Source organism: Perna viridis, chromosome 11 (assembly GCF_037379345.1).
Source record: "Perna viridis isolate PV_CMFRI_1.1 ecotype Kerala chromosome 11, ASM3737934v1, whole genome shotgun sequence".
NCBI classification, from domain to species: Eukaryota; Metazoa; Mollusca; class Bivalvia; order Mytilida; family Mytilidae; genus Perna; species Perna viridis.
Window position 1 is genome coordinate 1,618,950 of NC_142455.1, and position 257,352 is coordinate 1,876,301.

The following is a 257,352-nucleotide window of genomic DNA, read 5'->3' on the forward strand; positions in this document are numbered from 1 at the left end:
CGGACACAATTTTACAGGAATGATGAAGGAATGGCGAATAGGGGACTTGGTTGTGCTTATATTTGTTGAAAAAAAAACCATTTTTTTTGTAGACCGAAATATAAACAGTGCGTGAAATTTTTTTAAAATATTTTGTTCGATGTTTGATATTATACCATATATCGTTGTTTGATTTAACATACAAACATTTACAATGGGTTTATGCATAAATGGATTTATTTTCGTATTTTGACACATGCCATCCACATCATCCTGCATGTTGTGAGTTGTAGATAATATGCTACAGTAAAAAGTATTAACATAATGAAGTGACCATTAATATTTTCAGATTTCAGATGACCTTGTAAAAAAAAATTTCATCCTTGGTGGATGAAGAACACGTGGCCCTCAGTCAATATATGAATGAATTCGCTGTAAAACTGGCTTTAGTGTGTTTAATGGGCGATACATTCCGTAATGATAAAGATGTTTTGGAATTCAGAAGGTTATATGGTATTGTAAGTAATACTAATTTTCGTTTTCTTTTCCTTATTTTTCTTATTGCATATGCATACGATTTTGAAATTCGAAAATCGGTCTGCGTTTCAATGCTTAATTCCAGGATCTGTTTCCAAAAACTGCAGAAAAAGAATTAAAACAACACAAAATTGGACAACTTAATCGAATTGGTCATTGTCATCGATGATATGTGAAACCTGTTTAAACCAAACACTTTCCCTGTACATCAGTTTCAATGCATTTTAACCCTACTTTACCGTACGATTAAGTACCAGTCCAAATAAAAATAAGACAATGCCAGTTGTAAAGTGATTTATGGTGTAGCAAAAAAAAACACCAAACAAACGACGCTTTATTAATCTACATATGCTATACATTCATATAACAATTATCATTTCTGCATTCAGATCTGTACTTTTTAGAAAATTATACATTTATCTCCAACTAAAATCAAACAAATCAAACGAAATCAGGAACGATAACTCTTGCAAAGTGCCAATTTCATGTACAATGTTTATGTTTTTTAAACCAAAAGTGCAACAACAAAATGAAACACTAAGATCAGAAACTCTTTTTGAACAAGAAATAAAACTGAATTCGGTGAGTTCAAATACACGTTTCAGAAACTCAGCAATACAACTAAACTTTCAAAGTAGATCTATATTGGAATACTAGGCAGAAACCAGAGACAAAGTTATACAAAATCTCAAAGAAATCAATATGTCTGCCATCCAGTCAGCAAACACAAAGAGAATAGTACTCACATTCCAAAGAAACCCCAAAGAGAATTTTAAAGTACATGTGACCTGAATAGAACAATAGATAAAACAGAAACAGAGACTTATATAAATAGCTTATCAGCTGATAGGTAAATTCATCAGTCAAAGTAACTGACTATCCATTATATTGGTCTCCTTCCTTTCATACAAAAACCTCTTGGACTTTATCACATTAGAACCCAACTTAATTCTATACCTCTCACTCTACTACACTCCCTTTATAAAACAAGTCTTGACACTCCTGTTTCTGACCCCACTTCATCATTATACAGACTTGTTGCCATCATTTTGGATATTGGTTTCCACAGACTCTTTAAACCAGTTTGTGTGAAAAGTCAAGATGACGAAAAACGATCATTTCTTCCACTACCGTTTGTCAAAAAAGGTATAGATGCAATTAATTTGGCTAACATCCTCCATCACAAAAACGTTACCAACAAAATTCCCCCATATTTCAAAGACAAATCCATACCAATTATTTCATATTCCTATACTTCACCCATCGCATCCAAAATTTTCAGTTATAAAAGGCTTTTGCAGAACCGCGAGATTGAGGACTTCAAGGCTAAACCACCTGACTGTTCTTGCAAAACCTCTCCATTCAAATATGGTCCTTCTGGTCACGTCGTTACGGGAGATTTAACCATTATCGAAAACGAATCTCCACGTAATATCCTTTCTAAAGGTCCCAAGTACCGTGAACCACGTTCCATAAATTGGAATTATAACTTTAAAGTTCTTATGGATGCCGTCGAGGACTATGCAAGAAAATGGATAAAACGAGAACAAGAAGACATTGATTCTCTGTCAGAGTGGTTGAAGGCCGTGAGGTCTTTAATTTTGAAACGAATGAAAATTTTAAGTGGGTCAATGAGTGCCAAGGGTACATCAGTTTTCAAAGACACCGATGTAGCAAAAACATTGTCTACTATACATGACAAATATGTTGTCGTACCAGCAGAAAAAGCCCAAAACTACATTGTTTTTGTCTGCAAAACGTTTTATATCCAATGTTTATTATCAGAGGTAGACGTAGAAAATAATAGCACTCTACCCAAAGAAGAGATTGTGGAAAACCATAAATCTGTGCTATCCTCTTTTGGTCTCTCTACCAAGGACGATGATTGTGATTTACCGTCTATGTACTGGATTCCTAAACTTCACAACAATCCATACAAACAACGTTTCATAGCTGGATCTGCAAAATGTACCACCAAACCTCTTTCAAAACTTTTAACTTCTATACTCATAACTGTCAAAGAAGGTCTACAGTCCTACCACAACACTTGTTACTCCTGTAGTGGTATTAATTCAATGTGAATCCTGAAAAATTCGAAAGATCTTTTGGAGACAATCAGTTCAAGACTATTATCTGAATATAATAGCATTAAAACCTATGATTTTTCAACACTGTATACTTCTATTCCCCATACTCAGTTCAAATCCCGACTTAAAAACATTACACATCGTTGTTTTTCCAAAAAAGATGGTAAACCTAGATACAGATATATAGTTCTTGGTAGAGATTCCTCATACTTTGTAAGAAATAATTCCAAATCATCTTCCAAATATACAGAGGAAGATGTTTACAAAATGCTGGAATTTTTAATCGACAACATATTTTTCCAGTGTGGTGGACGTGTTTTTCAACAAACGGTCGGCATTCCAATGGGAACAAATTGTGCTCCTTTACTTGCTGACCTATTTCTTCACTCTTATGAGGCTGACTTTATAGCTGATCTGATCAGAAAGAAAGAATATTGTTTGGCTAGATCCTTCAATCTCAGTCTTCGCTATATAGATGACGTATTATCTTTAAACAATCCTAATTTCGGGGATTTGACACATCGCATCTACCCAAAAGAACTTGAGATAAAGGATACTACAGACAATGTGAAGTCAGCCTCATATCTTGACCTACACTTAGAAATCGATGGTAAAGGAAAACTATTGACCAAACTTTACGACAACGTGATGACTTTTCATTCAGAATTGTCAATTTTCCTTTCATCTGTGGCAACATCCCTTCAGCACCTGCGTATGGAGTGTTCATATCACAACTCATACGTTATGCCAGGGCTGCCGAAACTGCGCAAACTTTTTTGTATCGCGCTAGAACTCTAACAAATAGGCTTCTGGAACATGGTTATGTTGCTACAAGATTGAAGTCATCACTACAGAAGTCGTATGGTCGTCATCATGAACTCGTGGATCGTTATGGTGTATTCATCAGCACCATGAAAACTGATTTATTCAAAGGGTCATAGTTTTCCTTTCTTCGTTTGACTACCCCGGACTTGATTTTTTATTAGCAACTCGGCGGGTGTTTCTAGAAAAGCAGAGGACCCTTACCTTACCGGTGCACCTGGTCCTTGCTCCCAGTTTTTAGTGGAGTCCGAGTTGCTCATTTACTTTTGTTACTTTGTATGTATACTTTTAGTTACTTTATGTTCTTTGTTGTGTATGTCTGTTTTCTATGTCTGGTCTATGTCCTTGGATTATATTCTTTTGATTACCGCTATAACCTTGGTTCCCTTGATTACTCATTGATACAAGTAACAACATGTATATATTTTAATATAAATGTGAGTAAGTTTTTTTTTATTAACATGTAAACCATTCATTTATTAATCTCAAATCATACATCATATAATAAATGAAATACAATGCATTAATTATAGAAAGAGTAAAATACAATGAATATTGTATACACACTCAATTCCTGGTTAATTTCACTCTGCCACACATGAATCATCTCCTGTCTGATTTTTTATATATAAAAACTGCTTCTTAAATAGATATATTAGATTACCATCACATATAATGAACTTCCTTGGATGATTTTAAACAATTGACAGAGATTTTAACTTCTTATTGACCTTATACAGTGAAACCTTTCTAAACCGAATCTATTTTGTCTATACAATAGGTACGGTTTACCTAGGTTCAAAATACATTTAAACTGATGTAAAGATATCATGAACAGTTTTGACAGGTTTTTGGATTATTCAAGGTTCGATTTTTGCAGGTTTCACTATATCTCATTGATATTTGTTAATTGCTTAAGACATGAAGGATATACTAATTCTACTCAATGGAGTTAACTATTTAACTTGCTGTTAATTCAAATCATATATGTTCCAAAAATGATTAAGCTAGAAAACTGTTTTATAGACCCTCTTATGCTAACTGTGAGATAGTCGATCGCATACGTGTGGCATGCTCAATATACACTTCCGCGAGGAAAATATTTTGTTCTACCCAAACCCTACCTCGCGGAAGTGTATAATGGCCATGCTCATAAACTTACCACAAAAGGGTTTATTGACTAGATTATGAAGAGAAAATTAATTGTCATTTCTTTCGTTTAAATTTGCAGTTTATATTCAACGATCTAATCATTTCATATTAATAATTATGATTTTTTGTTCATTTCACAAGATATTTACTGAAGTTATTAAACATTTAAAAGATCAACCTGATGCTGAAAATCAAAGAATGAAAGCTTTGTGTGAAGGCAAGTAATGAATAATCAATGATACATTTGGAAAAGCCTGTTTATATATATACAATGTCAGAGTATTGTCGAAAAATACACTCTGTATGTGTATGTGAAGTTTAGTTTTGGCGCTAATCTGCCATACTTTGTGTGGATATCTTTTTTTATCTCATGAAGATAGAGTATATGCATTGCTTTCTCTTACAATATATTGTGTCAGTAAATAAATGACTTATTAATGGAAACAAAAGAATGGAATATGTAATTTTAAAGAAATCGTAGTGGTAGAGAGAGAAATGAATGCAACCAAAAATCGAGAGGAAATCAGTAGAATATATTCCAAGTATAAAGACTATACAGGAAAAAAAGACACACACAACAAAGAATATGAAATAACCAAAATGTAAAAAAAATGAAACACGTACAAAGAAATAAAAATAAATGATAAACCCGGACTGCACTAAAAAACTGGGACCATGGACCAGGTGCATCGGTAGGGGAAGCGTCTCTGTTTTTTCTAGAAATAGCCACCGAGTTGCTCATAAAATGTTACGTCCGATGTAGACGAGCTATGACACGGTGAACGAGTAATCAAGGGAACCAAGGTTATAGCGGTAACCAAAAAAATAAAATCCAGGGACAAAAACCAGACTTGGAAAACAGACATACACAACAAAGAACATAAAGTAACTAAAATCATACATACAAAGAAACAAAAGCAAATGAGCAACTCGGACTCCGCTAAAAACTGGGAACATGGACCAGGTGCACCGGTAACGAAACGTCGGTGACTTTTTGTTTTTACTCCGTTTATAATTATTATTATTATTATTATTATTATTATTATTATTATTCCGTCATCTTCCGTCTCCCCATCAATATACATTTCCAGACAAATTCTTAGAAACCATATGGCTGACTCCTACGAAACTTTGCACACATATCCGGTACCATCCGAAGTTGTACCTAAATTTTTCAAAACTCCGGAAACAGACATACACAACAAAGAACATAAAGTAACTAAAATCATACATACAAACTAACAAAAGCAAATGAGCTCTGACTACACTGAAAACTTGGAACATGGACCATATAGGTGCACCGGTAGGGTAATCGTCCTCTGCTTTTCTAGAAACACCCGCCGAGTTGCTCATAAAAAAGTCAAGTCCGGGGTAGACGAAAGAGGAAAGGAAAACTATGACACGTTGAACAAATCAGTTTTCATGGCGCAGATGGATACACCGTAGCGATCCGTGAGTTCATGATGATGACCATAAAACTTATGTAGTGATGAATTCAATCTTGTAGCAACATAACCCTGTTCCAGAAGCCTATTTGTTAAAATTCTAACGCGATACAAAAAAGTCTGCGTAGTTTCGGCAAGCCCTGACATAACGTATGAGTTGTGATACACTCCATACGCAGGTGCTGATTTTGCCACAGATGAAAGGAAAGTTGACAATTTTTGAATGAAAAGTCATCACGTTTGTCGTAAAGTTTGGTCAATAGTTTTCCTTTACCATCGATTTCTAAGTGTAGGTCAAGATATGAGGCTGACCTCACATTGTCTGTAGAATCCTTTATCTCAACTTCATTGGGTTAGATGCAATGTACCATATAACCGAAATAAGGATTATTTAAAAATAATACGTCATCTATATAGCGGAAACTGACATTAACGGATCTAGATTAACAATATTTTTTTCTTTCGGATCTGAAAAGTCAGGAAGTAGAGGAGCACAATTTGTTCCCATCGGAATGCCGACCGTTTGTTGGAAAATGCGTCCACCACACTAGACAAATATTTTGTCGATTTACAATTTTTCCAGCATTTTGTAAACATCTTCTTCTGTATATTTGTAAGATGATGAACAAATCGGTCTCGTACTGCAGAAGATTACACCATAACGATCCACGAGGCAAAAAATAAACGTTACAAAATTACTTCTGTAGGATTGGACGTACATGCTGGATAGTTTTGTTTGTAACATGATGATTATCTTCTATTTTACAGCAAAAACAAAACTCCACAAAATTATTGAGCAGGCTATTGAACAGAGACGTAATAATCCTCCGATAGAAAAGGGGGAAGAACTCCTGATAGATCTGTTAATGGAATATTGGGAGGATGATGAAATGACGAAGATTGAAAGTTTGGTGTTTTTGTCTGGTGGTAACCACACAACTGCAAATTGTATGTTCTTAAATTCTTTTAGATTGCATATTTGGTAAAACCATTCTAAGGTAAATCGAACCTATTACAGTAACCTTCCTTTTCTGTCACCTTGCGAATGCATACAGAAGTATGTATTTTCCATGAACAAATGGTGTTAGAAATGATGTAAAAAGCCGTCTTTAAATTATTTCAGAAAGATTTATTGGTTTAAACCTATATATAGTGAAATTATAAACATTAATTTTGAAAATCTTCTTTCAAAGGGGGTAATCGGTGGGAAAATTTTCTTTAGAAATGTTATAGGAATTGCTTTTGTTTTGTTTTGTTTTATATTACAAGAAAAAAGTTAAAGTTCGCTGACCCCAATTTCCTTTTTCCAAGATGTTCTACTGTCAAATAAGTGTTCTTTATACAGTGTTGTTAGAAATATTTATATACCAGTTTTTACGGTCATCGAAAGAGTGAAAATTCCCTACAGAATGAATATAAAATTTTATTAAAAAATCGCTATCTCGAGATTTAGTTCGATGACCTATAATTTTACAATATGTTTTTCCAAGGTCATCTTTGAGAAAAAATAGGAAAATCTATCTACTGAAAGTATAAGGTATGATACATCTTCAGTTTGTAATCAATGTTATCCTTCATTTGATTCGATGTATGTAGAAAAAAAATATTAATATTTTGACCGTTAACCTGGTGAAAATAAAATACTTTGACAATTAACATGGCGAAAATAATGTCAAATAATGTCCAAGCACACCTTTTGAGGGGCCCGGGCTGGCACCCCTCCTTTTCAAAGTATACCACAAACACGATGACTTTTCATTCCGTATTTTCAACTTTTCTTTTATCTCTGTCAAATCCCTTCAGCACCTTCGTATGGAGTTTTATTATCACAACTCATATGCTATGCCATAGCTTACCTTAAATACGTAGACTGTTTGTACCGTGCTAGACTTCTTACAATTAGACATCTGGAACAGGGTTATGTTGTACAAGATTGAGGTCATCACTATAGAATTTGTTTGGTCGTCATCGTGAATCGTTTCGGTATATACATCTTCACATTGAGAACTGATCTGTTCAACGTGTCATAATTTTTCCCCTTTCGTCGACCCCAGACCTGAACTTTTATGAACAACTCGGCGTGTGTTTCTAGAAAAACAGAGGACACTTACCTTACCGGTCCATGCATGCTCCAAGTTTTTAGTTGAGTCCAATTTGCATATATTTTTTCATTGCTTTGTACGTATTATGTTGGTTATTTTGTGTATGTTATTGTGTTTGTCCGTTTTCCATGTCTGGTATTTGTCCCTGGATAACATTCGTTTGATTTCTACTAGAATCTTGGTTCCCTTGATTACTTTTTCTGCACGATATGCATGAAAGACAAGATAAGATTTGTTCGACATGTCATGTGACACTCGAGATCTTTGATCCGCATCCGCAATGTTTGATCAATCGCTCAATATATAACGGATGGGGGTGATATCTGAAAGAAATGAAATAAAATCGATATATTTTTTGTTTCAGTTAATTGAATAGTTTTGTGTTTAAACAGACATAATTAAATTTTAGACTCCAGTGTTTCATGCTGTTGGGGTTAGCTTTCATGATGAGAGAATATGGGAAGAACCAACAAGGTATGTTTAGAAATCAATCAGGGGGCTTCACATTGCAAAACATGTGCTTTCCATTTGCGAACATGGGGGTATGGAGGACCCATCTATGCATCCATTTCACCTCCTTTAACATAGAATGTAATTAAACTTTCAGTGCAAGAACCTTTATTGCATGCCCCTCCTATTTTTGATTTTGATTCTGGGGTTTCACAAAGCAAAACATGGACTTTTTCATTTGTGCATATTGGGACATATGGACCCATCACTTAGCCTTTACTCCTCCTTTACCACACAATGGAATTTAATTGAACTTTTATGGAATCTTTTTAACTTCTTCCCATTGCTCACCTCCTGTCTTAAATTTTGATTGGATTCAATATGGAGGTCAAAATGTCTATTTTATCAAATGGGAGAGTGGGGTCAGCAAGCATTGCTCACAGATTATTTTATATTATTTATTTATTTATCATTTTGTTTGTTTTGCATTTCTGTGGTTGTGAGAAGTTTTATCTTAAGGTATTTTTTATATCTCTAAATGAAACTTAGCATGTGAGTGATAACATATTTTTTGTATTTAAAAAAAAGTTTTCAAACTACACCAATACTATGAGAAGGCAAATAAGTGTCAGTCCATGTAAGAAGCAGACAGTAAGGTAAACATGGTATGAAAAAAACCATCATTCTGATAGTGTAAATTGACTATTTGCACGATCAGAATCAAGGAAAACAGACAAGATTTTCCATATCATGCTGGACCATTGAGTTACAATTTCATTAAAATGCACTGAAAACGAACATTTCAAGGGCAGATAATCCTGTCGAAAACCTTATTTCTCTAACATTTCTGAGAAAACCAATGATGCACATATTACATAATCGTCTTGTCAAATAGAGAAAGCATTCTTATGATATAACTTTGTCAGATCGGTGGGGTTTCTACAGTCACGTGTCTGATTTTTCCCATTTTGCCTGATTCTTACGAATACTTACACTTAATATTGTTTAGTAATGTGGTTAAATATAACAACAGTGAGGCAGGCATTGGTTTTTGGCAATATCTGGACACTTGAACAGCATTTTCATTTTCTGAAGAAAAAAAATTGTAATAGATGCATAGCGTGTCTTAATTACGTGAACTTCCAATGTAGAGCAAAATCATGGTTACTTTTTTTCTAGATTTGTGTCTTTGTAAATAGGTTACTGTAAGCGTATTAAATTTCCCTGTTTTCAGACAAACGTGAAAAAGATACCAGCAAAAGTGATTTAAAACACTCTGAAGTGTTTACCAATATTTAAAACCGCGAAAATTGATACCCGCAAATATGCTCACTTGGCAGAATCCGCGAAAATAAACAAACATAAAAATTCGTTTGCATTTATTGTACATTAAGAGTAGTACATGTGTACATTTATTTTTTTCATTCTGAGTAGTACATATGTATATTTATTGTACATTAAGAGTAGTACATGTGTACATTTATTTTTTCATTCTGAGTAGTACATATGTATATTTATTGTACATTAAGAGTAGTACATGTGTACATTTATTTTTTCATTCTGAGTAGTACATATGTACATTTATTGTACATTAAGAGTAGTAGTACATGTGTACATTTTAAGATTGGCTATAGGAGAGTTCTCCGCAAATCTCATTGGTGATGTCATATCAACTAATTTGCATATCATTGAGTGTCCAATTTGTTGGCAAATACACAACTAAATAAACAATTGAAAATTTGATGATAAGAATCCATATTTTCCAAACTTTATTATTGGTTCTGTAAATTGTTTAATTTAGATAAAATAATTCATCTTTTGTATATGAATTTATACCTCTTTCACTTGAAAAATAATTTTGTAATGAAAATTATATGTAAACCTTTATTTCCTTATAAAATCATTATAATAATTACTGAATTCCATTGATAAAATGAGTTTTATTTGCAGTTTAAGGAACCAAAAGTATTTTTTATTATCTTAAAAATGAAAATTGATGATTCAATGTTGAAGCCCCATTCCAATCAATGGATTTTATGCCAACAAATACCAACCACAGGTAAATGATGACGTCACGAAGGACTCTCCTATTGCCGAATACATGTGGTTGCTAGTGCATGTTTTACTATCCAACTAACTGCTTAACATTCATATTATTTTTTCAGATTTAATCCTGACCGCTTTTCTCCTCAGAATAAAAAGAAGCGACACTCGCTTGCCTTTAAACCATTTGGATTTTCTGGAAAAAGGATTTGTCCAGGTTATCGGTTTGCCTATGCGGAGGTCACTGTTCTCATTGTGACCTTGTTACAAAAATTTAAATTTAATATGGTGGAAGGTCAGGTGATCACTCCAATCTATGGATTTGTTACATCCCCAAGCGAAGAAGTGTGGGTTACAATTGAGAAAAGATAGACTTGAGACAAATCCAATGTAGTGGTAATAAAAAATTATTGCATTATATTTATTATTACTGCAATGTGCAGCTGGCTTAACATTGCAATAACAAATACATGAATTGTGGAGTGTTAAACATCATTATGTGCAATTTTTCTCAAACCCAAAATTTAAAAACAAAAATGTATTCTGGAATAAAATTTCAAAGTTGCAATCAACTATGCACGCATTGATTCATGAATTTTCAGTACATAGACCCTTTTGTTCTAACGTTGTGGTAGTCGATGAGCATACGTAGAGCATGCTTAATATACACTTCTGCGAGGAAATTTCTTTTGTTCTACCCAAGCCCTACCTCGCAGAAGTATATATTGAGCATGCTCACCAACTTACCACAAAAGGGTCTATTGTAGAATCATGCTATTGTGTATGATTAATTGGCATAAACAACAAAGTGTTCTTAAATATTTTTTTTTTATTATTTTCCTTTCACTTGTTGAGTCTTGGTGTATACATCTCTTCCAAAACATGTAACATTCCCAACTAATGTTCACGAATGAAACAACACAGTTGAGAGAGTAATCAAGGGAACCAAGATTCTAGCGGAAATGAAAAGAATGTAATCCAGGGACAAAGACCAGACATGGAAAACAGACAAACACAACAAAGAAGATTCAAACATCCATTTGTAAAATACAGTAAAACATGTCTCAACCAAACCATGAAAAATCTGATAACCTGTCTTAACCGGACACATTTATGCATCTTTTTATATCTGTTTAAATGTGTTTTGCAAACAAAATACTTGTTTAAAACAAACTACTTTTAAAGTCAAAAGGAGAAAAGGAGGTTTTCGTTTACTGGATTATTTGAAGTAATTCATTAACTGAAGTGTAATTTGTTTTTCTTTTTTTTAATAAAATTTTCCATGATATTTGAATAACTGAACACCTGCCCAAATCGAACTTAAAATTTGTGTTGGAATAGACAGTTTACTCTGTATATACATTAAATACATCAATTATTATACATTAATAGCAGTCTTTCTTAAAATCAGACAGAGAGTGATTCATGTATGTCAAAAACACACCGAATTCAGTTTTATTTCTTGTTCAGAAACAGTTACTGATCATATATCAAGTCTTTATTTTTAAACTAGTTGTTGCGCTTTTGATATTAAACAACTCACTGAGTAGTTTTTAGAAAATGTAAGCCATTGTTCGATTTATCAGTACGCCACTAATTACCATTAATCCAAAAAGAATTAACGAAAAAGTTCAGTCATTTTATTAACGTTGACTTCTGAACGTATATCCGCGAATCTAAGTTGGGTTTCCGCTAGTCCTTTCGCTAGTTTGTTTATCACGAACTGTCGTTTCACCGTACATTTCGATTGCTTCGTAGTAATGACTGGCGATTTCAAGATCAATAATTCATTAAAACCGTAGAGCGTTGCAGTTGTAGGTCGGAAGAATACCGTTCAGATAGGATTTTTTTGTTACTTCGGTGTCTATTGTATGTACCGGAGGCATTTTTCTACCGACCAGCGTGCTGGACTGAAACTCAAGAAAAAAATAACCGAATACAATTTATAATTTTATAGTTGATTTTAATATAGAAAAGGTCAACTTAAATTATTGATTTTTTCGAGAGAAACGACAATATTTTGTTTAAATACAAAAAAAAACTGCTACGAAAATGCTTCAACTATCTGTGTCTCGTTTTCGGTCTTAAAATCCAACTGCTCAGACAAAAAGGAGGAATGGTAGTTTCCTTTTATCAAGACAACTTTTTGACTTTGTGTATACTATTTCCATAAAACCTCTCCAATCCCTGTTAACGGACGAACAACTGCCCGACCACACTTATACCGTAATACTGTAATACTTTCATCTGAAATGGGCACATTACATTCACCTGCAAATAAATACCTAACGAAAATAATAATTTTGGACATTTTGCCGAAGTAATGCATGATATATTGCAAGCACTCTCCTGTTTTCACAAGCCCGGCTACTATACAAACCCTTTTAAGTGTGTCATATTTGTAAATAGAACTACACGTCAAAATAAGAGGACATGCAATTTATTTTGTATGATATGATAGCTACTTTTAAGGACCACATTTGTATAAATGATTTTTTTTCAAATAAGAAAGAAATGGAGACAAACCTTTTAGATTTTTCATCGGAAAATAATATTATAATAAAAATGCCTATCGGAAACTCGAAAAAAATCGGGTTGACGATCTGGCTCTTGGGTCAGGCCATGTCATACGAACTTCGTATCATGAACTCTTCACATATCGACTTCTTGCTGTGGATCAAAGCTACTGTAGGTCAATGTCCTAGTACCATCTTTTTATGAGGAACCACGGTTGTAACCTCATGTTTTTCAAAGTTTCTGAATCTGCCCCTGCTTACTTTATACTTGTACTGAAGATTATGATTATTTATCAACACTGCAGTACACTGAAATGTCTAGATAGGTTTAGACAGTTATTCAGTTTAGAAAGGTTCAAAATACATTTTATCCGAATTTTGTTTTATTGGCAATCGAGTCCAATTGACACACCCGGTGTACGCTCCCATTCAATTAATATAATTGTTTTGCATTAAAACTTTATTCCTTAAAAACTCTATCCAATGAAGTGTATTGTCTCGCTTCGCGCAACTTTCTATATTAAGCACAAATCCAGGGTTCATCCCCACTACTAGTATTCGGAATTTTGAGTCCGCGGATTTCGCAGTTATGTTATATTTCGTTTTGCATATGAAGTGCACTTGAAGCTAAAAACGCATTCTTTACCATCTGTAGCTTCACATTAATTTCACAAAACCTACTTGCATGTGTATTGTTAAGTATAAGTGTTTGTAAGAATCAGGCAAAATGCGAAAAATCAGAAACATGCATGTCAAAACCCTACCGATCTGACAATGTAATATCACTCAAGGATACTTTCTCTATTTGAAAAGACCATTATTTGATCTCTGCATCAATTGCTTTGTGCAGAAATGTTGATAGAATCTAAGAAAAATGAGGTTTTTGACAGAGTTATCTGCCTTTGTTATGTACAATTTCAGTACATTTCAATGAAATTGAAACTCAACGGTCCAGCATGATATGGACAATATTGTCTGTTTTTCTTGATTCTGATGGTGAAAATTGTCAAATTACACTATCAACGTGACGGGTTTTTTCATACCATGTTTCACCGACTGCCTGATTCTTACAAAGACTGACATTTAAGAGTAATCAATGTAACCAAGATTCTAGGGGAAATCAAAAGTATGTAATCCAAGGACAAAAAACCAGACATGGAAAACAAAAACAACAAAGAACATCAAGTAACTAAAATAATACATACAAAATAATAAAAGTAAATGAGCAACTCGGACTCCACTAAAAACTGGGAGCATGGAGCATGTGCATCGGTTCGGTAATCGTCCCATGCTTTTCTAAAAACACCCGCCAATTTGCTCATAAAAAGTAAGTCCGGCGTAGACAAAAGATGAAAAGTTAACATATAATTATATATAATTAGTCTATATATTTCAACAATTGCTGTTGTCATGGTCGAGGACGGGATATAAACATAGCTTAGCAGTCAGGCCATGGTGACGTTAAATACTTAAAAGCAAGTAGGAGCACGTAAGCGCGCATTAAATTGCGCAGAAAAAAAAGAGTACAGGCTAAATTATATGTAATGAAACCTGTCTAAAACAAACAACTTTTGGACCTTATACATGGTTCGGTAAAGACAGGCGTCGATTCCACCAAAGGTCGTAAGTGTGAAATTGATCGTAAATTATGACATCAAATGCCATTTTAGGTTGTGATGTCACTACTTACGATCAACTTTACACTTTGTGAAATCGACGCCATGTGTTTGGTTTACCTAGGTCCAAAATATATTTAAACTGATAAATATGTGCTTTAAATGTTAGTCCCGATATAAAACAATTTTAGTGCAAAAAAGGTTATAAGAATCTTTAAGTACTATGGCGTGATCAATACCCCCCTTTTTTTTTAATCTGGCCAGGGTGGAAAAATATTACACAATTAAACACACCTGAAATCAGTACAAAAAAGTCCGAGTCCTTATTTCAAAAACAGAAATTAAGAAAGTGATTATCCGTTACATAATTGGAATAAATTGTGCTCCTCTACTTGATGAGGCTGACTTTATAACTGATCTGATCCAAATGAAAAAAAAACATCGTTTAGCTAGATCATTTAATCTATGTTCTCGCTTTATAGATGATGTATTATCGTTAACCAATCCTGGTTTCTGGCATTTAATACATCGCATCTACCCCAAAGAACTTGAGATAAAGGATACTACAGACAATGTGAAGTCAGCCTCATATCTTGACCTACTCTTAGAGATCGATAGTAAAGGAAAACCAAACTTTACGACAAACGTGATGACTTTGCATTCAAAATTGTAAATTTTCCTTTCATCTGTGGCAACATCCCTTCAGCACCTGCGTATGGAGTTTTCATATCACAAGTCATACGTTATGTCAGAGCTTGCCGTAACTACGCAGACTATTTGTATCGTGCTAGACTTCTTACATTTGGGCTTCTGGAACATGGTTATTTTGCTACAAGATTGAAGACATAACTACAGAAGTTTTAAGGTCGTCATCATTAACTCGCGGATTGTAACAGTGTATCCATCTGCACCATGAAAATTGATTTGTTCAACGTTTCACAGTTTTCCTTTCCTCTTTCGTCTGTCCCGGACTTGAATTTGAATGAGAAATTCGGCGAGTGGTTCTAGAAAAACAAAGGACGCTTATTCAACCGGTGCGCCTGGTCCATTCTCCCAGTTTTTAGTATAGTCCGAGTCGCTCAGTTACTTTTGTTTCTTTGTATGTATGATTTTAGTTATTTCATGTTCTTTGTTGTGTATGTCTGTTTTCCATGTCTGGTCATTGTCCTTGGTTTACATACTTTTGATTTCCACTGGAATCTTGGTTCCATCGATTACTCTTTGATGACATTTAGTGAGGGGGTTTATTTTGTTGTTTCGGGAATATTTTTTGGGGGGGGGTGTTGTAAAAAATGTTGCCCATTTGGTGAAAAGACTTGTTTTTATTGACAAGAACAAATTTAAGTTGAAAAAATGTTTTTATTGCTGTCTTGGATTGTTTGGTTTTTTTTGTAGAAACCTTGCCCATTTGGTGGAAAGACTTATTTTAGTTGTGTCATCTGGTTTTTTTCTGTTTTGTTTCAGGGATCATCATTTATTTTGTTGTTGTTGCAGGGACCATCAATTTCTTCTTAATTCTTGTTACTGGTATCATAATTTATTTTTAAAAGGATCATCATTTTTTTGGTTGTTGTTGCAGTGACTTCCATTTTTGTTATTTTTCTTACATGGTTCGTCAAGACCAAGTTCTATCCCCGGATTAGAATCTACCTCACAAGAGTAAGTATGGCGGGAATTTTTTGATTAATCGAATAGTCTCTGTAAACTACCATTTTGAAAGGGTAATTTAAGTAGCAGTCTGTGTAAGAATCATACAAATTCTATAATGTGTGATACACCCTATAAAAGCCTACACATTTTCATTTTTGTTTTTAAGTTGCTTTATAGATCTATTTGATGAAAAATATCATGCATTCCAGTCTCTTAAGGGAAAATCCACATTAAAAATCCAACGTTTCTGTTGTATTAAGTGTCATTTACAGAGATATCTCCCTTAATTTTGAATTATACAATACATTCTATATAATGTTTTTTTTTCTCCTAAGAACTAGGGTCATATGACATTTTTTAACAAAAGAGAAAAAATAAAAGTGTGCGGGTATCCAACCATATGTCACATTTTGCATGATTTTTATCTGCCGTTTAAGACCCAACTACACATGATATATAGTGACACAGTTTGAGACCCCACTAAATATGAGAACTAAGTAAAACAGGTTGTGAGTACACTATGAAAGTAAATATCTCTTAGGGTGAAACATTTAATAAACCTCAGAAGTATAAGTGTAGCGTGAAACAGTACAAAGTGTAATATGAACAACTATGGTACTTTTTAGACACGAAAAAAGTATTTGAAAAGATTTTCTTTGTAGCTTTCTGTTCTTACCCAGTCAACTGTTACTCTTACTCCTATTAATGACAATGCCAAAGAGAGAAACAATACCCCCAGTCTTAGGTAAAGACAGAAACGACTTATCTAAGGTAACCTAATAAAGAGAGAAACAATACCCCCAGTCTTAGGTAAAGACAGAAACCTAATATTTTATACAGAACTTCGTTTTTATCTAAAGTAACCTGATATAAATGTATCTGAAAAATTCATATGGCTCGAGTTAGAGTATACCTTTCCTGTTTTAAATACCCGTATACTACTGAATACGAATTGATGGTGCTTTAGCACTTTATGGGAGAGCGTTGATGTATATAGTTCAAGGTTCGAATCTGCCAAAACCTGCAGACATTAGTTGCCTTTTTTTATTTGTTTTTTTCGACTGTTATTTTTCTACATTTATATTAAACAATGAAATCAATCGTAAGTGACCGAATCGATAAGATCCCTTCAATCGAAATAGAAAATAAAAGAAGCAAATAATCACTAAAATGAACGGATTTAGTTTAATTAGTAACTATCAATCAAGTCTTGGTAATACTTTTTAAATCTTCTTCTTTTCTTCTTTTTCTACGTCTTATCTTTGCCATTACAATAAAACAAAAATGTCAAAAGAGTGAGTGTCGAGTTGGCGATGTGGTACCCCCGGTACAGGGCCCGTCAGGACCCTGCAGCCGAAGGTAGAACTTGCTGCTTTCGGCTCAGAAGTAAGTAAGTTTTAGTTTGTTTTCATCTTGATAAAATTTTATTCACAGAAATATATTTACATATAAAAGAATTATTGGGCTAATATTCCACTAATTCACAGATAACAAATATTTAATATCAGATATGTAAAGCCAATCTTCCATATTATATAGTGGAGTTCAAACTAAAAGTCAATCACAACATTTTCGTCACAGATAGGTAAAACTGGATTTCTTTTCAAGTAGTATTTTTCAAACAATGAAAAGTTCTTCTTTTCATAATACATATATGCATAATTTACATGTCGCTGAACTACGGATTTAAAATAATTTAGAATATCTAGTACTTACTCAAATTTCACAGCTACATTTCTCTTTTTCACAACACAAAATTTTCTAAATGCTAAGACAGTATTAACAAAATAATAGTTACTGTTTTTATATTTCTCAATTAATCCAAAATAACATAGAAAATTAAAATCAAGCATATTGACATATCTTGTAGAGCTATTGCACAAAATATTATATAGGAAATCCTTCAAAAAGTTGTTGAATTTATTTAAACATCTACATGAAATTATAAGATGTTCCAAATCTGCATGTACATCACAACATACTGGACACAAAGAATCATTAATGTGACATTTGAATAGGCTCTCCTTCGTAAACAAAATTCTATGGAAAATTTTAAACGATGTTTCAATACAGTCACTTTGAAAAAAATGGAATATTCAAAATATTTTGAAGCTTTTGTACATTAAAATCACTAAATACTTCACACCAGTAGCTAACAGCATTTGGCATTATTGTAATATTGAGTATTTTTTTACCATTATCATTATATACTATATTTAGAACAGGTTTAGTATAGCTATTTGCATTTTCTTCAACTACAATTTTTACTTGTTCTGGAATACACTGTTTAATATACTGAACTACATTTACAATTCTATCAGGAACTAACTCAGGAAACCTTTGAGAAACTATATTCTGTACATATTTGTTCTTCAAAAAACCCTTTTTACATTCAAATGCCAAGTCTTTAATTTTAACTATTCCTGCACCTACAAAGGGTTTAATATACAACATTTTCCCATCATTTACTATCATTGGATTATAAAACAATGGAATATCAAATACATTATTCACATTTATATCAATTTTACATATGAGTACGAATCTTTCCCCAGGCATATAACTTATAAAAATCAGGTAAAATACCTAATTGTCTATTATTAAAATCACACAATAGAATTTCCATAACAAGAGTCATATCTAGAACTTTTGATAAAAAATAAGTGCAAGTATGTTTCCACACTGCATTATAATCATTATAATCATTATCTAACAATCGACTCAAAAATTTAAGTCTGTTAGCATCCATTTTGTAAAATATATCTGGAAAATTTAAGCCACCATTCAAAACTTTATTTATCATAACATCATATGCAACCAGTGATGATGGCTTATTATTGTCTAGGGCTCTGGATTTAGTGCAGGCGGTGTTGCCATAGATGTCACAGCGGTACGATTTCGAGTCTCGCGCAGGGAACGACCAAAAATTTGCTTAGCAAATTTGACAGTTCTAACATCGTTGGGAATTTTTCAGAAGATGGTAAAATTTACATTAAATATTTCGGATAACTGATATCCTTCTTCAGCATAAAACTCAGAAAACTTGATGAGCATAAAACTCACAAAGTTCAAGATCAAAACAAATTCAGAAGCTGAATCACGTACGCTGTGGATGATTGTAACTTTATCAAAGGCACACATAAGCCAATGATAAGGAGCCTGAATGAAAATAACAAAGGGGGTCATTTTATCAAAATAAAAATAAAAATTAACTGTGGAAAACAATTTTAAAAAAGTCAAAATATAGTAGTAAGGCGTATTGATGTACAGCATGTAGTGCTGTACCAGCCTTAGACCAAGACCAAAAGCTTTCCCGAGAAACTCTTTTATATTTTGACCAGTTTTTATTATGTTATATGATTGTAACAACAATGTGGTGTGTCTACGATGGCTACTTAGAGGGAGGTCTGGTTTGCATTTGTAGTCACTGCAATGACCATTCGTGCGCCTGTTGAAAGTTTGTTTTGTTTCGCCAACGTACTGCATACCACATCGGCACTGGAGAAGGTATATGGTATTTTCGGTTTTGCAAGTCACGTGGCAAATTTCTTTCCAGTGAAGTAGCTTTTAAACGTTTTGGTGTGCAGTATCTGGGTACAGGTTTTACATCTTTTATCTCCACATGGTCGACACTGGCGCGTTGTATTTTGTTAAGGCTGAGATGAAATCTCTGCTCTTGCTAGGGTATCTCTTAGGCTCCTAGGTCTACGAAATGCCAGGACCGGGGCCCAGGAAAGAGCTTGGAGAGCTTAGGATGTTTTTGAATGTCTTCCGAATTTGACTGCAGTTGCTGCGAGAGTTTCCCAAAGTCTGGATGATATGTAAGCACAAAAGGAACCTTTTTGTTCTTTTTCTTAGGTTTGTACTCGAGGAGATCTTTACTGCTGATGTTGTTAGCACGTTCAAATCCCCGATCTATATCTGTTGATTTATAGACACGCGATAACAAATGACCACGGAGTTCATCTAGACGTTTGTTGGTGGTATCGTCAGATGAGCAAATGCGCCGAATTCGAAATGTCTGGCTGTATGGTATGCTTTTAGTACAATGTTTTGGTGACAACTATTGGGGGATAAGTATTGGTGACTATCAGTTGGTTTGCTGTGAAGATCCATTGACATTTCCCCGTCTTTTACAAACGTAGTAGAATCCAAAAATGTGATTTTAGTGTCAGACATTTCATGGGTGAATTTGATTGATGGATGAACATTGTTGGCATGTGTGATAAAATTGTCTAAATTTTGTTTCGACTCAGTCCATTTCATGTCAACATCATCGATGAATCGAAACCAAGAGAGGGGTTTCGATAAAGATATTGAAATTATTTGATTTTCTAATCAACCCATAAAAATGTTAGCATACTAAGGAGCCATTTTCGTTCTCATAGCTGTACCATCGATTTGGCGGTAGTGTTCGTCGTTAAAAGTGAAGTTGTTACACTTCAAAACTAAAGTGAGTAAATTTACTAGGCAGTCAGTAGGGGGGTCCAAAATATCTCGTGATTCCCAAGCTTCTCTGCAGGCTTCTATCCCGTGTGGGATATTAGTATAGAGTGAAGTGACATCAAGGGAGACCAGAAGTGTTTCTGGAGGTAAAGGATTCATTGATTCCATTTTCCTCAGATAGTCCGTGGTGTCGTTCAAATATGACGGGAGCTTTTGAACAAGGGGTCGGAGATGATAATCATCAAATTAAGAAATTTTTTCGGTTGGGTGACTATTAGCTGAAACTATGGGCCGTCCAGAGATATCTTTTTGTGAATTTTAGGCAGAAGGTAAAAATGTCCGGGTCTTGGATCCTCTGGTTTTAAGTATTCTAACTGTTTTTCAGTAATGCTGCCGTACTTGAACATTTTGTTCAATTCTGAAGTGATTTTTTTCACTGAAAGATTTAGTAGGGTCGCTGGGTAGCTTTTTATAAAATCTTTCATCCGAAAGTTGGCGCATTGCTTCTAAGATGTAATTATTTTTTATCCATACCTACTATGGCACTGCCTTTGTCTGCTGGTTTTAAAACTATATCGTCACGTTTTTTCACCGACTGCTTTTTTCTCAACGGGCATGATGTTGAAGAAAGATGGAATGTAGTTGTTGGATAAGTGTTTGACATCTTAATTTAAATTGTCAATGACATTTTCTAGCGTGCCACATTTATTCGATTTAGGAGCCCAAGGATTTTTCTTTTTGAATGTTCGAGTGTATATATTACTTTCTTCATGGACTAAGTCAGAACTCTTCATGTTTTTTAGCAGAATGTTCTTTTAGCATAAAGGTCTGAAAAAAAGTCCATCGCCCTAGACCACTCGGCCAGGTAGGCTATATGTATTAAAATGGATACCGTCTCACATGTCAGTCTTAGTTATAATTAAAAGTGGCATATATACAAACACACAAACATTAATTTATGCTAATGGAAACCCACAATTTATTCTTATCAAAGTATCGTTAGCACGTGCACTACCAAATTATCGAACCACATGTTTCGAAAATATCCATCTAAAGTGTGATAAAAAAACGGAATAGCGGATGTAAGATTTATATTTACCGCCATGCTTTAAATGCAAGGTTATTATTTTACAATGCACGCCGTATTCATATTTTTTTCACATTTGTAGATATCTTATATAATTTCGTAAATATCTTCTACTTTTTGTAAGATATCTTCTTATAAAGTATACTTACCGCCACATGTTAAACGCAGACGTGCTCTAAATTAATAACAATAACACGTGTAAGTGTTGATTAATACGTTTAGGGATGTCTCGGTATTAAGTGGCTGTAGTGAGTTTAAAAATAGAATATTATACGTGTTTATCTCCATGTGCAGGAAGTGTTGCCGGATTACATAACACTGTAACTTTGAGGAGAATGTTAGATTTTGTTATATTTGCTGTTACTTTTGTGGTGTCTCTATTGATTGTGGTTATTTATCTTCTTCCGGTAAGTTAATTTGACCTCTCGCTATTGCTTAGGGGGAAAACAATGCGACATAAATGGCCAGCCCGTGGTTAAACAATGATTAAATGGAGTTTTCGTTTCGTTTCATTTGATTCTAATAGGACCAGTTTCTCCATATTTTTTAATAAACATAGCCTATGCGTTACACGAAATATTGGTCATGTCTATCACTTTTTGCCATGGCTGTGGTCAGATTTTTAGACCTTAAAAATTAAAATTAAAATTGGACCGGGGAAGACAGATGTTTGGTTTACAGATCGAGGTTCAAAATACATTTAAACTGATATAAAGGGGCTTTATTTGGTTTAGATATGTTTCAGGGTTTGATGTTGGCCAATTATGCTAGTCCTATTAATTTTTACTGCATAGATATATATTGGTATAATCTCAGAAGGTCATTGACATTTATCATTAAGTTAACATAATAGATAGTGAGATATCACGTTATGTTACAAGAAAGACATTGTAGTTCCTTGAGTGACCTAAGTTATGATTAAAATACACTTTAGTACCGATAAGACACAACTGTATGTGCAGTCGGACAAAAGGTTATACAAGGGTATAAGTGAGGGGGATTTTTTTTTTTTTGGAGGGCGGGGCAGGCGTGTTCTTGATTCCAGTTTTTGATGTTTTGTTGTTTTTGCTGTTGTTTTTGTTTGTTTTTTTCTTTTGTATTTTTTTTTGGCAGAAAATGTTGTCCATCAGGTCAAAAGACGTAAATTTTAACTTAAGATGTTTCCTCTTTTACATTTTTGTTGTTACAGGGACCATCAATGTTTTGTTGTTGTTACAGGGACCATCCATACTTTGTTGTTGTTACAGGGGCCATCAATGTTTTGTTGTTGTTACATGGGCCATCAATGCTTTGTTCTTGTTACAGGGACCATCAATGCTTTGTTGTTGTTACAGGGATCACCAATGCTTTGTTGTTGTTAAAGGGACCATCAATGCTTTGTTGTTGTTGCAGGGACCATAAATGCTTTTTGTTGTTGCAGGGATCACCAATGCTTTGTTGTTGTTACCTGGATCACCAATGCTTTGTTGTTGTTACAGGGATCATCAATGCTTTGCTTTGTTACAGGGATCTCCAATGCTTTGTTATTTTTACAGGGACCATCAATGCTTTGTAGTTGTTGCAGAGACCATCAATGCTGTGTTGTTGTTACAGTGATCATTAATATTTTGTTGTTGTTACCGGTATCACCAATGTTTTGTTGTTGTTACAGGGATCGTAAATTTTTTGTTGTTACAGAATCATCATTTTTCCGACGCAGTCGATATTGTTTCGCTTTTTACACTTTGACCTGAAGAACTCGCTTCTATTGAAACGCAAGTCACTTGATTGCAATTATGTTTCCCAATTGGCCAAATACTGATAACTCGTTCGAATAAAAACTGTATCGAAAATTTTAATTGCGTGCTATGTGTTATTTTCTTGAATGAAATATAGAAAATTATAAGTAAATAAAAGCATTTTATTGCGTAGCTATCTTTTTTTTAAAGAGAGTACTTGCTTTTTATTTTTGTTAAAGGGGTCATCAATTTTCGTTGTTATTACAAGTATCATATTTTTTTGCTATTGTTGAAGGGGCCATCAATTTTTATTATTACAGGTATAACCATTTTTTTTTTATTTTGTTGTTGTTAAAGGGATCATCATTTTTGTTGTTGCTACAGGAATCACAATTGCTTTTGTTCTAATTACAGGGATCACCAAGACCAAGTTCCATCCCCGGACCTGAACCTACCTCACAAGAGTACGTATGGCGGGAAACATTTGATTAATTAATTAACAATATATTAAAAAATCAGGTAGTGGGTGAAAGTGGTATGATAAAATCCTCCCTTTTGAAAGTGTAATTTAAGTATCAATCTATGTAAGAATCATGCAAATTCTGTTATATATGATACATCCCAAAAATGGCTGCACATTTTATTTTTATTATTAAGTTGCTTTATAGGTCTATATTGATATTATATGAAATGTATATTAATTTATTCCAGCCTGTCTGCTCTTAGAAGATAATACACATTGAAAATCCAATATTTTCTTTTGTAGTTTAGTGTCATTTACAGAGTTATCTCTCTTACCATTGAATACTACTGAGCATTCTATATAATTTTTATCTCTTATGAACAAGGTTTCCATGAAAACCCACATGCAAGTTCATGTTTATTTAAGCATTTTAAGCAAAATATCAAAAATAAAAATATGTAGGCTTTTCAACCATTTATCATATTTTGCCTCATTCTTATGTGGAGTGCTATTTAAGTGTTGGTCTCTGTACAAATTTGTAGTGCATGAAAATTATTTAAGAAATCTATCCTTTTGAAAGTGTAATTTAAGGAGGGAGACCTCGGGTAAGGGACATAACTCTTGAAATCAGTGATGTTTGTATCATTTTTATTTTTACTAAAGCCCATCAAGCTTTCATTTGAAACAGAATGAAATCAATCCAAGTTACTTTGATGCTTACATGAGATTGATGTCAAATGCTAAATGCAAACCCTGCACTGATTTGTAAGAGTTGTGTCCCTTACTCTATGTCTACCTCCTTAACTTTGCAATAATTGCTTCAAGGAAAAAAGTTAAGATTTGTCATATCATTTCCGTAAATTGAGTATAATTTCATCAAAATGCACATAAAATAAACATTCAAAGGGCAGATAACTCTGTCAAAACCTCATTAATTTGTCTAACATTCTATTCAAAAAACATCTGAACAAATGAGTGATTCATAGATCAAATTATCGTATTTTCAAATGGAGAAAAAATGCTTTTGTGAAATTGTATTGTCTGACCTGTGGGCTCAGCTGAGTGTGATTTTACATTCCTGGTGTTACCCAATTATAAAACTTGTCCTATCCACTATCTCTTAATAGCGTCTGAAGTTCGGAATTCACTGCAGTCACCCCTCTCAGATAATGCAAGAATTAATTATTTTACGCGACATTATCCGACTGCCTATGATTTGAATTAAGCCCGAGAATTTCGAAAGGCCTGTCTGCAGTGGTTAGTAAGAGAGAGAGGAAACGAATATCTGCCGCTGGACGGAGCTTGGTTCTATCCACTTCTAATCTTTAAATCTAGATAAGAGTGCTATGTCGTTTGCAAGGTATAGCATTTGGGTGAAGTTCCATATTATGCCATTGTTGTTTCTGGAAACTTCTTTTTATCAATTAAGATCGAAGATCAAAATTGGTATAGCAGCAGTCGCCATAGCATTGAGATTGGTAAAGCCTGATAGCATCTGCAATTATCTTACACTACCAAAGTAACAGTCCTTTAGTATTAGTATACCCCATTTAGTTTTTTTGGTTAAATCTAACGATTTTGGACATATATGCATAAATCTTATGTCCTTATGTCTGACCCCTATGTAATATCCTTTCTAAATGTCCCAAGTACCATGAACCACGCTCCATAAATTGGAATTATAACTTTAAAGTTCTCATGGGTGCCGACGAGGACTATGCAAGAAAATGGATAAAACGAGAACAAGAAGACATTGATTCTCTGTCAGAGTGGTTAAACGCCGTGAGGTCTTTAATTTTGAAACGAATGAAAGTTTTAAGTAGGTCAATGAGTGACAAGGGTACATCAGTTTTCGAATACCTCGATGTAGCAAAAACATTGTGTACTATACATGACAAATATGTTGTCGTACCAGCAGACAAAGCCCAAAACAACATTGTTTTTGTCAGCAAAACGTTTTATATCCAATGTTTATTATCAGAGGTAGACGGAGAAAATAATACCAGTGATAAGACCTACACTGCTACCACTCTCTCCAAAGAAGAGATTGTAGAAAACCATAAATCTGTGCTATCCTCTTTTGGTCTCTCTACCAAGGACGATGATTGTGATTTACCGTCTATGTACTGGATTCCTAAACTTCACAAGAATCCATACAAACAACGTTTCATAGCTGGATCTGCAAAATGTACCACCAAACCTCTTTCAAAACTTTTAACTTCTATACTCACAACTGTCAAAGAGGGTCTACAGTCCTACCACAACACTTGTTACTACTGTAGTGGTAGTAATTCAATGTGGATCCTGAAAAATTCGAAAGATCTTTTGGAGACAATCAGTTCAAGACTATTATCTGAATATAATAGCATTAAAATCAATGAATTTTTAAACACTGTATACTTCTATTCCCCATACTCAGTTAAAATCCCGACTTAAAAACATTATACATCGTTGTTTTTCCAAAAAACGATGGTACACCTAGATACAAATATATAGTTTTTGGTAGAGATTCCTCATACTTTGTAAGAAATAATTCCAAATCATCAGAGGAAAATGCTGGAATTTTTAATCGACAACATATTTGTCCAGTGTGTTGAACGTGTTTTTTCAACAAACAGTCGGCACTCCAATGGAAACAAGCTGTGCTCCTTTACTTGCTGACCTATTCCTTCACTCTAATGAGGCTGACTTTATAGCTGATCTGATCAGAAAGAATGAATATCGTTTGGCTAGATCCTTAAATTTCAGTTTCCGTTATATAGATGACGTATTATCTTTAAGCAATCCTAATTTCGGGGATTTAATACATCGCATCTACCCAAAAGAACTTGAGATAAAGGACACTACAGACACTGTGAAGTCAGCCTCATATCTTGACCTTCACTTAGAAATCAATGGTAAAGGAAAACTATTGACCAAACTTTACGACAAACGTGATGACTTTTCATTCAGAATTGTCAACTTTCCTATCATCTGTGGCAACATCCCTTCGGCTCCTGCGTATGGAGTGTTCATATCACAACTCATACGTTATACCAGAGCTTGCCGAACCTAAGCAGACTTTTTGTATCGCGCTAGACTTCTAACAAATAGGCTTCTGGAGCAGGATTATATTGCTACATGATTGAAGTCATCACTACAAACGTTGTATGGCCGTCATCACGATCGTTATATTGTATCCATCTGCGCCATGAAAACGGATTTGTTCAACGTTTCATAGTTTTTCATTCCTCGTTTGTCTACCCTGGACTTGACTTTTCATGAGCAAATCCGCGGGTGTTTCTATAAAAGCAGAGGACGCTTACCCTACCAGTGCACTTGGTCCATGCTCCCACTTTTAGTAGAGTCCGAGTTGCTCATTTGTTTTTGTTACTTTGTATGTATGATTTTAGTTACTTTATGTACTTTGTTGTGTATATCTGTTTTCTATGTCTGGTTTTTGTCCTGGATTACATTCTTTTGATTACCGCTATAACCTTGGTTCCCTTGATTACTCTTTTAAATAGCATTATTTCATATTACATGATTACAGGCTGCACTTAATTATTAAGTAACTGGTAACTCATTTTTTCACCATTAATGAACGGGACGCCGGAGTGAGAGTATGTGAATGCATGGAGTATTTACAATTTATAAGATTATAATATAAGACATACTCTATACTAAATTTTAGTCTTTTCTGTACGGTTCCAAGATACATCTTTGTTCTTTTAAAAGCGCAAGATGAAATGTCTTCCCTGTAAAGTATACATTATTTCCACGACTATTAGACATTTATATAAATGGTGGAAATAAACAGTCTTCATCGAGGAATAACTTATTGAACTTTAATATGTTCAATCTTAATATCGTCTGTATTTTTGCTCTATGTGATTTAATTTATATGTAAAACTATATACAAATGATTGCAAACTCGTACAGTTATGTAAGCGCTCGTGTTATAACATTTGTACTGCCTAACAAATACAATGTAATCACATTTGGCCGATGTTGAATTAAAAAGTTTGTGTAAACAATGGCGAATTTCGGCATAGACTGAATTGCAGAACATATTCCGCTTAAAATATCGAAATCGAACCTCTTCAATGTAATACACGTAGAACGTACATTGGAAGCCTAAATCAAGCAGTAATTTACAAACAAAAAACAAACTTATTAGTCACAAATTTTAAATGACAGAATGAAATAACAGATTCGCATTGGTGAATGTTTTTCATCTAACCTTGGCGTTAGTATCTTTATTTCATTTTCGATTAATCCGTGTTTCAGATTTGCAATTTAAGGCCCGGGCAGTCTACAATCGGTCGAATCCATAGTTTTTTTAGTCTATGTGTACAGATAAAGATAAAAGGAGTACCCGATTACGTAATCTTGACACCTGAGGCGGTAACCTTGATTTATTACCTGCACGACCTACAGGTATAAAAAATTGCCATTCGTTCAATATGATACCCTGTATTGAATGAATAGCTCATTACAAGCATGACTTTTTAATTTAAATTTTTGTCGTTTCATCTATACATACGGACGCTACCGTATAATAAAAAAAATGTGGCTCTTATATGATTCCCGGGTTTTCAGAACTACGCTTAAGACATCATTGCAGTTGGTTATTCTTATAAGGTATACCCGAGTGTTACTAGTACGCATATACAACACTGATAAAAATCTATTTTCCGTCCAGTAGGTTTAATGGCGGTAAAATCTGCTAAGTAGATATTTGTTTAAATCTTCGATTTCTCTGTTAAGAGACTAGATATACTAATTTAAAGTTACACAGGTTGTCGTGTTATGAGAAACTACCTCCACTCGTGCAATTCCTCACAACATTTGCTCCATGAATATTATGTCGCATATTATGATTTTAAATTAACCCATCAAGTTGGACCTGAGGTTCGTGTGACAAAAAAGTTTGTATCATTCCGTAAGTTAAAATGGGAGTCCAATTAAGCCGGATGTTAAAACTAGACGCTAACTAAGATCTATGTATACATTGCTGCATACAAAACTATAAATTATCGTCATATATTTTCCCCAAATTAGATAAAATAAAGGTCAAAAGAAGACATTTGATGTACAGACAATCAGGTTACTTATCGGGACGCGCAAATCTTAATGAAATAATACAATTAGGTAACATACCACCATGGAAGACTTAGATTTCAGGAAGAAACAAGTCTTACATGTACAAGTTGCGTGTTAGAATTGGTAAATACGCTCATTTTAAAGGCGACACTCGTGAAAGTAGCTGTGATTTAAGTTGAAACTTAAGAAAAATATTGTGTTTTTCAATTTAAAAAAATGAATATATAACTTAATATCAAGTATTAAAGTTTGTACAAATAAACTATCTTATTTTTTTTAATTAAACACTTCCTTTTACTTTATGGCAAAACGAGACAGACGAGTGAAATTACATACTTTAAACAACACTAAAATGAATTTATGTAAATGTGTCTGGATGGGCCCCTGGGTTGAAATCAGTACCAGTATTTTTATTTAACTAAAACCTATATGATACAGTGGCTGAATAACGGTGGGAGCCATGGGGCTATGGATCCCCACCCTGCGTATCTTAAAAATAATAATTATCACCATAAGATTAAATTACAAGTGTCACATAGCTTGATTCGTCTTATCTCGTACTACTATAAGCGAAACACCCAGTGTGTGCGTATATCTTGAAATATATGTCATCCCCCCCTAAAATGTTTACGACTACTGAAGAACGTTTTCCGATACGAGTACATGTATCTTATCAACAGATAAATGTCCAATTTTCAGGTAAAGGATTATTAATACAAGTGTAGGTGAATAAATGACTGCAATCTAACTGGATTATAATACTACTCATAAGTAATATAACATTATCTTCAATGATACAATGTATAAGAACATGACAATTGCCTAGAACATTATGCAAGTTGGAAAATAAAGCCTTTTGATTTCAGTAATTTGTTAGGTGTTTGCCTTGCGAGACCTAAGACTTGTGGTTCTACTAGACATTTTGAGTTTTTTTAAAAAGGTCGACGACAGGCACTTTGGTGAATTTTTCATATCTATTGACGTAAGCTCCCTGTCGATTTTTATCAATTTCAGACTTTTTGTATCGCGCTAGAACTCTTACAAATAGGCTTCTGGAACAGAGTTATGTTGCTACAAGATTGAAGTCATCACTACAGAAGTTTTATGGCCGTTATCATGAACTCGTGGATCGTTAGGGTGTATCCATCAGCACCATGAAAACTGATTTATTCAACGGGTCATAGTTTTCCTTCCCTCGTTTGTCTACCCCGGACTTGACTTTTTATGAGCAACTCGGCGGGTGTTTCTAGAGAAGCAGAGGACGCTTACCCTACCGATGCACCTGGTCCATGCTCCCATTTTTTAGTGGAGTCCGAGTTCCTCATTTACTTTTGTTACTTTGTATGTATGATTTTAGTTACTTGATGTGTATGTCTGCTTTCCTTGTCTGGTCTTTGTCCCTGGATTACATTCTTTTGATTACCGCTATAGCCTTGGTTCCCTTGATTACTCTTTAATAGTTGCATGGCTAGTATTGTCTGCACCAGACATAATTGTTGAAATTATATTCTAAGACTTTGGTGTTAATGTACTTGTTTTGGAGAGTTTTGTGTTCATTTATCTAGGTGTTCCAATGTAAACCGACATGGAATTTGATTATTACACGTGGCATACTGCTACGATGCATCATGAATTTGGTGGGTTTTTTTTGTGATGACCTTCGTAATCGGAATGGTGAATTTAAAAATAAATGAAAAAGTTTAATACTGATCATTTATAAAAATTGGCTCATGTCTAAATACGTATTACTCCAGTCTCGGCATTTTCCTTTTATAACCATTTTTTGCAATTTTACGATTATGTAAGGTGTGTGTAAAAATTCAAACGATCGATATAAATTGATTCATTACATGAGTACTTTACTTTGTCTTAATCAAGTCAATTACTAATAGCAACTGAAAATAAAAAATTTCTGGTAAGTTGAGGCCAGAAAAGGGCTAAATTCACTAACAATAGTCTCAGGCCTACTATTTGCAGAAAATTCAACTACAATTTTTAATTTTCTATTTCCCTTTTATGCTAAAATACTATTAGAATACTTCTACACAGAAAATACAAGTTGTTGCATCATTATTTAGTCACTAGAAGAGCACACACTTCTACTTTTGCACAGTTTTCAACACATTTTCACCAAAAAAAGAGGATTAGAGGTAGTTTTTTTAATCCAAAAATATTGAGCGCAAGTATGAACAACAAAATCATTTGTCTGAAGTTGTGATGGTACAGAAGGCTATCATAAAAATGCCTCATGACATAAGCTATTTTAACACAATGCAGTTTAACTTTCTAATTTTGCTTTATTTTCATCTACAATTTAAGAGCAACACACACATATACAGCAATGAAACTTTGCTTTTAAGGCATGAATGCAACTAGGGAATTATGCAATTATCATATTTATTTGAAACACTTTAGTTTTTAGGGCATATTTTGATATTTTGGGAACATGCTCCTTTGTATCCAAATTTTTTTTTCAGACCACGACGTTTATAATAATTCACAAAAACTGCCAGCCACCCTTCAGAATCAAATGGTCGTCCTCTTACACATATAGTAAAACAGTTTGAGACCCCAATACAGATGAGTACAAATAGAATCAGTTTGAGACCCAGTTACACATTACACATGATTATATAATGAAACAGTTTGAGACCCATCCACACACGAGTATATACTAAAACAGTTTGAGACCCCACTACACATGAGTATATACTAAACAAGTTTGAGACCCCAATACACATGATTATATAGTGAAACTGTTTGAGACCTCACTCCACATGAGTATATAGTGAAATTGTTTAAGACCCCACTCTACACGGGTAAAAAGTGAAACAGTTTGAGACCCAAATACACGTGAGTATATAGTGAACAGTTTGTGACGAAATACACATGAGTATCAATTGAAATTGTTTGAGACCCAAATATACATGATTATATAGTTAAACTGTTTGAAACGCAAAAACACATGAGTATATATTGAAATTGTTCTATACTTCACTACACATGAGTAAATAGTGAAACTGTTTGAGACTCCACTACACATGAGTATATAGTGAAAGAGTTTGAGATCCCACTCCATATGAGTACTAAGTAAAACAGGTGGTGAGTTCACTGAGGAAGTAACTAATTTTAGGCTGAAACATTTAATAAACTTCGGAATTATAAGCGTAGCATGAAACAGTTTATGAAACAACTACACAGGACAAAGTGTAATTCGAACAACTATGGAATCCTCTGTAAACGAAAAAAAAGTATTTGAGAAGCTTTTCTTTGTAGCTTTCTGTTACTCTTACTCCTATTAATGACAATGCCAAAAAGAGAAACAATACCCCAGTCATAGGTAAAGACTGAAACCTGATATTTTATACAAGACTTCGTTTTTATTTAACGTAACCTGATGAAGGGGCGTAGGCTTATCCATGTATTATTTGTTTTGCTCTGTCAAATTGTCATGTGCCTCTCATTCCAACAAGCTAAGTTTAGTTCTTCGTTATATAGTAAAATATATTTAAATCATTTTGGGCTGTAGAATTTGTGAATTTGTTTAATATAGACAGCTGTTTGCATGGTTTACCTAGGATTTAAATAAATCTAAATTGATACAAAAGGACTTTATAAATTGTCTGGTGTAGACATGTCTTCGGTTTCTGCAGGATTCGGGTTAGGCATACTTCACGTTTTCACAAAGTAAAGAATAAGGAGTAATTCAGAATAAAAAACAATAGAATGTTTTGTTGGCGATGTTCAACCATTTTTGTCTGATTTTCGGACTCCTCTAGTTTTATCTATTTCATAGCATTAACAATATTTGCCCAGTGACCCCCACTTTTCTTTTCACAATTTCATTAAATACACCTTAAAATATAATTTGGGATGTTTTTAATGAAACCCTTGCTATTTTCACGATGGTTTTAATAGATAAAACCTCCTAAGGCAAAACCTATTCAAATGTTTATACACGAGCACAATGATTCATCTATTTTATTTTTGTTCTAGTATGAAAGATCTTAAAAGATTTCACAACCCTTTGAAGTCCTTCTTATACTTAAATAGACCAGCGAACAGCTGCAATGAAACACTAAGTGATATCCCGCCACGTAATGTTAAAAAAGGGGGTAGCAAAATATTAAAAATGGCTTAACTCGAAAAACCCAACCTATACTTTATGGTATTTTTATGCAAATTTTAAGAAAAATGATCAGTTCTTAAGTCAAGGACGTACACTCAACTTTTCGGAGGGTAACACATAATATTTCGACACTCCGTATGATGGGGTATAAATTTCGGGGGAGGGGGGGATTATCACATAATACCTCGACACTTCGTGTGGTGGGGTATAAATATCGGGGGTATCAGTTAATACCTCGACACTTCGTATGGTGGGATATAACTTTCGGGGAGGGGAGTTATCACATAATACCTCGATACTTAGTGTGGTGGAGTATAAATTTGTTGGGTATCAGTTACTACCTCGACACTTCGTGTGGTCGGTATGAATTAAGAGAGTTATGTCCTGTATATTGTGTAAAGAACTGTAGGAAACCAATTTTCGTGGTTTTCATTATTCAGTCAGACAAGGAATACCAACGAAATAAAGTTTCCGTTGATACTTTAATACTCTAAATGAAGACCACAAATTCAAACATCCACGAACCAATGAAGTTTTGACAAATCACGAAACTTGCAATCCATGAATGAAAGTACCTTCACAATCGTTGAATAATTTTAAATCTTTTTTGTTTTTTGTTTCAGGGATGGAAACCTTCTAGACATTGATAAAGCTGGTAGTCTACACGAATTTCTGATGGCTACTCATGAAAAGTATGGGCCAATCGCATCGTTCTGGATTAGAAAACAGTTTGTAACAAGTATTGCTTCTCCTGAACTATTCAAAGAACACTTAAACGTGTTTGATGTACCACGTAAGTTTTGATAAAAATGGGAATCTACTAAAAAGCGCCTTGGAACTTCCGGGCAGAAATGAGCGCCCGGAAAAAATCTTTAAAAAGACTTGTGACTATTGAAAATATATGTATAGCTAGCACCATCCCTCTTAGAACAGTTGTAAGCAGAAAGTGCTATTAAAAAGTATTTTTGACCTTTATCAAGTCCAGAAAAAAGAAAACTAGACAGCGCTGCATGAGCCTTTTTATGTACGTATACAATTTGCAGTTTGCAGTCTTAGTGTTTCTTTATACAAAAGACATATGTGTTGTACTGTTCATGGAGAACAAATTTTTATAGTAATGTAAAAAATATTTAGTGTTTTTATATGTCGACTTGACTGTAAAATGCATAATAACGATTTTTATAGGAGTTTGTTTTATTTATTCATCTATTTATTTTTACATGTGTGGACACCGACTGGTATTGCCCGAGGAGCAAGTGTGGACGCAAACTGGCATTGCCCGAAGAGCAAGTTTGAACATACATACGTTTTGTCTTAAAAGTTGTGTAAAATTTCATAATAAAATGAGCCCAGAAAAGGAGATTTTCACAACCTCATTTCTAATTCCTAAACTATTTCTCCACTTATTATACTACAGCGCAAATGTTGAAAATGAAATTTCACCATTTCCAATCATGCCAATCGAGAAATAATACTGAGGAAGAATCTTGATACAAATACATGCACATGTATACAGAAATCTGAATAATAATCGACAGGTTTGTCAAGTTAAGAATTTGTTCGTGTTTATACATGTACTTAAGTGTTTTGATTTCAGTTCATTAACTATTTACTCACAATAACATGTACATAAATTCATAATGCGATGTTTTTTTTATAAATCAGAAATTTAATAAAAATTGTAATTAAACCCTAAGTATTATAAAGATTTTATATTGTTAACATATGAGAAAAAAGAGTAATATTAACATGTACAATTTTTAAGTATGAAGTTGACTAAAATTATATTTTTATGTACATGTACAAACTTTACTTTATTGGCACGAAGTCAAAAACCAAAAAATGGTCAAATTAAAAATCATATTAAGAGTTGTCAGTACATGCAGTCTGATATATACATATATATCAAAACTAAAAATCGTTGGAGCTCCTCGGGAATGTACATTACATGTACATTATGGTCAAGTAATTGGACTACCCCAACAGATTCAATGTTATGTGTTTTGCAACGAAACGTCGAAAAGTTCATATACATGATATACGCGTACGTGTATGGAACATAAAACTCCTACAAAATATATAAAAGGAAGGTCCTATTTAACCTAGGACCCAAAGTTTTTCCTCCAGCAAAATGTGAAGAAATATGGACCATATTAAACTTGTGTTCTTAATAAAATGCAATTTAAATAATCCTGGTCTGTTTTATAAGCATTTTTTCATTGAAAAAATATTGAACAATTTGAAAAAAAATCGATTTCAGAATCGCTTTTCAAAACCCAAAACTTACATCTCATATTTTTGTATATATACAATGTATAAACTACTCCTACTACAATGTACGAGGTTGGAATTCCGTTCCTCAATACCCAAACTAAAGTCAGAAAATAGCTTGCCAGAGAACCTCTAGCACTGCTGGAGTAATAAATAGACTATCCGTTTAGGCCGCCTAAACAATGTTTCCGGTCACCCTACCGACCCTCCTTTAGACTCCTACCCAAAAGTTTTTATTTGTGATTTTAAAAAAATAATTAAAAAATCTGCCGATTGTCTTTCAGAAAAAAAAAGAAAATAAAGCCAATGAAAGATGTTTTTCTATCCTAGATTGAAAAACGAAGAGGAATACTGGTTGTTTATATTTAGAATCGATTGTAAACACACATGCCGTGAGTGTGCTCTTGGTCGTGGATATTCCGTTTTGGGATTCAGCATTTGAGATATTTTTTGTTTTGACCACCACCATCAAAACAAAAAATATCTCAAGCGCCGAATCCCAACAGATATTAGACCGTGTAAGTCTATTACAAGTTCTATGCACTACGGGAGTAACAAGTGTTGTGGTAGGACTGTAGACCCTCTTTGACAGTTGTGAGTATAGAAGTTAAACGTTTTGAAAGAGGTTTGGTGGTACATTTTGCAGATCCAGCTATGAAACGTTGTTTATGTGGATTCTTGTGAAGTTTAGCAAAGGATTGGCTAAAACTGTGTTACTTTTTTTTTTTTTTTTTGGGGGGGGGGGGGGCGGGGGGATTTACTGGTTTATATCCACAAAGACAGTCGAATTTTCTCCTAGATGCTTTAGTTTTATAATGCAGGAAATGAGGGGAATAATGGATATACGGAAAGTGCTATCTTTTTCAACTTTATTGTTATAGTGTTATTTAATTATATATTGTCTTTCTTGTTATTTGTTCTCGTCATATTATGTGTTTTTGGTTGTGTTTTTGTCCACGAATTTCCCTCCTCGACCCCCTATTTGTTATTGACACCAAGGTAAATTTTCTGAAATTTCAAGCTCCATTTTTGAGCCAATGAGCAACTTTCAACAATCTTTCTTTTACAGCTGAGCTGTTCGAATCGATTGAATTCACCTTGAACACAAATTGTTTACACTATACAAATAAACAAGAAGGCCGGAATAGGAGGAGTCATTATGGCCAAGCTTTTACCTATGATGCAATAAAAAAATATTATGAGACTTTCCAACAGGTAAGCTTAGATTTTAGTTTGACTTTACTACCTTTGTTGGTAAGTCGATGAGAATGCGTGACGTATACTTCCGTGATCACGGTTGGACTTCGGTAGAATCAATCAGAGCTCTTCTACCTTCCTCGTTACACAAAAGATTTATTAGCAGAAATGACCGAGTAGTTCCGACTGGGGTAGAACAAAAACATTTCCTCCCAGAAATATGTATATATAGCCTGCTCCGCGCATGCTTGTCGACTATCTCACAGTATGAAAGGGTCTATATCATATCTCAGGGTAGCGTCCTTTTCAAATGCGAGAGGTCGATTCGATCCTGGCCTTTTTGGGATTGGCAGTCAATGTTTTAAGCACATTGCATATAGGAAATAGAGTGGTGACAGATTACTTCAGAGACAGACTTGTGTGTCAACGTTGACTGGCTAGAAGAAATTAGACATTCCACTTAAAACAACTATGAATAGAAAAAAAAATTCTGAATAGATAATTGGCATGATTTTACTGGAATAATGAAGCAGGAAATGGTCAATAGCGATCTTGACTGTGCATATAATTATTGAAAGAGAATTTTTTTTTGTAGGTCGAAATATAAATAGTGCTTGAATTAGAGTGGTTTTTTTTTTTCGATTTCTGATATAATACCATATTCCGCAGTTTTATTTTACATACCGACATTTACAAGAGTAATCAAGGGAATCAAGATTCTTTCAAGATTCAATAAATGTATAAATAAAATGGGTACTTTTTTCGTATTTTGACACATGCCCTCTGGGTAATCTTGCATGTGTCTTGGATAATATGCTACTGTAATAATTATAAACGCTATTAAGTTACCACTAATGTTTTCAGGTGTCAGATGACCTTGTAGAAAAGATTTCGTCTTTAGTGGAAGAAGAACACGTAGCCCTCAGCCAGTATATGAATGAATTCGCTGTAAAAATAGCTTTGGTGTGTTTAATGGGCGATAGATTTCGTAATGATCAAGATGTGTTGGAATTCAGGAGGTTATATGGTATTGTAAGTTTAGAAAAATCACTAAGCCTCGTTCTCATATCATTTTCCTTACCGGAATTTCCGATGTATTAAGAACGTTACGGTACTGAAATCCAAAGACCGCATTTCAGTGTTTGCTTCCGAGATCTCGAAACGGTGCATTATTATGTGAAATCTTCTATTTCTCTCTATATATCTCTCTTGTTTTTCTTAACATTATATCATGAAAAAATATATAGTTGTCATTTTAATCGATTTTTTTTTCACAGAAAGATGTTTCGCTTTTAATACTGAATATACTGTTTGGAGCATAACAGCAAAGTGAATCAAAAAGTCAATTATTAATTGTAACAAAATCAATGATTCATTGCCATAACACAGTCACATGGTGTATGCATGACTGTTGAAAGTGGGGCTGCATGTGGTAAAAAGCTATAAAAAGAAACAGAAAGGGAAAATGTACTTATTAAAAAACTAAACAAAACTTAACATATGCAAAATGTCAAAAGAAAACCACAATGAACTGTAAATTGGCGATAAAATTAACAAATGAATTTCCAAACAACGGAAAAAATTAGTACCATCCAAAAAAGTATTAAAATGAAGTGAAAATGAAAAAGTTAAAAATTCTCGTGAAATTATACGGACTCGTGTGATATACCCTACTCAACCAATCAAAACATTTAAGTGAAGGATATAGAAGTTCTATTCCTTGGAATTAAATGTTTACTTGCTGTAATTTCCAATCATTTTTTGTTTCCCAAAAATTAAGCTAGAATACTGCTTTATAGACCATTTTGTGCTAACTGTAGAACAGTCGATGCTCAATGCTCAATACACACTTCCGCGAGGAAAATTCTTTTATTCAACCCAAGCCCTAACTCCCGGAAGTGTGTATTGGGCATATTAATAATTATGAATTTACTTCTTTTCACAAGATATTTTCTGGATCTTTTAAAGACTTAAAAGATCTACCTGACGCTGAAAATCCAAGAATGAAAACTTTAGAACAAGGTAAGTATGAACAATTAATAATACATTTTGTAATGTCTGGTTAAATATATAAAATATCAGGGTATTGTCAAAAAATACAGTCTGTATTTGCATATGAAGCTTGGGGTGGGACAAAATATCAGTGGCAAATGTAGGGAAAATGTGCAGGGGGTTTGCACTATCTCTTTTTTTAAATTTGTCATTTCCATGTATAAATCGGCACAAAATGGCAAATAATGTCCTAGCACGTCCCCACTTTCTGAGGTACCCCGGCTGGCACCCCTTCCTTTCCAAAGTGCCTGGATCAGCTCCTAAATACTTCTTCAATACTTTGCGTGGATATCTTTTTCCAACAGTATATTCGATGCTTTCTCACCTTAACAGGTTAGTGAATTATATTGTGTCAGTGAATAAATGACTAATGGGAACAATAGAATGGATGGCATAAAAAGAAATTGCGGTGATAGGAAAAGTAATCAATGGAACCATGATTCGAGAGGAAATCAAAAGAATATATTACAATTATCACGACTTGACATGAAAAAACACACACAACAAGGAACATGCAAGAACCAAAACAAAAACAAAACAAAACAAAGAAAAACACTTACAAATAAACAAAAGTAAATGACCAACCCGGACTCCTCTAAAACCTTGGAGCATAGACCAGGTGCATAGGTAGATTCATCCTCTGTTTTCCTAGAAACACCCGCCGTGTTGCTCATATGTCACGTTCAGTGCAGAGGAGCTATGACACGGTTAACAAATCGGTCTCATATTGCTGAAAGATACACCATAACGATCCACGAGTTAAAAAATCGTTGGAAAATTCGTTCTGTATGTTTGTCGTACATGGTTTTAACGTGATGATTATCTTCTATTTTAAAGCAAAAATAAAACTCTTGAATATTATTGGGCAGACAATTGAACAGAGACGAAATAATCCCCCAAAGAAAAAGGGGGAAGAACTCCTGATAGATCTATTGATAGAATATTGGGAGGATGATGAAATGACGAAGATTGAAAGTTTGATGTTTTTGGCTGGTGGTAACCATACAACTGCGAATTGTACGTTGTTAGATTTATATATGTTTATACCAAACAATCTATATATATATATAAAATCGTCTAAATAATAGTCAACAATCACTTTACGGGGTGATGGATCGTTAAAAACGATGCGAAACATAACAATAAATTAAATAAACGTCTAAATGTATTTAACATCACCAGAAGATGTAAAATTTAAATTTAATATTTCGGATAACAGATATCCTTCCTCATCATAAAACTTATAAAACTCACAAAACTTAACGAGCATAAAACTCACAAAGTTCAAGATCAAAACAGATTCAGAAGCTGAATCGCGTACGCTGTGGGTGATTGTACCTTTATCAAAGGCTCACATAAGCAACTGATGAGGAGCCTAAATGAAAATAACAAAGAGGGTCTTTTTATCAAAGTTACAATTAACTGTGGAAAACTCCGTGCTCATTTGTTATCGCGTGGCTATAATTCAACAGATATAGATCAAGAATTTGAACGTGATAACAAAATCAGCCGTAAAGATCTCATCGAGTACAAACCTAAGAAAAAGAACAAAAGGGTCCCTTTTGCGCTTACATACCATCCAGCCTTTGGGAAACTCTCGCAGCAACTGCAGTCAAATTCGGAAGACATTCAAAAACATCCCAAGCTCTCCAAGCTCTTTCCTGGGGCCCCGGTCCTGGCATTTCGAAGACCTAGGAGCCTAAGAGATGCCCTAGTAAGAGCAGAGATTTCATCTCAGCCCAAACAAAATACAACGGGCCAGTGTCGACCATGTGGAGAAAAGAGATGTAAGACCTGTACCCAGATGCTGCACACCAAAACTTTTAAAAGCTACTGCAGTGGAAAGGAATTTTGCCATTTTTTGCGACGTAACTTGCAAAACCGAAAATACCCTATACCTTCTCCACTGCTGATGTGGTATGCAGTACGTTGGCGAAACAGAACAACCTTTCAACAGGCGTATGAATGGTCATCGCAGTGCCTACAAATGCAAACCAGACCTCCCTCTAAGTCGCCATCTTAGATCTGCCGGACACACCCAGGAGGATCTCCACAACATTGTTATGACGGTCATAGAACATAATAAAAACTGGCCAAAATGTAAAAGAGTATCTCGGGAAAGCTTTTGGATGAAGAAATTGCAAACAACGTCTCCAGATGGAATTAACGAGAAAAAATAATTCATTTTTAGGTCTTGGTCTAAGGCTGGTACAGCACTACTTGCTATACATCAATACGCCGTACTACTATATTTGGACTTTTTATTTTTTTTAAATTGTTTTCCACAGTTAATTGTAACTTTGATAAAAAGACCCTCTTTGTTATTTTCATTCATTAGCCCCGTGCAGGTCCAGGTGTTAAAAGAATAGGCCTGCAGCAGCGCTAAGCTTGTCGTAAAATAGTGCTCAGAACCTTAGCCGGGGGCTAGGACGCTCTGCCCGCAGAGCAACTGGGATGTGTGCCCCAGGTGGTGGAATGGGGTACCCCTGATGTGTTACATGCTGGGGTTGTCAGGCTATAATACGGAAAACCTGAGCGAAAACCATAGTGGTGCACCGTGTTAGGAAAGATGCCACGTTCCTCGCACGTTAAAGAACCCTACTGTGGTATTCTCCCGGAGTAGGAACCATAGGGCTCCGCCACAGGAGGCTAAATTGCCCGATCCTACCCACCTCTCCCTATTTCCAGTGGCAGTCAAAATTTGCCGACCCCATTGTCCTTGTGTCCCATCCCTTTTTCATTTCATTATCATTTCATGTTCATTTTATCATCAATTTCATGTTCATCGTCTGAATATAGCTGTAATATTGCTGCTCGGACGTTAAACCCCAACAAAAAACTGTTATTTTCATTCAGGCTCCTCATCAGTTGCTTATGTGAGCCTTTGATAAAGGTACAATCACCCACAGCGTACGCGATTCAGCTTCTGAATCTGTTTTGATCTTCACCTTTGTGACTTTTATGCTCGTTAAGTTTTGTGAGTTTTATGCTCATATAGTTTTATGAGTTTTATGCTCATATAGTTTTATGAGTAGGAAGGATATCTGTTATCCGAAATATTCAATTTAAATTTTACCATCTTCTGGTGATGTTAAACATATTTAGAAGTTTATATATATATATATATATATCTATATATATACAACGTCTCAGAATGTGACGACTCTATTCTCTACACTGCTCCATCGGATCAAATTGATACAGGGAAGATAACGTAAACTTATAGAATGGTCTGAAAAATTCCCAACGATGTTAGAACTGTCAAATTTGCGAAGCAAATTTTTGTCGTTCCCTCCGCGGGACTCGAACTCATACCGCTGTGACATCTATGGCAACACCGCCTGCACTAAGTGCAGCGCCCTAGACCACTCGGCCAGCTAGGCTATATAAAAATATAGCTTTCGCTGACCGGGTGATTCCTCCTCGTAGGATTAATCTAGGGCTGTAACTTAGTACACGATGTATGGTAGTACGGGACTGTTCATCTAGGTGTTATTATGTAGGATAGAGGATCAAATTAATGATGCATGTCACAACAAATCAATATTATACAACGTCATCGGAATGTGACGACTCTATTCTCTACACTGCTCCATCGGATCAAATTGATACAGGGAAGATAACGTAAACTTATAGAAGGGTCTGAAAAATTCCCAACGATGTTAGAACTGTCAAATTTGCGAAGCAAATTTTTGTCGTTTCCTCCGCGGGACTCGAACTCATACCGCTGTGACATCTGTGGCAACACCGCCTGCACTAAGTCCAGCGCCCTAGAAAAATATATATATATATATATATGGAAAGGTCTGAAAAATTCCCAACGATGTTAGAACTGTTAAATTTGCGATGCAAATTTTTGGTTGTTCCCTCCGCGGGACTCGAAATCGTACTGCTGTGATATATAGCCTAGCTGGTCGGGTGGTCTAGGGCGCTGGACTTTGTGCAGGCGGTGTTGCCATAGATGTCACAGCGGTACGAGTTCGAGTCCCGCGGAGGGAACAACCAAAAATTTGCATCGCAAATTTAACAGTCCTAACATCGTTGGGAATTTTTCAGACCTTTCTATACGTTTACATATCTTCCCTGTATCAGTTGGTAATCAATGTTATCAAACATTAACAAATATGTGTGTTGTGTGATTTAAAAACAAATGTGTAGATCGATATACAGCAAGCACGCAAAAGCAAAGGTTTCGAAATAGGTAGCCAAAACCAGCACTGATAAATTTCACCAGTGTATAAATCAAAAGAGCTACATTATTATAGCCCCATGTTTACTACTAGGAATGAAACCTCAGTGTTTTAGGATTTACAATTTTGAGGTTCTGGGAATTTAGTAAAAAGTACATGAAATATGATTTGTGGTCAGAAATTCTAAATACTAGGTCGTTGGATACCGTCAAACGATGGGGAATGAATCCTTAGAGTACATGTGTATAATCAAAATTGAACTGGAAGAGAGAAAATATTTCGATACTTTGAAATCGCTCTGATACGAACACTATGTTTTTACATTTATGAAAATAAATTATTTGTGTCGATGTATGTGGAAAATAAATATTTTGACCATTAACATTATGGTGAAAATAATTTTTTTTTCGTCCGTTAACATGGTGAAAATAAAACAGTTTGACCGTTAAAATGGCGAAAATAATATTTTGACCATTAACCTGGTAAAAAAATAATGTCACAGTTAATATGGTGAAAATAAATAGTTGGCCGTTAACATGGGGAAAATAAATATTTTGAGCCGAAGACGTCATCCAAGGTACCGCTTAATTTCAAATGGTCGTCCCCTAAATGATTGTGCATGCAGATTCTGTTGGTAATATGTCAATCCTTGACTTCATGTCCGTTTGTAACATGAGACTTCCAGTGGCCGATCGCGAGGGGATGGAGGGGGGCGGCATTCCCCCTCCCCTTTTTATTGGAAAATTTGTCATTTGACAAGAGCCGGCAATAATGTATTTATGACACCTTTTTTTAGGAACCCCGGCTGTCATTCCTCTTTTCCAAAGTATCTGGATTTGACCATGACTTTATTCCTTGCACATAATAGAACCTCTCGGGAAGTACTTGGCTTCCTATTTTGATAGTGTTGGTTTAGAGTATTTCCTTCCTATTTTGATAGTATTGGTTTAGAGTACTTCTGGTAATTGTTTGTTTCATTCTCTCTATATATTTGATTCTAATGCTGCTGGTGAATCTGAGGTTACTCCTTGAAACACGTTAACATGGTTGGTCCAGGCCCCTAGTTTTTATCGCAGTCCGAGCTGCTCATTTAGATTTACTTTTCTTTCTTTGTATGTTTTAAGTTTGTTATGTCATGTTCTTGGTTGCCTTTGTCTGTTCTCCCTGTCTGGTCTTTACCCTTTAATTTCCGCTCGAATCTTGGTTCCTTTGGTTACTCTTTGTATTTATCAAACACTTTATTTCCATTTTCTATTTCGCATTCTATTTGCAGTATTAACATGGCTATTTCACTTCTTGGCAACACATCAGAATATCCAGGAGAAAGTTTTCAAAGAAATCAAAGACGTGCTTGGCAAAAATAAAGTTGACCATAACACTATAAATAATTTAGTGTAAGTAGTGACGTCATCAAGTACAGTAAAACCTGTCTAAACCGAACACTTTTTTGGAATTAGTTCTGTTAAATTATTTTAAACTGATATAATATGAAAATATCTGGTTTACACAGGATTTCCTGTTTTAATGAACAAAATTCTGTTGACAGTGTTTACAGTATTATCATTATAACATGCAAATACAAGAAAAAGCAGAAACATACCCATGTCAAAAACCCTACGATCTGACAATATAATGTCACATAAGGATGATTTCTTTACCTTGAAAGATCATTATTTGATCGCTGTATCACTGGATTTGTTCAGAATGTGTTCAATGGAATGTTAGAAACGAAAGTTTTTGACAGAGTTGTCTGCCCTTGGAATGTTCATTTCCAGTGCATTTTAATGCAATTATAACACAATTTACCAAAAAGATATGGATTCTGATAGTGCAAATAGTTAAATTAAACTTTCAAAATCGTGTTGTTTTTTTTTTTTTTTTTGGTTTTGTTTTGTTTTTTTTTGTTTTTTTTTTTTTTTTTTTTTTTTTTTGCTTTTTTCGTACCCACTGCCTGATTCTTACAGAGACGACACTTAAATATTTCTTTTCGAACCGATGTGTGTTTTTTTCTTATCATTCTAACAAAAAAATCAGTTGATTCCTTTATCTGACTTAATCTCTGCTAGACTTATTTAATCGGTAAATGAAGAGTATCTATAACTAAAATTGTTTTCGAAAGTCGAAATTTTAGACAAATAAAAATAAAAACAAACATATAGAAAACATATAAAAATATTGACAGTTGAACAAAAAGAATTAAAACCACAACTTTTAAAAACGATAAGCAACTAAATATCGATAGAAAGTACCGAAGTATCAGGAGGAAACCCCCCTCCCCCCCAAAAAAAAGCAAACAAAAAAACATGGCATCAACGTGAAAAGTGAAAACAAACACAATCTACACACACAATGTGCTGAACCGAATAAAATACATGTATATTACACATAAAAAACTGAAGATAGGGAAAAAAAGACGGCACACAACGAACTGGAGCACTAGCAACGAGAATTCTCTAAATACGTGAGTGACATCAAGTGCTCAGGAAGGGTTTTAGTCTGCCGCTCGGCCAGCTACACCTTGTCCATGTCAAAATCAGACGGATCCTATGATATGTATTGTACATGGTAAATTTTATCCCACTGATTTTTTAGCTCACCTGGCAATATGCCGTGTGAGCTCTTGTCATCACTTGGCGTCCATCGTCGTCGTCGCCTGTCGTCGTCATCAATTCTTCAAAAATCACCTCTGAAACTACCCCGTGCAGGTCCGGGTGTTAAAAGAATAGGCCTGCAGCAGCGCTAAGCTTGTCGTAAAAGGCGACTAAGTAGTGCTCAGAAACCTAGCCGGGGGCTAGGCGCTCTGCCCACAGAGCAACTGGGTTGTGTGCCCCAGGTGGTGGAATGGGGTACCCCTGGCGTGTTACATGCTGGGGTTGTCAGGCTATAATACGGAAAACCTGACCGCAAACCATAGTGGTGCACCGTGTTGGGAAAGATGCCACGTTCCTCGCACGTTAAAGAACCCTGCTGTGGTATTCGATAGGAGTAGGAACCTTTGCGCTCCGCCACAGGAGGCTAAATTGCCCGACCTTACCCATCCCCCTTTTTCTAGTGGCAATCAAAATTTGTCGACCCTATTATCCTTGTGACCCATCCTTATTTTTTTTCATTTCATGTTCATTGTCTGAATATAGCTGAAATATTGCTGCTCGGACGTTAAACCCCAACAAACAAACAAACTGAAACTACTACATGGGTTTGGATGAAACTTATCCTGCACAAAATAGCTGTTTATATTTTTGATCAGTGAAAAAACATTGCCGCCGTCACTGAAAATAGAACAATTGGGTCAGACAGCATTTTTTTTTTTTTTTTTTTTTTTTTAAATTTTTTATTTATTTTTTTTTTTTTTTTGTTTTTTTTTTTTTTTTGGCATATATCTCAAAAACCGTTAGATTTAACCAAATTCCGACATGGGTAAAAGTGTTAACAATGATGAGATCTATCCGTGATGTAATTTTGATGAACATCTGTTGACCAATGTTGGAGTTATTGCCCTTTTTTGCTTTTTTTTTGTTATTACTTTCAAAAATTTTCTTCTCAGAACCTATTATACACAATTTTATAAAAGTTTGTAATACTGTTTTAAGGCTATCCTGCACAAAATGACCGTTTGGAATTTTGATTGATGAAAAAACATGGCCTCTATTACTAGAAATATAATAATGGGGTCGAAATACAAATAACTATTAAACCGTTGAATTTAGCAAAGTTCTTATGGAGAGTAATAATGTTCACAGTCAGAAGGTGAACCTTTGCCGAAATTTTCAAAATGGACACTCTCTTGAAATGAATGTAAATCTGTACGAAGGGATTTCAAAATATTTCTCTTATAGAAACGTTTTTGGATTTTTCGGGTTCTTTATAGACACTGTATTTTCAGGTACACAAGACAGGTGATTGATGAAACTTTAAGATGTAGTGTTATAGCTCCATTCTGTACAAGAGTTCAGGATTTCGACTCAGAAATTGGTGGCTACAAGATACCCAAGAATGTATGTACAAATGATCAATGTTACTTCTGTCTACGATTTGTTTATTGATATAAAAAATACAGGGCCACGGTGAACTAATCTGGTATCTATATCAGATAAAAAAAAAACGCACCACAAATGATTGTCTTACTAGGATGCTTGACAACAGCCATTGGCATGCTCACCTTTATCAATTGCGAAATTTATGAAAATAGTGCATGTGTGTGTAAATGAATGCATTTTAATGTGTTTATCCAGGATTTTGTTTTGGTGTATTGATCATATTATAGCATGTAATTTGAAAAAGTTAAATCTTATTCTCTTTACAAGCCTGAATCTTCAATTTTCATTTTATTATAACAAACTGTGGTAACAGTCGTAAACTGACACATAACGTAGAATTTGCATTTGAAAACGTTGGTGGTTCCACGACAGAAGGCTTGAAATTGTATAAACATTTCTTGTCACAAATTTATTCGATAATTGAATCAGGACAGAGATATTTTTGTGTTGGTGAATTTGCCATCTCCTACGCACACATAAATTTTTAATGACACCTTATACCTTTTTAGTTTATATTGCTACCGTCAAATCTAAGATTGGCGCTTACAAATCTCCATATACACTTTCAATAACAATATCCTCTGGCTTAGTTAGATTACTCTTTCTAAAAAAGCAGAGGGCGCTTACCCTACCGGTGCACCTGGTCCATGCTCTCAGTTTTTGGTGGTCCGATTTACACATTTATTTTTCTTGCTTTTTAAGTATTGTGTTGGTTATTTTGTGTTCTTTGTTGTGTGTGTCTGATTTCCATATCTTGCCTCGTCTCTTGATAACATCTTTTTTATTCCCGCTAGAATCGTGGTTCCCTTGATTACTTTTTTACACGATTTGCATGGACGACCAGATTTGTCATGTGACTCTCGAGATCTTTGACCCGGACCAGAAATGTTTGATTGATCAATCGTTCAAGATATAATGGATGGGGCAATATCTGTATGGGGTGAAATAAAATCAATATTTTCGTTTCAGTAAATTGAATAATTTTGCGTTTAAACTGTTATAATTTGATTATAGACTCCCGTAATCCATGCTCTTGGAGTTAGCTACCAAGATGAGAGAATATGGGAAGACCCAACCAGGTATTTTTCGAAAATATAGAAAATAATACATTACTACCATTCATATCAATATTGCAAATTTCGGTACGCTATTCTGTACATATGTTTCAAAGAGCAACTTCTCATTGATAACATTTAAAGCACTCCAAACAAAAAAAATATCGAAAAGGAAAGTAAAATCTATAGCACCGAGGAGTTATTTCATATGCAATACAATGTAACTGGTTTCAACTTATTTTATATAAGTCATGTCATCTTTTCTTCCTCCTTTATTTATTATACCCCCTCTTGCAAAGTGGGAGAATATAGTGATAGGTGTGTCCGTCTTTCCCTCCATTCCACAGGGAGGACCCATCTTCTACCCGTTACTCCTCCTACACCACTGAATGGAATTGAATAAAACTTTAACCAAATCCTTATCAACAAAGGTATAGATGCAATTAATTTGGCTAATATCCTCCATCACAAAAACGTAACCAACAACATTCATCCATTTTTTCAGGACAAATCAATACCGATTATTTTATATTTCTATACTTCACCCATTGCATCCAAAATTTTCAATTATAAAAGGCCATTGCAGTACCTTAAGATTGAGGACTTCAATGCTAAACCACCTGACTGTTCTAGCATTAACTTTCCATTCAAACATGTTCCTTCCGGTCACGTCGTTACAAGAGATTTAACCATCATCAAAAACGAATCTCTGTGGAACATCCTTTCTAAAGGTCCCATGTACCGTGAATCACGCTCCATAAATTGGAATTATAATTTTAAAGTTCTTATGGATGCAGTGGAGAACTACGCAAGAAAATGGATCAAACGAGAACAAAAAGACATTGATTCTCTGTCAGAGTGAATGAAGGCTAAATGGATAATTTTGAAACGAATGAAAGTTTTAAATAGTTCAATGAGTGCCAATGCTACATCAGCTTTTTTAAGACCCCAATGTAGCAAAAATATTGTCTACTATAAATGACAGATATGTTGTCGTTCCAGCAGACAAAGCCCAAAACAACTTTGCTTTTGTCTACAAAACGTATTACATCCAATGTTTATTGTCAGAGGTAGACGTAGATAATACCAGTGATAAGTCCTATACTGCCACTACACTCTCAAAAGAAGAAATAGTGGATAACAATAAGTCTGCGCTATCCTTTTTTGGTCTCTCTACCAAAGATGATGATTGATGATTGACCGTCTATGTATTGGATTCCTAGACTCCACAAAAATCCATACAAACAACGTTACATGGCTGGATCTGCAAAATGCACCACTAAACTTCTTTCCAAACTTTTAATTTCTATAGTCACAGCTGTCAAAGACGGTCTCCAGTTTTACCACAACACTTGTTATTCCCGTAGTGGTATTAATTCAATGTGGATCTTGAAAAATTCATAAGATCGTTTGGAGACCCTCGATTCAAGATTATTATCAGAATATAATAGCATTCAAACCTACGATTTTTCAACACCGTATACTATTCCTCATACTCAGTTAAAATCCCGACTCAAAAACATTATTATACATCGCTGTTTCTCCAAAAAAGATGGTATACCTAGATATAATTATATAGTTCTTGGTAGAGATTCCTCATACTTTGTAAAAATAATTCCAAATCATCTTCCAAATATACAGAAGATGTTTTCAAAAAAAATTTTTAATCGACAACATATTTTTTCAGTATGGTGGGCGCGTTTTTCAACAAATGGGCGGCATTCCAATGGGAACAAATTGTGCTCCTGTACTTCCTGACCTATTTCTTCACTCTTTTGAGGCTGATCTGATCCGCAAGAAAGAACATCGTTAAGCTAGATCCTTTAATCTCAGTTTGTTGCCATATAGATGACGTACTATCGTTAAACAATCCTAGTTTTGGGGACTTAATACATCTCATCTACCCGTTGGGCCTACGTAGAAGCTTTTTATGATTTGAAAGTATTTAAATTTTCAAAATGTCATGTTTAATCAGTTGGTTGTCAAGTAAAAACCATTTTGGGTAAAAATAAATCAAGAAGAAATATTTCCATAACTACGGACTACTACATTGGGCCAACGTTGGCCCTACGGAGGCATGCTGTCTGGGAGCTGACAATCACGTTTCTGATTTTCCCATTTTGTCTGATTCTTACAGATACTTAAACTTAATGCTGTTAAGTAATGTGATTAAACATTACAACATTCAGGCAGGCATTGGTTTCTGGCAATATATGTACACTTGAAAAGCATTTCATTTCCTGAAGAAAAAAATCAGTAATAGATTCAAATGTGTCTTAATTACGTGAAAGCAAATAAATCATGGTCACTTTGTCAGGTCACTGTAAGCGTATTCAATGTCGCTGTTTTCAGACAAGCGTGAAAAATAATACCCGCAAAAGTGATTTAAAACACTTTGTATTGTTTATCAATATTTAAAACCACGAAAATTGATACCAGCAAATATGCTCACTTGGTAGAATCCGCGAAAAATAAACACCCGTAAAAACTCGTTTGCATTTATTGTACAATAAAAGTAGTACATGTGTACATTTATTGTACATTAAGAGTAGTACATGAGTAATCAAGGGAACCAAGGTTATAGCGGTAATCAAAAAAAAATGTAATCCAGGGACAAAGACTAGACATGGAAAACAGACATACACAACAAAGAACATAAAGTAACTAAAATAATACAAACAAAGTAACAAAAGCAAATGAGCAACTCGGGACTCCACTAGTGTACATTTATTGTACATGAAGAGTAGAACTTGTGTACATTTATTGTACATTGAGAGTAGTACAGGTGTACATTTTAAGATTGGCTATAGGAGAGTTCGTCGCAAATCTCATATGTGATGTCATATTTATCAATTTGCATATCATTAAGTGTCAAATTTATTGGCAAATACACAACTAAATGAACAATTGACAATTTGATGATAAGAATCCCAATTTTCCTAACTTTATTATAAGTTCTGTAAAATGTTTCATTTAATAAAATAATTCATATTGTGTATGTGAATTTGTACCTCTGTTCCGCCAGGTGACTGACAGATAGATGACCATTTTGTATAATACCCACAAATAACACTATGTCCATAATAACATTTATTCTGAAGTTGACATGATTGTGTAGATATGTAGAAATAACACAAGGCGGTAAAAAGCTCAAAGAGAAAAAAGTAACCCTCCATATAATAATTGACAAAATGAAGTTGATCAAAACACACAATTAAGCAATAAGTTAAAAAAAACAATACAATATAGGGAAGCGTGTAGTGTGATAAAAACTTTGATTATCTCCCTTCAGTTGTTACTTATTCTGTATTGAAGTTAATCAAAAAGTTTATCAAAGCAAAAAAAGGCGAGAATATAGGATACCTAAATTCTTGTTATCTACCCAAAATCATGCAAAGGTAGTGAAATTCTTGTTATCTACCAAAAATCATACAAAGGTAGTAAAAAGGGGCTAATTATTAGTTTACTTTGAAAAGAAACTCACAAAATATTAATAAAGTTATTCAGACGGGGTCATAAATGAATGAAAAAGGTGCATGATAAACTTTGCTCTAAATCATCAAAATAGCTATCTGTAAACAAAAAAAACTTAAGCAATCATGAAATATAAACCTTAAATATAATAATAAAACTTACATTATAGTCTGTCTCAAAAGGATGGAAAAGTAATCATCAGATTAAATCTCACTGCATTGGTACAATGCTGGTACACAATCATACGTAAAACAGGAAACACGAAAATAGTCAGTGATACAAGTATAATGATTGGTAAATGAGCGCATCCTAGGTCAAAAAGGAGAACGAATCTAAAATTATCAAATTCTAAATATAACTTTTTAAAAAACCCAAATCAATGAAACCAATTACAAGGCTATTTAAACTTTTATGAATAAAAAAGTATGTAAACAGCACAACATCTTTTACTTGAATGAATTTGTAATGATAATTATGTATAAACCTTCCCTTGATTATTCTTTATAACTTTATTATTAATTTACATCCATTTTTGATTCTGTAAAATGTTACACTCAGAAAATAACACATATTTTATATGTAAATTTATAACTCTTTTACTTGAAAAATAAATGTGTAGTGATATTTGTATATATGTAAACCTCTTATTTAATATAACATTGTTATTAAAATTCTCAGCTTATACAGTCCCATAACTGAATATTTATTTACAAATTCCATTCATTAAAAGAGTTTTATTTGCAGTTTAGGGAACCAAATAATTTTTAAATAACTTAAGATGATTCAATGTTGATGCCTCATGCTATTACAACAAAAGACACAGGTAAATGACGACGTCACGCCCCATGCTACTTAATGGATTTTATTACAACAAAACCCACAGGTAAATGACGACGTCACGGAGAACTCTCCTATTGCCGAAATCATACAAGTAGTTGCCAGTGCATGTTGGACTGTATCAGCGAATCTATCCAACTAACTGCAGTTGCGATCACTTCTGCCCTCTCTTAAATTCCGTCAGAATCTGTCAGGATTTCTGTTCCACGACAGCAGATAGAACAGAAATCCTGACAGATCCTGACAGAGGCTGTCCTGGGTCAGGACACAATTTGCCCTATTCCCTGACAGATCCGGTTGTTCATGTTCCAATTTTCGTCGGTCATGGTCCAGTCCTGATCACCCATCGTTCAAGAATTATCATTGTTTACATGCATAATTGTTTTACATTCTGTCATGCACCTGTGATATTAATTGAATTAAATAATGTTTCTTTTCTAATATAAGTGTAAAAGTGGTAACCAATAACTTTCAGATGTTTGGTAATTCTCACGAAGTCCAAGATTGACAAAGTACAATTTGAGTGAAAGCTACTTTTAATAATATAAGGGTCACAAATCATTCTAAAAAATGTTAAAATTGACAATTTTAGCATTAAATGGGTGACTGATACCTAAATATTTCGGTCGAAATTCTTCAAATGCCACTTTTAGCTACGAATACGAGTGTGAACACTTCCAATTTACCTACATGGTCTTATATGTGGAAAATGTAGAAATTAAAAATGTTTCATGTTAGTGGCTGTGACACCTGTATTTAAGTAAAAATTCTAAAAATTCTGCAAAATGTATGAGTGCGAGCAGTTTTAATTTTCATATTGGCCTAAAACTATTGACTAAAATGCTTATTTTTTTGAATACAACTATCAGGTGGGTGTCTATGACACATATATTTCTGTCAAAATTCTTCAAAGATGTCATATTCTTGCAAAATGTATGAGTGGGAGCACTTTTTATTTCTATGAGGGTCTAAAATTAATGACTGAAATGCTAATTTTTCAGTATAACTATCATATAGTAGCTATGACATATTAATTTGAGTAAATATTCTTTAAAAAATGTCATATTCTTGCAAAATGTATGAGTGTGAGCACTTTTAATTTCCACGGGGGTCTAAAATTATTGACTAAAATGCTAATTATTTCAATATAACTATAATATAGGGGCTGCGACATATTAGTTTGAGTCCCAACTTCTTTACAAATATCATGTTCTTGCAAAATGTATGAGTGGGCACTTTTAATTGCCATGAGGGTCTAAAATTAATGACTGAAATGCTATTTTTTCAATATAACTACCATGTGGTGACAGCCACACATTAATTTGAGTCAAAATTCTTTATAAAAGTCATATTCTTGTAAAATGTATGAGTGTGCACACTTTGAATTTCCATGAGGGTCTAAAATTAATGACTGAAATGCTAAGTTTTTCAATATAACTATCATATAGTGGCTGTGACATATTAATCTGAGTCAAAATTCTTCAAAAATTTCATATTCTTGCAAAATGTATGATTGTGAACACTTAATTTCCATGACGGTCTTAAATTAAAGACGAAAATGCTAAATTGTTCAATATAACTATCATGTGGGTGGCTGTGACACATTTATTAGAGTTGAAATTCTTTAAAAATATCATATTCTTGCAAAATGTACGAGTGCGAGCACTTTTGATTTCCATGAGGGTCTAAATATTAATGACTCAAATGCTAAAATTTTCAATATAACTACCATGTGGGTGACTGCGACTTATATATTTCATTCAAAATTCTTCAAATTTTAAAACCTATATAAACATCAGTCAAATTTCTTCGAAAATGTCATATTCTTTCAAAGTGTATGAGTGTGAACACTTCAAAGTTCCATAAAGTTCTAACATTTCTGTATAAACTGTTTAAAATTGTCAATGTATACAGGTACCTTGTATCATACCGGTGTCTAGATCTGCAACCAAAAGAATTCAGTATAAATTGTTTAAAGTCAGGGGCGTAGCAGGTACGACAGGATATATTTTTGGTTGGTGCTGCATGTCATACATAAAAGTCGGGAAAAAAATTGAAAAAAAATCAAATTTAAACATAGCAAGGCTTCATTCCCGTCGTACGAATCGGGATTCGGGTGTTACGCCTTTTTTCGGAATCACGTATATAAAGAAATTACCCCTGTTCCTCATAGTGCTGTGAAAAAAGTTCTCATCTTATTTAAAAAATTTAAACAGTTTCTGAAAGGAAAAACATTTCTGTACATTTTATAGGTGCATTTTGGTTCTTGTGATGTGAAGCCTAATCTCCATAATGATTTTTAAATATACCCCTATCTTGTGAAAACACTGGGATTTCCCATGCTATTTATAGACCCTTCACTTCCGGTGACCAGTACTGCACTGCAAGTCTGCTAACCCCACATGCCATTCTGAGGATTGTGAGCTGACATATGTAGAATCATGCTGATATATAGTCCTCTGCAAGTTAAAGTTAAGGTAAAGTCCAGAGAAGCCATTGAATATTGTCAAATTAGCATAGAAGCCTATGGGAAGTGGAATTAGTGGTTTTTAGCCTATATACTGAATAAAATTCAGAGAAGTATTCTCGAGCTAATGACTGTCAGAATCTGTCAGAAACTCTTCTAATCTACGTATCTGTTCTACATAGAACAGCTCCTGACAGAAGGGTGTCCGGACCCATGACAGATTGTGACAGAGCTTGTCCAAAGCCCTGACAGACCCTGACAAGGTGTGTCGCGGGTCAGAACAGTTTTTGACAGTTTAGAACTGTTCTATGACAGCGAATCCTGACAGGATTGAAGAGAGGTTAGAAGTGATCGCAACTGTATTTTATATTTATATAAATATTTTTTTTTAGATTTAATCCTGACCGCTTTTCTTCTGAGAATAAAATGAAGCGACACTCTCTTGCCTTTAAACCATTTGGATTTGCTGGAAAGAGGATTTGTCCAGCTTATCGGTTTGCCTATGCTGAGGTCACTGTTCTCATTGTGACCTTACTACAAAAATTTAAATTTAATATGGTGGAAGGTCAGGTGATCACTCCGATCTATGGATTTGTTACATCCCCAAGCGAAGAAGTGTGGGTTACAATTGAGAAAAGATAGACTTGAGACAAATCCAATGTAGTGGAAATCAGTAAATACTGCAATGCAGTTGGCTTAAAATTGCAATAACAAATACTGGAATTTTTTTATTGTTAAACATAATTATGTGCATTTTTTCTCAAACTAAAAAATTAACTTGTTTATCTGACTAAAATTACAAAGTTGTAATCAATTATGCATGCGTTGATTTATGAAATTACAATAAATCGTAAGAATCATTTTATTGTGTACAATTAATTGGTAACTGCTTAGCATAAACAATAAATTGTCTAGATAAAATTTGTATTTTCTTTTAAGTGGTTGATTTTTTGTGACGTATACATCTCTCCTAAAACACGTAACATCATAAGTAAAACAACGCAGTTGAGATTTATACAATCATTGTTATAGTAGTGAACCAAGATGGCAAAATACAGTAAAACCTGTCTCATCCAAATCATAAACAATCTGATAACCTGTCTAAACCAGGCACACTTTTAAAAGTACTTCTACCTCTAAGAATCAATCAAAATGTATATATAAGGTGTGGCACATAAAGAAAAAACGCAGAGATTTTATTGCATTAACCAATTAATTATACCTAATAACCACCAGAAATAACCATCAAAGTGTTGCAAAATTTGCCTTTTTATCAATTTAGATCGAAGATCAGAATTGATATAGCAGTCACCAGAACCTTCAGATTTGTATAACCTGTTAACTTCTGAAATCATCTTGCACTACCGCTGTCCCACTGGCATACCCTACTAAGATTCAAATGCAGATAGTTGGGTCCACTTCATAGGTGTTTTTAATGTATTATATTAAATTCTATGCCATTTACGCTCATAAACAAATCCAATAAACAACGTTAACTTTTACTGCGAACTAAATAATAATGCAATTCATTTGATATATATTAACAACGATCCAATTAAAAATAGTTGATCTCTAACCTCTTATCAGTACCTGTTTGTTTCCGTGCATTTACTCGAATAAACCAATCGTTCATTGTAATATATTCAATGTGTCGATATATCAAAGTTGCCTACAAATACAGTATTCTTAGACGAATGATAAACCATTTGATATTTAGCCAGCAATGGTAATGAAAAATCGAGATTATAAATCTAGATCTATAAAGAAGTTCCAGGCAGTGACTACATGCTCTGTTCCAGACCAATATTTACCGATCACTTTTTTTGCTAAACTTTAAACAAAAGTGTAGCATAACCCCCGAAATCATCCTGATCTACCAACCAATGATGATTGGGGGTTTTTACGGTCTTGACTATCCTTACGGATCTCGCACGACCGCCCATTACGGGGATTCTGTTAGTAATGCCAGTTAGTTGTAGAAGATAGCGGTGCCCAGCCTTCGGGATACCTGACCGAAGAACTCAGAGTATGTCCTACTAGCGGCTGGGCTGCTGTGTTGACGCTCTGGCCTACTTCCAGACCCAAACGTGGGTCCGAGAGCGTTTTCCCACTCTAACTATTTGGGAGTACGTCAACGTGTAGAGTGATCTACATGTACCACCCATTGTATCGAGTATTTTTATTACGGTAATCACGTGACATCGAAAGCCCGGCGATGACAAATTAAAAATGAAACTTTGTTTACATGGGAATTTCGCTAATGCATTTTTCAGGACTGGTGTCAGTCTTTGTTCTGATGATAATGCTTTTTGTAATAATAATTATATTTGGCTATTTGGCATTGTGTTAAAATGCTAGAGCTGTTAAAAATGTATGGCGTGCGTTCACCGCATCAGACATAATTGTTAAAATTGTATTGTAAGAATTCTGAATTTATCACTGGTATTTATATTAAAGCTGCATTAGCTGTCATTTTCATAATTTTTAGCTTCTGTTGAAATATACCTTAACTCTGAATTATTTCTAATTTTCGCCATTACTTCCGAAGATTGCCGATGAGACACATTCACCTAGTTTAAAAATACTTAACCTTGGTGAAAAAAAACAATAACGGATACACAGGTACGCACGTGTCTTGTTTACATTTCATTTCATCTATTTCTTGATTAATTTTCAAATAAATAATGACAATTACTGACCATAATTGTGCCACATTATATTACAATACGTAAATTTCAAAATGATTCTTGCGTTATATTCAAACTTTTATCTTTTACGGCTTGAGTCCGTCTGTCCTCTTTGCCGTTGATTAACAACTTTCGCTTTTGCAATCAGTTTTTTTTTAAGAAGCGACCCTTCCAGCACATGTGCGGATTAAGGTCACCAGAAGTCACATGCATACGAATACGCATACGAATGCATCGCAAGACTATAAATATATAGACACCTATATCATGTATTTAATGCATTTTATTTGTGGATATCAAATGAAATTGTACAGAAAAAGTACACAGGCACTTGGGACCAGGATTTTGTTTTAATTTTCCTCAAAAATATCATTAAATCATTTTGTTTCCATATTTGAGTTACTATGCGTGTTCTCCGACATGTCCGCTATTTATTACTGTTTATACTATGTCTAGTTTTCATCTATATTAGAGAAGTATCTAGAAAGTACCTGTGGAAAAGTACAATTTAGTCGAAATAATTCAAAGGTAAGGCATATTTCAACAGAAACAAAAAATTACGAAAATGACATCTAATGCAGCTTTAAAAAAAGTTGTTTTCACAATATTCTGTAGGTATTATCGGCATTTACAGCTTCGATTGCATTCCTACAAACTTATTGAATCAGCAAAATTCTGTAGAATCGGAACTGAAAAAATTTGGCAGCTAATGCAGCTTTAAAATACGTGTCTCTGAAAATAGGTGCCGTGAAACTATGCGATTTAAATGACACGCAGGTGTCTTTGCGATAACGTGTAGGACTTGAGCTATACATCTTTTCATCTGAGAAATGTAGCTAGTTGAGAGGGACATGTCTCTCAGAGCAGGCTTTATTTCGATGCATGATTGTGACTAAAGTTTGAATGATTTGACAAACAGTTTCGACATGTAGACCTTTAAATTGAATTCGACTTGAAAATTCAGAAACTGGGAAGGACAACTAGTAGTTTGTAGTCCAAGTATGCAGTATGTTGAATGTTTTGTGTTCATGAATTCATCTACGCATTCCGTGTAAACCAACATCGAACCTGAATATTTCGCAAATAGCGCACTGCATGCTACGATGCATCGTGAATTTTGTATGTGTTTCTTAAATGTCCTTCTTTCCAAAATAAAATCAGAGTTCAACATCAACCACTTACAACAATAAGCTTGCATTTAGATACGTTTGAATTCTATCTCAATACTTTGCTTTTCCCCAGTTTTATCCCATATTTTTGCAATTTGTGGATTATTTAAGGCATAAAAAAATCAAATATTGATATAAATTGATTCAGTACACGAGTACTTTGATTTAAGATATTGATAGGTCAAATTTAGTTGAAATGCACTACAGAAAAATGGTGGGAAAATTTTCCTGAACTATTTTCCTATATAAGCAGTCAATAAAATATCTAAGTCACCAATGCTTCAGGATAAATTTAAATAGCTTTTCAGTAGTTTTCCAGATGTATTTGAATATGTTCAAGACAAAAAAGACCAAATTGAGAAAAATGATGTGCCACCCCTTGCCTGATTCTGACACAGAATAGTACTTAAAGTCTTGTAACACAGTTTAAATGTACTCTGAACCTTAAATAAACAAACCACCTGTTTAAACCAAACCACTTCTAGAGTAAAAAAAACAATTTGGTTTAACGAGGTAGTTGGTTTATTTAAAGTTTGGTTTAGAGAGGTTTCACTCTACCTGTTTTTTTCACTGACTGAATTGTAAATGTTTCTTTTAAAGAATACAAAAAAAATAATACTTCAATTAACAGTATGTGTATATATAATTACATGAACACTGAAACTGAACCACAAAAATATCTAAAAACCTGTCTAAACCAGACAGGCTCTATATGTTGATTTACCGTCTGTGTGAGACCCGACAGGGTAGTCAAGGACGTAAAAAAAAAACCTCACTTATTCATGTTTGTTTACCACTGCACAAAATCTTTTTTTAGGTAACTCTGTATATAAATTTATAAAATCTAAAAGGAAAGTGTTTGGTTTAGACAGGCAATACATGTATATAAAAGCAATAAAGACTTCCAAACGACTATGAGTCAAAGCCAAATTCTTAATTGATCCACATCAATTCCTACGGGTCATGCCCTTTGAAATTGATTAACCACTGTTGAAGTCAAGAACAATTTGGCTAATTGTCTTCCCCTTCCTCATAAAATAATGGTTACGTGTTCATCCATTTCTAGATGGCTTAACTGTGTATATATCCTAGTCCATGTTAAATCAATACACAAACACAATAATTCACAAATCACTCTATATCATAATAGTCTACATGGGCTCCAGAGGTAAAGTTGTCCGCTTCAAGAAGTTTGATCAGCTTCTGTGCCGAGTCATCACACTCCACCACTTGTCCATTGTCATGTAAAGCTAAAAGGGCAAATAAGTATCAGTGGCAGATCCATGGGATTGGATACCCCTCCCTCATGATTGAAAATGAAAAAAAGGTACACTCATCAATATCTGTTTCCAGTTCTGTCATATAGTGAAAATGACAGCTTTCAAAAGAAACTAACAAAACTGGCATGTTTTTGTGTTAAAAAGATATTTTAGGCACCAATCATTTTCTTCTCAAGATGGTGAGCCTGGGATTTTACACTGGAAATTTTTTCTGCAGAAGTGCATTTTTTTTTATATCAGCATCCTCAGCTTAAATTTTAATTTGAAAATACACATGTTTAAGTAATGAAGTAAATATTAATTAATATTTTTTTCTATCCATGGCTGCGAAAAAAAAACATTTTTGGGGGCTAAAGTTGGAATAATTTAATTTTTTTCCCAAAAAATCCCACGTTGACTTTGATATATTAATTCATATACATCCCTTTTGCTGTTTTTTCTGCAATATTGGAATGAAACTTGAGTTAGGCACTGACCATTTTTATCCTGAGGTAGATGGGGCTAGGATTTGAGTTAGACACTGACCATTTTTATCCTGAGGGAGATGTGGCTAGGATTTGAAATTAAATAAGATTTTTTTCACACAAGTACAAAATTTTTATCTATATTTCAGCAGCAACCAAAATCAATATTTTATTAGAAAATATGCTTAGTTAAGTAGCAGTCTTTGTAAGAATCATGCACATTCTGTAATATGTGATACACTCCAAAAAGGGCTACACATTTTTATTTTTTGTTATTAAGTTGCATTATCTGTCTTTATGACGAACTGTATAATTATTCATTCCAATCTGTTTGCTCTTAGGAGATAATTCGCATTACAAATCCTAAAATTCTACTGAATTTTATGTCATTTACAGAGTTACCTCTCTTAATTTTGAACTCAACAGTATATTTAATATAATTTAATAATAAGAACAAGGATCATATGAAAAGCCGCATGTTGATTAATGTTTCCTATAACATTTTAAACAAAATATCAATCGAAGTGCTGTAAGCACTGGTTTTTTTTTTTATTCTTTGGAAAATTGAAGCATGCGCAAAATTTAATAAAAACTACATGATGTAAAATAAAACTACAATTATACATTTGCATTTCCCATATTATTTAGAACTGTTTTTCATAATATGAATAAACTCAATATATAACAATTACTAATTATGAAGTAAAAACTGTGATTGGTAGTTAAACCGTATCCAATATCACACACATTTACAAATTTTTATCTGTTTCACCTTTTTCCTGTTTTTTAAAACCTGTTTTCAAGTTAATTTGCAATCATATTCAAAAATAGTCCAACATAGTATTATCCCACACTATATTTATACTCAAGTGGAACTAATTTTACCATAAGAAAATAATTTCCTTGATCAACATATTAAGATTTTCAAAACTAGACACTTTTTTGTCAATTTGAATTTTCCCACCAATTTTACTTGGTTAAATTTAGGTTACAGACCACCAATTCAACCAATGAGCATTTGAAACGTACCCAAAAATAGTCCTACGCAGAAATTACCCCTGTTCCTCATAGTGCTGTGAAAAAAGTTCTAATCTTATTTTAAAAATTTAAACAGTTTCTGAAAGGAAAAACATTTCTGTACATTTTATAGGTGCATTTTGGTTCTTGTGATGTGAAGCCTAATCTCCATAATGGTTTCTAAATATACCCCTATCTTGTGAAAACACTGGGATTTCCCATGCTATTTATAGACCCTTCACTTCCGGTGACCAGTACTGCACTGCAAGTCTGCTAACCCCACATGCCATTCTGAGGATTGTGAGCTGACATATGTAGAATCATGCTGATATATAGTCCTCTGCAGGTTAAAGTTAAGGTAAAGTCCAGAGAAGCCATTGAATATTGTCAAATTAGCATAGAAGCCTATGGGAAGTGGAATTAGTGGTTTTTAGCCTTAGGCTGAAGCCATGGCTAAATGAAAAGTTTCTTGGAATAGCTTTAAACTACTTGAAGATCTCGTAAACTTTGCCATAAGAGGAATACACTACAAAAATCCTTCAAAATATGCATTTTTTTGAGTTATAGGTCCAAATTATGGAAAATTGGTCTTTTTGGCTGATTTTTATGTCCTATCTTGTAAAAAGTGTAGAAAATTTAGTAAAAATATCAAATATTAAACTTTGAGGGCTATATTTACCTAAATATGGTGGTAATAAGCACTTGAAATCAAGTTTTGTGTAGATTTGAGCAAAAATTAGGTTAAAAATGAGGAAAAACTCACTTTCATTACTGCGGTTAAGGCCATATAAGCATTCCCTATGGCAACATGGAAAATCCATTATTGAGTACTTTTTTTGCTTTAGGTGCCCTCTACTGGTCATGTTTTAATGTGAAAACACTGTATTTACAAATTTAAAGCCAAATATATCACCTTTTGTGAAAATTTAAGGATTTAGGATTTTAGACATGTGATCAAGAAAAAGGGGGAGGCATGTCAGAAATAAATTTTTAAAAATAGACCAATTTCTCAGAAAATGATTACTTTTAAAACTATCTCTTTATTAATATTGTTAAAAAACAAGTTGTGATTGATTGTTTTTATTTGAAAAGTCAGAAAAAGTTCTTTGCAAATATTTAATGCATTTAAGTATGATAGAATATTGTCACTTTTTTGCTCGCGCAACTTGGTTACCTTATATTTAAAAATCAAATATTTAAAAAAGTGCTTGTCACATTTCACTGAAACTTTGCAAATGCATTCAGTATGTGTGTAGGAAGATACCTGTATAGTTATTTATTTTTTCTAAGACAAAAAGTGACTCTTTAAAATCACTGCTCTTCACTTCCTGTTTATTAATCATAACATATTCATGATAGGATGGAAATTTGACTGATAATTGTATGAAATGGAAACATGCTTAGCACATTTAATGCTTCTTGGCATATTATTGCAAGAACTTCATTCCCTAAATGCCAATTTATTATTACACATCCAAAAAGGAGTCCTAAAATCTTCAGTTCATTTGAAGACTAGATCTTAAATTTATTTGCAGAAATAATAGAATATTATTGAGAGGAATAATTGCCAGAAACAAGTTATAAAAGATGTATTAATTGATATAAAAGGAATTACTTTTGGACTATATTTTTGTGTAGTGTTCAGACACAGTAGGGAAGTTCCAGGCATGAACCAGCAACATAAGGTATTTTGATAATTCAAAAACACAAAAATACAAATATGTAGGCATTCCAACCATGAATCACATTTTGTATGATTCTTAGCTGGAGTACTAATTAAGTAATGAGTAAATTAATATTCTTTTATTTAATTAAAATATTTTCTTCAAAATTTTGAACATATATTTTTTTTTATCAAAAAAATCCCAATCCATCCCACTTCCTCACTAATAAAAAGTTCAGTGCCTTAAAAGTATGAAGACTTTTTTACCTAAATTTTTTTTAAGCTTACCCTAATTTTTTAGGCCTAAAATTAAGAGTTTGGAAAAAAAATACAGTACTCTCAATTTGAAACAAATTGAATTCAATCATCTATTTATTAAAGTATTTTAGAACTATGTCATCTATTCAGATTGTGACAAAGACCAGACATTGAAAACAAACACATCAAAGAACATAAAGTAACTAAAATAATACATAATTAACAAAAGTAAATGAGCAACTCAGACTCCTCTAAAAACTGGGAGCATGGACCAGGTGCACCTGTAGGGCAAGCGTCCTCTGCTTTTCTAGAAAAATAATTTGGAATTCCAAGGTTCATTTAGAATATATGAACCAATATTCCAATTAACCTTGGACCCCATAATATCACAAATGTAGACATTCAAACTTGTGAATCATTACTTTATGTTTTATTGTATGTTTGTATTTGTTGAACAGTCCACAGAACTATAGAAGTATAATTTGCTATAAGGCCAAAATAAAAAATATTTTAGATTCTCATCACCCCCAAACCCCTCAAGAAATCTTATTTTGATTTTTTGTCCAATTTAGGTCAATTTCTGACAGCATTTTTCACTAAAATTGATAACAAAAAATAAAAAAAAACAAAATTAGCCTTCCCACCCAAAAATTTGAACAAAATGTGAGCATCTAAGAGTTTTTTTATTTTGGTCTAGATAATTTATTATTATTATGAATAGGCTCCCCTAAATCTAGTTCATATATCTTATGGTATCCTACTATTCAACTTGAATGCATGAATTGATTATTTTAAACTATCTGAACATTCTGTAATAGAAATAAAAATAGGACATTCCTGAATAAATAAAATTACCTCCCTTCTTGGCCCTAATCGTAGATCTTTTATTGTGTTTTCAGAATTCTGATGCGTAAAATGCTTTGCAGCAATAAATGGTTGCTGCTTGGACATAACATGGACATAAATTTAAGAATTTACATACACTGAAACATTTGTTTCACTTCCTGGTCTTTTGAATCTGTTCGGCATTGTTTTTGCATGTCAGTTTTACATGGTCCGGGGGCATAGTTAAGGACTCGGATTGATTGCTCTTCTTCAGCTACAACCTGGAAATACATGTCTCTTGCTGCCTTTCCTTAAATAAGATAATAGTTTCAAATTAAGATCATAAGCTAATACCTTAAAATTCAGATCATAAGATAAGATAAGAGTTTCAATTTTAAATCATAAGATAAGAGTTTCAAATTCAGATCATAAGATAAAAGTTTCAAATTCAGATCATAAGATACTAGTTTCGAATTACGATCATAAGAAAATAGTTTCAAATTAATGAATCAATAGGTTCAAAGATCTTTTTGATTATTCCGTCACTGATATTAAAGTTAAAAATGAAAATTTTATAAATCTGAATTTATCATTTGACACAACACATTTGGAGATACAATCCAGAAGAGAAAATCTGAATGGCAAAGCTTTATTTTTTCCTTCACAAGAAGTAAACATGAAACAGTAAATGGGGCAGCAGTGAGTCACAAAAAAATTGATTCAACAATGAAAGGTATTTCTTGAATCTCAAGCAATTATGAAATTGAAAATTCATAGTCAAACCTAATTTTGACAATACAAAAACAACCACAGCTTACAAGACTCTGAAGTATCGGTAGGTATTTTTTTTATTTATTAATGAACATAATTACTAATACTTTTCTTGTCCATGAAGAAAGAGTGTATGAATTTTTAACCTTCTCATAATGATATGGTCTGTAAATAAATCAGTTCTGTAAAAAAAAACTCCAAATTCATTAACGTTAATGAATTTGTTACTAGTTACCAAATTCATTAGCTTTGTTAGTGCTTAGCAAATGCATTAACTCTAGAGTCAAAATGAACCAAAAATAATAGAAGTTATATTTTTTTGTTTCTTTTTTTTCCAGAATGCCCCAAAAAATAGAAGTTTTATTTTTTTGTTTCTTTTTTTTCCAAACAGCTGCAGTGTTTGGGAAAAATTTTTTGAGAAGTGGCCATTTCCAGGTTTTGGAAAGAAAATCTAAATTTGGAGGGGTAATTTGTTAACAAGCCATATAATTTTTTTTTATGTGAAGGGACAAAAGGCCTGTGGCCCTTTGTCTTGGCTTCCCAACCCCAGGTCAGTTGAGTGCAAACATCAATTCTTTGAAACATTTCAAAATTTGAAAGCCAAACAAAAAAGTTATGCCACAGTTACCAAATTAGTTAACTTTGAGATATATGGATTTCTATATGATTCGCCTAGAGCGCTCTGCCCACAGAGCAACTGGGATGTGTGCCCCAGGTGGTGGAATGGGGTACCCCTGGCGTGTTACATGCTGGGGTTGTCAGGCTATAATACGGAAAACCTGACTGCAAACCATAGTGGTGCACCATGTTGGGAAAGATGCCACGTTCCTCGCACGTTAAAGAACCCTACTGTGGTATTCTCCTGGAGTAGGAACCATAGGGCTCCGCCACAGGAGGCTATATTGCCCGACCCTACCCACCTCTCCCTATTTCCAGTGGCAATCAAAATTTGTCGACCCAATTGTCCTTGTGTCCCATCCGTTTTTCATTTCATCATCATTTCATGTTCATTTTATCATCAATTTCATTTTCATCGTCTGAATATAGCTGAAATATTGCTGCTCGGACGTTAAACCCCAACAAACAGAACAAACATCTATAGGATTCCGTTGGTCGGCCAAATCAGAAAACAGCTTCGGACATTGAATCTCAAAAGGGATTAAAAGTTGTCATAAGATTGCCAAAATTTATGTAAAAAAATTGCCAAGAATTGAAATAGCTCAAAGTTCCCAAATTTAATAAACATAAAATTACCAAACTCAATAACGTTAATGAATTTCGAGTTTCCCAGAACGGAAATAGGGTAAGTTTATAAATCTCACCTGTGCAATACAAGGAAAAACTCTTAACTGCTTTGATGGCATTGAGTGATGAAATATTGATAATATGTCTTTGTTTGAATCGATCTTGAGGAAACAGCTTCATAAATGCAGAAGTAAGCAGCATGACTCCTGTTAAGTTCGTGTTAAAGTAGGATTTTAATTCCTCAACATTATCAAAATCCCTCGCAAATTTACCATTGTCACCTAAAGTACCAGCATTATGAATGATAACTGCCTGTTCGTAGCTTTCCTTATCTAAATTGCCATCCCTGAAAATCTTTTCTAAAGTGGATTCAACTTTTTTTAAGTCTGCTTGGTCGTATTGATTACAGATGACATTCAAATCCGGACATTTTGAATTAATTTCAGCTTCAACTTCTTTCAAGGAGGCAATATTTCGTGCAAGCAAAACGATGACGGAACTCTTTGCTGCTTTACAGGCAAAATTTATAGCAAAACTCTTGCCAAGTCCTCGATTCGCTCCAGTCACAATAAAAACAGATCTTTTGTCAAACATGTTCTTGCCCATTGCTGAAAAGCAAAAGTGAAACTAGAGTGAACGCGGACGTCAACGAAAACATCACGGAGTTGTCAGTGCGTTGCATTATGGGTAAGACGCGAAATTTAAATGGCGAAAAGACGAAAATATCAACATTGAACAGAAATGGTGAGAAGAAATCAACCAAAAGACCGATTTCAACTTTTTTCAGGTGAGTCTGAATCGTATGACAGTATTTTCTCGCCTTATAAGCTGGTTTCATGGCGAGCAGTTTAATAAAGTTCACAAATTAGATTTTGAACAAAGGTTTCGAACTTTTCATCTTTATATTTAATTATATACAACAAGGTCCTCTGCTTTTCATGACAGGCTAGCCCACTTCATATCAACACAGAGATAGAATTAATTACGGATCACCTGAACAAGGCGATCACAATACTGGTATACCAGTATTGTTAACAATACTGGAACAAAATTTTATTCCAATATTGTAAATTTTTTTTAAAATGGTTTAATGTGTCATTTTATTATGTATTCCATTGTTTATTTTATTAATTAATTAATTGACTATCATTGGAAATCTTTCTATACTGTCTGATCAGGTGTTCTTATTAAAAGAATAGAATGGAATAAAATAAAATTTATTCATTACCAAAATTAGCAGATCTCCTTGATATGATTCCGCCTTCTCAAGCAGGCTTCAGAAAAGGTCACTCCACAACAGATAATATATTTTGTATATATTTACTTATTCAAATCTACTTTTCATCTGGAAAGAAGCTATTTTGTACATTTGTGGACTTTCGAAAAGCATTCGATGTGGTTTGGCAGAGTGGCTGTGGCAAAAACTGATCAAAAATGTGGTAAATGGAAAAAAACTTAAAATAATTTATAATATATATGATAATATAAAATCTTGTGTAAGAAGTGGGAATGAGTTATCTAGTTTCTTCGTCTCAAAAATTGGTGTGTGTCAAGGTGAAAATTTATCACCTTTTTTGTTTTCAATATTTCTATCAGATTTGGAAGAATATTTCATGCAAAATGATATAAAATGCCTCAAAAGAATTAATGAAAATTTTCAAAAAGAATTTGATATCTACATGAAAATTTTTTTTTTTTTATTATATGCTGAAGACACAATTCTTCTGTCTGAAAATGAAGATTTGCAGTATAGACAAAAGGGTTTTTAGGAAAGTTTTTAATTGATTCTCCTATTGTAAAAATTGATCACTATGAATCAAGAATTGTCAGTGAAGATAATAATGTTTGGAACAATAGAAGCAATGATAATACATGTAAGTTTAACATGTACATGTATTCTGTATAAGCCGTAATAGTGTAGAAAGAAAGAAATAATAAAACTGGATGAATTTCTCGACTGATTCACCCCCTTCCGGCCCTGTGTATTCTCATTTCTATACATCTTGGCATTTCAAAGATCATGTAAGATTTCATACTCAATATATCAACTTGTATTTTTTTGTGTAAAACTCAGTATATGAAAAGGTTGAACAGTGTGTCACTGGACATTGATCTGATAAGATTCTGACAGTGAAACAATGACAAAATTGCACAGTATTATGTCTTGAAATTCATAAAATTATAGCACTTCTAAATTTAGTGTCCTTCTTATATTTGCCTGGGGTATCCATTTATTTCTATAAGCATTACATGAAATACAAACCCATGTATTAAAACATGAATACTTCTAATAATCATCAATGTAGTATAATATTTTAACTGTTTTAATGTAAATAATTATCATGACAGATGGACTTTTGTTTGTACATGTGTAACTGTATATTACATTGTACATGCATTACATAATTAATGTCTTTTTCTCATAACATATTGTCACCTGTGCTAAGCAGGTGTATTCTCAAGGTAAAGCGAAAGGTGTCAGTTTATAATTGATTAAGGACCATAACTACATGTAATTTGTTAGAGAGCGTGTATATATAGGAGAGTTCTTCGTGATGTCATCACTTGCCTGTGATTTGGTTTTGGTTGGCAACAAATCCATTGAATGGCATGGCACATCAACTTTAAGCCATCATAACTTTCATTTTTAAAGATATTTGAAAATTCTTTTGGTTCCCAACATTGCAAATAAAATTCTCTTTATCCATGGAATTTTTAAATAAATATTCAGTAATTAGACTATATGTACATAAGATTTTAATTATAATTTTATACAAAAAATAGAGGTTTACATATAAATATCACTTTAAATTTATTTTTGAAGTAAAAGAGTTATAAATTCACATACATAATACAAATTATTTTATCTAAATGAAACATTTTACAGTACCAAAATTGGATATAAAAAAAAGTTATATAAAGTTTTGAAAATTTGGCTTCTAATCATGAAATTGTCAATTGTTTATTTGCCAACCAATTTGACACTTAATGATATGCAAATTAGTGAATATGACATCTCTAATGAGATTGGCGAAATCTCCTATAGTAATTCATTGAACATGTATGTGGCATTAGATTTCATTTCTAGGTTAGTTGAAAATATAGTCACACCTATCAGAGGTGACTTCCTAACTCAAAAATTCACTTCTTATCTTTTGTTAACAAAGGTGTCAATTTTGGGACGTATGTGACCAGCTGTAAAGTATGTCTTACAAATTTCCTAGTTTGTTATATACAAAATTGTACATGTATTTCAATATTTTTTCCCCAGATTGAAAAACCGCTGCCAGTATGGCAATTACATGTACATAAATTAAATATTACATGATTTTATGACTGAAATGAAGCCCAATATAAGTGTTATCAAGGCCTATAACTAGAAAATTATCCTTAACTTATAATAGCTTTGGATTATAACTAATTGACATGAACACTCAGTTGGTACTTTAGTTAATGACTACCCCACCAATCAATGAATTATGTAATAAACAGTGGGAGATGTCTGTTTCACAGGTGATATGTACACTGTTTACACAAAGGTCAATTTCACACTGACCCCAAGCTGCCAATCTGTGATTAGTCTACTTGATTCTGTGTAGATTGATATATTTATGATTATTGGAAATAAGTAATAATTATATTGATGGAAGTTTTTAATGGTCTTGAGTATAACTTTATTTCATAGATCAGGTTATAAGGATAGTTTTTTTGTGATATTTGACCATTTGCTCTTGATGAATTTCACAATTTTGTATACATACATACACCTTCATTCACCATGCTCTATTTATATCATTTAATTAATGAAGGCATTTTCAAAATAATTGTTTAACCAGGGAAAATTCAGGTAAGGAAATTTGAATTCTTTATTGCATCTAGCAATGTAGTTTAAATATCTCAGATTTTTTATGCATTAATTATTTAATCATTTTAAATTTATTTCTATTTTAAACACATTTGTATTTTTGCTGATGAAAGGAATTTGAAATCGTTCAACTGACTAGCAATTAATTATCTAATTGTTTAACCTAATATGAATAATTTACACATTTTCTTGTATTCAACATGAATTTGTATTTGTGCATTCCATTCTGAAGTGAAAGATATATGTATGATTTACATAGTTTTCAAATGTATTGTTTCTATACAATAAATACTTGCATTTCATTTCAATTGATAAATGAAACTTTACCTACTTATACAATTGTTGAAATATGTAAAGAAAAGAATAAAAAGCTTAACCATTAAAAACACCATTTTGAGTTTTTGCTTCAAGTCTTTAAACATTTGTGGTTTGAGCATAAAGGTTTGAATAGCCATCAAGATATTTGGACATAGCACAATAGGATCAAAGGACTTCAAGTATGTTAATCTTTTCTTCCTTGCCCCAGGATGTGTGCATGTTATTGTCCATTGAGTGTAGCCTTATCTTATATGGGGCACTGTTGGGGAAGTTTAAAATTCATGTATAATGCTAATTTTGGAATATGACTACAGCTGATTTCTTTGTCTCATTTTATTCCATTTTTTCACAAATTAATTTTACATTCATTTTTGTTTTATAAGATTGCCTCAAAGTTTTGAAACTTGTTAAACCAAACAACTTGTCAACATTATTGTTTATTTGTCAGTTACCCTTCAAGGTGCCCCAGGAAATTGATTAAATATTGATCAGATAAGGATCAGCTAATGCCCCTGCCATGCTTGTGATTTGTAAATTACTTATTTCCTGACTTATTATATTACTGTTTATTACACAACAAACATGCACATGTATTTTGCTAATATTTTTACCAATTTGAAAAATAGTAAGTACATGTAGATATTTTATCTTTTCATTCAGAAAATAATTCTGAACATATTTATACTAAAATGGTAGAATTTTCATTAAAATGAACACATGTATTTTTTTAAAAGATGTTTCTTGTTGGAAAAAATTTAAATCTACAAGTAGCATGGCCATGCAAATTTGCACTATTTCTTATCCTTGTCCATATCTATTTTCTTATTATGACACTTAAAGTGCATGTAGATGTAGCTGCAAAATCGTAGCTCTTGATCTTTTTCTTTTTTTTTTATTTTGAAATCTATCGTTAAGAAAATACAAAAAAATAAATAGAGCTACGTTTTGCAGCTAATGTAGATGAAATGCACACTCACTAAATTTTGTAATCTTTAATATTCTCTTTGAGCTGTCAAAATGCTGAATATTTACTGTACATTTGTACATGAAATATACTGTCACTAACTGCATACACATATTTATTATGACACCTTAATATGACATTTGTTACATTGCTTTGAAGTCACCAGGATGTCACTGTTTCAAATCTAAAACATTGTATTTTCAATACCAAAAAGTAACAGTAGGATAATATTAGCAGTACATTGATGGAGTCTTGAGTTGCTCATTTACTTTTGTTACTTTGTATGTATTTTTGGTTATTTCACAAAAAAATGTATGTTCTTTGTTGCGTATGTTTTTTTCCATGTCTGATCTTTGTTCCTGAATTACATTCTTTTGATTTCCATTAGAATCTTGGTTCCCTTTATTACCCTTTCAATGACCTGACAAAAACTTTTGATTTATGAATTCAGCGATGAGCTGGTGAAAATACCCCATCGCAGCAGGTTCTGCATACATTTGTATGATATCATATTCTAAGTTGTTCACGTCGATTCACTGTACTATTATTGTCAATTACTGGTAACTCATAATAATTGGAAAAATTCAAAACCTAAATTGAACATGTAGTTAAAATATCGTATGAAAAACTTAGCAGGGTAGGAAACTCACTCAAATTCTAGCCACTTCTGAATACAACTTTTCAATGCATTAACTGTACGGTTATATAGATTTATGCTTAAAGTAGCCAGCCATGCCAAAAAATAGCCAGTCTCTGGCTGGCGGGCAGGCTACTATTTCTAACTCTTAACTTAGGAGTTTCTTCCTTTATGAAATTGTATGACTAGATATAAAGAATATGCTCCACTTGTCTTGTGGCAGGACTACTTAAAGTACATTGTAAAAATGTAGGATATTGGTATGAACTTGGAACCAGAACTATTTTAATGAATGCACTTGTGAAATAAACTTAGAAATATGTAGGACCATAGCTTTACATGACATACATTTACATGTATACCTGCATGACATAATAATTGATGTTAATTTAGACCATACATTTATGTGATCTCATTTTGTGTGCATGTACTTGACTTAAATCACATACAACTGTGCATGCAGATTTTACTGAATATACATGGTCTACCTTGGAAAGTTTCAATCTGACTGTACATGTTCATGTACATTTGTATGTCTTTGTCCTTGTAGTATGTACATAAAATGTAACTGTACATGATTGTTTGCTTGAACAGGTACATGTACATTTGTACATGGTATGTAATGCTGTTTCTTGAACTTAAAGTAGTACTAGCATAGTTTCATTATATATCTGTGTACAAATGTATTTGTTGTACATACATGTACATGCACATGTAGTACTTAACTGTTAAATTGCACATGTACAATGTTTACATATACTGAATTGTACATTTTAGTACTATCCTGTATCCTGGTCTAAGAGTAATGGAGGGAACCAAGATTCTAACAGAAATTAATAGAATGTAATCTTGGGAAAAAGACCAGACATGGAAAACAGACACACACAACAAAGAACATAAAATAACCAAAATAATACATACAAAGTAACAAAAGTAGCTCAAACAATTGTACATGTACATGTAGGTTAGTTTTAAATCCTACTTTAAATTTACTCTTTTATCTAATGTCTTTTTTCAGATTTTATAGACCAAACCATGAGTTTTTAGATGACCCTAGTGTCAGGAAAATGAAGTCAGACTCTCGTACAACACTTTTTATCCCACGACTCCGGAAACACAAGAATACTCATCATGAAATGGATAATGGTTTATCAAAAAGGGAGATAACTACCTCCCAGATATCTGCACTTCAGAAAAATAACAGTGTCTCAGTATCTACAAATGATAATTTACATTTGAGTGGTTCAACGTGTAGCAGTGTATCAAGTTTGGATACTTTAATTTCTGTGGACAGTGGTGTTGATTGTGGCTCCAATTCCACCAGTAGTCTGGACAGCGTTGAGAGTTTTACTAACATTATGACAGGGAAGGATTCAATGCCACAAGGTCGTGCACCTATTGCTTCCCCCGAGGATGATATACTCTTAGAAGAAAATGTTTTAAAAAATAAGCACAAAAGTGACTCAGATTTAGGGAATATTACAATACCTCATAATACCTCAATTTCTTCTTTATGTACTGGGAGTGACAATCATTCAAATTCAGTGTGTAGTTCATACGACACAGATTCTTCTGAGTCAGAGAGTGAGGATAGTTTACAACGAACTCCTGTTCAAAGTGACTCAGAATCAGACTCAGAAGATGTAAGGAAAAGTCGACGGAGAAGACGAAGATCTTACTCGGACTCAGATTCTGACTCTGACTTTGATGAGTCATGTGACTTTTTCTCCATGTCTCAGTCGATGAATAGTTCAACGTTAAATATGAAGGAAAAATCTAAGTCAAAAAAACTTTCAAGAAGTACCAGCAAACTGAATTTGTCTTTCAAGAAACTTGTTCGAAGTGGTAGCAAGCTGGACTTGTCGCTAAAGAAATTAATCAGAGGGAGTAGCAAATCAAACTTGAAAGGGAAGCAGAAAAGTGATAGTAATGTTAGCATTCCACAGTTGAAAGAATCTCCAAGGAAAGTTCTACCAAGAAAGCCTCCCTCTGGAAAGAAAGGTCTATCAAAAGTGAAAAGTTCAAAAATGCCTCCTTCGAATAAATCTCTGAAGAATAACAGTTTGTCCTCTGTGAGAGGTTTTAGTGCTGACTCATTGAACTCTAGTAATCTAGGTGCAGGAAATAATTTTCAGAGGTCTAAAAATTTCCAGAATATTTCTATGGACAGTCTGTCTGTCTGTGATCATTTGTCTCAATCTGATAGTGACAGTGGCAGCAGTTTTCATGGTTCATCGGTCAGCAATAGCTCCTCCTCTGACGGTATTTATAGCAGTAGTTTTCGAGTGCCAAACAGTGGCCGTAGTGGTATCAAACTAGGAAACCGTGTGCAGAAACTAAAACGGAGCAAAAGTGAGTGTTCTAGCAGACAACGTCCAGTTGTCAACAAACGCACAAACTTATTCAGTGACCATGACGATGCATCTTGTAATGTGCGGCAGTTGCTAAGCAACAGTGGTCACGATGGAGGTTCAAGAACTGTACGACAAGTACTGAACAATAGCCCGTCTTTGAAAGTTCGTACACAATGTTTTACAGGTAGTCCATATGAAATTGACATTGATACATGTAAAAGTCCTGCGGAAGTCCGTCAAGCCATGGAAAAGACAGCTTTCTGGATTGAAAATAATGACTATGATAAAACTCCTGATGTTTCCTCAACAGAATCGCTCCTCCAGACAAATCAGGATGTTACGGAAACAGACTTGTGTAACCAGATCATTGGAATTTACTTTGGCGAGGAGAACGATAGCGATTCATCGTTATCATCGTCATGTCTGGATGGGTCTTTGGATACCTCATTAGTTCCTGATGACAAAACATCTCCTGTGATGTCAACACCTTTAGAAACAAATTTAGATGATTTTACAGTGGCTAAGTTTGTGCCTGCAACATCAAAGACTGCTGAGGCTAAAACCAGGAAAATTGTTCAAGGTAAATTGAGGATCCATTTTAAATGGTAATATTTTTTTTAACTTCAAAATACAATTGTACATAATGCCATTATTTATGTCATAAACGTATATGTATTAAATACTATTTCATAATTGGGCAAATTCATGATTGAAACTTGTTGACTAGGGGTCTAAATTTGCTAAATTTGAAGTACAGCTCATGCAATTTAATTTTTATACATTCATCACATGACAGTCACATGACAATGTCTGACTATCATGTGACCTCAATTATTTTTCACATTTGAATCTGATACATACATACATGTACATTTCATTATGCTTTTCAAACAAACAAAAAATTACATGTAACAGATGATGCATGATTCAAGGGTTTTAAAACCTAAGATTTGAATATTTGAAGACTTACAAAAAAAATGTACATGTATGTGTTCAATACGTACATTATCTATAATATTGCAGAAGATTTTAAAGAGATGAAATTGGTCTGTGCTGATTCTCAAAAGGAAAATTGTGTCAAGTTAAGGAGTCATAAAAAAAAGGTAAGTTTATGAGAAGAAAATGTTACAATAGAATAGTCTTCTCCTTTAGAGCTTTTTTATCCCTGATGAAGGCTGTAAAGCTGAACATTTGGGCCCCACTTTCTATATTTTAATGTGTTTTATTTGTCTTTACCCTTTAAATGTAGCTTTTCTTCACTTATTTATTCTTATTTTAAGCTTAACTGAGCCACTTCACAAAATATATGACTTTGTGAGTGTATTGATTCAGCTCTATCATTGGTAGACGTTACTGTCTAGAGCAACGCCCAGAGTTTATACTTCCTGCTCCTAAACATCCAGTTCTACTGGTCCCTACATTAAGGCCAAAAATAATGGTAGTCTTGTTTCTTATTACCAGCAGAAAGGTGGGTAGGTAGGGATATTTTTTTTCTCAAAAACATTTTACATTGAGTTAATGGGGAAACAATCTTGACTAACTGTGCTTGAGCCTTAATTGCTATAACAAACATGTTTACAGTGTTCTCCCCATAATATTTAAATAGCACAGTGCTTCCTGGCATAGCACAGAGCTCTTATGGCCTACCTCCAAAATTATAGCACAGTTCCCATAGTGCATTCTAACTAAAATTACTGATAGCACTGTGCTAAGAAATAGAGCAGCATAGTACAGTGCTATAATGGCCTGGGGAGAACACTGGTTCAGTATAGGTAGGGTAGCATACTTATTTTTTTCTAATGAGAACACCAACAAACTCATACATGTACATGCCAAAAAAAGATAAAGTTACTGCAAACAAGTTAATTTCATGGGGTACTAATTTTCACTATTTTAGCTGTGGACTGAAAAGTGCAAAAAACAGCACCAGCAAAATTGATTTTTAACTTTATGTAACACTGACCTTTTTTTTTTAAACTGTGAAAATTGATACGGATGAACTCAAAAAGAATCCACAGAAATTAGCAACCCCTAAAATATGTTTACAGTATACAATCAAGTATACATGAAAAAACAAAATTGTCATATAAATGAAGAAAAGAAATCTATTGAAGGGGAAAAATTATAAATAAATGATAATGGGTTTCAACCCATCAACTATTTTACAATATGCCATCTACATGTATGTACAATGTACAAATGTTCCTAAAATAACATGTAATTTTCTATGTTCAGGTTTCATCCCAATCCAGTAGAGCACAGCACCATCATAAGAAGAAATTTCTGGTAAGAATTTGGTAATACAGTTGACATTAGGTTATTCCCCTAAAGAACAATTGTAATACAGTAGACATTAGGTTATTTCCCTAAAGAACAATTGTAATACAGTAGACATTAGGTTATTCCCCTAAAGAACAATTGATATTCATTTTTCCTCTATCATGACAGTAAAACTTTCAAATTTCAAGGCTCTGTCGAGAAATTTTAAAATTTTACTTTCAAGATGGTAAAAATTGTGTGAAAAGATATGAAAGAATTTTAATAAACTGATCATGCAAAGTAACAAATTATGCCCTTCTGTTGGCAACCAGAATCAACCTTTCAAACTTGAACTTCAACTTGTAATTGTTCAGTTAATGCCATTGTATGGTTTCTTTTGTAGAATGAAGATGAAATCGACACTATAACAAAGATTCACACAATTTGTAATGGACAGAGGGCAGCACAGTACCTCAACATGAATGACATTCCATTGAACTTTAATCATTATCCTCGTAAGTGAAAATTGAAACCCCCAAAAAATTTGCTATTATTATTCAAAGTACTATAAGGCCAAATAAAAAAAAATATGTGTGGTTCGGGTCACCTCTTGGAATAAAATTGGGTCGCTATGTCTAAAAATATGTAAAAAAAAAATTTAACATCTCATGAACCTCTTAAGTGTTCAATGAAAACATTAATTACAACAAATGATTACTTCACATTCATCTCAAACAGGCTGTAAATTTACAGCTTTCATTTGTTTGTGGCTGCAGCTGCAAGCAAGAGCACAGCCTTTGTTTACTATGGTAAACACCAATTGGTCCAGAGAAGTAACGAAAAAATCTGGAGTGAGTAAGGGGACTAAGGTTAGCCATTTTTTAAATTTTTGTTAATTTTTTTTTAATTTGGCAGAAAAAGTCTAAGGTGAACTGGAACCACACATTTTTTTTTGGCCTAAGATATAATTTGAAATTGTTTATGCTGTCACCACCAATTTGATACTATGGGAATGCAGTTTTAACCCTTGTTGGTCATTTCACAAAAAAAAATTCTCAGTAGTTTGAATTGAATTGAATTTTTCATTATCTTTTGTAGAATTTATTTTAAGTTGTGTATATGATATTTTTAAAAGAACAATTTGAGTTGTTAGTTCATTAATATTATTTCAGTAAAAGAAGACTAAGTCACCCTCTTTTACCAAATTGAAGAAATATGGTTTTTTTTAAGTTTAGTTACAAGGATAAAATAAGAAGACTGCATTACTGTGAACAACTTGTGTTGTGAGCAAATTATTTTAAGCTAATATTGCAAGCAAAAAAATATACATATCATCACAAATACAAATAAGTCTCTTTATAGTAGAGACTTTTAGTATTAGACACCAGAAGTAGCTACGAGATTAGATTGACATTCAAAACAGTGAAAAAAAAGTGTCAGCGGAAATAAATTTGTTTACAATATATGACCAGTGAGATTAATTTTCTAGCCCCAAAGAGACCCAGTAAAGTAGAATGGGACCAGGACCTGTATACAGATGAATATATCCACCACACTCCCCCCAGTAAGATAAGCCAGCCCAGGCCAATACTACAACAGGTATGATCTACTTGGTATTTTTCAGGGTATATAGACTTTTACTGGAGTAGCAGTGGTTCAAAATGCCCTAAATAAAAAATATTTTATCCATAGCCATTTTTTTTATTGATTTGGGGGCATTTGGCTACTCATTACAACCTCGTTATTAAATCTATAAAATTGAAAGTTTTGCAAAGTTTTGTGTACATTTAGGGCCTTTATCAAATTACTTTTACACAGTAACTTAAAACTGTTAAAACTTGCATTTGCCATGCAATCCCTTGAAGTTTATGAGAATATGGTTGTTTCAATATCTTAAAGTGTCTCTGTTAGAATCAGTGGGTGAAACATGGTAGGAAGTTACCCATCACGTTTGACAGCATAATTTGGCAACTTATACCTTCAGAATCAAGGAATAAAATAAGATTTTCCATATAATTTTCGGTAAAATGAGTTATATTTTCATTGAAATATACTGACCATTGTAAGGGCAGATAACTCTGTCAAAAACCTCAAATTTCTTTTAAAGGAAATTGTCCGAACTTGTAAAGTGATGCAGAGGTCAGATTGTTGAATTTTAAATAAAGATTGAAATTATATTGTCAAATTGGTGTTTTTTTCTTTTGAACATAGACTTGTACTTAAATGTTCTTTATCTGTGTAGAAGCCAAAAGACTTTACCTACCCCTATCAAGAAGATGAGCCATCACCTATTGTGATAACCAAGCTGAGACGGAGCAAATCCTTACCAAGAAAGTCAAGGGAATGGCCATGGTGAATATGATGGTACCAAGATTACAGAGATGTAGCAAGTCATTACCGAGGAAATCGAGGCAGTGGCAACAGTGAATTTAGTATGCAGGAATCAGAATGTAGTCTGGGCCAAACAATTATGGTATATGGTGAAAGGTTATGTTGCAAAAATAAGCGATTTTACAAAAGACACAAAAAATCTGAACAAAGACAGTCTTGTAGTTTCTATATAAGGAGCTGTTTCTAAACCAGTTAAAAGATTTTCATATCTCAAAAATAACTGACACAAAATTAGGATGATTTTGTTTTTACTCAGTCATTTTGTTTGGTGACTTGAGGAAATAGACCTGTAAGAGTGATGTCCCTTACCATAGGTCTACCTCCTTAACATAGTCAACAATTGCTCAAGTATATTTTGACAATGAAAAGCAGTTAGTTGATGACTTAAAAGTTCCAGGATTGGCTATAGTTGGAAAATACAGTTACAGATGGTGATGGTAACCTAGTGCTGTGTAGCCAAAAGAGACTCCAAGCAGTGATTGAGTTGGTTCCAGAAGATGGTGTGTTGTGTTGAAATGTAGCCAATGAAATGGCAGCATTTATGTTGGTTTTATCAATCAAAGAAATAAATTACTCAGGGTTGGACGATCTTTTAAATCATTTTCTTATTGAAATTTTTTTATATGTTTTGTAATGATTTTATGAATACCTGTATTATACTTGAATGTGTGGGTTTTCTGTTACATGTATTTTATGTTTGTTTGAAGAGCATAATGAAATGTACACATATGAATGTATCAGATTCAGATGTGAAGAATGGTTGAGGTCTCATGATAGTCAGACATTGTCATGTGACTGTCATGTGATGAGTGTATTTTTAAATGAATGAATGTTAGAATTTGTTTTATGAAATGAACACAATTTGTTTAGTATGAATTTTAATGTCAGTATTATAGTGCTTTTGTGTTGTGTTTCTTAAGAATGTTGTGTAATTTGTGGGTAGTTTCCCTTTTATAAAACATACATGTATCCAAATGCACATTTATCAAATTCATTATCTCTCTAATCTTGATATTTCTAACTATACCCCCCCCCCCCTTCTTTAACAATTTTGCCTTTTCTGTCTAACTTAAGTTGTTTTTTTGTAGTCTGATAATAATTCAATCTTAAAGAAATTGTACAAATTTATACAATTCTACCTCTGCAATCATCCATTTGCTTTGTAAAATACCATCCATATTTATTATTAATAAATTCATCAGATGTAGTTTTTAGTTGTTTTCTTTTTTGTAATGAACTTTTTCATGCCTAAAACAATTATCATGGAATGCTTATTTTTTATTTGTGTTTCCTCTGTCCAGAGAATTAATTGCACATTCACAGATTCATTCACTTCAAGGGTTAAATGATTAGAGTCACATTTAAGATATATTCAGCAAATTTCAAAATAAAAAAAAAAAAATAATTAAATGTAATTTTTCGAAATCAATATATTTTTTTATGCTTACACTACCATCATGATCTTAGATCTCTGTCATCAAGATTGTTTACATTTACTACTATGTTTGTTCCCATTTTCTTCTTTCCCAAAATTATCCCCTCAGGGCTGAAAGTTTGGTCAATCTAAAATCAGTATTCTTTATAACATAATTTATATAGAATTAATATTTCAAGAAGATCTCAATCAGAATCTAATTATATTCAAAATTTTATATTTGCATCTTTATCTTATTTCTGATCTTTAGTTAGTTTTTATCAATTAATTTATTCATTTGTCATTTTATCATTTTATTTTTTCTCGGTTTTGAACCACTAGCAAAATGAGAAAACGAGTTAATTATATATATTTTCCATTAAATACATGTGTTTCCTGTGATCTCAAGGCATACATTGTATTATGATCAATTAAACCTTTAAATGTATGTAATTTTTCACAAATCTGAACTTTAGATATTTTATAACCAGTATCTTTAGGGAAAGAACTGTGCAATAACTCCAAAGCAGCCAATACATGCAGTTATAAGATATACAATTGACTACTTCTAAAATAGTAAATGTCTTTTGGCATATCATAATTCTCATGTAGCTATAGATTTTTATATATATTTTAACCAACATTTTAAATTTCATATGAGGTCAATTGTCTCCCATTCATATGTTTTACAGATTTAGTTTTATTTTGCTTTTTTTTCTGGAAGTGCAATATATCTTACTGCATTGTAAAACTAGTCATATTGATTACAGTACTATAGGGTTATTGCATGAAAACTGGGGAATATTATCCTAAGAAGAAATTTACATTGCACGAGTTTACGAGTGCAATATACATTCTATGAGGGATAACATTCCATGGTATTCATGCAATAACCCTTTTATTGTATGGCAATGTAATTTAGTCTTGTATAAAATTAACTTGGATAATGTCACAAATTTGACCTATATTTTCACTAGTGCAATAAGGAAATTTATGGCATGCTGACATTGCATTCTTTTCTATGGTGAAATTTGATTGGTTCTCAATAAAGTAGCTTGTGTTTTTGTGCCTATTTTCAGATTTTGATTTTCTCCAACTTAAAAGCAGAATTCTGCTTTCAAATCCAGATTTTTCTGTAAAGTTTCTTTTCTTACTGCATGAACTCCTATTTTGGCAATTTCTGCTTTTTTCACAGACATGGAAGTTATAAATGCAGGCTATGCAGTGTTCTAGAATTTTTGTAATTTCAGATTTCCATTGTAAAGCTCAAGATAAAAATAAAATTTTCTACAATCAATGTCTGCTTTCTGAAGTTTACATCCTTTTGGAAGTCAAGTTTTCTGCAGACCAAATAGAAAGTTATTCATACTAGTTTCCTAATTTCACATGTCCCAGGTGATGTGAAATGATAATCATAGAACCATTGTATTTGCACTTATATCAACACTCATTTGAATTTCTCCACTCTCCACAGTGGAGACTTTGTGAGTGGAGTCTCCATCCACCACAGTGGAGTCATCATTTCAGCTTTTAGTTTAACAACTCTGATTACAAGAAAAAAATTAAAAAGTTTTTATGTCAAAAAGTACAGAAAAAATAAATGAAAAGAACCAGTATTGGAATGAACAATTTGATCTCTTTTTAAGAAGACTGAAGAAATTGATGTTGGTTGTATATTGTACTATAATTTTGATACTTGATTTATACATGTACTTGATAATTGATAAGCTACATGTAACTGTTTGTGAGTAAATATGATACTCTATGAAGTCTTCTTGACTAAAATGTAAGTATAAATGTAAATTTCATTTTGGTGAATAAATATGTGATTTTTATGCTGTTTAGGTTTTTTGCTATGTCATCTTTAATATGGTTTGTTGTATTGAGTTTAAACTTATGACAAAAGTGCTATTTTAGTTAATGATATTTGTATATAGACTATTTCATAAAATGTATGTAGCAAAATGGAAGACATTATTCAGGCAGATTTAAAAGAAGTTTTGGCCATTAGTTGTTGATTTAGTTATGAAGCAATGAAAGTTTTGAAACTGGGTCCTATTTGGACAGAAAGATGAGTGCAAAGTCCATTTTACAAGAATTTAAATTTTTAATATATGAATTTTAAGGTTAAGGGGGATTTTGTTTTAGATTGAGACAACTATCCTCTTATGTCAGCCATCTTTTAGCCAGAGAAAAAATATTTCTGTTTAAGGTTACCCAACCTACTTTTTTTTGGCTTTCCTAGCACATTTTATTGTTTTTGTTTTTGTTTTTTTTTTAAATGCTATTGAACTATTCTTTATTTATTTGAACACTATAATGTCAAGAAATCCTCCTATAATTGTCTGTATAAAATAATTAGAAAAAAAACAAATTTTACCCAATTTAAACAATTTTTTCTTGGCATAAAAAGAAATTGATGAATTACTTTGCAAATGAATTTGTTTCTATTTTACATTTTTAGACAAATAAGAAATTAAGTAGCTGTCCATAAAAATCAGACAGAAGGTGATTCATGCATGTCAAAAACCCACTGAACTCAGTTTTGTTTCTTGTTCAGAAACCGTTATAAATCAGTGTCAGTCTTTCATTTGGGGGTTTCGCTTTTGATGTAAAATTTATATAGATTGTACAGGAAATTAGCTTTTTGCAAGAGTTATCATTCTTGATTTGGTTGGATTTAGTGTATTTTAGAGGAAAGTTAAAGTGTAGGTTTTTCAAAAATAGATATAAATACAGAAAGGACTATTGTCATAAAAATATGGCATATGTAGACCGAAAAGCAGTGTCTGATCCATCAGTTTTCTACACCATGAATCACTTTAAAAATGGGCATTGTGTGAATTTTATATGAACTGTTCCTTTGTTCAAGTGATTACCATGTTTTAATAATATTGTTATTTAATGGATGGGAATTTAAAAGTTATTTAGTAATTCAAAGAACATGGATTACTTCCCTTTGTTTAGTTTTTTTTAGTACATTTCACAATGTAGTGCTGTAACTTTTGACCAGATCAGTAACAAAAACACATGTTGTTTAAGTGAAAAGTAAATAGTAAGTAAATAGTAAACTTCATTATAAATTTAAAAAAAAAGGTTATGTCAGTTATAAAATCTTAAACCTAGTTTAAGATTAAATTTGTGAAGTGAGAAAAAAATGATCATGTCAGATTGTCAGTTATAAAATCTACTAAGGAGAAATATTGTGAAGGTGTTTTAGTAGGATATCTTTGAATCATACAATTTGTAAATAAATAATACAACAGTGGTTTTGTGTTGGCTTGTTTATGACATTTTAAGGGAAAAAACAGATCTGGGGTTATTACAAAAAAGTCCAATCTTACATCTCAAACAGCCTTGTAGGTCTATTAGCTATCATGCTGGACTTGATTTGGAAAAGTTGTGGGTTGGTTTGATTCCATGACTTGAAAACTGGTTGTTACTGACAGGGAAGCTAAGAATATCTGAAGAAGACAAAAGCAAAGTTTGACAAAAACAAATATAAAATGAAAACAACTGACATCAAACATGAATACCATGGAAATTTGCTTGAAGAAATAATGTAATAGAAAGGTTAAGGTTCACACAAAACGTTGTAAACATAAAAGAAATACAAAGGCCTGCAAACAAGATTAAGAGTAGAAACAAAAATGGAAACAAGTAAATTAAAAAGACAAAAATTCATACAATCTGTGAAAGAAACAACCAAAAGCAATATAATTTAAAATGAAACCTATAGAGTTACTTCATTCAGTCACTACATGTTGGAGCTAACAAGACATCATTCTACTTTTCTGTAGTATTCAGAATCTTGGGCTTTTTGTGCCTTTAAAAAAGATGAAAGCCAACATCTGATGGGTAGATCAGAAAGGCCCTTTGAAGTTCAAGTAGAATGGAGTGTTGTCAATTTTTTTTTATTTTGTTAATTTCTTGCAAAATGTTGACAATAATGAGCAAACATTAGCCTGGAATATACCCTTTTTAAAATCTCTGGCCCCGCCCATCATCTTTGGGCCTACAATGAAAGGGGCCCGGAGTTTGCCTTTAGCAGGCCCCTGAAATGACAAATATACAAGTTCAGTGGACTGGATATTACACTATACCATAGACTCCAAAGTTAGAAATAACACAAAATGACCAAAGTCTACAGGTCCGTAGTGAATTCAGGGGTTAGAACTCGTCAATATTTTCTTGGAAAATTTTATTAGTTTTGTAGCCTTAGTCAAAATGGGCATTAGCCTGGGCCAACTTTTAAAATTTCGGGACTACCCATGCAGGTGCAAATGATGTGGCAGGTTTAAACTTGTTTGATGGGCGACCAACGCACCCCATCTCCATCAATTGCAGATCGTTGGCAATGGCAATCCCAAAAGGGTGATTTTTCTAGTTTGATTGTCAGTATCCGACGATCTCTCAATTATCTCTCTACACAAGGGTATGTGACTTAATCAAGATCCCTTTTGCATGGAATATGTAAAATCAGTGTGTGTATTAAGTATCTATTAGTATTCCTGATTTTTACAATCATCGTTGATAAGTATAATAGCAGGTCATATAAAGTTTACCACAAGACTAATCTTGATGAAAAGTACGACATTTAACTTGTATATTGATGAAGTTTCTTTGAATGCTTGCACAAAGAGAACCAGGTGTGAAATTTCAGCATGTTTTTGTAGGCAATAATCAAGGATTAACATCGCTTCTAATCGAACGAATCTTATCTTTGTAAGCAGCTAACAATGGTTTAATTTTGGATTTTAACGCTACAAATAACCTCAAGAAATCTGCGATGACGTCATTGTTTTCTAATTTATCGTTGATAATCTTTAAGAAAGTGGCACAATTGCACCCCATCTGCTTCAAATTCCCAAAGAAATCAGTTCAACTTGAAGGGTTGGCTTTTACACAGCTTATCGCTTTGATGCCAGCATCAAAGTAAAGAATGTTGAAAGGTCATTACCAAAACTCCGCCGTATCTGCATTGTCCATAAATGCCAGACACGCCTTGACGTGAAATTGACATTATTAAACTGTTAGTTCCCTAGAGCAAATGGCAGATCCAGGGAGATGCGAGGGCTGAAACCCCCTATTGGAAGAAAATTTTGCAGTAAATGCGGAAATGTTGGCTTAAAAACCTCTTTTCGGCTCTTTTTAAATTGTGTTAACTTACAGGATGGAATGTATCTATATTGTAAAATTTGATCAGAGGTCCTGAATTGTAAACTGGCAGTTCCATGGAGGCTCCCTCCCTTTAGAAAAAAAAATTGTTGAAAAATTGTGTGTGTTAAATCATGAAAAACACTCACCTCGTCATCCTCACCGGTGATCCTGTCAAGAAATTTTTTGGGGCCTCTTACTTAAAATTCTGGATCCGCCACTGGTAAACACGCAAAGTAAGAACAGGTAAAGATTTCAAAATGCCGTCTTATAGTTTGTTAAGGTATTTCGAAGGTTTTCATTGTAAATATAGAACTATTTCTACCTCTATATGCGTGGAGTAACAAAAAATACTAAAAAATATTTTCTTTACAAATATGTTCTATAGTGAAAATATTTGATAGAAAATATGACTGTTACTCGACATGTCTAGACTAGAAAATGCATGTAGAGGTAGAAATTAGGTGTCAATTACTGATTTATATTTATGGAGAGTTGTAGAGAAAAAAGGGGAGGGGTATCGTATCCATTCTGCACGTACCTGTTGCAAAATCTGGTTTTTTTTAAATACAGTGAAACCTGTCTAAACCGAACCCTCATCTACCTTAACATTAGGTTTAGATCGATGTTCGATTCCCCCGGGTATAAATTACATTAAAGGGAGCAACCATTTTATTTTTAGGGGGTAGAGGGTGCTAAGATTTAATTTTCTATCCTGCCTTTTGTTTTGAATATTAACAAAAACAATATGATAAATCACAGATCCTTCTTTAATGTTTTCTTAATGGTGTGTCCTGCCTTTTTATTTTTTGATCCTATTTATTTCGAATATCCTCCTGACACCCCACTAAAATTAAATGGTAGTTCCCTACACTGTCACAAAGGGACTTTAAAAAATGTCACAGGTTTTCCTATTTTTCAAAAAAATAGGTTCGGTATTGGCAGGTTTCAATGTACTCATTTTTATAAAACATTTGAGTTATTATTTTAATTATAAATCATATGATTCAAACATTGAAAAAATTCGCCTTCTTTAGTTGAACTTTAAAGTGCTTAACATGGCGGATCCTGAATTTTTCATAAAAGGAGAGAGTTATCATTTGCTCATTTTTGCCATAATTTTAAACAATATCAACAAGGTATTTTCCACAGAGGGGTGTTCCAAACCCTGGATCCTCTATTACCTCACCAGTTGCAGTCATGTCCGTTTTAACAGTTTTAACACTTTGAGCTCCCAAAAAGTCGTGAGGGTGAACGATCCTGCCTTAGATCTTTAAATATACTATATATCAATGCATTCGAAGTACGTGCATGCACCCTTAAGCTTTTTATTTGCACTTTAATGCAGAGAACGTACTCCAATAACTTTATTTAATATTAGGCTTATTTGTGTACAGAAGACTATGTTCGAATTTTCATTGTTCTTTAATAAACTGTTTCCGTACTGGTCCAGTTTTTTCTTCAATACAAATTACGCATTAACTTCTCAACAGCCATATTATATACAATTAAGTGTCAGTCTCTGTAAGAATCAGGCAATGGGTTGCACATCAGTTTTCCTCAGTTTGGTCTTCTATGCATCGGATACAATCAATACAGCTAGAAAACAACCGAAAAGCCATTTGAATTTATCCTGAATCATATATGACATAGATATTTTTCGACTGCTTAATATAGGGAAAACGTGGCTGGAACATTTTCCCGTCATTTTTGCATAGTGCATTTCAACTTAAAGAGGCAAACATTATGAACACTTTGTTGGTTGTTTCTGGAGGTCATGAGGCATAAATACTTGGACAATACCATAAAATCTCTTGTTTTTTTTTCTTCATGTACCACACCTTATACCCATTTCGCCTGCATGATTCTTAAACAGAGAAGAACTTAAATACTAAACATGAATGTCTCATTGAAGAAAAAAATATATTTATAGAACTGTAACTTGGTCAAATAACTGAAATTGTAGTTGTTTTTCATTAATTTTGTAATTAAAAACCTCTTGTCATTTGCCACTCTCTAAAGCATTAACCGATATGAATTCGATTAATCAAACAGTCCAGACAACAAGCGTATCGAATTAACAATAATATAATTAATACGGCAAACACAACGTTCCTATATATTAAATAATTCTACTCAGAGTTATAAAAAAATGTTTAACAACTATCATCAATAAATAATAACCTTTCGATTTCTTCTCTAAGTGGCGAGAGAGTGTAAACAAGGGACGCATGGGCTATATCGGCATTTCGCGGAAGGATATTTGTTGCTGAAGCTGAATACACCGGCGTAAGCTGATTATTTACTTTGTGTGTGATGCGGCCAGCCTTTGAATGATCTATAGCGAACAAATCGATATGATCGAACTTAGTGAATAAGTGTACATAGAAGCAAATTAATTTCTCGACATGGAAGGTTCTGCTCGGCATGTTTAAGCTTTCCGAGTTTCTCACTCGCTGTTTGGAATTTAAAATGTCACGGAGTCAATTGACAAGCCTGAATTTTTCAAGTGGAGTTTTATAAAATGGGGTGAAAATAGGATTTTAAGATGCCAGTTCGTCGTGGTCATGTAGCCCCTCCTAACATATTTATTGACACTATTATAAGAAAATTTGACGACCAGAGTAAGTATACATTTTTTTGTAGATCTTTACAAATAGATATTTTATTTATTCTTATAAGTAAATTAGAATATATGTAATGTAAATATCGTATTGAATTTTCATGGAATCAAAGATCACAACTTATGATATATAGCAGCTGGGTTTAGAAGTCATCAATATATTTGTTAACAAGTAATCTGCGATACAATTTGATAATAGCTCCACTGAGAACAATTATGAAATATAATATATGAATAAGATTTTTTTTATATTTTTTTGTCTTGTCTACTACGTTTATAATATTTGATTTCATTTTTGATATCGATTGATAAAACACGTTTTCTTTGTTGTATTGATGTTTGTTTCATGTACGGTTTTGTTTTGTTTTCTACTTTGTTTTGTTTTTCTAATGAAATCGGACTCTCAAATACCTGAATGTGCTTTGAAACTTTTCGTGACTGAAATGTTTATTACATTAGAATTAAGTTTTAAAGTTACCCATGCAGTTTATTTTCATATCTTGTCGTTTGTTATAATTTCTGATATTCTTTTTTTTTTTTGTTTTTTTTTGTTTTTTGTCTGCTTTTGACAAAAGTCGAGTTTCCCCTAGTATTGGTTTCTGTGTTACACATAGTAATTATATATAAAGGTGACACACGAATCTGGAACAATGTCATGGATATTCAGGATAATCGTGCTCAGAAGAGGTGTAAATGGACTGTTTCACGTAACAAACATTTTTTTTATTATTTACTGTGTAGTGGAGGTCTGAATGTTTATTTCCCCGATATTTACTTACAAAAACTACCCGCCCCATCAGAATCAAATATAGTCACCCCCTAAACTTAAAATATTGCAAATAATTATTATATGTATAACACACAACGTAAAAGGTGCTCCAAATGATTTTTTCTGCATATCTGAGAATTACAATCTACTATATACACGGGAAGTAACGTTACCAATTATTTAGAGTCGTATATTGAATATCGTCCCGCTTTCAGTTGAATTGCATTGAAGTATAGTGTAGGATAGTCGAGCTAGAATAGTCTGTTCTTATAGCATTTGATATGGTTGGCTAAACAAAAGATCATAGCAGCTAGGCGGATCCGAGGGGGAGGGATGGGTTTCTTGGTGGTCCTTTATGAAATTGAAATATATTTTTTTTAATGTTATACTTTTTATGTTTAAACATTAGAAAAATATTAAATAACAAATACAGTACTATATTATTAAGTAGCTGTCTTTGTAAGAATCATGCAAAATACACCCAAAAAAGGCTACATATTTTTATTCTTGTAATTAAGTTGTTTTATGGGTCTGTACTATGAAATGTGTAATTCTTTATTCAAATCTGCCTGCTCTTAAGAGAAAATCCGCATTGAAAATCCAGTAGATTCTATTGTATTTCAGCGCCATTTACAGAGTTATTTCCCTTAATTTTGAAATCTTCAGTGCATTCTATATAATTTTTATCTCCTAAGAGCACGGGTTATATGAAAAACCACATGTAACTTTAAGTTTACTATGACATTTCAAACAAAATATCAAAAATGATTCTTATGTGGAGTGCTACTTAACACAAGTGAATGTCATGAATGTATTCTTTGGCTTTTTGGACATCTGGTTATGGACACTCTTTTGGAAATCTCCTGATCCGCCTCTGAAGTTGGAAATATTATCATATACAAACTATTTATTGAATAGGAATACTTCAAATATTGGCATATTTATCATTCTTAATTTCTAACAATTCCCCTCGTGTCAGAAGTCTGTGCTTGAAAGTTATAAATTATCTATTTCTTCGGCTCATACCCATTCAATATATAACCCTAAATCGCCTTTTATCTGATCACGTCTATCATTATGGAAGTCGATTTGTGTCAAAAGACTTAATAAAATAGCTTCAGAGTAATAAATTTCGTCCAGGCAAAAGTATGGAATACTGGGGGTGACACCTCAGCTTTTATTTTTTTTGTAATTCTAGCAGGACATAAAAAGATTAAAGTTGATCGTTCATTAAGGCTTCAGGAAAACATTGTTACTAAAAGTAGGCCTCACTAACATACAACATGAAGTCAGGCGTGGTCAGAAATTGTTTTGTAGCGATTGATTCTTTTCACGAGTAGAATATAAACCATACTCCATTAGTAATTGTATTGAAGTTGTGCTTTATCTCAGTTGGCCAAGCGTCGAATCCCAGTACTAGGGTTCTGGGGACAACTGATATTTGGTTGATACTTTTGTACACTGCATTGTGTATTCAGTTTTTAAAAAAAATGACCCAGGCAATTTTCTTCTCATCTTTTTTTCATCGAGAATTTAAATGCCCATCTAATGCTAACGGTACATTATAATTGAATGAATCGTTTCCTTCAACCCACTATTTACACCAGAAATCGACCACCGTTTCCAACTTCCGGTTTTCATTTGCCTTTTCTACTATTCCTTTGGTTTATCAATTCGGTGTTTTTGATATAACACTGCAATGAAATGCATCATCAGATCAAAAGAAATTCCGACTTCCTTCCCAATAGAAAAGGAAAAGAACCATTACACATCGAAACGACCGGGCCCGAAATTCGAAGAGAAGAAACGAATTTTCCGTGTTACTCTTTAAAGAAATGGTCTATTTTATGGTGGTGAGTTGTGGAGTGTAGTCATGGAGCGACATCTTGGAGTAGAATTTTGGAGCGATATTTGGTGTAGAAAAGTTTTTATTCAACCCTGTCATTGACTTACATAATAAAGGCGTGCATAGTTTTGTTTCAGAATAAAAACAAAAATAGACTACTTCCTACAAAAAGTCACGTTACCCTTGTATATAACATATGACATCGCAAATTAAACATTCAGTTTCAAATCCTAACCCAATGCAACTCCAAGACTACACACCTTGTCTCCACTCCATTTAAAACTATGCCCTCTTTTGTGTTAAGCACGAATCCGAGGAGTTGGTAGCTTACTAGTTAATGGTAGTTCTTAATTTTCCCTCACTCTGATTAAATTGATATCAGTGAAAAAAATCCGTACAATGTTGTGGCAGTTTTTTACCACGCAACTTCGGATTTGATCATTCTTATGTTATCTCAGTTCCCACAGCACAAAAAATTTCATCTTCGTCAACCCTGCTATATCTTTAACAATATATTCTTTATACTTAAAAACCCTGACTTTAGTTTTTGAGCTATTACTACTCGTATCACTTATATTGCAAAAGATACACACAAATTGTTGAAATCTGACAGATATTAAAATGCAATTATTCACTTGGAAGAAGTTTTCGGAACGATAAATGTCAGAACTGAAGCTTTTAGTACAAGATGAAGGTAGTTTGCATAGTAGCTGTAGCGTTAGTGATAAAGGGGATGTTACAGAACTGAACCCGGAGTCATTTGATAAAGACAAACTAATAGTGTTTTAATGCTGCTTGTTTTTAAGATAACTGGTCTCATAATGTTATCACAGAATAAAAAGCACCACAATTTTTGTTACCAATTAGAATGTTACATCTCAAAACAGCACTCGAAGAGGGAAACTTCTCTGTTGTTCTGAAAGGAGCCAGATAATGGAAATCTAGTTATCATAATTGTCTTATTAATGTTTTCTTTAGTTTGCATAGCAAGAAATTATCAACGAATTTTAGTTACTACCAAGTTTCGTGTTTCACTACTGCACATTACGAAACTTGTTAAGAAATTATGTCTACCCCTTTTAATTTGAGGCTATATGTCCGTCCGTCTGACTACCTGTCACGAAATTTCGGTGCATCTTGTGTTTACGTTCCAAATGTTTTGCGTTTTTCGAATTTCGTCGGTTTTATGTATTCAATGTGCAAATAAATTTAAGTCCTTTTTTTCGCATAGTAAAATTTGACGACTGCCGGGCATACTTAAGACCAGAGGCTAATTAGGGATACACTGAAGAAGTTTTATATATCTGATACACATTACATTGAAAATAACGTGATTCTAGGTTTATGACAAAACTGTTTATTTCTTGACATCATTCTAATTGTTGCAGTCATTACATTAAGATATAAAGAACTACTTCTTACTTCCTATTTAGATGACCTTTCAGAACATCCAATCAAATTTTAGGTTTCACGGATGCGAAAGTATTTTTCAGAATTAAGGAAAACACTCTAGCTTCTGAAAATGACATCCTTAGAGAAGTAGACTGGAGTATTGTTATATTCCACATGTAGCGACTTTGGTACGTCTAATTTTAATAAGATTGCCTTGACATCTACACCCCCAATCCCCCCCCCAAATAGAATAAAATAAAATATAAAATAAAGATTGGTGCATCATGTACAGAAATGTGATCGCCTCTTAGCCCAATACCGTTACTGGTTTGATCAAATCATGCACAGCATTGGAACGATAATATAAAAGTCATCCTAATCTAATGTTGACAATTCTAGTGACGGATGACCATTGTTTTTCCGGGTTCGACTTGGACATTACGTCTCAATGTGTTTTGTCTGACAGTTTGATGTTAGTTATAGCACATACAATGATGATGTCCAGCGGAGTAGAAAGTCTTCCCTTGATCAATAGTGAATCACCTCAACTGACTTGGAATTTGCTAAGGAGATGGAAACCTTTTTATCAGGCACAGAAATGGTATGATTGAAAGTTTAAATCTCCTTTTTAATTGTCCGGTTCACCAAGTGATTGTCATTTAATCAAGGAAATGCCGGCTTTATGATCTATGAACACCACCATTATGTACGCTGTAATATATGTTCTGTAGCGTGGTTGCCTTGCATTAGGAAGTCGAAAGGTCACAAAACGAAAAAAAACGTGTGAAAAAAAGCTTGAAAACGGCATTGCGAACCCCAAGCGGACTCCTTATATGAACATCGTTTATGGGACAATGATAAAAACTTGTGAAGTTTATCCGGGTCTGTGTATGATGTGTAAAAGTCATACACATGTATATCATACTGTTTTTATTATAAAAAAAAAGACGAAACAAAAACAAAAACAAAATCAAAAACAAACAAAAAAACTGAGCGTGTTTCCCTGTATCATGAACGTATTTGTTGAATTTCTATGTGATCTAACCCGATAGCAAATTTTGTTCATGTTGTGGATAACGATAACTATTTCCCTTGGTAGCAAAACTGCCGCGTAAAAAACTGACGTGTAAAAAACTGACGCGTAAAAAACTGACGTTTAAAAAAACTGACACGTAAAAAACTGACGTGTAAAAAACTTACGCGTAAAAAACTGACGCGTTTGATTGTTTGAAATGATCTCAAAATTGGCAAAACACTATTAAAGTCGGGAAATATTGTTCAAATAATCGCCCATCCTACCCCCAAAAAATTTCTAGCAACGGCTGTAAATATGCTTTATATAATGTGGGATATTGTCAAAATTGCCAATTTAGGAAATCAATTTAAGTAGCAGTCTTAATACAAACCTGACAGGAGCCGTATCATGCATGCTCTACCGGTGCATCTGGTCCATGTTGCTCATTTGCTTTTGTTTGATTTTAGTTACTTCATGTTATTTATTGTGTGTGGCTGTTTTCCGTGTCTGATCTTTGTCCCTGGATTACATTCTTTTGATTACCGCTATAACCTTGGTTCCCTTGATTTTTTGGCCATGCAAAAATCCACGGTATTTACTTAAATTTATTTCTTGTTCAGAAACATTTACAGACCATATAAACATTGGTTGTAACACTTTCGAGATAAAAATAATATAGATTGTTATGAAATTGGCACATCGCAGGAGTTATCGTCCTTGATTTAGTTTTAGTGGGATATTAATGTACACAGGCAAAATTATTTCACATGATTTTTACCTGAAATGAGCAAATACACTAAGTGAGTTCAAGTGAAATTCCGGTGAATGGAGCCTTCACGTGAAATTCACACGAAATTTTCACATGAAATTCGTGTTTAGTGAATTTCACATGAAAATCATGTTATTTTCATGTGAATTTCACATGAATTTCATGTGAAGCTCGATTAACATGAATTTCACGAGAAAAATATTTGCCTGTGTATGGTTTTCTCAAAAACACAGATCAGAATACAGATAAGACTATCGTTACTTATAAAAAATATAGCAAATATATAAAAAAAAAATATAGTAGACCGAAGGCATGGGTTTTCTTCAACAGCCTGTTCTTATTTTAAATGTTCAATTGTTCATTTGCTAATTTTAAAAAAGACAAAACAAAACAAAACAAAAGAAAGACAAAACAAAAAAAGGTAATACAAAACAAAAAAACAAAAAAATTAAAATAAAATGCAAACTATTTCTTTCATAAATGCGAAATGAACTGACTAATTTACATTTTTTTTAAATTGATAGATTAAAAACTCAAATAAAAAAAACAATACAAAATAAAACAAAAAAAAACTTAATATTAATTATGTAACAGGTCGAGAGTTCAAGTTTTAGCACATAATAAACAGATATATATTTTTTTAAAATGTTCTATTTAGTAATGCATCGTTCGACATATATCCAATAAACCGAAAAAAAAAACGCATTAAATATTAATATTCAAATACCAGTAATTATACGCCCACGATTGATCTCGATAAGGATACATAAAACATTGCAAACAGCTGCTCAAGTTATAAATTATGTTCGGGCTAACTACATGTACATACAATTTGTAAAAGAACGAAAGGGGGTGGTCTATCAGGCGTATTTTTAGGTTTTAAGTTCAACTATGTAAAACAGTCTCCGACAGATAAAGGCGGTAGTTTTGAAAAGGGGTCCAGAGACCGGAAGTTGGGTTCCAGACAGTTATTATTTGCTTACTTTTGCCCATCTATAACATTTCTTTAACAGAAGTTACCAATGGGAATCCGCCACTTGATATTTCAGTACTGGTGTACATAGGAAAAATTATTTCACGTGATTTTCACATGAATTTCACATGATTTTCACCTGAATTGAGCAAGTAAACTTCGTGATAAATTTCACGTTAAATTCAGGTGAATCGAGTCTTCACATGAAATTCACGTGAATTGATAACATGAAAGTCGTGTTAAGTGAATTTCACGTGAAAATCACGTTAATTTCATGTAAAGTTCACATGAATTTAACATGAAGCTCGATTAACATGAACTTCACATGAAAAATATTTGCCTGTGTAACGTTTAAATACAGCTCAACTACAGAAAAGTCCAGGAAACCCCCCACCCCAGAATTTTTACGCCAGTAACCCAGTCAAGAAAGAATTCACGATACATAACAGATCCAAGCAAATGAACATAGGAAGAGTTGCTTTAAGGACGTAACAATTGTATTGAACAGTTTCATTGATTATCTTGAGGTATGGTGAATCAACCCGTGCCTGGTTTTTAGACGAACTATATTTAAATTCGTTGTGTGTCTATTGCCGAGGAGCTGTCAAGGAAATAGTTAAAAACTGATAACTTGTTCAATTTGAAAATTGTTGTTTAGCGTCTTACGGCAGATATTCTATGCATTTCAGTTTGACCTATAGAACAGACTCAGTTTTTACTTGTCTTATTTTTATTCTGCTTGCTCATAGAAGTAATAGTGGCGGGATGAGGTCATGTGAATTTTTGTTACGCCCTCTGTCGTTCACACAAGATAGTTATATCGTTCCATCAAGATATTATGTCATCCCCACAAAAAGTTATCTTGTTCTCTCAAGATAATGTATTATTTCCTCAAGATGATGTGTCTTTATTACCTTAATTGAAGGAATAATATCGATTCCATGGAGGATCAAAATAGTATCTTGATGAAACCACACAGTATCGTGATGAAACCACACAGTATCTTGATGAAACCACATAGTATCTTGATGAAACCACATAGCATCTTGAGGAATGGCATATTATCTTGAGGGATATTTTCACATGGTCTCATTGTGCCACCGTTAGTAACAGCCCACAGGTAGGCTGGACACTGCCTGCTATAAGACCGAGGTATATATTTCTGTTGTTCGTGGAACAGATCACTATTTCTATGGTATGATATTTTTGTTGTTGGGGGGGGGGGTTGATGGTGGCGGGATATCTTATATAACTCTTGAAAAGCGATGTCTTAAGCTACATTCATTCATTAATGTACAGAACTTAAATGATGTTGGTGTATGCAGGGAAAATGCCACATGCTTTACAGCCTTGAACTTTCCAATAATAATAAAAATGTAATAATGTGCAACCATGCATGAATAATTTAACCCATAAAGTCTTTTAATGTGTCATTTATAATAGTTACATAGTAATAAAAACGTCTTTGCGATATATTTTACAATATCAAGTTAAACAGATCGATTTTCTTAGAAAACATTTACAGGAGCGTGAATCAAAGATGCTGGAAAGGACACTGTCCGTTTTGGTCTATTTTGTGATGTACACGGTTCTGCCACGCGTAATTTATAAGACAGTTTGTACATGATATTTTATTGTTACGTACGGTTGTTTGTTTTTAGCATGTAAAAGTACACGTGAACTCTGTATAGATATAATGGAACCAATGGTTTGGTGCATGTAACGGTAACAAATGTAGAGGAGCAAAATCATTTATTCTGAATTCGGTTTGATGAAAGTCCGTTTGTCTGTATGCCTGTAATCTCCTTTTCACTTAACCGCCTCGATGGTCTCTATGTTGCTTGCTCGCCTCGAGTGCGGAACGTCGTGAGTTCGAACCTTGACCGAGTAAAACCAAAGACTTTAATACTCTCCTGCAATCACACGGTATTTAAAGGAATATAGTGGAGATCTGGTTGGTTTTATAACCATGAGGATTTATAGAGCTGATCCACACTTACCTGGGTACAAAGGTACGGCTGACTTTTTAATATGACCTACAGATCAAATTATGGGGAAGATATCATAAGTTGAAATGTAGTTGGCGTGCACGTCAAAGAACAAACATTTACCGTATGAGCGGAATTGCAGGAGTAGCTAATGGCTTAATGTTTTATTCACTTTGTACTTAAAATTTTTTTGTCGTGTCTCATATTTGTATTCAAAAAGAGGGGATACTGGTCTACTTTATATCCAGAGAGAACATAAAATTTTGCAAAAATAATTTCGTGAAGAGCTCAGAGCTTGGAATAATACGTTTATACTCTCCTCTAGTGAACAGTCAGCCAGATGTCTTGTAACTAACTATCATAAACAGAATGCTACATTGAAACAATCCGTGAAATAAACATTTACAGTCTGTGTCTTGTCTACGGACCACCTGCCTACGAAATACAACGCACGTGACGTCATGTTACCATTAACAAGTTAAAACTGTTTATTACATGATTGCAACAGCTTATTTAATTAGTTCTTAAGGGTTTACATCGTAATTATAGAGCCTGATAAGCTTTTAGTTTGATTTTAGGTTAAAAACGAATAAGAAAACGGAATCGAATGTGTTATGAAAAACAAGTACCATAATTAAATCAAAGACTGAAGTCTTCAAAGTCGATAATCGGCAAATATTCTCTGTCACTGATTTTGGCTTACTTTCAATATCCGAAATGGCACGAATGCGGTTTGCTCTAAAATCGGGCGACTTCCGCTAAAATATTACAATCTTGGGTCCCTTGAATATGATTTCATACTCTTTCGTAACCGTGATGACCCGAATGTTACCCGGAACCATATTGAACAAATGGCAATTGCTAGATATTGGGGTCCTGATAATTTATATATGACCTATATATAGTCAATTGTAACGAGCCCCTGTGTTTGGATCGAAAACGGTAATATTACATAAGTTCAATGCTGACCGATCATTTCCTCTTTCAATGTAAAATTTCTCGTTCTCATACAAGCAAAAAAAAAAACAAAACAAAACAAAACAAAAAACGTTGTAGCTATCGTTAGGTCGCTTATGATATTGACCAGGGAACCTCGTAAGGAACCAGATTAAACAACTGGCAATAAATATTCATAGATATCGGGGCTGTGCTAATGTATACGACCTATATAGTCTTGTAACGAGCCCCTGTGTCTGAATCCGAAACCGGGTAATGTTCAATGCTAACCCATCATTTCATGTAAACTTCCCGTTCTCATACAAGCAAGAAATACACGTAGAACACATGTGTATGATATTTATAAGGTACATATTTGTCTCGTATGGAGCTAGAACTATGACGCTATGACAGTAAACACGGCACAGATCTGTAGCATTACATGGAGTGTAAAAATATAATTATGCAAATCATATGCGATTATGAAGTACAGAAATTACAAGTGCAAGAAGTCGCTAACAATATTTACGACTTAAAAAGTTCTCGCTTTGTGAATCTAATATTAAAATACCAAATCCGATTTGGATTTTATTTGGTGAAAAGTATGATCACTGCACTAAGTTTCGTACTTCAAATAATTACAAGTTAACCAATGTATGAAACTCAGTAAAAAACTGTCTTTGAAAATATTCCGGACATAAAGCCCCACTGAAGCCTACAATTTCACGGTTGTCAATGGAATGCGAGGTTTAAAGCTCCATCGGTTAGGATGAGCATCATGAGCGTCACGTGATATTAAAGCGATCTCAATACCGACTGCGTCGGAAAAAAAGAATTTTTTTACGAGTTGCTTCGCAAAGCACAGGGTCGTCGAATTTTCATAACATTTGTCGTTTCTGTCCCTAGTCGTCATTTCCCCTGTAAATGAACCCCTGTGTTCTGAATCAACCTTTGCTCGAGTTTTAGCAGTTTAGACAATTAGAAGACACAGAAAAGGTTTGTCTTATACACTGTGAACATATTCATGTTCTTTTAATAGTATTTTCTCGGTAATTAAATGGGATTCTAGACAAAAACCAGCGAATTCTGATCTACATGATTTACGTATTAGCTTGTCTGCATTCAAAGTGATGTCAGATTCATCATACAAATGGAGGACCACGAATGCAAGAGAGAATGTTTTTAAATTACTCTTATCTGTTACAGTAATTGTTTTAGAAATCAGGGAAAAGGGGGATAAGGGGATGCATATAAATATATTATAAAAATGTATTTAGAATCAAGTTCCAATTGTATCTGAGTGTGACCATTAATGTAACAGTGGATGTAAAGCCTCCCATTTTGAAAATTTCTGAAATTTTGAGGCCTTGATAACAGCTAAATTAGATAATAGTTTGGACTCTCAGTCCCTAAAAGGATTAGGATCAGATGTCCCCTTCAAGTTTCTCCTCTATATTGAGCCATGGTTGAATGGCTAATGCTAATAATATACACATTGCAATGAGCCATGCTTCCAGTTTGAAAAGGTACTTTGGGGTCCATTATACAAGTACTAATTAATATTACACTATCTCTGCCTTCTGGCTGAGATAAGGTAATGTTTATAAATACATGTATAATCATAAATATTTCACATTTCAGAACTAATGATTACATATTATCGCTATTTTGTTTAAAATCCCTTTGATCTTGCTATACTATAATTTTCAATCTCATGCCAGTCGATTGAGAATGAAAATTATTGCTAGTTTGTATGTCCTCACGTGACATACAAGCAACAGCGTAGGAATATTTGACGACCCAAATAACCATCTGTTTTTTTACTGCGTATGAAATAATGGCTAATCTGTAGCAATATTTTCTAGTCTACAATGGAAAATGATTAAATACAGTAACTTACCCAATTAGAATGAATAAATCCTGAAATAATTTAACAAATTTTAAACGCGATCGTCATAGTTAACCGATTTAAAAAAAAAATGTGTATCACAGCTGCACAACATAGGTGACGTCATGTAGCACTTGAAAAATAGTCCTGAAAGGAAATTTTGCAGTGCTTATAAAACTTGCATATTTAGGTCTAGAAAATTAAAAATAATAGAAAATTTATACCTTAAAATTCAGCAAAACAGCAATAAACAGATTCTTAAATATTTTTTCAACTCATGGGAGTTTCTCATGCATCAGATCAGCATGAAAAACTCCTTCTTCCTGAAAAAATATTAAATAATCTAATATTTGGCAGTAAGAAATTTCACATGTAATCAGTAATCATAAAATGTAATTGATTACTGTGAAGGAAAAGTTATTACTACATTTGGATTCCTTTGAAATTATGCTGTGTTCCTGAGTCAGAGAAAATTTGAAATATTTTGAAAAAAATCAGGTACATGTAATTATGTACTAGTCTTCGTAAGAAATATGCAAATCCTGTAATACGTGATACATCCCAAAAAGGCTACATATTTTTATTTTTGTTCTTATCATGCTTTATAGGTCTATGTGATAAAATTAATTATTCATTCCACTCTGCTCTTAAGAGATAATCCACATTGAAAATCAAATAGTTTCTATTGTATTTTAGTATCAATTAGAGAGTTATCTCCCTTTATTTTGAATTCTACAGTATATTCCATACAATTTTTATCTCCTAAGAAAAAGGGTTATATGTAAAGCAACAACTGAATTTCTGTTTACTGTAACATTTTAGACAAATTATGATAAATAAAAAGTAGGTTATCCAAGCATGAATCATATTTTGCATGATTCTTATTTGGAGCACTACTTAAGATTTTATGGCAGACCACTACATACTAGAAATATGCTAGTGATTTTTCCAATCCTCATTTTTGGTTTGAATTTTAACCCCCTTCCCTAAGTGACATGGGTTCCAAATTGTGACTAGAAACATTGTCTCAAGAATTGTATATGATTAAATTGGAGATATTTAAGATGTACTAAAGCCTCACTTCACTCTGCCAAATTAAATTGTTATCTACAGGTCACATCATGGACTACCATACAATGGAAACTGTCAAGGAAAGAATTAATTTTTAAATGATTGTCCTCAGATTCATAGAATAAGGGCCATATCAGCAGGTACCCCATATATGGCTGGTGCCATACCTAAAATTCTTGCCAGAAATACCAAAGGAAGGAGATATTTTACAAATGCCCCCAGAACCATCTCATCATACCTTTGATAGGTATGGGTTCTACACCTCTGCAAGCCATGATTTTCTCATTCTTTTTCCCAATCGCACAGGCCAACTGTAGGAATACTTATGTACTAATTTTTGCTATCTTGTTGTAGACAGAAAAGTGTGAATAATAGTACCCTTAAAATTGATTTTTAACACTATATAATGTTGATTATTTTTTGATGCTGCAAAAATTGACACCTGCAAATATGTTCATTTGACAGAATTTGTGAAAATTAGCAACCATGAAAATTAATATGTTTACAGTATATCTGAATGTACATATATGTTTGTTGTGGGTGTTTATTAAATAGGCAACATTTAAAAAATTCTATAAATAGATTTTTACCACAGATGGAAGGTTTGGAGAAAATATGATTTATTTATCTCAACATATTTTATCTATCTTAAATCCATAAATTATTTGACAGATGTTGACTTGTAGTAAATGCTAAAGATATTGGAGCTAAACACCAAACATTTTGTAAACTATTGATATCCAACTTTTCAAAACATCATTATAGTTCTGTTTAAGAAGTCAACGTCTTTTCAAAGCGATAAATATTACAGTTGATAGATTTCCGTTAATCGTCAGTAGATACTTTGAGTATGACAATGTTAAGGCAAAAAACATCAAAATATACTGGATGATGCTTAATTTATCACAATTAATGGTATAAAATGATAGTAAATGAGGCCAAATAAAAAAAAATTATGTGGTTCCGGTCACTTGACCAACCCTTAGTAGTTTTGATTGTTGAAATGAAAACAAAACAAAAAAACAAAACAAAAAAATTACCAACTGACCGAATGACCAACCGTAATTTTCTATTGACTTCTTTTTTTTTTTTTTTAAAATAGAGCTAAATTTACCGTCACTTTGTTCAATCACCATGGTAACAGGAGGATTAAGGTTTTGAAACACAGCATTTGAGTTCATATTGAGGTTAAAGATGGTATTAATAAATGAAAATGACAACTTCAACTTCTTGAGTTAACTATAATGTAAAACAAATCCTATCTTTTAAAAGGATAGCCAATGCATATTCTCGTTTTGTTAATACCCAAATCTGATTTAGATTTTATTTGGTGAACTGTGTGATCACTGTACCATGTTTTGTATTTCAATTGTTTTATTGGTCCAACATTTGAAGTAAGCTATTTCCAATTATTCAATTTATAAAAAATATTTCAATATATAAAATTGATCGAAAATATTCCGGACACCAATGCCCCCAATGGAGCCTTAGATTTCATGGTTGCTATCACAATTGTCCAATCAAATGTGAGGTTGTAAGCTGTGTCGGTTACTTTGCCATGGTTAAGCATCATGGATGTCACATGATGTTAAAGCAAACTCAAAACCAACTGTGTTGAAAAAAATTTTAACCCTTACCTACGACCCTATTATTCTCTATGAAGTGTCTGACTAGTACAACTGACCGACTGACCAACCGTAAATTTTCTATTCACTTGTTTTTTTTTTTAAGCACAGAGCTATGCCTACCATTTCTTTCTTCTATCACCATGGTAACATGAGGTGCCAGACAAATACAAAGCAGGGTCTGTCTGACTAGCCAAACATTCAAGTCCTAAATTGCTTTAAATAATTGCCATTTGATGTTAAACCACATTCAATCAATCAATTCATCAATTATCAATAAATCAATCTTTTTGTTTTTGTTTTTATTTTTATGTTATTTTGTAATTTCTAAGAAGTACCAGTAATAAAGAAGTCTTTATGGTTTAATAAAACTACTTCCAGTTAAAAATAACGTTGCCTTTTGAAAAATGTGGTGACCTTACAGGAACCTTTGAACTTACATGAAAAATCATGAAAATAGACACCAAAAAAAGCAAAATAAAATGCTTATCTCAATGAGAGACCCACATTCCAAATTCTTTCAAAGCAAAATACATAAATTTTTCAAAAATGGATGACACTATGTGTTTCCACCATTTTGTTGATGTTCCACTCTTTTTGTACATCTTTTCTTTTTTAACTTGTATAATTATATCAATTGAAGCAAGACTATTTGCAGCAGCTTTGATCAGAATATAATTAAAGATTCTGTAGTTCACTTTGCTTCACGTTTTTTCTTGTTTCAAAAACATTTCAATTTATATTGGAAAAACAATTTTTGTTGAAACAGTCTTTGATTTCTCAAAAGTAGATACATAAATTCTTTTTGTCAGCAGTTTCGATCAATAGGAAAATATTAAAAGAACGAGTAAATATAATAATTTTTTCTATTTAAAATTTCCTGTAGCGAAACTCATAATTGAATGCATTGTTAAACTTTTATGTTATGGCTGGAAAGTGCATCTAAACAATAAATTTGGTAATAATGTGTCTGTAAGCGTTTCTCTTTATAGTTAATCTAGTTGTTTATAATTGAATTATCAATAGTAGCAGTAAGATATTGATAACAATTTAAATGTTTGGTGAGGCATATTTCTGGAGTGTCTTAATGTTATATTATTGGAACCTGGAAAACCTATTGGGAAACTCATAGCAAGGAATAAAACTTGACAGGGAAACTGTTTGATTATCTTTGAGGGAAAGATCTGATTTGAAACAATAAAAAAATAACAAACAGAGATCAGATGAGAAATGTTAAATGACCATATATAGTACATACAGAGCATGGTGACTTAGTGACAGGCCCAGGAATTGGGGGGGAGGCCTAAATAACATTTGATAGAGGTTGGTGAAAAGATACCCATATGCAGACCCAGAGAATGAAGGCAGGCCTTAGTTAGGAGAAAGATGACAGGGAAAGTTTACCTGCACAGCTTAATATTTTCATTTTGTCTGCTGATCACATTAAAATTTAGGTTTTTCTTTTATTTTGACTTGCATATTTATATGGATAAAAATTATATGTTCTTTTGATATTACACTTTAAATGTTTGTGTTGTGATTAGTCCCTGCATGTGCCTGCCCTCCCTGTCAATGTGTATGTTTTTCCATATCATTTTTGGTTAACTAAGTTGATAAAATGCACAGAAAACAAACATTTCAAGGACAGATAAATCTGTCAAAAACCTTATTTTTCTAACATTTTGAGCAAATCTAGTGCTGTAGAGAAAAAAAAGGTCTTTTTAATAAAGGAGAGCATCCTTGAGTGAAATTATATTGTCAGATAGGTGAGTATTTGATGTTTCTGATTTCATTTCGTTTGATTCTTACGAAGACTTTCTACTGATATTTTTTCTGTAAGGCAGAGAAGTCATGCAGAGATTGTGGTTTACATTGTAGTTTTGCGAGTTCCTGGACTTTTCCAAGATTCAAGTCAATGGTCCACTTTAGAAAAATCCCAGTCCACAATATAGTGCCAATTAAAAGGGTCGAAGGTCAAGGACTCAAGTATATGTTATTTCATAAGTCGTAGGTCAGAAATGGAGGGTGCCAGAACTGGGACCACCATTATCTGGTAATCTGATCCCCTGTTATGATTCCCTGCTTATGGTGTTTCTGTTTTATATTACTATCAGCCTCTGTAGTATTATTTCCTCGTGTAGACTCAATAAATATGGAAAGAACTTTCATGGCAATAGCTTATTGATAAGGTTTCATTATGAACGCAATCAAATTGTGAATAACTTAATATGACTTCAATTACAACTTTCATGATTTGGCAGACATATTATTTATGTCTAGTTTATCCTGAAGTAATTGGCACTTTTATGGAAAAGGTTGCAATCCCTTTGGCAGATGCTAAGGTTTTGTAGGAAAAGAATTCAACACTAGTTATTAGTTGAGATTTGATACGTGTACATGTATTTTTTTTTTAAGGGTTGTGGTTTGGGCATTGATGCTTGGGTTCTGTAGAAAACTTAACACTGGTTTTTAGTTGAGAATTCATACATGTACAATGTATGTATTTATCAAAAAAGTGCTAATGTTAAGTGGATATAAAACTGCTAATTGAGATTTAATGCATGTATTTCATACCCGCACTCAATGAGCGGATGGTGAATTTGAAGCATTTTGTTTGTTCATTTGACATTCCATCACTCCATTCAAATTTAATGGCAATTATCTCGACTTCCAATGGATGGATTGATTTCAAATTTGGTATGTGGTTTCATGTAGATGGGGCAAACCTTGTAAGTGATTATGGTAGCTAGCGGTTAGATATCAACTTCTTGTTATGTGAGTTCCACTATATCTATATGAAGCGTGAGATCAGGCACAACTTCATGTTATATGAGAATTAGAATAAGAACAGACGGTCTGATGTTTATGTACTGTAAGCAGGGATATTTTTGTAATTTTTGTAGTATAGACCTGTAATTTGAAAGTAGGGCTGTTGTGAATATTTTCTTTTAATGAAATATTTTTAAAAAAACTGATGAAAGATACCATGATAGAAGAATTTAAGACAGTGCAGATGTAAGTTGAGAAGATAAAAACAACCAAATAAAAACAAAAAAAAAACTAACACACACACAAAAGGAGACGGCAAGAAATTTCTGTTTACTGCATTACAATGCTAATCTTGGTGAAGATCTTTAACATAGTACTAGATTTTTTGAAATTCTATCACAAGAATTGAGTTATTTTGACAAGGCAGATAAACCTTAAACTTCTTCAAGTCAGAGATTGGAATCCCTTCCTTTTTGGAAAATTTTATTAATTTCCTACAAAATGTGACAAAAAGTAGCAAATATTAGTCTGGCCCATCCCCCACCCCATCCCCCCTTTTCTTAATTTCAGGATATACTCCTAAACACTGATTAAAAAATTTATAGAAATAACAATCATCCTATGTTCACACAATATGAATATAATCTATTTTTGCATTCATTTTTCATACATGGAAGTTGATATCTTTGCTTGTCCACTTGCCCACTTAAGTTGGCAACCTAATATTTCTGAAGTAACTTGCCATGGATAATGATGAGCATTAATTTTATATAATATTTGTCCATTGGACAGATATGGCAAAGAGTTATTTCAAATTCTTTTTAGGTTCCCCTTTTTTCACTTTTATTTCCATGAAACCTAGGATCTATTTTAATAGGTTTGCCTTGTGTAAAGTATCATTTATTCACAGTTCACTTTATCTATATATGCCATAAACTTTCAGTACTATAAGGAGGCAAGGAGTGAAAAACATTGCTTTTGTGAAACGAGCGTTAACCTTAATTAGTCATACAAATAAGTTGTTCTGTCATCTCGTTAAGTTAGTCGTGGGGATTGTTCACTGGTATAAAACCATGTAGGAAACTACAGCACTTCATAAAAGTCATGTATGCAGTGGTAGAAATAACATGGGTTGGGGAGAATCCAGAATTAAAAAAAAAATCTGTGGGGGAGGTTGGGGGTGGGGGAGAAGGATCTGATTAAGAAGTTTAAAAAGCATATGTACCTGTTAATCCTCTCACATTAGGGGGGACACTCCCACAAAGTAAATGAAAAATTTAGAGTCTCCCACATAAAAATGTAACTCTGTGGGAGATTTTTGGTTAAAATTAATATTAACACACACTATTGTTTGTGTTAACAATTTTCCTGGTTTTTGTGGGTAGCATAAACCACGAAATTTTGTTCCCAATGAATAGGAGATTGCCTTTGATGTGTTTACTGAAATCCACAAAACCATGAATTTAAGAATCCACAAACTTGTATTTCTTCCCTAATCCACGAAAATTGATATTTGCTAATTAAAATACTTTCACAGTAGGTATAAAATTGTTGTTTTTTAGTTCATAATTTGTTCATGGCTCATAACTGCCCAAATTGTCCAGCAAATTGGGGGTCCAAACTCCTGGTTTTGAACTTTTTCACTCCCAGAAAAAAAAAAGATTTTTAAAAGTAAACATGCCTTATTGTATGGAAGTAAGATATGGGTTAGGGTTAGGGTTAGTTACTATAAATAATGAAGCAAGGATTCCTAATGAAATCCTTTTAAGTCAACAAGTGTATTCTATTCTACTACTAAGTAGTAGCTAAAACTTGTAATTTAAACTCCTTACTTAGAGTGGAGTAAAGTGGCCATTTACACATTAATATTTTTTACCCCAAATTTTTTTGGATAATCTCATGATTTTACACTAATTCTCTCCTGATATCTTAAATTCTTTAAATAAAAAAAATGTACTTGACAGATTCAGCTCAGCTCTTTATTTTTGGTCTCAGCCAGATACTTATATGGAGTGGTGCATTGTCACATTGATTTAGTTTTGTAGCAATACAATTCTGATTGAGACGTTAACGAAGACATTCGGGATAAATTGGTCAATGGAATATCGCTTTGTCTCCACGTTAACGGATCAGTTTTGTAAATTGTTTGTAACACGATTCGTGTGTTACAGTATTTAGTCGTGATTTCCATGTTTGGAGTATTATGAATTTACTGTGGAATGTAGTCTCATGTTATGTACTTTTGTGGAATTGTATTGTTGTATCTAGGGATCTTGTCTGAGGTTATGGAATTGTATTGTTGTTTCTAGGGATCTTGTCTGAGGTTATGGAATTGTATTGTTGTTTATAGGGATCTTGTCTGAGGTTGTGGATTTGTATTGTTTTATCTAGGGATCTTGTCTGAGGTTGTGGAATTGTATTGTTGTATCTAGGGATTTTGTCTGAGGTTGTGGAATTGTATTGTTGTATCTAGGGATCTTGTTGGAGGTTGTGGAATTGTATAAAATTTCTATCATTGAAATGGGAATAAAAAAAAAAAACATTTTCTCACTGCTTTTACTTTGGTAATCTTGTGGGAAGAATTTTATGGAACAAAGTTTCTAACAGTAGAAACGTTACTGTAAACTAACACTCCTGTATGATATATATGTATAGCCTGCATTTGAAATAGGTGCAAAATTAAGTGTAAGTTTTTGTTAGCATCAGGCAAAATCTGAAAAATAGGAAATATGCATGCCGAAAAACCCAATGATATGACAGTATAATTTCACTCAAGGATGCTTTCTCTATTTGAAAAGACCACTTTTTGATCGCTGCATCATTGAGTTATTCAAAATTTTTCTCAATAGAATGTTAGAAAAATGATTTTTTTTACAGAGTTATCTGCCATGAAATGTTGATCTATGGATCAGAACCCCATTTTGTTAGAAAATTTTGAGAATTTGACATAGAATTTAGGCAAGAATGAACAAATTACAGTATGAAACAACCTTCCTATTTTAGAAACCCAGCTGGAACACTCCTTTTTCAAAGTCTCTGGATGTGTCAATACACATGCAATGATTATGTTTCTCATTATTGAGGGCGGAACTGCTATTAATGACTCTCAGTTTAACTGGCTATGATTTGTATGTATATATAAATTTGGTAATAAAATACTTCCAGAGAAAATTATTATATTGTCTCGTCTACTCGTTGTTGTAGCACCTAGCTGTCTCTCTCTCTTTGTCTGTTACTTTGAGATAAACTTGATACGAACCTTTGTACTGTTAAAGTACTTTTATTGGTGGATATCAGTTTTTGTGGATTGCAGACAAATTGGTGGTTTGTGGATTCTTAAAATTCGTGGTTTGTCATTTCCCACAGTACAAATAAATGGAAAATATAATATATTTTGTCAGGAATTTGATTTTGTAGTTTGGGTCAATAAAAAAAAGATCCATGATGATTGATACCCGAAAATTATAACTACTTTCGTAGTATCTGGTCATATTTTTCCTACATGCACACAATCAAAACGTCACTCTGCCTTTCCCTGGGGGAAATTTTTTCTGTTAAAAATGTCAAAATGTGCTTTAAATCTGTAAAACTTGATTTGTTTCATTGTTTTACCTTCAGGCAAATCCAATATCATTTTCAATTCAACATTAGCCCTGTGTTAAAAGCACAAATTTGCCATTTAACCCTGTGGTTTTGAACACTTAAATAACAAATCAGTTGAGTCCATTCCAGATGCCCATCCTCAGTATTAATATGTGTCTTTAATCTGTGCCAGCAAAATGATATTCATAAAAATAAGGAGAAAATGTAACACAAGAACAAAAAAAAAACAAAAAAAAAAACTGTTGTCATTTGAAATATTTAGAGTTAGAAGATAGATGTTCAAAGACATTTATTTAATAGATCTTTTGGGAGTTGATAGATGATTCAAGTGCTCCAAATGTTGAGTCCATTCCAGATACCCATCCAAAGTATACTTATATATCTTTAATCTGTGTCAGTTAAAAAGGAATCATCCATTAAAAATATAAAAAAAAATGTTACAGGAGAAATAACAAATAAAAAACATACATTGACAGTAGTAATATTTTAAAAATGAAAGATTCAGTTTCAAAAACTGATGTTGATAAAATGTTTTTACTAGTATGATTGACAGCTGCTGGATAAATTGAGCGATTTATTACTTGAAGTGTTGTATCATGATATTTAAGTGGGTTTTTAGATAAGAAAAGTGTTATGAGCAGCCTCGACTGATATCAAAATTTTCTGCTTAAAATCTTCTGAGTAAGGTAAATCTTAGAATATGAGATACCATTGAATACAGATGATACTATTTTTCAATCAGAACAACTCAGATTTCAGATTATTTTTTTAGTAGTTTAAATAACATTATTTTCATGGCTTTCCTCCTGACCATTGGTATAGTTTTTTCTTGATTTTTGTGGTTTTTTTTTGGTTTCATTTTAGCACTTGCAGACATTGCATTGATATTTTTGTATAAGGTATGTTAAAAAAAGTGTCTGGTTTGGACATGTTTTTGTATTATTTAGGGTTTGGTTTTGACAGGTTTCTGGAGTATTGAGGGTTTGGTTTAGACAGGATTTGGATCATTCATGGTTAATGGTTTGGACAGGTTTCTGGATGGATCATTGTGGGTTTGGTTTAGACAGGTTTTGGATCATTCATGGTTATTGGTTTAGACAGGTTTTAGGTCATTCATGGTTATTGGTTTAGACAGGTTTCTGGATGGATCATTCAAGGTTGGTTTGGACAGGTTTCTGGATGGATCATCGAGGGTTTGGTTTAGACAGGTTTGGGATTATTCAGGTTTTGGATTTGACAGGGATTGGATGGATAATTCAGGGTTGGTTTAGACAGGTTTCTGGATGGATCATTCAGGGTTAATGGTTTAGACAGGTTTCTGGATGGATCATTCATGGTTAGTTTAGACAGGTTTCTGGATGGATCATTCAGGGTTAATGGTTTAGACAGGTTTCTGGGTGGATCATTCAGGGTTGGTTTGGACAGGTTTCTGGATGGATCATTCAGGGTTAATGGTTTAGACAGGTTTCTGGATGGATCATTCAGGGTTGGTTTAGACAGGTTTCTGGATGGATCATTCAGGGTTAATGGTTTAGACAGGTTTCTGGATGGATCACTGAGGGTTTGGTTTAGACAGGTTTTTGGATTGATCATTCAGGGTTTGGTTTAGACAGGTTTGGGATATTCAAGCTTTGGATTTGAAGGGATTGGATGGATCATTCAGGGTTGGTTTAGACAGGGTTCTGGATGGATCATTGAGGGTTTGGTTTAGACAGGTTTCTGGATCATTGAGGATTTGGTGTTGATGGGTTTTTGGATCATTCATAGTCAATTGTTTAGGCAGGTTTTGGATCATTAAGGGTTTGGTTTAGACAGGTTTCACTGACTTTGATTGTATCTCAATTTAGAAATTAATTATGGGAACTTCATTTTCTAATTGTTTCACCACGGGCTGGCCATTTATGTTGCATTGTTAAATAATGATATGAATGGCCAGCCCATGGAAAAACGATGATAAAATGAAGTATTCATGATTTATTTTGATTCTAATATTACTAGTTTCTTCATATTTTGGAAAAGATGCAGCCTATATGTTGCACGAAATGATGGTCATGTGTTTACCACTTTTTACCATGGCTGTGGTCTAAAGAGCTTTGAAGCACGTCATATTAGAATTGAAAACAGATCTTCAGATTCAGATTATGTTCCACTTCACTCACAAAAATTTTTCCTCCCTTTAGATTTTGTTCCAGTCCACTGAATTAAATTTTTCCTCCTTAAGTATTCTATAAATGTATTGTAAAATAGTTTTGATGACATTATTTCTGACTTTTAATCAGCCATATTTATTGAGGATGCCACTAGATGCAATTTTCATCTTCTTCCTTGTAGAATACAGATCTTTTTAATAAGAATGCAAAATTATATCTAATGTTTCCTTGTATTGGGTACAGCTCTCTCCAAGAAGCAGGCAGAATGTATCTTCTTTGCCGTCTTTTCGTTACTTTATCTTTTGCTTCCTTGTAGAATACAGCTCTCTCTAAGAAGTAGGAAAAATATTATAATGTTATAAGGACCTTAGACTTGCTACAAGTCCCTCTGTAATAATTATAATGGTATATAGTTCAGTGAAATTTGTCTTAAACCAATTCTGGAAAATTCTTAAACCTGTATAAACTGTACCCTTCGAACTCTGGAAAATCCTTATACCTGTACAAACCTTCTCTTTTAAAAATCCTGAGTATGAATCTGTTTAAATGTAATTTGAACTTTTGAACATCAAACAAATTTATTGTCTAAACTGACCCCATTTTAGAGTCCAAAAGGGATTCAGTTTTTACAGGTTTTTACTTTATATAGAAGCTGTAGAGGACTTTAATTATTTCACTGTTAGTGGCAAACAAAGTCTTTTACTACCCCAGTCCCTTTCAAAGTTGGCTTGAATGTGTGTTTGCACCTGTTGAAGACCATGTGGTAACTTGTAAAGGTATATACTGTTTTGGATTTAGGATATATGCTGATGCATTTGTTGCATTTCACCACATCCCTTCTTTTTCCTTCGTATCTCTCTTATAGCAAGACTCTTCAAAGGAACTTTAATGAATAAAAAGATTGAAGGGGACTACAAGTAGACAGTTTATATGGGCTGTACTGCATTCAACTTGTCTCAATTAATGTATCATGTACACAAACAACTTTGAATGTATATTTCTCAGCTTCTCATGGGCAGAATAATTTTGATATTTTGTCTATATACTTTGCTAAGTGATGGGTTGAATGTTGTTTCTTCTTGTTTTTTTCTTTTTGTTGCATGTGTACCCTTACTTCTTGTTCGTGTATTTTTGTGTTTTTTGTTGTGCTATAATGACCAGTAACATCCTGTAGGAATCCAAGCCTTTTTAAAATCTGTGGATCTGCACCTGTGGTTGGAAAACTTTTATGCCAACCAAAACATTACTGAGGCCTGTATTGCAGAATTCCCTAAACTCTTCATGTACAAATTAGTAGCGGGTGTTTTAGGGCTGAAATTGACTTGTACAGGAAAAATACAATCAGATTTTGTCAGATTCTGTGACAGAAAGATACACTTAATTAAATGGCACAAATCTACGTTTTATTTTTGTAGCTGGCTAACGTCCATCAAGTGCCTTCTGCGATGACTATAATTATGTTAGAGATATAAATGATTTTGCCGATCGTCCACAGATAAGAATTAGCTAGAAACTTGCAGGAGTAGTATTAATTTTCTAGGTTTTATTTAGAAATTGGCTTATTGTCGTGCAGAGTTTATTTTATTACGAACGAAGAAAATTGTCATCGTAGATATTGTTTATTATACCAAAGTTCCGGTGCTGGCCTTGTAGTGATATTCTTTTCTAGTTGATAAGTTGTTGAGGTCTTATGAAGGAAATGATTGATTAATTTCAATATACTTTTGTTCCTGTATGAAAAGAAGGAGCAAAATTACGAACAAGAGATCATTAGTTTTTGCTGGCATTGTGTTTGAGTTTTAGAAGAGGTAATACTGATTAACTTTAGTTTTGAAGTTAAGTGTAAGTTTTTGTAAGAATCAGGCAAAATGGGAAAAAATCAGAAACATGCATGTCAAAACTCCATCGATCTGACCATACTTTATCACTATTTTGTTTAAAATCCCTTTGATCTTGCTATATGATAATTTTCAGTCTCACGCCAGTCGAGTGAGAATGAAAATTATCGCTAGTTTCTATGTCCTCATGTGACATACAAGCAATAGCGTAGGAATATTTGACAACCTAAGTAACCGTCTGTTTGTTTACTGTGTATGAAATAATGGCTAATTCGTGGCAATATTGTCTAGTCTACAATGGAAAAAGATTAAATACAATAACTTACGTGATTAAAATGAATAAATCCCAAAATTATTCCACAAATTTTAAACGGAATCGTCATAGTTAAGTGAATTTTTTTCAAATGATGTGTATCACACCTGCACAACATACGTCATGTCACGTAGCACGTTGACGAAAATAGTCCCGAAAGGAAATTTGCAGCGCTTATAAAACTAACATATTTAGGTCAGGGAAACTGAAAACAAAAGAAAACAAATACGTTACAATTCAGTAAAACAGTGATAAACAGATTATTAAATATTTTTTCAACTCGCTGGAGTTTCTCATGCTCATCTCGTCTCACGGCAAAGCCGCTCAATGAGATCCGCATGAGAAACTCCCTCTCATTAAAAAAATATTAAATAATCTAATAATCTCACTCAATGAAGCTTACTGTATTTGAAAAGACCATTACTTGATATTTGCTTCACTGAATTTGCAGATTTTTCAAGAGAATGATAAAAAATTAGGTTTTTGACAGAGTTCTCTTGACCCTTTCACTTTAGGTGCATTTCAGTGGAATTTGAACTCAATTTACCAAAATGACATGGGAAATCTTGTCTCTTTTCCTTGATTTTGATGGTGCAAATATTCAAATTAAAGTTTTGACATGGTTGTTTTTTTTTTTCATACCATGTTTCACCCACTGCCTGATTCTTAAAGAGACTGACACTTGAGATAAAAAATATATCACAGTGATCTGGTAAAATGTGATGTTCTGTCGAAATGTTCAAATCTGATGTTATTCTGTTTATTGACAATGTTACAGCTGATTTGATGTAATATTGTCATTGGAAATTACCAATATATTTCAATAATTTAATTTCAGAAGTTACAAGCTTTCTGATTGGTTAAAAAATTGTGTCCATCATTTCATGGACCAAATTTTGTAATGTGACTGTGATGTCAAGAACTTTTTTTGATGATATACTTGTTAAATTTGATACTAAAATTAAATTATAAGGAATTACTGTTATATTTTTTTGGTCTATTTGAAATAACCTCAATGCCTGTTCTGCAGACTTGAATACAACCTGCTACACAGGCTATGTATTGTGCACCACCTGATTGAGCTTATTTATTTATAGATAAAAAAAAAATTTAGGACTCGTGAGAACCAATATGTTCATGTCATAGTTTTTTTTTCCTCCCAGGACTTCAGACTTTTTATGAGCAGCTTGGTTGGTTTCTCTAGAGAAGCAGAGGACGCTTACCCTACCATTGCACCTTGTCCATGATCCAGTTTTTAGTGGAGTCCAAGTTGCTCGTTTACTTTTGTTACTTTGTATGTGTTATTCTGGTTATTTTATGTTCTTTGTTGTGTGTGTCAGTTTTACATGTCTGGTCTTTTTCCATGGATTACATTTGTTGATTTCCGCTAGAACCTTGGTTTCCTTGATTAATCATGGCAGAAGCCCTGAGATAGAAATATCAACAGAAAACTATTGAAGTTGCTGTAAAGGATTAAAGATTGAAGATTGCTGCAAGTTTCTACACATCATCAATATCATCTTGTGTTCTGTTGGCTTAGAAGGTTATAAGTCATAGATTTAAGGTCAAAGTTTGACCTGAGCTATTTACATGGGAAGGGATGCTAATAATGTTTGATAATGGTCTTTAGATTGTTTTTCATTTCATGATCTCACTAATTACTGTAAGTTTACATATTTTCATAAATATTTATTTTTATGATTCTAGATATCTACTATTTGTTTAAGGTCTGTTTAACACATATTCCATAACGATGTGAAATCGACTCTTGACATATTTTCATGATTTTTTTTCGCTTAATTGTGAAAAAAGCAAAAATACATCACGGACAAAAATAAGTTTATTTTCAGTTTGCTCATAAAAAAAAAAAAAAAAAAAAAAAATAAGACAAAGAAAGAAAAGAAAAAGAAATCGTAATTACACTCGTGTCTGCTTCAGATTAAACAAAACCTTATTGTTTTATAAACCAAATATGTTTCAAGAATGAGAAAGTAGCAGGAAAAGCAAACTAAATGATCTCTTATAATCAAACAATTTATGAAATATCAAGTGTGTTTACACACTGTTTGTTATCATTTACTTCTGCCTTCTGCCTCAATTCTGACCTTTAATATTCTTCAGCTCATCAATACCCTCCAGCGATCTATTGATCTAAACGATTTATGTTCACAATGTTATTATTGGTGCTGAATGATTAGATCTTGGGTAATAGGCGTTAATTAATTTATTTTTAAACACTCACGGTCATTACTCTTGAATGCTTAATATTGAAGAATTTATTCAGGTTTGTTCCTTAAGGCATTTTAAGGGGAGGGAACTACGAAATATGAATTTTTTTAATGAAATAGAGAAACTTACTTTACTATGTTTAATTTGCGTAATAATAAATATTGTTATCTAATCAATTTTATTATCATTGTATAGCTGTTGAGGTCAAGGTCAAATGTGGAGGTCATTATTATAATTTCTATTGCAAAAGTTTTTATGTCCAAAATGTATGAAAAAAGCGTTGCTTGAAATGTTCCAGAAGAAAGAAATTTAAAAACCATTGTGACTTGACTTGAATTGATCCGCCCTTGGTTCTAAACAGCAGGATAAATTACAAGAGTTTGTTTGATACAAAACTGTTATGACAGCCTTCTGCTTCAGCATTATCTGTTCATTAGAGATGCTTGGAAAATTTCTATTCTGAAATATCCATTTTCTGCCATCTTGCAGAATTTTGGTAGCACTCCAGCTAAGAATCATGCAAAATGTGATTTATGGTTGGAAAGCCTACATATTTTTATATAGCCAGCACTCCACAGTATTGTAGAACTGCCTAATTTTGGTCTTGTTATCTGATGCTTTGTAACATTTATCACTTTAAAAATTGTCAAGCATCTGTAAATCTATGTCATTTTTCACCCCGCCCCGTGCAGGTCCGGGTGTTAAAAGAATAGGCCTGCAGCAGCGCTAAGCTTGTCATAAAAGGTGACTAAATAGTGCTCAGAATCCTAGCCAGAGGCTAGGTCGCTCTGCTCACAGAGCAACTGGGATGTGTGCCCCAGGTGGTGGAATGGGGTACCCCTGGCGTGTTACATGCTGGGGTACCATAGTGGTGCACCGTGTTGGGAAAGATGCCACGTTCCTCGCATGTTAAAGAACCCTACTGTGGTATTCTCCCGGAGTAGGAACCATAGGGCTCCGCCACAGGAGGCTAAATTGCCCGACCCTACTCACCTCTTCCTATTTCCATTGGCAATCAAAATTTGTCGACCCCATTGTCTTTGTGTCCCATCCCTTTTTCATTTCATCATCATTTCATGTTCATTTTGTCATCAATTTCATGTTCATCGTCTGAATGTAGCTGAAATATTGCTACTCGGACGTTAAACCCTAACAAACAAACAAAAAAACAAACATTTTTCACCCCTAGCCAAATGTGTGAAACTAAACTAAACTGTGGAGTGCTGGCATAGAGTGCACTGTAAAATTCAAAACTAAGGGAGATAACTCTGTAAATGACACTCAAATACAATAGAATCTATTGGATTTTCAATGTTGATTATCTCCTAAGAGCAGGCAGATATGAATAAATGATTACACATTTCATAATATAGACCCATAAAACAACTTAATTACAAAAATAAAAATATGTAGCCTTTTTTTAGGTGTATCACATTTTTCAGATTTTGCATGATTCTTACAAAGACAGCTACTTAATTATTAAGAGGCCCATAACATACATATACATATCAGATCTTTCATTTTTGGTCTTCAAAATATTTAGTTTCATAATAGGTTTGAGAGAATATTTGCATTAAGATGATGGTGGTATTTCTTATTTATTGGTATCTGCATCTTCCCCCACATTATAGGTCACCTTGACATGGTAGTGGGGGTAAGTTCTGACCTTGAGCAAAAATTAATTAAAAGATGAAATATTTATTGTGGTAGTCGGGACAGAACTATTTAATCTCTTTGGTACAATGTTTTTCATGGCATAAATTGGAAATTGATTGAAAGAAAAAACAATACTTGTCACTACAGACCTTTCAGGAAGAAAGGAGTCATAACCTTTACACGTCTGTTGGAATGTATGTATGTACTGAAGGGAAATTTATCTTAAGCCAAGCCCAAATCTAAATCAGATGCAGGTCCAAGGAAAGTGTGCTGTACATTTTTCACCTTAATAAAGTGTTGGAAAAAGAGTATTCTTTTGCAATATTGATTTTTCGGAAATTCCATCCCCAAAAAATTTTGTCTTGCTTCATTCTGCTTTTAATTCTATGTACGACACGATCTTGAAATCCTAGTTCCACCACTGGACATTTTTTGAAGTGGCTTTATATCAATTTCAGTCAGATTTTGGTGTGGTTTTAAACAGTCTAGACAGTCAAATTTGTCAGTCAATCTGTGACTGTCAATCTGTGACTGTTAATCTGTGACTGTCAATCTGTCCAGAAATCTGTCTCAGCCTTAATAGTGAAGGGTCAAATCATTCCCAATCTTTGATAATAGGTAGTAACTGTCAATCTAATTAAAACTAGCTCTTGTAATTTGTCAACTACATGTACATTAATGCAGGGAACGGAACGAATTGAACAAAATACAAGAGCTAGTTTTATTTAGATTTTAGTAACTGTATAACTCATCATTTTTGCACAACAAAATACTTGCTCTTTGGTTTCCCAAATGTGTTTTTTGTTTTTTGCTGAATCTTATTTTTGTGGTCTGTAGCAATACTTTGAAGACTTGTTATTAACTTTGAGCTGCTTAAGGTAAAGATTAATTGAAATCATATTATACAATTTAATTATTTTTTGTCTATTTGTTACCAGGAAGTAATGCAAAATTTGATTGCTACAAAAAAAAATCCATCCCTCTGAAAAAAATATCTGCTTTCATGTTTTTCATCTGTGTTTTTTCATAAAGATAAAATTCCTAGAGGTCTAGATGAAATTTAACTGTGCATGATTGTAAAACCCTGATGGTAGGCCTGAACAAATTTAATTTTCTTGTTGCATGTTCGTTTAAATTAATTACATAACAATTATTCGTAATTACTGTGTTAATTCATTTTTCATCAAAGTTGAAAGGGACTTTTTATGTTGCATGTTGATTCCTTGATGATGCTGACCTTGATAAAGAACTTAATTGCTGTGAAAATTAAGTACCAATCCATATAAAGTTCAGGCACTACCTAATGGTAGAAATGTTGCAAAGTGTACATAAAATCCATCATACACATCATTTTTGGTATATAATTGTGATTTTAAGCATTAAGTAGCACTCCACATAAGAATCATGCAAAATGTGATTCATGGTTAGAAAGCTTACATATTTTTATTTTGGATATTTTGTATAAAGTGTCATAGTGAACAGAAACTTACATATGGCTTTTTATATAACCCTTGTTCATAGGAGATAAAAATATATAGATTGCATTGTAGAATTCAAAATTAAGGGAGATACTAGTAATTCTGTAAATGACACTGAAATACAATAGAAACTATAGGATTTTTCATGAGAATTATCTCCTAAAATCAGATAAATTGGAATGAATAAATATTCATTTCATAATATAGACCTATATAGCAACTTAATAACAAAAATAAAGATAATTGTAGCCTTTTTATTCTAAGGTGTATCACATTTTACAGAATTTGCATGATTCTTACAAAGACTACTTAAATCTGCCTTAAATCAACCAAACGAAGACTGATAGCTTGCAATGGAAAATTTCATTCAGTCTTTTTAATTTTTAACACAAAAGCACAATATCTGAATGACAGACCAGTTATGTGGAAATTTAATGTTTAATATATCATGAAAAGACCAACTCTTTTCTCTGAAGTTTACTACTGCATTTGCTGTAATAGCTACAGCAGATTAAATGCTTCATACTTTCACTGACAGAAGTGGAGATAATCAAATTAGTTATTGTTGCATTATCTTAGCTGCCTCAAGTTTTAATGTCTTTTAGAGTACTTTATCATTTTGTATTACTGATCATTAAAATCAGGCAGTATTTTATAGTAAAATGGATGGAAATAATGTGGCAGATCAAGAAACAAAGTAATCAAAGGAATTAAAATGGCCAATAACCATCTGAATATCTCCAATTTTTCCCAATAGTTGAAGGGAAGGAAGACAATTAATGTTATTTTTGTCCATACATTAACTAATTCAAGAACACTCTGTGGAATATTTTTTTAGGTTTTTGGTTGAAGAGAAATTAAGTGAGCCAAGAATAGACCCTTTTGTGGTAAGCTGGTGAGCATTCTCAATATACACTTCCGCGAGGTAGGGCTTGGGTAGAACAAAATAATTTTCCTTGCGGAAGTGTATATTGAGCATGCTCTACGCATGCTCATCAACTACCCCAAAGTTAGCACAAAAGGGTCTATTGAGCAGAAATGAAAAGGATGTCTTCCGAGGATGAAGACTAGACAGAGAAAATTCTAGTAGACACACATAACAAAGAACACGAAATAATCAAAACAACACGTACAAAGAGACAAAAGTAATTCAACAACCAGGACCTCACTAAAAACTTAGAGCATTGACCAGGTGCACTGGAAGGGTACACAAGCAAAAGTGACACACACTTATTTGCTTTTGTTACTTTGTATGTGTTATTTTAGTTACTTAATGTTCTTTGTTGTGTATGTCTGTTTTCCATGTTTTGTCTATGTCCCTGGATTACTTTCTTTTGATTTCCGCTGGAATCTTGGTTCCCTTGATTACAACTGTCTCCTTTTTTGTTTTTTTTTGTTATCTCGAGATTAGGACATTAAGGACTTTCAAAACTGAACTATAGGGCTTAACCAAAATAATTTTTAAAAGACCTGCCAGGTAATAAGAAGTGATTGTACATTATATTGTTCAAGTAGCTTGATACTTTTACATTTAATGAACAGAGACCAACTCTAACTTAATACGAGGCTTAATTCTCAAACAATGAAATTCAAACAGATTTTTAAAAACTTTTTAATGACCTTAAACATGTAAAATTGAAACAGAATTTGAAAAAAAAAAGTTTAGCATTTAGAATTATAAAGAGATTTTGAAAAGCTTAACTTTTGTTTATAAAACTGTAATTGAAGATTTTGAAGAACTTCTCTTAAAGCTGATAATTCCAGTGATTGGGATAAGAGAGGCCATGTGCTTTTTATAACATTACTGTGAAATTATGTTCAATTGATATTAGAAATGTTAAAGAATGGCCCATTGAAATTCTGATGATCATTGGAAATGGACCTTTCTCAAAATTTTAATCCAAATCACTGCAACTCCTAAACTATTTAACTGGGGACAATGCATACTAATGGCAGATGCTGTTTCTGTAAAGTGCTATAAACTTGAATGGTTTTAAAGTAAAGCTCCCTATGATAGGAGAGTTATTCACAAAATTTAATTGTCTAGATGAACATTTTTTAAAATTAGATTTTTGTTTTTATGACTTCATTGAAACTTTTTTTTATACCCCTGCTTAACAATTAGAGTTGTACTGAACCTTTTGTCTGTCTGTCTGCTCATCTTTGCACCAGACATATGGTTTTCAGATAATAAAAAGAATCTATATTGTTGATGGTTGTAAGTTTGGAGCATGGTCATGCTTTAGTTTGGAGCTTGGTCATGCTTTAGTTTGGAGCTTGGTCATGCTTTAGTTTGGAGCATGGTCATGCTTTAGTTTGGAGCTTGGTCATGCTTTAGTTTGTCACTTGGTCATGCTTTAGTTTTGAGCATGGTCATGCTTTAGTTTGGAGCATGGTCATGCTTTAGTTTGTTGCTTGGTCATGCTTTAGTTTGGAGCTTGGTCATGCTTTAGTTTGGAGCATGGTCATGCTTTAGTTTGTTGCTTGGTCATGCTTTAGTTTGGAGCATGGTCATGCTTTAGTTTGGAGCATGGTCATGCTTTAGTTTGTTGCTATGTCATGCTTTAGTTTGGAGCATGGTCATGCTTTAGTTTGGAGCATGGTCTTGCTTTAGTTTGTTGCTTGGTCATGCTTTAGTTTGGAGCATGGTCATGCTTTAGTTTGGAGCATGGTCATGCTTTAGTTTGTTGCTTGGTCATGCTTTAGTTTGGAGCATGGTCATGCTTTAGTTTGGAGCATGGTCATGCTTTAGTTTGGAGCATGGTCATGCTTTAGTTTGTTGCTTGGTCATGCTTTAGTTTGGAGCATGGTCATGCTTTAGTTTGGAGCTTGGTCATGCTTTAGTTTGGAGCATGGTCATGCTTTAGTTTGGAGCATGGTCATGCTTTAGTTTGGAGCATGGTCATGCTTTAGTTTGGAGCATGGTCATGCTTTAGTTTGTTGCTTGGTCATGCTTTAGTTTGGAGCATGGTCATGCTTTAGTTTGTTGCTTGGTCATGCTTTAGTTTGGAGCATGGTCATGCTTTAGTTTGGAGCATGGTCATGCTTTAGTTTGGAGCATGGTCATGCTTTAGTTTGTTGCTTGGTCATGCTTTAGTTTGGAGCATGGTCATGCTTTAGTTTGGAGCATGGTCATGCTTTAGTTTGTTGCTTGGTCATGCTTTAGTTTGGAGCATGGTCATGCTTTAGTTTGTCGCTTGGTCATGCTTTAGTTTGGAGCATGGTCATGCTTTAGTTTGGAGCATGGTCATGCTTTAGTTTGTTGCTTGGTCATGCTTTAGTTTGGAGCATGGTCATGCTTTAGTTTGTTGCTTGGTCATGCTTTAGTTTGGAGCATGGTCATGCTTTAGTTTGGAGCATGGTCATGCTTTAGTTTGGAGCATGGTCATGCTTTAGTTTGTTGCTTGGTCATGCTTTAGTTTGGAGCATGGTCATGCCTGAAATCTACAGCTTTAGTATTAGATTTGTTCTTCATGTAATACTATTTGGTCGTGGTCATCCATAATTTAAAAGATTTGTCAAATAGTTGTGGGATCGTGTTAGGTGTATATCTGTTTGTGAATGTACTATTTTTCGTGGGGTACCAATTTTCGTAGTTTTCTTGGGTAGGCCAAACCACGAAATTTGGTTCCCAACAAAAAGGAGATTTCCATTGATATTTGTACAGAAAATATCAAAACCACAAATTCAAAAATCCATGAACTTAAGTTTCTTCCTTAATCCACAAAAATATGTAGACACGAAGTACTTTTACAGTATGGAGCAAAATAATTGATCCAGTTCACGATTTGTCACATGACCAACAAGGGGTGGATCCAGTAACTTTGAAAAGGAGGGCAGCCAGCCAGGGTTCCTTAAAAAGAATCAGGGTGCTAGGACAGTATTTTCCATTTTTTGTCATTTTTATGCATGAAAATGATAAATTTTCCAATAAAAAGGAGGGGTGCCAAACCCTTGCACACCCTTTCTGGATCTGCCACTGACCTATCTCTTCAGTTACTTTTTGTCCTCTACATTGTACTACAGTTGTATTGACACTAGAACACCTGTAAATTATGATAAAACTCTTTTTTAGCTTTCATGTTACATTTTAGTTCTGATTCCACTTAATTTCAAAACATATTGGGTTTGTATGATATTCTAATTGATTCCATGCTCACATAAGAAAAAAACAGAAATTAGTTCTGGCTGTAAAGATTATTTTCAACTAATCTTATGATGCATTTTCTATGGAGGTGCATGCTTACTGTGCTTCAACGATCTGTTATTAGCTAAATAATGAACTGACGATCAGTCTCTTCATGGGAATTAGCTAAATAATGAACTGACGATCAGTCTCTTCATGGGAATTAGCTAAATAATGAACTGACAATCAGTCTCTTCATGGGAATTAGCTAAATAATGAACTGACGATCAGTCTCTTCATGGGATCAATCTCTTCATGGGAATTAGCTAAATAATGAACTGACGATCAGTCTCTTCATGGGATCAGTCTCTTCATGACTCTTTTATGCAGTATATTTAATATTAGACTATAATGTAAGTTTCCAAGTTGAGATATCAATTGAAAATGTACCACAAAGTAATACTCAACTTAAAATGGCGTATTCAGGTATCTCATTGACTTGATTGGTAGGTCATTTTCAGTTACCCCTACAGATGAGAGTTCTTAATCTCCCAGGGAACTGTCAGAAGAGCTGGCTTGGCTCTAGGACAGTTCTAGAGCCAGTTCTTCTGACAGTTCTGCTAGCAGAACCAGCTTTACAAGAACAATTCTACTAGTAGAGCTGGCTCTGCTATAGTTTGAGAACTGTTCTAAATCTGTCATAGAACTGTTCTTCTCACAGTTCTAGGACAGTTTTGTGAGAGGAACTGATCTCATCTGTATACATGTACAGGTATTCACTGTCCTTACATAGCGGAACTTTTGAGCTGACCAATGAAGGAACAGTTCCATCATTTTCTTTTATAAATATCTGGACCAGCCCTTCCAAAACCTCCATGCAGGTGATTGTTCCATGACAATTTCTTCTGACTAAGCAGTTTATCCTGGATAATGTGCAACAGTATACAACATATTTCTCTTTGAATAATTCAATTTCTTACTGCATTCAGCTCTGCAGGGCAACACTGCATGGTTGCTTAATGAATTTATCTTGTAATGTAAGCCTTTGACACTTGACTGATCGTTTACCACTATGGGCCAGCCAATTGTTCAGCTTCTACGGCTACAATGTAATCCTACTAAATTACACCAGAAATTGAGTTAGGGAAGTTGATTTCATTATATTGAAAACCTATGTAAAGTTGTTGGTCTGTTGGTTTTGAACTTCCTTCTCATAAATTAAATTTCACTGATGATCTAAAATAGCTGTGGAAATATATAAAAATCAATCTCGTCTAATTGCAGTTAAATTGTGGAGGTTGTAAATCGTCTTTTTTTGGTTGCATCATCATGGTTCAGGCTAAATCCAATAGATTTTTTTTAGTTTTATGCATTATCAGTTAAGTTCATTGACATATAACATATGGCAGTAGTCAGCACAATTGGAAAAAAAATGTGAAGTCAAGTGTACATTGTAGCCCAAAATGCAAATGTTATGGTAAATTGTCATTAGCAAGACACTTAAGCAGTTTATCCTCCCATTTTAAGCAGATGATTAAAAAAATCCAATCAACTTTTAACCATCTGGTGTTGCATCAATTTCTGTTAGATGTTTTCTGCCATTTTACATAGTTAAAAAGTCACATACACAGAGTTGGTTTTATTTGTGAATTAACAGTAGTGTCTACAAATTTTGACTGTAAACTCTGCAGATTTTGATCTGACTCTTTGATCAACAAGTGCAAACTGTATTTTGGAGAATTTTTGACGTAGATATCACTTGCCATTAATTGGAAATTTTTACAAACCCACAGACATTTTTGTCAGCCTCAAGACTTTGGACTGCTGGTTTATTGTAAAGGCCATTGATAATTAGTAGTCGGTATCATGGCACTTGGTTCACTGCACCTTCCTATGATAATTAATTCTATCTGATATTGGCTTCCAGTGTCTTAAGTATCACTCCATATAAGATTCATGCAAAATGTGATTCATGGTTAGAAAGCCTACATTTTTTTATTTTTTATGTTTGTTTAAGATGTCATAGTAAACAGCAAGTAACATGTGGCTTTTAATATAACCCTTGTTCATAGGAGATAAAAACTATATAGAATGTATTGTAGAATTCAAAATTAAAGGAGACACCTCTGTAAATGACACTAAAATACAATAGACATTATTGGATTTTTAGTGTGGATTATCTCCTAAGAGCAGACCGATTGGAATGAATAATTACACATTTCATAATATAGACCTATAAAGCAACTTAGTAACAAAAACAAAAATATGTAGCCTTTTCATAGGTGTATCATATTTGACAGATTTTGCTTGATTCTTACAAATACTGATACTTAATATTGGACTAGCAGTTACATTAATAATGTTATATAACTGATTTGATATAACGCCTGATGCAATTAAAATTTTTTCTGTACTTTCTGACTTTTATTCATAAGAGACTTTGATTGAGGTTTAAGGTGATTTAATCTACATGTATTTTCCACTTCGGTTGTACCAGCCAATGTAAATGTATATAAAATATTTTAGCCCAGTTAGCAGATTGATGCTGGACCAACATTCAATTTCAGTCATTTTGGTGCTTACCTATTGTTGATTCTTTTACATGGATGTAAATTGTATATTTAATTAATTTGAAATTTACCTCAGTAAGCACAATTATGTTGTACCCTGGTTAGATTTACATGTTGAATTTTTGCTTCAATTGTACCTGGCAATGTAAATGTATATCAAAATTACAGGTAATTGTTTGACCAAAGTTTAAAGTTAGTCATTTTGATGCTTATGTGTTGTTGATTTTTTACATTGATAGAGAAGACAATGAAATTTGTTTGTTAAAATAATTTTGATTTAGCCCAGTAAGCACATTTATGTTGGACCAATGTTAGATATTAGACTTTTTATGTATTATATATAAAAATTATTTTATTCAATTTTTTTATCATTTTTCTTAAAGTTACCGTTTGGTCATTTATCCGTCACTAGAGAATCAAATCAAAATTTTATCAAATCTGTGAAAAATCAGTATTAATTCATTTACAGGTAACTGCAATTATCTGTATCATGCTGATTGTCAATGCAGTAAATAACACATCAATATTTTATATTTGATAATAAATTAAAGCTTGTTCCAAATTTAATTTGCAGGTTTCTGAATAAAATGAAGTTGAAACTTTTGCTTAAGAATATATAAATGATTTATTATGCCTGTTCAATTATATTATGTATCTGTTCATCTAGTAATCTAATTATGTAGAACTAGAGTTAAATGATCATTAGAAAAAGTGTCATGTTTTTTTTTTTCATTTTTTGTGTAAAGTATCTTGGCATTTGTTTAAGGAATATAGACAATGAAGTTTCATATGAAGCCTTTTAGCAATGATACATGAAATAAAAGTTATAGGATGTGTTGGTAAATTTATACCTCATAACCCCCAGTAATAACCATCAAAGCGATTGTAATGTTTGCCTTTTTAAGATATTGATAGGTCAAATTTAATAAAAGATATACTATGAGATAATTGCGGAAAAATTTCCCCACACTTTTTCCCAATATAAGCAGCCAAAAATATCTACCACACAGATGCATCAGGTTAAATTTAGAAAGCTTTTCAGTTGTTTTCTAGATTGATTGAATATATTTGAGGCAAAAACAACCAAATTGAGTAATTTGTTTTTCTGTATACCTTTGTTCAACTTGGGTTATATTAGAATAAAGATATATAACGAAAAAAATGTGTGCCACCAATTGCCTGATTCTTAAACAGAATGGTACTTAAATGATGATATTTTCTGCAAGAGCTTTAGCTTATGCCATCATTTAACTATTGCGATTGCATAATCAACTAGTTAAAGAGTAAGATGCTTTAAAATTGAAGTTCAAATTCTCCCAAACTTTGTAATGCCATACAAAACAATTTATTTTTGACGAAACAGTGGATTTCAAAGCAAGCATTTGCTGAGACTGAAATACTATTGCTAGCATATCAAGACAGATGTTAAATCAGTCCAAGTTACTTTGATGCTTACATGAGATTGATATAAAATAGTAAATACAAACATTCCAATGATTTGTAAGAGTTATGTCCCTTACCTTAGGTCTACCTCCTTAGCTATTGAGATTGAATAATCAACTAGTTAAAAGAGTAAGATGTTGTAAAATTGAAGTTTAGAGAACAGTGGATTTCAAAGCAAGCATTTGCTGAAACTGAAATACTAGCATATGTAGACAGATGTTAAAATATGCCAAAAATTAGAGAAAGTGCTTCAATTTATTTCTTTTCTTTTCATTGGAAGAATGATTATATAAAGCCATAGGTGAACTGCAATATTTACTCTAAAGCATTGTTGAGAACAAGTACTGTGAAGGTACTATTGTTTGTGGAGTACCAATTTTCGTTGTTTTTGTGGGTAAGCAATACCACGAAATTTGCTATCCAAAGAAAAGGATATTTCCACAGTGTTTCCTGAAAACCACAAAACCACGAATTCAAAAAGCCACAAACTTGTATTCCCTAATCCATGAAAGTTGGTATCCATGAATTAAAGTACTTATGCAGTGTAGTGAAAGCTGTCAAATATAATCCCTGAATAAACTGAAAATCTATCTAAACAAATGCTATCTGAAGTCCCTTTATACTGTATAGCTGGTAATTTTCGTGATTTGTTCTGCAAATAGTGGTATTAAAATTTCATGGTCTTTATTTTTCATGTCTTCAGATTGAAAGAATGATACTTATATGAAAGATATCTTGACTTGAATTTGGCAAGCGTTCATTTTCGCAATGCCCAAAACTTCGCAAATATAGTGAAAATTGGAAACTCATGAACATTTCCCATTATAGGGTACATGTATTAGTTAAAATGTACCAGGTACTTTGAACTATTGAACCTGTGTATGTAAATAGAACACCTCTCTAAAACTAACAAATTATACAGCCCAAAAAGGGTTCAGTTAAGACAGGGTTCATTGTATTATAAATAGGATTATATGATCTTTTCATCCATACATGTAAGTCACCCCTGCCTGATTCTTAGATAAAAAAAAACTCATTTAAATTTAAAGACTATCAACTTGCAGTTTGTAATCTTCATTATTAATGAAAGTACAACTCCTTGTATCTAGCTATTAATGTATCTTTATGTAAGTTAAGTGTCAGTCCCTGTAAGAATCAGGCAATGGGTGAAAATCCATCAATTTGATAGTATAATTTGATTATTTACACCATCAAAATCAAGGAAAAAGACAATATTATCATGGTGCATTGAGTTATAATTTCATTCAAATGCACTGAAAATGAACATTTCAAGGGCAGACAACTCATGTCAAAATCTCATTTTTCTAACATTCTATTGAAAAATTTCTTAGCTAATCCAATGATGCAGAGGTCAAATAGTGATATTTACAAATAGAGAAAGTATCCTTCAGTGATTTCATATTGGCAGATTGGTGGGGTTTTGATATGCATGTTTCTGATTTTTACAATCACTTACACTTAAGAGTTTAGGCAGAATGCAAATGAAAGCAAAATAGATGTGTATGTAATAGAGGAAAAATGCTCAATGTACTGTGAAAGTACTATAATTGGTTGATAACAATTTTCATAGATTAGGGAAGAAACATAAGTTTGTGGATTCTTGAATTCGTGGTTTTGAGGTTTTAAGTATAAACATCAATTGAAATCTCTTTTTCTAGATAAAATGTTCATGCATCAGAGTTGAAACAATGGCTTTGTTGAATGGACTCCACATAGTCAGAATGCTTTTCTTGAAAAATTACATTAATTTTGGGCTATTTTTTAGTTACAATTGAACAATATTAGCCTGTTACCAATTTTTTTTCTGGAACCCTCTATCTGAAACAGCTTCTTCCCTCTCCAATAAATGTTTTTATTTCTCATATCTTATTTATTGGTTTTTTGATGGTATGTACAGAGAACAGTGGAGAATGTATCATGATATCTAACTGAAGATAGATTCTTTATACACTGATGACTTTTTTAAACCAACTTTGGCAACTGCTTTTTATACAGGCCCATAGGCCAAAGGAGATCGGAGGTTCTACTACCCTCTCCTGCCTCCTCCCCCAAAAGACAACAAAGACATTAAAATGTGAAAAAACGAGTTCAAATTTAATTGGATTCGCAGTGAAATTTTGTCAAAGAGTAATCAAAGGAACCAAGGTTATAGCAGTAATCAAAAGAATGTAATCCAGGGACAAAGACCAGACATGGAAAACAGACATACATAACAAAGAACATAAAGTAACTAAAATCATACATACAAAGTAACAAAAGCAAATGAGCAACTTGGACTCCACTAAAAACTGGGAGCATGGACCAGGTGCACCGGTAGGGTAAGGGTCCTCTGCTTTTCTAGAAACACCCACAGAGTTGCTCATAAAAAGTCAAGTCTTGGGTAGACAAACGAGGAAAGGAAAACTATGACCTGTTGAATAAATCGGTTTTCATGGTGCAAATGGATACACCATAACAATCCAAGAGTTCATGATGACGATCATAAAACTTCTGTAGTGATGATTTCAATCGTGTAGCAACATAACCCTGTTCCAGGAGCTTATTTGTTAGAGCTCTAGCGCAAAACAAAAAGTCTGCATAGTTTCGGCAAGCTCTGGCATAACATATGAGTTGTGATATGAACACTCCATATGCAGGTGCTGAAGGGATGTTGCCATAGATGAAAGGAAAGTTGACAATTCTGAATGAAAAGTCATCACGTTTGTCGTAATGTTTGGTCAGTAGTTTTCTTTTATCATCGATTTCTAAATGTAGGTTAAGATATGAGGCTGACTTCACTGTGTCTGTAGTATATCTCAAGTTCTTTGGGGTAGATGGGATGTATCAAATCCCCGAAAATTAGGATTTGGCCATGACTCCTTTCCCGTCTTGGTTTTTTGTTAAATAAATTCATCACATTTATGCTATTGTTATATTGGCTTGAAAGGTTTCCTATACTTTTGATGTTGTCATTGCATCTGCAAGGTATTGCAGTACCTAGTCTGCGCATCCAGTACTTCTCTCTTTCCCTACGATAGATTTTACTTAGAACAGGACTGTTCATAGGATAATAAATTTTTTCTAAAATACAAACTTTCATAGAGAGGATTGAATGATCTTGTTGATTAAAATGTTGATATACTGTCAGGAATTTGGTGGTGTTAATTCCTGAACGATGACCGCACATTCTTTTGTTTAATCGTTCTTGTGTTTCTACGACATATACTAAACCACATAAGTTGTATTCTTATCCATATAAGTAAACAAAAGTAACCATGGTAACCTCCTTCGAAACTCCCTGTAAACAGTTTTAGCTGATGGGCATGCTTTTTATGTATAATCCAAATTAAGATAAAATTTTCTTCCTTTCCCACTTAACTGCCACCGCTCTTGGAATGTTTTCATTTGCAACCTGAACATTTTTTTTTTTCAGCTTAAGGAGGTAGACCTAAGGATGGGATATAACTCTTGATATTAGTGATATGCTTGTATCATATTCCATTTCACCAAAGCCTTTCAAGCTTTCATTTGAAATAGAGTGAAATCAGTCAAAGTTACTTTGATGCTTACATGAGATTGATGTAAAATGCAGAAAACAAACATTCCAATGATTTGTAAAAGTTGTGTCCTTCACCGTAGGTCTACCTCCTGAAGCTGTGCTAATATTTAAGCAATGCATCAAAGTATAAAAATCATGAAATATGCATATGTCCTAAAAAATACTATTTCATCTTTCCAAACCAGCTATGTTGTAATTTAAAGACCTATGATGAATGAGCGAAAGGTTGTTGACTATCAATAACCGCCATTTAAACATCGGAGAGAAATTGTAACATTTATATGATTTAGAATGACAGTTCTGCCGTGATAAATGGATTGTCATCTCCATATCTCACAATATTTAATTTTTATTGGAGATGAGCATTTTGCAGATGATTCCAGTTTTAAAATATCATTTTGCCAATAGCTGCTAAGTCTTCTAATGTAGACTGAATATGTCAGGTTTAATGTTTAATACGCTTTAGGGATTAAATAAACTTTCTGTACTAGTGACAGCAAAATGTTCAATAACTTAACAACCATATTAAACTGGAAACCTTGAGTATTTAGAGGATGATCATTCTTTCAAGTTTTTGTTCTGGATCATTAATTGTGAATGTATGTAAAGGCATATGATGTGAGTGATTTAGGTTGCTTTTTGATGTCAACTTCCTGCTTCATAGGTTTCAATATGATCACCACAATGTGTGTAACTTTTTATAATTTTTTGCTTATGGCATGTTGCAGTTAAAAGCTGCATGTTTTTTTTGGGTTTTTTTTTTTGATTGATCTCCACATGTATTGATTTAATGTTATATCAGCACTTTTTTCTCTTGACTTTTGACCCTTGACTGTTGACCCTACACTTTTATGTACTTCATAATAGTCATATTGCTGGTAAATCTTTAGTTTTTTTTTACAAGGTAATGACTAAAAAAACTTTATGGTGATAACCCAATAAACTCAACAATAAATATAAAAGATAGTTGAGATAGTTTTAGTACCTCTTACCATAAATTTGATAAGAGGTGGATTTTACCATCTCTTAAGCAAACTGTGCATTTTGTTTTATTGTTTCCACAATAATTTTCACAGATTTTGATTAGTCTGTGGGGTCAGAAGGGCATGTTGTAATTTTTGTTTTTTGTCCTTGTTGTTTAAGTTGTATATATACAGACAAAATATTGTCACATGACTATCACATGACTTTCACATGAATTGAGCAAATAAATTTTGTAACAAATTTGACATTGACTTCACGTGAATGAAACCTTCACATGAATTTTACATGAAAGTCATGTAGCAAATTTGATGTGAAAATCAAATAAATTTCATGTTGAGTTCATGTAAAGATTTTTCACATAAATTTCATGTTAACAGTATTTATCTTTATGTCTAGAATGGTAAATTGTATAAGAGAAACTCACTTCAGCCTGGAATGTTGAATCTCCCTTTTTTTTCAAAGTAATTGGTATAATCACAAATTGTAAAGTACCAGTAACAGCTAGATATGATAATATATATTTACATGCATCATGATGCATTAAGATTGAAACTTGAATCGTTTGATCAAAATTAACAGTAAAATATCTTTGATTTCTGATGAGCTGCCTTTTATCTTGAATTCATGGAAAAAAAATATTTCTCAGCCAATACAAATTTCATATATATAACTTTTCTTTTATTTCACTTAAATATCATGCAGACATAGATTGTAATTGTATTATTATTGAATAAAATATGTTTGAACTAATTATCATTAAAAGTAATTAATATGTCTAAGATTGGGAAAGTTATTGAAATTATAAAAAAAATTACTTAATTCTATTTAAAAAAATCAGACCATTTTTTTTCAACAATGATCATTTTTTCCCCTTTCCAAACCTCCATTTTTCACAATTTAGATTCTTAAGAAAAAAAACTATAAGCTTTGTAGAATGGGAAAAAAATGACTTATCTCTGCATAACTCTTAGGTGGGCCAGTATTTTATACTATTTTATACTATCTGCTAGTATGGTGAGTAAAACAGAACATTAATTTCATAAGATCTACCAAACACATGTTCATTGCTTTTTGTTGAGGAAACAAACGTGGAATCAAAATCATTGACTGTTTTTTCTCACTTTAATATTTATTCTGATCGTGGTTGCGATAGAATACTTACAAACCTTGCGTTTATTTACATTTACATTTGCACTTCATAGTTGGAGTGAATGTTTCCTGCCAAAGATATTTTTTTCAGTCTGATTTCGCTAATCTTATTGTTCATTGGCATAGTTTGTACTATGGAGTGAAGTTGTGGAGTGGAATCTTGTAGTCAAATTTTGGTAGGAGTTTAATGATACATTTTTTTCTAAAACGATATGTATTGTAATATTGGATATGCCTGACAGAGTAATCAAGGGAGCCAAGGTTATAGCAGTAATCAAAAGAATGTAATCCAGGGACAAAAACCAGACATGGAAAACAGACATACACAACTAAGAACATAAAGTAACTAAAATCATACATGCAAAGTAACAAAAGCAAATGAGCAACTCAGACTCCACTAAAAACTGGGAGCATGGACCAGGTGCACCGTTAGGGTAAGCGTCAATATGTACCATGATATGTTTACAGAGATTTATATTACAGATTTTAAGTTGGAAGGAGGTTTCTCGAACTCCATTTCTTCGTTTTTCATGAATAGTTAGGATTTGATCCATCATTTCATTTGAAATGAAGCATTTAATCAGATTTTTTTTTTCTGAGCCATTAAAATAATTTTGAACCCCTTACTAACACAAGAAAATGGCATCTTATCATTAATAACTGAATTGGCCCTAAGTAATGTGAATTGAATCCTCCATAAAAATACTTTGATTTCAGTACATTCGTTAGCAAATCATTACCCCCTTAAATTTTTGTATGAAAATTTTGATTTGATAGAACTGAGATCAAACGGAAATGTTGTTATTCAATCCTCTCAGGCTTTTTATTTCAGTAAATAATAAAATGGCGACCAAAATTTGTTTATGGTACAATGTTCGGAAAGTGGTAGATTTTCTATGGTAGAAGGGTAGGAAGATTCTAATTCTGACCGGTAGGTTTGAATTTGAAATTAAATGTTTGATTCCAATATGTTATGTAAAATTCTAAAACATGTATATGAAAATAAAATAACTGTTTGTTAGAAGTTGATACATATAGAATCTACAACTGTTAGAAGTTGATTATAGAATTTCTCACATCGAGTGAGAATAAATTTTATAGTTTTGATCGCAAGGCTCGCCGAGCTATTCAAACTATCAAATTTATTTCTGTTTCTCTAATGCCCTAAAAACGTCAAAAATACCCAAAAAATGAAAAGCGCACGAAACGTTATGATTCTGATTTGTAGGAAACATGTTGATGTCACACAAACGCAACCATTCCAAACAAAAGAAACCAGACGATTTGAAAGGTTTTTTTCTCACTTCAAATCTTCCCGAGTCCCTTCATAATTCTTATTTAAGGTAAGAAAACTCCAAAATTATCTCATTTAACTGAAATGTAACTACAATGGCAATTGAGGAGATTCAAGATGGAGTCCAAGACCATCGATTTCTAAGCCAAACGAACTCTGAGAACAAAAAAGTTACTAGTGAAGAGAACATTTTTTTTCCACACCGGTCAAGCGGTATGAAAATTGAAGCAAATTTAGAAAAAGTGGGTTCCATACCTGCTAATTGCATAGAAATGCAAAGTACAAAAACATTTCCTGTCTTATCCATGTAAACAATTCCTATTATTTGCATAACATTATACCAAAAGTTAAAATATTCCTCTTAATTGCATAAATATTTTTTTTCCAAATTTACTCACAAATGTACCTAAGTGGATAAAACAATACATCATTAGTGAAATACCTCCGTTTTCTAAAGAACAATATTTTCTTTTTTTTTTAACCTGACAGTGACAGAGATTTAATTTGACATGATAAAAGAATATGTTCTTCTTAAACACGGATTATATGGGCTATTTTCCCTTGAAATGGTAATTCCTGTTAATTGCACATTTTTTTTCTGACAAATAGGCTATGTGATTAAACAGGACTCCACTGTATTTAAAAGAAAAAAAAAACTGTCTATATATGTTACATTCTAAAACAAAACTACATGTAATTTTCAGTAAGTCAGTGGCAGTTTTGAACAATTAAAAACTCAACAGCACCAAGTTCTGCTCCAAAATTCTCCAATGTTCCTCAACATAATGCCACTCCATGATGCCAGTCCACAACTCCACTCCATAAATAAACCATGCCTTGTTCATTTTGGTTTAGATAAACATTACATTTGTGTGATCTGGTAATAGAGTACATAGACTTGGTGTCTTTGTTTAATATCAATTTAGTTTTTATACTGTGCCAATGGCTTTTTACTGTTTATTTTATTTTACTACCTTTTTATTTGTAATTTGTTTTTTTTTTGCTATGATAGAACTGTTTGAAAAGTACCATTAGTTCATTGACCAGTCTACTTCTACTGAACAGATGATGGTTACTCATTGATCAAGGTCAATCTGCATGTACCAAGATTTTATTTGATCTGAACTGGAAAAACAATTGAAAAAGAAAGGAAGAATTTCTTTAAAATTCTATATGACATCTAAGTTTAAAATGAAAACCCAGAATTTCTCATTGCAATCTATTACTCAATTTTTGAAATCAATCTATCAAAAATCATTTATAAAATAAACAAACACAGTGTTAGGATAACAGCTTATTGCTACAGCACAGAAAACAATAATGTTAAAAAAAAGACAAAAAAAACAAATGAGTAAATGATGTAAACCACTACAAGTATTCTGATGAGCTCTATAATTGTCAAAATGGATAGTGATAAAGGAAAGTCAAAGGGCAATATCAGGGTTAGAAACTGGAAAGTTGAAAACTACCACAAGGTCCTGACTTGTTACAGGCATTTCGGATTGTAATGGTGAGATAAAATATAGTGTGATAAACATTCCACTGCCATTATTGTTAACAATTTCCAGTTTATTTTAACACAAATGGGCAACATAAAATTGCCACCCTTTAAAATCAGTACAAATCACCACAACATTTGTTTAAAGCATTTTACATCAATCTCATCTAAGCATCAAAATAACTTAGATTTATTTCATTCTGTTTCAAATGAACGCTTGATAGGCTTTGATGAAATTGAATATGATACAAACATGTCACTGGTTTCAAGTTATGTCCCTTACCCCAGGCCTACCTCTTTAAACAGGTGTTTGTTTTGCAAGGTTCAAAATACATTTAACATAATATAATGGGAATTTACAAATGACTGGTTTAGACAGGTGTTTGGATTATTCAGTTTTCAATTTACACAGATTTCAGTGTATCACAAAGAAAAAATTCTTATGTCAAAAACAATTTTATGATAGTTCCTAATAACCTCCCCCACAATTCTCTGATTTAGAGGTCACTTGGGTAAATTACTGCAACATTACTGTAATTAAGCCTTTCGTACCTCCATGAAGTGACTATTTGTTTAGATTTACTGAAGTATAACATATGTTTTATACTTTTGTTTCATGGCATTATTTGATAAGGAAAACGCTCTAGGAATGAAATGTTTGTTTGATCTGAGGAGAAAACTGGCAATTTAATGAATTGTGCCAAATTAGAATTAGGCTTAATTATTCTGCTTTTTGTTTTAATAAGTTTGATCTTGGCTGAAAGGTTTTTTGGTGGTACATAATAAACTTTACAATGAGATTTTGTTTACAGCACAAGCAATGATTATGTTCACAGAATAGAGTTAATCTTCCCTTGGCATTCATCTGATTAACTTCCTTACAGGTACTGTCCTGGAATATTGGGATGGAGTTTAAACTTCTATATGCCAATTCAGTTGTTTAAATTGTCCAGGTAAATACCAAAGAAAGTTCACAAGGTGATTGTCATATGAGAGTTATCAAGAGCACCAAGATTCTAGCAGAAATCAAAAGAAAGTCATCAAGGGACTATGACCACACATGGAAAACAGACAAACAAAACAAAGAACATAAAATAACCAAAAATAATACATACAAAAGTAAATGAGCAACTCGAACTCCACTAAAAACTGGGAGCATGGACCAGGTGCACCAGTAGGGTAAACGTCTGAGGGATGTTGCTACAGTTGAAAGGAAAGTTGACAATACGGAATGAAAAGTCATCACGTTTGATGTATAGTTTGGTCACTAGTTTTCCTTTACCATGGATCTTTAAGGTCAAGATATAAGGCTGACTTCACTGTGTCTGTAGTTTCCTTTATCTCAAGTTCTTTGGGATAGGTGTGATGTACCAAATACCTGAAACTAGGGTTGTTTAATGATAGTACATCTTCTACAAAGGAAAGACAAACTCCAGTCAATGAACATCATCATTTTATGCGCTACAATACTGTGTTTTTGAAGCTTCCTTTATTGTTTTTGCATTGTCTAAAGATATTGTTATGCATGATAATCTCCTTTAGGACAAATCAAAGACTGGATTGATTGATTAATGAACTGATTGATAGATTGATTAAAACTTTATTTGTACTTTTGGTATTTTTATCCGCCCATCTAAGACAGGATATATTATGGAATACTGTTCTGTGTGTCTGTCCGTCATCAACACTTCGGACAATAACTCAAAAACGCTTTCACCAACTATTATGAAACTCTGGTGAATTGTTTATATCTATGGACGTAAGCTCCCTTTCAATTTTTATAAATTTCCGATTTTTTATTTCCGTGTAATGAATTTTTATACTTATAAAACGAGGATTTTTTGGACAACAACTCAAAAAGAGTTTCACCAACTTTTATAAAAGTTAGGTGAATTGTTCATATTTATTGACGTAAGCTCCGTTTCGATTTTTATAAATTTCAGATTTTTCTTTTCCGTGTAATGAATTTTTATACTTAAAAAAACAGGGATTTTCAAGTTTTCAGACAATAACTCAAAAACACTTTCACTAACTTTTATGAAACTTTGGTGAATTGTTCATATCTATTGAAGTAAGCTCTCTTCTGATTTGTATAAATGTATATACCTTAACACATATAAAAGGTACTTGGTAATGTTGTTAGAAAAGTGTGTCTTGAACAAGATAGAAATGTATGGGTGAAAACTTAGTTAAACTTGAGGTAGCCTTGATAGTGCCAAATTTTGTGTGCTTTTTTTATTTACTTTTTTGGGGTGGGATGGGGGGAGTGTATTTGACAGGGCTCACAGTATTTCTAGTTGATCATATAAATTCATTAAAAGCATAAGGACAAGTTTAAAGGGCAACAGGCATATCATGCGCTTAAAGCACAGCTCTTTATTAACTTGGATTTTCCTTTAACTTCACTTTCAACTGCTGCAATCAATTTGTATATTGCCATTTAGAACAACTTGACTCAGCCATTTCCTTTAACTTCTACTCAGTGACAATGTAATTTCCGCATTAACTGACATAAAAAGTGATATAATGTTTTATGGATGTCATGGAAATCTAATATAATTGATGATAGATTGGGCATTTCTGTTTAACATGTAGTTTTAAAACTCTCTCGTACACTGGCCGTCTTTCTAAAAACAATATTTTATGCTTTACATCTAATACAATTGATTAAAGATTGGGTATTTCCGTTAAACATGTAAGTTAAACTCTATTATACACTGGCTATCTTTCTCGTTATACAACATTTTATGCTTATGCATAAAGGAGTCAAGTGTATCGGTTTTACTTAACTGTCTATATGTCTGTGCTATAAATTTTCAATAGCTAGAACTCTTTTGAATCCTTCATGAACATGATTTGTTTGGTATAGACATTTATCAGTTAGAAAAGCAGAGGAAGCTTACCTTACCAGTGCACCTGATCCATGCTCCCAGTTTTTAGTGGAGTCCGAGTTGCTCATTTACTTTTGTAACTTTGTATGTATGATTTTAGTTACTTTATGTTCTTTGTTGTGTATGTCTGTTTTCCATGTCTGGTCTTTGTCCCTGGATTACATTCTTTTGATTTCCACTGGGATCTTGGTTCCCTTGATTTCTTTTTTTAACATTTTTTCTTGATAACGTCTTTAAATTTGGTATGGAGCGTCTAATAAGAATTGAAATTTGGCATTGAAATTTACAGGACAGATTTGAATGAAATGACAACATTTGCCTCTTTATTTGGAAAAAAATATGATAATGTCAGGTATTGAGCTTCATTTATTTTTTACTTTTATTTGTTAAGCTACTTTTTTAAAATTTGGTATTGAACTTCAGCCACTGATTGCCACTTTTTATTTGAAAAGATTTGAAATTTGGTATAAATCTTCAGCCTTAAGAAGTTGGTATGAGGCTTCACCCATATTTTAATATGAGTAAAGTTTTGAGATTTGGTATGAATCTTCAGCCTTAAAAAGTTGGTATGAGGCTTCACCCATATTTACTTTTTTAATATGTGTAAAGTTTTGAGATTTGGTATGAATCTTTAGCCTCATTGGTTGTATGATATTTACCACTTTCTCTCAGTCCACTGCATATCTACCAGCATGGTATCCTAAACTCTTTGATGTTTGGGGCACATCCAGGATTTCAGGTCAGTGAAGACATACATTATAACTAAAGACCATAACAAAGCAGGACCATTTTTTGTTTGGAGAATTTGAAGATTTCATACAATCAAAATTATTTATTTTCCTAATTCTAGAGGGGAGGACATATATATATCCTTGCAGCAGGCAGCCATTTTTTTTAATTCCTGCCTGAGGTTGTTTTCTTGGTTTTCCTGTCCTTGGAAATCCTTTTGTTATTTTGTCAATATTTTCAATATCTTCTCTGAAAATAATTTTATGTTTCTTTTTTTTTTCAGACAGAAAATTTGTGATAGCAAATGCTCAAATAGAGACCTCACCAATTATCTTCTGTAATGATGGATTTTGTGAACTCACTGGATATTCCCGTGCAGAGGTTATGCAGAAGTCATGCATATGTGACTTCCTCCATGGACCACTTACTGGTTCCCTGGGTATTCTACAGATCAAAGATGCTCTCCAGGGAACAGAAGAAAAACAAGTGGAGATTTTGTACTACAAAAAAGATGGTGAGTTTCCCAATTTTGATATAATTTAGATTTGACATTATATGAGTAATTCAGCATGTACTGCTAGAAAAGCTGATGATTAGTGCATCTGGTATATGCCACTAGCTCTTACATACCTGTTAACCCTCCCATATTAAAATCTCCCACATTAAAATATAAGATTTGTGGGAAGTTTTTGGTTAAAATTACTATATTTTCTGTGAAGAATGCTACCAGTAAATAATTAAATTCTATCATAAATAATTGCTTATACATGTATAAAAAAATCTGCCACATGAGACCATGACAACAGGGGAGAATCTCCCACATGAACTTTTCCAAAGGTTAACAGATACTGTTTTTTAAGGAAATCCCTCTTTTTCATTTATTCTATTCTTCAGTGTGTATTATCTTAGATAAATTGGGTCCTTAAAATGTTTTGTCTGGATTGATGAATTAAATGTTAAAAGTACCAGTCCTTGTAAGAACCATGCAGTGGATGAAACATTGTAAAGAAAAAAAATTCCACTATCTAACATGTCTTACTGGTGGATTCCTGTACTATTTCATTATAACACAAAAAATTAAATGGAAAAAAAGAGTTTCCATATTATTTTGAAAAAATGGCTTATAGTCTACATTTCAGTAAAACCTTCTCTACTGTACTCCTTAACTGAAAGTTTTGTTCTGAGATTAGGCTGGTGTCTCCTGAACTGAAAGTTTCGTTTAGATTAGGCTGATGTTCGGTTAACCCAGGTTCAAAATGCATATAAATTTAGGAGGTTGTCTGGTATATTCAGGTTTCGAGTATATTATGTGCCCCCAACTTTGGATTTGTTTTTGCCTTGTCTTTCTGTCTGTCTATCTTTCTGTCACACTTTTGTAAACATAACTCCTCAGAATTTACTGCACCAATTATTTCAAGAAACATTGTAGGTAGTATAGACATAATGTATAGTTGTGCACATTACCAGGAATCACTGAATTTTGTGGCAGTTATACCTCTTTGATCTTTTTAATGGGGAAAGTTATGATTTTGTAGGCAAAAACAAATTTTAATTCTTGGTCAATATAGACAGTTTTACTTATGACGTGCCACAAATATGTGTATGTTTATGATTTGCCTGATTTTGTCAAAAACTTGTCTTCAAAGATGGTTAATATATCCACTTAATGTGGTGTTTTACTCAAATTATAATCTACTTCCTGTTTGGTAAATTTACAAATAAAAATAGCATTCAAATTAATTGGAATGAAAATTTTAAAACCATTCTTTATTTTTATCAACAATTGAATAGCAAAGACCCAATCTTGTAAAATGTTATTGAATTATAGAATAATTTATCGGTCAATTTCACTACAAGATTTGTTTTAGAAAACCTATTTATTCTCCTAAAATGAATATATTTTTTCCTAGATTTAAAAGGGTGTTAAGGCCACATGAAGGTAGTTTGTAGATTCTTGTATTCCAGTCTCATCCCTGCCCCATAATTTGATTTTGATTTTTTTCAGCAGTTTAAATTTTTAGAATTTTGTTATGTCCATATTAGATGTGACACTGAAAATATGACAAAACTTGGTGTATGTAATCTGAACTTTGTCTGTATAAAGTTACAATAATCAATGTATTGTTGTACTATGCATGTTCACCAGCATATGCAAACTTACTTGGCAGTGAATTTATTCAGATTTTACAGTTCCTGAAAAATAAAAAAAAAAAAATAAAATAAAATCCTTCCATCTGCTTCGATTTTTTAGTTGCTAGTGGATGAGAAACTATAAATTGACTTGATGTGGCCTAAAATGAACATATTTTTTCCTAGATTTGAAAGTGCCTTAAATAACTGTTGTATTTATTGGATTTTCAACATATTAGTATTTGGATAAAAACTAAACGCTTGGGAGATCGAATTGCTTGTTAAAATTTTGATTTTTTTTAATAATGGATTTAAAATGAAGGAGACAAAATTTTATTTTAGGTTTAAAGTAAAAAAACTTTCTTCTTAATTTGAACACCATGAAATTTTGATTTCATGTAACAAAGTTTTTACCCACACTGACAGATTTAATAGTTTTATTCACACACTTTTATTTCGGGCAGATTTCACTGTAAACAAACTGTGATATTCTATTATGAGAAGCAATATAGACAATTTAATGACTTGTGTTAAATGCTTTGCACATTTCGTCAATGGATGGAAGAACTTGCTGAAGAAAATGTGTATAATAAACCTTTTATGAATGAACATCTTCCTTGTGGTTTTTTATTCTTCTGTTCAAAGTTTCTCATCCTTGAAAATCTGCAACATGTTGTGGTTGGGTTGTGATTTGGTTCAGTTTAGAAAGATGTTGGATTACACATGTTCTACATGTATTTAAAACGAAAAGGACTTAAGTACCACTCCACATAGGAATCATGCAAAATGTGATTTATAGTTGGAAATCCTACATATTTTTATTTTTGATATTTTGATTAAAATGCCATAGTAAACAGAATGTAACATGTGGTTTTTCTATAATCCTAGTTCATAGGAGATAAAAATTAAATAGAATGTACTGTAGAATTAAGAATTAAATGAGATAACTCAGTAAATGAGACCTAAATACAGTAGAAACTATAGGATTTTCCATGTTGATTTTCTCCTAAGAGCAGGTAGATTGGAATGAATAAATACACATTTTTTCATATTGACCTTTAAAGCAACTTCATAACAAAATTAAAAATATGTAGTCTTTTTTAGGTGTATCACAGGTTACAGAATTTGCATGATTCCTAAAAATACTGCTACTTTGTAGATATTGACAAGTTTCTGTTATGAACGGTTTTTGTTGGTTTAGACAATTTTCATTCTAAAAAATTATGAAGTGATGTGAATGATTAAATGAATGGTGTAAAATGCTTTGTACATTTTGTCAATTGATAAAAGAACATGCAGCCGTAAGAAATATTATCTCTTTAATAAAAATCTTCCTTGATTTTTTTTTTATTTTGTTCAAAGTTTGTCATCCTTGAAAACCTGCAACATGCTGCGGTTCGGTAGTGAATATAGACATTGTTCAACTGAAGCGTACAATAGTGTAAGGAGACAAGGAAATAAATATATAGATTTTTCTACGCTATCTTATCAATGAAGTCATTGTGGCATACTGCTGCCAATATGGTTCTACTTCTCTATTATATAACTATATGTCTTTTTATGACAATTTGAGGAGGGGAATGAAACATTACTTTTCCTTTCCTCATTTGTCTACCTTGGACTTGACTTTTTATGAGCAACTTGACGGGTGTTTCTAGAAAAGCAGAGGATGCTTACCCTACCGATGCACCTGGTCCATGCTCCCAGTTTTTAGTGGAGTCAGAGTTGCTCATTTGCTTTTGTTACTTTGTATGTATGATTTTAGTTACTTTATGTTCTTTGTTGTGTATGTCTGTTTTCCATGTCTGGTCTTTGTCCCTGGTTTACATTGTCTTGATTACGGCTATAACCTTGGTTACCTTGATTACTCTTCAATTACCGCTATAACCTTGGTTCCCTTGATTACTCTTTGATTACCACTATAACCTTGGTTCCTGTGATTACTCCTTGATTCCCTCGATTACTCTTTGATTACCGCTATATCCTTGGTTCCCTTGATTACTCTTTGATTACCGCTATAACCTTGATTCCTTTGATTACTCTTTGATTACCGCTATAACCTTGGTTCCCTTGATTACTCTTTGATTACCACTATAACCTTGGTTCCTGTGATTACTCCTTGATTCCCTCGATTACTCTTTGATTACCGCTATATCCTTGGTTCCCTTGATTACTCTTTGATTACCGCTATAACCTTGATTCCTTTGATTACTCTTTGATTACCGCTATAACTTTGGTTCCCTTGATTACTCTTTGATTACCGCTATAACCTTGATTCCCTTGATTACTCTGATGACAACTATAACTTTGGTTCCTGTGATTATTCTTTGATTACTGCTATAAACTTGGTTCCCTTGATTATTCTTACAGACATGTTTATTTGTTATAGAGCTGTAATCTGTATATTTTGGTCTACACTTGTGATTATCTAGATTTTACTTTAATTTTCAAACTTAGTACATTTTTCTCTGATTTTAAACTAAAAAGTAAATTGTCCCCTTTAGAAAAAAAATGAAACAAAATCAGGAAATGAGAAAAATGAACTTCAATAAATAATCTGTTCCAATTTCCTTTTATTATTTAATTAAAAATAAAGAGATCTGTAAAAAATTTCATTTTCAATTACAAAGCAAATTGAAAAAGATTCATATTGAGGAAGGACATGTTTAAAATAATTGACTTTTTGTTACAACAGAAAACAAAATAGATCTCTGATTGTTTAAGATTGATCAGAGAGTTACTCGTGATTTGAATTGATTCCCCTCGTTATAATTCAATGTTAGTATTGTATTTGACATTCCTAAGTACTCCCCTCATGATCTACAATTAAATTTGCATATGACCTTTTATGATGAAGCAGCTGAACAAAAACAAATCAAGATGCTTTTTTCTTTTTTGAAATTCAACTTTTAGGTGTAGAGATGTTTAGGTCTAATTTTAGCCCTAATATGAGGTACTATGTAGTAATGTTTAGGTTTAATTTTGGCCCATATTTGAGGCACTTTGTGGAGTAGAGATGTTAAGGGTTAATTTTAGCTCTTATATGAGGTACTATGTGGAGTAAGGAAGTTAAGGATTAATTTTAGCCCTTATATGAGGTACTACATATGTATGTAGAGTGGAGATGTTAAGGGTTAATTTTAGACCTTAGATGAGGTACTGTGTAGAAATGTTAAGTTTTAATTTCAGCCCTTATATGAGGCACTTTGTGGAGTAGAGATGTTAAGGTTTAATTTTAGCCCTGTAACCGCTATAACCTTGGTTCCCTTGATTATTCTTTTAGATAAAAAAATTGTGGGTTACTAACAGTGATGTCAGTGATCAGTCATGGTATGTCTCTTTCTGTATTGTATATCTTAATTGAAATTATTTCCCATGAAACATGTAGTTAAAATTTCATAAAATTTATCTATTTTGCTTCTTTTATCGAAGTAAACCACTGAATAAAACTTTAAGAAATTCAAACAAGCATAATGAATTTGAGAAAAGATGTTAGGTACAGATCATTGGAACGTTTGTATTCAGGCTTTTTATCAATCTCATGTAAACATCAAAGTAACATGGATTGATTTCATTCTGTTTCAAATGAAAGCTTGATAGGTTTTGGTAAAATAAAATATGATACAAACATATCACTGATTTCAAGAGTGATATCCCTTACCCCAGGTCTACCTCCTTAAACTGAGCACCTGTGTAAACCAAACAAATTCTACAATCTTAAGTGCAAGTGTTTGTAAGAGTGGCAAAATGGGAAAAATCAGAAACATGCATGTCAGTTTACCCCACTGATCTGACAATGTAGTACCACTCAATGATACTTTCTCGATTTGAAAAGACCATTATTTGATCTCTGAATCACTGACTTTGCTCAGAAAATTTTCAATAAAATGTCAGAAAAATGAGGTTTTAGACAGAATTATCTGCCCTTGAAATGTTGATGTGGAAAATCTTGTCCGTTTTCCTGTATTCGGTGATGATAAAAGTCAAATGAAACTATCAAAATGGTGGGTTTTTTCATACCATGTTTCACCCGCTGCCTGATTCTAACAGATACTGATACTTAAAGCGATTTTGTTAAGAAAGTCTTTACTATACCACATTTTATATACAAAATATTACAATTATAAAAATTACAATGTTGAAAATTATAAAGTTGTCGCTGTTATTATCAAGGAACATTAAAGTCCATTTACAGACCATAAATAACCTCACCATGATTAACATCAGGTCAGATGGGGGTCTTTAACTTCAAGACAACATCTCCGAGTACTGCTTCATTTTTTATTCATTTGTTTATGAAAGGAAACAATATGTTCTGATAATGATTATTTCCACATGACCTTTTTCGGCATTGGGTGTTGTACAAATGGAGCTTTATTTATTATGAGTCAAGTTTGATTGTCGTTGAATCAAACCAACACAATACAATCCTTCATTCGTTTGATTGATCTATCGAGCTTTTGATGGATTAGATGCTGCAAGGTTCCTCGGGGCTTTTAATTAGTCGACTCCGGAATCTATTTATAATACAATAGCAGATGGATTAGGGTCAATAAAATGAAAAATATGTTAGAGGGGTCAGTGTATTAACCCCAAGTCCGTCATCATTATTTTGATGCCTGAGTGCCGTCAAAATCAGAGAATTGAGATAAGACAAATGCTAGATTAGCAATGTTTTGATTTTGGATATATCATTAGTAGTTAATGATGGGGTGAGTTGCCCATTTACCTTGATAGAGAGACTGAGCCATAAATCAATTTTGTGTCAGTTAGTCTGTTCACTATAGTTTCAGGCACTATGCCTTATAAACATCGTTCATATCATCAACAAATTAGTGACAAATTTACTTCATATTAATCTGGAGAGGGGGCGGGGTGGTGGTATGGGGAAAAGAACACTTCCTGTAAAAATGTGATAGGAGTGCTACTTGTATAGGTCATATTTACCAGCTTGAAAATATTTGAATAAATTAGATAAACAATAAGAAATATGTAGGTTAGTCAAGTAACAATTACTATTTATTTTAGAATTTATTGTGAGATAACTATGACCTCTGACTTTATTGCATTGGAATAGCCCAAGATAATTAGCAGAGGTCAGAAGTCATGGTCAACTCACTGTAAAAGCCACTTAAAAGTTAACTTAAACATTATTAAGGAGGTAGACCTAGTGAAAGGGACACAACTCTTAAAAATCATTGTAATGTTTGTATGCAGCATTTCACATCCATCTTATGTAAGCATTTAATTAACTTGGATTGATTTTATTCTACTTCAAACAAAAGTTTGAGAGGCTTTGGTGGAATTGAAAACGATGCAAACATATCTTTGATTTCAAGAGTTATGTCCCTTACCCTAGGTCTACCTCCTTTAATGGCTCAGAGCTCTACACCAAGGTCATACAGTGAAACCTTGGTGAACCAAACCCCTTTTGGACTGTAAATTGACAAGTGTTAGGTTTATTCAGGTTCAAAATACTGACACAAATTAATGGATTGAATAAATATCTATTTTTGTCAGGAGTTATTGTAGATTCTATTTAGATAGGTTTCACTCAATTTCAAAAGATTCCATCTTCTCTTAAACTTATATTTAACTCTTGAAACTTGAAAAAAAAAAATTAAATGGGATTAAAACAATTTTTGATCCACTGACTAGTTGATACAAGTCAATACAAATTTCTTTCCATATTTTAAGGTCAGCAAAGTAACTTCCTTCCTACTCCCATCAAAGTCATACAGTGGATTATATTGTAGTGAAACAACTTCCCAATTTTAGTTTCTGGTATACTTTTTTAAAGCCCCCATGACAAACTGTCAGGGGGCATATTAATTTACCCCTGTCCATCCATTTGTCTGTTTGTCCGTCCATCCGGATTACACATGACCATTGCTTGTCCAGCTATCTCCTTGTACAATGTTTGAACTACTTCAAAAATATTTTACAGGATTTTTCTACACATGATGAAGGTGTGCAGGGCCAAAGGATTTTGATTTTCATGAAATATTATGGAAATTGGTGATAGCTAGACTTAGTCATTTTCATCAGAAATAGGGCTATATGGCTTGTATGGCTATCTCTTTCTGTAGTTTTTGAACTACATCAAAAATATTTTTTGCAGGATGTTTCTACACATAATGATGGTATGCAAGATAATAGAATCTTGATTTTCATGAAATATTACAGAACTGGGTGATAGTTGGACTTTGTAATTTTTGCCAGCAATATAAACAACAAAGTTAGGGATTTATTATTGGGGTATTAACATTTTTTATGTGACTGTCAGTCTGCCCATCAGTCCTGTTTTTCTCATCGCAACTAGTCTGACACTACCAATCAAAATTTCATGACACTATATGGCCAGGATACAATATGTAGATATAAATATATTTAGGAAATTATGATCCCCAAATTGATCCCCAAATTTTTGGAGTTATGGTACTGGTACAGTTTGTCATTGCAAGTCTTGGAATGATTGAGCTGAACCAACAGACCATGAGTATCACAAGTCTTGGAAGGATTTCTGATTCTGCAAACCAGGTCTTCATACAAAAATAAACATGTTCTTAAGTTGGCAAATCTAGCGAGCGGGGACATCATTAGTGTCTTACAGACACATTTGATTTACTAAAACAAATCACTACTAACAAAGGATGTGGGGTTTCTTGTGACAAACAGGGCTTTAAGTTCGGTGTTTTTTTCTCATGATGTTGAGTTTCCCATTAGATTTGAAACCAAATATTTAGATTTTAGATTTTGAAGTAAAATTTGTTTAATCGACTGGACATTAGCAGTTGATTTTATGCGCTGCCTTTGTGTCTGGTGTTTCTTTCTGTATTTACTCATACACTACTGGGACATTAATGAAGTTTCGTTTTTGTCAAATATATCTTGCGACTTCTTTCATACAAAATTCATTTCTCTTCTTGAAAAGCAAATGAATAACTTTTAATATTAACCTTTCCAATTCATCAAATGAAAAAAAATATTAATGTAAAATTTTCAATACCAGTAGTTTTCGTCATTCAAAGAAAAGCGCAGCATTTTTTGGCATCTCTGGAAATCCTATCGATTCTGTGCTGTTAAAATTATGTAACGATACAATTAGAGTTCCTTGTGTCCTATTTTAAACATTCAAGACAATTAAGAGTTGGTCTTAATTGTAGAGTTCTTCTATTGTCAAAGGCTTGTGGCAAAACCGATCGGCAAGAAAGCAAAGGGATATTGGAGTAGTGGTTTTGACACTTAAAATGAAGTATCATACATCGTTGATGAAAGTGGGAGAACAAACAAAAATAGTGACAATGCTGTTATTTGAAGGAAGACTTTGAGTTAGAAATCAATTATTGAAAATCGTTCTCGGTGGGAAATATTTTTCTCAGATGAGAATGTTGATATTTCAATATAGACTTTCAAGAATTTAATTACAGTGTAGATATCTTAGTGTCAATAGTTGTTAAATGTAAGTGTCTGTAAGAATCAGGCAAAATTGAAAAAATCAGAAACATGCATGTCAAAACTCTACCGATGTGACAGTATGATTTCACTCAAGGATATTTTTTTCTATTTGAAAAGACCATTATTTTATCCCTGCATGACTGGATTTGCTCAGAAATTTTTGTGAAGAATCTTAGAAAAATGAATGAACTTTTTGACAGAATTGTCTGCCCTTGAAATGTTCATTTTCAGTAGATTTCAATGGTCCAGTATGATATGGAAAATCTTGCCTGTTTTCCTTGATTCTGATGGTACAAATAGTCAAATTACTCTATCAAAATGATGGGGGTTTTTTTCTTACCATGTTTCACAGACTGCCTGATTCTTACAAGGACTGACACATAAATATTAGAACTGAGACAAAATTTTAAAAATATTATTATTTAGTATTTTTCACAGAAGTTATTGTGATTTTAACCAAAAACTTCGAACAAATCAGAGATTCTAAATTTTTCATTGATTTTGTAGGAGTCTTTCTTCTAAAGTGGGAAGTTTAACAGATAAGATGAATTTCACATGAATAACCTCTAAATCAAGCAACATATTTATCAAAGTTCATAGGAAGTTCATGTGAGTTTAACCATCACATGAATTTTACAAAAAAAAATCAACAACAAAACATGAGAATTAAATTTCGTATGAAAATTACATAAATTTAATGTTGGTTCATGTGAATGTTACATATGGCTCAGTTCATTTGAAAATCATTTTATGACAAACATTCCTATAGGAAACAAAGGGGATTAAAAATGGGTTTTTGAAGGGGGAGGGTAGAGAGATCTTTCTCCCATTTTAAGTTGATTATTAAAAATGCACCTGACTTTTTATCCACTAGCGAGTGATTAAATTTCTGCAAGTTTTCTCACCATTTAACATTTCCTAGTTTTCTACAGATTTCATGGGAGAAATAGATTCTCCAGCAATGCTCTCGGAGATAACAAGATTTCTCCACTCGCAATAGTTAAATTTAGACTTAACCCACTTGCTGATGCTCGTGGGTTGAAATATAAAATTTTGCTATCTCGAGTGGAGAAATTTTGTAAATGCCTGGAGACTGAAGGAGGATCTATGTAAGTAAATCTTCACTTTTATGTCCATTTTTTTTAAACCTTATTATTTTCTGATAAAATATTATGAAAATGACCTTGGTTTTTTTCATTGATATATGCTGATAAGAATTAGTTATAGGGCTTGTAAGCCTCATCACATGACTCTGAATTTAAAAAAAAATGGATCCTTAACTCCCATTCAAAAGCTTAAGAAGTGTTTTTTTTAAAACTGCAATCTTACCAATACAAGCCATCTATCAGTAAATATGGTCATTAAAATATGACACCTTACCTTTCTAAACTATAATAAGTTTTGTAAAAACACAAAATAAGCGACTTTGCTCAATGATTGATTTACCAGAAAGTAGCAAGCTAAGTTACAAGTTAGTCTTTTGATTTGAGTGCTTTCAACAGAAGAAATTCCAGATAAAAAATTGAAAACAAGACTTACAAGCCCTGTAATACACTATCAAAACAGCTGAGGGAGGTAAGAACCAGTATTTTTTTTGATTTGGCCTAAATATCAAATATCTTCCTTTAGTTTATGATTTCTTCCTTTCCAGGTACTAAGTTTGTATGCAGTGTCCTAATTGCCCCAGTGAAGAATGAACATGGGGAGGTTATCATGTTCATCATCAACTACGAAGACATCACAGCCGTTTCTGTGTCTGTGTCCACAAGGCCACACACTGTTGATTCTTCTAATTTTAGAAACAGTAGGTATACTTATTCTTTGGTCATTGGTTCTTCATCTGTCTTTTATCATACCAGAACCAGGTGTTTTCTCTTACAGATTCTGCATATTCATAAAATTATGTTTAAAGTTATGTGTACCATAGTGCCCCGTGCAGCTCCAGGTGTCAAAAGAATAGGCCTGCAGCAGCGCTAAGCTTGTCATAAAAGGCGACTAAATAGTGCTCAGAATCCTAGCCGGGGGCTAGTGAGCTCTGCCCACAAAGCATCTGGATTGTGTGCCCCAGGTGGTAGAATGGGGTACCCCTGGCATGTTACATGCTGGGGTTGTCAGGCTATAATTCGGAAAACCTGACCGCAAACCATAGTGGTGCACCATGTTGGGAAAGATACTACGTTCCTCTTTGCCCGACTCTTCCCACCTCTCCCTATTTCCAGTGGCAATCAAAATTAGTCAACTCCATTATCCTTGTGTCCTATCCCATTTTTCATTTCATCATCCACTTCATGTTCATCGCCTGAATATAGCTGAAATATTGCTGCTCGGGCTTTAAACCCCAACAATCAATCAATCAATCATGTGTATCATAGTAGAATAAAAAGGTGAAACATACTATTTTTTTCACTGTACCTGTGTATAATGCGCAGTGTGCCCTGTGGTGTGAAGACCTTTGGGTGACCTTTGGCTGACATTTTAACCGCGGTGGAGTTGTTGTCTCCATTCACCATACTGATTCTTGTTTTATTGTATACCATTGTCTGTTTGTATGTTGGTTTATCTGTCTGTATGTCAATCTGTGTATATCTTTATTTGTCCTTCTTTAAATTACACTATTTGGCAGGTGGAAAAATTGACAATTGCAAAGAAAATTGGTAAAAAAAATTGGCACAAAAGCAAACATCAATTATAAGAACAAATGATTTCACTGCAGACAGACCTGTTGCCTGCCATGACCCCATCACAGCACATTTTTAAACCTCCACTCACCTATTTTTGGTTGTCAATCTGTGTGTCCGAATTTCATTGTATTAAATTGGCTCCAAATGAATGCATTAATTTCACATTTGGTGGTCATTGGCTATGTAAGCATTCTTGACTACATTTGTATATAGAGTGATAAAGAAAATTTTGTCACAAAAATTACAGCTCCAATTTGATGGATTGGTTTCAAATGTGGTTTGGAAAAAAATTGTAATTGATTTTGGATACAATATCAACTTCTGTAAGGGTATACCTAACATAACAATATGTGTAACCTTATGTATATGTTAGCAGGTATAATGTTGATTGCCAAGTGGCTATGATTCTCTGCGTCTTCCTCATCATATTTGTAACACTTTAAATTAAGAAATTATTGCATGCATTGATTATTGCAATTCTTTCATTGTAGTCATTCATGCAATATTTAGTTTTGCAAGTTTGAAAAATAAATTCCACACATGTTTTTTTTTTTAAATTCAACAATGCAAATTTTAATTATTGCAATTTCAAGGCGTCCCATTTTGTACAAGTTAAATGTACTGCTATTATTCCTGCATTTCATGGAAATTTACTGAACCTTGATCTTAAAATACCATTTTTGCAATTTAAAGTTAGTCACATTTTGTGCAAATGATAAAATGATCACAGTTATTTCTGAATTTCATGAAAATCATCCTAACACTAGACTCTAATAAACTCTGATAGAAAAAAAACAACTATTAAAACTTCAATTACATTACCCAAACAAACTTCTATCGAGTCACTCTTTATCAAACTTATTCAAAAAGCCTCATAGGTCCCAAATCACATGATAGTCATAACAAACAGCGCCATTGTTAACTTAAAAACTGAATTGGTTTTGGGGATTTGTAAACTTTATCAAATGTAAGACTTATTACTTTGTCAGCTTGTTTTTAATTTTTTAATCACAATTTTTTCTAGAATTTACAGTCACTTGGGAAATTTACTAATAGATTTAGAAATGTATTACTTTTCTATAATGCTTCATGTTCGTATTTGTTGTAATTACATCGGAGATACGTGAATGTATAGTTAAGTTTTTTTTTTTTTAATTCTTTTTCTAAATTTAATTCAGGAAGTATGCAGTTCCTGAAAAATTTGCGTTGAAGTTTTATTTATTTGGAATTCATTAACAAATGTATTGCATAGTTTTTCACACATTGAGATTTTTTAAATATCTGAAGTAAATAAAAGTTGAAATTCCAGGTGACCAATTTGTCTTTATATGAGTTTAGATTTACTGAGAATGCACTAATTTTTGCTATTTTTGCGGTGGAGTGAAAAGCACAAAAAATAGTACCCACAAAAATGATTTTTAACAATATGTAACACTAATCATTTTAAACCACGAAACAACGGTACCAACAAACATGGTCACTTGACAGAATCCACGAAAATTAGCAACCGCAAACAGTGGTACCAACAATCATGGTCACTTGACAGAATTCACGAAAATTAGCAGCCGCAAACAACGGTACGAACAATCATGGTCACTTGACAGAATCCACGAAAATTAGCAACTGCAAACAATGGTACCAACAAATCTGGTCACTTGACAGAATCCACGAATATTAGCAACCGCAAACAGTGGTACCAACAATCATGGTCACTTGACAGAATTCACGAAAATTAGCAGCCGCAAACAACGGTACGAACAATCATGGTCACTTGACAGAATCCACGAAAATTAGCAACTGCAAACAATGGTACCAACAAATCTGGTCACTTGACAGAATCCACGAATATTAGCAACCGCAAACAGCGGTACCAACAAACCTGGTCACTTGACAGAATCCACGAATATTAGCAACCGCAAACAACGGTACCAATAAATATGGTCACTTCACAGAATCCACAAAAATTAGCAACCCCAAACAATGATACCAACAAACATGGTCACTTGACAAATTCACGAAAATTAGCAACCGCAAAAATTAATGTTTACAGTAGTATTTGAGGAAATCCTCTTAATACCAGCGAAATATACCAAAACATCAAAATATAAGGACAATTCAGTGATGTCAAAATGTAAGGAAAATTCAGTGACGTCAAAATGTATGGACAATTCAGTGACGTCAAAATGTAAGGACAATTCAGTGACATCAAAATGTAAGGACAGTTCAGCGACACAAACTGTATGGACAATTCAGTGACATCAAAATGTAAGGATAGTTCAGTGACATTCAAATGTAAGGACATTTCAGTGACATCAAAATGTATGGACAATTCATTGACACAAAATGTATGGACAATTCAGTGACATCAAAATGTAAGGATAGTTCAGTGACATTAAAATGTAAGGACATTTCAGTGACATCAAAATGTATGGACAATTCAGTGACGTCAAAATACAAGTACGTAACCAAAACACAAAATCAGGAAACAGAGATGATCTATATACACAAAATGTAGACAACAAAATCAAAAAGTTACATATAAAAACTGAAGATAAGGAAAGCAAGACTGCACATGAAAAACTATTGTACTCGTAGTATGAACTCCCACTCTTAAAAAGACAACAAAAGAAGAAAAGTGGAATGAGATCAGGTGTTCTGGTAGGGTAAACATGTTCTGCCCTGTCAAGCTCAAGGCACCTGTCCCGTTGGAAAAGAGTAAATCTAATTGAGTAATTGACATATTTTAAAGATACCACATCAAAAACAGGAAAACATTGCTTTTGAAAGTATGTACAAAAAATAAATTTTAGAAATAAACAAAAAAGCTATCCTTTGGGATAAATTTAGATGAATTGTTTATCAGCATTTTTCCAAACCAAGGAATTCTAGAGAAAGTTATACAGACAGTCATCATGGAGTCAGCCTTGATCTGTCACCAATTGATCTTATGATCTGTAAATTTATCAATCTGTAGGATTCCAGGGAAAACCATTATAAAATCCATGGAATTCTACCAAAAAGCAAATGAAATATGTAAAAGACATTTATCATTGAAGTTATATATCTTTCGATATTTTTGTTTTGTTGAATATTTCCGATTACTTTTTAGGCTACCTTAACAATAATCCATTACTTAGATGATAATGAATGTCAAAATCTGCATGCTTGTTCACCTTTGAAATATTTCATGTTAGAGATTCTTCTTCAATGATACTGTCTTAGTGGGCGATTCTCCTCCGTTGAAGCTGTCTCATTTGGGAGATTCTCCCCCACTGATACTGTCTCATGTGGAAGATTCTCCTCCATTAACACTGGCTCATGTTGGAGATTTTTATCCATTGATGCTGTCTCATGTGGGAGATTCTCCTCAATTGATGCTGTTTTATGTGGGAGATTCTCCTCAATTGATGCTGTTTTATGTGGGAGATTCTCCCCGATTCACACAGTCTCATGTGGGAGATTCTCCTCCATTGACACTGTCTCATGTGGGAGATTCTCCCCCACTGATGCTGTCTCTTGTGGGAGGTTCTCCCTGATTGACACTGTCTCAAGTGGGAGATTCTTAGATGATAGCAATTTGTTTTTATGTAAAAATTCAATTATTTAGTATTTTTCACAGAAAATATAATAATTTTAACCAAATCCTTTCTCAAATGTTACATTTTTATATGGGAGATTCTAAACTTTGCATTCATTTTATTTTGGGAGCTCCCCCCTAATAAGAGAGAGTTAATGGGTATGAATCAGCATCACATGCTGTATCATCTTGAAATATATATCTTGTATGATCATGACATGATTTAAGGTACCAGTATCGTATTGCATATCCCTGAGCGGATTTACGTCAAAACATGGATGCTAATAATATAGTGCATTTTCTTTTTGCCTCTCTACAAACTAATGTTTTGTCAAAAGATATGAACAATGACTTATAAAATAGAGCAAACATCAAACTGTAAGATGATGAACATTTTTAAAAGAAAAATTAACATAATAAGATAAAAATGTTCCACTGAAAAGGTTGGTTTGGTGAGTGCAAAACGAAAGTGAAAGTAGGGAAAATAGCTATTTATAGTTCAAGACTACTGTTCTGTCCGATATTCGTTGACTTGCCCGATTTTCTTTGCGGGAAATTATTTTTTTATATGTCCTTAGAAATGCTACGTAAGTGAAAGTTTTATTGATTCAATTTACATATTTTTTTTTAAATCCTAAAAAATATGCACTTCACAATAGAAGTCTATGGGAAAATTAATACGATACTGAGACCTTAAACTTCATCTACTGACAAAATTATCTCCCATTACTTCAATAGAGCTTCCTAAATAAGTTTTCATTTTTTGTCACACATTGACATTTTCATTATTATCTAAAAGGAGTTCTGAATTAGGAATGGTTTTCAGGCAAATATTGTTGATATTAAATTCATGTGAATCAAAGTACACATGAAATTCATGTGAACTTCACATGAAATCAACATGATTATGGCATACAATTCACTAAACATGAAATATGTGTGAAGCCACCTTTCACATGAATTTCACATGAACTCTTTTACAAATTATATCTGCTTACTTCATGTGAATTGATTGTACCTTGATCTGTACCTGCCGGAGTCATAACGAGGACATGATCTAAAAATAAAACATGAATGTGAGCTTTTACTGGTCCATTCAATTATTTTGGGATCTGTTATTTGTTGACAATCAGTTATAAGTCAGTTATTGATCAATGATCTGTGACTGGTGACCTTTTTGTTTTTATATCGCATATCTCTTGATTGATCAATGTATTTTAAAATTGTTTCATTTCACTCTCTTAATAATTCATGTGTTTTAATGAATTTTTGGAAAAATATTTTTTTTAAAAGAAATTAAGTTTTCTTTAATAAAATGCAAACAAAATAATTCACTCATCAGTTTTAAGACCAGAGAAAAGTACAAAAACAGACAGTTTGTTGAATTATTGAAATTTTTCGAAATATGAACGAATCAATCATCAGTCATTTTATATATTTGAACTCAAGTTTTTGTTCACCTATTGATCACAGATCAATCAGTTTTTGGTCAACACTTAGTATTTGTGTACTGAGTTATAAATAACTTGAGGGAGCGAAAGTTTAAATAGCAATAATTGTTTATGACATTCCAGGGACCATTATTTGCATAGTAGATACATGGTTAATGAATGAGTTTTTACAATGTATTTGGTCAGATTTTTCATGGTCAAGGATATTCATCTGGTTATTGTTATTCAAGCAAGGGGAGACCAACTGTTTTCCCTGAACATCATAATTGCATGCTCTGTGATGGGATGATAAGAGCTTTATACTTTCTTAGGGCCAGTTGTATTCCACGTTGTCCCTCCCTCCCTCCCTCCTTCCTTCCTTCCTTCCTTCCTTCCATTACACAGAGGGGTACCTATCTCTTATCCATTACTTTTTACCACTGAATGGAATTAATGAAACTTTGACTAAGTCTTTACTATATGGTCCCATCATGCATTTCTTATTTAAGGTTATGATCCAAATCAGTCTGGAATTGAAAAGGTGCATGCTATCCAAAGGGGGTTTGGGGGTGAGGGGTATCCAAAGGGGATTGGGAGTGGGGATATCAATTCATTGATCACCATGTTTCTAGTCTTCAGTTGTTTCTTGGACTTTCCGTCCCCACCTCACCCCCACCCCTGTGTCTTCACTCTACTACACATTCTTCTATAAACATTCAATTACAGTAGACATTAACTTTTATTGTTGTAAGAAGTAGTGCAAATCCAAAAATTGAACCTTTATATTTTAAAAATAAACCTTGAAAATGGTATAAACTTTTCCCAACTGTGTGTCATTTCCATTATTCTTTTGCCACAGGGACAAGACTGCCAAAAATGATGCTCAAGCAACTGTTCAAAGTCCTTGTAAATGCCCCTGAAGAACTGGAAATGATATTATCTTCTTGCTTGAGTTCTTTTTTTCAATTGTACCTCATCAAATTTATTCCATTGGTCTAATTTGCTATTAATTATTTTTTACACCACCTCATCTAATAGAAATTTCTAGATCTATCCTTGAGTTAAAAGAGCAGAATGCTATTTTCTTAGTTAACCTTGTAAGTATGAGTTACAAATTCTTATACTGGCTCACCTTGCTGTGATATTCTAATGCCAAGCTTATTCACATTTCTGTTCAAATATTCGGAATGAAGCTTGGAATTCCAAATTATTTTTCCAAATAGACAGCAGAATTCCAAATATTTTTCCAAATTCTGTTCAGAATTTTTATCCAAACCCTTGATTTTAGGCCAAATATATTGTTTTTAGGTCAGAAAAGTCTGAATACTCCGAACTCAATTTCTGACCTAAAAGTTTGGAATCTCAGGCACTTATGATCAATTTACCCTCAGCTGCATTATTTAAACCTACCCCATTTGATAAATTTCCCCATGCTGCCATATTTTAACCTCCCCTTATATTCTTCTGTAGGGTTATGTTAAAATAACCCTTGGAGTCAGTGCTGACCGCGGTGTTAAAATATCATTGAAAATTTTAACCCTGGGTTCAGTATTTTGGAGGGGTTAAATTATCATATGACCCTGGTACTTATATCTGATCATGCCCAAGAGAGTTGTAAAAATGTTGAATTTGCAAAGATGACCCACATAAGATCTTCTATTTAGATGTCTATATTTGTAAATATTTAGATTGATTTATTGATTGTTGGGGTTTAACAATCAATCAGTTTATCTCAATATTTACAATAAAAAGAGGGTGTCCATGAAAACAAACAGGCTGGGAGGGGGGGCATATGACAAATTTCATTTTCAAAATACTTCCATCTATTTCTCATCACAAATGCTTCCTTTCTCCAAAGTTGAATGTTGGTCTTTGATTAACTGCAACATTTAAAGAGAAATAAGTTACATAGAAAGCATTGTAATTCATTGAAAAAAGGGAGATAACTCTTTAATTTGAACAAAAGTTGGTTGCTTTGTTAGGGAAATTTAAAGTCATTTCAGAACCATCCAAAAACAAACTTTATATTTTTTTAAATATATATAATATATGCATTACATTGAAGCAAAAAAAAATGGTGGGATAATATTTAATATTTTAAACATTTTAACATGAACAGCCTCTTAACAGATCCCTTTCAAGATATTTGTGGTTCATATGCGAAATATTCATATTATTTGATCTACCTTCTTGAACTTGTTAATTGGTGTTTATTATTGAATGGAGGAAAACAAAGGGACTTGGAATGGTGACAGATTCAATTTTCACGATGGTCTCATACATGTACTTGTTATGTAAGAATTAGTTTAAACCTCTAATTTGACATTGTTATGCCTGCAGAAAAGCAAAATAGTCAAAATTACTATACCTATTTACCCTCCCACAAGGTCAATGAAAAAATTATGACCACCCACATGGTCAATGAAAAAAATTATAACAGCCCACATGGTCGATGAAAAAGTTATAACAGCCCACATGGTCAATGAAAAAAATTATAACCTGCCACAAGGGCAGTGAAAAAATTATAACCTCCCACAAGGTCAATGAATAAATTATAACCTCCCACATGGTCAATGAAAAAATTATAACCGCCCACATGGTCAATGAAAAAAATTATAACAGCCCACATGGTCGATGAAAAAGTTATAACAGCCCACATGGTCAATGAAAAAAATTATAACCGCCCACATGGTCAATGAAAAAAATTATAACTTCCCACAAGGTCAATGAAAAAATTATAACCTCCCACATGGTCAATGAAAAAATTATAACCTTCCACATGGTCAATGAAAAAATTATAACTGCCCACATGGTCAATGAAAAAAATTATAACTTCCCTCAAGGTCAATGAAAAAATTATAACCTCCCACATGGTCAATGAAAAAATTATAACATTCCAGGCTAAAAACCACTAATTCCACTTTCCATAGGCTTCTATGCTAATTTCACAATATTCAATGGCTTCTCTGGACTTTACCTTAACTTTAACCTGCAGAGGACTATATATCAGCATGATTCTACATATGTCAGCTCACAATCCTCACAATGGCATGTGGGGTTAGCAGACTTGCAGTGCAGTACTGGTCACCGGAAGTGAAGGGTCTATAAATAGCATGGGAAATCCCAGTGTTTTCACAAGATAGGGGTATATTTAAAAATCATTATGGAGATTAGGCTTCACATCACAAGAAGCAAAATGCACCTATAAAATGTACAGAAATGTTTTTCCTTTCAGAAACTGTTTAAATTTTTTAAATAAGATGAGAACTTTTTTCACAGCACTATGAGGAACAGGGGTAATTTCTGCGTAGGACTATTTTTGCGTACGTTCCAAATGCTCATTGGTTGAATTGGTGGTCTGTAACCTAAATTCCACATGGTCAATGAAAAAATTATAACCTCCCACATGGTCAATGAAAAAATTATAACATTCCACATGGTCAATGAAAAAATTATAACTGCCCACATGGTCAATGAAAACAATTACAACCTCCCACAAGGTCAATGAAAAAATTATAACCGCCCATATGGTCAATGAAAAAAATTATAACCTCCCACATGGTCAATGAAAAAATTATAACCGCCCACAAGGTCATTGAAAAAATTATAACCTCCCACATAAAAATGTAAGATTGAAATATTACATAAAAAATGCTTTTACATACATATAAATACTAAGTGATTCATTTTACATTTAAAATTTGCTTTTACGTAAAAAAATCTACCTCATCTGATATTGTCAAGGGGTTAGGATCTCCCACATAAACTTTTCCGTAGGTTAACGGGTATGAATTACCTAATGGATTCATGTTTATATATAATACATTCAGTCATATATACACTACTGTCAGCACAAATTTTAATTTTTCCACTCTCCACAGTGGAGATATTTTGGTTGGAGTCACAGCATCTCCACTCTCCACGATGGAGTCACCATTTCAAAAACTGTCTGTAGCTAATTTCTCCTGTCTTTATGCAAAGGTGTATTTAGTGGTTCTAGTAGTTTAATAACATTTCAGTTAAGGACAGAAAAAATATCAAAAACCATTGAAATTGAGCAATTTTATCCTGGTTTTTACATTGATGGAGTCACAGTGGAGGACATGAGTGACTCCACTGTGAAAGAGTAATCAAGGGAACCAAGGTTATAGCGGTAATCAAAAGAATGTAATCCAGGGACAAAGACCAGACATGGAAAACAGACATACACAACATGAAGTAACTAAAATCATACATACCAAGTAACAATAGCAAATGAGCAACTTGGACTACACTAAAAACTGGGAGCATGAACCAGGTGCACCGGTAGGGTAAGCGTCCTCTGCTTTTCTAGAAACACCCGCCGAGTTGCTCATAAAAAGTCAAGTCTGGGGTAGACAAACGAGGAAAAGAAAACTATAACCTATTGAATAAATCAGTTTTTATAGTGCAGATGGATACATCATAGCATTCCATGAGTTCGTGATGACGACCATAAAAGTTCTTTAGTGATTACTTTTATGTTGTATCAACAAAACCCTGTTCCAGAAGCCTATTTGTTAGAGTTCTAGTGCGAAACAAAAAGTCTGCATAGTTTCGGCAAGCTCTGGCATAACGTATGAGTTGTGATATGAACACTCCATATGCAGGTGCTGAAGGGATGTTGCCACAGATGAAAGGAAAGTTGACAATTTTGAATGAAAAGTCATCACTTTTGTCGTAAAGTTTGGTCTATAGTTTTCCTTTACCATCGATTTCTAAGTGTAGGTCAAAAAAAAAAAAAGTGGGGACATTTAAAATTTTGGTTGACAGTAGTGTACATGTATTGGACGATGGACAGGATAAAGGGAGACAGGGAGAGAATGGGCAGGAGAAAGGAGGAAGGTATCCCTCTGTTCACTCTCTCATTTATTTGTATTGTTTCTATTTTTAGATCGTCACAAGAGTTTCAGACTGAGGCTACCATCAATCAGAAGGGAACTAAGAACAAAAGTCAAGACTCCGGAGAAAAATGTTGATCCAGAAAATCCTCCTATTCCAGAAGAGGAGAACATGCCTCTTAATCAACTTCCTGTGCCTGGTCAACCCCTTCCAGTTAACTCTCCTCCATTACGACCTCGAACTCTGGACGGTTGTATTCTGGATGTTTTAGAAGCTGAGAAAGCAAACCAGGGTTTTATACGCAGAGCTTCTTCACTTGAAGGGCTGGAAAAACAAAAACAGAATGACCTTGACATAAGCAATGATGCAAGTGGAGGTCAGTGTTACTATATTAAGAATTGAATGCCATAGTCATAGTTTGATTGAATTGCATATTTAAATTCTTGATGGATAATTAGGGTATAAGGTTGTTTGTCTGTCTGTCTGTCCTCGGGTCAAATGCTTGTAATTTTTTTTTTGTAGAATTTTTGTAATCATGACGAGAAGCTCCATTTTGTTTTCAGTTGTTTTTGATTTTTCATTACATGGTTACGGGACTTTGTCCCTTTCTAAGCCTATGATTCAAAATGCACAAGGCTTTTAACCACTGGACAGGGATAAATTTCTGCATGAAATTATTCTGGCCATTTTACATTTTCTTAGTTTTCGAAAGATTTCATGAGAAAAACTGATTCTCCTTCAGCCTATTCTTGGTTTCAATTACTACTCCACTCCAAAGCTAGCAAGTTAAAAATTCTAATTTTACCATCTCAAGTAGGGAAATAATTTAAAGCACTTATTACTGAAGGTAATTTTTACGAAATTTCAGGGATTGGAGTATTGTACTGATCATTAGCAGTGCCATGAACTTTAGACTTTTTACATCAAGATTTAGAATGATGTCATGTGGTCCTTTTGGTATTTTTATGAAATAAGTTATTTGTCCTAATAAATATTTGGTTGAAATTTGATTTGTGGTTGTACATGTATCTTGGTATATGGCATTATTTTTGTTGTTGTTGTTTAAAGGAGGTAGACCTAGGATAAGGGACATTACTCTTGAAATCAGTAATGTGTTTGTATCATATTCAATTTCACAAAAGCTTATCAAGCTTTCATTTGAAGCAGAATGAAATCAGTCCAAGTTACTTTGATGCTCACATGAGATTGATGTAAAATGCTGAATACAAACATTCCAATGATTTGTAAGAGTTGTGCCCTTTATGTCTACATCCTTAAGCTGTCTTGAAAGCTGAACTAGACCAAAACTTTTCAGTTGTAAAATTTTAGACCTATTATGTTTTTAAGAATGTTCATTGCTCTGTTTAACAAGGATATAAAAGGGTTGTGAAATATTTTACGATCTTTCACGCTAGAACAAAATAAGAAGAAAAAAATAGATGAGTCAGCATGCTTGTTTCTAAGATAAAAGCCTTTGAAAGGATTTCACTAGATTTTGCATAGGTTTTGTCTTAGTAGGTTTTATCTATTAAAACCACTGAAGAAATAACAAGGATTTCATTTAAACTTTCCAAATAACATATTACGGTGTGTTTAATGAAATTATGAAAAGAAAAGTGGTGGTCACTGTGCAAAAAATATAAATGCTATGAAATAGATAAACCAGAGGAGTCGAAAAATTAGACAAAAATGGCTGAACATGAGCAGGGAATATCCTGAATGAGATACTGTATTTTACTTCATTTTCATTTTTGTATGGTTGTATTTTAACTTGACTAATATGAACAATTTCCTTATGAAACCTACCATCGACATATCACCACTATTAATACTTAGAAATGAAAGCAATTCCACAATATTTCAATATAGCAGGTTTTATTCATATATGTTTGGTTGACAATATAGACTAATTTGTTTGTCTGTGGCGACATTTTGAATTATTTTCTTCGATGATTGAGTGTAAAATTGTATCCTGACATTCGCCCAAAAGCCCAGACTGTGTCTACCATTTTATATTGAAAGGTTACATTTGTATGAAGTATAAATTTACATTACTGGCCATTTTCCTTTTGTAAGTTAAGCAATATCGGCAATAACTTGTCTGTCCTTGTAACTTAAATGCTTCCTGTCTTAATAGTGTAAAATCTGATCTGAATTTTAAGTAGAAGTAAAAGCAAGGATACTATGATTAGATCTAAGAAAAAGATGTTCATGATCCAAGAAAACTGACAAAACACCAACAGAATAAACTCTAAAAGAAAAATAAGCATTCTAGAATCCACAAAAATTGGGAGTAAGGGAGCAGGTGCTTAGTGCTAAATTAAGCTTGAAAAGACCTTAATGTGTACATGATCTGTTTATAAGTAAGCATAGTTTATGTCCCTGCCTCGAACTGACTGGGAAAGAACTGGGACATTTTTGGGCCATCACTTTTTTTACAAAATTTTAATAATTTATCTACATTTTGTGTTTTTTGCCTAAAAAAATTGATTTGTTATGAAGTAAAATAAAATTAGTTTGATGTTTACAACACTTGTTCCGTAGAAAAATCAAAGTCTCATTGAGGTTCAGATATTTAAGGGTTTGTTGCAATCATTTTTGTAGTGTGCACTAATAGATAATTGATAAATTTGACAAGACTTGATAATACATCTACCCAAAACAATACAATCATTTTTCTTTCAGTAAAATTAGATTGTATACATTCAATGATTTATTTGTAACATATAAATTGCATGAAATGTTCTTTTAATTATAACTAATGGTTTCCTATACTTACATGAAAATATATAGTCAAATCAGTGCCATGCAGAAATTGAGAAACAGTGTGTGGTTAGAACACAATAGAACTGCTTGTACACTAAATAGGGGGGTGTGAACTTGTTGTATCATTTATGTTTACTTCATTTTAAATCATGCTAAAGAATGGTAAAATAAGATGTATTTCTTTGCCCATTCCAACAAATAATCTGTTTTTCTCTGTGAGCTGTTTGTTTTTTTCTTAGTTGATGAACAGTTGTTGAGATTACTGTTCAAAGGGAGATAACTCTAATTTGTCTTTGTTTCAGAGTCTTCAGACTTTGAATCAGGTAAAATTAACATAGAAAGATTAACAAAGCTTTAGAAAATATATATTGTACAGTAGTTTTAATCAATTTAGAAAAAAAAGTTATACAACATTGAAAGTTACTATGGATACAGGTAAATAGCCTATTTTTCTTGATGGTAAATTATTATTAATATGAAAATTATTAATTTATCATTTTTTTTTTAATTGTCAATTGATATTGTCCAGTTATATTACTGGTCTTAATTACAACCATACTATCTGAAGACTAAGATATGTAAGGCAGAAATTTACATGTGTTCAAGCAAATTTTTTAAATTGAATTAAATGAGATGGCATTTGATTTCAGTGAGTTAATATAGACCTCCTCTTCTTGAATGTGTAATTTTTAGCCATGAATTGACTTTGTAAAAAACACCATTTCAATTTGAAGCTTTAAAGTACATCCTGTACTTTTTCCTAACTATCAATACTTACAAAGTTTATTAAAAAACTTGATTTTACAGATGTGTCTTACGGGTATCGCCCTCGAGCTCAAACTTTTGAATCATGTGAGTTGGAAATCTGCACACAACCAAACTTTCCTTGCCTATAACAAGATCAGATATATTAATAAACTTGTGCACCTCCATTTAAATGTATAACATGTCCTACATACGTCCTTCCAGTAGATTTTAGTGAAAAGTACCATTGTGTTATCATAGGGTACAAGTTTTGGTGGTTTAGTAAAATTGTAAAATATCCCCACCCCCCCCCCCCCCCCAAAAAAAAAAAAAAAAAAAAAAAACTGAAAAGTTGATATTGAGAATATACCTTTGTTTGCAGGTTCAGCACAGTTCCATTGCTTTCATATTGTAACCAATGGTTTAAATGGAGAACAAATATTGCAATACTTATCAGGATAAAAATGTCTCAAAACTTTTTTACGAAACTTAACATTTTGCCAAACCACCAAAATAAAGACGAATGAAATCATGTCTGTTCATTGTGTGTGTTTGCTCTTCAAGTTTTTGAAAAACATGAAACAATGGTACTAAGTTTAAAGCTTATTTTTAGCCCCTTCTGATATATTGTAGGTACCATAATTTTGTGTAAATTACAATTTAATTAGAATTCTACCCATCAATTATTCCATTCAGTCACTGCTTGTATGATAAAACTACACAGCATTTTACTTCCTGTTGTTCTATAAGGAAGATTTTCAATGTCTTTCCATTTGAAATTCATTATTGATATGTTTGTTCAGAATAAAGAGGTAAAACAGAGTACAAAAGCATATTATCAATGATAAAAACCATTTAGACACAATTTCATTTTACTGAATCTATTTCTGTTTACAACAAATTTGGCAATTAGACAAGGCAAAGTGAATGATAAAGGAATTATTGTAATTTTTATTTATTTAAGAAGAAATAAATGCCAAAAATTTTTTTTATTTTACTTCTTTATCGTCAGAGCAGGTAAGTACAGGTTAATCTAAGAGTCATGTAGAGGAAGTTTATTCAATTTTTCATGATAGAGAAAATTATTGTCAAAAAAGTTTGGTCCCCATAGGATGGATTAAAAAAAAATTGGGGTGTAGCTTCATGTATGTAAACATATTAATTTTCCCGGCAGCTGATTTCTGTGGTTTCTGAAAAGTCAACATGTTAGCGGGTATTAATTTTCACAGTTTTCAAGGTTGAAGAAAAGAAAGTTTTCAATAGATTCTCGGCAGTGTGTGATTCCTCTTTTGATCAGTTATTTTACTGTTAATAATTTCAATAAATTAATGACAGCCGTTAATACAAAATTAACAAATTGACAAGTCCACATATATAGTTTTCCTATGGACATTTTAAACTGACAGTGTATATATACTTATCTAAAACTAAAAAGAACTCACTTATATAATTGCCGAAGCCGTAGCTAATTGTAGGGATAACTTTTGACATTTTAATTGCATGTTTACAGATAAAATTTTTTATTGACAGCCCTTGGCGTGTGTATTTAACGGTAACCTTTTATCGGTGATTACATGTAGTGTGTGTTTGACACTTACATTTTTTTCTTTTTTTGTGAATAGAATGTTTTCACGGTATTTATTTCTATTCTTTAATTTAACAGGTGCTCTATGGCCATTGATACAAATCATTGTGTAAACAAAATCATGAATCCATGTGCTTTTACCATATACGTTTTTAAAATAGACTTATTATAAATGCATACTTGATTGCATTGAATGATATGACCCTTACACAAAATGATGTTTTTATTCAAAATTGTGGGAACCATGATTATAACAGTCAAAGGACATGGTAATGTAAATATATTTTTGCTGGTACTATTTTTAGCGATCTTCAGGCAACTGCGAAAATTAGCACACCACAAAAATTAATATGTTTACAATAGATAAGGCAGACTATGCTTGATATTTTGGTCACTCTCATTAAGAAATTCCTGTACAAGCTGAGGTATGCCTAGCACATCAACATGTTATGACAATACCATGAGCAAAATTGTATGAACCTAGTCTCTTTACAATAGTATCACAAGGTGTCATTCACTATAAGGACTGGGATTGATTTTTGATGTTGTGACTTAATAAAACCAGTTTTAGGGAATAAGAGCCAAAAGGGAGCCACTTCAATTCTGGTCAAATTCTTTTCCTATGTCATAAGTTGAATCACAATCCAAATTCAGAAATGTATCAAGCGTGAATGTTGTGTGAAATATTTAATTTCTGCATAATTTTTAGATGGAGCCATACTTAAGTAAATCTTGTCTTAAGTAATATATAAAAAATCCATTTGTTGGCTGAATTTAGACTCCAACTAATTGTCAGGATGCTGAAGTCTGGAAAGGAAGTTATGGGAGAAAAGTTGTAGACAAATGTCCATAGCACTGTAACCTGTGAAGTATACATATCAATCCACAAGAAATCACAATTCAGTACAAATCCCTATGAATTAACTCTGGTCAAAATACTGCAAAAACATGGAGTACAGTCCCAATCTTTGGAGCAATGTTTGAAAATGATAGGGTGACTTCACTTTGCTTTTGTTGTGGTCTGAGGATGAGGTGGGTGACACAAAAGTGACCATTTCTCCAAATCGCCCAGTAGCACAAGCCTTGTTAAACCACATAATTTCAGATTTTGACATACCGGGAAAGACTTAGTGAAACACATATACACTGTAACCTGTCTAAACCATACCCTGGATAAACCAATCTAAACCTATCTATACCAAACCCTAGATAAATCAGTCTAAACCTGTCTATACCAATCACTGGATAAACCAACTTAAACCTGTCTAAACCAAACCCTAGATAAACCAACCTAAACTTGTCTATTCCAAAGTCTTGATAAACCAACCGAATACTGTCTATATCAAACCCTAGATAAACCAACATAAAACTGTCTAAACCAAACCCTTGATAAACCAACCTAAACCTGTCTAAACCAAACCCTAGATAAACCAACCTAAACCTGTCTATACCAAATCCTAGATAAACCAACCTAAACCTCTCTATACCAAACCCTAGATAAACCAATCTAAACCTGTCTATACCAAACCCTAGATAAACCAACCTAAATTTGTCTCCACCAAACCTTACATAAACCAATCTAAACCTTCCTATAACAAACCCTAGATAAACTAATCTGAAGCTGTTTATACCAAACCCTAGGTAAACCAACCTAAACCTGTTTAAACCAAATCCTAGATAAACCAATCCAAACCAGTCTATACCAAGCCCTAGATAAACCAACCTAAACTTGTCTGCACCAAACCTTATATAAAGCAATCTAAACCTTCCTATAACAAACCCTAGATAAACCAATCCAAACCTGTCTATACCAAACCCTAGATAAACCAACCTAACCTGTCTATAACAAACCCTAGATAAACGAATCTAAACCTGTCTAAATCAAACCCTAGATAAACCAATATAAACCTGTCTATACCAAACCCTAGATAAACCCAGTCTAAAACTGTCTATACCAAACCTAGATAAACCAAATTAAACCTGTCTAAACCAAACCCTTGATTAACCAATCTAAACCTGTCTATACAAAACACTATATAAACCAATAGAAACCTGTGTATAAAACAAACATCCTCTGAAGTCCCATCATTTCAATTTCACTATATAAACCTGTGTAAACTAAACATTTGATTTAAGTGAACAAAGGATGATTGGTTTAGACAGGTTTCTGTGTGCTAGTAAATATGATAGCTGAATAAAATGTGTTGCACTCATAAGGTACCATGTGATACTTGTCCTTGCTCAAGAAAATCTCATCATAACAATAAAAATCCTAATAAATATCAAAATATATATTCTTTTGTAATATATTGGAAACAATTTTTGGATATTGCTAAGATTTTTCAATAGGACTAAAAAATCTTGCAGTTATAAACAGACAAGGTTTTCTTCTATTTTAAAACATACTTCAGTTTTTCCATACATGGTTTTTACTGTACAACTCTTGTTTCTAAAATAAATTTAACATTTCCAATTGCAGATTTTTTTTTTATATAAGTAAAATAATATCTGTAAAAACCAAACACTTTTGACAGTCCCTTTATAGCAATTTTAATATATTTTTAACCTTGGTAAACTGAACTCCTGTATTTTCCAAACCAGTTTTTATGTTAGTAAGGGTTTCTTTGTATTAAGAATATGTAAATTAGAAGAGCAAACACATTAAATTCTTGAATGCTACATGTAATTGTCCTAACATTTAAACTTGCATCTCATTATTGACATTCCATTAAAAAGACGCGGCTTTAACATGTATCATGTATGTTACATTGCTCCCTAGTAGTAAATTCTGTTTGTCCTCAAATGTTGTGCTATCAGTACACCTGTCTCTGCAGTTTTATATTTTTATACCCCTGCTCTGATGCAGGAGTTTATAGAAATCAAATTGTTTGTCTGTCTGTCTGCCTGTTTGTACATATTCACCTTTTTCATTTCTAACTACTTATCACAGGTAATAGATATCATGCCTCTGCTCATTAAAATTAGGGCAAATACCTTGTCCATTCATCAGTCTGTCTGTCTGTCCTTCTATTTTCTTTAGGTAATGCACAGTGGAAATTTTTGCAACAAATTTCTCAGCTTCTACTAGAGGAAATGCTTAGATATTTGGCATATTGCTTTTGCATGATGACTTTTACAATGTCTTCCATTTCCAGTTTTTCCAGAAGTGACTGAGTGGTGTTTATTCATAGCCTTACATAGTGGCAACATCATGTTTGATAGAAGCTGTACATAGGAGTGCCACTGAGTAGGAAATACTTTTACACTTGCGAGACATCAACTTCCTATTAGATTGCTTTGTTTTTATATCTGGGATGGGGAGCAGGGCATTCCTTGGTCAGCTTTTCTCACATTATTACTTATTAAAGTTTAATTGGTATCAGGGTATTTTGGTACACAGGATTTGGGGTATTTAAACTGTTAGTATTTTGTTTTGTTTTGAAAAGTATCAGCTATATGTCAGACCAAATTTGTTTGTTTCAAAACCCTGAAAAATCACTCACTTGTTTTATATCGTCAATTAATGTTGTTATAGACCAATGAAATATCATTCAGTCATTAATCATGCATTTCATTGGTCAGCTAATTAATCAATCAATTTGTTCATTTATTGAACTTACAAGCTGGCAACTCAGTACAGTAACCAATAAATATATTTTAGTGTTAAAATCCTTTCAATCAATCAATTACTATACCAACAAATCAATCATTCAATCAATTTTTCTTTTTTTTAGGGATAGGCAACCATATCAAGACTAGTACTATCAATCAAGCCTCGAGTGACTCAGAACTCATTAAAAATCGTGCCAAACATGTCAATGAGTGTTTGTCAAACGCCGCTTCGGACATCAATAAAGTTCCCGATCCAGATGGAAGTATCCCGAGTGCCAAAGGAATTTTCTTGCCAAATGTTCAAAATATGAAACACAACGTGTCAGAAAAAGTTGCTCAGGTAAGCAAATATTCCCCAATTGAAGTTTGGTGTCCAGATATCTGTTTCATTGTAGGATTGCAATTGTAACTACTCCAACATTTATGCTACATTTGAAATAACCTAGTTTTCAGAATGAAGAAATTTTTCTTATGTTATTTGCCAGAAGTACAGAAATTGGTTTTCCTGAAGTGGTGCTCAAATCTCTTTTCTGTCTGCTTTTCAATCGTCCATTTAACTTACTAATCAGGTGAAGGAATGTTATCGCCTGAACATTATTGTTGTATGTGCTATAGAACTTCAGTAGCAATTGTGTAAATTTATGGCTCTGTAATCCACTACTTTATCTTTTTTTTTATTAAATTGTTTATTAGTTTGGGTTTTGTTTTGTCTCTTAGTCGTGATTTGTGGTTTGAGTGTTTTTTGGTTTTTTTGGTTTTTTTTTTTGTTTTTGTTTATTTTTTAGCTATTTCTTAATTTTACTCAGCTGTAGTTAGTTTAAGTATAATTTTAAATTTTTTTTATAAAAATGCCTCTAAATAAATTTTGTTGTATTCAATTTTTCCAATGTGGTCTCAGGGGACAATATCAGAAAAAAAAAATTGTTGTGACCAGGCATCATATGTTTAGAAAAAATGCATGATCTGAATATTATCTATTACAAAATGCTAAATGAGAATATTGAGTTATCTCCCTTTTGCTATAATTTTCTGAGACAACTGTAAATTTTACCATTTGTAAAAAAAATGTTTATCATACCCTGAAAATCAGGATTTGAGAGAGTAAAGGTTTTTGCTAGGTCTACTTGTGTGTAAGTGTGTAGGGTTGTTGATCAATAAGCTAACTGGCATTGCTAGTTTTGATTTGTCAACTTTGACCTAACTTTTTTTAACTGTATGATATGCTATATATATAATTATCGCCCTAGGCAACCGAAACTTGTCAATTATCGCCCTAGGCAACCGAAACTTGTCAATTATCGCCCTAGGCAACAGAAACTTGTTAATTATTGCCCTAGGCAACCGAAACTTGTCAACAATAAAAGTCTGCAAATTCAGAAGGTGTTGTTGTCCATTTGACTGGTTCATTTTTAAAGATTATTGAGACAACAATAGCATATACACATGTATCTTCCTTCTATAGAAGAAGGCATTGGTTCACTTAGTCCGTTTAATTATAAATTTTGTTAATTTTCTGAGAAATGATTGTGCTTGGTTTATAAATGGAGCAAAAATGTGTTAAATCTTTCATATTAGGGAAAATCACGGAATTTCATGAAATTTTCCTTACAGAAGATACTGGCTTCATGCTTTGACAACTTAAATACCAGTAGCCTACTCTGAAAGCCTATTGTGTCAAAACAACTTTTGGCAGGATGTTTTGTTTTGGTAAAGCAATATGACCATATGTCCTGATACAAAAAACTACCTACAATTCAGCTAACCTCCTTAACTCATTATTGAAGGTTGCATAAAAACAATACTTTTTGAGGCTTAACTTTGACATGTAATTGACGTAAATCATTTTTGCCTTGCTTTGTTAATCTTATGCTTTATAACGCAAAAACATGCTACGAAGACTTTTCAGTGGTTATGCTGAAAATTTTACTTGATATTTAAATGGGCTGAAAACTGGTATAAACAAACATATTCCTTTGGGTAAAAACCTGGAACCTTCCATCTCTTCTTTTGAAACAAAACTCACCTTTCTTAAAAAAAAAAAAAAAAAACATCACTGCATGCATTCATATCTTTAATGCAAAAATATAACTTTTACTAATTATTTTTGTATCTCAGAGTAATTTATCAACAATAGCAGTCAGATAAGCAAACATTCTGTTTTGGATGGGATTAGATAAGAAAGGATAGTTTGTTTTTTGTAAGAAATAATAAAACAATTGTCTTCCAGAATGCATCAAAATTAAACACACCAAAATAACCTTACGTAAAAATATCCCAATTTACGGTATACAATAATAGCTTATTAAATGTGTAAGTAATGTGACATTAGTTGTTTCTCACTGCATAGTTTAAATTGAATCAGTATGTTTTTTTTTTTTAAATTTAAAAGTCACTTTCAAAATGTTAACTCAATTTTTCTAATGATTTTAGTTGAAAAGAAAGGTAAGAAAATCACTTTAGTTACAACATCAAGTTCACTTTAGACTTAGATGCAAATAAATGGATGTTTGTCAACTACAGAATTGCAAATTACTTGCAAATTACCTCCCTTCTGTGAGTTATTTCCCTTTGCAGGTTGCTTCATAAGTTAATTCACATGATTAAAGGTAACATCTCTAATTTAAGCCTTTTGACTGCTACGGTTAATTGAATAGAATGGACATGAAAACAAGAGATTTTTATTTGAGGTAAAAAAAAGAATGTAATATCCTTGTGTTGAATACTTGGTGTAGGGGAGATAACTCTTGGAAATTGGGAAGAACTAGGGAATGCCCCCTTTGCTTCTCCCAATTTTATCCCACCCTTTCTTATGAACTAAAAATCATGGTTATGGAAGTATTAGACAATTATTACAATGGTGAAGAGTTTTGATGAAACAATTCTTCACAATCAGTATGTTTTCTGGAGACGAGTGTATGTTAACATATCTATCTGTTCTGAAATGCAATACTAGTATTATACTCCCAGTTAATGAGTGGGTGATACATTAGGATTACATTGTTCCTAAGTCATTAAGCCTGTACGAAATATGCCACTAACATCTTGGCTTACAATAGTTTGGTGTGAATCTTTATTTATATAAATTGGGCATATGTTGTAAGTGATGTTGCTGTCCATGTCAACTTCCTGTTTTGCAAGACTTTGCCATTTTTACTATATGGAATGATAGAGGAAATTCCCTACTAACAAATCTTGGATAGATTGGTTTCACATTTGGTGTGTAGGCATACCTTGTCACCAATTTTGGGTGCTGTTCAGTATCAACTTCTTAAAGTATGGGTATACGTAACATGACAATGTGTGTAACTTCATGTTTAATGTTGTGTATTCAAGGTGTTTGAAATCTCAATTCATAGACAATTTGTCAAGACTTTGTTGTTAGTTTTACGTACAGTAAAACCTGCCTTAACTAAACCCTTTTGTTCAGTTATAGAAAGGTGTTTGGTTAAAAATTGTTCAAAATACATTGAAAATGACATAGATAAACTTCAAAGGATTTTACTGTATGGAGTGGACACTTTTCTTGGTTTTTTTTCAGGTTCTGTTTCAGACAGGACTTACTTAACAGGGTTCAATTTAGACAGGTTTCATTGTATTATGGGGTTGTGTTGTTAGATACTTTCAATTCAAGTCATTTCATTCCATGACTTTTTTTCAGCCTATTTGGACTCTTTGAAGTATGGTAGTCAGATTTGATTGAAACTTGTCTTAACCAAAGCCCTTTTGTTCAGTTTTAACTGGTGTTTGGTTTATCAAATTTCAAAATTGATATAAGGGGACTTTAAAAAGTTTCTGGTTTAGACAGGTTTTTTTAATTTGTTTTGTTTAGTTTAGACAGGTTTTCAGATTTGTTCTACTTTTGGTTTAGACAGGTTTTCAGATTTGTTCTACTTTTTATTTAGACAGGTTTCACTGTACCGACTTTGCGACATCCCGTTCTCATGTAAGCAGTCTCCCCTATTGAATGGAGAATCATAGATTTATACTTAAAACTTTGAAATTGTTAGTTACTGCTTCGCCCCCAAGCATGCCACATACAGGTGATAGAGGTAACAACTGGTTGGCTATGACACAAACAATGGATCAGAACATGCCTATCTGCAGGTTTTTACGTTTGTCTGAGGACATGAAAAATGGGAATCATCATGTCACTAACCTTAAACTGGGTTTGCTTGATTGATCAAAGTTTCTGGGTGTCATTTCACAAAGCTTATCTATGACTTATGTGCATTTAAGTCACATAGGTTTGTTAAGGATATATGTGTAGGTAAGATATACAAGTGCTCTATGATACAATGCCTGGTCTTGCACTGCATGAATTATCTGTCATTTGGAACAAAGCTGTAATCAGGCAATCTATAAGTCAATCGTTTTCATGTATACAAAATAAAGAATTATATGGGTTTTTAACAGAATAAAAGTTGAAAGGCATGTTCCAATTGTTGTTTTTCATGTATGCAAAATAAAGCATTTTATCAGTTTATAACAGGATAAAAGACATGTTCCCTGATCCAATTGTTGAAGGCATGTTCCCTGATCCAATTGTTGAAGACATGTTCCCTGATCCAATTGTTGAAGGCATGTTCCCTGATTCATTTGTTGAAGTCATGTTACCTGATCAAGTTGTTGAAGACATGTTCCCTGATTCATTTGTTGAAGGCATGTTCCCTGATTCATTTGTTGAAGTCATGTTCCCTGATCCAATTGTTGAAGGCATGTTCCCTGATCCATTTGTTGAAGACATGTTCCCTGATCCAATTGTTGAAAGGCATGTTCCCTGATCCAGTTGTTGTTTAGTATTTTACGTTTTTGATTAAGGTATTTTAGTTTTGTTTTTATCTTCATTTTATATTATAATTTATAACCAATGCTATTTGTTGTTATCTTTTTCGTAAATTTTAAATTTCTATACATTTTTACTTTGGGCTTTTTTTGGTTTGGGTCATAGGAATCACCCTGTCTGTCTGTCCCTCCAGACGTCTTGTATTAGGTAAATATGCATGGAGGAAGATAATTTCTGTCAGAGGACTCCTAAGGGAAATAATCCAGGTTAAGGATTGAACATTTACCTCCATTTGAAGCTGGGTTATTCTCTTTGTAAACTTGCTCACAGTAGTTTTTCATGTTGTTTGTTCAGTTGTGTTTTATTTCTGGTTTTTCGTAACTGCCCCAAATTTTACCTGGACCAAAGGTTATGGCATTATTTTGCATTTTGAGGAAGGATGTTTTTGTTCAATGTCTGTCAACAATACTTCATTCATTGTGCCACATACCAAACATACATATCATGTACATATGAGTTGTGATATGAAAACTTCATACCCAGGTGCTGAAGGGATGTTGCCACAGAAGAAAGTTGAAGATACAAAATGGAGAGTCATCCTGTTTGTTGTATAGTGTATGTACCCAATACAAAAACACCTATCATATATATTACAAATTTGGATATGCTGTACATGTTTTGCAAAGATGAATCTGTCATCAGCAGCATTAAAACCATAAAACTTCTGATGTGATGATTTCAATCTTGTATCAACATAACCCTGCTCTAGAAGCCTATTTGTTAGAGTTCTAGCGTGATACAAAAAGTCTGCATAATTTCAGCAAGCTCTGGCATAACATATGAGTTGTGATATGAAAACTCTCAATACGCAGGTGCTGAAGGGATGTTGCCATAGAGGAAAGGGAAATTAAAGATACAGGGTGAAAAGTTTTAATAAAAATCACTTTTGTGGATTCTGAGTGGTGGCCATTTTTTGTTATGAAAAAAGGGACTTTCACTATTGTCATGTTTGAGTTTGGTCTTTCACTTTGTCATGTTTGAGTTGGGACTATTGCAATCTTGAACAGTATAAAATGTTATACTTGTAATTAAGATTTATATTAACATTATTTCCATTAGAAAAAAAAAAGATTTTTGTTAATGCACAATATGCACAACATTTCTGTACAGTGACTGTTGTCCTGTAGTAGGTAATTTACTGGCCCACCTCTATTTTGATAAGCCTTGGGGCTCAGACTACTGCTGAACTGTAAGGACTGTTTTTAGCAGAACTTCGCTTTTTCAAGTCCGGATTTTACCGTTACTATACTTTTTTACTGAGCAGTATCAACTTTGAATGGTGTGTCCATTTTTCCTCCAGCTGTTCCAGGGTTCGCGGTCTGTGATTGTATCAAGCTGCAACCTGTGAAGCATTTGATTGACCTTCAAAAATGAACTGCAGGCAAAAAACTAGAACTATCCTTTAAAAAAGAAAGCTGACACATTTTCTCACTTTGTCAGTCTAATTGTTGAAATACCAAATTTGATTTAGATTTTATTCGGTGAAATAGAAATGTGTGGTCACTGTGCTATGTTTCATATTTCAATGAATTATTTAATTGGTTCAACAAGTTAACTATTAAATATAATCCAATATACAAAAGTGATTGAAAATATTCTAGACACATATTAATGTCCACAATGGAGTCTCAAATGTCATGGTTGCCATCATTTTTACGTGGTTGTAAACTCTATAAATTGCAAGGCCATAAGTAAGCATTATTGCTGTCACATGATGTCAAAGCAAACTTATTACCGACTTTGTCGGGGAAATGTGTTGATGGTTGCATGGTATAAGAAATTTTTCCTTAAAAATATCTAAGTTGAAAATAGAATTTTGGAAAAAATGTTGCTTTATATTTAAATCTGTGCACATTAGCAAGCAAAACAACGTATTGTCCTTTGTATTTGGTATTTAATAGGTCAAATTCTCAAACTTGCAGATGTATGTCATGTGAATTCTAGACAACGAATCTGTTTTCCTGCACATCCAAACCACAGTTTGCCTTCATGATCAATATCCATACTTATTGGATGAATTATCCCAAAACCATTAAGTTGATGACAGACAATGAGCTGTCCAGACTGGTTCAGTACATGTATGGTATGGGTTAAATAGTCAGAGATCAAAATGATGTCTGTAGAGGTCACTGTAATTTCCTGGGGCCAAAAAAGTTCTTTTTCTTCTTTTTCTACTTCCTCCTCCTTTTCGTCATCTTCTTCTTCTTCCTCTTCTACTTCTTTCTCCTTTTCGTCATCTTCTTCTTCTTCTTCTTCTTGACAACCAGTATATATCCACCTTATCCGTCCACTGGAATCCAATGCAACTACCCTACCATTCCCTAGAAAATCTAATGTTTTCGTATCAACAACACAGATAGTATCCTTACAGGTAACAATCCTCCACGGCCAGGTAAAAAGTCTCTTATTGTCATTGTCATACTGATAGGTATGTTTTATGTCACCTGACTGATTAAGAATCACAACTTTTCTGACACTCTCTGGTTTGATAACAGTATCTTCTAAGTCAATAAGTCCTACAAATAGTTCGTTCTGTTCATTGATATGGACTCCTAATGTTTTCAGTGGAGAAAATGATTTTAAGGTTTTCAATGTCCCATCTGTGGTATACAGCTTTAAATTTTCACTCTTTGTTGATATGACAAGGTCCCCATTTTCCATCATTGCCATATCATAGACTGTTATTTTCTCTGTCTTCTTAATCTTTACCTTCTCATCATCAAATTGTACTTTCTGTAGTTCTCCATAATAGCGGTCCCCAATATATTTTGTCCCCTCTTTATGTGAAACAATTTTGTAAGCACACAGTACAGTATCATAAGATTTCACTAGTTCCAAATCACAAATTTCATAAATCTCACCAAAGATTTGACTGGATGAAAATTCTGAATGGTCACTGGGAATGAAGTTAAAATTCAATGGTGAAAGTTTTATTGTTGTAATCTCAGGCAGATTTGTATTCAATAATTTACCCATCATGAAGATATCCTCAGCAGAATGAGAACTAAGGACTTTCTCTAGTTCATCCTTTTTCTGTAAGAGCTCCTTTAGAATAGCTTGGGTATAGCTTAGTTCATCTTGGATAGGTTGGAACAATGATTCCAGTTTTTGAAGTATTTCCTGCATGTATTCTTCTATAATTTCTTTCATTTCTTCTCCATGTTGTAAAATTTGTGCTTTTGCTTCATCATGCTTTTGTTTTGAGTCATCAAATATTGCCTGCACCTTGTTTGTGTCTGACTTTAAAATAGAGAGGTGCTCATCTACTTTAATCTTGAACCATTTGATGTTTCTTGACAAGTCATCATACCTGTCCCAGAGGTCATCTGTATCATGGGCTTTATGTGACTCTCTATTGTAGAGAGCACAAATTGCCTTTTCACAGTCACTGCAGAACATGAAACATTTCTTCCCCTCATGTTCAGAGCAGGTCAGGTTGTCAAGGTCAGCCTTACGATGTCCCTCTGCAGCATCTGCAGTTTCTGTTTCCGTGTAGTTGATTATATTATGCCTTTTGGAAGACTTGCTTTTAGAATGAATGTTGTAAGAACAGAGCTGACATAGATACAGGTCACAATCTATACAGCTCCATTTTATCTCTGATTCTCCACAAAACTGACACTTTGAAGGAGTCTTGACATCATTACAATCAGATGAAGCCATTATCTGTTGGTGTGTTGCTGTTTTTTGAATTTTCAAATGATCTTTTTCATTTTCTTGTTCTTCTATACCCTAAAAAGACATAATCATTATACTTTGTTATACTTGTATGTTTAATTTAAAATGAGGCATTTCATTTTGAAACCAATTCTAAGTGTATTATGAATGAATGAATGTCAATTCTTTGTGAATTTTATACTAAAGACAACACAATGCATTTTTGAGAAGTGCTTTTTCATACCCACTTCTTATGACTGCACCATACATAAACAGATACATTTTGGGTTGAAACCTAAGCCATGGATTTTGAATTGAAACTCATTGAAAATGCATGGATTTTCTTTCCTTTGAGGTCCAATTCATGGAACTTATAAAGGGCCTTTGAATGTTTCTATCAGTTTTGTTTATGCAATTTACATGTACGTATACTTACAGTTCAAAGTGATTTTAACAGTAGTCATTTATCCATGATACATGTATTTTGTAATAAATATTGGACTTTGGATCTCACATGATGCAGGTTTCAGATAACAGATATTTTACCACTATCATTTATATGTAAAGAAGGGTTATTTTTATCTTTTCATATATTTGTACTGACTTCTTAAGATAAAGGAATTTTTGAAATATAGCTCATAGGTTTTTTAGTTTGGTTTTTGTTCAAAATAAGGAATGAAACATTGTGGTTTTTTTTCTCCGAAAATGGTTTGGTCATACGCTTTAAAATAATGCAAATGGGCTCTATTTTATTTCATTTCCTTATTTGTCTGTCTGTCTGTTGACAGTTGCATGGAAAATTGTTTTATTTATCTGAGTATTTAAAATTTGGTATGTTGTTCTTTTCTTTATACAAAAATCTCAGCTGCTGTTGGACAGATTGATTTGAAATGGTGTATGTGGCTTTATATTGATTTTAGTTGTAATGGGAATTCCTCAGCCTTGTTACACAAAAGAATGACTGTTTTTTAGTGTAGTGGAAATGGCTTAGTAGTTCCAATTGATTTTAATGGTTGTCTGATATCAACTTCCTGTTTCATTGGACTTGTAAAAGTAGGGGTATAGACATAGCAGGAAAACATGTTCAATTTTATCTTGCTATTTATTATTGAAATTTATCAGTGTGATAATGTCAGGTAAATTAGTTCTGTATATTGATAAAAACTCCCACAGTGCCAGCAGCTGGATGGTTCAAATGGATCGTAATCCAAAACTATAGCCTAAAACATAAAACAGAAACGATTAACTTATGCAACATAGCAAGCCGAATAAAAAAGATAACACATTAAAAATGATGATTAAGCAAAGAAGACATCACACAAAAAAACTTAAGAACTAGCAATATGAACTCCCACTAAAAACTGGGAGTGACATCAGGTGCTCTGGAAGGGTAAGCCTGTCCTGCTCTTCCAGCGGCACCATCCATATTGCTTGTGAGACAAATCTGGTAATTATCTAACTTACTGTTTATCTCCTGTATAAAAATATAAAATATAATCCATAATTACCCCTCTGTTCAGAGTCCAGTGTTTTGGATAATATTCTGCTGCACTTCGTGGAGCATTTTATTTGAAAATGTATTTAGTAGAGGCAGAATGTTTTAAAATATCAACATGTTAGTAATGTGTCATATCCAAGCATTATTTAATTGGTTAATAAAGTGGTTAAATAGATTACAGCTGTTAAAATAAGATTGATTGGCACTTAGTGACAATAGATACAATCTGACCAAATACCAATGATGTATCTGATAACCAACAGTATAAGCCATGTTTAAAACTGACCTACAATCAGTGATCCCTCTTATAACTAAAAAGTTGAACTATATACGTAACCTAACTTAAAACCAAAAATCAGGTGATTGTAATGTTATCGATGGGAAAACCAACTTTGTTTTTTTTCGTCAACAATACCGTTATTTGCACTGTAAATAAAATGGCTCTGATACTGGCAAATCTGCAATGTTATCATAGTTTAATTTCCTTTCCTCTTTCGTCTACCCCCGGACTTGACTTTTTATGAACAACTTGGTGGGTGTTTCTGGAAAAGCAGAGAATGCTTACCCTACCGATGCACCTAGTCCATGCTGGTTTAATTGAGTCTGAGTTGCTCATTGACTTTTGTTGTTTTGTATGGGTTATTTTGGTTACTTTATGTTCTTTGTTGTGTATGTCTGTGTTCCATGTCTGGTCTTTGTCCTTGGATTACATTTTTTAAATTTCTGCTAAAATCTTGGTTCTCCTGATTTCTCTTTCATAACCAGATTTATAATAAATATGTTTAGACTATGCATACATAACATATCATGTTGTGATTTACTGAATGGTAATTTGATGAAAGGTGTTTAAGTATCCTTTCATTGAGAAGAGAGGAAAACTTTGTTTTTTTTTTGTGATGCATGCACTAAATAGTAGCATTCTAACCATTTCACATTTTTATCATTTTATGTTTTAATACTGTTTTTGTTTAGTAAGAAATTGTAATTGAAACTGTTGTAAACACTTTAAAAGAGCGTATTTAATATATAATGTAAAGTTATATTAGGGATATTTCAGGGGTATTTTAGAATATTTGCCTGCAAAGTCTAACATGTTTGACAATAGTTGTGTAAGTACTTGAATTGATTTGCATCTCTTATGACAAAAAATAACAATTGTCTTTTTTCTCCTGCTTTTGGATATTAAGAAACTGAAGGAATTATTTTTTTTTAAATATAGAGGTACATGTACTCAGCAGTATGTATGGTTCAGCATCAAAATAATATTTGACGAGGTAACTGAAATATGATCCTCCTTTGAGTCCTTTGTTCCGTATCCATTGAATTTGTCCAATGTAATCCAATGCAACCACCCTACCTTTTTCTATATTACCTTCATCAAAGTCTTGTGCATCAACAACACAGATGGTATCATTACAGGTAACAATCCTCCATGGCCAGGTAAACAGTCTGATTGAAAATAGCATACTCATAGGTATGCTTTATGTCACCTGACTGATTCAGAATAATTATTTTTCTGACACTCTCTGGTTTGCTATCAATGTCATCAGAATCAATCAGTCCTACAAATTGTTTGTTTTGTTCCTTTATAAGGACCTCTAATGTCTTGAGTGGAGAGAATGATTTGAAAGTTTTCAGTGTTCTGTCTTTAGTATAAAACAATAGATTCTCATTCTTAGTTGATATAACAAGATCATCATCATCCATCATTACCATATCATAGACCTTTATCTTCTCAGTTTTCTTAATCTCTACTTCCTTATTATCAAATTCAACTTTTTGTAGTTGTTCGCTTAAAGGGGTTCCATCATTACATGAAATTATTCAGGAAACACGCAGTTCAGTTTCATAACCATTCAATGATTTCCAAAATAGAAAGTTTACAAATGTTGCCAAAAACTAGACTGGTCAACAGTGCAAAAAGGTCTCTGGGAATGAACTTCAAATTCAATGGAAAAAGTTCTCTTGAATTCTTGAGTTTTGTGGTCAGTGATATACATGTACCTATTGCAAAGTCATCTTTAGCAGAAAAAAGAACTCAGTACTTTTTCTAGTTTGTTTTTTCTTTTCTGAGAGGTAATTTAGGTTAGCTTGGATCAAATCTAGTTCATCTTGGATGGGCTGGAATCCAGATCTTGAAGTGTGTCTTCTATAAGTTCATGGCAGGTCACGTTGTCTAGGTCAGTCTTACAATGTCACTCTGCAATATTTAGATCCTGTTTCTTTGAAGTTGATAGTATTATGTCCCTTAGAAGACTTGATTTTAGAATGGATGTTGTAGGAACAGAGTTGACATAGATACAGGTCACAGTTGATACAGTTCCATTTTATCTCTGATTCTCCACAGAACTGACACTTGGCAGGAGTCTGAGCATTGTCAGAATTAGATGAAGCCATTATTTATTGTTGTGGTGCAGACTTTTAAATTTTCAAATGGTCTAATTCATTTTCTTGTTCTTCTTTACCCTTCAAAGACATAATTATTACTCTTTGTTAAACTTCAGAATAAAGCATTTCATGCTAATGTATATGCTACCCCTTGAGCACTTGATATGGAGCTAAAAAGTCAATACTCTGTTAAGTACTGATCTGCCTTAAAACCAGGCAGAAGCTAATGATTAATGATTCAAGTATTTTTTTTATTCCCACATATTTTTTTTTATTGGAACTCCTTCAGTTGACCTCATAGAAACTGTATTCAAAAATAAAAGTGCAAATGAAAGTTGCCCACTGGAGATGTTAACACTTATACTTAAGTCACTTTCAACTACAGAAAAGTATGGGAAAATATCATGCCAGAAATTTTACACTATAACCAGTCAAAAAAAATTCACAATATAGAGCAAATCCAAGGAAATGAACTTTGGAAATGTTGTTTTTCGGACCTAATAAATGTATCTGAACAGTTTCATTGATTATCATGAGATATGATGAATCACCCCATGCCTGGTTTTTAGACAGAACCATACGTTATTATGTATAATAGGCAAATCAGTAGGTCCTTTAAACTCCAATTCTAAGTGCACTTGGGACAGATGCCATTTCTACATGCATTTGGTCAGAAATTCTTATTGCCATACCCACTTGTTTTGTTTAGAACTGTACCTTAACCTTAGTCATGTGTTTTGCACTGAAACCCAGAACTTAGCATTGGTGTGGATTAGATATGAAAAATATAGTTGCAGTTAAATGCATTGCTTTTCTTTTAATTAATATACAGTTCAGAGAAGTTTCATTGTGACAAACAATGTATGTCCAAGTTTTGCTTTTACAATTTAAGAGGGAATCCATACAAAAGCCAGGCAGTGGGTGGCACATGACAAATTTTGTTTAAAATTTTTTTCACCCATTTCTTGTCACAAATGCATCCTTTCTCAAAGTTGAAAGCTGTTTTTTCATTAACTCAAACAATTTCAGAGAAATAAATTACAGTACATTGACAGCATTGAAATTACTTGATGTCAGGGAGATAACTCTTTAATTTTAGCCATATTTGGTTGCTATGTTTGAGAACTTTAAAGTCAAGTTGTGGGTCATCAATTATTGATTTAAAACAACATTTATCATATTTGACATTTATATGATACATTATATTGGAACAAAAAATTCAGTGGAAAAAAATTTACTCTGTGCCACCCATATCACAGGATCTGCCTGATTTTTACATGGACAGCCTCTTAATTGTACATGTACTTACAGTTAAAATGGATGTTAACCAGAGTCAGGTATCCCTGGACCCTGGTACATGTATTAGATTAACTTCACTTTGCAGTGTGAGTTATACATCCTTAACTTTGTTTCTCACATGATGGTTTCAGAATGGGAGATAACAATAATCTATATCAATGTTAATGATATGTAAGCAAGGATCAAATTTGAACTATTTATATTTTTGTTTATTTGTTCTACTTACTATAAATTGATAATTAATGTTATATAAGTCATCATTAACATTTTCATCTAAAATTTTCAAAATGAATTAAAAAGAATATATTAGTATTTTTAATGATTAATAATTGTGTCCTGAATCATCAAGGTTACCATGACCTTCCAGTTGCATTTGTGGATCCATAGGGGTAAAACCATGGTGTGCCCCTTAAAATTTGGGAAAATAATTTTTTAGCATAAAATCGTGACTTTTAACAAATTCGACACCAGAAAGTTTTTCTCCTTACTTTCTTACTTTTCTTAGCCTTTAATTCTATTCCCCCTAACCTGAAATGAAGAATCTGCCCCTGAGTTGACAATGACCAAAAGCTGTGGTTGTACTGTTAGAAAGAAATAGTGCACTTAATTTTATCTGTCTACTTCAGGTTGCCAATCTTTTAAAAGTACCTGTCTCTGTAAGAATCGTGCAAAATCTGAAAAATGTGATACACCCCAAAAAGGCTACATATTTTTATTTTTGATAATGAGTTGTTTTATGTGTCTATATTATGAAATGTGTAATTATTCATTCCAATTTGTCTGCTCTTAGGAGTTAATCAACATTGAATATCCAATAGATTCAAATGTATTTGAGAGTTATTTACAGAATTACCTCCCTTAATTTTGAAATCTACAGTGCATTCTATATTATTTTTATCCCCTAAGAGCACAGGTTATATAAAAACTTGAATGTTAATTTCTGTTTACTATGGCAATTTAAACAAAATATCGAAAATAAAAATATGTAGGTTTTCCAACCATGAATCACATTTTGCATGATTCTTAGCTGGAGTGCTACTTTAAAAGAAAATTTAAGAATTTGATAGGATTGTTTTTGTGAAATTTGACTTGGTAGCCCGTTAGTAATGCTGTTTGAATTATAATTTCCATATTTTGCCCGTCTGTTTAGAGTCCAGCTGCGAGATGATATTTTGCTGCACATGAGTGGAGAATTTGATTTGAAAATCTTCAAAGCAATGGACATAACTCTTAAAGTATCAATCTTTATAAAAATTAGACAGCAGGTGATTCATGCACATCAAAACCAACCAAATTTACTTTTATTTCTTGTTCAGAGACAGTTACTGATCACATAATCAGCCATAGATTTTCATTTGGTTGTTACACTTTTGAGAAAAAATTTTGTATGAATTGTACATGAAATTAACACTTTTAAAGAGTTATTGTTCTTAGTTTTGTTCGATTTGGTTGATTCTAGTGGGAGATAAATTTATGATTTTCTCAAGAGTATAGATCTGAATATGGAAAAGAAAACTGTTATGTTGAAAATATAGCATACATGTATGCAGATTGAAAAAGCATTGTTTGTTCAGTGGGTGTTTCTTCACCATGAATCACTTTCATACGGACAGTGTCTGAGTTTTATATGGACTGGTACTTAAAAGGTATTGTGAAATATCCAATCATTAATCGAACCACAAACAACAATTGATTAATGGAATGGTCAAATAAATTACAGCTGTTCAAATGAGATTGATCAGCACTTAGTGAAGATTGATACAATCTGACCAAATACTGATGATCTGTCAGATAACCAACAGTATAAGCCATTCCTATAACGAATGACATTGAAAGTAAAAAGATTAGCTCATCTGCATGTATATGTCCTTTTGATTTCATATATATTAAATTGTCATGCAGAAAAGAATTTTAGGTCAAGGCTTCCCTAGGAAAATGAATGTACTTCTGAAGTAATAAACCATGGCTGTCTGCCCCTATGACTATATTGTTCTTTACTAACAGATGACTCTTATTGAGAGTTTACCATGAGTGTTTCACTTAATCTGTGGTATGGTGCTCACTTAAGACTTTAAAATTTGGTAGTCACTTCTTTAGCATATATACACAGAAAGACAACAGCATGGTTGGCTCGTAGTCAAATTATGCCTATCAAGTACCATTCTGTGTAAGAATGAGGCGAATGGTGGCACATCATAATTCTCAATTTGGTCTTTTTTGCCTTAAACATATTCATTTCCTCAAGAAAGCTATTTAAATTTATCCTGAAGCATCTGTGACGTAGATATTTTTAACTGCTTATAGAAGGAAAATATGTGGGAAAATTTTACAAACACTACTATGGTTATTTCTTGAGGTAATCAGGTATAAATGCTTGGTCAATTCAATAAAATCTCAGTGTTTTTTTCCTTCAACTGTGCCACACCTTTTGCCCTATTCTTAGATAGAGAAGTATTTAAAAATCCTTGAAATACTGAATAATATTGTTTGCGTCATTTGTTTTTGTATGATTATATAAAATAAGAACTTGAAAAAAGTATACAAAAACAAGAAATTGCTTTTGAGTTGCCTAAGTTTTAATATCTTCACATTTGTACCTCTTGAGATTATTCTTGGCAACTTCCAAAATTAATCATCGAACATTTCCGTGATGTTATTGTCAGAGTCAGAATAGGTCAGGAATTTATGAAACTTTATAGAAATCGTAATTGCCACTGTACGACCCATAAGTGAAAAATGGTGATAAATCTTGACATTGATTTTAAGAATTAAATTCAGTGTCTGTTATTATTGCTGTTTAGAATTGTTATGATGGCAGAAAAATGTATTTTTTGAAGGCACATGAAATTTTCCCATTTATAAAGGACTGCTGGTCCTATTGGGTTCGGATTAGGTTCTTTCCAGGAACTATAGATCTTACCTGTCTTTATTTCTTGCAATATCTAACGAAAATTTTTAATGCCACTCAGTAGATGGAATTACTTCAGATGGCAGATCACTAAATTTTTGGTAAATTATTCAAAAAGTTCTTCTTTCTGCATCTAATATATTTTTAGTGAAGTAGAAATCGCTAAACAGTTTCAATCAGAGTTTCATTGGAATACTTGTTTTGATCAGGAAAAGACAAAGATAATTGGTAGTAACTCCAAGAAATTTGGCATGAAAAAAGAAGCTAAGAAAAAAAGTTGTGGTGAAAAAAATTCAATCACTTTGACTATAAATTAAGAATTAATTTAAAATTCATGACTTAGATTAAGACAACTTCTGTTTAGTTCCATTTATTTTCACTTATTTATAGGTTATATACTCTGTACTGTTGGGTCTTCTGATTTTACCCATTTTGACAGGTGGCAATTTTATGGTGTCCATTTGCATTAAAATTTACCAGAAATATTGAACCATAATGGAAACAGAAGGTTTAGCATGCTATAAAACCTGGTTTATCCCACCTTACATTTTGAAATGCCTGTACGAAGTCAGGACCATATTGGTGGTTTTCAACTTCCCAGTTTTTTATCTCGATGTTGCAATTTGTTATACTGACTTTACTTTTGACTTCTGCCTAGATTTTATCAGTCTGATAATTTTGTTATTATCCTTTATTTAAGATGAAGAGTAAATTCCTCGGCAAACGGGGTTTTTCTTTTGAGTAACTAGAGTAAGTAGATTAATTTACTATAAACAAATTAACCTTCACAGATTCTGTCAACTGAACATACATGTATTCTGGTGTATCAGTTTTCGTGATCTCAAAAAAATATAAGCTTTATACGTGTATAGTGTTAAAAATCAATTTCACCATGGAAATAGTGAAAATTAGTACACCCCGAAAATTGAGATGTTTGCAGTATCTAAAACTATTGACTGATAGACTGTCCACTTGTTGATCTAATGAATGGAGTATTTCTTGTCTTTTTTATACCTTGAAAGTACTGGTACATTAACTGGTGGATATCCATTTTCATGGATTAGGGAAGAAGCACAAATTCTTTGATTCTTGAATTTGTGGTTTGAGGTTTTCAGTATAAATATCAAAGTGAATCTCCTTTTCATTGGGAACCAAATTTTGTGGATTGGCCTTCCCATGTAAAACCATGAAAATTGGTACCCCACGAATAATAGTTATTCCACAGAATAAAAACCAATTAAAATTTGCAGAGATAATTTTTTGGCCAATTGCTCCTGAAAGACTAAGGCTATAAACCCCTTTAAGCACTATAAATGTTTTCTTCAGATTTCTAAAATTTTTATTGCAAACTGCATTAAAACACATTTCAGGTGTATTGGTGCTTATTTCCATCTGAAACACCGGTTACTTAAGGTAGATCATACCTATTACATGTACTCGAAACACCGGTTACTTAAGGTAGATCATACCTATTACATGTACTTGAAACACCGGTTACTTAAGGTAGATCATACCTATTACATGTACTTGAAACTCCGGTTACTTAAGGTAGATCATACCTATTACATGTACTCGAAACACCGGTTACTTAAGGTAGATCATACATGTACTCGAAACGCCGGTTACTTAAGGTAGATCATACATGTACTCGAAACATTCTTTTCTTGCAAAATCATAATATTTATTTTAAATGAGCAAATAATATTTGAAAAAATTATCTTTACATTGAAAAACATTTTTTGACATAAACTTATATAAAATAATAAAAAACATTAATTTTACAAACCTTCTTTCAAGGGGGAGATAATTGGGAAAATGTTCTGCAGAAATGTAATGGGAATTTTTTTTTATATTACTAGAAAAAAAGTTTTGTAACCCCTAATTTTCTTTTTGAAATATGTAAAAATCTAAGATAGATGTTCATTATACCAATTTTTAAGAAATTTTATCTAACAGTTTTTTGTTAATAGTTAGGGAAGCTGTGGAAAATCCCTACAGAATCTCTATATATTTTTTTAAAATATAACATGGTTTCTAGCAGTTTATACTGTTGTTATGTTTAAACTGTTCAAAAATTATTTGGTTGATGGATTCCTGGATAAAATTGTAAAAAAAACACACACAGAAGTTATTATTTGAATTCGGAATTCTATTGGATTTAAGGAAAGAAGTAAAAACAAATATTTATTAAACTTACCCCCTTAACTTGTATGTCTGTCTGATTTTAGTTGCAATTATTTCAGCTTCCAATGCATTATTAAGTTTAAGTATTTGTAAGAATCAGGCAAAATGGTAAAAATCAGAACATGCATGTAAAAACCCCACCGACTTGACATAAAATATCACTCCAGGATGGATGCTTTCTCTGTTTGAGAAGAAGACCATTATTTAATTTCTGCATCATTGGATTTGCTCAGAAATTTCGCAATAGAATCTTAGAAAAATGAGGTTTTTGACAGAGTTATCTGCCCTTGAAATGTTTATTTTCAGTGCATTTCAATGAAATTGTAACTCAATGGTCCAGTATGACATGGAAAATCTTGTCTGTTTTCCTTGATTCTGATGGTACAAATAGTCAAATTACTCTATCAAAATAATGTTCTTTTTTTCATACCATGTTTCACATACTGCCTGATTCTTACAGGGAACGACACTTAATACCTAATTTGATTTGTGGCTTTATATTGAATAGACATACGTTATAAGCGATAAAAGCAATTATGGGTGCCGTCTGATATTAACTTCCTGGTTTGTGGGACTTATCAATTTTTCACTATATGGGATAATAATGAAAATTTTTCTCACCTCCCATGCATTGATTTTAAATTCAGTATGTGGCTTCATATCAATGGGACATATGTTATAAATGATTTTTGTTGCTGTCCTATATCAACTTTTTAGTGGTGTCCGAGTTGCTCATTTACTTTTGTTACTTTGTATATATGATTTTAGTTATGTTCTTTGTTGTGTTGGTCTGTTTTCCATGTCTGGTCTTTGTCCCTGGATTATATTATTTTGATTTCCGCTAGAATCTTGGTTCCCTTGATTACTCTTCCTGTACGAATGAGGAACTTTATGTTATTGCTAAGTTTTAAACTTCAATCAACAGAAAATGCTGGCCCTATCAAGTCTAAATGTTTAGATAATGCTGGTCTTGTACATAGAAATGTCAATTAAGTGTAAGTATTTGTAAGAATCAGGCAAAGTGGAAAAAAAATCAGAAACAGGCATATCAAAAACCCACCGATCTGACAATATGATTTCACTGAAGGATGCTTTGTCTATTTGAAAGACCATCATTTGATCTCTGCATCAGTGGCTTTGCTCAAATTTTTTTTCAATAGAATGATAGAAAAATTGGGTTTTGACAGATTTATCTGCCCTTGAAATGTTCATTTTCAGTGCATTTCATTGAAATTGTAACTCAATGCACCAACATGATATGGAAAATCTTGTCAGTTTTCCTTGATTCTAATGGTACAAAATGGTCAAATTACACTATTAAAATGATGCATTTTTTTCATACCATGTTTCACATACTGCCTGATTCTTACAAGGACTGACACTTAAGGTTAAACGTATACTATGACAGAATGGTATCATTTGTGTCAAATTAAAAATGCCTTAATATTATGGAAAAGGAATGGAAAAGATCACAAAGAAAATTGAATCCATCTTATGTAGCTTTGTTTCATTAATTAATTTACCTCTATAAGAAAACAAATGAACATTTTAAGTACCAGTCCATATAAGTTCAGGCAATAGTAACCAGTGGTAGAAATGATTCATGATCAAAACCCATCGAACAATCAATGATTTTTTTTTGTCTACCTGTATTAACAATTTTTTACTTTACTATCACTACCAGACACAAACAATGACTGATGTGACCATCCACAGTCATTTTTTGACTGATACAAACACAAAATGTCTCAAACAATGCATCATCTATCTTTTCTAAAACAATGGTAAAAAATGCTGCATCAGTCAAATATTTATTTTGACATTTTTTGGTTATGTCAACATTTTTATGCCCCCACGACAAACTGTCCTATTAATTTACCCCTGTCCGTCCGTCCGACACATTATCATAGCTTGTCCGGCTATCTCCTTGACAGTTTTTGAACTACATCTTAAATATTTTACAGGATATTTATACACATGATGAAGGTGGGCAGGGCCAGAGGATTTTTGTGAAATTTTACAGAAATTGGTGATAGTTACACTTAGCCATTTTACTCTGAAACAGGGCTATATGGCTTGTCTGTCTATCTCCATATTTATACACATGATGAAGGTGTGCAGGGCCAAAGGATTTTGATTTCCGTGAAATATTATGGAAATTGGTGATAGTTACACTTAGTCATTTTACTCAGAAATATATGGATAATGGCTGGTCCAACTATCTCCTTGTACAGGTTTTGAACTACATCTAAAATATTTTACAGGAAATTTATACACATGATGAAGGTGTGCAGGGCCAATGGAATTGGATTTTCGTGAAATATTACGGAAATTGGTGATATTTACACTTAGTCATTTTACTCAGAAATAGGGCTATATGGCTTGTCCGGCTATCTCCGTGTACAGTTTTTGAAATACATCTAAAATATTTTACAGGATATTTATACACATGATGAAGGTGTGCAGGGCCAAAGGATTGTGATTTTCATGAAATATTACATAAATTAGTGATAGTTACACTTAGTCATGTTACTCAGAAGTATATGGATCATGGCTTGTCCAGTTATCTCCTCATACAGTTTTTGAACTACATCTAAAATATTTTTCAGGATATTTATACACATGATGAAGGTGTGCAGGGTCAAAGATTTTGATTTTCGTGAAATATTACATAAATTAGTGAAAGTTAAACTTACTTATTGTCATCAAAAATAGGGCTATATGGCTTGTATGGCTATCTCTTTCTGTAGTTTTTGAACTACATCTAAAATATTTTTTACAAGATGTTTCTACGCATAATGTGGTGTGCAAGGTCATAGGATCTTGATTTTCATGAAATATTACGGAATTGGGTGATAGTTAGACTTTGTTATTTTTGTCAGAAATATATCCCAAATAACAAAGTTAGGAATTTGTTATGGGGGTATTAACATTTTGTTTATGTGTCCATTAATACATCCATAAGTCCTCTTTATCCCATCGCAACTAGGCTGACACTATCAAACAGAATTTCGTGACACTATGTGGCCAGGATACAATATGTAGATATGCATATATTTAGGAATTTCTGATCCCCAAATTGATCCCCAGACCATGAATAACACAAGACTTGAAAGGATTTCTGAATCTGCAAACCATGTCTTCATACAAAAATAAACTTGTTCCTAATTTGGCAAATCTAGCCAGCGGGGGCATCATTAGTGTCTTACAGATACATTTGATTAACTAAAAAAAAAAAAATCATTACTAACAAATGAGGTGGGGGCCCCTGTGAAAAACAGGCCTTCTAGGTTAGGTTGAGTTAGTCTAAATATGTCATTGTCAATGACTTTTTGGTTGATTAGACCAAACACTTTTTGTGTTGAGGTGGAGGTAATGTTAATACCTCTACCCACAAGAACATTGTGGTAGACATCTTTTGTCCTTCTCAACACTAGATTTACTTTAGTGTTTTAAGACAATGTATTTTTGTGATGAGTTAGACACATTGTGTATCAAATGAATATTTTAAATGTTGATATGGTCAAAATAAGAATAAAAAAAGCGAAATATGCATTTAAGTAGACATAATTTGCTTTCCCCAGTTGTATTTTGACTTTGCATGGTCACTACAGTCTTATTTTAGCCAGCTCTGTAATTTAGATTATACCTTATGTTTATTTTTCACTTAAATAAATGAAATCAGGAATGATAACTCTTCTATACATGAAGTCTCATTACCACTTCCAGGTGAAATGACCATCCAGCAATGTAGTATCCATAACACAATAACATTGTAAGAGTGTAATCTGTGTGTATGTTGATCAAAAGTAGTCAAAATATAAGCTGAGAATGTGTACTTAAAAATCCTATTTTAATCTCTACAAAAGTGTATGAATATTGTTTACATGTGTGAGTAATTTGCCTCCATGCTGTCAGTCAGCAGAACAGGAGGAAAATCTGGACTTTCAGTATTATTTATTCAAGTCAATTTTGTAAAAAACTTCTACTATCATCGTCCCACTAGTAAAATGATTTTGAAAGCCCCGACTTTTAAGCTCTGCAGAGGTATACACCTCTATTACATTGTTTGTCCCATGAATTCTCAGTGAAACTTTGAAAATAAATTGTTATTTTAACATGTAAAGAAATGGTAAAATTTATGTAGGCATTTTGCAAGAGTTTTCAGTTTTGATTTGATTATATAAATACATTCTAACATTCATACAAGTGTATGCATAATCTATAACACTTTTGAATAGAGTATCATAAAAGAGAAAATTGTTGCCGCTTACACTGGTTTTTTTTTAATGTTCTATATTATATTGTCTTAAAGTGATTTAGTATTGTCAAATCAGCTTTTGTTTTGTGTTGTGTTGTTCATTTTCAATTTTTAGTAGTTATAGTTTTTGTGTGTGAGGGTCTCAGGGAAGATTAGCTTGTAAACTAACTGTGTAACCCTCTTGAAATAAAGATTTTATTATTATTATTGTTATTATTTTATAATATTTAAAGTGCAAGAACCAAATGACAAATTGAGACCAGTTTTATGTAACTGTTTATGTAATATGAGTTCTTGATATTCATGATTCACCCCCTGCATGATATTTGTAAAGTCTGGTACTTAAGCAATGATTGGTAAAGAAATTGAAGTCCAATCATTAAATCTAAGCTTAGTTGTAAATCTAGCTGGATCCGAGTTCTGGTGGCACGAAAATTATCCGACACAATATCTTAATTACCTTTCTTTATAACAGATGAATTGTCAACAGCAATGCTGTGTCACGCAACAATAAAATAAAATGGAAGAACAAGTAACATTGTTTATATTCTCTGAAAGTTCATAAACGAATATCAGCCAATCAGATCTAAAATCTTTTCTGTGTTACAGACATAAAGCCAATTGTTTCAACTGTTTATGTGAAAAAACTACCATATAAGATGTAGTAAAGTGTTGTCTATTGTATGAATGGAATTTTTAGTCTGACCTAAAACTAACCTTTTATTGATGGTATCATTCTTTTCCACAGTATACATTCTTTGTTGTGCAATTATTGTGAGATAATAAAACACAAATTCTGGTACAATTTGCAGATTCCTACAGAATGAATAGCACTGTTTTTCAATGAATAATGATATAAGGCATCTCGCAAACTATTCCTTTTTTTCTCAGTGAATGTGTGTATAAAAAGAATGATCAGCCAATGCTTATTGTGTTTAATTTGGAATATTTTGAGATTTCTTGTGTAGTGGATTTGCACTGTCTATCAATTAACTGATGCTATTGGGCATTCACTATAAAAAAAGCAAATTCTGGTACATGTACAATTTCCACTTCTACAGAATGAAGTAACAGTAGGGAGCTGACTGATTAGCTCTGTTTCATATGTACTGGTACACGTGTTTGAGTTACAGCTTATTTGGATTAAAATCTGGAATATGTGGCACAACTTTTGGACATTATAGTACTGTAGTGGATTACTGACAGCATTGTGATCATTTCATTCCATTGTGCTAGATATTGAACCTACATCTTCATATTTTTTTTTCTCAAGTGATATTTTTGCTATGAAATGACTTCATAATATGTTTGTGTGTCTCTATTGTCCAATAGATATTTTACAAGCTTAATTGCAATTAAATCTCTTTTATGTTTCAATATGTTAGCTATAAGACATAGCACTTACATCTCTTTCATGCTTGAATATATCAATTGTTCTTTGGAGGTATTGCTGACTTCTTTCAAGCCAACTTGTTGCTTTTGTTGTGGATAATTATTTAGCAAGAGTTTCTAGCCATATTTGTACTTTTCAGAATGCTGTCAGCACAGCTTAGATGAATCTTCATTGCTAAATAATTATTTGACCAGATTTTCACAAATTTTTAAGCAAAAGACTCACAATTGAACTCGCAGGAAATTTTGCCAAGAAAGCGTCAAAATATTTGTTTAAGGCTGTGAATGTTTGTCTACTTGTATCAGCAATGATTTTTCTTTGATTAAAAGATTTCCTGTGGCTTGAAATTCGAATTGTTTATTAAAAGCTATGAAGTTTGATTCCAATTTATGATACTTATCCTTTTTTTGCAACTTATCATTTAACCGCAAAGAAAAATGTTGCTGTGGTCTAGCAGTTTAATATATACATTGGATTAAAATCAGTGTGAAAATTATATTATGATTAAACGATTGCCATGTTATATTGGTTAAACCCTAAATGTTTGGCCTACTGTGAAATAATATGTATGTACTGTTTCGAACACGTGAAACTTTTTTAAAGCTAACTTTATACGGAATCGTTACTTATTCAATTAATTAGCATCCAAGATGGGTATTTTATTGTGCTGGCCTTTCTATAGTTCTGATTCTTAATTGTCTTTAACAGGCCATTAGGTTGATGTTTTATTATCATGGCCTTAGAATGAAATTGTCACTTCATTGTATAGATGGACACTTTATTGTTCCAGTATAGAAATGAAATCAACACTTCATTGTGTTAGTAGTAGCATGTGCTAATAGTTGCAAACGTGAAGAAAGAGTATGGAACTTGTTAACGGCTGTCATCAAAGCAAATTTTGATTGAAATTTATTGATATTATTGGGTTTCATTTTGACTGAGGCATGAAAATTGCCAATGTTATTCTTCAGGTGCTGAAGATTAATTACGAAAATTAATTATTTAATGTATTGAGTTTTCTTTGGAGGTTCATTACAAACAAATATGATTAAAAGGATAATATTTGAGCTGTTTATTTTTCATTATGATCGTAAATGATATTACGGACTGGTACAATACCTCCAATTTATTTTCTCATTTGGTGTTTGATCGTGGATGGTAATTGTCAATTAAAAATCGTTGGAAATATTTGATTTTGTAATTAGAGATTTTTAATCAGTTTTCCTGAATATGGCTGAGGAAGTTGACAACGTGATAGGATTTATGTGGATGTGATGCTGCTTAATTATTCAAAGATGTATCTGAATTTATACTAAATGACTGAATTATTGAAAAGATGATCTTTAGAAGTCTTATCTTAATTTAGCACTTCATTTTGTTAGAGGATGGCTTACAATAATTCGATTCATATAAGATTTTTGTAAAAATAAGCAGTAGACTCGCTATGCATGTATTGGAATACCTATGAATATTTTGTGCCATTGTCAACTCACTGTGGATATTTATTATGTATGATGTTCATTTTTTTTTAATTTTGAATTAACTGTTAAGGGCTTATGCATGGCAGTTCTGTGGGGACATTGAGGCAGCAAGCATTATTTGGATTTCACTTTGATGGAAAGTATGGTGAATAAGCTTAGTTTTGAATAAAAATTTAGTGAGAATTTATATTCCATTCATAGTTTAAATAGATATACACAGTCTTCATGATTAATTAGTAGTCAAAGCTCGAGGCTAGTAACTCAGGCGGACCTGTACATTCTCCACTTTAAATACGGGCCAGTTATATCTACATAAAAATTCTCCAAAATACAGTTTGGAGCCATGGTTTTAAATGTTTTGTTTACTGTGAAGACTGTATTCAATAACTTAGCATCTTCTTAAAGCAGCATTTTACTTCATTCATTGTACTTTCTGGCTTTGAACAATGTGATTGTCTCATGAAGGCCAGAAGATAGAAGATATCATTGATGAAAAGACAATTATGTGATTTTTTTCGAAAATTAAGAGCAGGATTTATATTCAACCTCACCAAGTGAATATTGTGGTGCCTATTAAATATTGAATTTTTTATCTAACGTAAAGTTGACAAATGTTGGATTATTTTAGTGACGGTTTTTATAAATGTGATACTAAGTTAGCTAAGTCTGCAGTTAGAACCAGGCGCTATGCTAGACGCAGATCTGCTATCACTGAGGTAAAAGAAAAGAACTTATGACTACAGAGTTATTCACCTTTATCTAACATAAAACTATCTGTGTTTTAAGATTTTATTTGTCAAAACATTCCAATTTCTGCAGAAAAACTTCAGATAAAAAAATTCTCACAATATCTATTTAGACTCAGATAACCTGAGTCAGAATCAAAGTTTTCTTCCTGGACAAATATTTTGGAAATTTATTTTGAAAAATTTCTACTTGCAAATTAAGAGGAAATAAAGCATGATAAACAAAACTTTTCTTCTCTTAAGTATCAGTCTTTGTAAGAATCCTGCTAATTCTGTAATATGTGATACACCCCCAAAAAGATTACACATTTTATTTTTGTTATTAAGTTGCTTTATAGGTCTGTATGATGAAATATATAATTATTCATTCCAATCTGTCTGCTCTTAAAAGATAATCCACATTGAAAATCCAACAGTTTCTATTGTATTTTAGTGTCATTTACAGAGTTATCTCCCTTAATTTTGAATTCTACAGTACATTCTATTTAGTTTTTATCTCCTAAGAACAGGGTTTATATGAAAAGTCAGATGATAATTCCTGTTTACTATGGCATTTTAAACAATATATCAAAAATTAAAAAAAAGGTAGGTTTTCCAACCATGAATCACATTTTTACTTAGATTTTATGTGTCCTGATGCACAGGACATGGGAATTCTGTAGTAGAACACTGAATATGTATTTTGTTGTCCAGCAGATGGGGCAGTGCATGGGGAAATTGAGCTTCTTCCTCTTGTCCATGTCGACTTACAAATGTACATAGTGCAGATCAGATCCAGGGACTACAAAACTAGAAAAAATACTTATGCCTTAGAATATTTTACTACATGTATTTGAAATGTCAGATTGGAATCACCATGAAAATTAAAAATATTCTTTAAATTTACATGAAGTTAAAAAAGATTCCAATGGAAGGTACAGGGTTCCAATGGGGTTTATTTGCTTCTACAATGAAACCTGTCAGAAGTGAACCCTCATAATCTAAAAACCTGTCCAAACCAGACACTTTTTTCTAAAGTACCTTATACCAAAAACCTGTCCAAACCAGACACTTTTCCCTAAAGTACCTTATATCAAAAACCTGTCCAAACCAGACACTTTTTCCTAAAGTACCTTTACATAAAAAACCTGTCCAAACCAGACATTTTTTTCTAAAGTACCTTTATACCAATTTAAATGTAATTTGAACCTTGGTAAACCAAACACCCATCTAAACTGAACCCATATTAAAGTTCAAAAGTTCAGACAGGTTTCCAGATCTTTCAGGATTCAGATCATACAGGATTCATTGTATGATGAGTTTGACAACTTTTATGTGGACTATTTTGATGGACTATTTTGATGTGATGCTGGTCTATTTCAAGTTTTTGATTTAATACTGCATCAGACAAGAATATTAAAACCTATTTTATATTTCAGGTTTTGTCACTCGGTGCAGATGTACTGCCAGAGTACAAACTACAGTCGCCACGGATACCAAAATGTACAATACTCCATTACTCGCCATTCAAAGCAGTTTGGGACTGGATTATTTTACTCTTAGTGATATATACTGCCATTTTTACTCCTTACGTTGCAGCATTCTTGTTGAGCGAGGAGAAAAAAAACAAAGACCAGTCTGTACAAGATCGGTATTCTGACCCATTGACGATTATTGATCTTATTGTTGATATTATGTTCATTGTTGATATTTTGATTAATTTCCGGACGACTTATGTAAATAAGAATGATGAAGTCGTCAGTCACCCAGGAAAAATCGCCGTTCATTATTTTAAAGGATGGTTCCTGATTGATGTGGTGGCAGCCATACCTTTCGATTTGTTATTATTTGGATCTGAAACTGATGAGGTAAATATTTCAAAACAGTGAAATCTGTCTGAATCAAACCCCTTAGGCTACCTTTTTTTTTTAAAGATAGTACTTGTTTGAAGTCTCTACTGTGCAGCAATATACCTTCATCTCCTGCATATGGTGTTTATGTTTCACAATTGATTTGCTACACTAGAGCAAGAACTAACTACTCTGATTTCCCTGAACGCCATGAATATCTGTGTAACAGACTCCTGAATCAGGGGTTTGAGGAAATGCGTATTAAAAGGTCTCTTACCAAATTTGTTTTTAGATATCAATCCTTGGTTGAAAAATACTCAGTTTCTTCTAAAACAAAAGTAATGATTGTTTTTTTTTTGAATTGTTCTTTGTGCTGCATGTGACATAGCATGCAAATGCTTTAAATCACCACTGGTATAGTCACTCCACTATTGAAGAGGGAGGTTTAGTGTGCCGTAAAACCTAGATTAAACCCATCATTTCGTCTGAAGTGCCTGTACCAAGTCAGGACCATTGTGGTACCAGCTGCTCCGGTTGTGTAATATCTATTTTGCCAGATTTATTTTGGACATGAAACGGATTAGTATTCAGTATTTTGTTATTACTCTTATTTAGCCCCCTTTGGTAGCATATAATATATATGATATACTGTTAAGCGTAGGAACAGATATATATTAGTCTATACTACCAATAGGTAGATTGATTTCAAATTATTCAGGTGAGGCATATGCTGAAATGGATTTTGGTTGCCATCCAATGTTAACTATATTTTTACAGCTTGGAGTATACCTAATAAAAAACATGCAGCTTCATGAGTTCTTATATTTTTCAGACCACAACACTTATAGGATTACTCAAAACAGCGAGGCTTCTTCGTCTCGTCAGAGTGGCCAGAAAACTTGACAGATACTCAGAGTATGGAGCAGCCGTACTCATGTTACTTATGGCAGTATTTGCCCTCATTGCTCATTGGTTGGCGTGTATTTGGTATGCAATTGGCAATGTGGAACGTCCCCATTTAGAAAGTCCGAAAATAGGATGGCTTGATGAACTAGCTACACAGACTCATCAGTACTATGTGAATGATACTGGAGGACCTACGATAAAATCTAAATATGTGACAGCACTCTATTTCACATTTAGCAGTTTGACGAGTGTAGGGTTCGGCAATGTTTCGCCAAATACTAATTCCGAAAAGATATTTTCCATTGTGATTATGTTGATTGGATGTAAGTATTTTAAGCCAGTTTACTTTAATGCTCCATGAGTGATAAAGAATATTTGAAATAATCCACATTTTGATAGGAGAGCACAATATTTGCCATCCTAATCTTGATTTGAACTCTTGGTAGTGAAATTAAAATATTGACCTGCTCACAGATATAAAATCCAAAGTTGACTGCTCTCCCACTCTTGATTATAAAATTTAAAGTTAAATTGGCTCATTCTGAATGTGGAAATTGAAATTTTTCTATTTCTCTTGATTGTAAAACATGGATTTTGATCTTGCTCACTGAAAAACTGAATGTTGAAAATTTATTATCTTCAGTAGAGTAATAGTTTGAATTTTCCAAAATGAAGGAAAATCTGTGGACACATGATTTTTGTGGAAGAGCCATTTAGTTTTTTTATTATTATTATACAACTCATGAGTAATTCTTTGGTTGTATGATGGTATGGTTCTGTCATTTTCCATGTCATCCTCTGGTAATGTGATGTCTAATTCTCTGCAATACATGAACATTAATATTTTTACTTTTTACATACGAATTATACAGAAATATCAAAATCTCTTACTCAGTGACTATTTGATAACTCACTCCTATCTGCAGGTATAATGTCCGGTATAATGCATACAGTAACTTCTTAATTTTCAATATCATTTGGATATTAAATCTAAAGAAACTAAAAGAGCTTCTTGGGGCCAAAAAAAACAAAACAAATGAGAGTTTACATAAGCTAGGCTTATCTGTGGGTGAAACAATGTGAAAAAAAAACACACTAAGTCCTTCCATGAAATCTTATTCAAATTTTTATCTTAAATGCTGAAAATGACAGTCATTTCTTTTTTAGGTGTATGATGGAGATGGATACTAGTTTTCTACACAATGTGTCATGGACATGATAGATCAGTGTAGATTTGTTGAAAATGCAGGATCCAAAAACAATGCACACACAAAATGTGCAAATTTGAATCTTACAGCACATACACTGATGATGTTCAGGGAGTAGAGTTGGTCTTTCTTTGATAACATGATTATTACATGATGAATTTCCCTATGGAGTTGACTGGACAATTGAGAAGGAGATTTAAACTTTCTATCAATATCACATCAATTGTCCTATAAACTACCTGAGGGAAGTTCTTCAAGTGATGGTTGTTAAATCAATTGAAGACCAACTCTTTCTCCTGAATATTATCATTAAATGCACTGTAATTGTTTGGTCCTTTTCATCAGCTCTTATGCGTGTGAGTATCTTTGGTAATGTTTCTATTCTATTTTCAGCTCTGATGTATGCCAGTATCTTTGGTAATGTTTCTGCAATCATTCAGCGACTATATTCTGGTACATCTAGATACCATATACAAATGATTCGTATTAAAGAATTTATCCGCTTTCATCAAATTCCAAACCCTCTTCGACAAAGACTTGAGGAGTACTTTCAGCATGCTTGGTCATACACCAATGGGATTGATATGAATATGGTAAGGAGGTCAAAGGTCATGTGAGAATGTACCGTGTTTGTGTCACATACACCTGTAAGTCTATACTTGAAGTAAATCTTCTTTAAGTGTATTTTCTCCTGCTTTGCATGAAAACATTACTTGCAAAGGAGTAGAGTCAATAAGACTGTCAAATGGCCCAAAAATTCAGAATTACTTTGGACATAGGTGGTATGAACCTCACTTTGCTTTTCCAAATTTTGTTATGAGATGGAAAAGTTGGGAAAAAACCTTCAAACATCACTTTTGGGTGAAGGAAAAAAAAATGATCAAGTTTACTGGATAATGAAACATATTCTACAAGTTCCTACTTACCTGATTACTTATTGATGCCAAATGCAGATTTGCAGATTTATTCTCAAGTGCAATATGACCATGTAAATTATAGTTATGTCTTGTTTTTCCCTGTCTGTCAGTCTGTCTGTCCTTCTTTCTGTCTGTCACATTTTTGTAAGTGCAACTTCTCCAAAACTACTCTACCAAATTTCATGAAACCTTGAAGGTAGTTAGGACATAATATGTACTTGTGCATATCACCATGAATTTATAATCCACTGAACTTTATAGGAGTTATTTGCACCTACCTGTTCAGTCTGTTTACTTAATTTTTCCTCTAACTAGATTAATCAAACTAGAGTTTTATTTTTCAGGTTTTGAAGAGTTTTCCAGAATGTTTGCAGGCAGACATTTGTTTACATTTAAATAAAAACTTAATAAGTAACTGTACAGCATTTAAAGGTAAGGCAACTTCCACTAGATCTAATGGCGGTGCTGGAAATATATTTGGAATAAAAAGGCACTATAGAAATTTTCAAGAAATTAAATAGGCAGGACTGTCCATCAGGGGGAAAGAGGGCAGAACCCATATTTTCTCAAATTAAGGATGGGAAAAAATATTCACACCCACCCCAATTTTGTTTAAGACAATTGAACAAAAAATATGTTTTTGCCTTATGATTTCCCAAAAATTATAACACCTCATAAAATTATTTTTTCTGTTTTTCATGAAAATTTAGGATCAATGTATTGTTTGGAATGTGATAACTTTCTATGTTTTTATTAAACTGTTTTTATACCTTAAAAAACAATGCTAAATGTAAGGAACTTTTCAAAGGCTTCTGATAATTTTTGTGATAGTCAGTATATTGCTAAAAACATGTATATGTCACAGATGAATTAAAGAAGACTTCAGTTATTTGATTTTGGTGGGAAAAGGGGGGTGGACTTTGGGAAATTGTTCTACATGAATTTGAGATTATCAACTTTTGCATGACTCATAGGTCAACCTGTACCTTAATCCTTTATAATTTACAGGGGCCAGTCCTGGATGCCTTAGGGCATTGTCAATGAAGTTTAAGACAACCCATGTTCCCCCTGGGGATACACTCGTCCATCGGGGAGACGTCTTAACAGCATTGTATTTTATATCGAGAGGATCCATAGAAATTCTACGTGAAGATATAGTAGTAGCTATTTTAGGTAAGATGAATTGCTTCTTACATAAGTGAAGATCAAAGATCATGTTATCTTTCATTAGTTAAACAATTCAAGTCTACTTGACAAGTGGAGTGTACCCAAGTCTACTTGACAAGTGGAGTGTACCCAAGTCTACTTCACAAGTGGAGTGTACCCAAACGAGTAAAAAGACCAAGATCAAATTTCTCTAACAAGTGAAAGACAACTCGATCTGTGATCCGCAACGAGTCTAATTACCTGTTTTTTCTCTGAGACAAATAGAATTTGTTTGCTTCTCCTAGAGAAACATGGTTTATAGTGATGTTAAATTTTTTCTTGGCTATGTTTTGGATATGTCTATGAAGCTGCCATTTTCAAGACGTTTCATTGATTAAAAGAATCATTTTTGATGAGCGTGTGTGACCTCAACTTACATGGGTCAATCCAACTCAAAAAGGGCCAGAAGAAATTGTAATCTAGTTATAACACAACCACATTTGTTGTCTCAAGACAGTCTGGAAGCCTCAAGTCTTGGAGGTTGTTGGTTGGATCCCCAGCCTCAAGTCTTGGAGATTGTTGGTTGAATCTCCAGCCTCAAGTCTTAGAGGTTGTTGGTTGGATCCCCAGCCTCAAATCTTGAAGGTTGTTGGTTGGATCTGCAGCTTCATGTCTTGGAGGTTGTTGTTGGATCCCCAGCCTAATCAGATCAAAGAAATTAGTAGTCACTGCTTTTCTTCCAAACAAGCAGTATTTAGGGGAAAGAGTGACAAATGGTCAGCTTGCTGTCAAAAATAATGTGTTTGAGTGGGATGCCATGCCTTCCTGTCTGCAGATAGTGTACTAGTGTCGAATCTTGGAGGTTATACATGTAGGTCAGATCCCTTGCCAAATCAGACCAAAAAAAATTTGTAGCCACTGCTTCTTTGCAGTATCTAGATAACAGAGTGATGACTGGTTGGTTTGGTGACAGAATAATGAATGAGTGGGTGGGCATGCCTTCTTACATCTTTTTCTGCTGTGAGCTAGCAAAATAAAGATCCAATATAGGATGTTTGATTAATACAAAACAGGGTCTGTTTGATTGGTCAAATGTTCTCATTCTGAAATGAATGAAAATCTACTTTGGGACGTTAAACCACAATCAATCAATCACTAAATCAATCTAGTTGCCCATGTAAACACACAACCTCCATTTGACTTATATTAAATGTGACATTGTAGTTTTTGAACTAATAGCTACTTTTTCAGCAGCATTTACTCTCAGAAGTTAGGTTATTTTTAGGTAATTTTTAAGCCACACTTTAATTTTTCAACTTGCTTAATGTTTATGTAATTATATGCAAACAAATATATGAGAGTTATTCGGGCCAAGACGTAATAATAGTCTTGTTATTTCAGGAAAAGATGATGTATTTGGAGAAAATATATGTCAACATAAAACCGTTGGGAAATCAAGTTGCAATGTACGTGCCTTGACCTACTGTGACCTGCATAAAATTCATCGAGATGATATACTCGAAATCCTTGATATGTATCCAGAGTTTGCTGAACTGTTCATAAAGAATTTAGAGGTGACATTTGACCTACGAGATGTAAGTGTAAATTTTTTTTATGCCTGTCGTTCAGTAAAATGCGTTGTAGGATACCCCTTACCATCTTAGTGTAAGGTTAAAATCATAGTAAAGGATTATTGGAAAATTACATTCAGCTTATATCAAGCACATTGTGAGCTCAACAGCTTTGAGTGTGTATGGGAAAATAGCAATCCCTGTGATTGTTAATTTTTATCATTGAAAATATACAGTCATTTTCAATGTACTGCTGTATTGTTTTCCTGCTTCATGTAACATTCATGGAATAGTTTGGGACAGGTTGCACACACACTTACAGGTGTACTAACGCATCTGTTTTCGCTGTTCCACTTACTGCTCAATAATATAACATGCCTTGGAAAAGATATACCCCTGACTGTATTTGTCAATTGAAGCGTAGCCTTTCTAAGATAGAAAAGGCAATCATATTTGAAATCTGTGTGCATTTGTTTACTTCTCAGGTTATGTGTAAAATATTCCGTGGAGAACTGCTATATTTACGGACTTTGTACACATTCTGAATTAGATCCACTAAATCTCAGAAGGATAAAGGTTGAACTGCTGGTAAAGTTAGAAATGTTGAATCTCTCAGTGCTCGCTTCTATAGGCAATATACATGCCTACACCATATTATTTCAACTTAAATCATAGTCATGGTAATGTCTATCAACAAAATTGTTAATTTAATTAAATTTATGTATACCTGTTAACATTTGGAACAGTCCATGTTGAATATATCTCCCCAATTGACACAGTGTAATTTAGGAGTTTTTTACATCAATCAATTTTTTATGTAAAAATTCAATTACACAGTTTTTTTTTCACAGGAAGCATAATAATTTTCACCAAACACCTCCCACAGATCTTACATTTTGATGTGGGAGATTCTAAATTTTTCATTGATATTTTGGAAGGGGAAAGCAGGTGTGTTTGATGTATTTTGTTTTACCTACAGGAAGAATTAGTAGTTAGAACTAGTCATGAACAGAATCAACACAGATCAACACTTCGTCAACGAAGAGCAAATAAGTCTTTCCATTCATCTTCAGGATCTCAAGGTATTCAGTGCTTCAATGCTTTGATTTGTTGAGTTCATTGATTAAAAAAATTATTAGTTAAATCAACGGAAAGTACATGTAAAGCGATACAAAAGGTATTTTGGAGGGGATATTATATTCCTACTCATTAGAGTAGGGGAATATTTCAGTCATCTAGTTGCTCTGTCCATCCATTTCAATTTTCTGTATTAGATTTTTAGCGTCTATTGGAGTGAAAGCTTAGATATATTGAATATAATAAGCGGGGATATATTGCAATGATCTTGTTTGTCCTTCTTGCATGATAGCTTGCAACATATTTCCCTTTTTGAGGTTCCTCACTTATCTACTTCCCATTTACAGTATGACACAGTAAATTTTAGGTGCTGAATAATTTAAATTTTCATAATAGATTTCTTGGTCTTCAGTTGGAGGAAATGCTTTTATATTTAGTATATTGCTTTTACAAGAGACTTGTACAGTGTGTCTCTTTTTTATGGGAGACTTGTACAGTGTATCTCTTTTACAGGAGACTTATACAGCATGTCTCTTTTACAGGACACTTGTACAGTGTGTCTCTTTTACGGAAGACTTGTACAGTGTGTCTCTTTTACAGGAGACTTGTACAGGGTGTCTCTTTTCCAGTTTACATGCATATCTTCTTCCTGTTTACCAAACTTAACTTTACAGAATAGTGGAGTGGGGGGATTTCTTACCAATATCTTGTTATTTGAAAGGTACCAATTTTTGTTGTTTTTGCCATTTTCCAATTTTCACTTCTTCTTATTATTTTTTACCCTAAGATATATTATATTCTTCAACAATCTTTCAGATGAACCAGAATATAAATTCCGACCGTCTCGAGCAAAGAGGTTACGTCGACACATGAGCCACGAGGATGGTCCAACGATGTCTATGTCATTTGACTCTAGTGAAGAAGACATTCGTGAGAGTGGAGTAGGAATCCTCGAGTTTTCTCCTGCCAAAGCAGGACAAGATATTATTCCTGTGAAATTTGATGATTTTGAAAGTAAAGAAGAGAGAAAAAGACCTTCTGGCTTTGGTTCCTCTATTGTGGGTAAGTTACCCTACCGGTGCACCTGATCCATGCTCCCAGTTTTTAGTGGAGTCCGAGTTGCTCATTGCCTTTTGTTACTTTGTATGTATGATTTTCGTTACTTCATGTTCTTTGTTGTGTATGTCTGTTTTCCATGTCTGCTCTTTGTCCCTGGATTACATTCTTTTGATTACCGCTATAACCTTGGTTCCCTTGATTATTCTTATATACATACAGTTGACCTCAACTTTGATGTAGTGAAACGTCTTCACCAAACCTTGATAAAATCTTCTTAAGTTTGTTTTACACTGCCAAAAGACATCAGCAATAAAAATACAGAAGCGTCAGTAGTGGTATGACTCAAAGACGTCAAGATCCAAAAACACTGAATAATACATAATGTAGCAAACTTAATGAAAATGATTACACATAAAAACTGAAGATACAAGACTTAACACTAAAAACTAAAGCACTAGAACTCCCACAAAAAACCAGGAGTGATATCAGAAGCTAAAGGAAGGGTAAGCATGCCTTGCTCTGCCAGATTGCAAGTGAGTATAATCCAGTAATAATGTAGTAACAATAATCCAGTTCCTTGACGTGTGTCAATTATTAAATAGTGAATATAATTAACCAAAACAAAAACAAAAACAAACAGAAAACAGAAAATGCAGCATTTTGTAAAATAATATAGTTTAGTCAGTTTTTTTTCTCTATTTTGATTCCATTCTCTCACATTTTGATAATTTGTTCATTGCATTTTTTTTCTTCAGTCTGATTTAGATTAAGTATTTGATGGTGCTTTCATCTAATGTTTCCTAAAACAACAAATACTCAGATATATTTCATATATTCTTTCACCTTTTTTTTCAAAAACCAATCAATTAAATTTTTTCAACATTAATCAATTAATGAGTTGTAAGTACAGAAAACAATGTTATAGTAAGCTATTTCTGCAGGAACGTTCATGAATACAAAAATGTATATACCAGTCATGAAAATAAGTCGTGTAATTTTGAAAGGCAGGTTTTATGAATTGCCTTAAGATTCGATTTCAATTACGTTTCAATATTTTTTTCAGGTGCTTTGGCCAATGTTAATAGTTTAGTGAATGCTGTGACAGGGAGGTATGAACACCAGGGTAAACAAACAGATCAAGATGCTACACCTCTACTTCAGGAGCACAGTCAAAGTTCAGACTCTCAGGTAGGAAAGTTTGCATAGCTCAGATTCTCAGATAGGAAAGTTTGCATAGCTCAGATTCTCAGGTAGGAAAGTTTGCATAGCTCAGATTCTCAGGCAAATTCAGATTCCTAAGCTTGAAAGCCCTTAAAATTTTGATTCTAAAGCATAAATATTCCTAACATTGGGATACTCAAGCAAAGTTTAGATTCTCAGTCATATAAGTCCTTAAAGTTCAGATTCCAAGGCATAAATGACACTTAAGTTTGTATTCTCAGGCATGCAAGTCCCTAAAGCTGGGATTCTCAGGCAAGTTCTGATTATCAGGCAGGAAAGTCCCAAAGTTCAAGTTCTCAGGCATAAAAGTCCTTAAGGCTCACATTCTAGGGCACAAAAATCACTTAAGTTGCAGACATTAAAGTATTAACAGTGTCTTTATTTATAGATAATATAGTCAGATAATTTAATAATATCTTTAATTTAGGATGCTCCATTTAAATTTTATGCTATATTATATATATATGAAGAAGGGTAATAACAGAATTACAGAACTGTTAAACCCTATGAAATGGTCAAAAATAAAGTTTGCATATCAAGTGACAATATCAAGATATATAAACTGGAAAGTTGACTACCACCACAATGATCCTGATTTGATACAGGTATAAACTTGGTTTTATTGTGCAGTAAACCTCCTGCTTCCATTTCGGTTAATTATTTTTGGTATATTTTAACAATATTAACGAGTAGCATAAAATTGCCACCCGTTGAAATAGTTAAGATCTGTAGTCAAAATAGTTAAGAGGATATGAACAATAATTAAGTGAAAATAAAAGAAACTAAATATAATTAAAAATCCAAGAAGACAAGTCTTGAACTTTGTGGGAAAGGCATGTCAAGTTCAAGATGAAATAATTATATACATGGAGTTTAGTTATCTGCTTTAGGAAGTTGTCAATGTGTTTTGTCTACATTTGGTACATGTATATGTTCAAGACAAATAGTTATATTCAAATTTTTCAGAGGAGGGTAACCTCTAGTTCAAGTGTGCCAAAGTCAACCTCCTCCATGACACTACCAGTGTCCAGTCCCTCTACACACTCTCAGTTTGAAGACTGTCAGGGAGGTCAACAGTTCATTCCTGTGTCAGAGGTGTTTCAAACTTCTGAGGGACATACAAGCCCTCAAGATGTGGAGAAACGATTAGATGAATTAACTAGGTAAGACTTTTGACTACAAAACATGAAAAACTGTAAAGCTTGCGGTATATTTAAAGTTGTTTTTACTATTGTTTTCTGTGAATGTTTTTTATACCCCACCACAAAAGTGGCAAGGTATTATGTGATATTCTCTGAAAATTTGCCTGTCCACCTGACCTTCTATTTCCTGGAGGCAGTTTCCAGATGATAAATTGAGCGCAGTTGTTAACTAATACAAAACACAGGTTACGATTAATTTTCAGCATAATTTTGAGCTAATCTATTTTTGAACATTTTACCTATTTTTGGCACAGTATCACTTAATGTTCCATTAATATCTTTTTTTTTTATGGGTTGAAAATTTTGTGTTTTTTCTTGTATAAATTGGTTATAATGTAATTTTCATGTTCCCAAAATACATTGGGTATACTGTTAAATTATTTGGGATAATAATTTATAGGTTTTTTTTATTATTAAACTTTCTGTTGCGAATATATATAAAATATTCATTCACAGCAAAAAATGAATAGGTCAAATAAGACAAACGTGATGAATAATGTCAATAATATAAAAAGTATACAATGTTTCTTATACAAAAAGATCTGCTTTATGTGTTTATAAACAAAGTGATGCAAACTAATCAGATTTGATTAATATATGTTTCTGTATACATATCATAATCATATTTTCATCAGATAATCATATGTTTTTCACAAACATACGTTTATATTTAACAGGCTAATATTTACATTTGAAAACGATATAATAATGGTATGACTATCATACAGGTATCTTAAATACTGTTTTGTGTAAGAATCAGGCAATGGCTGGCACATCATAATTCTCAATTTGTTTTTTTTTTTTACTTGAATATATTCAATACATAAAGAAAACAACAAAAAATCTATTTAGATTTATCATGGAGCATCTGTGACTTAGATATTTTTGGCTGCATGCTTATATAGGGAAAAAGTACAGGAAAATTTTCCCACCATTTTTCTATAGTGCATTTCAACAAAATTTGACCTATCAATATCTTACAAATGCAAATTTTACAAACACTTTGATGGTTATTTCTGGAGGTTATTAGGTATAAATACTTGGATAATGCAATAAGACCTCTGCATTTTTTGTTCATATACCACACCTTATACACATTTTGCCTGATTCTTAGACAGAAAAGTATTTCATTATCAAATGATTATCATGGTTATTGTATGTGGCACTTTTTTAGTAGCACTCCAGCTAAGAATCATGAAAAATGTGATACATGGTTTAAAAGCCTACATTTTTTTATTTTTGATATTTTGTTTAAAATGCTTAAGGTAACAGAAAGTAACATGTGGATTTTCATAGAAGCTGTGTTAATAAATGATATAAGTTGTATAGAATGTACTCTAGAATTCAAAATTAAGGGAGATAACTTTGTTAATGACACTAAAATACAGTAGAAACCATTGGATTTTCAATTTGAATTATCTTCTAAGAGCTGACAGATTGGAATGAATAATTATACGTTTCATCATATAGACCTATAAAGCAACTTAATAACAAAAATAAAAATGTGTAACCTTCTTGGGGGTGTATCACACATTACAGAATTAGCATGATTCTTGCAAAGACTGATACTTAATTTTAGCTGTGTTTGTGTCCACGAAAAAAATATTGTGAAAAACTAACATGAAGGAAGTTTAACTCTTGTGATTTGTTCCTTTAATCAGATTGTACTAATCTAATTTTAGACAACTCAGTAGACTCGAGAAAAAGATGTGCTCAGATATATCAATGATCCTGAATATTTTACGAACACAGTTAGGTCCATCAAATGCCATCAACTCAGATACCCAGGAATCACCTCCAGATGGCAACCTTCCTCCACCTCCAGACTATAACCAAATTAGTGAGTTTGATGACGACACTGTATCAAGTCCTGGTTCCCTGTCCACTGATGCTGCTCAACTAGGGTACCAGGAGAGATTGGTATGTAAGTGTTCATTTTCTCTTCTTTTTATATACATGATATATATTGTGCCTTATTTATAAAGTTTGCTGTCAACTCAAAAACTATTGTTACAAATTTTAGACAAATGTTAAATAAGTGTTATACAGTGATACATATTTTATACCCTGTATAAACCCAAAACCTGCCTAAACCAGACACTTTTTGATTTTTTTTATATAAATTTGAATGTATTTTGAACCTGGGCAAACAAAACACGTGTCTTAATTTAACAAATTCTACTGTTCAAAAGGGGGTTGGATATTAACAGGTTGTATTTTATAAATTACTTGAAAACAAGACAATCCAATACAACATACATGTTAAGGAAAACCTAGGCTTTAACAAATTGTAAGGTTAAGTACTGTTCTTTTTTAAGTTTTAAGTAAATTTTAATAGTAAAGTAAATGATGTTATAGTAAGCTTTGTCTGCAGGTACTTGAGTTACGGCATTACCAGGTACAAATGGAAGTGACTATCTGGACAAGGAGGCACACCTTTGTGACTTTGATACCATAGTACAATGAAACTTGAGTAAACGAAACCATGAATAATCTGAAATCCTGTCGAAATCAGTCACTTTTTTATCACCCTTCACATCAGTTTCATTGTATTTTGAACCTGGTTAAACCAACACCTGTCTAAAGTGAACAATATTTACTGTCAAAAAGGGATTTGGTTTAGACAGATTTCACTGTATATTTTTGCAGGTATTGACATACCTTCTTATTTGAGATAAGGTTCTGAAGAAGAGTTACAAGTTTTTTGGAATAGCTTTTTCTAACAAATATAGTACATGTCAAAACCAAGCTGCTTTTAGACTTGTTTAGTTTAAACAGGTGTTTAAAATACATTGAAAATAAAATTCATGTAAGAAATGTCTGGATTCAACAGTTTTTTTTGGATTATTCAGACTTTCTTTTTGACAGTTTTTTGGCTTATTCAGGCTTTGGTTTTAGACAGTTGCTTTGGATTATTCAGGCTTTGGTTTAGACAGTTGCTTTGGATAGTTCAGGCTTTGGTTTAGACAGTTGCTGTGGATTATTCAGACTTTGGTTTAGACAGTTGCTTTTGATTATTCAGGCTTTGGTTTAGACAGTTGTTTTGGATTATTCAGGCTTTGGTTTAGACAGGTTTTTTTTATTATTCAGGCTTTGGTTTAGACAGTTTTTGGATTATTCAGGCTTTTGGTTAGTCAGTTGCTTTGAATAATTCAAGCTTTGGTTTAGACAGGTTTTTGGATAATTCAGGCTTTGGTTTAGACAGGTTTTTGGATTATTCAGGCTTTGATTTACACCGGTTTTACTATTCATTGTATAAATAATTTTTTAAATGTGAACAGAACCACCTTAATGATCTCAGAGTAGCGGGCTCACCTCGAGTGTGGGATTAGATTCCTGGCCAAGTTATACCAAAGGTTTCAAGTTGGTCGTCACTGTTTCCCTTCTTATCTCATGGTATTTAAGAAAATTGAGTGATGGCTGGTTGGTTTAGAGAATAATGTTTCAGAGTGGCAGTCTTCATGGTTAAGCAGTAGTTCGAAGCCCAAAGCTTGTCAACGTGGAGGTGGGCATGTAAAATTAACTACTACAGACCAACAGTCACTGTATACAAATATCTGAAAAATGTATATCGGGCCTGTGAGTAAGTTTTGAAAACTGGAGATGTGACTACCTGTGGGCTGTTGCTTCTTTCAGAATGAAAATCTTGATGAGCTTGTCAGACTAGTACAAAGTCTATTCCATTTGTCAGTATTTGAAATGCAAATATCTACCATAGGATGATAAACCATAATCAATCAATCAATTTACATATAGAATATTGAGCATTCAATATCATTTATTTTCATTTTGATTTTTGTAGGATGATCAGTCTGCTACATCACCATGGGAACTAAGATCTAGGTCGGCTCCAGAATCGCAGGGGCAGCAACCATTCTCTAAGCATGGAGAGCTGGAAACGGGCTGGATTGGCCATGCTAATGATCTTAATGTTTTATCTACAAATATGATTCACAATCAAAGTAATAAACATATGGGCAATTTTAAAATACTTTGCCCAAATGCTTGTAGCAATGTTTCACCAGCAGGCCAGATAGTAAATACCAATCTCACAGGAAAATGCAACGTTGCTGCACCAGCTAGAGATGGCAGCAATGTTATTTCACCAACCTCAGATAGCAGCAATCTTATATCACCGGCTGGAAACATGTGTAGTCTAAACTCCCCTGTAACATATAGCAGCAATCTTATATCACCGGCTGGAAACATGTGTAGTCTAAGCTCCCCAGTAACTTTTAGCAGCAATCTTTCGTCACCTTCTTCAGGTTGTAGCAATCACCATTCACCAACTGGGCACTTTAACAACCTCTCTTCCAATGTGGGAGAGTGCATCAATGCAGATAGCAGCAATCTTACTTCGCCAACTAATTACAGTAGTAATCTTACATCCTTTGTTGCTGATAGCAGCAATCTTACTTCGTCAAATACTTACAGTAGTAATCTTACATCACCTGTTGCTGATAGCAGCAACTTTACTTCATCGAATACTTACAGTAGTAATCTTACATCCCTAGCTGCAGATAACAGCAATCTCACTTCGCCAACTAATTACAAGAGCGATCTCACAACAACGGGTACAGATGACAACAGTTTCTCTTTGCCCGCTGAGAAGTCTTTGTGCCACTCTCTTCCTGATATTGACTCCCTTAATACAGATTTTAAAGATACCAATATTCTATCTACAAATACTTGCACATACAGTTTACCTTTAAATAGCAATTCAGATCATGTGACTTCATTGACAAATAATATTACTGAATCACCGTCAATAGCTAACAAACAAAGTTTGTCAGAAACTGCCTCGTGTTCAAACAGTCGGCCAGACTCTGAAGCACCAGAAAGCACCTGCTCTCCCAATGTTTTAAATCATTCAACAGATCATACTCAGCAGAATTCAGAGACACCAGAAAACAGTAACATTCTTTTGACTGATATCAAACATCATACCATAGTATAGCATGGTTGTGTTTATTTGTCAGAAGGGGGGGATATGGAAACTTTTGTTCCAGTTTTGTTGGAACCAATTGACAAAAATGGGTAAAAAGTAGTCTGTATCTCCTTTTTGCTGGGAAGCATTGTTTCTTTTGTGCAATGTTTATTCAAACATTGAGCAAATAGAACCCCCTTTCCAAAATATCTTGAGTCTCTGCCTGTGTGTTAATTAATTGTTTATACTTGACACATCATTCCTGAGTGAGAGTTTGCATGGATACTGGTTTTTATAAACTTGTACTTTTTATCTGTCAAATTCAATTTGATGCTGAAAGAATAATGTAGTTGTGCAATTTATCGCATTCTAGGTCAGGTATAAATATGAGGTATGATTGATTTTTATAACCCCCCACTCCTTGCAAAATGATGGGGGGAGGTGTATAGTGATAGGGGTGTTCTTCCATCCGTCCGTCTGTCCTTCTTCATTATACAGGGGTACACATCTCTTATTTATTTCTCCTCCTACACCAAAGAGTTGAATGAAACTTTCACAGAATATTAACTACATGTTCCTATTGTTCAACTCCTATTTAAGATTTTGATTCGGATGAATTTCAGGATTAAACTGTAGCAAAACATGGACGTTTTCATTTATGAATACGGGGATATTATCTGTTACTCCTCCTACACCACTGAATTTATTTATTTTTACAAGTATATGACACTGTGTATACTGTTTTGTTTGATTAGTTCTGCACATCAACAAAACATTGTTGAGTAAAAGCATTCATTGTTTTAAAGTTATATGCATTGAATTCACATGTTTATATTGCACTTTAATTTTATAGGGACTGTTAATGGTAGCAATTTCTGTTTGTATTGGCTCCTCGTCATCCTGTAATGCACACCAAGGATTTTTATGAACTAGAATGTATTTAACGTTACACTCAATTAGGACATTGAATTTGAGTAAACATATAACGTCATTTATTGTAGTTGCAAACATACAAGATACATCCCTTGAATGGTATAAACTTCTCATTTGCGCCATTAACCATCCCACATTCCCCATCCACCCCATCCCCATTCCTTATAGAGAATTTCCCAAATCCCATAGATAAATCGTCAATCCCCATATATAAATCCCCAACTCCATAGAATCCCTATTGAAATTTTCTCTATCAAATATTTACATTATCAATTTGAGTTGCATGTTTTAAAATGCTATTTTCAGTTAATTGGATATACTTTACATATAAATTCATACTTTAAAAACTTATATCTCCATCCTCCCAATTCAAAATCCTTATCCCCCCCCTTACACTATCCCAATTCCCCATTTTCCCATTTACCATAGAATGGGAAGTTTTCCCCATACCTTTACTGTATGTGAAAAAAATAAAACTGAATTATGACAATATTAACACTGAGTACAGCTCTGTCTTAAAACCAGGCAGACGCAAAGTACAGGCAGAATTTCCCTCCAGGTTTGTTATACTTTAACCAGTCAAAAATTGATTCATGATATATAGAAGATCAAATGAAATGAAGGCAGAAAGAGTTGTTTTAGAACATAACAATTTTCATTGATTATCTTGAGATATGATGAAACACCCCCTGCCTGATTTTTAGACAGACCCATACCTAACACTTGTTGATTTGTACATAATTGTTTACAGTTCTTATGTAATTTATTGTGTTTATTGTTTTGTATAAATATTAGTGAACTAGATTATGACTGTGTATTTATTCGTTCTCTTCTATTGTACAGTGATCACTATAGTTAATGTATAAATGACGAAAATGTTATGTACACATTGCACAATGATCTGTGCACATTGTATTATTATTTGTCCAGTTCATGATATTTGTTATAACCTTTCATATTATGTACATATTGTGCAATCTTTTATCGAGTTCATGATATGTTATATATACATTGTACAATGTTTTGTACAGTCCATGCAACTTAATGTACACATTGTACATTCTTGTACAGTACATGCTACATGATAAAATGTACATAATGTACACTCTGTACACTGTTTTGTACAGTACATGCTACATTATATACTTTTTGGAGAATGTTTTGTAGGGTCCGTGATACGTTATTTACACATTGTAAAATGTTTGTACAATTCATGCTATTTTATGTAAATACTGTACAATGTTTTGTACAGTTAATGATACATTATTTACACATTGTATATTGTTTGTACAGTCTAGGATACATTATGCACACATTGAACCATGTTTTGTACAGCCCATGCTTCATTTTGTACACATTGTACAATGTTTTGTACAGTTCATGCTACGTTACGTACACATAGTGCAATGTACTGTACAATGCACACTTTGTTATGTAAGGTCTTACCCGGAGTTATTAGTAGTGTGTGTATGGAGTGATGGTTTGTTAATAAAAATGTTTTGGTAGAGTTGTTTTTCTTTGAATACTGTACAAATTATTAAAGACCAGAGTAAATATTTCACGGAAATTATTTTTGTGTTTTTGACAGACCGCTAAAATTAGCACATTAATTTGAGAAAGTTACTTGCTACACAGTACTGGTCATCCTTTACAGTGTTTCAGTTTTCAATTTTTCGTACTTCGATAGATCAAATAGAAATATTAAGTCTATAGTCAGATAATTGTTGGGTTGTTTTTTTGTTTGTTTGTTTTTTTTTCAGAATATCCTGGTTTTAATAGAAATTCTGCAACAAAAATAATCAATGAAGGCATTTTGTAATTTTCGATATATTTATTAACAATTAACCGGGGACATCATCCTACTTGCCTGTATAAATAAGGAATAATACGGCATCTCATAAATGTCAGAAATGTCATAATGTTCGGCGTTGTTGTCATGACCTTCTGCGTCTTCCATAAACAGCTGGTTTCCACAATAAAAACTAAGCTAAGAAAACAAAGCGTTTTCTAGTATTGATATATAATAATACATTTCGAAGAAAATCTGAATTGTTAGTGTATGGATCTATGACATTGTATCACAAGTTTCCATACCACCAACACGTATAAGGCTGGACTGATTTTAGTGTTTCATCTTTAAGAAAACGGAAAGAAAAAAACCTCTTTCATTTTTCTGGTTTCCAGGCAATACCATGGGTCTCTTGCACACATTTTATACATCATCTGCAAAAAGGTTTGGTGGTATATAGATAGAGGGTTATAACAAAATTACCGAACTGATAAATTGTAGGTTTTAGTCAAAATGAAAGTTCGTGTAACAAATGACAATATCTTGGTAAAAAACGAAAAGTTGGAAATCACTGCAATGGATCTGATTTGGTACAGGCATTTCCAGTATCAAAGGTAGATTTTATAGCACGTAACACCCCCTTTCCCGCTTTCATTACGGTCAATTATTTCCGGGATATTTCAATACAAATAGGCAGCATAAAATGACGACAAGCCAAAATCTGTAAAATGATAAAACTGTACAGAAGATATCACCTTGTAGAAGACTCTTAACGAAATCAGTTTTCAATTCTTTGTGTGAAATGAGAAAGAGAACATAAAAACAATTTTAAAAATCACATTATAGGTGCTAAGTAACAGTCTTTGTTAGAATCGTGCAAATTTGGTAATATGTGATACACCCCCAAATAGGCTACACATTTTTATTTTTGCATGCATGAGTCTATATATGATAAAATGTATAATCATCCATACCAATTTGTCTGTTCTAAGGAGATAATTCACACTTAAAAACTCTATAGTTTCTATTGTATTTCAGTATCATTTATAGAGTTATCTCCCTTAATTTTGAATTCTATATTCATTAACCAACTACCCAAAATACGTTAAAATATGCCAAAAACTGACCAATTGATATGAATTCAAACCGGGCATCTATACGAGGCCAATATGAAAAAAGAGAGGCAATATGGATCAAACCAGGACCAATACGGCTTCATAACTTCCGCTCGTTTGACACCGCCATTTTGAGTTGGAATTGCATTTTGATCATCAGGACTAAAGCCTGCAGAAACTCAAAAAATCTCCCATTTTATACAAAAAGGATATTTAAGACTGATTAATGCAAATAAACCTACATATTTTTGGTAAAACATGAAAACAACTGTTCTACAAATCATCTACTTGAGTTGGTTAATAAAACTGTCAATAAATATGTAATTTCATATTGGCCCTGTTATAGGTTTCGGTCAATCATGTTGGCCTCGACAGCAGTATTGGCCCTCATAGATGCCTCGGGACCAATACAATCGCCTCGACCAATATGACAGACCTCAAACCTTGAACAGAGCCAATATGAAATTACATATTTATTAACATACAATGTTACATTTTTCGTAATTTATATCTCCTATGAACAGGAATTCCAACCTCTTACGTTGTAGTAGACTAAATATAGATCAAAAACAGAAGACAAAGACTCATTCAAGTATATTCTACAAGAAGGCAACAAAGTGATATGAATATGGTCAGACATGGACTAAGCAAAAAATCCCTTCAGATAAAGTTTAATTATATTTGATACCGTTAACGTTGAAGCCTTCAAGGTAACTTATCCACGGAAAGGAAGACTGTCATACCTTAATAGACTGTGCACGACTGACATGGATGCATATATTAAATTGTTTTTGTCAAATCCTTTCGTTGCTTTTAATATATAATGTATTATGTTCTGAAGTATAATGTGTATCTACAGTTGCCAGGGAAACGCTCACGAATTGCATGATTTGCATAGATTTACTTCATATTGAGCTGTATAAAAATAACATTTCACATTTTGATGTGTTCAATGTATTTCTAAATCGCTTGTTATTTATCACTCTTATAAAACAACATACTGAACTTTTTTGACAGTTTTTTTAAATCATGTTTTTTTTTTTTGTCTGATGTAAATGCAATTCTATCCATAACGCCTTATATGCATCTCAGTATTTACTACAGGGGAGGTAATCGTGTTGATAAAACCATCACAGTTTTCCAACCTGATGAAAAAAAGGTCTGAATTTTGGAAATTATGTGCGTTAACAAAACTAAACAATAAAAGCAAAAAGTCAGAGATAAAGGACATTTTGTTTTGTTTTTGATTAATTAATTTTTTGTGTCTTATTTTCTTCTTTCCTCCTTTTTTTTTTCTTTTTTTTTGATGATATTGTTTTCCTCAAGGAAGCGTATCGAAGTGGCCATTATTTGATCTCTGAATCACTGGATTTGCTTATAAACAGTAATCAAGGGAAATCAAAATAATGCAATTCATGGACAAAGACCATGGAAAACAAATATGCACAACAAAGAAACTAAAATAACCAAAGTAATACGTACAAACAAACGGACTTCACTAAAACTAGGAGCATGGTCCCGGTGCACTGGTAGGGTAAGCGTCCTCTGCTTATCTAGAAACACCCGACGAATTGAAAGACGAAAGAGAAAAGGAAAACTATGACATGACACATTGAACAAATCGCTTCTCATGGTGCAGATGGGTACACCGTAACGATTCACGAGTTCATGATGACGATCATTAGACTTCTGTAGTGATGACTTCAATCTTGTAGCAACATAACCCTAATTGCAAGAAGTCTAGCGCTGTGAAAAAGTCTGCGTAGTTACGGCAAGCTCTGGTATAACGTATGAGTAAGGGTTGGGGGAGATTACTTAGAAATGTAATCGATTACAGCATGATTACTTGCCTTTTTTGTGTGAAATCGATTACATTTGATTACATTTGATAAAGTAATCATAATTACATTATGATTATATATGTTTACATGACTTGTAAAAGTAAATAACAACACTTGAGTAGAGGATATGTTAGCTGTACATATATACTTGTGCATGCTTTAGTTCATACAAGACAGATTTAGGTGGCCTCTGTGTATCATATTTTATACTTCTTTGACTCTGATTGTTGAAGGAGTCTGGACTTCTGTGATTTCAGAACGACTCATAAGTTTTTTTTTATTGTTATTGAATGTTTTTTTAATCTCAGTGCTTATAATACTTTTTTTTACAAACTGTACTGATCAGATTCAATACTTGTATCTTCCCTTCATTACGCTTCATGTTCATAAGCATTTGAAATGTTGAATTACTAAGTCTACATCGGGCAGGTCTATAGAATTTTTACAGCTATGCTCAAAAGTCTCTCAACTGGGGCTGAAGTGGCAGGTACTGAAAGATAATTCTTTGCTAAATGTGCAAGGGTGGGGAATGTATCTTTTTTCTCTCTCCAATATTTGAGAGGATCACTAAGAGAGTAATCAAGGGAACCAAGGTTATAGCACTAATCAAAAGAATGTAATCCAGGGACAAAGACCAGATATGGAAAACAGACATACACAACAAAGAACATAAAGTAACTAAAATCATACCTACAAAGTAACAAATGCAAATGAGCAACTCGGACTCCACTAAAAACTAGGAGCATGGACCAGATGCACCGGTAGGGCAAGCGTTTTCTGGTTTTCAAGAAACACCACCGAGATGCTCATAAAAAGTCAAGTCCGTCGTAGACGAAAGAGGGAAGGAAAACTGTGACACGTTGAACAAATCAGTTATCATGGCGCAGATGGATACACCGTAACGATCAATGAGTTCATGATCATAACCATAAAACTTCTGTAGGGATGACTTCAGTCTTGTAGCTACATAACCTTGTTCCACAAGCCTATTTGTTAGAATTCCAGCTCGATACGAGAAGTCTGTGTAGTTTCGCCAAGCTCTGGTATAACGTATGATTTGTGATATGTGCTGAAGGGATGTTGCCACATATGAAAGGAAAGTTGACAATTCTGAATGAACAGTCATCACGTTTGTCGTAAAAATTGGTCAATAGTTTTCCTTTACCGTAGGTCAAGATATGAGGCTGACCTCACAGTGTCTGTAGTATCCTTTATCTCAAGTTCTTTGGGGTAGATGCGATGTATTAAATCCCCAAAATTAGGATTGTTTAAAGATAGCGGAAACTGAGATTAAAGGATCCAGCTAAACGATATTCTTTCTTTCGGATCAGATCAGCTATAAAGTCAGCCTCATAAGAGTGAAGGAATAGATCAGCAAGTAGAGGAGCACAATTTGTTCCCATTGGAATGCCGACCGATTGTTGAAGAACGCGTCCATCACAATACATATATATATATAACGTCTCAGAATGTGACGACTCTATTCGCTACACTGCTCCATCGGATCAAATTGATACAGGGAAGATATGTAAACGTATAGAAAGGTCTGAAAAATTCCCAACGATGTTAGAACTGTCAAATTTGCGATGCAAATTTTTGGTCGTTCCCTCCGCGGGACTCGAACTCGTACCGCTGTGACATCTATGGCAACACTGCCTGCACAAAGTCCAGCGCCCTAGGCCACTTTGTTGGACTTTGTGCAGGCGGTGTTGTCCTAGTTGTCACAGCGGTACGAGTTCGAGTCCCGCGGAGGGAACGACCAAAAATTTGCATCGCAAATTTGACAGTTCTAACATCGTTGGGAATTTTTCAGACCTTTCTATACGTTTATATATCTTCCCTGTATCAATTTGATCCGATGGAGCAGTGTAGCAAATAGAGTCGTCACATTCTGAGACGTTGTATATATATATATATATATATATATTCATTGTTTTTTGTTTTGTTATGTTTTTATTTTTGTTTTTGTTTTCATAGAAAGATTGAATTCATGATTATCATGCCATCTTACTTTTAATGTTGAGGTAGAAGAACTCCAGCAAAGGAGTTATAGTAATGTTTCTGGTCTCCATATAGATCTCTTCCCTCATATCCGGGATAGTTTCTCACCCATACTGTATCACCAACTTCTAACATTATTGGAATTGTTCGACTCTGTGAAATGTGATCCCCAGTGTCGCTTCCAAGGACGTATAGGGTGTCAATTTTGTTCCCATTGAGTACTATGGCAAGGGCACACTCATGGGTGGGTATGGCGTAGATACTAAAGAAAAGTAAATATATTCCCCTAACTGGAGCAACCATTTGTCCGCTGTATTTGTTGTAGGCGTTTCCAATATTTAAAAGAACTGTATCGTAGACGACTATCTGATTTGAACCGAGATCTTTGATTAAATATGAAAGTCCGGCACGGAAAGCAACATGCATGGATGGTACTGCTTGAGCTGTTATAAAACGATTAGTCTTAATATAAAACAAACAAAAATACCCATCCTGTATTTTAAATAGTCAGGTGTAAATATGAGGTTTAAACATTTTTTTCTGTAGATGATAAGTAAAACATGGCAATTTATTGAGGATTGCAACGTATTAATTTATATTTCAAGTGCTTTAGTTTTGTGTGTGCTTTCTTGCAGTATTTTTGTCTTCTCGTTATTGTAATGTATTCTGTTGATATCATTGCATACAAGTGTATGTGTCTCGGTTAATCAGTTTGATGCTTTACAATTTCTGTAGAGTTTGATGGATAGAAAATATCTTACTGTTCGTTGCTTCTAAGTATTTTCAAATATTATTGCACGAACCTCTCTTAAATGAGCTGATACCCGGGAAAGACGACAAGTCATATTTGTCAGATGGTTTCCTGTTCGTGTTAGTACTAGTATTCATCACGGTTTGCAGTAAGGTGTTAATTTTGTCGGCTTCACTTTTTGGGAATGAATCCTTGGAATCTTCATTCTTATTATAAATACTCTGGTCTGGTATTTCAATTAATTGCAAAAGGCGCTTATTTTCTTCTTTAAGTACTTTGTTTTCCTCCTGGAGTTTTTGAACTTTTTCCTCAACACTCCCTTTAGAATAAAACAAATGTGAAAGAGTATAAACCAAATGACAACATATGCAGGTAAGAATGTTCTTTTTTTACGAACTCATCACTCTTTCACCCTTTACCAAAACATCTTTTAAACCTCGTTTTTATGCAGGCCTTGAAGCTTTATACAAGTATTGAAAGCTCTTCGAGTAAAAAAAATTTTTTGAAAAAATATTTACCCATGTTCAGCTACTCTTACTGTTTAGTTTTGATAACAAAATATTTCAAATAGTACACCTGACCTCTACGCGGTCTAAGACATAAACGTAAGAAAGTCTGCTTTTAGTCATGCACAGAGTTTTAAACGATCTTATAAATAAAATAAACTAAGCAATGGAAAATACACAAAATAACAAATATGTTCCTTGCGTGGACATTGGTATGAAAGAACACTCAAAGAGATTTAAATACTCTACTGATGTTTATAACTTGGACATTGGTATAAAGACAAATCCACTCGTGTTTATAGAGGCCTAATTACTCTGCATATTTCTGACGTGGACATTGGTATAAAAACAAACCCACTCGTGTTTATAGAGGCCTTATTACTATACATATTTCTGACATGGACATTGCTATAAAAAATCCCCACTCTTGTCTATAGAGGTTGAATTACTCTTTAATTTTTCCTGACGTGGACATTGGTATAAAAACAAACCCAACTGCGTCTATAGAAGTTAGATTTTTCTCTACAGTTTCCTGACATGGACATTGGTATAAAAAACGACTTTTGTCTATTGAGATTTCGTTACTCTTTAAATATTAATTATTGACGTGGACATTGGTATAAAAAAACACAAGGGTCTATAGAAGTTTAACATTTCGATTACACAAGCTATCAGTAGTTTGTGACTTACCCATGCGTTCGTGCACATTTTGAGTAAACAAGCTATTAGTAGTTTTTGATTTAACTAGGCGTTAAAGCCCATTTTGAGTAAGCAGGCTATTAGTAGCCTGTGACTTACGTAGGCGTTTAAGCACATTTCTAACTAATTGAGGTATATCAGTAGTTTTTGCCTCACCCTTGCGTTCAAGCACATCTTAAGTAAGTAAGCTATCATGAGTTTTTGACTAACCCAGACATTCAAGCACATTTTAACATAGTAAGCTATCAGAAGTTTTAAATTACCCATGCTTTTTTCATATTTTAACTAAGCAATCTATCAGATTTTGACTTAACCATGCGTTTAGCAAAGTAAATCAGATATCAGTAGTATTTGACTTACCCAGTCGTTCAAGCACATTTTGTATCACCACATTAAACTCATCAATGAGAGCAGCATCAATCATAGGTATAAATCCTATTGCTAATGCTAGCCATACACTAGCCATTTTGTCTTTTAACATCTGGTCATTTCCACTTGACTGTCATAATAATTTGATAAGAATGAGCTTGAAATATTACCTCATGTCTTATCTTATGTTATATAAAGACATAGCAACAATTTACGTCCTCTCTTTTGGATTGATTCTCTTTTCCACATTGTACTATATCAAAATGTGGTATTAAAAATTGCAAAACACGCAACATTCTTATAACCGACTCTTACTTCTCTAGTTTCCTTACAAACAAAACATTCCATACAAGAAGTCACGATGACTTAAGTTGCAAATCTACAAACTTAATATACGGATTAGAATTCAACTTATGTGGTTTAGTATATACCCATTCTATAAGTAAAAACTATTGTAGGGAAAGAGAGGAGTACTGGATACGCAGACTAGGTACTGCAATACCTTACAGATGCAATAACAACATCAAAAGTATAGGAAACCTTTCAAGCCAATATAAAAATAGCATAAATGTGATTAATTTATTTGACAAAACTCCAAGACGGGAAAGGAGTCATGGCCATCGCCACAATACGTCATCTAAGTCACATGATGGTCTCCTTCCTTTCATACAAAAATCTCTTAGACTTCATCACATTAGAATCAAACTTTATTCTATACCTCTCACTCTACTACACTCCCTTTACAAAACAAGTCTTGACACTTCTGTTTCTGACCATACCTCATCATTATACAGACTTATTGCCATCATTTAAGATATTGCTTTCCACAGACTCTTTAAACCAGTTTGTGTGAAAAGTCAAAATGAAGAAAAACGATCATTTCTTCCACTACCGTTTGTCAACAAAGGTATAGATGCAATTATTTTGGCTAACATCCCCCATCACAAAAAAATTACCAACAAAATTTCCCCATATTTCAAAGACAAATCCATACCAATTATTTCATATTCCTATACTTCACCCGTTGCATCCAAAATTTTCAATTATAAAAGGCAATTGCGGAACCTCGAGATTGAGAACTTCAAGGCTAAACCACATGACGGTTCTTGCAAAACTCTCTATTCAAATATGATGTCCGGTCACGTCGTTACGGGAGATTTGACATCATCGAAAACGAATCTCTGCGTAAAATCCTTTCTAAAGGTCCCAAGTACCGTGAACCTCGCTCCATAAATTGGAATTATAACTTTAAAGTTCTTATGGATGCCATTGAGGACTACGCAAGACAATGGATAAAACGAGAACAAGAAGACATTGACTCTCTCAGAGTGGTTAAAGGCCGTGAGGTCTTTAATTTTGAAACGAATGAAAGTTTTAAGTAGGTCAATGAGTGCCAATGCTACATAAGTTTTTAACGACTCATTGTCTACTATACGTGGCAAATATGTTGTCGTACGTGCAGACAAAGCTCAAAACAACATTATTTTTGTCTGCAAAACGTTTTACATCCAATGGTTATTATCAGATGAAAACGTAGAAAATAATAGCAGTGATAATACCTATACTGCTACCACACTCTCCAAAGAAAAATTGTGGTAAAACCATAAATCTGTGCTATCCTCTTTTAGTCTCTCTACCAAGGACGATGACTGTGATTTACCGTCTAAGTACTGGATTCCTAAACTTCACAAGAATCCATATAAACAACGTTACATAGCTGGATCTGCAAAATGTACCACCCAACCTCTATCAAAACGTTTAACTTCTATACTCACAGCTGTCAAAGAGGGTTTGCAGTCGTACCACAAGACGTGTTACTTCCGTAGAGGTATTAATTCAATGTGGATCCTGAAAAATTTGAAAGATCTTTTGGAGAAAAATTAGTTCAAGACTATAATTAGAATATAATGGCATTAAAAATCTATGATTTATCGACACTGTATACTTCTTTTCCACATACTTAATTAAAATCCCGACTTAAAAACATAATATATCGTTGTTTTTCCAAAAAAAGATGGTACACCTAGATACAAATATATAGTTCTTGTTAGAGATTCCTCATACTTTGTAAGAAATAATTCCAAATCATCTTCAAGATATAGAAGATGCTTGCAAAATACTGGACATATTTGTCCAGTGTGGTGGGCGCGTTTTTCAACAAACACTCGCGTTCCAATGGGAACAAGTTGTACTCCTCTACTTGCTGACATATTCCTTTACTCTTATGAGGCTGACTTTACAGCTGATCTTATCCGAAAGAAATAATACCGTTTAGCTAGATCCTTTAATCTCTGTTTGCACTATATAGATGTCGTGTTATCTTTACACAATCTTAATTTTGGGGATTTGATACATCGCATCTACCCCCAAAGAACTTGAGATAAATGATACTACAGACACTGTGAATCAGCCTCATATCTTGAGCTAAACTTAGAAATCGATGGTAAAGGAAAACTATTGACCAAACTTTACGACAAACGCGATGACTTTCATCTGTGGCAACATCACTGCGTATGGAGTGCTCATATCACAACTAATACGTTATGCCAGAGCTTGCACAGACTTTTTGCGCTAGAATTCTGACAAATAGAAGTCATCACTACAAAAGTTTTATGGTCGTCATCATGAACTCGTTGATCGTTACGGTGTATCTATCTGCGCCTTGAAACTGATTTGTTCAACGTGTCATAGTTTTCCTTTCCTCCTCCGTCTACCCCGGACTTGACTTTTTAAGAGCAACTCGGCGGGTGTTTCTAGAAAGACAGAGAGAGGACGCTTACCTTACGGGTGCATCTGGTCCATGCTCCTAGTTTTTAGTGGAGTCAGAGTTGCTCATTTGCTTTTGTTACTTTGGATGTATGATTTTAGTTACTTTATGTTCTTTGTTGTGTATGTCTGTTTTCCATGTCTGGTCTTTGTCCCTGGATTACATTCTTTTGATTACAACTATAACCTTGGTTCCCTTGATTACCCATCCTAACTGCTATCCCCATTTTGGTTCTTAGAAATTGTTAGCAAAGGGAAATAATTCACACAGAAAGGTGGCTTGTGAATCTCCTCCATTACTTTTTTGGAAAATATACTACATAAATCATACATTGAAGATAATGAATAACACTACAAAATCATTACCTGCATTAAAATTTTTTTATTACAGTATTCATTCGGCATGCACAATATAATTATAGTTATATTCTAACAACATCAATATCTGTTCGCGTATTGTAAACTGTTTTATGACAACTGTTCGTAAGTTAGCAGTGCTATGTTTTTTTGGTTTTTTTGGTATTTTTTTTTTTTTTTTTTTGTTTTTTGTTTTTTGTTTTTTCGTTTGCAATTGAAGAATATTCATACTTTATGTCTATCGTTAGATTTCAGTAGGATATTGATAAAAAAGAAAGCATAGCAGTTGTTTTTAAAATGTTGCTTTGATAATGAACATGGAATATAGTTTTTTCACATTGTCTTAATTTACTTTCTGAATGTTCGTTCCGAACATAACAGTTGACAGTTTTTATGAATTTGACGTATTTTAAAGTCGTTGAAGCTTTATCAAGAAGCCTGACATACAAGTGTAAATGTTAATGTTAAAAAAGTAATATGCAAATAATACATAATGAATTATATATACAGCAGAACAGTAACCGTCCATGCAAAGACGTCAGATACTTGTGCTTACAATAGGTCATATCCTACCTCCTATAAATAAGAGCAGTTCCGTTTGTGTAATATATGTTTCTTCAGATTTATTTTGGACTATACTTGATTATGGATCGGATAAGTGTTCGTTCATTTTTTGTTACCCTGATCATTGTAGTGAATTTTCCTGTCAATATTGACGTCTGTTCAAACGTCTTCAAAGTTCTTCTTTGCGAATTTCTGTAAATACATTTTCAATATTTGAATAATGGACACCTATTAACACTGCTAGATAAGGAGTCAGAAGTTGGTTGTGTTAAAATAAATACCATATTTGCACACGGTATGACAGATTTTTCAGGGCTATGAAATAACAAAGTTATCTCTGTGGAAGGCATTTCTCCCGGGGACAATCTCCCCACAGACCTACACCTGCCTTACCGCTTCTCTATCCTCTACCTGTTCCTAAATGCATTGACGTTCTGTACCTATTTTTTCATCAAACTTTTCAGATGTTAAATTTCAAGAAGATAATCAAAGCACCGAAGATGCTGAAACTCGGAAGTCGCTTGGCGTACAACCTGCAAGATAGGTTCCCGATGTTTATTTTAAAGCAATATGCTATCTAGTGCCGGTCATGACATGGACTAAGGTTTGAGAATGTTTTGGGGTTAAACCCACATTTCCCTTGCAACCTGCAGCAAAACAAAACAAAGATGTACACAAATATCGTGAAAATAAGATTATTGCATTTGTTTACGTTCTTGAGACCTTAAACTTGAAAGAGCTGATGATGTTGATTATGACGCTTCTTGATAAAATGATTTTGATTATGCATATAATACCATTCACGTGGAATAGTTAAAATCCAACACCACCCAAAGAGAGATAACTCCAATTAAATTGTATTGATTTTTAACTATCTTCCTTGAAATTACTACGCGGCCAAGCGCAAAAAATAGTTTGGCGTTTCGATTTACCAGTTCGACAATATTTAACTGAAAATTAACACTTAAAATGTTTGAAATATCATTCAGTTGGGATATCGGTGAAATATTTAAAGTTTAAAAGAGAATCACGCATTAATTTGAAGAAAGCATTTCAGTTATCTGCCAGAAGCCCTTTTGTCATTCTTATACTTACAATACACGTAGCCACTGACGTGACTTCCGAGTAAAAAGTAATCAGGGGAAGCAGTATTCTAGGAGAAATCTAAAGAATATAGACGAGGGACAAAGACTAGACAGGGAAAACGTACACAACAAAGAACATAAAATAACCAGAATAAAACGTACAAAGCAACAACACAAATGAGCAACCCTGACTTAAACTGGGAGCATGGACCAGGTGCATCATTAGGGTAAGCATCCTCTGCTTTTCTGGAAATATCCGCCGAGTTTTTCATGAAAAGATGTGATATATGATTGGCAATTTCTTTAAATAATTCTGAAGATAGATGACTCGTTACCAATATCAGACAAAATATTTTATGTATAAGACAGTAACAGAATACAGTAATGGAAGCTAGTCACCCGCTAGACTTCTATAGTAAAACGAAAAAGTTTACCTTAATCGTCCATTAAATACGACATGAAACAAAAAAGTTTACCTTAATCGTACATCAAATACGACATGAAACAAAAAAGTTTACCTTAATCGTACATCAAATACGACATGAAACAAAAGTTTACCTTAATCGTCAATCAAACAGGACATGAAACGAAAAGTTTACCTTAATAGTCCATCAAATATGACATGAAACAAAAATGTTTACCTTAATCGTCCATCAAATACGACATGAAACAAAAATGTTTACCTTAATCGTCCATCAAATACGACATGAATCGAAAAGTTTACCTTATTCGTCCATCAAATACGACATGAAACAAAAATGTTTACCTTAATCGTCCATCAAATACGACATGAATCGAAAAGTTTACCTTAATCGTCCATCCAATACGACATGAAACAAAAACGTTTACCTTAATCGGCCATCAAATACGACATGAACGAAAAGTTTACCCTTATCTTCCATCAAATACGACATGAAACAAAAATGTTTACCTTAATCGTCCATCAAATACGACATGAAACAAAAGTATTCCGATCTAATAAATATAAGTGATGAGAATATATCTGTGGTACACTTTTCGGACAGTATACATGATAAGATTTAATTTGTACCTTAATACCTTAATCGTCCATCCAATACGACATGAAACAAAAACGTTTACCTTAATCGGCCATCAAATACGACATGAACGAAAAGTTTACCCTTATCTTCCATCAAATACGACATGAAACAAAAATGTTTACCTTAATCGTCCATCAAATACGACATGAATCGAAAAGTTTACCTTAATCGTCCATCCAATACGACATGAAACAAAAACGTTTACCTTAATCGGCCATCAAATACGACATGAACGAAAAGTTTACCCTTATCTTCCATCAAATACGACATGAAACAAAAATGTTTACCTTAATCGTCCATCAAATACGACATGAAACAAAAGTATTCCGATCTAATAAATATAAGTGATGAGAATATATCTGTGGTACACTTTTCGGACAGTATACATGATAAGATTTAATTTGTACCTTAATACCTTAATCGTCCATCCAATACGACATGAAACAAAAACGTTTACCTTAATCGGCCATCAAATACGACATGAACGAAAAGTTTACCCTTATCTTCCATCAAATACGACATGAAACAAAAATGTTTACCTTAATCGTCCATCAAATACGACATGAAACAAAAGTATTCCGATCTAATAAATATAAGTGATGAGAATATATCTGTGGTACACTTTTCGGACAGTATACATGATAAGATTTAATTTGTACCTTAATACATGTAGTCCACAGATAAAATGTTGGCCTTATGGAGTGTAAGTGTTGTTTGGTGTATCTGTACAGTAAATGGTGCCAATGGTCATGATGCAGAAAATGAGATTCAAACTATTTTAAAACGGTTAGGTAAGAAAAAGTGCTTTAATGTTTGTCCATTCAACTAATTTTCGCTTCATCTTTCGTTATGACTTTTATAAAATCTTCCATTTAAATACAAGACTTTTCTATTGAAATACAAAATTTTCTGTAAATAAAGAAAATAGTGAAATAAAAACACTTTTTGTCTATATTACAACTCTATCGGATGTATGTCTTTATCATTAGCAACCGTTGAATCGAAAGTGGAGAGACTTGAAAATGAAAACATGCAGCTACAAAATGAAAACAGACGAATATGGGATTTATTAATAATATCCGGTCAACAAAATGAGCACCTCAGACACGAAAAACACAAATCGACAAACAAAAGCACCAAAATGGAACCAACCCGGGAGGATCACCGACTACGTAGTCAACAAAAAGAGGTTACAAGTGAAGGCCCTGCAAATCAAGAGAGGACAAAAGTCTATCATAAGGGAGACAGTAACCAGAACAAAAGGCTTCTACTAGGTGGTACGAATTACATGTATATTATTGTATATAGACTCATACACGCATTGGTAGTGATCGTATATTATTGTGCAAGTAAAGAAAACATTACAGTAAATAGGAATCGTTATACAGTTGATAGGAAAAACGGTAATGCCGTTCGTTAGTAACGTAACCCGCGATAATGTTGCATTACATCTACTAACCTTTTTTAAGGACTGTAAACATATCAATTTTGCGCAGTGTATTACATGTTGGACAGAAAAGCGCCAAAAAAAAAAAGAAACCCACGTACATGTTAACTTGAAAAATCTGCAAAAATTAGCAACCTCAAATACATGCTTTCAAAACCGACTGAAAAATATTTAGTATTAAAAATGACCATTATTTTATCCTTATTACTTAATACATTTTGTTTTAAGGTGTAAGGAAGGGAACCAAGATTCTAGCGGAAATCCAAAGAAAATATTCCAAGGACAAAGACCAGACATGGAAACAGACACACACAACAAAGAACATAAAGTAACTAAAATCATACATACAAAGTAACAAAAGTAAATGAGCAACTCTGACTCCTCTTAAAACCGAAAGCATGGATCAGGTGTACTGGTAGGGTAAGCGTCCTCTGCTTTTCTAAAAACACCCGCCGAGTTGCTCATAAAAAGTAAAGTCCAAGGTAAAAGAAAGAGGAAAGGAAAACTATGACACGTTGAAAAATCAGTTTTCATGGTGCAAATGGATACATCGTAATGATCCACAAGTTCCTAATGACGACCATAAAATTGTAGTGATGACTTCAAATTTGTAGCAACATAGCCCTGTTCCAGAAGCCTAATTGTAAGAAGTCTAGTGCGATACAAAAAGTCGTTACGGCAAGCTCTGGCATGACGTATGAGTTGTAATATGAACACTCCATACGCAGGCGCCGAAATGATGTTGCCAAAGATGAATGGAAAGTTGACAATACGTAAAGAAAAAATATTGCGTTTGTCGTATAGTTTGGTCAACAGTTTTCCTTTACCATCGATCTCTAAGTGTAGCTCAAGATAGGAGACTCACTGCACATTATCTGAAGTATCCTTTATCGCAGATTAGGGTAGATGCAATGTATCAAATCCCCGAAACCAGGATTGTTTTACGATAGTACTAATCTATATGGCGGAAATGATGTTCCTACATTTGGATCAGCTCAGCTATTAAGTCAGCCTCAAAAGTGTAAAAGTGTAGGTCAGCGTCCACCACACTAGACAAAGTATGATAACTAGATATTTATAATTAGGTGTACCATATTTTTTGGAGTAACAACGATATATAATGTTTTTGAGTCGAGATTCTAACTGAGTATGGAAAATAAAAGTATAAAGCGTTGAAAAACCTAAACCTTAGGTTTTAATGCTATTGTATTCTGATAATAATTTGAATTGATGGTCTCCAGAAGATCTATCGAATTCTTCAGGATCCATATTGAATCAATACCTCTATGCGAGTAACAAGTGTCGTGGTAGGAGTGGAGACCTCTGTTGACAGCTGTGAGTTAAGGAGTTGAAGGTTATGAAAGAGGTTTGGTTGTACACTTTGTAGATCCAGCTATGTAGCGTTATTTGTATGGATTTGTAAACATTGGATGTTCTACGTTTTGCAAACAAAACAATGTTGTTTTTGGCTTTGTATGCTGGTACGACAACATATGTGTAATGTATAGTGCAATGACAATGTCTTTGCTACATCGGGGTCTTTCAAAATTTATGTCACATTGACACTCATTGATCTACTTAAAACTATCATACGTTTCAAAATTAAAGACTTTATAGCCTTTACCTTGTTTTATTTTGGTTTTCCCCTTTATCATTCGGGGGAGATGTTAGGGTTGTGTCTTTTGTTATACTTGCTTTATTTTTGTTTATTTAGCATCAACAGGTGTAACACGTGTAGCCTTCAAAGCTGGTACATCAAAGACTATAAACCAAATCGGAGGACATCAAGCTATTGAGTTCGACAAAGTACTGCTGAATGAAGGGAATGCATACAGCCCACTACATGGACATATGATAGCCCCGTTAAAGGGAATTTATCTACTTTCATTCAGCATTTACGCTCTTCAGTCAACGACTGTTGCATTTGAAATAGTTTTGAATGGAAATAGAATCGACACACTTTATGCTGCTGGTTCAAGCAGTATTTTTACTTCTCAGAGTAGGACATTTCCAATAGTACTGGAACAGGGCGATATGGTATGGATAAGAACTTATCCAGGTTTCGAGGGTGTAAACATCTATGGCGGCGACACACATTTCTACAACTCATTTTCTGGTGTCCTACTCTATGAAATGATCTAATCAAATATAAATTGCTTATAAATTTATCTCAGTTTCTGCTATATAGATGACGTATTGTCCTTAAATGGGATTTAAAGAGTAATCAAGGTAACCAAGGTTATAGCGGTAATCAAAGGAATGTAATCTAGGGACAAAGACCAGACATGGAAAACAGACATACACAACAAAGAACATAAAGTAACTAAAATCATACAAAGTAACAAAAGCAAATGAGCAACTCGGACTCCACTAAAAGCTGGGAGCATGGATCAGGTGCACCGGTAGGGTAAGCGTCCTCTATTTTCTAAAAACACCCGTCGATAGGCTCATAAAAAGTCAAGTCCGGGGTAGACAAACGAGGAAAGGAAAACTATGACCCCTTGAAGGAGTAATCAATGGAACCAAGGTTATAGTGGGAATCAAAAGAATGCAATCCAGGGACAAATCAGTTTTCAAACATCCTATTTACATTAAAGAACTTGAGACACTACATATACTGTGAAGTCAGATTCATATCTTGACTTACTTTTAGAGATTGATGGCCAGATTATAAAAAAAATGCCATGACTTTTCATTCCATATTGTCAACTTTGTTTTTATCTATGGCAACATCCTAAAGCACTTGGGATTGGAGTTTTCATATCACGACTCATAAGTATACGTAATGCCAAAGCTTGCCGACTGTTTTAACCGCGCTGGACTTCTTGAAATTTGGCATTTGAAACAAGGATATGCTGCCACAAAATTAAAGCCGTTATTATAAAAGTTTAAAGGTCGTTGTCATGAATTCGTGGATCGTTATTGTGTATCCACCTATAGCATGAGAATCGATTTGTTCACCGTGTTATAGTTTTCCTTATCTCCTTTGTTTACCCCGGAAGTGACATCATATGAGCAACTCGATGGGTGTTTCTAGGAAAGCAAAGTACACGTACCGGTGAACCTCATTCATACTCCAAATTTTCAGTGGTGCGCGGTTTTCTCATTAGCTTTTGTTATTTTGGTTGAAAGTATTTTCGCTGTTATTCAAGTATTATTAAAAAATGTTTGAAAAAAAATTACTCGACCCACCAATACCCGATTTAAAAAGGTGCATCTTATATATACTGTTTGGTTAACACTCGAATCTTGGTTCCCCTGATTACTTTTACTACTGTTTGCCAATGTTTCATTTAATGCACAGGCTACTTGATTGGGTTTATTGATAGCATATTTTTAGAATATACTGTGTTGTTAAAGTATTAAGCCTTCGACAAAAATTCAAAAACAACAATTGATGTACATGTTTGGTTTCTATACATGTAGCCTGGATATTCATCTATTAAATGCCGAAGAAAATCACCATGATTGTAAATACTGACCCAGGAATGAATGACAAGGCTTATCAATTACTATTATTGTATTTTCGTTCAACCTGTTCCGGTGCAATGATTAAGTCTAGGTCATGCGTGCATCTCATTATTATCTGACTATAGTGAGGACATAGCAGACCATTTATCACTTTTGCTTATTTTATCCAGTTTAATTAACATTAAAATATGAATTTGATATTAAATGCAAACAAGGATTTTTTTAATTGGGTGTACAGTTAATCACAAATTAAAAAGAATGATATACCATTCATGAAATATTAACTCATTTGAATATGCAAGTAAACACCTCTTGACCTAACCTTGATGACGTATGACCCCAGTTTTTATCAACAAAAAATAAAAATTTGTTACCGGAAGCCAATATATTATTGCGATTCTACAGAATATGGAAAATTATGAAATTCAACATGGATCTCCCACTTCTGAAAATAATGACGGCTTTAATTTGGAGAAACTAAGTTTGATGATCACGAAAAGTAAACACTTATAAATGATTACTTTTCTAATGTATCAAGTCAAGTTGACGATAACACATAAATTTATTAATTATATGTGATAAGAAAATTACATTAAAGTATAAGAACATATTCTTTTTTTTTAAATATTCATATAAGAACAGTTTTTTTTGGCAGAAAAAACCGAAATATATCAAGACCTTTGATGGTATGTCATAAGATAGTTGATAGGACTTTTTCCAGAAAAGATTGCAAGTTTGCTAGAAATTGTGTTGGTGATTCCATCAAAGGACCAATGTACAGAAATCTATTTTTAAAAAGACGATTCTTCACTTTAGCCTAAATCTAGTTGTGTTGGCAAAATGATAGACACGTCTACAATTATTTATCATTTTCATTTAAAACTAAGTGTAGTTTTAATACCAATTACGAACAAAAACTCACAAATTCCTAAAAATTCATGAACCGATCTTTTTGGGAGGGGGGGGGGTCGCATGCCTTGATTTCTGTTTTTTTAGCGGTGGGTGGAGTTATCCACAAATTAAAGAGTCTTTCTTTTGTCTTTGAAAAAAAAATATACAAGTACCGTCCTATATACATAGTGAATAAATTAGCAAAGTTTCAGTGTAATATGACAAGCACTTTTTTTAATATTTGATTTTCAAATATAGGTTTACCAAGTTGTGCGAGCAAAAAATGACATTGAACCATACTTAAATGCCTTAAGTATTTGCAAAAAACTTTTTCTGACTTTTCAAATAAAAAGAATCAATCACTACTTGTTTTTTTAAGAATATTGATAACGAAATAGCCTTTAAAATTTAAGTAACCATTTTCTGAAAAAATTTGTCTATTGTTAAAAATTTATTTCTGTCATGCCTCCCCCTTTTTCTTGATTACATGTCAATAGCCAACATCTTTTCACATAAGGAGATTTCTTAGGTTTTTGGTTTGTAAATATAGTGTTTTAGCATTAAAACATAACCAGTAAAGGGCACCTAGAGCAAAAAAACCTTTTTGTAGTGTATTCCTCTCATAGCAAACTTTACAAGATCTTCAAGTAGTTTAAAGCTGTTCCAAGAAACTTTTCATTTTACCATGGCTTCAGCTTTAGGCTAGAAACCACTAATTCCACTTACCATAAGCTTCAATGCTAATTTCACAACATTCAGTGGCTTCTCTGAAATTCACCTTAACTTTAACCTGCAGAGGACTATATATCAGCATGATTCTACATATGTCAGCTCCCAATCCTCAGAATAGCATTTGGGGTAAGCAGACTTGCAATGTAGTACTGTTCACCGGAAGTGAAGGGTCTATACATATCATGGGAAATCCAAGTGTTTTCTTTTGGAGATAATCAGTTCAAGACTATTATCAGAATATAATAGCATTAAAACTTATATTTCAACATTGTATACTTCTATTCCCATTACACAGTTAAAATCCCGACCCAAAAACATTATACATCGTTGTTTTTCCAAAAAGGATGGTACACCTAAATACAAATGTATAGTTTTTGGTAGAGATTCCTCATACTTTGAGAAAAATAATTCCAAATCATCTTCCAAATATACAGAAAATGTTTACAAAATGCTGGAATTTTAATCGTCAACATATTTGTCCAGTATGGTGGACACGTTTTTCAACAAACGGTCGGCATTCAAATGGGAACAAATTGTGCTCCTCTACTTGCTGACCTATTCCTTCACTCTTATGAGGCTGACTTTATAGCTGATCTGATGCAAAATAAAGAATATCGTTTAGCTAAATCCTTTAATCTCAGTTTCCGTTTTATAGATGACGTATTATCTTTAAACAATCCTAATTTCGGGGATTTAGTACATCGAATCTACCCCAAATTTGAGATAAAGGATGCTACAGACACTGTGAATAAGCCTCATATCTTGACCTACATTTAAAAATCGATGGTAAAGGGAAACTATTGACCAAACTTTACGACAAATGTGATGACTTTACATTCAGAATTATAAACTTTCCTTTCATCTGTGGCAACATCCCTTCAGCACCTGCGTATGGAGTGTTCATATTACAACTCATACGTTATGCCAGAGCTTACCGAAACTACGCAGACTTTTTGTATCGTGCTACACTTCTAACAAATAATTTTCTGGTACAGGGTTATGTTACTACAAGATTGAAGTCATCACCACAAAACTTCTATGGTCGTCATCATGAACTCGTGGATTGCAACGGTGATTCCATCTGTGCAATGATAACTAATTTGTTCCATGTGTCATAGTTTTTCTTTCCTCTTTCGTCTACCCCGGACATGACTTTCTTATGAACAACTCGGCGGGAGTTTTTTTGAAAAGCAGAGGACGCTTACCCTACCGGTGCACCTGGTCCATGCGCCCAGGTTTTAGTGGAGTTCGAGTTGCTCATTTGCTTTTTTATTTTGTATGTATGATTTTAGTTACTTTATGTTCTATGTTGTGTATGTCTGTTCTCCATGTCTGGTCTTTGTCCCTGGATTACATTCTTTTGATTACCGCTTTAACCTTGGTTCCCTTGATTACTCGTTCACAAGATAGGTATATATTTAGAATTCCTTATGGAGATTATGCTTTACAGCACAAGAAGAAAAACGCACAAGAAATGTAAAGAAATACTTTTCCTTTCAGAAACAGTCTTAATTTTTGAAATAAAATGAGAACACTATTTTTGCAGCGCTATGAAGAACAGGAGGTAATTTCTGCGTACGTTCCAAAACCTCATTGGTTGAATTGGTGGTCTGTAACCAATAAATGAAATGACATTTTATTGAATAAGAGTGAATAGTTCAAATTAACTGAACGAAAGACTTCAGCAAAAATTGTTTTGGAGTACCATTCACGTGATGATCATTTTTATTTATCTATTTCATACTTAACGAAACATTTTCAGTCATTTAAATTTTTAACATGGACCAAAATGTAAAGTGCAGTAAAATTAAAAAAGTTTGTAGTATATGATTCATTCGAACTCGAATTTTTGTTTGTTTGTTTGAGTTTTTTTCTGAGTAAATGTCTACAAAATTTACTCATTTTTCCAGTTTTGAAATTACTTGCTTTACGATTTTGTCTCGTAGTTTTTATTGTCTGTTATCTTATTCATTTCGAGATTTCGATAATAATTATCCAATTCAGCTTATTTAATGTATTTATTCCAGTGATCAACAACGTCATATTTTCTCGTTTTTTTTTTTTTTTTTGTTTTTTTTGTTTTTTGTTTTTTCATTGCAAACGGCAGTGACGAATTCTTATATCCTTGTAGCAATTATGTCTACGTACACAACTTACATAAGCCATTCAACCATTGTCTCGTCATATAGTGTTTTTCTTGTTAAGTTAAGACACTATCCATGTAGAAGTTAGTCATAACCAATAACATCAAAGAGTAAATTTTATTCCAATGCAATGATACACTCATATTGTCCGAGAAAAACATGGTTTTGATTTTTTAATATTCTTTAGCAAAGGATTGGGTATGACTAATGGCCACATTTATAAAGTATATGAAAAATACTGTATGTAAAGGTTTAATGGGTGATTAAACTGTTTTTAAATGGCTTTTAATTTTCACAATTACAGCAATTGTCAGTTTTATGGAAGCCTAAAATTTTCAAAAACATCAAAATGGAAATAAATGCCAATTTTCAATGCTACTATTGTTATTTTCAAAGGTGAACGTGACCCAGATATATCTTCACTGATTTGGACTACTATCGAAGTGGCAATTAGAATTCATAAACGATAATTATGGGTAAAGTTGGCGGATGCACTCAAAAATTGCAAAAAATGTTCGATGGAAATTCGCAAATTTCAAAACTTGGGATATCATACTTTCAATCATTGAAAGTTTATATGCTTACGAATGTGGTTGAATATGCTTAACCAATACATTTCGCATATCAAATTTCTAATTTTCAATTATATAGATGGCCACATAGGGACCTTACCATATCTTATCCTTTACTTAATTATGAACATATAAAGGAGTTTTTTTTTCTTTAATTTTCCAGTTGCAGTGCTAGATATCTAATTTACTTCATTTCTACTAATTCAATGAATCACAAACAAACTTCATATTTAACAAAACACGAGTTTGTGATTTCTAATTAATTAACATTTTTGGAAACAACATTTTTTCCGTCCATGCATGGGTTTTTTTCTGTCCACTGCATGGTTTTTTTTTTTCGTCCACTGCTTGGGGTTTTTTTTGTTTTTTGTTTTTTGTTTTTTTTTTTTTTTTTCTTATTTTGTTGAACAATAATCGGACCTCAATTCAAATAGACGACCTAGAAGGAGGGACTTCATGATCCACACGGGTGTTATATTTAGAACTAAACAATGCTCTGCTTGTTTTGGCACTTCTTAATGCTGGCCTAGATTTCTTCGATGGCTGTGCTTTCTGATACATTTCAATACTGCTACATGCTTGAAGTTCATTTGTAACGTGTGCCTCAGATGCGGAATGCACTCTTGCAGATCGAATGCATGGAAACATCTTGAATAATTGATTTTTGAAGCGTTTGTTTCGACCAATATATATAAATGGGGTAAAAACTCCTCCGATCTTCGTCAAAATAGAAGGAAGAACTAAAACTTGTGGAGACAACGGTATATCGCTGATCAAAATATTCCATAGTAGTAAAAAGGCGTATGGTGTATAACAGAAAAGGAAAGAACCTACAAGAAACAACAAAGTTTCCTAATCATCAAACAATGTATAACATAATGGGAAATAACCTACAAGAGATAACAAGGTTTCCTGATCATCAAATGGTGTGTAACATAACGGGAAAGAACCTACAAGAGATAAAAAGGTTTCCTGATCATCAAATGGTGTGTAACATAACGGGAAATAACCTACAGGAAATAACAAGGTTTCCTAAACATTAAATGGTGTATAAAATAACGGGAAATGACCTTAAAGAGATAACAAGGTTTCCTGATCATCAAACAATGTATAACATAACGGGAAAGAACCTACAGGAAATAACCAAGTTTCCTAATCATCAAATTGTGTTTAACATAACGGGACATAACCTACAGGAAATAACAAGGTTTCTTAAACATTAAATGGTGTATAAAATAACGGGAAATGACCTTAAATAGATAACAAGGTTTCCTAATCACCAAATTGTGTTTAACATAACGGGAAATAACCTACAGGAAATAACAAGGTTTCCTAAACATTAAATGGTGTATAAAATAACGGGAAATGACCTTAAATAGATAACAAGGTTTCCTGATTATCAAATGGTGTGTAACATAACGGGAAAGAACCTAAAAGAGATAACAAGGTTTCCTAAACATTAAATGGTGTATAAAATAACAGGAAATGACCTAAAAGAGATAACAAGGTTTCCTGATCATTAAATAGTGTATAACATAACGTGAAGAACCTACAAGAGATAACAAGATTTTCTGTCCTGATCATCAAACGGTGTATAACAAAACAGTAAAGAACCTACAGAAGTAACAAGGTTTCATGATCATCAAATTGTGTATAACATAACGGGAACGAATCTACAGGAGACAATAAGGTTTCTTTATCATTAAATGGTGTATAACATAACGGGAAAGAACCTACAGAAGATAGTTTCCTGATCATCAAACAATGTATAACGACGGGAAAGAACCTACAAGAGATATCAAGGTTTCTTGATCATTAAATGGTGTATAAAATAACGGGAAATAACTCTAAAAGAGATAACAAAGTTTCCTAATCATCAATTGGCGTATAACTCAACAGAAAATAACCTACAACAGATAACAAGGTTTACTGATTATCAAACGGAGTATAGCATAACAGGAAATAACTTAAAAGAGATAATAGTTTCGTAATCTTGAAATGGTGAATAACATAAAGGGAAATAACTTAAAAGAAATCAAATAACACATTTTCCTGGTCATCAAATGGTGTATAACATAACGGGAACAACTCCTCTAATATTGTTTCATGTGTATTTAGCATCTAACACCTGTACGAGTGCAAAGGAGTAATCAAGGGAACCATGGTTATAGCGGTAATCAAAAGAATGTAATCCAGGGAAAAAGACCAGACATGGAAAACAAACATACACAAAAAAAGAACATAAAGTAACTAAAATCATACATACAAAGTAACAAAAGTAAATGAGCAACTCGGACTCCACTAAAAACTGGGAGCATGGACCAGGTGCACCGGTAGTGTAAGCGTCCTTTGCTTTTCTAGAAACGCCCGCCGAGTTGCACATAAAAAGTCAAGTCCGGGGTAGACAAACGAGGAAAGGAAAACTATGACCCGTTGAATAAATCAGTTTTCATGGTGCAGATGGATACGCCATAACGATCCACGAGTTCATGATGACGACCATAAAACTTCTGTAGTGATGACTTCAATATGTATTCAAAGTTAGTAAAACAAATCTAACCTAATATAGCAGGTATCGGGAACAAATGAGAATCATACTTTCATAACTAAAATCTACACGACAAATTAGTGCAATAATTATAATATGCTATGAAAATCATGTATATTTCAAAGTAAATTTTTTTGTAAAAATGAGACGTGTTTTTACTGAAGTCTGAGTTGCTCATTTGCTTTTATTGATTGGTATGTATGATTTTTAATTACTTTATCTTCTTTGTTGTGTATGTCTGTTTTTCATGTCTGGTCTTTGTCCCTGGATTACATTCTTTTGATTACGTTATAACCTTGGATCCGTTGATTACTCTTACTACTTATTTAACTATGTTACATCCCTAATGATTATTAGTTTAACAGCCAATTCATTTGTAACCATGTATGTAACTATGTGTAACCTATACGGATAATTATTGTATCATGTAGCTCTTTGTCTAACTATCTATTCAGATTTGCCTCACCAATAGGGTTTGTAAGTCTCGTCACGTGGCTCCGTAGTTTCATGAGAATGGGTCCTCATCTACCATTCAAGTGCATGGAGATTCGTCATTGAGTCAAATATCAAACGCAAAATATCTTTTTGTGTAAAAATACTGATAAAAAATGACAAATATCTATTTCTAAAAGATAAAAATGTCAAGAAAAGCATAAAATATAAGATTTTGCATTGTGATGCAGCGTTCGATTTCTCGGAAGTAAACAATAAAATGCAGATCGGTCCTCAGAACTCAATACATTCTGAATTGGAAGTTCCGGGTTCCGGAACGGCAACAGAAACTAGAACGAGACTTACAAACCAAATTGTCATTGTTACTGAAACAGGTATTTTTTCTTAGCTATTTATTCAACTTTATCTACAATGATTATTGTGGTAAAAAGTTGTTTTTCTTAACTATTAATTCAACTATGCCTTACCTATAATGATAGTTATAGTTACAGCTAGTTCTTTCTCTAACTATCTATTTGCATGTAACTATGCCTTACCTATAATGAAAGTTATAGCTACAGCTAGTTCTTTCTCTAACTATTAATTTAACTATGCCTTACCTATAATGATAGTTATAGTTACAGCTAGTTCTTTCTCTAACTATCTATTTGCATGTAACTATGCCTTACCTATAATGAAAGTTATAGCTACAGCTAGTTCTTTCTCTAACTATTAATTCAACTATGCCTTACCTATAATGATAGTTATAGTTACAGCTAGTTCTTTCTCTAACGCAAGTTTATGTAACATTTCTTTCTCGTGTGCATCACTTACTCCGACTACTTGAAGACGAGCTTTAAATTCTTTAATAACCTGCAAAATACACCGTCAAAATAAATAACGATTAACACTTTCGTCTACCCCGTACATAACAATTTATTAGCAACTGGGTGGGTGTTTCTAGAAAAGAGGGGTACGCTTACACTACTGGCGCACTTGGTCTATGCCTCCAGTTTTAGTGGAGCCCGAGTTGCTCATATTCTTTCGTTTCTTTGTATCTTTTATTTTGGTTAATTCGTGTTCTTTGTTTTTGGTGTCTGTTTTCTCTTTCTTCTGCTTTTAGTGATGTAGGAGGAGTAACAGATAATAGATAGGTAACCCCGCCCTTTGTTTAAGAAAGATGGGAAGAACAGGGGATGGCAGACCCATAATCAATATATACCCACTAAGTGAACTGACGTCTAATTATCATGGTTTCTAGAAAAGCAGAGGATGCTTACCCTACCGGTGCACCTGGTCCATGCTCCCAGTTTTTAGTGGAGTCCGAGTTGCTCATTTGCTTTTGTTACTTTGTATGTGTGATATTAGTTACTTTATGTTCTTTGTTGTGTATGCCTGTTTTCCATGTCTGGTCTTTTTCCCTGGATTACATTCTTTTGATTACCGCTATAACCTTGGTTCCCTTCATTACTCTATATGTATGGCATATCCATGGCATTAATACTCAAACACTTAGATTTTTATACTGTAAAAATTAAAAATATAAAACAGAAAATCAAATAACTTTACAATACACGGTTATGTTTTATATATGTGACGATTTTCATGACGCAGGAATAGAATTAGCAATTAATTACTTCTTAGAATTGCAAACTAAACTTCTTAACGTCACATCAACTGTCATTCCAAATTAATATTAAGATATCCAATAATTTTTCAATATAACAGACTCTTGTAAATTGTCACGACAATACGTCACAACACCATATTGTTTTAATGTTATGTGAAGTGTCAGTCTCTGAAATGTATAGAACAAATATTTATTTGAAATCAAAACCAAAGATAAATATAATAAATAGCAGTGTTTTATCGCATATTCCCTGTGTAATAAATTTTGATAATTCACAATAAATTCGGTAATTTCACTCTCGGACTTTCTCCCGCAAAAACGTCATCGTTTTGATATCAATCCGCCAATGACAGAATTTAAAATTCATGTTGAAAATATCGATAAATCATGAAGAAAACCTATATAATAAATTGGAGACTCAATTGGTTATCGCGAATAACCAAAATATGATCACTCGTGCTAAGAACTTTTGAGGAATTAACTCGTGCGCGGAACAAATTTCGCACACTCGTTAAATCTAAGCTTCTTCGGCACTTGTGATAATATTTTGGTGGTTATTCACTCTTTCGAATTAATTATCCTATTATTCTTCCTGTCACCATAATGAGTTCCATAATATTGGAACATAAAACGATGGGATAAATTGTTCACTGCGCTACCCATATCATAGGATTTGCCAGGTTTCTACGCGGATATTCTCTAAGTGTGTTAACGAAATAAAAAAAAAAGAGTAATCAAGAGAACAAAGATTCTAGCGGACTTTAAAAGAATGTAATTTAAGAGACAATGACCAGACATGGAAACAGACATACACAACAAAGAGCATATTAAAATAACCAAAAAAGTACATACAAAGTTTCAAAAGTAAATGAGCAACTCGGACTCAATTAAAAACAAGGACCATGGACCAGGTTCATCGGTAGGGTAAGATTCCCGGGCTTTTCTACAAAAACTCACCGAGTTACACATAAAAAGTCAAGTCCAGGGTAGACGAAAGAGAAATGGAAAACTATGACACGTTGAACAAATCAGTTTTCATGGTGCAGATGGACACACCGTTACGATCCACGAGTTCACGACGACGACCGTAATTTTTTTGTAGTGATGACTTCAACCTTGTAGCAACATAACCCTGTACCAGAAGCCTAAAACAGCATATATTGGTTTGAACAATAAATAAAAGACAACTATATAGAAACCTGAAAAAAATACCACCAACATATACATCGGACCTTGTATTACATTTCATTCATACAAATAGCTTTTTTCCTTAGTTATTTCTCCTTTTCTTATTTTATTTTTTGTTTATTTTGTTTTATTTTATTTTGTTTTGACTTGTTCTATTGTTGTTTGTTTGTTTGTTTGTTTGTTTGTTTTGTTTTATTGTTTGTTTTTTCTTTTGTTTTGTTTTGTTTTATGTTACGTTTCAAATGGTTGAGTGGTATTTTATCATATGCATCTTCAGATGCTTAAATGAAATGAAATGCTCCTACATACTTTTATGAGCAAACAATTCACTACTTAACAATATTGGTAACTTTTACCTTGACGTAAACTGATCCATAGGAAAATAGCATGGTTGATACAGGAATAGTGAAAAATACGATTAACAAGGTAAGCACGAAAGAGCGGCCCTCATTTTCTTCTCCGACTAAATCTATAGCACATGTTGTTCCAACTCCTTCGTATGTGTACTTGCTCCATCCTAGTAGAGGTCCAAATGCGAAACTTAGCGCTACTAGGCAACACGCGACAATGGAAGCCATGCTTGTTATTGAGGACAAATGACCTAGAAGGTCATTGCGCACGACGTAAACGTAGTGGTCAACAGATATCATACAGAGAAGAAGAATCGAGGTCAAACCACCAAATGACATCAAGAAAGCATAATATTGGCAACCAATATATCCGTACATCCAATCTTTATTGAATGATGATGTCACAACCATCGGTACTCCTACTGCTGACATGAAAAATGACAATGTGCAGAAAGCAGCAATATAAATGTTTGTTCGTGTCAGGAGTTTCCGGTCTTTAACGAAGAAAATGAACAATATAATGCCGTTGGAAATGAATGAGGTTAAACCAGTAATCAACAACACGGTGCCTATTGTAAAGTGGAACCAGATTGGCGTATCTGCAGCTATTTGCTGGAAGTTGTTTGTCACATCCATATTAAACCTTTCATCAATACCAGATAGTTTGTGATTACTTCTTGGTTACTCCTGAAAAACAGAAATTGATAAACAATGAAATAACTACCATTTCGTAACATTATTATTACTGAAAAAATGTGTACGCATGATACTAATCGCTTGCTTATTTACATTCAAGTCTAGTATGCTAACAGCCGTCGGTGGTCCTCTTGTATAAGTATATTCCCCTCAAGTGCCACGGGTCTTGAGTTCGAACCTCGATCGTTTCACTTTAAAATTCGTAGTCGAAGCCTCTCCGCCAAGCATGCGGCATATAGGATATAGAATGACGAATCAAACAGAGTATGCTATCTTTCATTCAATGATTAAAAAGAGTAGCAGAGAGGAAACACTTGGTGTGTTTTAAATGGTAAAATTTCTCAATGTATAATATGGTCATGATTTCTAGAATTTCTACATGAACTCTTTTTTTTTTTTTTGCCAAAGTGCACCTGGAAGATCGAGTAACCAAGGATACCAAAATTCTAGCGGAAATCGAAAGAATGTAACCCAGGGACAAAGACCAGACGTGGATAACAGACGAACACAACAAATGACATAAAATAACCAAAATAATATAAACAAAGTTACAAAAGTAAAAGAGCAACTTGGACCCCACTAAAAACTGGAAGCATGGACCAGGTGGACCGATAGGGTAAGCATCCTCGGCTTTTCTAGAAACACCCGCCGATTACACATAAAAAGTGAAGTTCGGGATAGACAAAAGAGGAAAGAAAAACTATGACACTTTAGTATTATAAAAACATGACCAATTGTCAGTTCCTTTACGAAACAGATATTTTGTTAATCATGTTCATAACATAGTCATTCGCATTTTACAGTGTAGCTAACTTTTACAAGACCACATGTGTCGTAATTTATTAGTAAAAGTGATTTCGTCAGTCACAGTAAGAACCAGATAGTGGGAAAAACATGGTAAGAAATAAATCACCATTCCGACAATCTAACTTATTTCCTTGTTCTGTTATAAACCACCACTCCGACAATCTAACTTACTTACTTGTACCGTTATAAACCACCATTCCGACAATCTAACTTACTTGTACCGTTATAAACCACCATTCCGACAATCTAACTTACTTGTACCGTTATAAACCACCATTCCGACAATCTAACTTACTTACTTGTACCGTTATAACCAAGGAATAAAGACAAAATTTCACATGTCATGTTTGTAAAATGAGTCATAATTTCATTTGAATATAGTACACTTAATATTTCAAGGGGCAGATACCATCATTTTTCTTCATTTGAGATTGTTTAACACGCATGGTTTAGATTTTCTCATTTTGTCCGATTTGTACGAAGACATGTATTCAAATGTTTGATTTCGGTAGAGATGAATTACATTTGATAATGATGAAAATGTTTATGTGGCCAAAGACACATACAACTTTTGATTTTTAACAAAAAATGTTCACACTTTCAAGAGGTGATAATTCGACATGGAAAGTTAGAAAAATATTTCACAATCAGTTTAAATTACACTGTTGCATTTTCATAGTAAAGTAAACAAGTACTATTATTTAAAAAAAAACGTAGCTGACGCAGTAAAAATTGTTCTTTTTACTTTTATAATTTTCTACATTTCATTCTGGAAATAACACATGGCACGCACTTCCAATGTTCGATACAATTTTTCGAACACCACTAAATTATCAGTATTTGGCAAATCGGGAAACAGGATTGTGATTAGGTGACATGCGTTTTCATGGAAGAGCGTCTTTAATGTCAATGGGTAAAAAGCGAAACTATACCAAATGCGTCGGAAAAGATAAGTAACGAAACTGATGATCATATGGCAATACATTTACCGATTGGTCGCCCTTCCCCCTTTTCGCAAAAAAATATAAGAACCAAAACCAAGCTGAGGTCTTTTTCTTCTATTATACTTTTTATATATATTTTACTCTTTATCATTTGTGTGGAAGAAGAGGGAAAACAACTTCTTAAATTATGACGTCAGGTTCTTATTTGAAAGCAAATCGGTTCATATTTTTTTTTCGCAAAAAAAATGTCGAATTTCCTTTGATAGTACATAATTTACAATAATATATTTTTCCGTTCGTTTGGTAACTATATTTGTTAGCGTCAGAGTACGATACAAATATGGAAACAATTTCATATAAAAAAAAAATGTTCGCTATATATCCATGCAGTCCACAAGGTACTATAATTGTTTTATAATTCTTTATTATATTCCTGGTTTCTTTTTTCAAAGATCTTTCTTTTAAAACATATATCCTTGTTAAATATATTTACACTTACTGTTTCAGAACAAATGTCCAGGTGTGACATCAACTAAAGACTTGCAGACAACAGCTGAGTATTGGTGAGGAACTAGAACTTTGTATATTCATCGATCACGTGATTATGCTACATTAACCAGTAAGAAAATGCAAAATAAAAATCGATTGCAACGTTATTCAGTTTCATTTGTGTAGATATATTTTTGTATGAAATTTACCATTTTTTTCTGCAATTAAATTAATTAACTTTTAAACCTCAGCCAAAGAAAGTAGTAAACTGATATTGACTTATATTTTCATGTACCGAATTTATTACGCAGTGTGAATTATTGAACTACTTTTCAAATGTTTATTCAATATTTGGTAAATACTGTTGAATCGAGAGGATACTGAGGGGAATTAGTTTTAATATACTGTTTGATACGAAAAAGTGTATAAAATTCAATGAAAAACATCAGCTTTAATGTTGAAAAACTTAAATATAATTTATTAAAGTATTTTTTTGATAATAAATATGCAATAGGGATTTTATGGAGGAAATGGGATTTTTTTATTGGGAATGGGGGATTCTCAATGGGCAATAGGAAGATTGTATATGATGTTAACTGAGAAGTTTATACCAGTAGCTGTAAGATACTGCGGTGGATCTAGAGATTTTGAGAAGGGGATCCAGTCGAGAGAGCGAACCAGACTAGTTTTTACCCCTATTTTTCACGAAATTAGCATTTACCAATACAGCGCAGGGTCCGTCCGTCATAAACCCATTTTCCCATGAAATTGGATAGAATTAAAAATAATGGAAATATTTTATTATTTATAAGGAAATTTTAAATTGCATAAATGGTTATCTAAAGGTTTGAAGTCATGTTTATATGACTGTTATTCACAAATTTCTCTAGACATATGAAGAACATTGCCTGACAGCTTTGGACGGGAATATTAATATTTCAGCTTTCAAAGAGTCACGTTATTCAAAATAGGAGAATAGGCAAATATAGCATTTCACAGACTCTAACTTTACATACACTTTCCTTATACAATAGTGATAAAAAAATCACCACAAAACCATATAGAAACGGGTAAAAAATTATGAAAATGGTGCATGGGGCTAAACGGACTTAAAGGGGCTGGTCCGACCCAATCCCTTTTCCCCCCTTTAACAACGGCTATTGTCATATTTGAGCCTCCTCCATACATTGACTAGAAAGAATATTCAGTTTTTCATATAACCCGTGTTCTTAGGAGATAAATATTATATAGAATGCACTATACATTTCAAATTTAAGGGAGATAACCCTGTAAATGACACTCAAATACAATAGAATCTATTGGATTTTCAATGTTGATTATCTCCTAAGAGCAGGTAGATTTGAATGAATAATTACACATTTCACAATATAGACCAATAAAACAACTTAATTACAAAAATAAAAATATGTAGCCTTTTTTTAGGTGTATCACATTTTTTTCAGATTTTGCATGATTCTTACAAAGACAGCTACTTAAATATCCAAATGGAATATAGTTAATCTTCTTGGCAATGAGTCAGTCTGTTTATCACTACAGTGCTAATGTTGACACCTACAGCCTTAACACTTCACATCAATCAAGAAACAAAATTAGAATGTAATGTGTAAGGGTGTGAGAAACTCGCCACTCTTATAAAACTCTACAGTATTACATAACTGGACTTTTCGGCAAATGTTTTTCTATCAAAATGAGTATTATTATTGTTAGACGTGGTCAACTTAAGTTCTTTTGAGAAAATATCTTGAGCATGATCATTTTCGAAAAAAAAGGATTTTTTTATTATTTACAATCAAAATATCATCAAGATATCTTAACGCACCATTTAACTCATGTAACAGATTATGTTATGAAGGATCTTAAAAGTTTAGCCACGGACTATGATTTCTAACAGTAGTGAAATAAATCGGATATTAGAGGAGCACAATTAGTACCCATTGGAATTCCAACAACCTGTTTATATAGAACATTACCTGATCGAATATTAATATCGTGAATTAAAATATTCAAAGCATTGATCATATCCCTGGATCATATCTAAATATGTCAAACTTATGTATTTATTTATCTCGTCTAAAATCACTGAAAAATGAAATGGACATCTTTCTTTAATTAGTTTATGCGGCAGCGCGGTATACTGGGCAGAAAAGTCGTAACTGTCAACCGAATCATACAAATTTTGAAAATTCGGAAGTCAGTCTAATACCTCAAACGATTCGAAAATTTGTTAGTTGAAATAAAATGTGATTTGAATTTCTTTTCATGAACTTCTGGTATCCAGTATATATATCGGAACGGTTAGCTAATTGGTGTCCGTACAAAACAGCTGATTCACGGTGTTCTTAAGTTACTGTAAACGTATTAATTTCGCGTTGTACTAATTTTCGCTATTTTTGTGGTGGACAGAAAACCGCGAAAAATCGTACCCTTGAAATTGCTTGTAATTCTACATAACGCTAATCATTTTTTAAAACCTCGAAAAGTGATACCCACCAAAAGATTCATTTGATAGAATCCTAAAAAAACTAGCACACGCAAGCAGCGACCACGAACTCATACGTTGTAAGATCAGAATAAAGTTGAAAGAGTAATCAAGGGAACCAAGGTTATAGCGGTGATCAAAAGAAAGTAATCCAGGGAAAAAGGCCAGACAGGGAAAACAGACATACACAACAAAAAACATATATAGTAATTAAAATCATACATACAAAGTAACAAAAGCAAATGAGCAATATAGAAAATACGGAAACAACAGCTAGAAAGAAAATAATATAATTATAATACGATACCCTACCGGTGCTCTTGGTCCATGCTCCCAGTTTTTAGTGGAGTCCGAGTTGCTCATTTACTTTTGTTACTTTGTATGTATGATTTTAGTTACTTTATGTTCTTTGTTGTGTATGTCTGTACTCCAACAACCACAGAAAAGAAGAGCTTTCTCAGTTGAATTCAAAAATTGGTTTTTAGTACTAAATTGATTCAGCAGAAGACATCTGACAAACGGTGGGAAAAGGCTACATCGAGACACCAAAGACCATACTTGGAGTGAAGAAAAAGGGACAAAACCATTGATAAATTAAGAATCATGAAAGCTTATGGATGAAAGGAAGCAGTTCATTGTCAGTCTCTGTAAGAATCAGGCAGTGGGTGAAACACGGTATGAAAAAATCCATCATTTTAATAGTTTAATTTGACTAATTGCACCATCAGAATCAAGGAAAATGTACAAGATTTTCCAAATCATGCTGGACCATTGAGATACAATATTGTTGAAATGCACTGAAAATGAGCATTTCAAGGACAGATAATTCAGTAAAAAATCTCATTTTTTAAAGATTTTATTGAAACATTTCTGAGCTAATCCATTGATGCAGAGATCAAATAATGGTCTTTTCAAATAAAGAAAGCATCCTTTTGTAATATTTTATGGCATATATGTGGGGTTTTGACACGCATGTTTCTTTTTTTCATTTTGCTTGATTCTTACAAACACTTACACTTAAAACATCAGATCAACAACAGCTGGTCAGAGAGAACTAAATAGAGCAGAATTGACAAAGAGGTAAAGAGTGGCATGAGGAGCGATGGGAGAAATTGGACAGCAGGTCTGATAAGTGAAACAGAAGCAGCTGCTAACAATGGTCACATGAAAACAGTTTATGAGATTACAAGAGTGCTTAGAATCAGAGAAAAGCAACAACATCAACAGTAAATGACTAGCATGGGAAGATCTTGAGTAACCAAGATGAGAAAACGACTAGGTGGAAAGAACACTTTGAGAAAGTACTGAATCGTCCACAACCTGATAATCCATTAGTAGTTGAAAGTGAAGGAGATAGATACAGGTGTCATACAGAAATATGAAGTTATCAAGGCAATTTAAACTTAAAAATGGAAAATCAGGAGGTATTGATGGAATAACAGCAAAAATTTAAAGACAGACTCAGCAACAACAGTAAACTACCTAGAAAAACTTATATGTAATATGGAACCAAGAAACAATACAAGCTGCCTGGTGTTAAGGATTTATTGTAAAGATTCCAAAGAAAGGTTATAGATCAGTGTGTGACAATTATAGGGCATCATCCTTCTATCACTGCTTAGTAAGTTTTTCTCTAAAGTGGTCATACCAAGAATCCAAGACGGTTTAGAGGAAGAACTGAGAGAGGAACAAGGACGGTATAGAGGAAGAACTGAGAGAGGAACAAGGACGGTATAGAGGAAGAACTGAGAGAGGAACAAGGACGGTATAGAGGAAGAATTGAGAGGACCAAGCTGGATTTAGGAGGGCAATGAGCACAAACCGAGCAACCATTTACACTCAGAAACATCTTAGAGCAGTGTACTATTAGGTAAAATGCACCACTGTTTGTAAATTATGTTGACTTTGAGAAGGCATTTGATTCCGTCAATAGAGATAGCGTCTGGTCCATCATGAAGTGCTATGGCGTCCAAGAAAAGTTAATCAGTATGGTAGAACTACTGTACGAAACTTTCAAATGCACAGTGTTAGTAGGAGAATCCGAACGACTCCGGGTCACGACAGGAGTGAAACAGGGCGTAACTATGTAAGGATTGCTTTTCTTAATAGTCATAGACTTCACAATGAAAAAAAAACAGAAAGGGAACCAACAGGAATAAATGGAACTTCACAACAAAACTGGGAGATCTAGACTTGGCTGACGATCTGGCTCTGTTATCAATATAGCAGGATATACAAAGCAAGACACAAACACTACAAGTGAGTGTAAAAGACTAAGGTAACTTAACTCTATCATCAAAGATCCAGTAAAATAGATGACCAAGAAATAGAAGATGTTGAAACATTCACTTACCGTGGAGGCATTGTAACATCAGCTGGAGGTTGTGATGAGGACATCATCAATAGATTAGGAAAAGCCAAAGTACAATACATGCGGTTAAAGAAAATTTGGAGTTCCTCGAAATGTTCCATTCAAACAAAAGTCAGATTATTTAACAGATTGGTTGTGTCAGTCCATACATATGGAAGGGAAATCTGGAAAACAACAGAAGCTTGATACATTTCAGAACAGATGCCTGAGGCAGATAGATAGGATAAGATGGCAAGAAAAAATAACAAATGAAAAACTATACCGTAGAACATGAACTTCAAAAATAAGAGATACAATAGCACACAGGAAATGGAGATGGAATGGACATAGAATGGACAAAACCAGGATATGTACAATGGCACTGACATGGCATCCTGAAGGAAGGCGAAAGGTCGGTCGGCCTAAAATAACATGGTGGACTACTGAGCAAGAAAAATCACAACTGAGCTGGAGTAGTTGGGGGTCAGCAAGAATGGCTGCTATGGATAGACATACGCAGATACAGTGTAGCCAGACCTAATGTGAAAGTGGACACGAAGATGATGAATGAAGGTGAAGGTGAGGTTGTCGTAAAGAAATGAAAGTTAATGGACGCCCAAGACATAGACACTACTAACTACCACAATGACAACAAGGTGATACCATTATACGACCGGGACCACAATGACAACAAGGTGATACCATTATACGACCGGGACCACAATGACAACAAGATGATACCATTATACGACAGGGACCACAATGACAACAAGGTGATACCATTATATGACCGGGAAAAAAATGTATGCAGTTGTATGAAAATAGCACGGCAGCCAGTTTCTTGAATTACTGGAGTAGCCCAAACATTGTCCTCAATGGAATAATACAAAGGAACTACAGAAAAGGTATAAATATTTATGTATAATAGCCATCTTCAAATATGTATAATAATATAACATTTACAAAACAAATATGTAAATAAAGCACAAAAATGTAACCTCTCCAGACAGCTTTAAAACATCCCAAGCCTATAAATATAAATAGCAAAGTCAGATCTAAAAATAGAATAAAAAATTCCCATTTACATCAGAAACAATACCATACATGTACCTACAATTTTCATTCATTCAGTGCGTTTTTTTTTTCAAGTTTATATTCATGAAAATGGTTCATATATCTATCTATTAGTTCACAGATTTATATAACTAGATATATAAGAAAGATATTAGAAGTAATTTGAACTTAAATTGTAATGATTTTTAACAAAACATAGGAAAAAAAAAGATTTTTTTCATATTAAAATGTACCAACAGATTTTCATTTTCTAACAACTTGTTCCAACTTAAACCAACGGAATGAATATAAATTGACGCCCAATTTTTTTAAAACAAATTTCAATCTGAAATGTGCCTTTCAACAAACTACTTTTCAATTTCTCATTCTCTGAATACTGAATATGACAAGAATATGACTAAGTATAGAAAGTAACACAAAAATACATACAAAATTACCTGTATAATTAAAATAGCCATTGCAAAGAACCCCTTTGGGACTAAATTAAGATTATGTTCTTTTTAGGGAGGTGTATGGGTATTCACAGGTTAACATGGCTGGTTTAGACAAGTTTGATTATTTATTGTTAAGATTTATTTCCACTAGTTTAATGTGCAAAACTATAAATTCAGTTCACTCAAATTTTCTGTTTATTCAGTTTTATGTAATTATAGCACAGAAAATTTTACCTTTATTATGACCAGAAAACAAAATGAAATGTGAAAGGTGAAAAGGTCAAAATCAGATTCAGGCAGAAATCATCTATTCCATGTATTGCCATTTTTCAATTGAGGACTGAAAAAAAAAAATTTAAAATTGTGTGGTCATATAAAAATATATAGTAAAGAGAAAAAAAGGTACTGACTACAATCTTGTATAGATATGTAGGTATATGAAAAGACAATGAAAAGTTGGATTTCCTTGCAAAAAATGAGCATATCCTGAAAAAAAAATGGATCAATGACATTTTCATGATTAGATTTACCTCCCTTTTTTGGGAGTTATCTCCCCTTAACAGCAGGTTTGTTGAAAAAAAAAAATTATTAAGTGTTGATTTTAAAATATTCTTACTAAATATAGCAAATTAATTAAATGTGTTTCCCATGGAATCCTTCTAATACACAATTTCACAAACTCATGCTGAGTAAGGTATTCAGTTTTGAACCATTTTGAAAAGGTTATTTATAAATGCTTTGTTGAAAGATAAATTGGACATTATGGGAAGTAATTCCTGGTAATAAAACAGGTAATATTTATTTATGAAATTTTGAAGTTGTATTCTATTATAATTAATAATTTTTGATGGATCTTCTGTCTGAATTTACATTTTGTTAAATTTGATATTGAGTACGAGACATGGAAAGTTCTGATTAAAAGACATGAAGGAACAAGACTGCTACGACTAGCCACATATCCCACACCACCTAATAAAAAGATGAAGTGACCAAGTCCCATAACTCCTGTTAAATTTGTCAAATCAGAATGAGTCAGTTTGTTTATCACTACAGTGTTAATTTTGACACCTACAGCCTTAACACTTCACATCAATCACGAAACAATCGTGTCAAAATTAGAATGTAATTTGTAAAGGTGTGAGGAACTCGCCACTCTTATAAAACTCTACAGTATTACACAACTAGACTTTTCGGCAAATATTTTTCTATCAAAATGAAGAATATGCGTACGAGTATTATTATTGTTAGACGTGGTCAACTTAAGTTCTTTTGAGAAAATATCTTGAGCATGATCATTTTCGAAAAAAGGATTTTTTTTTATTATTTACAATCAAAATATCATCAAGATATCTAAACGCACCATTTAGTTCATGTAACAGATTATGTTATGTAGGATCTTAAAGTTAAGCCATGAACTATGATTTCTAAAAAGAAAAGAAAGTAATCCAGGGACAAAGACCAGACTCAGAGCAGTGTACTATTAATTGTAACATGAATCTTCTTTTTTCCTTTGATCTTTTTATGGAATAACATAGAGACGACAAGCATGTACCAAAATGTATGCTCTAAATTGAAGCAACCAAATAATATTGCATGAAAGGTCACATGGGCCTATATAATGCAATGAGGAAACAGCCATGAAATAACCAAAACACTAAAACCAATATTGCATGGGTAAGCTCCGCCTCTTTGGGAAAAGATTACGCCAAATCTTTAAATCTCTGCAGGTTTTCTTTGCCAGACAGAGAACAAAAAAATATAATGTCTACTCATTAATTTAAAGATAGAACCGAAAAAATACACATTTCTTTACTTTTGAAACATATTAGCAAAAAAAAAACAACCCCCAAGTTGAACATAATGTATCGAAATGAAATTTTGCTCAAATACAGAGCTAAAAGTTAGTGAAAGTTGAAGTTGCAATTTGAAAATTGAACTACCCCTTTAGTATTTGTAACGTCTTTAAGGATTTCTGGTGTGGTCCGTTGACGTTTTATCGGTGGGATGGCCAACACGCTCGAATTTTCACTAGTCGCTTCAACGCTAGCATTTTCCTCGAAAATGGGCGCCACTGCAATTTCGGTGGAATCTTGAGGCGGATTTTTTTACATTTGGGCCAAAAAAGGGGGTCCATGCCCCGAATAGTTGTGTTTAAAAGCCTTCAAAAAGACAATTAGCGTAAATCAGTCTAATTCAATTAAAAAATACACACCTGAGAGAGAACCAAATCATCGCTTTCTACATTTTCAATGTCAAGCCAATCTAGTAGAGAGAATGCGTCTGCCATACTGCCTACTGTGCGGGTTATTAGATTTTCCCGCCAAACGTTATTTTTTTCTGCACGGACTGTCATGGGCGTGTCATTCATGTTACAAATCATTTATAGCAACGCCTTCCTCGTTAGCCAAATAAACTTCTCACGCTGCGCGTTCGAAAGTTTATTTGTCTAACTCGGAATACTATGCTATAAATATAACGTAGAATGCACCACTGTTTGTTAATTATGTTGACTTTGAGAAGGCATTTGATTCCGTCAATAGAGATAGCGTCTGGTCCATCATGAAGTGCTATGGCATCCTAGACAAGTTAATCAGGATGGTAGAACTACTGTACGAAACTTTCAAATGCACAGTGTTAGTAGGAGAATCAGAACGACTCCGGGTCACGACAGGAGTGAAACAAGGCTTAACAATGTCAGGATTGCTTTTCTTATTAAGTCATCAACTTCACAATGAAAAAAAAAGGAACCAACAGGAATACGATGGAACTTCACAACAAAACTGGGAGATCTAGACTTGGCTGACGATCTGGCTCTGTTATCAATATAGCAGGATATACAAAGCAAGACACAAACACTACAAGTGAGTGTAAAAGACTAAGGAAACTTAACTCTATCATCAAAGATCCAGTAAAATAGATGACCAAGAAATAAAGATGTTGAAACATTCACTTACCGTGGAGGCATTGTAACATCAGCTGGAGGTTGTGATGAGGACATCACCAATAGATTAGGAAAAGCCAAAGTACAATACTTGCGGTTAAAGAAAATATGAAGTTCCTCAAAATGTTCCATTCAAACAAAGGTCAGATTATTTAACAGATTGGTTGTGTCAGTCCTTACATATGGAAGGGAAACCTGGAAAACAACAGAAGCTTGATACATTTCAGAACAGATGCCTGAGGCAGATAGATAGGATAAGATGGCAAGAAAAAATAACAAATGAAAAACTATACCGTAGAACATGAACACCAAAAATAAGTGACATAATAGCAAACAGGAAATGGAGATGGAATGGACATAGAATGGACAAAACCAGGATATGTACAATGGCACTGACATGGCATCCTGAAGGAAGGCGAAAGGTCGGTCGGCCTAAAATAACATGGTGGACTACTGAGCAAGAAAAATCACAACTGGGCTGGAGTAGTTGGG

At 33.2% G+C, this 257,352-nt stretch overlaps 9 protein-coding genes and 1 pseudogene across 19 annotated transcripts in view; 5 read left to right on the plus strand and 5 right to left on the minus strand.

Annotated features, from left to right (window-relative positions):
- Positions 1-11,035, plus strand: part of LOC148602272 (cytochrome P450 20A1-like) — a 21,727-nt pseudogene extending 10,692 nt beyond the window's left edge. Inside the window, exons 5-10 of the transcript XR_015916761.1 lie at positions 348-497; positions 4,719-4,794; positions 6,791-6,970; positions 7,874-7,887; positions 8,534-8,598; positions 10,740-11,035. The product of XR_015916761.1 is annotated as a cytochrome P450 20A1-like (transcript). The remainder of the gene's footprint in view (positions 1-347; positions 498-4,718; positions 4,795-6,790; positions 6,971-7,873; positions 7,888-8,533; positions 8,599-10,739) is intronic.
- An 11,086-nt stretch (positions 11,036-22,121) lies between these two features.
- LOC148602273 (cytochrome P450 20A1-like) lies at positions 22,122-55,828 on the plus strand. Of its 4 annotated transcripts, XM_088551609.1 has the most exons (12): positions 22,243-22,339; positions 24,065-24,114; positions 28,383-28,532; positions 33,951-34,120; positions 36,668-36,813; positions 37,660-37,827; positions 38,742-38,817; positions 39,685-39,864; positions 44,311-44,431; positions 46,921-47,032; positions 48,089-48,153; positions 55,300-55,828. In XM_088551609.1, exons 4-12 carry the CDS (start codon positions 34,003-34,005, stop codon positions 55,547-55,549), a joined length of 1,236 nt encoding a protein of 411 aa, XP_088407735.1. In that variant the 5' UTR covers positions 22,243-22,339; positions 24,065-24,114; positions 28,383-28,532; positions 33,951-34,002; the 3' UTR covers positions 55,550-55,828. The 4 variants fall into 4 exon arrangements, with proteins under 4 accessions (XP_088407736.1, XP_088407734.1, XP_088407733.1 ...); XM_088551608.1 differs by lacking the exons at positions 28,383-28,532; positions 55,300-55,828 and adding an exon at positions 49,817-50,317 and having other exon boundaries at positions 22,126-22,339; XM_088551607.1 differs by lacking the exon at positions 28,383-28,532 and having other exon boundaries at positions 22,141-22,339.
- A 3,555-nt stretch (positions 55,829-59,383) lies between these two features.
- On the minus strand, positions 59,384-66,892 carry LOC148602274 (sepiapterin reductase-like). Its single transcript, XM_088551611.1, has 3 exons — positions 66,364-66,892; positions 64,428-64,580; positions 59,384-60,013 (listed from the first exon to the last, which is right to left on the minus strand). The coding sequence occupies exons 1-3, from the start codon at positions 66,890-66,892 to the stop codon at positions 59,895-59,897; spliced, it is 801 nt and encodes a 266-aa protein (XP_088407737.1). The 3' UTR covers positions 59,384-59,894.
- A 36-nt stretch (positions 66,893-66,928) lies between these two features.
- Positions 66,929-83,756, plus strand: LOC148602275 (uncharacterized). 2 transcript variants are annotated; one of them, XM_088551604.1, is made up of 7 exons: positions 66,929-67,073; positions 73,089-75,004; positions 75,448-75,527; positions 76,660-76,710; positions 77,087-77,198; positions 78,173-78,282; positions 78,926-83,756. In XM_088551604.1, exons 1-7 carry the CDS (start codon positions 66,970-66,972, stop codon positions 79,037-79,039), a joined length of 2,487 nt encoding a protein of 828 aa, XP_088407730.1. In that variant the 5' UTR covers positions 66,929-66,969; the 3' UTR covers positions 79,040-83,756. The 2 variants fall into 2 exon arrangements, with proteins under 2 accessions (XP_088407730.1, XP_088407732.1); XM_088551606.1 differs by lacking the exon at positions 66,929-67,073 and adding an exon at positions 67,085-70,648.
- Positions 83,757-87,916: 4,160 nt separating this feature from the next.
- On the plus strand, positions 87,917-215,821 carry LOC148602276 (voltage-gated inwardly rectifying potassium channel KCNH6-like). Of its 4 annotated transcripts, none has more exons than XM_088553904.1 (19): positions 87,917-88,269; positions 139,103-139,333; positions 150,059-150,211; positions 161,008-161,331; positions 164,024-164,044; positions 164,529-164,573; positions 169,785-170,002; positions 197,739-198,167; positions 198,982-199,378; positions 200,657-200,856; positions 201,525-201,612; positions 202,189-202,353; positions 203,728-203,921; positions 204,877-204,979; positions 205,791-206,036; positions 207,097-207,221; positions 208,221-208,417; positions 210,139-210,380; positions 212,259-212,397. In XM_088553904.1, coding segments are annotated over exons 1-19 (3,456 nt in total). In that variant the 5' UTR covers positions 87,917-88,193; the 3' UTR covers positions 212,261-212,397. The 4 variants fall into 4 exon arrangements, with proteins under 4 accessions (XP_088410030.1, XP_088410026.1, XP_088410027.1 ...); XM_088553900.1 differs by having other exon boundaries at positions 87,919-88,269; positions 210,139-210,376; positions 212,259-215,821; XM_088553901.1 differs by lacking the exon at positions 164,529-164,573 and having other exon boundaries at positions 87,920-88,269; positions 210,139-210,376; positions 212,259-215,821.
- On the minus strand, positions 176,380-183,485 carry LOC148602277 (uncharacterized). Its single transcript, XM_088553237.1, has 3 exons — positions 183,358-183,485; positions 181,860-182,126; positions 176,380-178,237 (listed from the first exon to the last, which is right to left on the minus strand). Exons 2-3 carry the CDS (start codon positions 182,055-182,057, stop codon positions 176,435-176,437), a joined length of 2,001 nt encoding a protein of 666 aa, XP_088409363.1. The 5' UTR covers positions 182,058-182,126; positions 183,358-183,485; the 3' UTR covers positions 176,380-176,434.
- Positions 179,246-181,846, minus strand: LOC148602278 (uncharacterized). The gene is made up of 2 exons (XM_088553909.1): positions 181,033-181,846; positions 179,246-179,382 (listed from the first exon to the last, which is right to left on the minus strand). The coding sequence occupies exon 1, from the start codon at positions 181,374-181,376 to the stop codon at positions 181,074-181,076; it is 303 nt and encodes a 100-aa protein (XP_088410035.1). The 5' UTR covers positions 181,377-181,846; the 3' UTR covers positions 179,246-179,382; positions 181,033-181,073.
- A 322-nt stretch (positions 215,822-216,143) lies between the features above and the next one.
- LOC148602279 (uncharacterized) lies at positions 216,144-229,187 on the minus strand. 2 transcript variants are annotated; one of them, XM_088553907.1, is made up of 6 exons: positions 229,091-229,187; positions 227,084-227,266; positions 223,379-223,517; positions 221,866-222,132; positions 221,073-221,505; positions 216,144-216,539 (listed from the first exon to the last, which is right to left on the minus strand). In XM_088553907.1, the coding sequence occupies exons 3-5, from the start codon at positions 223,497-223,499 to the stop codon at positions 221,075-221,077; spliced, it is 819 nt and encodes a 272-aa protein (XP_088410033.1). In that variant the 5' UTR covers positions 223,500-223,517; positions 227,084-227,266; positions 229,091-229,187; the 3' UTR covers positions 216,144-216,539; positions 221,073-221,074. The 2 variants fall into 2 exon arrangements, with proteins under 2 accessions (XP_088410033.1, XP_088410034.1); XM_088553908.1 differs by lacking the exon at positions 229,091-229,187 and adding an exon at positions 228,801-228,834.
- Positions 229,188-229,855: 668 nt separating this feature from the next.
- LOC148602280 (cerebellin-1-like) lies at positions 229,856-232,835 on the plus strand. 2 transcript variants are annotated; one of them, XM_088553906.1, is made up of 3 exons: positions 229,856-230,011; positions 230,210-230,494; positions 232,382-232,835. In XM_088553906.1, the coding sequence occupies exons 1-3, from the start codon at positions 229,906-229,908 to the stop codon at positions 232,807-232,809; spliced, it is 819 nt and encodes a 272-aa protein (XP_088410032.1). In that variant the 5' UTR covers positions 229,856-229,905; the 3' UTR covers positions 232,810-232,835. The 2 variants fall into 2 exon arrangements, with proteins under 2 accessions (XP_088410032.1, XP_088410031.1); XM_088553905.1 differs by having other exon boundaries at positions 229,860-230,011; positions 230,210-230,497.
- Positions 232,836-237,774: 4,939 nt separating this feature from the next.
- On the minus strand, positions 237,775-245,299 carry LOC148602281 (visual pigment-like receptor peropsin). Its single transcript, XM_088552403.1, has 3 exons — positions 244,632-245,299; positions 242,210-242,330; positions 237,775-239,307 (listed from the first exon to the last, which is right to left on the minus strand). Exons 1-3 carry the CDS (start codon positions 245,259-245,261, stop codon positions 238,904-238,906), a joined length of 1,155 nt encoding a protein of 384 aa, XP_088408529.1. The 5' UTR covers positions 245,262-245,299; the 3' UTR covers positions 237,775-238,903.
- Positions 245,300-257,352: the final 12,053 nt, after the last annotated feature.

Coding starts and splice junctions, on each gene's coding strand:
- LOC148602273 (XM_088551607.1), top strand. CDS start 22,268: ATGTTAGATTTTGTTATATTTGCTGTTACTTTTGTGGTGTCTCTATTG. Junction 24,115..33,950: donor CCTGAACCTACCTCACAAGA/GTACGTATGGCG, acceptor TTTTTGTTTCAG/GGATGGAAACCTTCTAGACA. Junction 47,033..48,088: donor GCTACAAGATACCCAAGAAT/GTATGTACAAAT, acceptor ATTTGATTATAG/ACTCCCGTAATCCATGCTCT.
- LOC148602274 (XM_088551611.1), bottom strand. CDS start 66,892: ATGGGCAAGAACATGTTTGACAAAAGATCTGTTTTTATTGTGACTGGA. Junction 64,581..66,363: donor TTTTTCCTTGTATTGCACAG/GTGAGATTTATA, acceptor ATCTTATTTAAG/GAAAGGCAGCAAGAGACATG. Junction 60,014..64,427: donor AGTGAAACAAATGTTTCAGT/GTATGTAAATTC, acceptor TTGCCCTTTTAG/CTTTACATGACAATGGACAA.
- LOC148602275 (XM_088551604.1), top strand. CDS start 66,970: ATGGGTAAGACGCGAAATTTAAATGGCGAAAAGACGAAAATATCAACA. Junction 75,528..76,659: donor TAAGGAGTCATAAAAAAAAG/GTAAGTTTATGA, acceptor TTCTATGTTCAG/GTTTCATCCCAATCCAGTAG. Junction 77,199..78,172: donor GAACTTTAATCATTATCCTC/GTAAGTGAAAAT, acceptor TTAATTTTCTAG/CCCCAAAGAGACCCAGTAAA.
- LOC148602276 (XM_088553900.1), top strand. CDS start 88,194: ATGCCAGTTCGTCGTGGTCATGTAGCCCCTCCTAACATATTTATTGAC. Junction 201,613..202,188: donor TAACTGTACAGCATTTAAAG/GTAAGGCAACTT, acceptor TATAATTTACAG/GGGCCAGTCCTGGATGCCTT. Junction 210,377..212,258: donor TAGGGTACCAGGAGAGATTG/GTATGTAAGTGT, acceptor TGATTTTTGTAG/GATGATCAGTCTGCTACATC.
- LOC148602278 (XM_088553909.1), bottom strand. CDS start 181,376: ATGGTAATGATGGATGATGATGATCTTGTTATATCAACTAAGAATGAG.
- LOC148602277 (XM_088553237.1), bottom strand. CDS start 182,057: ATGGCTTCATCTAATTCTGACAATGCTCAGACTCCTGCCAAGTGTCAG. Junction 178,238..181,859: donor CAGGATCTAAATATTGCAGA/GTGACATTGTAA, acceptor ATGTCTTTTTAG/GGTATAGAAGAACAAGAAAA.
- LOC148602279 (XM_088553907.1), bottom strand. CDS start 223,499: ATGTTAAAAGACAAAATGGCTAGTGTATGGCTAGCATTAGCAATAGGA. Junction 222,133..223,378: donor AAATGTGCTTGAACGACTGG/GTAAGTCAAATA, acceptor TTTATTCTAAAG/GGAGTGTTGAGGAAAAAGTT. Junction 221,506..221,865: donor TATCAGCTCATTTAAGAGAG/GTTCGTGCAATA, acceptor GTTTTATAACAG/CTCAAGCAGTACCATCCATG.
- LOC148602280 (XM_088553905.1), top strand. CDS start 229,906: ATGTTGGCCTTATGGAGTGTAAGTGTTGTTTGGTGTATCTGTACAGTA. Junction 230,012..230,209: donor AACTATTTTAAAACGGTTAG/GTAAGAAAAAGT, acceptor CTTTATCATTAG/CAACCGTTGAATCGAAAGTG. Junction 230,498..232,381: donor CAAAAGGCTTCTACTAGGTG/GTACGAATTACA, acceptor TTGTTTATTTAG/CATCAACAGGTGTAACACGT.
- LOC148602281 (XM_088552403.1), bottom strand. CDS start 245,261: ATGGATGTGACAAACAACTTCCAGCAAATAGCTGCAGATACGCCAATC. Junction 242,331..244,631: donor ATGGATCAGTTTACGTCAAG/GTAAAAGTTACC, acceptor TGTATTTTGCAG/GTTATTAAAGAATTTAAAGC. Junction 239,308..242,209: donor AACTATAACTATCATTATAG/GTAAGGCATAGT, acceptor TGTTTCTTGTAG/GTTCTTTCCTTTTCTGTTAT.